Below are 288,358 nucleotides of genomic sequence, written 5' to 3' on the forward strand. Positions count from 1 at the left end.
CACTCTATTCAATTCAATGAGTGTCTACGAAAATAGAATCTATTAAAAAAACTACTACTGGAATGTTGTTCAGGATCTATGGGATGCCATTATCAGATAGATTATTCACATTTATCAATAACTTAGATTAATTTATAGCAAGGCATATTTTAAATATCCACATAATCATAAAATATATCAGTCATTTTTATTTAATTGGGGAAATTAAGATGAACTCTTTCAATATAATGATGTATCCAGCAGTAGGCTTTGCTGTCTAATGGTATGTGTAGTTCTCAGTTCAGAGATAAAATAAAACTGTTGAACGCTATCCCTGGCAATAGTTTAGGTGGTGATTCAGAGAGAAGAATAACATGTCCATAATAGGAATGGTGTGGCTGTACCATTTCCTACGTGCAGGGGGGAACTGTGCAAACGTTGTTTAAATTGACAATTGAAAAACGCGAGAAAGAAAACACATTCTCTAATAGACAACAAAAATACAATTTGGAAATAAGTAGAACATATGAACAGTCGTTTTGTGTTTATTGCAGGTTGCTTTTCTGTTTACGTACAAAAGCCATCGTATCAGACTCCACTGTGTCCCCCGGATGACTGCATGAAATAGAACAACCCAGTATGCCCTGAGACCAGGATCCATATGCACAGTTACTAGCAGAGAACTATGAAAGAACAGTTATAGACAGTTAATTTATGTAAAGATTTCGATGGCATTTGACTGGTAAACAATGTAATCAAGAGGGGAGATTATCCAATCAAGGATTGTCAGAAACACATGGCAAGCAACTTGCAATTTGTTTTTTGAGGCGCACCATGGCAGCTCGCTCAAGGTAAGCAGAGAACGATAACGTTAGCTAGCCTACGAACTATCGCAAGTCAATTTACACACCATAGCTAGCTAAAAGACGCTAGTCCAAAAGTTGAGTTTGGCTGGTTACTTTGATAACTACGTTTGGATATCGCTAGAAGCGTGTTGTAACATTAAACGGAGTTTGGCAAAGTTATTTGCCATTTTAAGCGTAATAAAACTGAATGGTAACGCAGCTAGCGTAGCCGAATAAGGTGGAATCAGCTGGAACTAGCCTGCTCACTCCCACAGCTGTGGTGTGATTTAGCTAGCAAGCTGGTGCCACTGCTAACCAGCTGATCGACGATGTCAGTGTATTTTTAGATAGTAACTAGCGCACAACCTCACCGACTAACATTTAGTTAGCTAATTTAAAAACAATTCCGTCGTGTTTAAAATAAGTCTATATAGTTTGCTAGCTAACAACAATATTTTGGATAACAGAATAACTGGCCATTATGTAATGTGATCCTGCGAGTTTAACTAGCTAGTTAGCAAACGTTACTCACGAATTTAGCTACTAACGTTAGACATTTAATTGTCAAGTCAGAAGTTTGATAATTCACTCACTCGTAGGCAGCCTGGCAGTGTTAGTGGGATGCCTAACTAGCTCTTATCTAGCAGTTCGCAGGCTGCTAACTAGCTTTTGCGTTTTAACCTGATGCTGATAGGTAACGTTAACCGTAGTTTAATTTCGTACAGAGGAACTAGCTACTAGTGTACTTTCAATCATTCCTTTTTATACATTTTTTTACTTACTAACCAGCAGAATTGAATATGGCGATTAGCTAACCACCGCGCATGAACAGCTGATTGCCTTTTTAGAGGTCTCAAATCGAAACTTGTTTGTTTAGCAAATAAATCCAATTTCCCTAAACGCAGGGGAAGGACGGAAGGCGAGTTGACCATGTCTCCATTCATTGTACCTTTTTATAGCAATATTTTTAGCTACTCAACAACTTTAATATCAGGTTTGAAATGAATAGCAAGTGAGTCACAGTGTTGTCGAACACTACACCACTGACTTTAGAACCGGAGCGTCTCATTCACATGAAGGAGCATTGTTTATTGTTGACGTAACCCGTCAATAGTTACTGATAGTCCCTTGTCTAAAAACTCTCCATATTGTCTGTCTCTGTGTAAAGCCATAATAGTCCTAGATATAGATTGATTGGCCTAATAAGGCAAATAATACACGTTACATATGCCCACAGTACCCTGCTATCACATCCGTATATTGAGTACAGGCTCACACATCCCATGCATGCAGCAGCATCGCAGACACACACCTGTGTTTAGGTTGATGAAAGTTAATTCCGTCTACTGCCTTTGTATAGCATTGAACCCTACCCTTGTCTACTACTGGGAGAAACAATTGCACCAGCTGATGTCGAGGGATAAACTGTCCTCATGAAGCTAAACCTTAAAGGTGTAGCACAGGAGAAATGGACCCATTTTCATATAAAGAACGTTAGCTAATTGGGGTTAGATATCAACTCAGTAGTCTCTTCAAATCTCTCTTTAAGCATTTCACTGTAAATTCTACACTTATCTTTGGCGCGCATGTGACAAATAGTTAGATTTTAAATCTAGACTAGAGAAAAATAAATGCGGTTGCAACTTGCTTACCAATAAAGATGTTTGGCTAATTAAAAAGCCATCTTTTTACTGAAACAAACTTCCTTTGTTTACCATAAGTGTCTGAATATCTTTTCACCTCCAATGTATACGAGTCAGTGGATTGTGAGTAATGATACAGGGTGAACCACATGTTGACCTTTGCCCACTGCAGGGGAAGGAGTCTCTCTGTCCTTCCCCTCCCCCACTCATCACACAGCCCTTCTCTTTAGTGGAGGCTAGTAATGCTGTGTGTTGCTTCTACTTTGCTAACTACAGACAGCCCTGCGCCTCTTATAAAACTTAAAAGCCTGCCATCAGCCGACTTTTGTGGTTCGAAGGAATTTCAGTGCAGGCGCCTGCCAAAGTTTTGCCTGTAGGCCTCCGCTAGGCCTACGTTATGTTATCGTATGCAGTTTGTATTTTAATGATGTCATGCAGACATGGTTGTGTTATAGGCCTACATTTTGGATAAAGGCTCATTCTTGCATCCCTTCTGAAAAGCCAGACACTACACATAGGCTACGTCTATGGGACGGCTGGATTTAGAAGTAGGCCTAGCTTCATGAATGATCCTTCTAGTCCTTATCAGTCTGGTGTGTTCTTGTGCCTTCATTTAAGAGAGAGGAGATGAGAAGCATAGATGTAAGATTAGTTTTTGGGTGAGGAGGGTGATAATCAGTTTTAAGGGGACCTAGGGGTTAGTGTGCATCAGACCACCACTGTGGCAGGCAGCTTTACTACAGTGGCTGTACATGATTTACACCTGTAAATAACATCACATGGGAATCAAAATGGCATGGCCGTACTCCAATATTTCACAATAACGCCTTGCGTTCTGGAGGGTGGCCTTTTGCATCCCCCCCAATGTTCCAAATGTGCAATCCGTATGTACCCTTGCTGATTTTTTTTATTTTTGTATTTAACTAGGCAAGTCAGTTAAGAATAAATTCTTATTTTACAATGACGGCCTACCCCGGCCAAACCCTAATCCGGACGACGCTGGGCCAGTTGTGCGCCGCCCTATGGGACTCCCAATCACGGCTGGTTGTGATACAACCTGGATTCGAACCAGGATGTCTGTAGCACTGAGTGCCTCTAGCACTGAGATGCAGTGCCTTAGACCACTGCGCCACTCGGGAGCCCATATCATGGACCGTAATGGTTTGAGAACATTCCAAGATTTGAAAGATAATAATCAAATTGTATTAATCACATGCTTTGTAAACAACAGGTGTAGACTAACAGATGAAATGCTTACTTACAGGTCCTTACCCACAATGCAGAGAGAAAGGAAATAGAAAAATAATACACAAGTAAAACGCATAATAATAGATGCTCACTGAGTAACGATAACTTGGCTATATACAGTTGAAGTTGGAAGTTTACATACACATAGGTTGGAGTCATTAAAACTTGTTTTTCAACCACTCCACAAAACAATAGTACGCAAGTATAAACACCATGGGACCAAGCAGCCATCATACCGCTCAGGAAGGAGATGTGTTTTGTCTCCTAGAGATGAACGTACTTTGGTGCGAAAAGTGCAAATCAATCCCAGAACAACAGCAAAGGACCTTGTGAAGATGCTGGAGGAAATGGGTACAAAAGTATCTATATCCACAGTAAAACGAGTCCTATATCGACATAACCTGAAAGGCTGCTCAGCAAGGAAGAAGCCACTGCTCCAAAACTGCCATAATTTTTTTTATTTAGGGACTTTTTCATTCAGCTCATAAAACATGGGACCAACACTTTACATGTTGCGTTTTATTTTTGTTCAGTATACATACAGGTATAACTCGAAATAAAGTGACAGATAGGTAGCAGCAGTGTACAGTGCATTCGGAAAGTATTCAGACCCCCGTATTTTGTTACGTTATAGCCTTATTCTAAAATTGATTAAATAAACGTTTTTCCTCAAATCTACACACAATGCCCCATAATGACAAAGCAAAAACAGTTAAGAAAAAATGTTTTTATGTTATTTATTAAGATCCTTTGCTATGAGACTTGAAATTGAGCTCAGGTGCATCCTGTTTTTATCCATCTTTTGATCTTTCTACAACTTGATAGGAGTCCGCCTGTTGTAAATTCAATTGATTGGACATGATTTGGAAAGGAACACCCCTGTATTTATAAGGTTCCACAGTTGACAGTGCATGTCGGAGCAAAAACAAAGCCATGAGGTCGACGGAATTGTCCGTAGAGCTCCGAGAAGGGATTATGTCGAGGCACAGATCTGGGGAAGGTGCCAAAACATTCTGCAGCATTAAAGGTCCCCAAGAACACAGTGTCCTCCATCATTCTTAAATGGAAGAAGTTAGAACCACCAAGCCTCTTCCTAGAGCTGGCCGCCTGGCCAAACTGAGCAATCGGGGGAGAAGGGCCTTGGTCAGGGAGGTGACCAAGAACCCAATGGTCACTGACAGCGCTTCAGAGTTCCTCTGTGGAGATGGGAGAACCTTCCAGAAGGACAACCATCTCTGCAGCACTACACCAATCAGGCCTTTATGGTAGAGTGGCCAGACAGTAGCCACTCCGCAGTAAAAGGCACATGACAGCCCGATTTGAGTTTGCCTAAAGGACTCTGACCATGAGAAACAAGATTATCTGGTCTGATGAAACCAAGATTGAACTCTTTGGACTGAATGCCAGGCGTCACGTCTGGAGGAAACCTGGCACCGTCCCTACTGTGAAGCATGGTGGTGGCAGCGTCATGCTGTGGGGAGGTTTTTCATCGGCGGGGACTGGGAGATTAGTCAGGATCAAGAGAAAGATCAATGGAGCAAAGTACAGAGATCTTTGAAGTCCTGTGCATTCTGGAGCAGGTTCTCCGACTAGGGGCGACAGTTCACCTTCCAACAGATCAACAACTATAAGCACACAGCCAAGACAACGCAGGAGTTGCTTTGGGACAAGTCTCTGAATGTCCTCGAGTGGCCCAGCTAGAGCCCGTACTTGAACCCAGATCGAACGTTTCTGGAGAGACCTGATAATAGCTGTGCATCGACGCTCTCATCCAACCTGACAGAGTTTGAGAGGATCTACAGAGAAGATTGGGAGAAACTCCCAAAAAACTGGTGTGACCAGCTTGTAGCGTCATTCCAAGAAGACTCGAGGCTGTAATCGCTGCCAAAGGTGCTTCAACAAAGTACTGAGCAAAGGGTCTGAATACTTATGTAAATGTGATATGATGATTATAAAAAATATAAATAAACGTTTTTTCTAAACGGTTTTATGCTTTGTCATTATGGGGTATTGTGTGTAGATTGGTGAGGGGGGGGGGAACTATTTAATCCATTTTGGAATAAGGCTGTAACGTAACAATGTGGGAAAAGTCAAGGGGTCTGAACTTTCCGAATGCACTGTATGTGATGAGTCAATGGGGACCTTATATGCTGCTGAATTGTTTTGGTACCCTTCCCCAGATCTGTGTCTTGACACAATCTTGTCCCGGGGCTCTACGGACAATTCCTTCAACCTCATGGCTTGGTTTTTGCTCTGACATGCACTGTCAGCTATGGGACCTTACCAAATCATGTCCAATCCAATTGAATTTACCACAGGTGAACTCTAACCAAGTTGTGGAAACATCTCAAGGATGATGGTCTCCTGAGTGCCGCAGCAGTCTAAGGCACTGCATCTCAGTGCACTACTGTCCCTGGTTCGAATTCAGGCTGTATCACATCCGGCTGTGATTGGGAGTCCGATAGGGCGGCGCACAATTGGCCCAGCGTCGTCTGGGTTTGGCCTGGGGTAGGCAGTCCATTGTAAATAAGAATTTCTTCTTAACTGACTTGCCTAGTTAAATAAAGGTTTAAATGAGCAATTGGAATAGGATGCACAAGAGCTCAATTTCGAGTATTATAGCAAAGGGTCTGAATACTATATTAAGTTGTCTTTTACATTTTTTTTTTACAATCATATTCAGGGGCACACTCCAACACTCAGACAGAATTGACCAATAAAGCATTTATTTAGTGAGTCCGCCAGATGAAAGACAGTGGGGATGACCAGCGATGTTCTCTTGGCAAGGGTGTGAATTTAACAATTTCTGTCTTGCTAAGTATAAAAAAAAATGTAATGTACTTTTAGGTGTCAGGGAAAATGTATGGAGTAAAAAGTGCATTATTCTCTTTAGGAATGTAGTTTAGTAGAAGTTGTCAAATATATAAATAGTAAAGTACATATACTCAAACTGCTTAAGTAGTACTTTAAAGTATTTTTACTTAAGTACTTTACACCACTGGATTGTGAGCATGTTCTAGGAACCGCCTATAAAATTACATGATGCAGAGCAGGACGATGGCCAAGCTGTTTTGAGGGCAGTCTATTTTGTTGCCAGATTTCCAAATGACAATTGAAGCTACATCCAAGTTCTCCACCCAAGTTCTCCACCCAGATCAAGTTATACACACCCTTCTTACTTCAACAGAGCTGATTTTAAAATCCAGTATAGTAAGTCGTTGTCCATTTGACATGTATTATGGCAGTGTGCCATTCTAGAGGGAGTGTTTGAAACAGATGATGTCAACCCCATAGGACTGTGTCTCTGTCTATAATTACACCTGTCTCCAGATACAGGGCCTTCAGAAAGTATTCATACCCCTTGACTTATTTCACATTTTGTTGTTACAGCCTGAATTCAAAATTGATCAAATTTGTTTTCTCTCTCACCCATCTACACACAATACACCATAATGACAGTGAAAACAACATGTTTTTAGACATTTTTGCCAATTTATTGAAAACTAAATACAGAAATCTCATACATATGTTTTTACACCCCTGAGTCAATACTTTAAATGTACTTTTGGCATTGATTACAACCGTGAGTCTTTCTGGGTAAGTTCCTAAGAGTTCCATACCTGGATGGTGCAACGTTTGCCCAATTTGATTTATTTTCAAAATTCTTCAAGCTCTGCCAAATTGGTTGTTGATAATTTTTTTAGCCATTTCAGATCTTGGCATATATTTTAAAGTAGATTAACTTAAAGACCTCAACTGTCTTCTTGGTAAGCAACTCCAGTGTTAATTTGGCCATGTGGTTTACTTAATTATCCTGCTGAAAAGGTGAATTTGCCACCCAGTGTCCGTTGGAAAGCCGACTGAACCAAGTTTTACTCTAGGATTTTGCCTGTACTTGGCTCTATTCCGTTTCTTTTTCTCCTAAAATAATTCCCATATCCGTAACATGATGTGGCCACCAGCATGCTTGAAAATATGAACGTAAAGCTTTGTATTCACAACCAAAAGTCAATTTCTTTGCCAAATATTTTGCAGTATTACTTTCGTGCCTTGTTGCAAACAGGATGCATGTTTTGGAATATTATTATTCTGTACAGGCTTCCTTTTCACTAGGTTAGTATTTTTGGAGTAACAACTGATGGATCGACATAGGAGAATACAATCACAGCCATTAAACTCTGTAACTGTTTTAAAGTCACCATTGGTCTCATTGTGAAATCCCTGAGCAGTTTCCTTCCTTTCCGACAACTAAGTTACAAAGGACGCCTGTATCTTTATAGTGACTGGGTGTATCAATACACCACCCAAAGCGTAAGTAATAACTTCACCATACTCAAAGGGATATTTAATGTCAGCTTATTATTATTTTTTACCCATCTACCAATAGGTGCCCTTCTTTGTGAGGCATTGGAAAACTCCCTGGTCTTTGTGGTTGAATCTGTGTTTGAAATTCACTGTTCGACTGAGGGTCCTTACAATTATCTGTATGTGTGGGGTACAGGGATGATATTTGAATGACTACCTCATGTTAAACAGTTTATGCTCACAGTGAGTCCATGCAACTTCCGTGTTTAGCACATATTATTTTGTGGTCCTGAACTTATTTAGGCAAAACAAAGGGGTCTAAATACTTATTAACTCAATACATTTTCATGACACAATGGGGTATTGTGAGTGTATACCAGTGAAATGTGTTTTCTCAATTGAATCACTTTTTAAATTCAGGCTGTAACCCAACACTGTGGAAAGTGTTAAGGGGTGTGAATACCTACTGAAGGCACTCACTGTATGATGGGCACCCTCCCCCCAATTAGTCCCCAGAAATGATGGGAACATATCCCCCATTACAGCTGTGCCCAGAAATTATGGCAACACAGAAGTGATTTTGGACCCTCAAAATCCTTGGTCAGTCATTGGATATTTTTTTCTGGTAATGGTGTACTTTGTGTAATATCCATTATCAATCCAACTTGCTCTCCTATAAAGGCCAAATCCAAACCTGAGATCTACCCGAGTATTTCAAAAAAAAATTCTCGCCCAAGTCTTCCATTTTTGATATCCGTGCATAATTTAATTTACCCTGAAGTCTGAGTTAAGCGTATACAGACTTGAGAAATGTGTAGTGTTTAAAGTGACCACTCTAAACCTATCTGTCTGATTTTCCCCCCCCCCACAGCTACAATGAAGAGAGGAACCTCCTTCGCATCCGAGAGCGGGAGCGGCGGAATCAGGGAACCTTCCAGGAGAAGGAGTTCTACCAGGAGACCGTTCCCCTGTTTGGGGAACCCTATAAGGTCAGACTACTTCCTGTTCTTTTTTTCTTCTTCTCTAGGCCTTTATTAGGACTGCAGGTGGACGTACTAACAACTACGAACATGCAACGTATTCCCAAAATGCAGGTTATTTTATATGATGCTATTAATTATTCCATTCTATTTGAAACAAGAGAATTAAGAGGCCAGAGAAAGAGTGTCTTGCTTGATGACTTCATGACCAATGCGTTTGCACGTTGATAATGTAACAGTTTGTTTTGTAACACAGCCCACGTGTCAGTGTGTCGCTCTTAAGCGATGAGCTGTTGAGAACCCGACTCCAACCTTTATTAGAATCTCCTCAGAACATCTCGTTGATGTATTTAGGCGTTGCTCTGGATGTGATGACCTGCGTTTATACCGTGACCCCCCTCTGTGGCCTAGGTCTAGTTACCACTAAAGTCAAATAAAATTGGATTTGTCATATGCTTCCTAAACAACAGGTGTAGACTAATAGTGAAATGCATAATTACGGGCCCTTCCCAATAACGCAGAGAGAAAACACAAGGAATAAATATACAATGAGTAACGTGGTAGCAGTACAGAGTCGATGTGCAGGGGTATGCGGTAATTGATGTAGATATGTACGTATAGGTAGGGCTAAAGTGACTAGGCAACAGCATAGATAATAAAGAGTTAGTGACAAAAGGGTCAATGCTTATTGTCCAGGTAGCTATTTGGTTAACTATTTAGAATTCTTATGACTTGGGGATAGACCCTGTTCAGGGTCCTGTTGGGTCCAGACCTGATGCATCGGTACCGCTTGCCGTGCGGTAGCAGAGAGAACAGTCTATGACGTGGGTGGCTGGAGTGTTTGGCAATTTGTAGGGCCTTCATGTGATGTACTGGGCTGTGCGCACTGCCCTCTGTCGCGCCTTGTGGTTTGATGCCAAGCAGTTGCCATACCAAGCGGTGATGCAGCCAGTCAAGATGCTCTCATTGTTGCAGCTGTAGTAAAGGCTAGCTCCAGGCTCAAGGGCGTTTTTTTTGACGTTCTTTTATGTAACTGGCTCAGCCTAGTGCAGGGATGGGCAACTCCAGTCCTCTGGGGCCTGATTGGTGTCACACTTTTGCCCCAGCTAACGCACCTGACTCCAATCACGATCTTCAGTTTAGAATGCAATTAGTTTAATCAGCTGTGTTGACTAGGGATGTGGACAGTGTGTGACACCCCTCCAGCCCCGGAGGACTGGCACTGCCCATCCCTGATGTAGGGAATAGGCCTAGTGCCCTGGCTTTGAGTCATTCTTAGGGATGTCTGAAATGAGTAGGGGGCAGGGCCAGGGTGTGTGCATACTATATACATGCATTTGGAAAGTATTCAGACACCTTGACTTTTTCCAGATTTGGTTACATTACAGCTTTATTCTAAAATGTATTTAAATTAATGTTTTTCTTCAATCTACACACAATACCCCATAATGGTAAACCGAAAACAGGATTTTAGAAACTTTTACACCAAAAAAAACGGATACCTTATTTACATACGTATTCAGACCCTTTGCTTTGAGACTCGAAATTGATTCGGGTGCATCCTGTTTCCATTGATTATGCTTGATGTTTCTACAACTTGATTGGAGTCCACCTTTCGTAAATGTATTAATTGACTGGACATGATTTGGAAAGGCACACACCTGTCTATATAAGGTCCCACAGTTGACAGTGCATGTCAGAGCAAAAACCAAGCCATGAGATCGAAGGAATTGTGTCGAGGCACAGATCTGGGGAAGGGTACCAAAAACTTTCTGCAGCATTGAAGGTCCCCAAGAACGCAGTGGCCTCCAACATTCTTAAATGGAAGATGTTTTAGAACCACCAAGACTCCCAGAGCTGGCCACCAGACCAAACTGTGCAATCGGGGGAGAGCAGGGCCTTGGTCAGGGAGGTGACCAAGTTCCTCTGCTGAGATGGTCATCTTTCTGGAATGTTCTCCCATCTCTGTAGCACTCCACCAATCAGGCCTTTATGGTAGAGTGGCCAGATGGAATCCACTCTTCAGTAAAATACACATGACAGCCAACTTGGAGTTTGCCAAAAGCCACCTAAAGGACATTCAGACCATGGTCTGATAAAACCAAGAGTGAACTCTTTGAACTGAATGCCAAGCATCATGTTTGGAGGAAATCTACGGTGAAGCATGGTGGTGGCAGCATCATGCTATGGGTATATTTTTCAGGGACTGGGAGACTAGTCAGGATCGAGGGAAAGATGAACAGAGATCCTTAATGATAACCTGCTCCGGACCTTAGACTGGGGCGAAGGTCCACTTCCAATGAGACAACGACCTTAAGCACACAGCCAAGACAACGCAGGAGTTGCTTTGGGACAAGTCTCTGAATGTCCTTGAGTGTCCCAGCCAGAGCCTGGACTTGAACCCGATCGAACATCTCTGAAGCGACCTGATAATAGCTGTGCAGCGACGCTCCCCATCCAACCTGACAGAGCTTGAGAGGATCTGTAGAGAAGAATGGGAGAAACTCCCCAAATACAGGTGTGCCAAGCTTGTAGCGTCATACCCAAGAAGACTCAAAGCTGCAATCACTGCCAAAGGTGATTCAATAAAGTACTGAGTAAAGGGTCTGAATACTTATGTAAATGTGATAATTCTTTATTTTTAATACATTTGCAAATTTCTAAACCTGTTTTTACTTTGTCATTATTGGGTATTGTGTGTAGATTGGGGGGGGGGAGACTAATACATTTTAGAATAAGGCTGTAACGAAACAAAATGTGGAAAGTCAAGGGGTCTGAACTTTACGAGTGCACTGTATATACATAAGTTGATGGATACCCCTTCAAATGAGTGGATTCAGCTGACATCACTAGCTACCGAGTTCCAAACTGCCTCTGGAAGTAACATCGGCACAAGAACTGTTCGTCGGGAGCTTCATGAAATGGGTTTCCATGGCCGAGCAACAGCACACAAGACTAAGATCACCATGCGCGGGCTGGAGGGGTGTAAAGTTTGCTGCCATTGGACTCTGGAGCAGTGGAAATGTGTTGTCTGGAGTGATGAATCAAGCTTCACCATCTGGCATTCCGACAGATGATTCTTGGTTTGGCAGATGCCAGGAGAACACTACCTGCCACAATGCATTGTGCCAACTAAAGTTTTGTGGAGGAGGAATAATGGTCTGGGGCTTTATTTCATGGTTTGGGTTTGGACCCTTAGTTCCAGGGAAGGTAAATCCTAATGCTACAGCATACAATGACATTCTAGATGATTCTGTGCTTCCAACTTTGTGGCAACTGTTTTGGGGAAGGCCTTTTCCTGTTTCAGCATGCCAATGCCCCTGTGCATAAAGCGAGGTCCATACAGAAACTTGTTTGTCGAGATCGATGTGGAAGAACTTGACTGGCCTGCACAGAGCCCTGACCTCAACCCCATCAAACACTTTCGTGATGAATTGGAACGCCGGCTACGAGCCAGACCTAATCGCTCAACATCAGTGCCCGACCTTACTAATGCTCTTGTGGTAAGTCCCCGCAGCAATGTTCCAACATCTAGTGGAAAGCCTTCCCAGAAGAGTGGACACTGTTAATGCAGCAAAAAGGGGGGAACAACTCCATTTTAATGCCCATGATTTTTTTGGAATGAGATGTTGGATGAGCAGGTGGCCACTTTACCAAAAGTAAGTAGTTTTTATACCAGAGGAGTAAATCTGGGCCTTTCCAGGTTAGAGGGACCACTTTATTGCTTTTCAGTTGTGTACTGCAGAAAATCCATATCAGATTGTAACAGGGGAGTCCGTTACGAGGCACATCTAGCTAATATGTTATTGTGCATGTTTTTTAGTACTCACAGCTTGAGGAGCTCTAGCAAGGAAACAGTGCTTAAATTATTTCTAATAGCATTTCATGTGGAATTGTTTATGGTACTACATCCTCATACACTGTACAGCAGTGGTGCTCAAAACTCCTCGGGGACCCCTAGACGGTTTACGATGTTGTTGTAGCCCTGAACTAGCTCACATGATTTACCTAGTCAAGGGCTTGATGATTTAGTTGAATCAGGTGTGCCAGCTCTGGAGTAGATCAAACACACATGGTTTGAGAACCTCTGCCTTACAGACAACAGAGAGTAGGTAGGCTATGCAAGTAGCTATGCGATTTGATAGGTTTGCCTCACACAGTTTGGTTGTTGAAGATGACGTCACTGAGGATGGGGCCATGTGGATGGAAATCCCAGCCTGTGATTGGGTGAGGACTGCAAGTCCCCTAGTGAGCATGTAAATCCCAGCATGTGATTGGAGACAGATGGGGAACCCCCAGCCAGCCATGTCCTCTGGAAACGGATGGAATCCCCAGCCAGCCACGTCTTCTGTAGACCATGGAGCTGTTCGGTTAATGAGGTCTCTTGGAGCCCCCTACCTTGTCACTACTCAGGAGGGAGTGGCAACCCCTGAGGAGTGCTCTAAACCGGAGGGCCAACCAGTTAGTCCTGTCCCCCATCAGAGCCTGTCAGCTCCAGCAGCCGCTTGATATTTAAAGCATAGGTGGTTTTTGTCTAGAATGGATACAGCTTTTGTCTAAATTGACTTTTCATAGTAGGTTAATATAACTTGTGCAGCAGGCTGGGATAATTCACATGGCAGGTCAGGATAATTAGGTTAAGGTTAGGAAAATGGTTTGGGTTAGCTAAAATACAGAAAATATATATTTTTGATGTAAATTTGACAAAAGCTAGTTAGACTAATTTAGACTAACGGTTCAGATATCTGAACTTGTATTAATCATGGTCAAATTACCGACCATGAAATTAGTTATAAAATTGCTAAATGTACTCTCCGCCCAATGGCAAAATGTGTAGAATTGCATAAAAAGAACTCTACATTTATCTCTGCAGTCAAGTGGGGCTGCTAAAATGTTTTGCTTGCAAGGTGGGGGGGGTGCCCCGCAAACACAATTTCGGGCCCCCAAAATCCTAGGGCTTTTGTCGTTATGGATGTGGGTACGCAGACCCTCGAGCCACTGCACTTCCTCATGAGTTACAATCAAAGTTGCCCACCCCTGATTTTAAAGGAACATAGTTAGCTATTTAGGCTCCCTAGAAAATAAGAGGGTGCATCTTAAAATAATGCAATTTGGTGACTCTTTTTAATTCCGTGTCTGTGTGCTGGTTGGCCTTGGTGCCCAGTGGGTCAGTGAGAGGCTGTATTATTTTTTATTATTTTTTACTTTTTATTTAACTAGGCAAGTCAGTTAACATTCTTATTTACAATTACGGCCTACCAAAAGGCCTCCTGTGGGGACGGGGGCTGGGATTTAAAGATATAGGACACATCACGACAAAGACACCACAACACTACATAGAGACCTTAGACAACAAAGCATGATAGCAACACATTACGACGACAACAACATGGCAGCAGCACAACATGATAGCAGCACAAAACATGGTACAAACATTATTGGGCACACGGGAAGTGATGCATTGTCTGTGTGGTCAGGGAAGTAGGCCAAGGCTTGAGATGTTTCTAAGAAATCCTTAAAACAAAACAAAAAAACATGAGGAAAATTAGAAATAATTGAGAAAATATGAACCTAATATGTTATTAGATCATTTTATAGTCCTGAAGTAGCATACCACCCTTTCTACTTAACACCGTCTCAATCACTCTTTCTTTCAGTCTATCCTCCCTTTTTCTCCTGTAAACTCAGTAATTTCTTATAAAGAAGCACTACTTTCCCTTGGTGGCTGGCAGCTGTAAAGTATATCTCTTTACCATGGCTAAGCTGATTGCTTTGTTTGTTCACTGGATGAATGGGAGGCTCTGTTTCCTTGGTTGGCTGCCTGTTGTGATGCATTTGGTTCATTCTGGCAAATCCTTATGTTGTGTTGTCGTCAGCTGGGTCTGTGAACAAGGCCAGCCTCTCAAGGTGAACAATGTTGTAGGATGTGAATTAGCTGTCACTAACATCCCAGGGCTTAGGGTTAGGTACTGCTGGTTGATTCACGATGCATAGCGTCTCATATTGACCAGAGAGAAGTGAGGTAGGAGTCTGTTAGGAGCAGGCATTGTACTTGCCCAGGCCATGTGAATTGATGGTGAAGCATAGGTGGATTCTTTGTCTTCACGAGGTGATGCTGTACCAAAGGTGCTGGATAAATGAAGATGTCTTACTCAGGCCGTTTTACCATTTTGACCCAAAAAATTGGCACAGTTCCTGTCTGCTTAAGGGGTGGCTCTCCCATAGGCACCAATGCGATAGCAGCTTGGCCTGGTCTACTTAGTTCATTGACTGTATATGAACCAGAAATAAGGAGCAAGCGAGTTGTCTCGCTTCCTCTTCAGTTTCTGTGTCTTCTACTGTAGGGACTTTGGCAACCTTATTTTCCACCCTTCTCCTGACGTGTACTCTTGCACACTCCCCGCCATGCATTCCACAATAGTGGAAACTCCCTTCAAGCCAATGCAAACTCCCTTCACACCAATCCTATACTTTAAAAAAAATCCGTGACAGGGTTGGTGAAGGCTAAAGGTTACGTCCCGATTTTTATATATCTATCTCCTGAACCACAGCCCAACGTTGCCCTTTTTCTGCCCAACGTTGCCCCTTTTCTGAGGAGGATGTTTTGGAGTGACACAGTGCATACATGCAACCCACAGCCCGTGGGGTTAGCTAGCTACTGTAACAGAGAACTTAATCTTGTCTACTCTCCTGCTTTTTAAAGGTCATATTGATTGGTTGCCTAAAAGTCAGCTACATACAGAGATGAAGGGCAACAGTAATATTTAGTTAAACCTTGGCTTTATCTAGAAAGAACACAGTTTAACAGATTACCATCTGTCAAGCTACAGTTTTATCCTCACTGCAAGTTAATGTGTTTTGGTTTTTTAAAGGTAGACTCAGCGATACAAAGTAAACATTTTAGCAGTGTAAGGTCAACTTTCGCAAACAACAAAGAGCGTGTAGCAAGATGTTATCCTCCTCCTCAGTCTCAGACTGTATCGTTCTTATTCATTTTCAAGGCGATCAACGACTGCAGAGCTGATAAGAACCCTGCTATGATCCACCGTAACAACACTGATGTACCTGAGTAACCTTTTTTTCCTTTTTCTGTTTCAGACGAACAAAGGAGATGAGCTGTCCAGCCGTATCCAGAGGATGCTGGGTAGTTATGAAGACGTGAACAATCCCAACACTCACCAGTGTTTGGACAGCAGCTTCTCTAAAGACCCTCAATCTCACGTCGCCACAAAGCACGGGCGGCCATCTCGCAGCCGAGAGCGAGCGAAGCCTCCATTCCAGAACCCTCCTCAGTACGGGGCGAGCCAGAGCCAGAGTGGTGGTCCGTCCCGTGGTAGCCACTCTGGCCAGCCTCTGAAGAAGATCCAGGGTCCTTCCTCCTCCTACACCCAGTCCTCCCTGGATCTCAGCCAGGGCCAGGCCTGCCCAGACCCACACCAGAGAAAGACTGAGCTCTGGCCAGACCTGGGGGAGTGTGCCAGTCTTCCTCCGGTACTCTCCGCCCTGTCCCCCCCAGCCGAGCCCCTATCCCCCCTACATTCCAGTGACCCCAGCGGATCTGAACACCAGGACTCCCCCCTGCACCCTGAGAGGCACCCGGCCTCTCCCCAACACCCCGACTCGCACTTCCCCATGGTGTCCCCCCTGGATGACCCCCAGAGAGACATCCCGCCTCCGGCCATCGATGGGACTACCCTGCCCTCTCAGACCTTCCCTCCACCGCTGGCCTCCAAACCCAACCTGGTTATGCCTCAGAAGCCCACAGCCTACGTCCGGCCCATGGACGGCCAAGACCAGGTGACCAGCGAGTCTCCGGACCTCAAGCCTTCTCCAGAAGACTTCCATGGGCAGTCTTATCATGAACCCTTACCAGACTTGAAAAGCACCAAGCCCAGCCTTTCCAAACTGAAGATACCATCACAGTCTATAGAGGTAAGCAGAACCATGTTCTGTTTTTAACCATGGTTGTCTGTGTGTGTTTGTGTGTTCCTTTTGATTAGCCTATATAGCCTGCTGTGTGAGAAATATCAGTTAATATCAGACGCATAATGAACACACAAGCCTGGGAGATTGGGTTTGAACTGGACTTTAGATTAGAACTGGGCGGTGGACTTTAGATGGGAAAAAATAGTTGGTCAGCAAAGAAAAAGATAAACATTACGTAACATCAAACTAACAAACCTTGAACATATCCTAAATTGGAACATGTATCAGATAGGCCTGTTTCTTAGTTGGTTAATATTGAACTTTTGGATGCCTCGACTTGCTCTGGAAAGTAGCACTTCGAAGTTTGATCAGCTTAAAACTACAGATGGATGACAATTTTTTTGGAGAGACTGCGTTCAGGCCCAGTGTCGATGTAGCTTATTGACACACCCTGTGAGGCTAGGTCAGCTCAGTGGAAGTCATGCAGAATGAAATGTCAGAGAGATTTGCATGCTCTAGTCTAGTTCTATTCTCTCTATGGGGGAATATTTCCATAATTGGCTTTGATGAGACTTTGTGTCCCAAATGGCACCTTTTTCCCTACCTAGTGCACTACTTTTGAGCGGGACCCCATAAGGGCTCTGATTTTAAAAGCAGTGCACTATGAAGGGAATAGGGTGCCATTTGGGAAGCAGCCTTTGCGATGGGACCTCATCCTGCCTGTTTACCTGTGGGAGGAACAGACGACGGACACCAACGGGGAAATAATCTGTCCTATAGTCTCCAATGGTAATGAATGGTCACTGAGACAGACGGGTGGCACTTTGTCTCAACAAGTGAATGCTGGCATAATTAGCCTAATCGTTAGGGATGTGCATCTTTCCCTTTTTTTCATGAAGATTTCACGCGTGTCTTGATACAGGGTCGGTAGGTAGCCTAGCGGTTAAGAGCATTGGGCCAGTAACCGAAAGGTCACTGGTTCGAATCCCTGAGCCGACTAGGTAAAAAAAAAAACATGTCTGTCTGTGCCCTTGAGCAATTGTTCCTGTAAGTCTCTCTGGATCAGAGGTAAATGACTAAGATACAGCACCTTAAGATGGTGTTCATATTCCACTTGTTGCATCATGAATGCATTTTTTTATAAAAAATAAATCTCACACACTACCCCCATAATGACAAAGTGAAAACATGGTTTTTAGACATGTTTGCACATTTTATTGAAAGTTAAATATCTAATTGACGTAAGTATTCACACACCCTGAGTCAATGCATGTTAGTGACCTTCGGCAGCGATTGTACAGCTGTGAGTCCATTTTCAAGTCTTGCCATAGATTTTTCAAGTAGATTTAAGTCAAAACTATAACTCGGCCATTCGGGAACGTTCATTACTTCTTGGTCGGCAACTCCAGTGTAGATTTGACCTTGTTTTAGGTAGAGGTCGACCAATTATGATTTTTCAACACCGATACTGATTATTGGAGGCCCTAAAAAAGACAATACCGATTTTAATCGGTCATTTTTATTTATATATATGACATGACAATTACATCATTACTGAATGAACAATGAACACTTATTTTTACTTAATATAATACATTATTTAGTTTCAAGTAAATAATGAAACATGTTCAATTTGGTTTAAATAATGCAAAAACACAGCTAGCAACTTATCTTGGCTCCTTGCTGCACTTGCGTAACAGGTGGTCAGCCTGCCACGCAGTTTCCTCATGGAATGCAATGTAATCGGCCATGATCGTCATCCAAAAATGCCGATTACCAATTTATGAAAACTTGAAATCGAATCGGTTTGATCGGCCATGCCGATTTAATAGGACGACCTCTAGTTTCAGGTTATTGTCCTGCTGGAAGTTGAATTAATCTCCCAGTGTCGGGTGGAAAGCAGACTAAACCAGGTTTTCCTCTAGGATTTTGCCTGTGCTGAGCTCAATTCCCTTTAAAAAATAAAAAAAAAATTGATAAACCTGGTTCAGTCCTTAACGATTACAAGCATACCCATAACATAATGCAGCCGCTACTTGAAAATATAGAGAGTGGTACTCAGTAATGTGTTTTATTGGATTTGCCCCAAACATAAAAAATGAATTGCTATGCCAAATATTTTGAATTATTACTTTAGTGCCTTGTTGCAAACAGGGATGTATGTTTTGGAATATAAAAAAAAAATTCTCTACAGGCTTTGTTCTTTGTCAATTAGTTATTCCACAAGACTAACTTATGTTGATCCATCCTCAGTTTTCTCCTGTAACAGCCTTTTAAACCCAGTAACTGTTTTAAAGACACCATTGGCCTCATGCTGAAATCTTTCCTCTCCAGTGACTGAGTTAGGAAGGACGCCTTTATCTCTGTAGTGACTGTGTGTATTGACACACCATCCAAAATTGTATTAATAACTAAACTATGCTCAAAGGGATATTTGCCCTTTTTTTTTTTTTTTTTTTTTTTTCACCCCTCTACCAATAGGTCCCCTTCTTTGCAAGGCATTGGAAACCCTCCCTGGTCTTTGTGGTTGAATCTGTGTTTGAAATTCACTGCTCGACTGAGGGACCTTACAGATAATTGTATGTGTGGGGTACAGAGATGAGGTAGTCATTCTAAAATCATGTTAAACACTATTATTGCTCACAGTGAGCCCATGCAACTCATTATGTGACTAGTTAAGTACATTTTTACTCCTGAACAAATTGGTTGAATACTTATTGACTGAGCTTTTTCATTTTTATTGAATTTATCCAACAAAACATAATTCCACAGACAATTTGGGGATATTGTGTGGGCCAGTGACCAAAAATCTCAATCAATTTTAAATTCAGACACAACAAAATGTGGAAACAGTCAAGGGGTGTGAATACTTTCTGAAGGCTCTGTACATGGGCACTAATACGACGCAGGAACGATGTGTTTTGATTAGAGAACGAATCGGTTTGATACGATTCAATGCACATTTGTTGCATAAACCTTCATGTTCCATTCTAAATTAAAATCTGCTGCTGCTGAGACTCTGAGCTGGATCTGTTTGGGTTGGGTGGATATGTGTATGTGATGCATGTCTATGGCATGTCTATGGTGTGTACAATGTAGGCACCTGATTTGAGCCATAAGGGATACTAGACATCTACCACCCCACAACCTCGAGTCTTCTTCGGTGTGACGCTACAAGTTTTTCTCTGCAGATCCTCTCAAGCTCTGTCAGGTTGGATGGGGAGCGTTGCTGCACAGCTATTTTCAGGTCTCCAGAGATGGTCGATCGGGTTCAAGTCTGAGCTCTTGCTTGGCCACTCAAGGACATTCAGAGACTTGCCCCGAAGCCACTCCTGCGTTGTCTTGGCTGTGTTCTTAGGGTCGTTGTCCTGTTAGGTGACCCTTCACCCCAGTCTGAGGTCCTGAGCAGGTTTTCATCAAGGATCTTGCTGTACTTTGCTCTGTTCATCTTTCCCTCGATCCTGACTAGTCTCCCAGTCCCTGCTGCTGAATAACATCCCCACAGCGTGATGCTGCCACCACCATGCTTCACCGTAGGGATGGTGCCAGGTTTCCTCCAGATGTGACGCTTGGCATTCAGGCCAAAGAGTTCAATCTTGGTTACATCAGACCAGAGAATCTTGTTTCTCATGGTCTGAGAGTCCTTAAGGTGCTTTTTGACAAACTCCAAGCGGGCTGTCATGTGGCTTCCATCTGGCCAATCTACCATAAAGGCCTGCTTGGTGTAGTGCTGCAGAGATGGTTGTCCTTCTGGAAGATTCTCCCATCTCCACAGAGGAACTCTGGAGCTCTGTCAGAGTGACCATTGGATTCTTGGTCACCTCCCTCACCAGGCCCTTCTCCCCCGATTGCTCAGTTTGTCCAGGCGGCCAGCTCTAGGAAGAGGCTTGGTGGTTCTAAACTTCTTCCATTTAAGAATGATGGAGGCCACTGTGTGGACTTTCAATGCTTCAGGGAAAAAAATTGTACCCTTCCCCAGATCTGTGCCTCGACGCAATTACTGTCTCGGAGCTCTACGGACAATTCCTTCGATCTCATTACTTGGTTTTTGCTCTGACATACACTGTCAACTGTGAGACATTATATAGACAGGTGTGGCTTTCCAAATCATCTCCAATCAATTAAATGTATTACAAGTGGACTCCAATCAAGTTGTAGAAACATCTCTAGGATGATCAATGGAAACAGGATGCGCTCAATGTTCGAGTCTCATGGTCTGAATACTTATGTAAATAAGGTATTTCTGTTTTTATTTTTAATACATTTGCTTAAATTTCTAAACTGTTTTCTCTTTGTCATTATGGGGTATTGTGTGTAGGTTGACAAGGATTGTTATTTGAATACATTTTAGAATAAGGCTGTCATTTTTACATAATGTGGAAAAAGTCAAGGAGTCTGAATACTTCACGAATACACTGTATATAGCACAATCGAATGGTTTTGACCGTTTGGAAGTTTTTATGGAGTGATCCTCTCTCTTCTCGCTTCGTCCATGCAGTGTGCGCCTCGCAAAAGAGATTCCTCGTTACACAGGGTTTAGTTGATCATTTCAGATCTAAAAATGACCATATGCACTGATTTTGTTTTAAAGAAATGCTTTCAAAGCTATTGCTGATGGTGAAATGAAACAATCAACATAAAATGTTTTGTCAGCGCCGTTCAGTAGGTATAAGCAGATGAGTTGTCTCTGGGAGCTTTTATCCAGTAAAACAGAATTTTCAACAGAGGATAGATGGCAGTAACCAAGGAAATGACATGGGTTGTCACTCAATGAAGAAGACCCATCAATTGTCACAAAAGATGATGTATTTTTGGAGGGTAGAAAGAATGTAATATAATCAATAGATTTTGTAACGTTTGAATCCGTTTTCGGAGCTATGCAGGCTAGATTTGGACCGATTTCACTTGTATCTTATGCATCGGCCCCCGATTTTTCAAATGTTTATCTGTGAATTGTTACTACCCTACTTGAGTAAACTTGACTAATCGGGTACTGTATGGTTTTTGTAGGCCTAACAAATTCACTTTGCAATGAATTCATTCCCCCCACTAATCACCTCACAGCCCTCATCATACTTGCAGATCAGATTTATGTCTCTGAAAGCCTCAAATCCGACGAGAGAATTCTCCCTCAGGTCGTTTTCACAGTTTTTTTTTTTTCTGGATCAAAATGGGGCTTAGGTGGTGGGCATGACGAGGGTATGACCAATAGCGTGGTCTCCGATCTAATATTTTAGTGCCCCTCTCGGTAGCAGATTACATTTTAACTGTTTTTAAAGTGGTTCTTCACATTTTGCCATGGGGCGGAGAGAAATCTTTACTGTTTTAAACCTAGTTTCCTGCTATTTTACACATTTTGCGATGCTTTATGCCGTATTCTTATTCTGAGTGACATTATAACAAAACCAATCATACCGTGACATTTTTATTTTTTATGTTGCCTGTCCAAGACTTTTCTATGCATAAACCCTGGAAGAGCAGAGCTTGTTGACGATACTGTTTTGAGCCAAGATTATTCTCCAACTTTCTCTCCACCCAGAGAGGACATCTTCTGAGAGCAGAGCAGCACACGTCATAGTATTATTTATGCAGCCTTTCCAAGGCTGTCCACAATCCAGATATATTAAACGTCTCTCTTATGTGGAATGTGGCCAATCCCCTCCCTCCCCACAGGCCAGGCTGCACCTGCAGCAGCTCTGCTCATTGTCGGGGGACCCCTTTCTCGCCCTGTCCTGGCCCCTGCCTCGCCTGGCACTGGTACACGTGGACACTAACCCAGCAGTGCTGATTTGGCAGGCTGCCGTTTCCACCCATTGTGGGCTCTAATCCAGCAGAGGATTGCTGTTGTAGTGACTCATAACCCCCGACCCTTCAACTCACCCCCCCTCACTCTACAAACTGAACACGAATAGAGCTGACGGGTCAGATAACTCCCCTAGTCATTGTCAGAGGGGCACATCTGTTCTAGATTATATATTTCTATCTGAACATTCCACAATGTTGTGTCCTACTGAACACATGCAGCCCTGATGGTCCATTTGATTTTAAATCCATAGTGAATGTCCTGGAGAGTGGGTGATGTAGAGGTGTTTTGTGTCTGGGGTTCCATTTGGTTATCGAGCTTGAAGCTGCCTGCTCTCTCTCCCTCCCCGGCTACTTGAAGCATTGTGCTCTACTCTGCTATCTAAGCCCTGCCTCAGTCATACAGTAGTGTAATGCTTCTGCGATTTAACAATGGAATTTAGCACAATAATCTCTCTCTGGTTGTTTGCCTGGGCAACTCAGACTCTGAGACACCCGGGAACTTTAGAGTGGGACTGAAGGTACTGAGAGAAACTGTTTGGTTCAAAAAAGTTTCCACGTAGACCTACGAACTAAAACCTAAAGAAATGCCTGCTTGTGAATGAGCTTCAATACGCTCAGCAAATGTTTGCTGTTTTAAATAAAGTACTGATTACAAAAGTGAAGCCGAGACTAAACATAGTAGTCTGTTGGATCTGTAGCACACATGTTGGCCATAATGATGTATGCTTAGTAGTGGGGACAGTCAGGAAAGTCTTCTTGGGTCAGTGACGAGGCTGAAGTAAAGGCGCTCCGAGAAATGGGTGTGTGTCTGTGGCTTTGCATTTCAGCAAAACGCCCACACGCACACACTCATCAGGCCTGGCAGTCTGGTGCTTGTTAACACGCAGTGAGACAATCACAGTCAGTAGTAATACATGGTTGTTGAGGAGGCTTCTCTGTAGCCACTGGCCAAACTCAAGGTAGGCCAAACGGATTCCTAGATTTTATCACACAGTTGTACGTTTCTGAGGCTGTATTTACACATCAGCCGAATTCTGATGTTTTTCTACTATTTGGTCTTTTAACCAATCAGATCTTTTGGCCATAATTGGGCTGCCTAAGTCTCTCACTTAGAACTGCAATGCTCAAAGTAGCTAGACTATACTACCTGTCTGGTACACATAAGGAATGGAGTGAGGTGGTGTTGCTATGGTGATTTGTTTATGTTGTGATCCAGACCTGGTTCCTGTTTGGAAACAGTCCATGCCATTGTACCCCATCCTAGATCCCCAGCGTTGGTTAGTCGTGTGTGTGTGTTGGAATGTGGTTGAGCAGTAGTCTGGTGGCTGGCTCTACAGTAGTATGGGGTTTGGAAAGAAGGGTGTGTCGTGTTAGCAGTAAATATAATTAATCTTGGCTACCGAGTTGTTTTTTTAAGACTAATCTTGACATTTCGAGGCATACTCTGTAGGACTGCCAGGGACCTCGTGATACCATATCACGATACTTAGGCGCTGATACAATGTGTGTTACGTTTCTATATGTATTGTAATTCACCGTTCCAAACATTGCTCACCATATGTCTGCTGCAGAGGGATAGAGACATGAGACATGAGACAACTACTTTTGATCAGTCATGGAAATACTAGCACAGACATTTTGTTTTGCTCCCTATTTTAAAAACAAGATGGAGAAGAAGCTATGAAGGAAAAATACTGGGATTTCGGTTCAGATGCAGCCAACTATTGCAAAAATGATATTGCGATATTGTCATAACGACCCCCCCCCCCCCTTCAAGAGGCTGAAGAAATTCGGCTTGACCCCTAAGACCCTCACAAACTTCTACAGATGCACCAATGAGAGCATTCTGCACTGCCTGCCCTCCAGGAGATCTACAGCACCCGGTGTCACAAGAAGGCCAAGAAGATCAAGGACCTCAGCCACCCGAGCCTCCACACGGCCTGTTCACCCTGCTACCATCTAGAAGGCAGAGACAGTACAGGTGCATCAAAGCTGGGAACAAGAGACTGATAAACAGCTTCTATCTCCAGGCCATCAGGCTGTTTGTCATCATTAGCCGGCCTCTGCCCGGTACCCTGCCCAGAACCTTAGACACTGTCCCTTTAGAGACTGCTGCCCTATATACATAGTCATTGAACGCTGGTCACTTGAATAATGTTTTACACTTGGAAGTTTTACCCACTTCCATATGTACATTGTAGACAGTTTTTCCATACATTATCTATACTGAAGAACAAACTTCAATGATTTTACTGAGTTACAATTCATAAAAGGAAATTAGTCAATTGAAATAACTTTTTATTAGGCCCTAATTTATAGATTAGCAAACCTAATTTACTAGCTAGTTAGCTAGAAAGCTAAGTGGTTAGCTTATTCCAGATTGGACGGAGTCTGAGGACAAAGTGAGGGAAATTGTCTCGGAGAAACTGAAGATAGACCACAGGAAGATCTGAGTTGGAGTGCGTCCACAGGACTGGAAAACCCACCACCGGCCCAGGTGACAGGCCCAGGGCGATAGTCGTCAAGTTCCTGAAGTTCAAGGACAAGGTAGCGGTTCTGGAAAGAGCCAAGAACTTGAAAGGAGCGTACATCTTCCTCAACGAGGATTATCCTGAAGCTGTGAGCCAGAAGAGAAAATAACTATCCCAGCCATGAAAGCTGCCAGAGCGCGTAGGGACATTGCTTACATCTGATATGACCGGCTCATTGTCCACCCTCCCTCCCAGGAGCCTGAAAGGAATGAGAGAACGAAGCCTATGGGTTCGTAGCTTCAACGCCGCAGCACACACACACTTACACACACACACACCAAATGATTAATGGACTAAATGTATATTTTGCTTTGTTTGCTATCTTGAAGAAGCTACCCAGGAAAGGGCTGAAAATAGCCCATATTAATATGTAACCTTAGAAATAAGGTTCATGAAATCAATAACTTGCTAACATCAGATAGCATTCATATATTATCCATGTTTGAGACTCGCTTAGATAATTCCTTTGATACAGCAGTAGTAACAGGAATGCTTATGGGGAGGTATTGCTATAAATATATATATATATATATATATATATTCAGAGCCATATCCCAGTAATGCTTAGAGAAAATCTCATGTAAAGTGTTATTGAAGTGTTGTGGTTGCAGGTTCACCTGCCTCATCTAAAGCCTATTATTTTGTGGTGTTGCTATAGGCCACCAAGTGCTAACAGTCAGTATCTAAATAATGTGTGTGAAATGCTAGATGGTGTGTGTGACGTAAACACAGAGGTGTACTTTCTTGGGGACCTGAATATTGACTGTCTTTCATCAAGCTGTCTGCTCAAGAGGAAGCTTCACTAACCAGAGCCTGTAATCTGGTTCGGGTTATTAATCAACCTACCAGGGTGTTTACAAACACTACAGGAACAAGATCATCCACATGTATCGATCACATGTTTACTAATACTGTAGAACTCTGTTCTAAAGCTGTATACACACACATTGGATGTAGTGATGACAATATAGTGACTATATCAAGGAGAACCAAGGTTCCTAAAGCTGGACCTAAAATAGTGTATTAGAGATCATACAAAAGTTTTTGCTGTGACTAATATGTGAATGATGTAAAAAAAAAAAAAAATGTGTTGGTCTGATGTGATTTAATAAGGAACATCCAGACGCTACACCTTTAATGAATTTATGAAATTGCTTCTTCCAATTATTGATAAACGTGCAACTGTTAAACTAGCTTTTAAAACTGGCTCCATGGATTGATGAGGAATTGAACAACGGTATGGTTGAAAGGGGGGGGGGGGGTCAAAAGGAGTGGCTAAGTCTGGCTGACTTACTGGAAATTGTGACTAAACTTAACAAAAATACTAAACTTTTATGAAGCCAATATCAATGATATGGAAAATAGCTTTGGCATACTTTAAATTACATTATGGGTAGAAGGACACATTGAACTCCATTGAATCAGATGGCTTCCTTTTGCTTTCACTGAATCAGATGGCTTATTCATCACAAAACTATGTAATGTTGGCTATTATTTTAATGATTACCTCATTGGCAAAGTGGGCGAACTTAAGCAGGAAATGCCAACAACGAATAGTGAGCCATCGTATTCATGCATAAAAAAAATGAATAATGTAAGAAAAGCATTGTAAGTTATAACGTTAGTGTGGGACAGGTGGAAAAATGATTGCTCAATACTGGCACAACTCCTGGCATTGACAACTAACACGGAACTCAAACCGGCTGCGCACATGCGCCATCGTGCATCAATGTCCCCCCACACCAAACGCGATCATGACACGCAGGTTAAAATATCAAAACAAACTCTCAATCAATTACATTAATTTGGGGAGAGGTCGAAAAGCATTAAATATTTATGGCAATTTAGCTAGCTTGCACTTGCTAGCTAATTTGTCCTATTTAGCTAGCTTGCTGTTGCTAGCTAATTTGTCCTGGGATATAAACATTGAGTTGTTGTTACCTGAAATGCACAAGGTCCTCTACTCTGACAATTAATCCACACATAAAACGGTCAACCGAATCGTTTCTAGTCATCTCTCCTTCCAGGCCTTTTCTTCTCTTGACTTTATATTGCGATTGGCAACTTTCATAAATTAGGTGCATTACCGCCACTGACCTCGTTCGTCTTTCAGTCACCCACGTGGGTATAACCAATGAGGAGATGGCACGTGGGTTCCTGCATCTATAAACCAATGAGGAGATGGCACGTGGGTTCCTGCATCTATAAACCAATGAGGAGATAGGAGAGGCAGGACTTGCAGCGTGATCTGCGTCACAAATAGAACTGACTTCTATTTTAGCCCTTGACAACGCAGATGCTCATTGGCGCGTGCGAGCAATGTGTGTGCAATAATTGAATAATATATAGATTTCTAAATGTATTTTGTAACGCTCGCGCATGCGGCGTGAGCGGTGTTGTCAGGGTATTAGATGGAAAGCTACTGAGGATGGTAGCTGACTCTATAGCCACTCCTATCTGTCATATCTTTCATCTGAGCCTAGAGAAAAGTCTTTGTCCTCAGGCCTGGAGGGAAGCCAAAGTCATTCCGCTACCCAAGAGTGGTAAAGTGGCCTTTACGTGCTCTAACAGCAGACCTATAAGCTTGCTGCCAACTCTTAGCAAACAGTTGGTATTTTTTGGGGGACCAAATTCAATGCTATTGCTCAGTAAACAAATGAACAGACTTTCAGCATGCTTGTAGAAAAGGCAATCAACATGTTCTGACTGCACTGATACACATGACTGATTGGTTGCAAAATATTGACGATAAGAAGATTGTGGGAGCTGTACTGTTAGATTTCAGTGCAGCCTTTGAAATTATTGACCATAACCTGTTGAACTTGTTTTATGGCTTTTCAACCTTTGCTATATCGTGGCTTCAGAGCTATGTACCTAATAGACCTCAGAAGGTTTTCTTAAATGGAATGTCAAACATGTAGGCCCTCTAGTTTTCTACCGATGACACGCCACTGGCATTAAAGCCTGTGTGTCTATATATTTGAGATTCTACAAAGTAGCCACCCTTGCATTGATGACAGCGTTGCACACGCTTGGAATTTTCTCAACCAGTTTCATGAGGTAGTCACCTGGAATGCACTTCAATTAACAGGTGTGCCTTGTTAAAAGTGAATTTGTGGAATTTCTTAATGCCAATCAGTTGTTGTGATGAGGTAGGGGTGGTATACAGAAGATAGCTCTATTTGGTAAAATACCATGTCCATATTATGGCAAGAACAGTTCAAATAAGCAAAGAGAAACAACAGTCCATTACTTTAAGACATGAAGATCAGTCAATCTGGAAAAGTTCAAGAACTTTGAAAGTTTGTTCAAGTGCAGTTACAAAAACCATCAAGCGCCATAATGAAACTGGCTCTCATGAGGACTGCCACAGGAAAGGAAGACCGAGTTACCTCTGCTGCAGAGGATAAGTTCATTAGCGTTAATTGCACCTCAGATTGCAGCCCAAATATATGAGTTCAAGTAACAGACACATCTCAACATCAACTGTTCAGAGGAGACTGCATGAATCAGGCCTTCATGGTCAAATTGCTGCAAAGAAACCACAACTAAAGGACGCCAATAAGAAGAGACTTGCTTGGGCCAAGACACACGAGCAATGGACATTAGACATGAGTGGAAATCTGAGCTTTTTGGTTCCAACCGCTTGTCTTTGTGAGACGCAGAGTGGGTGAACGGATTATCTCCACATGTGTGGTTTCCATCGTGAAGCATGGAGGAGGAGGTGTGATGGTGCTTTGCTGGTGACACTCTGATTTATTTAGAATTCAAGGTACACGCTGCCACAGCGTTCTGCAGCGACACGCCATCCCATCTGGTTTGCGCTTAGTGGGACTATCATTTGTTTTTCAAAAGGACAATGACCCAGCACACCTCCAGGCTGTGTACGGGCTGTTTGACCAAGAAGGAGAGTGATGAGTGCTGCATCAGATGACCTGGCCTCCACAATCACCCAACCTCAACCCAATTGAGATGGTTTGGGATGAGTTGGACCGCAGAGTGAAGGAAAAGCAGCCAACAAGTGCTCAGCGTATGTGGGAACTCCTTCAAACTGTTGAAAAAGCATTCCTCATGAAGCTGGTTGAGAGAATGCCAAGAGTGCTGTCATCAAGGCAAAGGGTGGCTTCTTAAGAATTCAAAATACATTTTTGGGTTACTACATGATTCCATATGTGTTATTTCATGGTTTTGATGTCTTCACTATTATTCTACAATAGTAAAAATAAAAACCCTTGAATGAGTAGGTATCCAAACTTTTGACTGGTAATGTACATGTTAGCAACCACAGCTAATTAAGTCACCGAAGCCCATAACGAGGAGTTGCAGTCAGTTTTGGAATGGGTGGGCAGTATTAAGCTGGTCCTGAACATCTCTAAAACAACTTAAAGCATTGTATTTGGTACAAATAGTTCCCTAAGCGCTAGACCTCAGCTGAATCTGGTAATGAATGGTGTGGCTGTTGAACAAGTTGAAGAAACTAAATTGCTTGGTGTAACCTTGGCCTGTAAACTGTCATGGTTAGAACATATAGATTCAGTGGTTGTAAAGATAGGGAAAGGTCAGTCCGTAGTAGATGTTCTGCTTTTTTGACACACCACACTACACAAAGCAAGTGCTGCAGTCTCTAGTTTTATCTTGATTATTGTCCAGTCATGTAGTCAAGTGCTGCTAAAAAATACATAGTTGAGCTTTAGCTGGCCCATTGTAATCAGAGTGCTGATTCTAAATACTATGCATGCCAGTCTCTCTTGGCTAAGAGTTGCGTAGCGACTGACTGCATCACTTCTTCTTTTTATGAGAAAGTGTTGATAACACACAGCTCTGACACGCGCACTTACCTCACCAGACATGCCACCAAGGGTCTCTTCACAGTCCCCAAATCCAGGACAAATTCAAGAAGGCGTTCAGTATTATATAGAGACCTTATTGCATGCAACTCTGTTCCATCTCATATTGTTCAAATAAAAAGCAAACCTGGTAAAAAAAAAACAGATAAATCAACACCTCAGGACACAAGGCCTCTCCCTTATTTCAACTCGATAGTTTGTGTGTGTGTATTGATATTAGAGGTCGACCGATTATGTTTTTTTTTTTTTTACGCCGATACCGATTTTATTGGAGGACCAAAAAAAAGACGATACCGATTAATCGGCCGATATATATATTTTTTTTATATCTATATATATTTGTAATAATGACAATTACAACAATACTTAATATAATACATCAATAAAATCAATTTAGTCTCAAATACATAATGAAACATGTTCAATTTGGTTTAAATAATGCAAAAACACAGTGTTAGAGAAGAAAGTAAAAGTTCAATATGTGGATTTTTTTTTCTCATTTTGTCTGTCATAGTTGAAGTGTACCTATGATGAAAATTACAGGCCTCTCTCATCTTTTTAAGTGGGAGAACTTGCACAATTGGTGGCTGACTAAATACTTTTTTGCCCCACTAGATACTTTTGTACCTGTTTCCTCCAGCATCTTCACAAGGTCCTTTGCTGTTGTTCTGCGATTGATTTGCGCTTTTTGTACCAAAGTACGTTTATCTCTAGGAGACAGAACGCGCCTTCCTGAGCAGTATGACGGCTGCGTGGTCCCATGGTGTTTATACTTGCGTACTATTTTTTGTACAGATGAACGTGGTACCTTCAGGCGTTTAGAAATTGCTCCCAAGGATGAACCAGACTTGTGGACGTCTCCAATTTATTTTCTGAGTTCTTGGCTGATTTTCTTTTGATTTTCCCATCAAGCAAAGAGGCACTGAGTTTGAAGGTAGGCCTTGAAATATATCCACAGGTACACCTCCAATTGACTCAGGCTAATTGACATAATTTATCAGAAGCTTCTAAAGCTATGAAATCATTTTCTGGAGTTTTCCAAGCTGTTTAAAGGCACAGTCAACTGTATGTCAACTTCTGACCCACTGGAATTGTGATACAGTGAAATAATCTGTTTGTAAACAATTGTTGGAAAAATTACTTGTGTCATGCACAATGTAGATGTCCTATCCGACTTGCCAAAACTATAGTTTGTTAACAAGAAATTTGTGGAGTGGTTGAAAAATTTGTTTTAATGACTCCAACCTAAGTGTATTTAAACTTCCGACTTCAACTGTATATATTTATATTCCGGACTTGCATTGCTCTTTTTCATACTGCTCATTTTGTCTTAATTATTTTATAAACTTGTGGATGTGTGTGTTGTTAGATATTGCTGCTGTGTTGTAGCTAGAAACATAAGCATTTCACTGCACCTGCGATAACATCCACAATCTGTGACATATAAACTTTGATTTACATGTTAGGTTGGGATGCCCTCCTCTCTTCGCCCAGCCCCAGGTGGTGTAGTTCTGTCTGAGCAGTAGTAACCAGCGAGCCCCCACACACACACACACACTCCTCTTCTAAAGACTAAATCCTGGAACCCTTGATGTGTGTCTATCTACATTTAATGACCTAGTCAGCACTGGTTGGCTAAGTATTAAGTGGCTCTCCGGTCCAGGCTGTGTTTGTGCTGTGGTGTGGCATTGTTCACTCCTACAGAGAGAAAAGCCCTCCTCCACCCCTCCACGCTTAGTGCTGTTTGTGTGGTAGCCAGCCAGGCAGCTATTGACCTCAGCTGCCACTGAGAGCTTGCCAGCAGCAGTTCTCCACTCAGCCCTCCCTTCAGCAGTACAATACATTTGCTTTGTCATCACCACCTTACGTAACTATTGCTGTGAGCTGAGTGAGGACCATTTTAGTCCCCTGAAACATGGAAACCTGGGGGGTGGGGGTGGGGGGAACACAGCGAAAAGACTTGTCACACAACACCACGTTTTTTGTGCTGAAGCTTTTTGTTGTTGAGAAGAATTACCGTATCGGGAACATTATCCCTTCCACAGTTTTTATAAACAAATATTTCACTTCAAGATGGTATGTTGGAGTACAGTAGTTGTTAGGCACTAACCTCTAACCACTGTTATGGTGCAGCAGTAGTCTGAGGAGAGAAGTCTGATTTGTATTGCCTGTGGTTTGACATCTCTACTGTTTTGTGGTGTTTGGCCATAAAATGGCACCCTATCCCCTACAAAGTGCACTACTTTTGATTAGAAACCATAGGGCCCTGGTCAAAAATAGTGCACTGTTTGGGGGCATAGCCTAGGAGTCGGTGGGTAAGCGTCTGAGTGCTGTTATGTTGATGAGTCAGTCTGTCTGACAGACTAAACAAATAAAACACCTACACAGTTGAATTAAAACTATGGATGGGTGCTTGAACTATGCAAGCAACTTCATCTTAACCACATTACACTCTAGAGTAATGCAACAATTAACAATCATGTGCAGACAAAGGGTTTCTTTTTCTCGTCTGTAGGCTACACTCCTTTCATTTTAGCTTCAAGACAAAAGCGCAGAGCTTTTTTTGTTTGTTGCTATCAGCATGTCTTCAAGTAACATTAGCCTATTAAAAAATACATTCATATGAGAGGGTTAATCGTTAAAAGTACAGTATACTTACTGTACAACATTACAGCAAACCAGACTGCATTTTTATCAATATCATGCAAATCATTACATGTGGTAAAAGCTAATTGTGATGGAAAACGGGGGTTTAAGTGAATTCACTGAGGATTTGCATCAGGCTGTTTTTATATGGAAGCTATACCCACCACCAGAAAGGACTTGTCAACGTTCTTCCGTCTGATCAACTGTAGCCTACTGATGACAACCACAGGTAGCCTACTGATGACAACCACAGGTAGCCTACTGATGACAACCACAGGTAGCCTACTGATGACAACCACAGGTAGCCTACTGATGACAACCACAGGTAGCCTACTGATGACAACCACAGGTAGCCTACTGATGACAACCACAGGTAGCCTACTGATGACAACCACAGGTAGCCTACTGATGACAACCACAGGTAGCCTACTGATGACAACCACAGGTAGCCTACTGATGACAACCACAGGTAGCCTACTGATGACAACCACAGGTAGCCTACTGATGACAACCACAGGTAGCCTACTGATGACAACCACAGGTAGCCTACTGATGACAACCACAGGTAGCCTACTGATGACAACCACAGGTAGCCTACTGATGACAACCACAGGTAGCCTACTGATGACAACCACAGGTAGCCTACTGATGACAACCACAGGTAGCCTACTGATGACAACCACAGGTAGCCTACTGATGACAACCACAGGTAGCCTACTGATGACAACCACAGGTAGCCTACTGATGACAACCACAGGTAGCCTACTGATGACAACCACAGGTAGCCTACTGATGACAACCACAGGTAGCCTACTGATGACAACCACAGGTAGCCTATTTTACATTTACATTTTCAGTTTTTACAAAAACATTGCTCTGCTATTACCATTTATACTGTAGGAGTGTTGGGCTGAACAAGATTTTGTTTTACACGGTCCTGCTTTGAGGGAGGCAACTGTCGGGCACGACCTCCGGAGGTAACGTTAGCGAACAAGACGGGAGAATTTCCCGTCCAATGCGCTAACCACTAGGCTACCCTGCCGCCCCATTGAAAACACATTGTCCTCTATCTTTACTACAAAACATAACGTGCAATTTTCACATGTTGGTTGTGCTGGAGATAAATATGAAGTAGATTATTTTATATTTAAAGATAATTTTGCCGTTTTTAAACCTAATTTCCTGCAATTCTGTGCATTTTGTCATGGTTAGTGCTGTGTTCTTTTGCTCGAACAAAATAATATAATCAATACTCTCTAAATTCTTGGTTTTTGGAATTTTTAAATTCTCCCTGACTGTCTAGCTCAGTGTTTCCAAGCTATGGGTCACGAGACACTCTGAATTAAAATAAAATTGTGCTTGGTTCATGGAACTGACGTAACCTCAGTAGCTGCTAGGACAGTGGGTGTGTTCCTGACACATCTATCTCCCCCGACAACTATGGAACTCCAAACATGCTTAGTGCCTTCGGAAAATATATATTTTTTTTGCTCAGCAATCAACACAAAATACCACAATGACAAAGCAAAAACATGTTTTTTGATTTACCCAAGTATTCAAATCCTTTGCTATGACCAAGAACCCAATGCTCACTCTGACAGAGCTCCAGAGTTCCTCTGTGGAGATGGGAGAATCTTCCAGAAGGACAACCATCTCTGCAGCACTACACCAAGCAGGCCTTTATGGTAGATTGGCCAGATGGAAGCCACATGACAGCCCGCTTGGAGTTTGTCAAAAAGCACCTTAAGATTCTCAGACCATGAGAAACAAGATTCTCTGGTCTGATGAAACCAAGATTGAACTCTTTGGCCTAAATGCCAAGTGTCACATCTGGAGGAAACCTGGCACCATCCCTACGGTGATGCATGGTGGTGGCAGCATCACGCTGTGGGGATGTTTTTCAGCCGCAGGGACTGGGAGACTGCTCTGTTCATCTTTCCCTCGATCCTGACTAAAGTACAGCGAGATCCTTGATGAAAACCTGCTCAGGACCTCAGACTGGGGTGAAGGGTCACCTTCTAACAGGACAACGACCCTAAGTAGTCCCGTGTGGCTCAGTTGGTAGAGCATGGCGCTCGCAACGCCAGGGTTGTGGGTTCATTCCCCACGGGGGGACCAGGATGAATATGTATGAACTTTCCAATTTGTAAGTCGCTCTGGATAAGAGCGTCTGCTAAATGACGTAAATGTAATGTAAATGTAAGTATACAGCCAAGACAACGCAGGAGTGGCTCTGGGGCAAGTCTTTGAATGTCCTTGAGTGGCCAAGCAAGAGCTCAGACTTGAACCCGATCGAACATCTCTGGAGAGACCTGAAAATAGCTGTGCAGCAACGCTCCCCATCCAACCTGAGAGCTTGAGAGGATCTGCAGAGAAGAATGGGAGAAACCCCAAATACAGGTGTGCCAAGCTTGTAGCGTTATACCCAAGAAGACTCGACTGTAATTGCTGTCAAAAGTGCTTCAACAAAGTACTGAGTAAAGGGTCTGAATACTTTTGTAAATATGATATTTCCCGTTTTTTAATTTTTAATACATTTGCAAACATAAAAAAAAAAAAAAAGTTTTTTGGCTTGTCGTTGTGTGTAAATTGAGGGTGGGGCATTTAATCAATTTTAGAATAAGGCTGTAACAAAGCAAAATGTGGGTAAAGTCAAGGGGTCTCAATACTTTCTGAATGCACTGTATATGCCTTCTGTTTCCCTCTACATTGCCCACAAGCCTCATTAGAACAGAGCGGACGAGACCAGACACTAAGACTGGGGAGGAAAGAACCTCAATGATGAGCTGCTTTTCTACACAGAAATTAATTTAAAAAAATTATTGCCTGATCTTCTGAACTTCCCTTTCTGAATTATTTCAGTCACTTCAAACCATACTTCTTTCACAATAAAAGACTGTCAAAAGTACTGTGAGATTGACTGTCATAACCCCAATTAAAATAAAACAAACATTGGCATTAGATTACATCACTTTTCTACATGGTGTGGTCGCATATCTATATATATATATTTTGATCAAAATGGGGTCAAGGGTCAAATAAGTTTGGGTACCCCCTGGTTAACTTTTATATTGGTGATTTGTTAGTTCCCAAAGATGCTTATTTAATAATATACTGGTCCATGATCTTTTCTACATGTTAGATATCTACGTGTTTTTTAGCTGGTTGTGGTATAAGTTTACACTGAAAGCATATTTTAATCCCAATGTATAGTTAAAAAAATAGATTTTAACACTGTTTGGACTTAAACGACCCTGAAAAAAACGCTTAGGTGGCCCGCCCAAGGATTACAATGGCAGAAAAATCCCTGACATGGTGTAATTTAGGCCTACATCTTTTAAAAGTCTGTCTTTGGTACTCTATAGGCTAGGCTACTGAAACCAGTCAGTTGAAATGTTTCACTGAAAACTGCCTGGGCTCAGCTGACCAAGCTGAAGTGACAACCGAATACTGTTGTCAGAATGTGTCCCAGAATGTTAATCTGATCAAATCATTTGATGCGCGCTACATCGTTCCTGCCTTGTTTTTACATTCCTATCAATGAATAGCCTAAATCATGTAAGCCTTAGTTGACACGTCTGTGCACTCAAGACATTGCTGTTCTTATAAGAAACAACTTAAAACATTGCTGTAAACAATTATCCCAAATCTTGAACATTTATTTGTTTGTGTGACATACAATGACGAGAGAGGGAGAGAACTAAAAAAGGCAAGCTGTTAAATATGAAAGTCCACCCAAAAAGGCAAATTATTTGATTGTCCGAACTTGAACTGAAATCCTGTGACCATCTTTGAGCTCTGAGATTCCAATCATGGAGGACACACACACACCCTGTCCTGGCCTCAGTCTGACCTCTGAGAAGGGGCCTCTTCTCAAGCTCACTGGACTGTATCGTGTGTGTGTCAGGGGAAAGTCACATGATTGTAGTTGTTTCAGAGCATTTACCACCATGCCTGTGTTTTATGTATGTGTTTTGTTCAAGCTTTCCCTATTGGCTGGTTTCTGTGTCACTCAAACAGTGTTGTGCTGCCTTCCAGACTCCGTCAAATGAAGCTGACTGTGTGGAAGACATTCTGAGGGTAAGCACTTCTCAAATCTTTTACTAATGAATCGTACAGAGTGGAGAGGTGGAGGTGGCTCAGTTTGCTAGTGTGCATTATCATCATGGCTAAAGAGTGATTTAGCCACTGAGAACATGGCCACTTTCACATTCCTGTGTTAAATCCAACCCATGTTTAAAGAGCTAGCTAGCTAGCACTTATTCAGGACAGAACCCCACTTCATGTGCTGTATGAATGAGTCATATGGTTCCTGCTGGGTAGGGTAGTTAGTCCTCCTCCTCTCTGGGTCCTGCTGGGTAGGGTAGTTAGTCCTCCTCCTCTCTGGGTCCTGCTGGGTAGGGTAGTTAGTCCTCCTCCTCTCTGGGTCCTGCTGGGTAGGGTAGTTAGTCCTCCTCCTCTCTGGGTCCTGCTGGGTAGGGTAGTTAGTCCTCCTCCTCTCTGGGTCCTGCTGGGTAGGGTAGTTAGTCCTCCTCCTCTCTGGGTCCTGCTGGGTAGGGTAGTTAGTCCTCCTCCTCTCTGGGTCCTGCTGGGTAGGGTAGTTAGTCCTCCTCCTCTCTGGGTCCTGCTGGGTAGGGTAGTTAGTCCTCCTCCTCTCTGGGTCCTGCTGGGTAGGGTAGTTAGTCCTCCTCCTCTCTGGGTCCTGCTGGGTAGGGTAGTTAGTCCTCGTCCTGCTGGGTAGGGTAGTTAGTCCTCGTCCTGCTGGGTAGGGTAGTTAGTCCTCGTCCTGCTGGGTAGGGTAGTTAGTCCTCGTCCTGGTGGGTAGGGTAGTTAGTCCTCGTCCTGCTGGGTAGGGTAGTTAGTCCTCGTCCTGCTGGGTAGGGTAGTTAGTCCTCGTCCTGCTGGGTAAGGTAGTTAGTCCTCGTCCTGCTGGGTAGGGTAGTTAGTCCTCCTCCTCTCTGGGTCCTGCTGGGTAGGGTAGTTAGTCCTCGTCCTGCTGGGTAGGGTAGTTAGTCCTCGTCCTGCTGGGTAGGGTAGTTAGTCCTCGTCCTGCTGGGTAGGGTAGTTAGTCCTCGTCCTGCTGGGTAAGGTAGTTAGTCCTCGTCCTGCTGGGTAGGGTAGTTAGTCCTCGTCCTGCTGGGTAGGGTAGTTAGTCCTCGTCCTGCTGGGTAAGGTAGTTAGTCCTCCTCTCTGGGTCCTGCTGGGTAGGGTAGTTAGTCCTCCTCCTCTCTGGGTCCTGCTGGGTAGGGTAGTTAGTCCTCCTCCTCTCTGGGTCCTGCTGGGTAGGGTAGTTAGTCCTCCTCCTCTCTGGGTCCTGCTGGGTAGGGTAGTTAGTCCTCCTCCTCTCTGGGTCCTGCTGGGTAGGGTAGTTAGTCCTCCTCCTCTCTGGGTCCTGCTGGGTAGGGTAGTTAGTCCTCCTCCTCTCTGGGTCCTGCTGGGTAGGGTAGTTAGTCCTCGTCCTGCTGGGTAGGGTAGTTAGTCCTCCTCCTCTCTGGGTCCTGCTGGGTAGGGGGGTTAGTCCTCCTCCTCTCTGGGTCCTGCTGGGTAGGGTAGTTAGTCCTCCTCCTCTCTGGGTCCTGCTGGGTAGGGTAGTTAGTCCTCCTCCTGCTGGGTAGGGTAGTTAGTCCTCCTCCTGCTGGGTAGGGAAGTTAGTCCTCCTCCTCTCTGGGTCCTGCTGGGTAGGGTAGTTAGTCCTCCTCCTCTCTGGGTCCTGCTGGGTAGGGTAGTTAGTCCTCCTCCTCTCTGGGTCCTGCTGGGTAGGGTAGTTAGTCCTCCTCCTCTCTGGGTCCTGCTGGGTAGGGTAGTTAGTCCTCCTCCTCTCTGGGTCCTGCTGGGTAGGGTAGTTAGTCCTCCTCCTCTCTGGGTCCTGCTGGGTAGGGTAGTTAGTCCTCGTCCTGCTGGGTAGGGTAGTTAGTCCTCGTCCTGCTGGGTAGGGTAGTTAGTCCTCCTCCTCTCTGGGTCCTGCTGGGTAGGGTAGTTAGTCCTCCTCCTCTCTGGGTCCTGCTGGGTAGGGTAGTTAGTCCTCCTCCTCTCTGGGTCCTGCTGGGTAGGGTAGTTAGTCCTCGTCCTGCTGGGTAGGGTAGTTAGTCCTCGTCCTGCTGGGTAGGGTAGTTAGTCCTCGTCCTGCTGGGTAGGGTAGTTAGTCCTCGTCCTGCTGGGTAGGGTAGTTAGTCCTCGTCCTGCTGGGTAAGGTAGTTAGTCCTCGTCCTGCTGGGTAAGGTAGTTAGTCCTCGTCCTGCTGGGTAAGGTAGTTAGTCCTCGTCCTGCTGGGTAAGGTAGTTAGTCCTCCTCCTCTCTGGGTCCTGCTGGGTAGGGTAGTTAGTCCTCGTCCTGCTGGGTAGGGTAGTTAGTCCTCGTCCTGCTGGGTAGGGTAGTTAGTCCTCGTCCTGGTGGGTAGGGTAGTTAGTCCTCGTCCTGGTGGGTAGGGTAGTTAGTCCTCGTCCTGGTGGGTAGGGTAGTTAGTCCTCGTCCTGGTGGGTAGGGTAGTTAGTCCTCGTCCTGCTGGGTAGGGTAGTTAGTCCTCGTCCTGCTGGGTAAGGTAGTTAGTCCTCGTCCTGCTGGGTAAGGTAGTTAGTCCTCGTCCTGCTGGGTAGGGTAGTTAGTCCTCGTCCTGCTGGGTAAGGTAGTTAGTCCTCCTCCTCTCTGGGTCCTGCTGGGTAGGGTAGTTAGTCCTCCTCCTCTCTGGGTCCTGTTGGGTAGGGTAGTTAGTCCTCCTCCTCTCTGGGTCCTGCTGGGTAGGGTAGTTAGTCCTCCTCCTCTCTGGGTCCTGCTGGGTAGGGTAGTTAGTCCTCCTCCTCTCTGGGTCCTGCTGGGTAGGGTAGTTAGTCCTCGTCCTGCTGGGTAGGGTAGTTAGTCCTCCTCCTGCTGGGTAGGGTAGTTAGTCCTCCTCCTGCTGGGTAGGGTAGTTAGTCCTCCTCTCTGGGTTGACTCCTCTCTCCCTCCTTCAGGAAATGACCCACTCCTGGCCTCCTCTCCTGACTGCCATCCAGACACCCAGCACAGTTGAGCCCTCCAAGTTCTCCTTCCCAGCCAAGGTGAGCCTGAAGGCACTCTGCGTTGCCTGAGCTGCACAACCTACTGCAACTACACACTATTGTATTAGCTTTAGGTATTCAACCTCAAACACTTCAGGCCATTCTACTCTAAATAGCAACTTAGAATCCCCCCCAAAAATGTCCTTTTACGCATGTTCCACTTAGTCAGTCATTCACAGCACCTACACTACTACATACATTAATCATCAGTGTTGTAGTCTGTTGTCGTAGATTCTGAGGGGAAGCATAACGCCTCCCTTGTCGTGTGTGTGTGTGTGTGTGTGTCACTAAGGCTGGTTGCCTCTACTTTGTCCCCTCACAGGAAGCACAGCATGTCCCACCTGCATCTCCAGTACAAAGTAAGTCAATGTGGGGGATTGGGAGTCTATACTCACTGGATATACCATATTACAACACGTTAATGTGGGGGGGATTGGGTGTCTATACTCACTGGATATACCATATTACAACACGTTAATGTGGGGTGATTGGGAGTCTATACTCACTGGATATACCATATTACAACACGTTAATGTGGGGGATTGGGAGTCTATACTCACTGGATATACCATATTACAGCATGAAGTTAAACACTAGCTCAGCAATGTACTTCTCAAAGTAGAACAAGGCTTTTATTAGCTCATTGGCAGTTTGGCAGTTGATGGGGGGGGGGTCGCTCTTGTGCAGCCCTGTTTCCGTGGTTGTGCTCTAAATACCACCTGGGGGCCCTCTCTTGCTTTCTCTCTCTATCTACATTTGTTTCTCTGTGTGTGTCTTGCTCTCTCTCCTTCCTTCCCTTTCACTCCTCTCTCTCTCAATCCACCACAACGACACCTTGGTGTCAGATTGTATTATCCTCATGACAGAGGAGACTTTAAAACCCTCCCATGGCCTCTTAACATCAAAACTACTGGAGAATGGTCACTTCCTCCACTCCTGTCGCTCGCTCTGTTATGCTCTCTTTCGCTCGCCCTCTCTCTCTTTCGCTCGCCCTCTCTCTCTTTCGCTCGCCCTCTCTCTCTTTCGCTCGCCCTCTCTCTCTTTCGCTCGCCCTCTCTCTCTTTCGCTCGCCCTCTCTCTCTTTCGCTCGCCCTCTCTCTCTTTCGCTCGCCCTCTCTCTCTTTCGCTCGCCCCCTCTCTCTTTCGCTCGCCCTCCCTCTCTCTTTCGCTCGCCCGCCCTCTCTCTTTCGCTCGCCCGCCCTCTCTCTTTCGCTCGCCCGCCCTCTCTCTTTCGCTCGCCCGCCCTCTCTCTTTCGCTCGCCCGCCCTCTCTCTTTCGCTCGCCCGCCCTCTCTCTTTCGCTCGCTCGCCCCCTCTCTCTCGTTTGTCATCTCCGCCGGACGCCGTCACACCTCTTGTCATCTCCGCCGGACGCCGTCACACCTCTTGTCATCTCCGCCGGACGCCGTCACACCTCTTGTCCCCCACAGTTAGAAAGTTGTTGATCACAACCATGTTGTTCATCTCCCGTCTATTGAACTGGCTGGCCAATAAATAATCAACCCGCGAGCTTCTCTCAAATGAGCTCTGACCCTTTGATTTGACCTCGTATGCCTGAATCTCCTCCACTGAGCTCACTGATTTGGTGACGGGCCGTGATGCTGTTTATTGCTGAATCCTTTACTGTCTGCGTTTTTAGTAATGATGTTTGGTGTTCCCCTCTTCTCTTCCCAGAACACTATGGATCACCTCCACTAGCCCCGCCCTCCATCTGTCAACAGAGCTCATGGTGAGTATACCTTCCTCACCCTGTGTCAAGTCCCCAACGAGGGGCTACGATGTGCCCCAGGCCCTGGCCTTCCGTTCGGGTTGAAAACGTTGCGGTGACCCTATGTATAGGTAGCCCCCCCTGCTCTCAGATTAGAGGTTTCGCCGGCAGAATTACCACCCTGCTCTCAGATTAGAGGTTTCACCGGCAGGGACACATACCAGGAGCCTCTTCTAGTCACATGTGGGAGTGCCACATATTCCACTTCTCTCTTTACAGACTGAGGCCTGCAGAGGGCCAGCGTCCTCACACAGCCGTGTGTGTCACGGTTTCTTATCTAAACACCTTTCTATGTGTTGTAGTAGAACACAGCTGGGAAATTCCCACCCGGTCTCTTTAACGTCAGTGAGGACATGGTCAAAAAATTACATGGCCGCGAAATTACGTACCAAAACTATTTGAGGGGAGATGAAGTCCCCTTACAATATGACATACAAAAACGCCATGTCATGCATGCACCTCACCTGTGTGTGATGGGGACCTCCGAAACAAAGTGTCCCCCAAGTGACCTCCCCCCACAACACCTGAGCCACCTGAGCACAGGAAGGAGTTGAGGGCTCAGGCTAGTGGGCCCCCAAGCGTAAACGGATTCTGTTGGGGTTAGCACCCAGGGGACAGTCCTATTACAATAGACAGGTGGGCTGACAATCCTATTTATAGCTACAGTACAGGTTGGGTGGATGGTGCAAGAGCTCTACAGTATCCCCTTTCGCTCACCTACATCTTGTTTTGAAGGAATTGTATTCTCTTTATTCAACCCTTCATCCACACAATATTTAATGACCGTAAACTCGTCCGCTCGGCGGATATAACCACGGTTGACCACTGGTGATGAGTCAACACGCGCATCATTAACCTCCGCTCACTTTTAGGGGGACAAATATTTTTTGCTAGCTCATGGAATGTGTCCGTCTCTTGTTAAATTGCAGCTATGCCACCTAGCCTAGGCTATATTCATTTGTGTAGGTAGCCCTCAACACAGGGTTTATGGTGACGTTGCAGGGGAAAATCACCATCTTAACTAGGGCTGTTCTGGTGACCGTATTACCGCCACACCGGGAGTCATGACCCGCAGTAAAAGTCCACGTGACTGCTGGGTCTCCGTAATCTGTTATGCACTCTGGACATACGTTTGTAGTACTCAACTCGCTAACGACCGTCAGGTCACTAATGGCCTGGTACTCAGGGATCTATTGTCCCTCTAATCACTCCGACATCAATGACAATTAAATCTAAAAAATCTCATCAAACACATGATTCAAACAGTATTGTGCTTTTAAAACTCACCTCACTATGATTTGATCAATTTTAAAGATGGAAGTTCCAACAGCAGGTTGGAACTGAGTGTAAAACATGGTCATTGTGGATGTTGTTTTAAAGCCTAACATAATGAAATGGACAGCGCTTTCTAAGGGGGTGATTAATTCAAAACACCCAAATGAATATAAGAGTTTATCCATATGCATAGGCCTATATATGAGCCCAATCATAGCCTACTGTATATTACGCATGGCAGAAAAACGTTTACAAATGTTTTTTTACCTTTATTATTTTACCAGGTAAGTTGACTGAGGACACATTCTCATTTACAGCAACGACCTGGGGAATAGTTACAGGGGAGAGGAGGGGTGATGAATGAGCCAATTTGGAAGCTGAGGATGATTAGGTGACCATGATGGTATGAGGGGCAGATTGGGAATTTATCCAGGACACCAGGGTTAACACCCCTACTCTTATGATAAGTACCATGGGATCTTTAGTGACCACAGAGAGTCAGGACACCCGTTTTAATGTCCCATCTGAAAGATGGCACCCTACACTGTGATTTTTTAAAAGATGTCTTTGGTACATAATTGGTCTAGCTAGGCTATACACCTTTTTGAGTGTGGACTGTATTATTATGTATAGTGGATGGGCTTGCTACACGTCACTTTTATGCTCAACATAGCCACTTCATATGATCACTCGCTCTGCAATGGACTGGCCTGTGGCCACAGCCAGCCACTTATACAAGAGTGGGTCTAATCCTGAATGCTGATTGGTTAAAACCACATTCCAGCCGGTGTCTATTCCACAAGTTACCACCGGCTAAATCTATGATGTTAAAATGCCTATTTACTCCGTTCCATCTGACTGCAAATCCACAGTTTGTGATGGTGAATATTAAATGGATTTTAATTAGACATTTTTAAATGTAGATGTTGCAAAGGCGCATATCAGCAGCTTTTAATGTGTGGAAGGCTAGAGATGCTAAATGTGTTTTTATTAATTAACGGGAGACCGGGAGTCATCTGCATGACCATAACCGGCTGAGTAAATGTCATCACCGATTCACCCCTTAATCTTAACTCGATACATAACTTTTTAATAAACAGTATTGCTTTTTTTTTTTTGTCATGCTGTGTCAGGATATGAGACTTTCATTCTCTGTCCTATCTTAACCTGCTGATCTGATTTGAATCTGTGTCTGTCTCTGTGTTCTCTGGTTGCGAGTAACCCTACTCGGTCTCAGTATGGTTGTAACCCTACTCGGTCTCAGTATGGTTGTAACCCTACTCGGTCTCAGTATGGTTGTAACCCTACTCGGTCTCAGTATGGTTGTAACCCTACTCGGTCTCAGTATGGTTGTAACCCTACTCGGTCTCAGTATGGTTGTAACCCTACTCGGTCTCAGTATGGTTGTAACCCTACTCGGTCTCAGTATGGTTGTAACCCTACTCGGTCTCAGTAGGGTTGTAACCCTACTCGGTCTCAGTAGGGTTGTAACCCTACTCGGTCTCAGTAGGGTTGTAACCCTACTCGGTCTCAGTAGGGTTGTAACCCTACTCGGTCTCAGTAGGGTTGTAACCCTACTCGGTCTCAGTAGGGTTGTAACCCTACTCGGTCTCAGTAGGGTTGTAACCCTACTCGGTCTCAGTAGGGTTGTAACCCTACTCGGTCTCAGTAGGGTTGTAACCCTACTCGGTCTCAGTAGGGTTGTAACCCTACTCGGTCTCAGTAGGGTTGTAACCCTACTCGGTCTCAGTAGGGTTGTAACCCTACTCGGTCTCAGTAGGGTTGTAACCCTACTCGGTCTCAGTAGGGTTGTAACCCTACTCGGTCTCAGTAGGGTTGTAACCCTACTCGGTCTCAGTAGGGTTGTAACCCTACTCGGTCTCAGTAGGGTTGTAACCCTACTCGCTCTCAGTAGGGTTGTAACCCTACTCGCTCTCAGTAGGGTTGTAACCCTACTCGCTCTCAGTAGGGTTGTAACCCTACTCGCTCTCAGTAGGGTTGTAACCCTACTCGCTCTCAGTAGGGTTGTAACCCTACTCGCTCTCAGTATGGTTGTAACCCTACTCGGTCTCAGTATGGTTGTAACCCTGTTTCTCTTTCTGGTCCCTCAGTACGGTTACAGCAGCACATTCCAGTGGGGTGGAGTCAGCCAGCTCCAGTGACTCTGACAGCAGCTCGGGGTCGGAGTCGGGCAGTGAGAGCAGTGAGAGTGGGACAGAGGCCCCCCCACAGCCCCTCAGGAGTAGCAGCCCACCTGTGACAAAGGTACAATCACACAGCACACTGATTAGTCGTGCACTCAGAACACTTAAGTAACGTGCTTTGATCATATATACAGTGGGGCAAAAAAGTATTTAGTCAGCCACCAATTGTGCAAGTTCTCCCACTTAAAAAGATGAGAGAGGCCTGTAATTTTCATCATAGGTACACTTCAACTATGACAGACAAAATGAGAAAAAAAATTCCAGAAAATCACATTGTAGGATTGTTAATGAATTTATTTGCAAATTATGGTGGAAAATAAGTATTTGGTCAATAACAAAAGTTTATCTCAATACTTTGTTATATACCCTTTGTTGGCAATGACAGAGGTCAAATGTTTTCTGTAAGTCTTCACAAGGTTTTCACACACTGTTGCTGGTATTTTGGCCCATTCCTCCATGCAGATCTCCTCTAGAGCAGTGATGTTTTGGGACTGTTGCTGGGCAACACGGTTTTTCAACTCCCTCCAAAGATTTTCTATGGGGTTGAGATCTGGAGACTGGCTAGGCCACTCCAGGACCTTGAAATGCTTTTTACGAAGCCACTCCTTCGTTGCCCGAGCGGTGTGTTTGGGATCATTGTCATGCTGAAAGACCCAGCCACGTTTCATCTTCAATGCCCTTGCTGATTGAAGGAGGTTTTCACTCAAAATCTCACGATACATGGCCCCATTCATTCTTTCCTATACACGGATCAGTCGTCCTGGTCCCTTTGCAGAAAAACAGCCCCAAAGCATGATGTTTCCACCCCCATGCTTCACAGTAGGTATGGTGTTCTTTGGATGCAACTCAGCATTCTTTGTCCTCCAAACACGACGAGTTGAGTTTTTACCAAAAAGTTATATTTTGGTTTCATCTGACATTCTCCCAATCTTCTTCTGGATCATCCAAATGCTCTCTAGCAAACTTCAGACGGGCCTGGACATGTACTGGCTTAAGCAGGGGGACACGTCTGGCACTGCAGGATTTGAGTCCCTGGCGGCGTAGTGTGTTACTGATGGTAGGCTTTGTTACTTTGGTCCCAGCTCTCTGCAGGTCATTCACTAGGTCCCCCCGTGTGGTTCTGGGATTTTTGCTCACCGTTCTTGTGATAATTTTGACCCCACGGGGTGAGATCTTGCGTGGAGCCCCAGATCGAGGGAGATTCAGTGGTCTTGTATGTCTTCCATTTCCTAATAATTGCTCCCACAGTTGATTTCTTCAAACCAAGCTGCTTACCTATTGCAGATTCAGTCTTCCCAGCCTGGTGCAGGTCTACAATTTTGTTTCTGGTGTCCTTTGACAGCTATTTGGTCTTGGCCATAGTGGAGTTTGGAGTGTGACTGTTTGAGGTTGTGGACAGGTGTCTTTTATACTGATAACAAGTTCAAACAGGTGCCATTAATACAGGTAACGAGTGGAAGACAGAGGAGCCTCTTAAAGAAGAAGTTACAGGTCTGTGAGAGCCAGCAATCTTGCTTGTTTGTAGGTGACCAAATACTTATTTTCCACCATAATTTGCAAATGAATTCATTAAAAATCCTACAATGTGATTTTCAGATTTTTTTTTTCTAATTTTGTCTGTCATAGTTGAAGTGTACCTATGATGAAAATTACAGGCCTCTCATCTTTTTAAGTGGGAGAACTTGCACAATTGGTGGCTGACTAAATACTTTTTTGCCCCACTGTACACTGTGGGGGTCAGTTTCCTGGACACAAATTAAAGTTCTGGACTAAAGAAACTTGCTCAATGGACAATCTCAGAACTAGATTTAGGCCTCTAATCTGTGCCTGGTCCTATATGTTTCTTTACATTACATTTACATTACATTTACATTACATTTACATTACATTTACATTACATTTACATTACATTTAAGTCATTTAGCAGACGCTCTTATCCAGAGCGACTTACAAGTTGGATGCTATATTGTCTGTCTTGTCTGTAACCCTCAGTCAACTTGCTTTGTCCTTTAATTGATACAGTACCAGTCAAATGTTTTGTACACACCTACTCATTCAAGGGTTTTTCTTCATTTGTACTATTTTCTACATTGTAGAATAATAGAGAAGACATCAAAACTATGAAATAACACATATGGAATCGTGTAGTAAACAAAAAAGGGTTCAACAAATCAAAATATATTTGAGATTCTTCCCAAGTAGCCACCCTTTGCCTTGATGACCGCTTTGCACACTCTTGGCATTCTCTCAACCAGCTTCATGAAGTCGTCACCTGGAATGCATTTCAATCAACAGGTGTGCCTTGTTTAAAAATTAATTGTTGGAATTTCTTTCCTCAATGCGTTTGAGCCAATCAGTTGTGTTGTAACAAGGTAGGGGTGGTATACAGAAGAGAGCCCTATTTGGTAAAAGACCAAGTCCATATTATGGCAAGAACAGCTCAAATAAGCAAAGAGAAACAACAGTCAATATAGAACATTTGAAGAACTTTGAAAGTTTCTTCCAGTAGAAATCTGTTGTTTGGTCTGATGAGTCTAAATTTGAGATTTTTGGACTCATCAGACCAAATTATAGATTTCCACCATTCTATTGTTCGTGTTTCTTGGCCTCAGAAAGTCTCTTCTTATTATTGGTGTCCATTAGTAGTGGTTTCTTTGCAGCAATTTGACCATGAAGGCCTGATTCACACAGTCTCCTCTGAACAGTTGATGTTGAGATGTGTCTGTTACTTGAACTCTGTGAAGCATTTATTTGGGATTCAATTTCTGCGGCTGGAAATTCTAATGAACTTATCCTCTGCAGCAGAGGTAATTCTGGGTCTTCCTTTCCTGTGGCCGTCCTCATGAGAGCCAGTTTCATCATGGCGCTTGATGGTTTTTGAGACTGCAGTTGAAGAAGTTCTTCAAATGTTCCATGTTGACTGTACTTCATGTCTTAAAGTTATGATGGACTGTCTTCAGTATACCATCCCTACCTTGTCACAACACAACTGATTGGCTCAAACGCATTGAGGAAAGAAATTCCACAAATTAACTTTTAACAAGTCACACACCTGTTAATTGAAATTATTTATTTAACACTTTTTTGGTTACTACATGATTCCATATGTGTTATTTCATAGTTGTGATGTCTTCACTATTATTCTAAAATGTAAAAAATAGTAAAAATAAAATAAATCATTGAATGAGTAGGTGTCCAAACTTTTGACTGGTACTAAAATATGTATTTATTTATTTATTTTCGTGGTAATGACTGGAGTAGCATGGTTTCCAGGTGTTTGATGCCATTCCATTCGTTCTGTTCCAGCCATTCTTATGAGCCGTCCTCCCCTCAGCAGCCTCCACTGATATATATTTGTGTTTCTTTTCATTGGTCATATATTGTCTGTCCAGACGGAGGGCCCCGTGGTAACTAACTGGCAGTTGAACAACTGGATCCGAGTGAGCCAGCAGAACCCCAGCACAGAGAGCCAGAGTGACGCTCTACTGAGCCCTCTACCCAAACAGCAGCAGAGCCATGAGGAGGAGACCATTCCTCCCAGGGACTACAAATCCCACACACCCCCACATCGCCCAGAGTTCAGTGACGGTGAAGCCAAACCTCAACGCAGTGAAGGCGCTGCCCACAACCAGCATGTCCAACACAAGTCCCCGGTCGCCTCGCACGTTGGGAACAGCAGCAGCAGCCAGAGAAAGACAGTGGGGAACAAACACCCCTCCAGACCAGCCAAGGCTCCCCGCACCGAAGACCCTCAGGCTGGGTTACAGGTGGAGAGTGTGGAGGTTGTCCCCCGTGACAAAGACTCCTCGTTCACAGACAGGCCAAAGGTCAAAACGAAAACCGGCCGCAGCAGCAAGAGCAGCGGAGCCAAAATAAACAGTAGGAAGCCTGCCAAGCGTGGCGCCTCTGAGAAGAAGACCGAACAACCAGAGTCACAGGGTGGCCCCAAGGTGACTCTGGTGCTGGACTGTAAGAGGGAGAAGTCTCCTAGTCCCAGCCCTGCCCAGGAGGTAGACCTGCCAGCCCCAGCTGTGGTGAAGACCACCAGTGTCAGGACAGAGACCCTCCCGGCCCCTCAGAAGGGCCAAAAGAAGCCCCGGCGCCACTCTCTAGACCCAGCACACAAGGCCAAGCGGGAGTCCTCAGCCAAAGCTTCCAGGGTCCGCCAGGGGCCTCCGGGGGCCCTGCTGGTAAAGATAGAACTGAGCCTGCTGTCCAGGGTTCCCTCCCAGGGCTCCAGGCCTTCTTCAGGGGTCCAGGAGCCAGCCATCAGGAAGGGACCCAACACGGCCCCAGAGAGGGGGGACACCAACCCTGCTGCCCCCATCCCTACCAAAGTCTGCAAGAAGAGACCGGTAAGGTTGGCTTTTTGTTGTTATGATGAAATGGTATTCGTGGTGTTGTTGATAGTAGTGGTTGTTGTTTTTGCTTGATGAGCTGGTTTGGGTTCAGCAGCCCTTTGTAGTAGTAGTAACCTTCTCCCACTCCTAGCCAGGTGTATCAACAGTGCTATCGTACTCTAAAACACAATGGGGTTGTGCTTGCTATCATACCGGCAGACATCGTATCCCGTACTACCTGTACACCTTCCTGTTACGTAACGATTACGGCAACTGCACCCGTCCGCAACCGCAGGTCTCTCCAGAGGGGGGTGCGGTCAGCCCAACGCATCACCGGGGGCACACTGCCTGCCCTCCAGGACACCTACACCCCCCCCCCTCCCGGTGTCACGTCACAGGGAAGGCCATGAAGATCATCAAGGGCCTCCGCTATACCCGAGCCACGGCCTGTTCACCCTGCTACCATCTAGAAGGCAGAGACCGTGCAGGTGCATCAAAGCTGGGACTGAGACACAGCTTCTATCTCCAGGCCGTCAGACTGATAAACAGCTTCTATCTCCAGGCCGTCAGACTGATAAACAGCTTCTATCTCCAGGCCGTCAGACTGATAAACAGCTTCTATCTCCAGGCCGTCAGACTGATAAACAGCTTCTATCTCCAGGCCGTCAGACTGATAAACAGCTTCTATCTCCAGGCCGTCAGACTGATAAACAGCTTCTATCTCCAGGCAATCAGACTGATAAACAGCTTCTATCTCCAGGCCGTCAGACTGATAAACAGCTTCTATCTCCAGGCAATCAGACTGTTAAACAGTCACCGTTAGCAGGCCTTCACCCTGAACTTCAGTCACTGTTACTAGCCAGCTATCACCCAGTACTCTACCCTGCACCTTAGTGACTAACGTATGCCAGGAAAACATTCTTCACACCATTACACTACCGCCACCAGCCTGTACTGTTGACACCAGGCAGGATGGGTCCATGGACTCATGCTGCATACATCAAATCCTGACTCTGCCATCAGCATGACGCAACAGGAACCGGGATTCGTCGGACCAGGCGATTGTTTTTCCACTCTTCAATTGTCCAGTGTTGGTGATCTCGTGCCCACGGGAACCGCTGCTTCTTCTTCTCTTTATTTAGCTGATAGGAGTAGAACCCGGTGTGGTCGTCTGCTGCAAATAGCCAATCCGTGACAAGGAACGATGAGTTGTGCGTTCTGAGATGCCGTTCTGCACACCACTGTTGTACTGCTCTGTAATTTGCCTGTTTGTGGTCCGCCTGTTAGCTTGCACAATTCTTGCCATTCTCCTTCGACCTCTCTCATCAACAAGCTTTTTTTCGGCGCGTTGGAACTGCCGCTGATTGGATGTTTGTTTGTCGCACCGTCCTCTGTAAACCATAGACCACTCGTGCGTGAAAAGCTCAGGGCGCCAGCTGTTTCTGAGACACTGTAACCGACGTGCCTGGCGCTGACGATCATAACACGCTCAGTTGCTTAGGTCGCTCGTTGTTGCACATTTTAGCGTTCAATCAAACCGTAACGGAAAGTCTCGATGTCTGCCTGCTTTATATATAGCAAGCCACGTGACTCTCACTGTCTGTAGGAGTAAACCATTTTCGTAAACGGTGTGGTGTACCTAATAAATATATAACTACTGCTGTACACACCTTTTCTATTCATATACTGTCGATACACACCATTTTATAATATATATTCCGAACTCTGCATAGGCTCGTTTTTGATTTAAAAAAATAAATAATAATAATAATAAAAATAATAATAATAAAAAAATAAAAAATATTATTTATTGGGCCTCCCGGGTGGCGCAGTGGTCTAGAGCACTGCATCGCAGTGCTATGCTGCGCCACCAGAGTCTGGGTTCGCGCCCAGGCTCTGTCGCAGCCGGCCGCGACCGGGAGGTCCGTGGGGCGACGCACAATTGGCTTAGCGTCGTCCGGGTTAGGGAGGGTTTGGCCGGTAGGGATATCCTTGTCTCATCGCGCTCCAGCGACTCCTGTGGCGGGCCGGGCGCAGTGCGCGCTAACCGAGGGGGGCGGGTGCACGGTGTTTCCTCCGACACATTGGTGCGGCTGGCTTCCGGGTTGGAGGCGCGCTGTGTTAAGAAGCAGTGCGGCTTGGTTGGGTTGTGCTTCGGAGGACGCATGACTTTCGACCTTCGTCTCTCCCGAGCCCGTACGGGAGTTGTAGCGATGAGACAAGATAGTAATTACTAGCGATTGGATACCACGAAAAATTGGGGAGAAAAGGGGATAAAATTAAATACATTTTTTTTTTTATTTTTTATAAAAAATACAATATTTATTTCTTTGTTGTTTGGTCATTTGTGTGTATTGTTAGATATTGCTGCACTGTTGAAGCCAGAAACATTTAGCTACACCTACGATAATATGTGTACGCGACCGATTTTGATTACATTTAGAGAGACCAATCTATGGCTTAGTTCCAGAATGGAGTCGAATTGTTATGTACAGAATCTGGTTTGTTTTCTTTGGCTCTCTGCTGTTGAGGTGTACAGGGCAGCCTTGCCTCCTTCACAAGGCTCTTATCTAGGCTGTGCGTCATTGCCCATCTGAGGGCTGCCAACCTGTACGGTTGACTAACGTGTTAAAGTGGTAGTACTATGGAGCATGATGTCTACTTGAGGCTGTTTTGCTTTCAGACAATATAAATAATAATGGTCATTTCTCCATAGACGCTTGGTTTGCCCTTTTTATAACTGGAAGAAGAGCGAGCCTGTCTCTAATACGTTTTGTTTCTCAGGCTGAGAAGGATGTGAAAACCGTGCCAAGGAAGAAGCCAAAGCTGCAGAAAGATCTGAAACCCTCTTCAGGTCCTGGTTCCCGCAAGTCTGAGTGAGTAACGCTACACCTGCTCTCTCTCTCTCTCTCCTCCTAGCTAGTGAGTAACGCTACACCTGCTCTCTCTCTCTCTCTCCTCCTAGCTAGTGAGTAACACTACACCTGCTCTCTCTCTCTCTCTCCTCCTAGCTAGTGAGTAACGCTACACCTGCTCTCTCTCTCTCTCTCCTCCTAGCTAGTGAGTAACGCTACACCTGCTCTCTCTCTCTCCTCCTCCTAGCTAGTGAGTAACGCTACACCTGCTCTCTCTCTCTCTCTCTCCTCCTAGCTAGTGAGTAACACTACACCTGCTCTCTCTCTCTCTCTCCTCCTAGCTAGTGAGTAACACTACACCTGCTCTCTCTCTCTCTCTCCTCCTAGCTAGTGAGTAACACTACACCTGCTCTCTCTCCTCCTCCTAGCTAGTGAGTAACACTACACCTGCTCTCTCTCCTCCTCCTAGCTAGTGAGTAACACTACACCTGCTCTCTCTCTCTCTCTCCTCCTAGCTAGTGAGTAACACTACACCTGCTCTCTCCTCCTCCTAGCTAGTGAGTAACACTACACCTGCTCTCTCCTCCTAGCTAGTGAGTAACACTACACCTGCTCTCTCTCTCTCCTCCTCCTAGCTAGTGAGTAACACTACACCTGCTCTCTCTCTCCTCCTAGCTAGTGAGTAACACTACACCTGCTCTCTCTCCTCCTCCTAGCTAGTGAGTAACGCTACACCTGCTCTCTCTCCTCCTAGCTAGTGAGTAACGCTACACCTGCTCTCTCTCCTCCTCCTAGCTAGTGAGTAACGCTACACCTGCTCTCTCTCCTCCTCCTAGCTAGTGAGTAACACTACACCTGCTCTCTCTCCTCCTCCTAGCTAGTGAGTAACACTACGCTACACCTGCTCTCTCTCCTCCTCCTAGCTAGTGAGTAACACTACGCTACACCTGCTCTCTCTCCTCCTCCTCCTAGCTAGTGAGTAACGCTACACCTGCTCTCTCTCTCTCTCTCCTCCTAGCTAGTGAGTAACGCTACACCTGCTCTCTCTCTCTCCTCCTCCTAGCTAGTGAGTAACGCTACACCTGCTCTCTCTCTCTCTCTCTCCTCCTAGCTAGGGAGTAACACTACACCTGCTCTCTCTCTCTCTCTCCTCCTAGCTAGTGAGTAACACTACACCTGCTCTCTCTCTCTCTCTCCTCCTAGCTAGTGAGTAACACTACACCTGCTCTCTCTCCTCCTCCTAGCTAGTGAGTAACACTACACCTGCTCTCTCTCCTCCTCCTAGCTAGTGAGTAACACTACACCTGCTCTCTCTCTCTCTCTCCTCCTAGCTAGTGAGTAACACTACACCTGCTCTCTCCTCCTCCTAGCTAGTGAGTAACACTACACCTGCTCTCTCTCCTCCTAGCTAGTGAGTAACACTACACCTGCTCTCTCCTCCTAGCTAGTGAGTAACACTACACCTGCTCTCTCTCTCTCCTCCTCCTAGCTAGTGAGTAACACTACACCTGCTCTCTCTCTCCTCCTCCTAGCTAGTGAGTAACACTACACCTGCTCTCTCTCCTCCTCCTAGCTAGTGAGTAACGCTACACCTGCTCTCTCTCCTCCTCCTAGCTAGTGAGTAACGCTACACCTGCTCTCTCTCCTCCTCCTAGCTAGTGAGTAACGCTACACCTGCTCTCTCTCCTCCTCCTAGCTAGTGAGTAACACTACACCTGCTCTCTCTCCTCCTCCTAGCTAGTGAGTAACACTACGCTACACCTGCTCTCTCTCCTCCTCCTAGCTAGTGAGTAACACTACGCTACACCTGCTCTCTCTCCTCCTCCTCCTAGCTAGTGAGTAACGCTACGCTACACCTGCTCTCTCTCCTCCTCCTAGCTAGTGAGTAACGCTACGCTACACCTGCTCTCTCCTCCTCCTCCTAGCTAGTGAGTAACACTACGCTACACCTGCTCTCTCTCCTCCTCCTAGCTAGTGAGTAACACTACGCTACACCTGCTCTCTCTCCTCCTCCTAGCTAGTGAGTAACACTACGCTACACCTGCTCTCTCTCCTCCTCCTAGCTAGTGAGTAACACTACGCTACACCTGCTCTCTCTCCTCCTCCTCCTAGCTAGTGAGTAACACTACGCTACACCTGCTCTCTCTCCTCCTCCTCCTAGCTAGTGAGTAACACTACACCTGCTCTCTCTCCTCCTCCTAGCTAGTGAGTAACACTACACCTGCTCTCTCTCCTCCTCCTAGCTAGTGAGTAACACTGCGCCTGCTCTCTCTCTCCTCCTCCTCCTAGCTAGTGAGTAACACTACACCTGCTCTCTCTCTCCTCCTCCTCCTAGCTAGTGAGTAACACTACGCCTGCTCTCTCTCTCCTCCTCCTAGCTAGTGAGTAACGCTACACCTGCTCTCTCTCTCCTCCTCCTAGCTAGTGAGTAACACTGCGCCTGCTCTCTCTCTCCTCCTCCTCCTAGCTAGTGAGTAACACTACACCTGCTCTCTCTCTCCTCCTCCTCCTAGCTAGTGAGTAACGCTACGCCTGCTCTCTCTCTCCTCCTCCTCCTAGCTAGTGAGTAACACTGCGCCTGCTCTCTCTCTCCTCCTCCTCCTAGCTAGTGAGTAACACTACACCTGCTCTCTCTCTCCTCCTCCTCCTAGCTAGTGAGTAACGCTACGCCTGCTCTCTCTCTCCTCCTCCTCCTAGCTAGTGAGTAACACTGCGCCTGCTCTCTCTCTCCTCCTCCTCCTAGCTAGTGAGTAACACTACACCTGCTCTCTCTCTCCTCCTCCTCCTAGCTAGTGAGTAACACTGCGCCTGCTCTCTCTCTCCTCCTCCTCCTAGCTAGTGAGTAACACTGCGCCTGCTCTCTCTCTCCTCCTCCTCCTAGCTAGTGAGTAACGCTACACCTGCTCGCTCTCTCCTCTTCCTAGCTAGTGAGTAACGCTAAACCTGCTCGCTCGCTCTCCTCCTCCTAGCTAGTGAGTAACGCTACACCTGCTCTGTCTCTCTCTCCCCTCCTAGTTAGTGTCTTCATATCTATGCAGCGGATCCATCCACCCATAGCTTCTCTGCCCCAAACTACTTCTGGTATATCATTCTTCTTGTTTACCTTTTAACATTACAAAGATATTGGAGATGCATCAAAGAAAAGGTTTGGTGATTTCCAAGCACCTTAATTACCTCTCATTTGGCCATATGCCACCCTAGAGACTGGTCTGGGTGTCAGACTTGGAAAGTCCCCCCCCCCAATAGAGATCAACAACATTCCTATTCCCCTCATTCTACTCTCCCCTCTGTAACATGCTGTCTGGCCCGCTTTCCCACAGGACTGAGAGGAAGCGGTCTAAGGGGCCTCCTGTCCCTCTGCTGCAGCCCACCACCACTCAGGACCCTGGGAAAGGGCAGGGGGGCCACAAACGGCACGCGGTGGATGCCCCAGAGCCTAGCACAGCATCTGCAACCCACCGCAGGGACAGGGAGGCCTCCACACCTGTCAAGCACAAGAAGAGCGCTGGAAAACAACGCACAGAGCATGCCAAGGTAGTATATTTCAGTCCATTTTTATTGTATACATTAACGCATGTGTGTCAGATGTTTTAATGTTATACAAAGGAAAGAAGCTCAGTATTTATGTTGCATTAATTGGTTGTATGAAGCAAATGAGAATCAGATGTTGATATGAAGGCTGTTCTAATACTGTCTCGTCTGTGGTTCTGGCAGAAAGCCCCCAAGAGCAGCGTTGCCTTCTCCGTGCCTTCCCAGCCCACCGGGGCTGCCCTGTCCTCCAGACCCCTGCTCCAGTTTGAAGACAGGTAAACGTTCCTCCCTGTTTGTCATTGTTGTTTGAGTGGCCATTTCTCCATCGCTCTAAGGGGTGTTGTTGTTGTCTGATCAGTAACTCTGTTCCTACCGCCCACAGGCAGCAGCCAGTGGAGTATCATATGAAGGAAGCCAAAACACTCAAGCACAAGGCAGATGCCACGGTAACTGTCCCCTCTTTCTCTCTCAATTCTCCATATCTCTTTCACCTTCTCATAAAGAGACGAGCTCAGTGGATTCGGTGTCCCAATTTAAATCAAGGTCTGTGTGTTTTAATCCAGCCGGATAAGGTGGGCAAAGCTTTCAACTACCTAGATGCTGCCATGTCCTTCGTGGAGAGCGGCATCGCTATGGAAACCGATCCCCAGACCCCGAAGTCGGCATATACGATGTTCGCCGAAACCTTGGATCTGATCAGGTGAGCAACCCGAAAACAAATGTGTTCTAGATAGGGCTTCTTAGCTGTAGGGAGTAGTCTATGCACTGAGACATAGAAACAGAAAAATGGAATGAAATTATGATCAAAGTCCCCTTCTGACTGCTGACGTAACACAATTTGGATGTGTGATCTGGGACAGGATGTGAAACTCCTTTGCTTTACTGTGTTTGCTGTGCTTTGTCTAGTTGTGTTGTTGTTTTTTTTAATATACCACGTCTGCCGGTCTTCACAGGTTCATACTGAAACTAAAGGGCTCTGTGAACCCCTCGGCCCCTGCTACAGACAAGGACTTTACAGTTTTATGGTAAATAGATAACCACAACTATATTTAATGTCTACCCTGCAACACCACAGTTTACCATATTTCTGTTAAATGTAACCAAAATGTAAAGTAGTGGCACATTGGATCCATTTTTTACCTCAGAAGTCATTTAAATGAAATGTTCCTTGGAGAGGATTATGAGAATGTAACCTTGTTATTTTCTGTCTGGCAGTATGAGGGGCCTGTCCCTTCTACAGATGGCCATGTTTCGCTACAAACGAGAAGCAGCACTTAAGTATTCAAGGACCCTCACAGATCATTTCAAGGTAGGCTTCTAGGATTACGTGTTTGTCGTTTTGTTTCTTAGTCTACACACATGTTCTGAGGAATCGACCAGGGATGTTCTGAGGATTCGACCAGGGGAGTTCTGAGGAATCGACCAGGGGAGTTCTGAGGAATCGACCAGGGATGTTCTGAGGAATCGACCAGGGATGTTCTGAGGAATCGACCAGGGGAGTTCTGAGCAAGCGACCAGGGCAGTTCTGAGGAAGCGACCAGGGCAGTTCTGAGCAAGCGACCAGGGCAGTTCTGAGGAAGCGACCAGGGGAGTTCTGAGGAAGCGACCAGGGGAGTTCTGAGGAAGCGACCAGGGGAGTTCTGAGGAAGCGACCAGGGGAGTTCTGAGGAAGCGACCAGGGGAGTTCTGAGGAAGCGACCAGGGCAGTTCTGAGGAAGCGACCAGGGGAGTTCTGAGGAATCGACCAGGGGAGTTCTGAGGAATCGACCAGGGGAGTTCTGAGGAATCGACCAGGGGAGTTCTGAGGAATCGACCAGGGGAGTTCTGAGGAATCGACCAGGGGAGTTCTGAGGAATCGACCAGGGATGTTCTGAGGAATCGACCAGGGGAGTTCTGAGGAATCGACCAGGGGAGTTCTGAGGAATCGACCAGGGGAGTTCTGAGGAATCGACCAGGGGAGTTCTGAGCAAGCGACCAGGGCAGTTCTGAGCAAGCGACCAGGGCAGTTCTGAGCAAGCGACCAGGGCAGTTCTGAGCAAGCGACCAGGGCAGTTCTGAGCAAGCGACCAGGGCAGTTCTGAGCAAGCGACCAGGGCAGTTCTGAGCAAGCGACCAGGGCAGTTCTGAGCAAGCGACCAGGGCAGTTCTGAGCAAGCGACCAGGGCAGTTCTGAGCAAGCGACCAGGGCAGTTCTGAGCAAGCGACCAGGGCAGTTCTGAGCAAGCGACCAGGGCAGTTCTGAGGAAGCGACCAGGGGAGTTCTGAGGAAGCGACCAGGGGAGTTCTGAGGAAGCGACCAGGGGAGTTCTGAGGAAGCGACCAGGGCAGTTCTGAGGAAGCGACCAGGGGAGTTCTGAGGAAGCGACCAGGGGAGTTCTGAGGAAGCGACCAGGGCAGTTCTGAGGAAGCGACCAGGGCAGTTCTGAGGAAGCGACCAGGGCAGTTCTGAGGAAGCGACCAGGGCAGTTCTGAGGAAGCGACCAGGGCAGTTCTGAGGAAGCGACCAGGGGAGTTCTGAGGAAGCGACCAGGGGAGTTCTGAGGAAGCGACCAGGGGAGTTCTGAGGAAGCGACCAGGGGAGTTCTGAGGAAGCGACCAGGGGAGTTCTGAGGAAGCGACCAGGGGAGTTCTGAGGAAGCGACCAGGGGAGTTCTGAGGAAGCGACCAGGGGAGTTCTGAGGAAGCGACCAGGGCAGTTCTGAGGAAGCGACCAGGGCAGTTCTGAGGAAGCGACCAGGGCAGTTCTGAGGAAGCGACCAGGGGAGTTCTGAGGAAGCGACCAGGGGAGTTCTGAGGAAGCGACCAGGAAGCGACCAGGGGAGTTCTGAGGAAGCGACCAGGGGAGTTCTGAGGAAGCGACCAGGGCAGTTCTGAGGAAGCGACCAGGGGAGTTCTGAGGAAGCGACCAGGGGAGTTCTGAGGAAGCGACCAGGGCAGTTCTGAGGAAGCGACCAGGGCAGTTCTGAGGAAGCGACCAGGGGAGTTCTGAGGAATCGACCAGGGGAGTTCTGAGCAAGCGACCAGGGCAGTTCTGAGGAAGCGACCAGGGCAGTTCTGAGCAAGCGACCAGGGCAGTTCTGAGGAAGCGACCAGGGCAGTTCTGAGGAAGCGACCAGGGGAGTTCTGAGGAAGCGACCAGGGCAGTTCTGAGGAAGCGACCAGGGGAGTTCTGAGGAAGCGACCAGGGGAGTTCTGAGGAAGCGACCAGGGGAGTTCTGAGGAAGCGACCAGGGCAGTTCTGAGGAAGCGACCAGGGGAGTTCTGAGGAAGCGACCAGGGCAGTTCTGAGGAAGCGACCAGGGCAGTTCTGAGGAAGCGACCAGGGCAGTTCTGAGGAAGCGACCAGGGCAGTTCTGAGGTCACAGACGAGCCAGAAGTTTCACCGGATGTATAAATCTGAATCATCCGGTTGGCATTTCCACTCACCCCCAAATATGGTGACGAGAGGAAGTGGATGAAGATGGAGCGAGATGGATTTTGGCCGTCATTCTGCAAATTTTCTCATTTGATTTAAACATTTGATCCTCGTACAGTTTTCTGTTTCCAAAACTAGAATCTGTTTTATGAAGAGTGGACTACATCTTTTTGTTTTCTTTACTGTTTGCCCAAGTTTCCAAAAATGTCATTGTTTAGGAGTGGAAAATTGAATATAGTTATTGCACACACGCATTTCAGACTAGGTGTTCGCTAATGGAAATATGCAAATACATGCTAGAACGTGACAATAAAATCTCGTTAGCTCATGCTTGGCACTGCCCACCTCCTTGCTTGTTCTGCCCAATATGATTAATTTGCTCCCATTGGAAACGACAGCCTGTGGTCCATCTTGGCTTAGTTAAATAAAGGTTAAATATAATAAAATATTTGTGTTAGTTATAAAGAATATCATTGCTGAAGTGCATTTTTTTTTGGTCCAGGTCTAGATCAATGACTGTAAATATGAATGGACCATGCCACCGATTTTTGAAGCCAAATTAAGTTGGTTAAGATGGCGTCTCATGGAGAAGACAACATGCCGTTTGAGCTACTCCAGGAAGTGATGTTGCAGGCTAGCTCAGTGCTGCCTCCTCGACCGGGGTGCTGCAATTAGCAACTAAATGTTCCTTAGAACTTCTTCTTTGTGCGATTTTCAAATAATTGGTTCAAGGACATACATCTGGTTGATTAGAAGCAATTATTGGTACCATGATTTTGTCTTCTAAACATTTTTGTTTATTTACATGAAGATTGACCAAGAAGATTGCAATTTTTCCATTCACTATCACGGGGGTCCTGTTTTCTGCAAACAATGACTGCAGTACTGTGGTCGGTCTTAAACTTCCATGGTTTCAATGAGAGGGGGCAGTCATTCTCCCCTGGTTTAAATCTATACTGAACAAAATTATAAACGCAACTTGTGTAAGGTGTTGGGCCCATCTTCGCTGTTGGAAGTAGGAGCGCTAAGTAGTTGAATTTATTTATATTGACTGATTTCCTTAAATAATTTTTTTAACCTTTTTTATTTAACTGGGGAAGTCAGTAAAGAACAAATTCTTATTTACAATGACGGCCTACCCCGGCCAAACCTGGATGACGCTGGGCCAATTGTGTGCCACCCTGTGGGACTCCCAATCACGGCTGGATGTGATACAGCCTGGATTCGAACCAGGGACTGTAGTGACGCCTCTTGCACTGAGATGCAGTGCCTTAGACCGCTGTAACTCAGTAAAATTGTTGCATGTTGCGTTTTATATTTTTGTTCAGTATATGATTCTGGGGAAAGTGATCTTTGGAGCAGTCAACCTATGTTTTTATTTATTTATTTAAACGTTTGAAATAAAAAAATAAGACATTGTCTCACATCCTCCTTTTCAGAGTTCCTTAAAGTCTGCAGCCCAGGCTCCTTCACCATGTATCTCAAAGTAAGTCTTTCACCTAATGTACAATATGTCTTCTCTCCAGCCTGTCTCCTTTTAGACATGTACAATTTCTCTCATACACAATCAATCAATAGCACTTTGACAACGTTTGATATGAAAAAGGCTTTATAAGTAATGATTGATTGACAGTGAAATATACAGCCCAGTGAACCCACATAATACCTATATAGACTGTTGTAGATCTGTTTGTATATATTATGGATCCCCATTAGTTCCTGCCAAGGCAGCAGCTACTCTTCCTGGGGTTTATTATGGATCCCCATTTTAATTCCTGTCAAGGCAGCAGCTACTCTTCCTGGGGTTTATTAGGATCCCCATTAGTTCCTGCCAAGGCAGCAGCTACTCTTCCTGGGGTTTATTATGGATCCCCATTAGTTCCTGTCAAGGCAGCAGCTACTCTTCCTGGGGTTTATTATGGATCCCCATTTTAATTCCTGTCAAGGCAGCAGCTACTCTTCCTGGGGTTTATTAGGATCCCCATTAGTTCCTGCCAAGGCAGCAGCTACTCTTCCTGGGATTTATTATGGCTCCCCATTAGTTCCTGCCAAGGCAGCAGCTACTCTTCCTGGGGTTTATTATGGATCCCCATTAGTTCCTGTCAAGGCAGCAGCTACTCTTCCTGGGGTTTATTATGGATCCCCATTAGTTCCTGCCAAGGCAGCAGCTACTCTTCCTGGGGTTTATTATGGATCCCCATTTTAGTTCCTGCCAAGGCAGCAGCTACTCTTCCTGGGATTTATTATGGCTCCCCATTAGTTCCTGTCAAGGCAGCAGCTACTCTTCCTGGGCTTTATTATGGATCCCCATTAGTTCCTGCCAAGGCAGCAGCTACTCTTCCTGGGGTTTATTATGGATCCCCATTTTAGTTCCTGCCAAGGCAGCAGCTACTCTTCCTGGGATTTATTATGGCTCCCCATTAGTTCCTGTCAAGGCAGCAGCTACTCTTCCTGGGGTTTATTATGGATCCCCATTAGTTCCTGTCAAGGCAGCAGCTACTCTTCCTGGGGTTTATTATGGATCCCCATTAGTTCCTGCCAAGGCAGCAGCTACTCTTCCTGGGGTTTATTATGGATCTCCATTAGTTCCTGCCAAGGCTGCAGCTACTCTTCCTGGGGTTTATTATGGATCCCCATTAGTTCCTGCCAAGGCAGCAGCTACTCTTCCTGGGGTTTATTGTGGATCCCTTATTAGTTCCTGCCAAGGCAGCAGCTACTCTTCCTGGGGTTCAGCAAACTTAAGGCAGTTTATACCATTTAAAAAAATCTTGCAATACTTTCACAGCACACTGTGTGCCCTCAGGCCCCTACTCCACTACTACCACATATCTACAGTGTGTGTGTGTATGTTTGTGTTGCTTCACAGTCCCTGTTGTTCCATAAGGTGTATTTTATCTATTTAAAAGAATCTGATTCTACTGCTTGCATCAGTTACTTGATGTGGAATAGAGTTCCATGTAGTCTTGGCTCTATGTAGTACTGTGTGCCTCCCATAGTCTGTTCTGGACTTGGGGACTGTGAAGAGACCTCTTGTGGCATGTCTTGTGGGGTATGCATGGGTGTCCGAGCTGTGTGCCAGTAGTTTAGACAGACCGCTCGGTGCATTCATAAATGCAAGTAGTGATGAAGTCAATCTCTCCTCCACTTTGAGCCAGGAGATATTGATATGCATTCTATTAATATTAGCTCTCTGTACATCCAAGGGCCAGCCATGCTGCCCTGTTCTGAGCCAATTGCAATTTTCCTACGTCCCTTTTTGTGGGACCTGACCACACGACTGAACAGTAGTCCAGGTGTGACAAAACTAGGGCCTGTAGGACCTGCCTTGTTGATAGTGTTGTTAAGAAGGTGGAGCAGCGTTTTATTATGGACAAACCTCTCCCCATCTTAGCTACTGTTGTATCAGTATGTTTTGACCATGACAGTTTACAATCCAAGCAGTTTAGTCACCTCAACTTGCTCAATTTCCACATTTATTTCTTAGACAATTTAGTTGAGTTTTAGGGTTTAGTGAATGATTTGTCCCTCAGTTTCATGCCCTGGCTTGCTCTCTCTTCCCCAGAAGCACGGGTACCCCATCCCCCATGTCTCCCATGCCATCTCCTGCCAGCACAGCCAGTTCTGGGCCGGGCTCCAACCACAGCAGCGGGGCGGGGGCAGGCACCGTCAGCACCGTGGCCATTCCACAGGTCATCCAGCAGGTGGCGTCTTCCTACGTCAACATCACGGCACTCTTCCTGAGTGCTCACGACATCTGGGAGCAGGCTGACGAGCTGGCCCACAAAGGCAGTGGTGAGGAGGAGCAAGGGATGGTGGAAGGGAGGGTTAAAGTCACAGGGATATTATTACACAGGAATGGGTTCTTTATACCTGTAGTTCTTCATGTCACCACTAGAGGTCAGGATCACCGTGGGGAAAAGATACTGGTGATGAGGTTTTAGGCTGGGTTTCTGTACAGCACTTTGACATCGGCTAATTGTAGAAAGGGCTTTTATAAATAAATTTGATTTTGATTGTAGTAATATTCATGTAAGTGTTTAATTTCTCAGTGTATTTCCTTATCTCTCCATGACTCTCTAGGTTTGCTGTCTGAGTTGGACTTGACTCTGGGCCCGTTGAGCCTGACGTCCACCATGAGCTCTCTGGTGCGTCACACACGGCAGGGACTGCAGTGGCTCCGACTGGACACCCGTGAGGCACAGTGACCGCTTCTCATCCCCGTCCCAGCCCTTGCCCTGTCGACGACGCCCCAGCCCTGGCTTTCCCTGTCGACGACGCCCCAGCCCTGGCTTGCCCTGTCCACGACATCATTTTTGGTTTTATTTATTGACGGGCCAGCAGATGAATGCAGGATCCCAAGTCCCTCTACAAGTTGTTCACATGGATACCAAGTAACCTTTTATTTCATTTTCTCTCAACTACATATATCTATATATATCTCACACACACACACGGATTACATGCATTTTCGGGTCCCTGTCCTCTGTTGGTCACATTGAAGGGACCATCAATAAACAACTATCACATCCTCTGGAGCTCAGGGGGGGCTGAGCTGAATAGGACTCCCTCCCTTTCTCAACAACGTGCCACACAGCCAGCTGACTGGCCCTGCCACATCCCTCTGGGGGTCAGTAGGGGTGTCTCCCCGTGGAAAGCCACACCCCTCTGGGGGTCAGTAGGGGTGTCTCCCCGTGGAAAGCCACACCCCTCTGGCGGTCAGTAGGGGTGTCTCCCCGTGGAAAGCCACACCCCTCTAGGGGTCAGTAGGGGTGTCTCCCCGTGGAAAGCCACACCCCTCTGGGGGTCAGTAGGGGTGTCTCCCCGTGGAAAGCCACACCCCTCTGGGGGTCAGTAGGGGTGTCTTCTCATGGCCTGCCACACCCCTCTGGGTGTCTTCTCATGGCCTGCCACACCCCTCTGGGTGTCTTCTCATGGCCTGCCACACCCCTCTGGGTGTCTTCTCATGGCCTGCCACACCCCTCTGGGTGTCTTCTCATGGCCTGCCACACCCCTCTGGGTGTCTTCTCATGGCCTGCCACACCCCTCTGGGTGTCTTCTCATGGCCTGCCCTGTCTGTCTTGGAGGTCAGTGAGGGCGTGTCCCTGTGGGATGGTTGTCTGAAGATACCAGCTTTTTTTGGGGTTGGGGTTCAGAGAGGCCTCTCACCTTTCTCCTGTGGTAATGCAAAGCAGTGATGACAAAAAGCTTATTTATTAGTCTCATTATCATGATCTTTATTATTATATCACTATAAATATATTGTTGAAGTTTTTTTTTTTGTTGATCAAAAGCGTTGATATGGCCAATGTTTTACTTCACAGCCAACTTAAAAAGGTCCTATAGAAGTGAAGGGATCTATCCATCCCAGACACGTCTATAATAATACTGGTCGAATTCGGCAGGATATAGTTTAGTATGTCTCTGCTCTACCATAAAGTATTTTAAAGTGACTAGATGCATTGTCCTGAAATATGAACGTCAGTATTCTTGAATGGAGACGACAGATGGTCCTTGATGCTTTTTGTGGAGATATATTATTCTTTTTCCCATTTTTCTCTTCAAAAGAGATGGATTCTACGTGCCAGGGCGGGTCCACTATGTTCAATCAGTCATAACAGAAATATGATTCGAGTTGGATTTCGTACTTACTTTCCCTTTTTATCAACAACTGTTCATCTGAGACATTTAGATAAGAAACCAAATAGTCTGATTTGACCAGTAGCACTGGTCCCTACTCTTCAGACAGGAAGCAGGAAGTAACTACCTCATCTTCACTGCACATGGGAAGCAGAGCAACGCTGTCTGATGGTAGGGGAGAGAGGGAGGGACTGTGGCCTAATGTGATGGTTGTGAGCGTTTTCTCTAGTTCTGCAATCTATTCAGCATACATGCTTTTTAACACGCAGGCTGAAGCTGCGCATCAAACCAGTTTTTATACAGACATGGCATCGTTCAGTAGATATAAAAGTGCCTTAGATGGGTTTTTTTAAGGACACTTGCGTCTGTCTTCCCAAATGGAATACTTATTGAATATATCATCAACTTGTATTGATCATTTACAAAGCAAGTCCCATTAACTGAAGTCAAAAGTGGATTGAGTATGTGGTAGGAGTTTTGAAAGCAGGATACTCTTCACTTTACTAACAGCCATGACCGTTGGAAATGATTCACTGTAGGACTGGCAACCTGTGAGGAAGCGTTGACAGGCTGTTTTGTTTACTTCCTTTGCGTAGCTCTGGTGTCACATCCTGTGCGTACATACGATAACAGCCCATGTCATTTGAAAATAACACTTGTCAACACATCTAAATGATTGCTGGGTTTTTTTTCTCCGTACGGTAGTCGAAAACTACAGTTTATGTACCACACACGTCAGCAGAAGTGACTGGGCAAATGATTGGCTAAATCTTACAACTGGCCTTTGACCCTATTGCCCATTTTTATCTCTTCAGTACCTATTACCACCATTTTTAGACCACACAACTCCCTAGATGACAAGATGTCCCAAATGGAACCCTATTCCCTATATAGTGAACTATTTTTGACCAAGTAGGCTACTAATATAGGGTCCAATTTGGGACATAGTCAATGTCTCTAGAGGAGTATTAATTTTTATCATGGACATTTATCTATTCGTGGAGATCAAAGATTACCAGACGAAGACAATGCCTTTCTGTAGAATTAATTGATATAATTTCCCTTTTTTAAAGCGCCCTGTTCAATTTCTGTAGAATGAATGACTTGGTGTTTTGTTTTTCTGATTTCAAAAAGGTGGTGGTTTGATGGTATTACAATTACACACTTGTATTTGATTAAATCAGTGGTTTATTTAATGTTTTAACGGATGTTATTGTTGGCGAAATACTAGTGATCCTTTATTATTTTGTATCAGTCAATCAATATTCTGATATTTAAGCCTATATACAACCCTGCCTCTCTCATTTCAGCATTAACACAACAATGCTTTACAGCAAGATAAAACAACGTGTATCATTTGCACTTGTTTCAATGTATTTTCGGTTTCCTTCAGTGTTCTCCTCCGGGTTGGACAGACAAGACAACTTTGACGTGTCACAGTCCTCTTGCTTGTTGTAAGGCTTTGGTTAAGAGCAATAAAACCGAGCGGTGAATGCAAAACAATACATAGAACATTTAATAAAATACTGTTTTTGATGAAAGATTGGAGATTGGTTCACATCACCATGCTTTGCTTAAAATTGAAAAAATCTGTGCCGTTTAGTTAATTGAATTGTTTTATTGTTACTATACTGTTAAAAAAAAAAAAAAAAAAAAATTGGAGCTCACTGGAAAAGCTATTTCTATTGGCTGACAAATATATAAGGGCTGCACATGGAACCACAAAAGAAAAATGGGTTTGTATTTATTTTATCACAAATATGAACCGTATGAATAGAGTATACTGGTACCATGGCTTTATAAATATATATATATATATATATATAATTTTCTGCTTTTTTCTCCAAGGTAGGCTGCTTTGTAAGTAATCAATCATACTTTGAGTTACCCAACTTGGATGTCAAACTGCACATGAAATGAAATGTTGTCCTGTTTTGAGATGACGTTCTACGTTTTGTACTTACTAAAACGTTGCTCTGGTTTCTACGTCATGTTACATGTCCTTTTCATATTTTTGAAGGTTTATTGTCATGCTTCATTTCAATCTTTAAAAAGAAAAATGTTGCGCTTCAGTTGTAGGTATTCTGTGTGCAGAAATGTATAATTATTGTCCATAAATATATGATATCACACTAAAAGGAACAACATCACCGTGGTCATTTACTGGGAAAATGTGCAGAAATCTTTTGTAATTAAACTTTTTTGCCTTGTGGAAATATGTAAATAGTTTGAGCTGCAATGTACAGAGATGTATAAAGACTGATTGACAATGAATTTTGGTTTTCTTTGACTCAAGTTCCTTTCCCCCAAAGATGCTGTTTTGCAGACCTTTTTGTAGCTTGGCTGCTGTAGCTGAAGATGAATTGTTGACAATGTTTTAACTGGCTCAACAATACATCTAGACCAGACCTCTGTACTGTAAAATGTTTGAGGCAATAAACTTTGGGGAAAATGTGCTGGCTGTGTGAATTATTCTGCTATAACTACGGTAGTGCCACATCGAACTATGGCATTCTGATTTATTTCATAATTATGACGTCTGCTATACAACATGAATTCAATGTAAGAACATGTAACACCCCCCCCGGATACTTTCAAAAAACTGAATTAATTAACTACTGTGTTGCTGATGACGGTTGCTGTCCCTATCATTGCCAAGCCTATCGCTGACCTTTTTTAACCCGTCTCTCCTCTCTGGGGATGTTCCCATTAGCCACAGATCGTCCTTTATTTAAAGGGGGAGATCAAGCTGATCCTACCTGTTATAGACCTATTTCTATTTTGCCCTGTTTGTGTTGGGGAAAACTTGTCAATAATCAACTGATCAGCTTTCTTGATGTCTATAGTATTCTCTCTGGTATGCAATCTGGTTTCTGCTCAGGTTATGGATGTGTCACTGCAACCTTAAAGGTCCTCAATGATGTCACTATTACCCTTGATTCTAAGCAATGTTGTGCTGCTATTTTTATTGACTTGGCCAAAGCTTTTGGCACGGTAGACCAGTGGTTCCCAAACTTTTCATAGTCCCCTGCCCCTTAACATTCACCTCCAGCTGCGTACCCCCTCTAGCACCAGGGTCAGCACACTCTCAAATGTGTTTTTTTTTTACATCATTGTAAGCCTGCCACACACACACAATGCAATACATTTATTATACATGAGTGAGTTTGTCACAACCCGGCTCGTGGGAAGTGACAAAGAGCTCTTAATAGGACCAAGGGACAAATAAGAATATAATAATTAATCTTGCTCTTTGTTTAACCATCTTACATAAACCTTATTTGTTCCTTGAAAATTGTGAATAACTCACCACAGGTTAATGACAAGGGTGTGCTTGAACGGATGCACATAACTCTGCAATGTTGGGTTGTACTGGAGAGATTCTCAGTCTTAAATCATTTCCCACACACAGTCTGCCTGTATTTAGTTTTCATGCTAGTGAGGGCTGAGAATCCACTCTCACATAGGTGCGTGGTTGCAAAGGGCATCAGTGTCTTAACAGCCCGATTTGCCAAGGCAGGATTTCCTGAGCGCAGGCCAATCTAGAAATCTGACAGTGGCTTCTGTTTAAATTCAATTTTCACAGAACCGATTGTTGCAATTTCGATGAGGCTCTCTTGTTCAGATATCGGCAAGTGGACTGGAGGCAGGGCATAAAAGGGATAACAAATTCATTTGTTTGTGTCATCCGTAACCTGCGTAATTGCGCACCCAACTCACTCAGGTGCTTTGCTATATCACATTTGACATTGCCCGTAAACTTGAGTTCATTTGCACACAAAAAAATCATACAATGATGGAAAGACCTGTGTGTTGTCCTTGTTAATGCAGACAGAGAAGAGCTCCAACTTCTTAATCATAGACTCAATTTTGTCCCACACATTGAATATAGTTGCAGAGAGTCCCTGTAATCCTAGATACAGATCAATCAGGTGAGAAAAAACATCACCCAGGCCAGTCGTGTGAGAAACTCGTCATCATGCAAGCGGTCAGACAAGTGAAAATTATGGTCAGTAAAGAAAACCTTAAGCTCGTCTCACTTTAAAAAAACGTGTCAGTACTTTGCCCCTTGATAACCAGCGCACTCCTTCCTGTATGTTGTAAAAGCGTTACATGGTCGCTGCCCATATCATTGCATCGTGCAGAAAATACAAGACAGTTCAGTGGCCTTGCTTTAACAAAGTTAACCATTGTCACTGTAGTGTCCAAAAAGGCAGCAAGAGCCTCTCGGTGGATGCTGCAGTGTACCCAAGTGGCGTCGGGAGCAACTGCTTGCACTCACATTAACACTCCACTATGTCTCCCTGTCATGGCTTTTGCACCATCAGCACATATATTAACATGAGCAGCAGCTACGTTTGGCTACATACGGACCGTTAGTGGAATTCCCGCGAGATGGAGTAACGGTTAATGTGATTGGATGTTCATTATTTGACGTTATTTCGCTGAACACTAGATGGTTAAATTGTATTTTTGGCAGTGAAACGAGGCTACTCAGGCGAGAAAAAAAACTCACCCAAATGTATATCCCCATTGGAAAATACAAATTGACTGTTTGAAAATGTGAAGTAAAAAGAAAATATATATATATTTTTAAATGTGAATCACATTTTTATTTGGCGTACCCCCGACAGCATTGCGCGTACCCCTGGAGGTACGCATACCCCAGTTTGAGAATACTAGCGGTAGACCATTCCATTTTTGTGGGCCGGCTAAGGAGTATTGGTATCTCTGAGGGGTCTTTGGCCTGGTTTGCTAACTACCTCTCTCAAAGAGTGCAGTGTATAAAGTCAGAATCTTCTGTCTCAGCCACTTCCTGTCACCAAGGGAGTACCCCAAGGCTCGATCCTAGGCGCCACGCTCTTCTCAATTTACATCAACAATGTAGCTCAGGCAGTAGGAAGCTCTCTCATCAATTTATATGCAGATGATACAGTCTTATACTCAGCTGGCCCCTCCCTGGATTTTGTGTTAAACATCAAAGCTTTCTTAGTGTCCAACAAGCTTTCTCTACCCTTAACCTTGTTCTGAACACCTCCAAAACTAAGGTCTTGTGGTTTGGTAAGAAGAATGCCCCTCTACCCACAGGTGTGATTACTACCTCTGAGGGTTTAGAGCTTGAGGTAGTCACCTCATACAAGTACTTGGGAGTATGGCTAGACGGTACACTGTCCTTCTCTCAGCACATATCAAAGCTACAGGCTAAAGTTAAATCTAGACTTGGTTTCCTCTATCGTAATCGCTCCTCTTTCACCACAGCTGTCAAACTAACCCTGATTCCGATGACCATCCTACCCATGCTAGATTACGGAGACGTAATTTATAGATCGGCAGGTAAGGGTGCTCTTGAGCGGCTAGATGTTCTTTACCATTCGGCCATCAGATTTGCCACCAATGCTCCTTATAGGACACATCACTGCACTCTATACTCCTCTATAAACTGGTCATCTCTATATACCTGTCGCAACCCCACTGGGTGATGCTTATTTATAAAACCCTCTTAGGCCTCCCTACTATCTGAGATATCTACTGCAGCCCTCATCCTCCACATACAACACCCATTCTGCCAGTCACATTCTGTTAAAGGTCCCCAAAGCACACACATCCCTGGGTCGCTCCTCTTTTCAATTTGCTGCAGCTAGCGACTGGAATGAACTGCAACAAACACTCAAACTGGACAGTTTTATCTCCGTCTCTTCATTCAAAGACTCAATCATGGACACACTTACTGACACTTGTGGCTGCTTTGCGTGATGTATTGTTGTGTCTACCTTCAGTTCTTGCCCTTTGTGCTGTTGTCTGCGCCCAATAAAGTTTGTACCATGTTGTGTTGCTACCATGTTGTTGTTATGTTGTGTTGCTCCCATGTTGTTGTTATGTGTTGCTGCCTTGCTATGTTGTTGTCTCTCTTTATGTAGTGTTGTCTCATGTCGTGATGTGTTTTGTCCTATATTTATATATTATTATTTTTAAAAATGTAATCCCCCGTTAATATGTGCACTGTATTAAATTAAATATGAGCAGTTAAACAAGGATCCACAATCACCATGTAAACCGTTCAGTACAATTAACGTTACTACGATGATACCAAGCGTATCTGTGATACCCTGGCGATACCACCACCAGCTCGTGGCTTGAGTAACGTTTCCTAGCATATTAGAAGTTTGGATAGGGGGCTACACATAGAATTAGGAATTAAAATACTAATTAATGATAGTAATTCAATAGGATCTCTCTGGGGCTACAGCTAAAAGGCCATCCCCAATCAATGGGGGATTAAGAACTCTAGTCAACTAGCTAGCTACTAACGTTAGATAGCTAGGCTATAAAAGGCCCAATCCAGCCATTATCTTAATATCAAATCATTAACCTAAGTACCTTACTGTAATAGTTTTCCATTATTAATATAGTCCCACATTTTTTTTTTCTTTTTTTTTTCTTTTTTAGCAAAAAAGCGATTTATGTGAGTGGTGATGGGAAGGGCACCAATTAAGCAGTGGAGGGGCTTTAATGGGATTTCTTCATCCCGCTCACACATTTTTTCATACAGCAAGTCACCTGTTCCCGCTGGCTTTTTGTCCTATCTGGCACCCACGACAACTGGTCTCGGGACACGACCGCAGTACAGCAAATGTTATTTTAGTCGTGACGCAGTTTGCTTGGCAGCCATGGTCCAAGCAATTTTACGCCCTATAGTAGAAAAGAGGTAGGCTACTGAACTTGAAGCCACAAGAAAGATGAGAGTGGACACTTGCACTTTCTCTTGAGCTACACTATTGTTCAAAAGTTTGTAGTCACTTAGACATTTAAATCTAATAAAATTAGATTGGAACCTGATGGTCCCAATGACAGAGCTCAAGAGTTTGTTCTTAACAAAATACCGGTCTCAACGTCAACAGTGAAGAGGCGACTCTGGGATGCTGTCCTTCTAGGCAGAGTTGCAAAGAAAAAGCCATATCTCAGACTGGCCAATAAAAATAAAAGATTAAGATGGGCAAAAGAACACAGACACTGGACAGAGGAACTCTGCCTAGAAGGCCATCATCCTGGAGTCGCCAGGATACACATGTTTAGCAGATGATTTTGCGGGTGTAGCGAAATGCTTGTGTTTCTAGCTCCAACAGTATAGTAATATCTAACAAATCACAACGATACAGACATCTAAAAGTAAAATAATGGAATTAAGCAATATATAAATATTAGGATAAGCAATGTTGGAGTGGCATAGACTAAAATACAGTAGAATAGAATACAGTACATACAAAAATATGTAAACATTATTAAAGTGACTAGTTTTACATTATTGAAGTGGCCAGTGATTTCAAGTCTATGTATATAGGGCAGCAGCCTCTAAGGTGCAGGTTTACATAACTGGGTGGAAGCCGCCTAGTGATGGCTATTTAACAGTCTGATGTACTTGAGATAGAAGCTGTTTTTCAGTCTCTCATTCCCAGCTTTGACACACCTGTACTGACCTCGCCTTCTGGGTGGTAGCGGAGTGAACAATTGTCACAGGGTCGTTAGGGTTTGGCCTGGGTAGACCGTCATTGTAAATAATAATTTGTCCTTAACTGACTTGCCTAATTAAATAAAGATTAAATTGAATAAAAACTGTCCGTGGCTCAGGTGCGGCGCATCCTGTCAGGCTGTATCATGGCCTGGTACGGCAACTGCACCGCCCGCAACCGCAGGGCTCTCCAGAGGATGGTGTGATCTGCCCAACACATCACCGGGGGCAAACTACCTGCCCTCCAGGACACCTACAGGACACCTACAGCACCCGATGTCACAGGAAGGCCAAAAATATTATGAAGTACAACAACAATTGTGCATCTGTAAAAGATTGTAAGTGTTTTAGGTGCCAAGACAAATTTATTCTGCCTCCCGAGGTTGAAGAGCCGCGGTTGCGCCTTCTTCACCACACTGTGTGGGTGGACCATTTCAGATCGGCAGTGACGTGTACGCCGAGGAACTTGAAGCTTTCCACCTGCTCCACTGCTGTCCCGTCAATGTGGATAGGGGCGTGCTCCCTCTGCTGTTTCCTGAAGTCCACAATCAACTCGCTTGTTTTGTCGACATTGAGTGAGACGTTATTTTCCTGGCACCACACCCCCAAGGTCCTCACCTCCTCCCTGTCGGCTGTATCGTCATTGTTTGTAATCAGGCCTACTACTGTTGTGTCATCTGCAAACTTGATGATTGAGTTGGAGGCGTGCGTGGCCACGCAGTCATGGGTGAACAGGGAGTACAGGAGGCGGCTAAGCACGCACCCTTGTGGGGCCCCTGTGTTGAGGATCAGCGAAGTGGAGGTGTTGTTTCCTATCTTCACCACCTGGGGGGCGGCCCGTCAGGAAGTCCAGGACCCAGTTGCACAGGGCGGGGTCGAGACCCAGGGTCGAATATGGAGGGTACTATGGTGTTAAATGCTGAGCTGTAGTCGATGAACAGCATTCTCACATAGGTGTTCCTCTTCCTCTATTTCACTGTAAAAGCTACTGTAAATTGGACAGTGTAGTTAGATTAACAAGAATTGAAGCTTTCTGCCAATATCAGATATGTCTATGTCCTGGGAATTGTTCTTGTTACTTACAACATCATGCTAATCACATTAGCCTACGTTAGCTCAACCATCCAGTGGGGGACTCACCGATCCTGTAGAGGTTGATGGAGGCCACTGTGTTCTTGAGGACCTTCAATGCAGCAGAAATGTTTTGGAACCCTTCTCTAGATCTGTGCCTCGACACAATCCTGTCTCAGAGCTATATGGACAATTCCTTCAACCTCATGGCTTGGATTTTGCTCTGCCTTGCATTGTCAACTGTGGGTGGACTCCAATCAAGTTGTAGAAACAGGGATGATCAATGGAAACAGGATGCACCTGAGCTCAATTTCGAGTCTCATAGCATATACTTATGTAGCATTTACTTATGTAAATAAGGTATTTCTGTATTTTATTTGTACATACATTTGCAAAAAATTCTAAAAACCTGTTTTTGCTTTGTCATTATGGGGTATTGTGTGTAGATTGATGAGGCCATTTTTTTATTTAGTCCATTTTAGAATAAGGCTGTAACTTAACAAAATGTGGAAAAAGTCGAGGGGTCTGAATATTTTCCGAATGTACTGTATATCTCTAACTAGGAGAGGAGCGGTGGGCTACTGAACTTGAAGCAGCGAATGCTGAGAGTGTGTGAATAATGTCAGAAAGAGGAGTGTTTAATACAACAGGTAAGCTAACGCATACAAAGCAGGAAGACAATCGCCTTCTAAATCATTTGCAGGAGAAAAATACATTTTCATCCGAAAGTTCTTTCTGGAATGCTGCCCTCTAGTTTGGAACTCTCCTTGTTATTGGTCTATTCATTAATACTGTCTAGTGATGTCACCTGGCAAGCCAAAACTCCACCCATATAAAACCTGCTAATTAGAAGGTCCTGGTAATTAGAAGGTCCTGGGTAACGTTATATACCCTATGAAAGTCTTCTTCCTGGTTCAAGTCTCGTACTGTTTTTGAATGGGCTTCAAGCTTATATCATCAAATTCATGAAAATTGGGTAATTGGGTAAATGACTTAAATGTAAATGTAAATGTAATTTAAGACACATTAAATTATATTATTTTCATGGATTAATTTACCTTGACCTTTTACAAAAAAAACTAAATCGAAAACCTTGATGAAAGGTATCAGGTAGAAAATAAATTAATCCCAGAATCCACAAATACACTACATGGGGCATTGTCATGCTGCAACAGGAAAGGGGCTTCCCCAAACTGTTACCACAAAGTTGGAAGTACAGAATCGTCTACAATGTCATTTTATTCTGTAGCATTAAGATTTCTGTTCACTGGAACTAAGGGGTTTAGCCCGAATCATGAAAAACAGCCCCAGACCATTATTCCTCCTCCACCAAACTTTACAGTTGGCACTATGCATTTGGGCAGGTAGCATTCTACTGGATTCGTCCGTCAGACTGCCAGATGGTGAAGTGGGATTCAACAAATCCAGAGAATGTGTTTCCACTGCTCCAGAGTCCAATGGCGGCAACCTTTACACCACTCCAACCGAAGCTTGGCATTGCGCATGGCTGCTCGGCCATGGAAACCAATTTTATGAAGCTCCCGACCAACAGTTCTTGTGCTGACGTTGCTTCCAGAGGCCGTTTGAAACTAGGTAGTGAGTGCTCCAACCGAGCACAGACGATTTTTACGTGCTTCAGCACTCGGCGGTCCCGATCCTTGAGCTTGTGTGGCCTACCACTTCACAGCTGAGCTGTTGCTGCTCCTAGATATTTTCACTTCACAATAACAGCACTTACAGTTGACCTGGCGAAGCTCTAGCAGGGCATAAATGTGACGAACTGACTTGCTGGAAGGGTGGCATCCTATGACGGTGCCACGTTGAATGTCACTGAGCTCTTCAGTAAGGCTGTTATACTGCCAATGCTTGTCTATGGAGATAGCATGGCTGTGTGCTTGATTTTATACACCTTATCAGCAACGGGTGTGGCTGAAATAGTCAAATCCACTAATTTGAAGGGTGTCCACATAAGTTTGGCCACGTAGTGTACTTTAAAAACATTCAAACTATTAATAAAAACACAACACAAGCTACAGCATACAGTGTATGAATTTACAAAACATTTTGTACTTTCTCTATTAAAATCAGTTACTTAATGTGGAATAGAGTTCCATGTAGTCATGGCTCTATGTAGTACTGTGTGCCTCCCACAGTCTGTTCTGGACTTGGGGACTGTGAAATAGCAGTCTAACACAAGCAAACTGAATTATGAGGTGAAATGATAACAAAACATTTATAAAACAAAAGTAAAATCAGATGATATATTCGGGGCGGCAGTTAGCCTAGTGGTTAGAGCGTTGGACTTGTAACCGAAAGGTTGCAAGATCAAATCCCCGAGCTGACAAGGTACACATCTGTCGTTCTGCCCCTGAACAAGGCAGTTAACCCACTGTTCCTAGGCCGTCATTGAAAATAAGAATTTGTTCTTAACTGACTTGCCTAGTTAAATAAAGGTTTAAAATAACAAAAGTAAATCAGGGGGAAATATAACTACGATATTTTCAGACACATTTGAAAGGTCTCCGGCACTTAGAAATAGTATTAAAAAAAATCATTTTTTTTTATTCAAACCTCTTTTAGAAAATAGTGCATTATCAATACATTAAATACAACAGTAAATAATAATATTCCATACATTATCGTAAAATAGCTTGACCATTTGGCAGATATATTAAATCTACGGTGGTCGTTGTAGCCCAGTTTCTTTGGTATTCAGAAAAGTGATTTTATTACTAATGTAGTGCGATACAGTGAGGGAAAAAAGTATTTGATCCCCTGCTGATTTTGTACGTTTGCCCACTGACAAAGAAATTATCAGTCTATAATTTTAATGGTAGGTTTATTTGAACAGTGAGAGACAGAATAACAACAAAAATATCCAGAAAAATGCATGTCAAAAATGTTATAAATTGATTTGCATTTTAATGAGGGAAATAAGTATTTGACCCCTTCTCAATCAAAAAGATTTCTGGCTCCCAGGTGTCTTTCATACAGGTAAGGAACGGAGATTAGGAGCACACTCTTAAAGGGAGTGCTCCTAATCTCAGTTTCTTACCTGTATAAAAGATACCTGTCCACAGAAGCAATCAATCAATCAGATTCCAAACTCTCCACCATGGCCAAGACCAAAGAGCTCTCCAAGGATGTCAGGGACAAGATTGTAGACCTACACAAGGCTGGAATGGGCTACAAGACCATCGCCAAGCAGCTTGGTGAGAAGGTGACAACAGTTTCTGTGATCATTCGCAAATGGAAGAAACACAAAAGAACTGTCAATCTCCCTCAGCCTGGGGCTCCATGCAAGATCTCACCTCGTGGAGTTGCAATGATCATGAGAACGGTGAGGAATCAGCCCAGAACTACACAGGAGGATCTTGTCAATGATCTCAAGGCAGCTGGGACCATAGTCATCAAGAAAACAATTGGTAACACACTATGCCGTGAAGGACTGAAATCCTGCAGCGCCCGCAAGGTCCCCCTGCTCAAGAAAGCACATATACATGCCCGTCTGAAGTTTGCCAATGAACATCTGAATGATTCAGAGGACAACTGGGTGAACGTGTTGTGGTCAGATGAGACCAAAATGGAGTTCTTTGGCATCAACCCAACTTGCCGTGTTTGGAGGAGGAGGAATGCTGCCTATGACCCCAAGAAACCATCCCCACCGTCAAACATGGAGGTGGAAACATTATGCTTTGGGGGTGTTTTCCTGCTAAAGGGACAGGACAACTTCACCGCATCAAAGGGACGATGGACGGGGCCATGTACCGTCAAATCTTGGGTGAAAACCTCCTTCCCTCAGCCAGGGTATTGAAAATGGGTCGTGGATGGGTATTCCAGCATGACAATGACCCAAAACACACGGCCAAGGCAACAAAGGAGTGGCTCAAGAAGAAGCACATTAAGGTCCTGGAGTGGCCTAGCCAGTCTCCAGACCTTAATCCCATAGAAAATCTGTGGAGGGAGCTGAAGGTTCGAGTTGCCAAACGTCAGCCTCGAAACCTTAATGACTTGAAGAAGATCTGCAAAGAGGAGTGGGACAAAATCCCTCCTGAGATGTGTGTAAACCTGGTGGCCAACTACAAGAAACGTCTGACCTCTGTGATTGCCAACAAGGGTTTTGCCACCAAGTACTAAGTCATGTTTTGCAGAGGGGTCAAATACTTATTTCCCTCATTAAAATGCAAATCAATTCATAACATTTTTGACATGCGTTTTTCTGGAATTTTTTGTTGATATTCTGTCTCTCACTGTTCAAATAAACCTACCATTAAAATTATAGACTGATCATTTCTTTGTCAGTGGGCAAACGTATAAAATCAGCAGGGGATCAAATACTTTTTTCCCTCACTGTATATACTACCACAGACAAGCATCAACCTAAAAAAGTATAAACATTTGAAATTAAAATATTATATGTTGCCGACTGATTTATAAGAATTAAAGAGATTAATAGAAAATATATTCTCTCAAAAATGTATGTCTCAAAAACAGTTCTTAGAGATTGTTGTATTAATGCTTTATTTAAACAGACCTAAGTTATTGACATGGTGATTTCTTACAAGAGAAACTGTGGCAATCATGGTTCATTACAAATATACAAAAACTGATCCAAATCCCATGTTTCATGTTTCCGATTCTCCTCCAAAGTTGGGGTTGTTAAAAGCAGGCTGCAATATAAGAACAAATCGTGTCATTTGAGGGAAGATTCTTAAATTTCAACATTTGGAGAGTGTTCATGAATCCCTGTAAACCTCCTCACATGAACATCGCCCCTTATCTCAAATATAGATAAGAGGAACTAGGCAAGGATGTCTATTATCCCTGTTGTTATTTGCTTTGTTTACAGCTAAGTGCTAGTTCCTCTCTGGTGCTCTGTTACCATCATGTACATCTTTTATAGCAACCGTGGTTTCTTAAGCATAAGCTTCACTTACCACATCAACGCTCCTTCCCGTTCTTGTTGGGAAGCTGACGTCACTCAGCTTGACTCCTCTGATGCTGAAGACGTAATATAGCAGTCCAAATATCAAGGTGAAGACAACAATGGCCCCAATCACAGCCCCAGCTATCAGTCCTGCACCTGTTTAACAAAGGACAAAATATTTATGAATATTTTTATGATCTATGGTTTCGGGAACGATCTATGTTTATTTTTTCAATGTTGCAACTAGTATAGCAAACTTACTGCTAGCCTCGGGAGCATCAGTGGGAATGACTATACCACCGCCATCTGTGGTGTAGTCTGCAGGAGAAATAACAGTGGCATTTACATCTGAAAATACTGCATCGATGGACCCTGCGCCTGTCTGTATCAGTTATACTGAGTACTCACATTGGCGGTGGCGACAGGCATATCCTCTCTTCTGCACACAGTTGTTATCATTCCATTGGCCGTCAGGGTACATCTCGACACAGTTCTCTCTTCCCACGTCTCCTTGGTGGAAGGCTTCGTTGGGCTCGTTAGGTGCCCAGTTTAGGAAAGCCAAGGCCTGCATGTCTGTCCAACTCCAGCCAACTGGAAACAGTTATAAATATTAGTATAATGTTAGACACTTAGGTGAGAAAACCATACGGTAAAAGGTCAGTGCACAATGGGACTTGGGTCGTTCCACCAATTTGATGCCTTTTGAGAAGTGTAACTTGGTTTAAAAGTCTGTAATGAAGAGCACATGTTCAACTTAATAAAAAACAATTTTTCCAGAAGTAACACGGTTGAACGTAACTCTGTCATCTTAAATCAGCCATAAATCCTCTCGTGACAGGGGGAATGGAAGCTGGTTGTGTGCAACAGGGATTGGCAATTGAATGCAAGCTTCACCAAAAAATTTAATTGCTCAAACATTTCTAGCCTGTCTATCTATGGGTAACGGGGTTGACGTGTTATACTCGACCCGCTCAGTTTTTCACCACAAAACACCAGAACATGGCAAAAAAAGAGTAGAAGCATCTCACCTGCTTTTACACTATGATTTAACTATTAGATGTTTAATGTTTCTATTGAACCAAATATTTAAAAGAATAGTTTCACCACATTAAAATGAGAGTTCAGGTCACGTAACAGGGTTGTCCTTAAAAATGAGTGACAGATGTAAATGAATCACTAATCACATTAAATAAATAATCATCTCCAGAAATGACTTTGTCAAAGCAACACAATAACTAGGTCTTAACATTAGAGAAATTATTGGATTAAGTGGGTTGAAATCTTCCTAGAAGTGACACAGGGCTGGTAGAGGGACCTGTAAAAATGCTGAATTTTGGCATTTTAGCGAGACTTTATTCATATTAAAAAATCTGATATATTGAATTCTCCATGGGTCTATTTTAAAGGGCACTTCAGTTAATATAACAGGTTTTTATTTCTACTTCAAATAAAGAAAGTGTGCAAAAGGCACGGTTTTGTGGAACGACCCACTTACAGTTGTTGTCCCTGGTCAGGCCGATCCAGACGTTGTGTTCTCTGGTGTAATTCATTTTCGTGATGAACTCCACCTCTGCTCTACTGTGGATGGACACCAGGTCTCCTCTCACTATCTGGCAGTAGTGTCTGGCCTCTGGCCAGGAGAATCCCTGGGGCCCGTTGTATACAAAGTAGCAGTAGCGACCATAGGGAACCCAGCCAAGAAGGCATTTCCCATCTCCAGGGGCTGGGGTTGGAGGAGGAGACTCTGAGGAGAGAGGAATATAAACATTTAGTATTTTAACAGGTGACATTTTGAAACTGCAATTATGGTAACTTGTGGAAAATATAGTACACTTGTCAAGAGTGGGCTAGTTAAATTAGTCTGCTTATGCCATAAGAGTCTAAGCCCTGTCTAAGCCGGGGGAGGGGATTCTACTAAGCTATATGGAATTGTTTTAAGAAGGTCATACCAAGGATACATTTTCTATTTAATTTAGAATTTTAAGACCCCTTGAAGAATCCCAAAAATATATATTTTTTTTTTTGATTAAACATTTTATTTGCCCTTACTGCTATGAGCCCATACAAACGCAATGAATAACAGGTTCACTACATTGAACAACAGATAGTCCCCAAAACATAATCTAAAGGAAGTTTGTTCTGAAGTGTTTGTCCAATATCTCAGAGATATAAGAAAGATCAGGAAACTTTTGTATTTCTTCTTCTTCTTATTTTTTTACAATTATCTAACCCCTTATTTTTGCAACTAAACATATTAGTGTGTATCCCAAACTCTTCAGGAAGCTTCAGACAGAAGTTGGCAGATCGGCTGCACCAAATTCAGACGGGTCCCAAAACGATTGTGGGGGGTCGTAGAATAAAACGGAGAACACCACTGTGTTCGTGAGAGTTTCATCTTTTTCGGGATGTCTCATGGTCTGACAAACACCTCTCTAGTTCTGTCACCTTTCACCGCAGATGCAGAAGTGCAACATCGGGGGATGCGGTGGATTGAGAGACAGATTTTAAATGGGGATTTTTTGTTTGTTATGCAAATCAGATGTCCCTGGGGGTGTGGACATCGACCTTAGGGGGTTATGCTGCAGTGGAGATGTCAAGTGCCTTCCGACTTTAAAAAAATATATATTTTGTGTCACTGGCCTATGCACAATACCCCATAATATCAAAGTGGAATTCTCTTTTAAGAAAATTTTACAAATGAAGAAAATGTTTAAATAAAAAATATTCTAAAACATGCATCCTGTTTGCAATAAGGCACTAAAGGAAAACTGAAAAAAAAGGCAAATAAATTAGCTTGATGTCCTAATACAAAGCGTTATGTTTGGGGCAAACCTAACAAAACACATTACTGAGTACCACTCTTCATATTTTCAATCATGGTGGTGGCTGCATCATGCTATGGGTATGCTTGTCATCGGCAAGGACTAGGGGGGGAAAAAATAGATATAAATAAACGAAATAGAGCTAAGCACAGGCAAAATCCTAGTGGAAAACTTTGTTTCATTCTTTCCAACAGACACTGGGAGACAAATTCACCTTTCAGCAGGACAATAACAAGGCCAAATATACACTGGAGTCGTTTACCAAGACAACACTGAATGTTCCTTAGCGGCCTAGTTACAGTTTTGATTTAAATCACCTTGAAAATCTATGGCAAGACTTGAAAATGGCTGTCTACCAGTGATCAACAACCAACTTGACAGAGCTTGAAGAATTCTTTAAGAATAATGTGATAATATTGTACAATCCAGGTGTGCAAAGCTCTTAGAGACTTACTCAGAAAGATTCACAGATGTAATCACTGCCAAAGGTGATTCTAACATGTATTGACAGAGGGGTGTGAATACTTATGTAAATTAGATATTTCTGTATTTCATTTTCAATAAATTCGCAAACATTTCTAAAAACATGTTTTCACTTTGTCATTATGGAGTATTGTGTGTAGATGGGTGAGATTAAAAAAAAATATTTCGTCAATTTTTTAAATTCAGACTGTAACACAACAAAATGTGGAATGAGTCATGGGATGTGAATCCTTTCTGTAGCTCCTACCCGAGGAGGTCTTGCAGATGTAGGCCTTAGCAGAATTACAATCGGTGTCGTTCCATGTTCCGTGGAAGATAGGGTCTGCATGCATGCTCACACAGCCCTCTGCTTTGTGGTTACTAGGCTCCCCAGGTCCCCAGTGAGTGAAGAACACTGTCCAGCCGTCTGTCCATTTATATGAACTGCTATCATCCTGCAGATACAACAAACCATCAACCAAGAGCACCCTGTCCACTGTAATCAAAGAAATGACAACTTCAAATGATCTTTGTTGTGATTAATGCCAGTTCAATTCTATAAAAGAGGATTGGGCAAGTACCTTGCGTCTTAGTCCAATCCATGCGTCTGCTTTGCCCTGGAGTATAGCCCCGGCCACAAAGGCCTGGTCGTAGCTCATGTCTACGCTGGCCAAGTTACCACCTTCATGCTCACAGGCCACCTGAGCTGCCTCCCACGTCTTCGGCTCCTCCACCAGCTTGTAGCAGTTCTTATACCAGGAGACGTAACCAGAGGGGCAGGGGTTTTGGGTTGGAGCTGGCGGAGCCATACTACTTGCTGTCAGAATTAAATGATAGAACTTTTAACAAAAAGTCACAAAATCATTAAGCTACAAAGAGTGAGTTGTGTGCAAAAAAAAGTTTTGTTTTTTAAAAAGTCAGCGCTAACATTTCTTCATGGAGCAGACCCAGCTATGTTCCTCGGTGCACAAGTCATCATTCCAGCGTCCACTCACCAAGTGGTTATGGGTAATGGCGGTGCAGTGCTCCTGGGGGAGGAAATAGGTCAAAGTCTAATCTTTGTGAAACTTGTAGCTTATTATCTCATTTTAAACCGATCCAGTCTATGAGTTGAAAAACCTTAGAATCTTTGACATTCATGGTGACCTTCAAAAACCCCTCATCTGAAGTATGTTGGAACTGTGCATGATTCTCACCCGTCCTCCATTGTTGTTGGGTTCCTTGTCGGCCCAGTTGGTGTACAACACTGGACTCACACCATCACTCCAGCCAAACCCTCCCTCCACCAGGCTGTCTGTCAAGCCAATCCATGTTGGCAGCTTCAGATCCCTTAGATAGCTGGACACAAAGTCTGGAGAACAGAGGCCATTCAAATATAAAACCACCGTGGGGAAAAAGTCAAAGGAACGTGCTTCTACACCTGCATTGCTTGCTGTTTGGGGTTTTAGGCTGGGTTTCTGTACAGCACTTCGAGATATTAGCTGATGTACGAAGGGCTTTATAAAATAAACTTGATTTGAACTTTGATCGACTGGATCTCTGAAGCTAAGAGTTTCTTCTGTAGCTTACCGTTCTCATATTGATTGTCGATGACAGCTAATTCTGCTCCTTTACTTTGGCACCAACTCCGAGCAGAGTCCCAGTTGGCTTTCATCCCGTGCTTGTGCCCTTGGAACATGAAGCACTTGTTTCGGAACAGCATCCATCCTAGAACAGACAAAGACACTGGTTACTACTAGTGTTTTGGGGGATCATTTCACAAATCAGCACCTGTAGTATTAATGGGGATGTGTCTGCCGTACCCGCTGGGCAGTATCCCGTCCAGGGTTGGGTGGGAGGAGGAGGAGTGTGGTCTTCACCAGGGTATTTCTTACACAGGTAACCTGCATTGGTACGGGCGCAGTTGACATCATTCCAATTACCTACGAGACACAAGATGCAGAATATGTTGGATGCAGGGCTCTAAATTAACAATTTTCAGTGGTTAAATGGTGCTCCCAAAATGAAAAAGTTAGGAGCACAACATAAAAGTTAGGAGCACAACATAAAAGCACCAGAAAATAAGATTTTTACATTGATTGAGATACAGCCTATATTGGGCCTATATAGTTTTAGCTACTTTCGTGCCTTAACCCTGTAAAAAGTCATTGTTTCTTATAAAAATCTAAAATGTTGATACAAAAACCTGTCATTGACATTCCAGTCATTTGTGGAATAGTAGGTTTCTACATCGTGTTTTGAGATGCATCCCATTGAAAATTCTACACTGTCTCTTTAAGAGCGTCAAGTTCACTGCAATGATATGATTATTAATCTTCTGAAGAAGTATCCCTTTTCCTTTCTTTCCTCAAATGTTTGGATATGCTGCTAATTAAGTTTGCTAGCTAGCTAATGAATTTACATGACTGAACAAGATGTCAACAAATTCCCGCGAGAGGTTTTGGTACAGCCTGCGAAATGGTTAACGAACGTATAGACAATTCACGATAGGAAAAAAAGAAAACATTGAGTCGGTAGGTATATGGGTCATACAGTATCTTTTAACCTGACAATCCGTTTATCGCTGTAGTAATGATGAAACAACAACAGTAACGAATATGTGCGCACTTTTATCTCTAAGGCACTCGAAAACAACAGTACAACGAAGACTAATCATTATTATCTGGTTGATTCCTGTTGTAGGCACCGTAATGTCAGGTTGTACAGCAAAATATGCGACCAAAATTGTTGGATGGGTGTTTAATATTTTTTATTTCTATTTTTATTCTATTTTTTCTCTACAGAAGGTTCAACCTGTTTACATCAGTACCTTGATGTCTGTTCATCTGGACACACTGTTCCTCCCCATTGGCATTATTAGGCTCTCCCGGACCCCAGAAAACATATGTGACAGGGGACCAGTCCACCCACCTGGGTAGGGGAACAGAGATAGGTGGTTAGCAGTCTTGACAATGTCCCACACCATATTATACAACAGTATGGGTAGTATCAATACAAAAAAAAATACATACTGGTATTGGTCTGCTGCGATCCCAAACACATACATTCCAATCCATGATGATTCAGCCCGTCCCGTCCCAATCTGCAATGTCAAGAAACGTTACCGAGAGGAGCCGCCCACTGAGATTTTTTGTAACATCTGCACAACCGATAAACAAAAAAACAAACAAAAAAAAAGGGTCTGCTTGGACAAGCATATCACACCATCGTGTTGATGTACTCCTGTTCATCTTTGTTTAAGATGGAGACCAGTTGAGCCTTCTCATCGTAGCAGCGGGACATAGCTGTCTGGAAGTCTACTATGTCGGTGTCATTGTAGTAGTAGCAGATGCCATTGTTCTTCCTCCAGACAGCGTTGGTACCGCAGTCAGGTGCTGGAAAAGATACAAGCCATTTCTCAGGGGTCATACAGGTCATAGAAACTTCCCGGGAACAAATCAATGATCACGACTCTATGGTGCTATCTTATGGTTTAACAGTGCGATCAGAGGTGCACTAAGCTGGCTACCTGGAACAGGAGGAGGGGGCACTGGAGGTATGATGGGTTTCTTCCCTTTGGAGATCATGCAGACCCAGTCCTGATGGGCATCACAGTTGAGATCGTTCCACCAAGAGGACGTTCCATTTGTGTTGCTCACCATCTCTACACAGTCCTCACGACCCTCGTGGTTGTTGGGCTCCCCGTGTCCCCAGTTGGTGTGGCTCACAGGAGTAGCGTCACTCCAGTGGTAACCTCCATCTGTAGGGTTGTGTTTCAGACCGATCCACTTGGTCTTCCCCATGGTGTACGTGGACAGGAAGTTCTCTTCCTCCATGTTATGGATACTGACAAGGTCTGCCCCCCTGGAGGTACAGTCTTCACGGGCTGCGGACCAGCTCTTCTTCTTGGAGAAGTCCACCATGAAGAGCTACAACAAACACTTCCAGATTCAACCTGTAGAACTTCAGATAACGCTATGTTGTTGTTTCTTCAGTTCATATAGTGTTTGAGGCTCTTTACCCTGTACTAGTTCAGATGAAGCTAGTCTGTATCTTTACCCTGTACTAGTTCAGCAGTTCAGATGAAACTAGTCTGTGTCTTTACCCTGTATTAGTTCAGCAGTTCAGATGAAGCTAGTCTGTGTCTTTACCCTGTATTAGTTCAGCTGAAGCTAGTCTGTATCTTTACCCTGTACTAGTTCAGCAGTTCAGATGAAGCTAGTCTGTATCTTTACCCTGTATTAGTTCAGCTGAAGCTAGTCTGTATCTTTACCCTGTACTAGTTCAGATGAAGCTAGTCTGTATCTTTACCCTGTATCAGTTCAGATGAAGCTAGTCTGTATCTTTATCCTGTACTAGTTCAGCAGTTCAGATGAAGCTAGTCTGTGTCTTTATCCTGTACTAGTTCAGCAGTTCAGATGAAGCTAGTCTGTATCTTTACCCTGTACTAGTTCAGCAGTTCAGATGAAGCTAGTCTATATCTTTACCCTGTATCAGTTCAGATGAAGCTAGTCTATATCTTTACACTGTAGCAGTTCAGATGAAGCTAGTCTGTATCTTTACGCTGTAACAGTTCAGATGAAGCTAGTCTGTATCTTTACGCTGTAACAGTTCAGATGAAGCTAGTCTGTATCTTTACAGTGTATCAGTTCAGATGAAGCTAGTCTGTATCTTTACAGTGTATCAGTTCAGATGAAGCTAGTCTGTATCTTTACAGTGTATCAGTTCAGATGAAGCTAGTCTATATCTTTACGCTGTAGCAGTTCAGATGAAGCTAGTCTGTATCTTTACAGTGTAACAGTTCAGATTAAGCTAGTCTGTATCTTTACAGTGTATCAGTTCAGATGAAGCTAGTCTGTATCTTTACGCTGTAACAGTTCAGATGAAGCTAGTCTGTATCTTTACCCTGTAGCAGTTCAGAGGAAGCTAGTCTGTATCTTTACGCTGTAACAGTTCAGATGAAGCTAGTCTGTATCTTTACAGTGTATCAGTTCAGATGAAGCTAGTCTATATCTTTACCCTGTAGCAGTTCAGATGAAGCTAGTCTGTATCTTTACAGTGTATCAGTTCAGATGAAGCTAGTCTATATCTTTACGCTGTAACAGTTCAGATGAAGCTAGTCTATATCTTTACGCTGTAACAGTTCAGATGAAGCTAGTCTGTATCTTTACAGTGTATCAGTTCAGATGAAGCTAGTCTGTATCTTTACGCTGTAACAGTTCAGATGAAGCTAGTCTGTATCTTTACAGTGTATCAGTTCAGATGAAGCTAGTCTGTATCTTTACAGTGTAACAGTTCAGATGAAGCTAGTCTGTATCTTTACGCTGTAACAGTTCAGATGAAGCTAGTCTGTATCTTTACAGTGTATCAGTTCAGATGAAGCTAGTCTGTATCTTTACAGTGTATCAGTTCAGATGAAGCTAGTCTGTATCTTTACAGTGTATCAGTTCAGATGAAGCTAGTCTATATCTTTACGCTGTAGCAGTTCAGATGAAGCTAGTCTGTATCTTTACGCTGTAACAGTTCAGATGAAACTAGTCTGTATCTTTACGCTGTATCAGTTCAGATGAAGCTAGTCTATATCTTTACGCTGTAACAGTTCAGATGAAGCTAGTCTGTATCTTTACAGTGTATCAGTTCAGATGAAGCTGGTCTGTATCTTTACGCTGTAACAGTTCAGATGAAGCTAGTCTGTATCTTTACCCTGTAGCAGTTCAGATTAAGCTAGTCTGTATCTTTACAGTGTATCAGTTCAGATGAAGCTAGTCTGTATCTTTACAGTGTAACAGTTCAGATGAAGCTAGTCTGTATCTTTACAGTGTATCAGTTCAGATGAAGCTAGTCTATATCTTTACGCTGTAACAGTTCAGATGAAGCTAGTCTGTATCTTTACAGTGTAACAGTTCAGATGAAGCTAGTCTGTATCTTTACAGTGTAACAGTTCAGATTAAGCTAGTCTGTATCTTTACAGTGTATCAGTTCAGATGAAGCTAGTCTGTATCTTTACGCTGTAACAGTTCAGATGAAGCTAGTCTGTATCTTTACCCTGTAGCAGTTCAGATGAAGCTAGTCTGTATCTTTACGCTGTAACAGTTCAGATGAAGCTAGTCTGTATCTTTACAGTGTATCAGTTCAGATGAAGCTAGTCTGTATCTTTACGCTGTAACAGTTCAGATGAAGCTAGTCTGTATCTTTACCCTGTAGCAGTTCAGATGAAGCTAGTCTGTATCTTTACGCTGTAACAGTTCAGATGAAGCTAGTCTGTATCTTTACGCTGTAACAGTTCAGATGAAGCTAGTCTGTATCTTTACCCTGTAGCAGTTCAGATGAAGCTAGTCTGTATCTTTACGCTGTAACAGTTCAGATGAAGCTAGTCTGTATCTTTACCCTGTAGCAGTTCAGATGAAGCTAGTCTGTATCTTTACGCTGTAACAGTTCAGATGAAGCTAGTCTGTATCTTTACCCTGTAGCAGTTCAGATGAAGCTAGTCTATATCTTTACGCTGTAACAGTTCAGATGAAGCTAGTCTGTATCTTTACCCTGTATCAGTTCAGATGAAGCTAGTCTGTATCTTTACCCTGTATCAGTTCAGATGAAGCTAGTCTGTATCTTTACCCTGTAGCAGTTCAGATGAAGCTAGTCTTTATCTTTACGCTGTAACAGTTCAGATGAAGCTAGTCTGTATCTTTACCCTGTAGCAGTTCAGATGAAGCTAGTCTGTATCTTTACAGTGTATCAGTTCAGATGAAGCTAGTCTGTATCTTTACAGTGTATCAGTTCAGATGAAGCTAGTCTATATCTTTACGCTGTAACAGTTCAGATGAAGCTAGTCTGTATCTTTACCCTGTAGCAGTTCAGATGAAGCTAGTCTGTATCTTTACCCTGTAGCAGTTCAGATGAAGCTAGTCTGTATCTTTACCCTGTAGCAGTTCAGATGAAGCTAGTCTGTATCTTTACCCTGTAGCAGTTCAGATGAAGCTAGTCTGTATCTTTACCCTGTAGCAGTTCAGATGAAGCTAGTCTGTATCTTTACCCTGTAGCAGTTCAGATGAAGCTAGTCTGTATCTTTACCCTGTAGCAGTTCAGATGAAGCTAGTCTGTATCTTTACCCTGTAGCAGTTCAGATGAAGCTAGTCTGTATCTTTACCCTGTAACAGTTCAGATGAAGCTAGTCTGTATCTTTACCCTGTAGCAGTTCCTGAAGTGACGCTCAGCCGTCCAACCGTCCGCACAGTCCGATGAAGGGGGAGGAGTTGGAGGTTTAGTGGGCGGGGTGATGTCAGGCCTTGGTGTCTCACACACGAATGGGAACACGTCAGTGCATGGCTTGTCATCCCAGAACCCACCAGTAAGGCCCGTAGTCATGCCAACGCAGGTTCCCGCATTGTTATCTGGAGTATCACAAAGACAATGGTAAACAATTCAACTGATATACTAACATGAAAATACTTCAGATTCGTTAACGGGTGTAAAATGACTGTACCTGGCTGGTTTCGATCCCAGTGTGTGAAGGTGAGAGGTGCTCCATTATCCCAGATGTAATCCACCCCTCCTGAATCACCCCCGGCCCTCAGTCCGATCCACCACAAACCAGTGTATCCAGCCAGTTTCACCGTGAAGTGGGACTGTTCATAACTGGGAAAGACATCACAGATATTACAATTCAACACCAATCAAAGACCAGCATTATAGACATCTTGAGGCATGCCAAGATTCTAAAGGTTTGTTGGTCTTGAATGTGATGGCCCCTTTGGATAAGAAATAAAAATGGACCAGCCAGTTTCCAACAGATTGAAATACACCAGACTGATGATCTGTATCTGCCACAACATACACACATCTTGTGAGATGCTGAGGTAATCACACTCACATGTCCCCAATGTGTAGCAGTTTGCTGTTTTGCTGCTCACAGAAGGCCTTGGCGTCTGACCAGGTTCTGGCGGACTCTTCCATCCAGTAACAGGAATAGCCATAGGCGTCCCAGCCCTATGACACACACACACACACACACACACACACACTGATGTGGTGCTGCAGAGGGACAGCTATAGGCAAGTACAAGTACAACAGGACAAGCACTCACCTGTGTGCATCCGTACACAGTGGGCATGACTGAGGGAAGCGGGTAGTGGTCTTTGGGCATCTTGCATATATAAGTGTTCAGTTCTGTGCAGGGGACATCATTCCATCTACCAGTCTGTAATAAAAGAACATGAAAATTTTGGTTGGACAAACGTCAGGTTAAAGTGACGATAACAGTAAGGATAAGAGTATGGGGTAATAGTTAAGAGTTAAGCATGTGTGCCCAAGCTAACCGTGTTACCTGATAAAACATCTCCACACAGTCCTCATTGAAGCCTTGATGGTTGTTGGGTTCTCCTGGTGCCCAGTAGGTGAAAGTGACCCAGTGGTTGTCTGACCAGGAGAACAGGCCTGAGAAGCCCACATCATTCAGCCCAATCCACACATCATTGGTGGCTACAAGGAAGACACATCAAAAGGAGTCGTCAGCTAAGCTTTCCAACAATAAGTAGCGTTCATGTTCCCCCATACGGACCCATAGAGACCCATACTTTCCCATACGGACCCATACTTTCCCATAGAGACCCGGTGGACTCTTACCCATGTAAAGGTAGCTCTCCAGCCAGCTCTGTTCTGTCATGGACTGAATGGACACCAGGTCAGCTCCCAGCTTCCTGCACTCTCCACGGGCTGCATGCCATGTCTTTTTATCTCCGTAGGGCTTGTAGCAGAACTCTCCAAATTCATACCAGTCAGGCCCCGAGCATCTCAACTCTGCAAAGTAGGAGTTGAGACAGCATGTAGCCTACAGCACATTCAATAACATTCCAATCATATTTTTTAAATTTAACTAGGCAAGTCAGTTAAGAACAAATTACTATTTACAATGACGGCCTACACCGGCCAAACCCGGACGACGCTGGGCGCCGCCCTATGGGACTCCCGATCACAGCCAGTTGTGATACAGCCCGGGATCGAACCAGGGTCTGTAGTGACGCCTCTAGCACTGAGATGCAGTGTCTTAGACCGCTGCGCCACTCGGGAGCCCATATTAGTGTCCTTAGGTTACTTGATTGATGTCTGAGCATTGGTGTAGTCTAACATACCTTGATCTGCAAACTGGTATGATATTTGATAGTTCCCATCATACCTGTTGAAGGTCAAAGGTTACTATGTTGGTATTGGCTGCATGGTTTGGTTCGTAATTAATTAATTAATTAATTTAGTGTAGACAGTGCACCATCGTGCAATAATGAGACACTCACTGCCTGGAGGTGATGCCGTTCTTGGTGGAGCCGCTGTAGAAGTTCTGGCCTGGTTCTTTCAACATAGTACAGTCTCCTCCGATATCATTCAGGATTACTCCTGCATGGATACCAGCTGCACAGATGTCGGAGTCCTTCGTGTAATGCAAGCACATATCAACATACATCAATATCCTCACATTCCTCACTCCACATTTTCTGTTGAATCATTGGGAGTTGATGGTTAAAATCACTTAATTCACTCACCCCACGATATATGCCAGAGCCAAAAACAGTATATAGTACTTGTGCACATCCTGCTGGGCAGTGTACACTGAAAGATACACAATGTGAAATTAGCTTCATGTATTTTCCATTCATGTCTTATTAAAAACCTATTTTGTCTCTACTTCACACTGCCTGCTCAGCCCATACCCAAAATAACTTGACACAGTAGTCGTCAGGATCTTGGCGTAGTCGTTAGGATCTGGGCAACTGAGCAGGCATTTTGGAGTAGAGGGCAGTAGTTGCAGGGACTTACGTCATACGATCATTTGCAAAGTTAAAGTTGGGCTTTGCATCACAGGACACAGCATCTGTGAAAAGAAAACACCTCTCTCTGTATTCTGAGTGGACACAAAACATTTCTCAACATAGAAATGCTAAGAGGTTAGCAAAACAGTTTTCACCTACATTCAGGTATACATCCCAGGATGTCAAAGCGAAGACCAGTCTGTCCGTTGAATTCCTGGGGAAGAATCCTGACATACTGGGCAGAGACAGGAGTGCCCAGAAGCTGTGTCTCTGGACTGTTTCTGTCCATACAGCCTGTGAATACCTGGACAAATAGGAAGAACAAAGTGCAATTATGATCTGGAGTTTATAATCCAGCTATCCCAATATGGGGCATTGGACCAAAGACCTACAAATTGTGGGCTGGCTTCCCAGACACATATTGAGCCTGGTCTTAGACTGATTTTTAGTCTAGGACTAGGCATAAACTGTACCTGGGAAGCCGGCCGTGTATGTTTGATGTGATTTACCCCTCCATCGTCTTTGTAGTCAGTCCATTTGCTTCCATCCATACTGTGCTGGATCTTGAATTTAGTCACCCAGTGATCTGCAGTAGGACACCCCTGGATCACAACACCTGTGATCTTTTTGGCCTCACCGAGGTTCACCTGGATCCAGGAGTTTACTGTGGTGATGTCAGTGGAGAGGGAAATGAACATGATTGAAGTTAATTTCTGGAAAAATCTAATTCTTTCACAAATACCAAATGTGAGATGAAGGACGAGGTGCCCGGTGGAACGTACAGGGATTTGATGGCATCCAGCAAGAGCCACCATTCAGACGAGCTCCGTTCGGACCGTGTGAACTCTGTGAGGACGAGGCGGACAGCATGGCGTCAGTGACGTTACCATCCTCCACACCCAGTCCCCTCAGACACACTGAAAGATCAAAACACAACCACAAGAGGCACATAATGTAAATAATTGAGTTTACATTATGGTGGGGGTTGGGTCTGGTTAGGGTCTGGTGGGGGTTGGGTCTGGTTGGGTCTGGTGGGGGTTGGGTCTGGTTGGGTCTGGTGGGGGTTGGGTCTGGTTAGGGTCTGGTTGGGTCTGGTGGGGGTTGGGTCTGGTTAGGGTCTGGTTGGGTCTGGTGGGGGTTGGGTCTGGTTGGGTCTGGTGGGGGTTGGGTCTGGTTGGGTCTGGTTGGGTCTGGTTGAGTCTGGTTAGGGTCTGGTGGGGGTTGGGTCTGGTTGGGTCTGGTGGGGGTTGGGTCTGGTTGGGTCTGGTGGGGGTTGGGTCTGGTTGGGTCTGGTGGGGGTTGGGTCTGGTTGGGTCTGGTGGGGGTTGGGTCTGGTTGGGTCTGGTGGGGGTTGGGTCTGGTTAGGGTCTGGTTGAGTCTGGTTAGGGTCTGGTTGGGTCTGGTGGGGGTTGGGTCTGGTTAGGGTCTGGTTGGGGTTGGATGTGGTGGGGGTTGGGTCTGGTTGCCTACCATTTTGCTCACAGCTGTACACCACTTCCAGGTATTTGGAGATTGAAGGGCAGGGGTCAGTTTCAGTATAGGCATACAAGAAGCAGAAGGGTCGGTTGTCACACGCCTTTCGTACCAAAGGCAGGATGCCATCTACAGTGCATGTTCCTGATAGGGATAGCCAATGCGTTAGTAATATACCATTAGGAGTTGGTTGCTCTTATAGCTATAACCTATTTGAGTTTCAGAGGTAAAAGCAATTTGTTCTGTACCTGAAGCTCCTTCCTGGTGGGGGCAGATCTTGTCACTCTTGCGGCCAAGGAAAGCTGACTGAATGTTGATGACACTGTTAGTATCACAGTGGAGGACAGCACTGGAGTCCTCACAGATGTAAGCAGTTTCAAACCCTACAGGAGATCACAACCCGTACAAACACGGTCAACAGGTTTCAAAGACAGTGAAAAAGGAGTCTCCAGACTCTTAAATCAGATTTTAAAAAGGCAATAGTAAACAAAGAGCATTAATAGTCCACAGTTTATTCCAGCCTTGACCATCCCAGGTAGAGAGCTTTCTAACTCACTTCTAACAGTAGAGGCATCTGAGATTACTGTGAACAAGGGAAATAGTTTAAAACTACCACTGACTAATGTGGCTGTTCTGATGGACGACGTGGTTTTATCTAACTCTACTACAGGTCAAAACCCTCCTCGCCAAGTTTATTGGGGCGGCAGGTAGCCTAGTGGTTAGAGCGTTGGACTAGTAACCGTAAAGGTTGCAAGATTGAATCCCTGAGCTGACAAAGTAAAAATCTGTCGTTCTGCCCCTGAACAAGGCAGTTAAACAAACTGTTCCTAGGCCGTCATTGAAAATAAGAATTTGTTCTTAACTGACTTGCCTAGTAAAATAAATGATTTATCTATAAGAGCAGGGTTCATTTATCTTACCATCGTGGGGTGGAGGAGAAACTGGTGTGTCTCCTGAAAGAAACCATGGAAGTAGGGTTTAAAAATAACATTTGAAAATATTCAAAAAGACAACCATCTGTCCAGGACCAGGTTACCTCTGCGCTTGCATATATATCCTCTATTGTAATCACAGTTGTCATCGTTCCAGTAGCCGGTGTTGATAAGCATGGAAAGGCAATCCTCTCCTCCATAGTTGTCTGGGTTGCCTGAGTGAGGCAAAGAGGAGGTAGAGAAATGTGATGCTTGGTATTTGTACCACCTCGCCACTCGGGGGAGTCACCCCTCTAAAATACATGCAAAAAAATATTTAAAAAAAGAAGCATTACCTGCGTTTCAGTGGATAAGCCATAAGACTGCTGAACAGCTAATCAAATGGTTACCCGGACTATTTGCATTGATCCCCCCACCCCCCTTTTTTAAACTGCTGTTATTCGCTGTTTATTATCTATTATCTATGCATAGACACTTTACCCCTACCTACATGTACATATTACCTCAATTATCTCAACTAACCTGTACCCCCGCACTTTGACTCGGTACCGGTACCCCCTGTATATAGCCTCATTATTGTTATTTTATTGTCTTACTTTTTTTTAACTAGTTTATTTAGTAAATATTTTCTTAACTCTCATTTTTCTTAAAACTGCATTGTTGGTTAAAAGTGATTGTAAATAAGCATTCCACTGTAAGGTCTACACCTGTTGTATTCGGCGCATGTGATAAATACAATTGTAATTGATTTGATGTATCTGAAAGCATTAGGACTATTACCTGCGTTCCAGTGGATGTATCTGAAAGGAGAGCCATCAGTCCACTCCCAACCCCCCTCTGTAATGGAGTCGTGTCCCCCCATCCACACGGAGACCCCCGTAGGAATCAGCTGAACCTTAGCTGTTCATGAACACAACACATCAGAGTACTATTCACTTGAATTGCCATTGTGAATAAACAACATTGTTGTAATACTTTTTTTTTTTTTTTAACTGAGAAGCTTAATAGCACTTTTTTAACCCATCTGTACATTGAATGAAGGCCTGCTCAAAGGGCTCGGTGATGCTGAGAAGGTCCCCTTTCTGGTTTACACAGTCGGCACGTGCATCAGCCCATTTCCTCATGGACAGGTAGTTAAACAGGTAGCAGTAGTCATTGAACGGGTCTGACATCCAAGAGCCACACTTCCCATTCCAATCTGCAGGAAAAATCATTGTAATAATTGTGTGTGGTTAAAATGGCCAACTGTCAAACTGATTTCCTGTTGTAGGGATTTTTGAGAGGTAAAGAATGGTAAACTTAGGAGAGAAGCTGCTCCTTTTACCTGGCCCCGATGTGGGAGGTATGGGTGGAGGTCCTTGACCTTTTGCTGAGGATTAGAAATACAGTTGAGTGATGAACATTCTGTGGTCAACAGGCATTTACTTTTGAATAGTGAGCCAATATACAGTGTCTTAGGAAAGTATTCAGACCCCTTGACTTTTTCCAAATGTTGTTACGTTACAGACCTAAAATTGATTACATTTAAAAAAAAATCCTCAGCAAGCTACTGGGGAAGGGCACCAAAACATTTCTGCAGCATTCAAGGTCAACAGGAACACAATTGCCTCCATCTTTGTTAAATGGAAGAAGTTTGGAACCACCAAGACTCTTCCTAGAGCTGACCATCCGGCCAAACTGAGCAATCGCGGGAGAAGGGCCTTGGTCAGGGAGGTGACCAAGAACCTGATGGTCACTCTGACAGAACTCCAGAATTCTTCTGTGGAGATGAGAGAACGTTCCAGAAGGACAACCATCTCTGCAGCACTCCACCAAATTAGGCCTTTATGGTAGAGTGGCCAGACAGCAGCAGCTCCTCAGTTAAAGGCAAATGACAGCCCGCTTGGAGTTTGCCAAAAGGCCCCTAGAGACTCTCAGACCATGAGAAACAAGATTCTCTGGTGTGACGAAACTAAGATTGAACAATTTTGCCTGAATGCCAAGTGTCACGTCTAGAGAAAACCTGGCACCATCCCTACGGTGAAGCATGGAGGTGGCAGTATCATGCTGTGGGGATGTTATTCAGCGGCATGAACTGGGAGACTAGTCAGGATCGAGGCAAAGATGAACGGAGCAAAGTACAGAGAGATCCTTGATGAAAACCTGCTGCAGAGTGCTCAGGACCTCAGACTGGGGCAAAGGTTCACCTTGCAACAGGACAAAAACCCTAAGCACACAATCAAGAAAACACAGGAGTGTTTGAATGTCCTTGAGTGGCCTAGCCAGAGCCCGGACTTGAACCCGATCGAACATCTCTGGAGAGACCTGAAAATAGCTGTGCAGCAACGCTCCCCATCCAACCTGAAAGAGCTTGAGAGGATGCAGAGAAGAATGGGTGAAACTCCCCAAACACAGGTGTGCCAAGCTTGTAGCGTCATACCCAAGAAGACTCGAGGATGTAATCGCTGCCAAAGGTGCTTCAACAAAGTACTGAGTAAAGGGTCTGAATACTTGTAATACATGTAAATGTGATATTTTATTTATATTTTTAATACGTTCGCAAAAAAATGTGGGGGGTGTGGTGTGTAGATTGATGAGGGAAAAAACAAATTTGATCAATTTTAGAATAAGGCTGTAAAGAAACAAAATGTGGAAAATGTCAAGGGGTCTGAATACTTTCCGAATGCACTGTATGTGTATATTTTTTACAAAGAACATTCAGCAATGGGAAGTGGTGAAAGGACAAATCAGACCTTTTCTGCAGACAAATTCTAACGTGGAGGTACAGAAGTCATCGTTGAGTAGCCCTGCTTCATGGTGGTTGAATCCCCTAATATTGGAACAATCCTCATTGCCCTGCCAGTTATCAGGCTGGTTGGACGCCCATGGTAGAAAGTTCTGGAAGAGAGAGTGAAGCCAAACTGAATGTTAATTTAAGCTAAACTCTCTCAAATGTGTATACCACAAAAGAATTGGCCCACAAACTTTTAATCAATGGCATATTTGTCACTCACGGATGGAGTCCCATCCGACCAGACCCACACTCCTTCTGTCCTACTGTCACTAAGACCAACCCAGGATGGTGCGGGCATATGAGCTGCAAAATAACATTTCCAATGGAATATAATATTTTTAAGAAAATAAAATACTACCTGTTATTTGTACAAAATATAGATGTTTTTATTTTAATTTTATTTATTTTTACATTTAGTCAACCACTCACTAGTTATGAAGCTCAGTTCCTCTTGAGTATGAAAACTTGCCAGATGGCCTCTTTGACTGGCACAGTAACTCTCTGCATCTTGCCAATTTTTCACCATTTCAGTCTCAAAGTGATAGCAGTAGTCTCCATAGAGAAGGTACCCAGCATCACAATGAGAATCTACACCGACACAATGTAAAGTATTATGTTAAATGTCAAACAATATATTGATAGAATAAAGAACGTATTAGTTCCCATTGACGTGATTTATAGGAATACAAAACAAAGGGCTTCCAGTTGTCAGCCACAGTTGTTCCACTAACCTGGAACAGAGGTAGGCTTAACATTTTGACCCCCCACCATTTTACAAATGTATCCCAGGTTTTTGAAGCAATTGGTTGTTTCCCATTTTCCAGAGAAATCTCCTGTAAAGACAAAAACAATAAAACAAAGTTCTGTACCTTTCTTTGTCTATGATCCAGAGAGTTTGTTGATGATTAAGTGATACAGACCACATGCCCTTACCGGTGTAGATTTGACCACAGTCCCAGAGGTTTACTGTGTTCTTGGGAAAGCTAGGTTTCCAATTGGAGAACGTAATATCTGTTTTGTCCACCCATCTGAATGTACCATCCTGGTCCTCATCTAGTGACATCACAAATCAGGAAATTGTAGACTTGGCCTTTTCATTGATTTAAAATTAGAGTTTTAGTAAATATTCTGCAGTCTCTCTTTACAACGATGCAACCAGCAGTGCTCGCCAATGCCAAATCGATCAAGTGTCACAGATTACAGTGAAAAGCTCATAAGATATTGGCCAAATAAAGCTAGGGGTTAAATCTGTACGTCTGCTATACCTGCAACACCAATCCAGACATCAGGCACTTCCCCTTGATTCAGTTCTGGCAGATGACTGTTGATGAAGTATTGCTCCTCTTGACTAAAACAACAAGTGATACGAATTAGAAAATGTTTTCATTTTCTTATCAATCATTATGTTCAGTAAATAATGTGTTGTTTCTTACGTCTTAATTGTCACCAGGTTAGCCCCCTCACTTGAACACTTCTGTTGAGCCTCATGCCAGCTGGTCAGGAACATCTTGTTGCTGACCACCCAGTAACAGTTCCCACTGAAGCTGATCCAACCGGGAGGGCAAATTGCTTTTCAGAGGAAAATACAACAAAGTACAGAGCAGTGGTCACCAACCGGTCGATCGTGCTCGACTGGTACAAACTCTGCCTACCCGGGCGGGCCCAGAGAGCAAATCAAGTGCACTACAGGTCTACCGCCAGGTAGCAAATCAAGTGCACTACCGCTGGGTCTACCGCTAGGTTTGCTAGGTTTGCTAGGTAGCAAATCAAGTGCACTACTGCTAGGTCTACCGCTGGCCAAACGGATGGCTCAGATGGCAGTGTCTGCAGTAATGTAGGCATAAAAGATAGCTACAGCAAAGTTGATATTGTGAGATTTCAGAAAGTTTAAAACAATGACTAAAGAGAGACTGTCATACGAATACAGCAAAGAGCTGCTGTTTTTATGAGTGAGTTTATGTTTAAGTTCTTACTCAGCACTGTCAACACTTTGTATTTAACACTTTTATAAGCCATAAAATGCGCATCCTTCCTATTTCCACTCAGCGCTGCAACAAGCAGTGCAGCTGTAATGAATGAGTAGGAACGTTTATTTATAGGCTTGCGTTGTTGTTATTATTAGCGGCTTGGGTCTTTTTTAATATCGAGGAATATTTCACATTCTCTGTTCATAGGAGTGACAACATGAATTTGTGCATTAATGCGTTGCGACTCGAGTTTCGCCATCATCTGAAAGGTGTCAGTGGAGGGAAGGGAGACCAGAGGGATGATGAGAGGCAGACTCTCAGTCTGCTGCTCTCTCCCTCCGCTGAGACTGACCATCAGATGCAGGCACCATCAGCCTGGTGAAAATAAAAATAAAAAGCTAATGATTTAAATGTATGCTCACTCAGCTGTGCTTCACAAGTAATACAACAACGGATCTATTACCGGGGTGATCATAAAGCCTAACTCAAAAAAAAAATTTTTTTTTTTTTTTAAATGGCCTGAAAAACAATGCATTGGCAGGGCAATTCAAGCAAAGCCCAATATGCAGTGATAATGTACTAGCTGTATTAGCTTACTGCACAAACCTCATTGCTAAAGTTCTGTTTTTAATTGGTTAATGTTGCATAGGCTTACGTTTTTTTAAGTAAAGTTTAAAACAAATCTGCATTTTGATTCAAAGTGATCTTGACTCAAAAAAGGTTGGTGACCACTGGTATTGAGCATTCACTCACTGCTGTACAATGTAGAAAAAAACGGGCCATTCAAGAGGCTGCTACGAAATCAATGTCAAAACGTTGTTTTCTTTTGCCCTGTGTTATTATAAAATTACATATAATTAATCATTAGATTGTTCTCTACAATATTGTCACCTTAGCTAATATACGTGCACTTGACAGTGTTGATGAAATAAGAACATGAAGTTGCTGTGATCGTTGCTAGGTTAGACTGCGCTGCTCTTGGCAGTATCTCTTCCATATTTGGTGTTGTGAGGTGGTACCATTTGGAGGTGTTTCCGCTGGTTGGACAAATCAAAATCAACTTGATACCTTCGTCATTTTCACATACAGATCATTGGCTTTCATTGCATATAACCGCGATCAATCTGCGTTGCGAGGGGCCGTTTCTATGGCGACGTAAATGGAAAGACTCAGAAATACACAATGAAAACAGGAACAGAATGTCGTCACGGAGGATGGATATTGAAATTCAGTCTTTTAGCTTTGAAAATAAATATATATTTACTCCCTATTTAGTTTTGTATTGAGCAGATTTCATTTAGAAAAAGCCCATGTTTTCACTCAGGAGCCTCAGTAGACGTTTGAAGTTAGCGCCGTTCTGCCGCGGAGCAGCGCCACAGAGTTCTATTGAGCAGTGACCACTTTTATCTGCATTGTTGCGTTGTATTGAATTGCCTTGAGATAATTAAATAGGACCATATCAAACCATATAATAAATGGCAATGTATTAAGTTGAATCAAGATCGCATGTCATGTCACAGTAATTTGAGCTAATACCACATAATTCACATGGTTATTTATCCAGTAATGTTTTCTGAAGATCTGAGCTTACTGTTGAGTGCTCTTTTGCACATGTAAGGACGCTCATAACGACATATATGGGACTTCCACTTCCCAAAGTCCTGTCCTGCCTCCTTGATCACTGCGACACAAATCCCGTTCTGCTTTTCACTGTCGGGGAGAGAACATATTTTGACTACGAAGCTAGAATACACCCTGCACAATCACTGTGATACAGTTGATTATATAGATCTGTCACCCTACATGTCCTGTCCTACCTGAGATCTGGCTGCACAGGATCAGTTCCCCAGTTGGTGTAGGCCGCAGGAGAAGCATCAGACCAGCTGAACTGAGTGCTGTCAATTTCAACCTGACATGATATTGTTGTGCATTTCTGTGAAAAAACAAAAATGAGAACTCATTATACCAAGGGGTAAGTTTTAGAATTACATGTAGCTAGCACGCACTGGTTGGATCAATGTTGTTTCAACTGAATTTGTCTATGTATTGTGAAGAGGGATCAATGTGGAAAATACATTTTATTTGAAAAAAAAAAGAAATGAACCATTACTCTTTTCATTTCAACCAGCTTTGTAATCAATTGATTAGGGTAAACCTTAAACTTAAATACATTGACTTAACCTGACTAACAGGTTGTTACATTGATCTAATTTCAACATAATCATCAGAACTATGTATACGTTGAAAAGTCCACATAGAAACATAACAAATATTTGTCATCCTATATTCTATACATATTGGGTTGTTGAAATTATGTAGAATTGTATATTTCATTAGACATATGTTATTTGACCTCGTTTCAATGTTGATAGTAAAATGGTTGTTTGAATCAAAGTCTTTGTTTCAACATCATGCCATCAACCTAAATAAAGAGTTACACTACATGATCAAAAGTATGTGGAATATCGTCGAATATCTCATTCCAAAATCATGGGCATTAATATGGAGTTGGTCCCTCCCTTTGCTGCTATAACAGCCTCCACTCTTCCTGGAAGGCTTTCCACTAGATGTTGGAACATTGCTGCAGGGACTTGCTTCCATTCAGACACGAGCATTAGTGAGGTCGGGCACTGATGTTGGGCGATTAGGCCTGGCTCGCAGTCGGTGTTCCAATTCATCCCAAAGGTGTTCGATGGGGTTGAACACCTTTGGTCAAGTTGGTCAGTCAAGTTCTTCCACGCCAATTTCAAAAAAACACTTCTGTATGGACCTGGCTTTGCGCACAGGGGCATTGTCATATTGAAACAGAAAAGGGCCTTCTGCAAACTGTTGCCACAAATTTGGACGCACAGAATCATCTAGATTGTCATTGTATGCTGTAGCATTAAGATTTCCCTTCACTGGAACCATGACAAACAGCCCCATACCATTATTCATCCTCCACCAATCTTTAGAGTTGGCACTATGCATTCAGGGTTCTCCTGGCATCCGCCAAAGCCAGATTCATCCATCAGACAGTGAAGCATCACTCAAGAGAACACATTTCCACTGCTCCAGCATCCCAATATATATATATTTTTTTACCTTTATTTAACTAGGCAAGCCAATGGTGGCAAGCTTTACACCACTCCAGCCGACACTTGGTGTTGCACGTGGTGATCTTAAACTTGTGTGCAGCTGCTTGACCATGGAAACCCAATTCATGAAGCTCCCGACAAACAGTTTTTGTGCTGACGTTGCTTCCAGTGGGCAGTTTGAAATTCAGTAGTGAGTGTTGCAACCGAAGATAGACATTTTTTACACACTTCAGCACTCACGTGGCCTACCACTCTAGCAGGGCAGAAATTTGACAAAAGTATTGTTGGAACGGTGGCATCCTATGAAGGAGCCACATTGAAAGCCATTCTTGCTCCTAGACATTTACATTTTAGTCATTTAGCAGACACTGTTATCCAGAACAACTTAAGTACATACAGTGGGGAGAACAAGTATTTGATACACTGCCGATTTTGCAGGTTTTCCTACTTACAAAGCATGTAGAGGTCTGTAATTTTTATCATAGGTACACTTCAACTATGAGAGACGGAATCTAAAACAAAAATCCAGAAAATCACATTGTATGATTTTTAAGTAATTAATTTGCATTTTATTGCATGACATAAGTATTTGATACATCAGAAAAGCAGAACTTAATATTTGGTACAGAAACCTTTGTTTGCAATTACAGAGATCATACGTTTCCTGTAGTTCTTGACTAGGTTTGCACACACTGCAGCAGGGATTTTGGCCCACTCCTCCCTACAGATCTTCTCCAGATCCTTCAGGTTTCGGGGCTGTCGCTGGGCAATACGGACTTTCAGCTCCCTCCAAAGATTTTCTATTGGGTTCAGGTCTGGAGACTGGCTAGGCCACTCCAGGACCTTGAGATGCTTCTTACGGAGCCACTCCTTAGTTGCCATGGCTGTGTGTTTCGTGTCGTTGTCATGCTGGAAGACCCAGCCACGACCCATCTTCAATGCTCTTACTGAGGGAAGGAGGTTGTTGGCCAAGATCTCGCGATACATGGCCCCATCCATCCTCCCCTCAATACGGTGCAGTCGTCCTGTCCCCTTTGCAGAAAAGCATCCCCAAAGAATGATGTTTCCACCTCCATGCTTCACGGTTGGGATGGTGTTCTTGGGGTTGTACTCATACTTCTTCTTCCTCCAAACACGGCGAGTGGAGTTAGACCAAAAAGCTCTATTTTTGTCTCATCAGACCACATGACCTTCTCCCATTCCTCCTCTGGATCATCCAGATGGTCATTGGCAAACTTCAGACAGGCCTGGACATGCACTGGCTTAAGCAGGGGGACCTTGCGTGCGCTGCAGGATTTTAATCCATGACGGCGTAGTGTGTTACTAATGGTTTTCTTTGAGACTGTGGTCCCAGCTCTCTTCAGGTCATTGACCAGGTCCTGCCGTGTAGTTCTGGGCTGATCCCTCACCTTCCTCATGATCATTGATGCCCCACGAGGTGAAATCTTGCATGGAGCCCCAGACCGAGGGTGATTGACCGTCATCTTGAACTTCTTCCATTTTCTAATAATTGCGCCAACAGTTGTTTCCTTCTCACCAAGCTGCTTGCCTATTGTCCTGTAGCCCATCCCAGCCTTGTGCAGGTCTACAATTTTATCCCTGATGTCCTTACACAGCTCTCTGGTCTTGGCCATTGTGGAGAGGTTGGAATCTGTTTGATTGAGTGTGTGGACAGGTGTCTTTTATACAGGTAACGAGTTCAAACAGGTGCAGTTAATACAGGTAATGAGTGGAGAACAGGAGGGCTTCTTAAAGAAAAACTAACAGGTCTGTGAGAGCCGGAATTCTTACTGGTTGGTAGGTGATCAAATACTTATGTCATGCAATAAAATGCAAATTAATTATTTAAAAATCATACAATGTGATTTTCTGGATTTTTGTTTTAGATTCCGTCTCTCACAGTTGAAGTGTACCTATGATAAAAATTACAGACCTCTACATGCTTTGTAAGTAGGAAAACCTGCAAAATCGGCAGTGTATCAAATACTTGTTCTCCCCACTGTATATGTTCATACTTGTCCACTGTGGGACTTGTACTCACAACCCCAGCATTACAAACACCATACTCTACCAACTGAGCGACACCAGACCCCTGATGTTTCCACTTCACAAAAACAGCCCCTTCCCTTTTTCCACATTTTGTTACATTACAGCCTTTTTCTGAAATTGATTAAATTACATTTCCCTCATCAATCTACACACAATACCCCATAATGACAAAGCAAAAACAGGTTTTTAGAAGTTTTTGCAAATTCATAAAAAATAAAAACAAATGAAATACCTTATTTACATAAGTATTCAGCCCCTTTGCTGTGAGACTCGAAATTGAGCTCAGGTGCATCCTGTTTCCATTGATCATCCTTGAGACATTTCTACAACTTAATTGGAGTCCACCTGTGGTAATTCAATTGATTGGACATGATTTGGAAAGGCACACACCTCTCTATATAAGGTCCCACAGTTGACAGTGCATGTCAGAGCAAAAACCAAGCCATGAGGTCAAAGGAATTGTCCATAGAGCTCCGAGACAGGATTATGTTAAGGCACAGATCTGGGGAAGGGTACCAAAAAATGTCTGCAGCATTGAAGGTCCACACAGTGACCTCCATCATTCGGAAGAAGTTTAGAACCACAAAGACTCTTCCTAGCTTCACGTTTGGAGGAAACCTGGCACCATCCCCACTGTGAAGCATGGTGGTGAAAGCATCATGCTGTGGGGATGTTTTTCAGCGGCGGGGACTGGGGGACTAGTCAGGATTGAGGGAAAGAGGAACGGAGCAAAGTACAGAGAGATCCTTGATGAGAACCTTCTCTAGAGCGCTCAGAATGGGAGAAACTCCCCAAATACAGGTGTGCCAAGCTTGTAGCGTCATACCCAAGAAGACTCAAGGCTGTAATCACTGCCAAAGGTGCTTCAACAAAGTACTGAGTAAAGGTTCTGAATACTTAAGTTAATGTCATATTTAAGTTATTTATTTGTTATAAATTTGCAAAAATGGCTAAAAACCTGTTTTGTTATTATGGGGTATTGTGTGTATATCGATGAGGGATTAAAAAAAAAAATTCCATTCTTGAATAAGGCAGTAAACTAACAAAATGTGGAAAAAGTCAAGGGGTCTTAATACTTTCCGAATGCACTGTATATACTAGGTGTACCTTGGAGGTGTACCTGTGGATGTACTTCAATGCCTACCTTCAAACTCAGTGGCTCTTTGCTTGACATCATGGGAAAATCAAAATAAATCAGCCAAGACCAATTTCCAAATGCCTGAAGGTATCAAGTTCATCTGTACAAACAATAGTACACAAGTATAAACACCATGGGACCACACAGCCTTCATACCACTCAGGAAGGAGACGTGTTCTGTCTCCCAGAGATGAACGTACTTTGGTGTGAAAAGTGCAAATCAATCCCAGAACAACAGCAAAGGACCTTGTGAAGATGCTGAAGGAAACCGGTACAAATTATCTATATCCACGGGAAAACGAGTCCTATATCGACATAACCTGAAAGGCCGCTCAGCAAGGAAGAAGAAACTGCTCCAAAACCGACATAAAAAAACAGACTACGGTTTGCAACTGCACATGGGGACAAAGATCGTACCTTTTCACTGCATCGCAGCGCTAGCTGTGCCACCAGCGCCCAGGCTCTGTCGCAGCCGACCGCGACCGGGAGGTCCGTGGGGCGACGCACAATTGGCCTAACGTCGTCCGGGTTAGGGAGGGTTTGGCCGGTAGGGATATCCTTGTCTCATCGCGCACCAGTGACTCCTGTGGCGGGCCGGGCGCAGTGCGCGCTAACCAAGGGGGCCAGGTGCACGGTGTTTCCTCCGACACATTGGTGCGGCTGGCTTCCGGGTTGGAGGCGCGCTGTGTTAAGAAGCAGTGCGGCTTGGTCGGGTTGTGCTTCGGAGGACGCATGGCTTTCGACCTTCGTCTCTCCCGAGCCCGTATGGGAGTTGTAGCGATGAGACAACATAGTAATTACTAGCAATTGGATACCACGAAATTGGGGAGAAAAGGGGGTAAAAAAATTTTTTTGAAAAAAGATCGTACTTTTTGGAGAAATGTCCTCTGGTCTGATGAAACAAAAATAGAACTGTTTGGCCATAATGGCCATCGTTATGTTTGGAGGAAAAAGGGGGAGGCTTGCAAGCCGAAGAACACCATCCCAACCGTGAAGCACGGGGGTGGCAGCATCATGTTGTGGGGGTGCTTTTCTGCAGGAGGGACTGGTGCACTTCACAAAATCGATGGCATCATGAGAAGGAAAATTATGTGGATATATTGAAGCAACATCTCAAGACATTAGTCAGGAGGTTAAAGCTTGGACGCAAATGGGTCTTCCAAATGGACAATGACCCCAAGCATACTTCCAAAGTTGCTGCAAAATGGCTTAAGGACAACAAAGTCAAGGTATTGGTTTTCTTTAATAAGTCGGATGGGAAGGATATACTCCAAGACCCCCGAACAGGCCCTCATCCCCGTCATTCGCTGGAGAAAGAAACTGAGATTTCGCGGAAAGATATCGGGGTGCCTTGTGAGGATCAGGCGACGAGTGGCTATCTGCCTTTGCCGTCTGTACTGTTAGCTAACGTTCAATCGCTGGAAAATAAATGGGACGAACTGAAAGCATGTATATCCCACCAACGGGACATTAAAAACTGTAATATCTTATGTTTCACCGAGTCGTGGCTGAACGACGACATTAATAACATACGGATGGCGGGATATACACTCTATTGGCAGGATAGAACAGCAGCCTCTGGTAAGAAATGGGGCGGGGGCCTATGTATCTTTGTAAACAACAGCCGGTGCACGATATCTAAGGAAGTCTCGAGGTTTTGCTCGCCTGAGGTAGAGTATCTAATGATAAGCTGTAGACCAACCTATCTACCTAGAGACTTTTCATCTGTATGTTTCGCAGCTGTCTACATACCACCACAGACCGATGCTGGCACTAAAACCGCACTTAATGAGCAGTATACCATAAGCAAACAGGAAAACGCTCATCCAGAGGTGGCGCTCCTAGTGGCCGGGGACTTTAATGCAGGGGAACTTAAATCAGTTTTACCTCATTTCTATCAGCATGTTAAATGTGCAATCAGAGGGATAAAAACTCTAGACCACCTTTACACCACACACAGAGACGCGTACAAAGCTCTCCCTCGCCCTCCATTTGGCAAATCTGACCATAATTCTATCCTCCTGATTCCTGCTTACAAGCTAAAATTAAAGCAGGAAGCACCAGTGACTCGGTCTATAAAAAAGTGGTCAGATGAAGCAGATGCTAAACTACAGGACTGTTTTGATAGCACAGACTGGAATATGTTCCGGGATTCTTCCGATGGCATTGAGGAGTACACCACATCAATCACTGGCTTCATCAATAAGTGCATCGATGACGTTGTCCCCAAAGTGACTGTACGTACATACCCCAACCAGAAGCTATGGATTACAGGCAACATTCGCACTGATCTAAACGGTAGAGCTGCAGCTTTCAAGGAGCGGGACTCTAACCCGGAAGCTTATACGAAATACCGCTATGCCCTCTGATGAACCATCAAACAGGCAAAGCATCAATACAGGACTAAGATCGAATCGTACTACACCGGCTCCGACGCTCGTCGGATGTGGCAGGGCTTGCAAACTATAACAGACTACAAAGGGAAGCACAGACAAGAGCTGCCCAGTGACATGAGCCTAGACAAGATAAATAACTTCTATGCTCGCCTCGAGGCAAGTAACACTGAAACATGCATGAGAGCATCAGCAGTTCCGGACGACTGAGTGATCACACTCTCCGCAGCCGATGTGAGTAAGACCTTAAAACAGGTCAACATTCAGATGGACGGATTACCAGGACGTGTACTCCGAGCATGCGTTGACCAACTGGCAGGTGTCTTCACTGACATTTTCAAACTCTCCCTGTCTGAGTCTGTAATATCAACATGTTTCAAGCAGACCACCATAGTCCCTGGGCCCAAGAACACTAAGGTAATCTGCCTAAATGACTACCGATGCGTAGCACTCACGTCTGTAGCCATCGAAATGCTTTGAAAGGCTGGTCATGGCTCACAGCAACACCATTATCCCAGAAACCCTAGACCCACTCCAATTTGCATACCGCCCCAACAGATCAACAGATGATGCAATCTCTATTGAACTCCACACTGCCCTTTCACACCTGGACAAAAGGAACACCTATGTTAGAATGCTATTCATTGACTACAGCTCAGCGTTCAACACCATAGTGCCCTCAACGCTCATCACCAAGCTTAGGACCCTGGGACTAAACACCCCCCTCTGCAACTGGATCCTGGACTTCCTGACAGGCCGCCCCCAGGTGGTAAGGGTAGGTAATAACACATCCGCCACGCTGATCCTCAACACGGGGGCCCCCCAGGGGTGCGTGCTCAGAGTCCTCCTGTACTCCCTGTTCACTCATGACTGCACGGCCAGGCACGACTCCAACACCATCATTAAGTTTGCCGATGACACAACAGTGGTAGGCCTGATCACCGACAAGTTACGATGAGACAGCCTATAGGGAGGAGGTCAGAGACCTGGCCGTGTGGTGCAAGGACAACAACCTCTCCCTCAACGTGATCAAGACAAAGGAGATGATTGTGGACTACAGGAAAAGGAGGACCAAGCACGCCCCCATTCTCATCGACGTAGCTGTAGTGGAGCAGGTTGAGAGCTTCAAGTTCCTTGGCGTCCACATCACCAACAAACAAACATGGTCCAAGCACACCAAGACAGTCGTGAAGAGGGCACGACAAAACCTATTCCCCCTAAGGAGACTGAAAAGATTTGGCATGGGTCCTCAGATCCTCAAAAGGTTTTGTAGCTGCACCATCGAGAGCATCCTGACTGGTTGCATCACTGTCTGGTATCGCAACTGCTCGGCCTCCGACCGCAAGGCACTACAGAGGATAGTGGGTACGGCCCAGTACATCACCGGGGCCAAGCTTCCTGCCATCCAGGACCTCTATAACAGGCGGTGTCAGAGGAAGGCCCTAAAAATTGTCAAAGACTCCAGCCACCGTAGTCATAAACTGTTCTCTCTGCTACCGCACGGCAAGTGGTACCGGAGTGCCAATTCTAGGTCCAAGAGGCTTCTAAACAGCTTCTACCCCCAAGCCATAAGACTCCTGAACCTACCCAGACTATTTGCATTGTCCCCCCCCCCCTCTTCTACACTGCTGCTACTCTCTGTTATTATCTATACATCGTCACTTTAAGAACTCTACCTACATGTACATATTATCTCAATTACACCGGTGCCCCCGCACATTGATGCTGTACCGGTACCCCCTGTATATAGCCCCGTTGTTGTTATTTACTACTGCTATTTAATTATTTCTTATTCTTATCTCTTACTTTTTTAGGTATTTTATTAAAACTGCATTGTTGGTTAAGGGCTTGTAAGTAAGCATATCACTGTAAGGTTGTATTAGGCCCATGTGACAAATAAAATTTGATTTGATTTGATATCAGTGCTTGAGGCGTCACTACAGACAGCCTGGTTCGAATCCAGGCTGTATCACAACTGGCCGTGATTGGGAGTCCCATAGGGCGGTGCACAATTGGCCCAGCGTCGTCCGGGTTTGGCAGTCATTGTAAATAAGAATTTGTTCTTAACTGGCTTGCCTAGTTAACTAAATAAATAAAAAAGTAGTCAACACAAATGAGTATTGAAGTTGATCAGTGTTGACATGATAGCTCAGCTGAATTGTACACAGCTTGTTGCCAAAGCTAAGCAGGGTACGTAGAGGTAGGCATCTGGATGGGAGACTCATTCTCACTGAAGAGCATTACCCCTCAAATACCAGTAGGAGTCACTGTTCAGGTAGGACTGTGACATCATGCATTATCCCTCAAATACCAGTAGGAGTCACTGTTCAGGTAGGACTGTGACATCACATTTGATTTCAATATAAGGCCTAAACTCTTTATTTAGGTTGATGGCATGATGAAACACTGGCATTGATTCACAAATACCATTACTATCAACTTTGAAACAACGTCAAATAAAATCTGTGTAATTAAATTCAACAATTTTAACCACCCAATATTTAATGATTCTATATGGAAATTTCCAATGCAATTTCAACGTATACATACATAGTTCTGATGATTATGTTGAAATTAGATCGATGTAACAACCTGTTAGTCAGGTTAAGTCAATGTATTTAAGTTAACGTTTTACCCTAATTTAAAAGTTTACAACGCTGGTTGAAATTAGATGAGAACAATACTGGTGGATGACTTTTTTCAAATACAATGTAATTTTCCACGTTGATTCCACGTCACAGTCCCTTGACAAATTATGTTGAAACAACATTGATTCAACCAGTGTGTGCCCAGTGGGTAATGTACATTGAAATGATATCTGTCTAAGGATTATATTTTCTTTCATTAATTAATCCTGGATTGTACTGACTATATTGATTTAGGGGCTTGGGTCTGATAGCTTTTGGATGGGTCATATGCTGTATGTTTTGATTACCAGAGTGGTGTAGCCAAGCCAAAGGTCAAAGAAGGCATCGTCCAGTCTTCCTGTGATGTACTGCTCCTCTTCCGGTGATGCGATGGACACCAGGTCCGCCCCGTCTCTAACACAGTCGTGTCTGGCTCCCAACCAGCTCTTCCTGGTGTCTGTCTTTAGTTTGTAGCAGTTGGATCCATACTGGCTCCATCCGTTGGCTGTGTCGCACGTTGTTGGAGGATTAGCTGAGGAAAGGAGTGAAATGTATACGTATATCATTCACCTTCTTAGGTCCCATAAGCTTTATTGTAGACAACATATTATCTCAATTACAAAGAAAGGTCTTTGTTTCTGGAAATTTTGAGCCTGTAATCGAACCCACAAATGCTGATGCTCCAGATACTCAACTAGTCTAAAGAAGGCAAGTTTTATTGTTGCTTTAATCAGCACAACAGTTTTCAGCTGTGCTAACAAAATTGCAAAAGGGTTTTCTCAATTGCACATATGTCGATTGGCCAGTTAAACCTACGGTTGGGGCGCTTGCATATATACTTCCGCCGGCTAGTGCAGATGTCATCATTCCATTGTCCTTGTTCTCCCCCCACCACCTCCCCACAATCCTCGTTGTCCTCCCAGTTGTCAGGATTCCCTGGTTTCCAGTATCTGTGTCGAGGGCACAAAGCACACATGAGAAAATCAGAGGTGAATATGAATAATCATGTGGTCAAATTGATGGCTTGATACCCAACCATCCTGGGAAGTATGGTGCCCATCAACCAATCACCAACAACCTTCACACAACAAAAGGCTACTATGGAGTGTTACTGTGCTTGATACAAGTCAATGATTAACAGCACTTGATTACCCCCAACCAAATGGTTCATCATGGAACCATAATTTGCTGATGTGTTTCAATATAGTGTCAGATCATTGAAGATCATAAGATGGCTACGTACGCTAAGAAGGGGAGGAAAGTGTTCCCGTCAGTCCACTCCCACACTCCCTCAGCAGCAATGTCATTCAGACCGATCCAGAAAATCTCTGTACCAACCTGAGTCCGTACCCATGTCTACCAGGAGAGAGCAGAGGTCACAGTACAGAGTCATATACAGTAGTTATGAACTAGACTACTGTAGAACGCATCTCAAACCCAGAAGCTCACCCTCTCATGAATGTCCAGGATGCTCATCAGATGGCTCCCCCGTCGCACACAGTCTGTACGGGCATCATCCCAGGACTTTGTGTCGGTAGAGAAGTAGTAACACTTGTCCTCATTGGCCCTCCATCCCTCCTCACACTGACTGAAGGCTGACAACACAACAATCACAGGTGTGTTTAGCTGCAGGTCTAACTGATCATAGTTCAGTTTATGGGAAAATAACAAAGCAAATACAATAAGATGTATGGAACATTATAAACTGGGTGGTTCGGTCCCTGAATGCTGATTGGCTGATAGCCGTGGTATATCAGACCGTATACCACAGGTATGACAAAACATTTATTTTTCCTGCTCTAATTACGTTGGTAACCAGTTTATAATAGCAATAAGGAACCTCTGGGGTTTGTGGTATATGGCCAATATACCACGGCTAAGGGCTGTTCTTAGGCACGACCTTGTGCATTATTGCTTAATTACACAACAAGAAAAAGTAAATTACTTCAGTCCAGTATAACTGATCGTAACTTATCATGGCTATTCCCAGTGTTGTTATTTTTATCCTTATTTCTATTGGGTTACATGAGGAAACATTCCACAACCTCTTCGTGCCAATGTTGAAAGGGCATCGTGCCCTCCTTCCATCATAAACTTTAACGCTAATGTGGATGCAACCATGATTACGGATAATCCTGAATGAATCGTGTATAAATGATGAGTGAGAAAGTAACGGAGGCACAAAGATCATACCTCCAAGACATGCTAACCTCTCACCATTAGAATAACAGGGGAGGTTAGCATTTTATATCATATCCCCAAGACATGCTAACCTCTCACCATTAGAATAACAGGGGAGGTTAGCATTTTATATCATACCCCCAAGACATGCTAACCTCTCACCATTAGAATAACAGGGGAGGTTAGCATTTTATATCATACCCCCAAGACATGCTAACCTCTCACCATTAGAATAACAGGGGAGGTTAGCATTTTATATCATACCCCCAAGACATGCTAACCTCTCACCATTAGAATAACAGGGGAGGTTAGCATTTTATATCATACCCTCAAGACATGCTAACCTCTCACCATTAGAATAACAGGGGAGGTTAGCATTTTATATCATACCCCCAAGACATGCTAACCTCTCACCATTAGAATAACAGGGGAGGTTAGCATTTTATATCATACCCCCAAGACATGCTAACCTCTCACCATTACAATAACAGAGGAGGTTAGCATTTTATATCATACCCCCAAGACATGCTAACCTCTCACCATTACAATAACAGGGGAGGTTAGCATTTTATATCATACCCCCAAGACATGCTAACCTCTCACCATTAGAATAAAAGGGGAGGTTAGCATTTTATATCATACCCCCAAGACATGCTAACCTCTCACCATTACAATAACAGGGGATGTTACCATTTTATATCATACCCCCAAGACATGCTAACCTCTCACCATTACAATAACAGGGGAGGTTAGCATGTCTTGGGGGTATGATATAAAATGCTAACCTCCCCTGTTATTGTAATGGTGAGAGGTTAGCATCTCACCATTACAATAACAGGGGAGGTTTGTATTTTTGGGGGGGGTATGATATTTATACCTGTGTAACTTTCTCACTCATCATTACACACAATTCATTCAGGATTATCCGTAATCATGGTAGCATTCACATTAATGTAGAAGTGATAAGAAACATATTATATTCTTATTTACAATAAAAGTGACTCCAAAATGACACAATACGTTATTTATCATTCATTTCTATTGGGCACAAAATCATCTGAAACACAACCAAAAACAAACAGCAAATGCATCTAACAGGTTTGAGTCACAAACTTGATGTAATCATTGCGTGCTAGGAAAATAGGACAAAATAGTACACTTTTGATTTCTTTAAAGCACATATAAGTGAATCTGTCCAAATACTTATGCCACCTTCAAATGAAGGGGACTCAATACATGAAGTGCTTTTCATTTCTAAACGGTACAAACAGATTTGTAGGAAAATACCCTCAAATAAAATGTGACATTCTGTACTGTTGCCTCATGAAACATTTGATCTCAAATCCAAAATGCTGGAGCATAGAGCCAAATGTAAGGTTTTAGCTTCACTTGTCCAAATAAATACATAGGGCAGCGTAAGTATTCCATGTAAACTATAGCAATGTGAACTTGATATTAAACTAGATGAATTTAGGTTCTATAGAAAGATAATTTTGGATATAAATAATGATTATACTTACCACAATTGATCAGACTGCAGAGGGTGAAAAGCAGTAGCAACATGCTATGTGTTTTATCCAGCGGATCAATATATAGTCTTGGTTTAGTTCTCAGGGTCTAATACATCCTAAAGGAGTAGTCTTCTCGACGTTCTCTAGAAATGGGTATGTACCTGCTGCAACTCAACACAGCTTTGAGCATCCTGGCACAGTTTCTCTTCTTTTAAGAACCAGCCCAAGGTCCAAAGATTGAGGGGCAGTAAACCAGGGATGACAAACACTTGACCTGAGCTGTGATGCCAAACCATCACCAAAAGTGGCCTACTGTTGGCGGGGTTAAGTCCACATGTCTTTAAAGTACATAAAGGTGCTCCGCAGGGGTCGATACTAGGACCTGTTCTTTTCACTATTTATAGAAACGCTATTGGTCAATCTGTTGTAAATGTAATCTACAGTGCCTTCAGAAAGTATTAACACCCATTGACATTTTCCACATTTTGGTGTGTTACAGACAGAATTTAAAATGGAATTTATAACTTTTTTTTGTTACTGGCCTATACACAGTAACCCATAATGTCAAAGTGGAATTATGTTTTTAGAAATTTTTACAAATGAATTAAAAATGAAAATCTGAAATGTCTTGAGTGAATAAGTATTCAACCCCTTATAGGTTATAGAAAGCCTAAATAAGTTCAGGAGTAAAAATGTGCTTAACAAGTCACATAATAAGTTGCACAGACTCCCTCTATATGCAATAATAGTATTTAACATTGTTTTTTTTATGATTACCTCATCTCTTTACCCCACACATACAATTATCTGTAAGGTCCCTCAGACGAGCAGTGAATTTCAAACACAGATTCAACCACAAAGACCAGGGAGGTTTTCCAATGCCTCACAAAAAAAGCAGTCATTGAATATCCCTTTGATCATGATGAAGTTATTAATTACACTTTGGATGGTGTATCAATACACCCAGTCACTACAAAGATACAGGCATCCTTCCTAACTCAGTTTCCGGACAGGAAGGAAACTGCTCAGGGATTTCATCATGAGGCCAATGGTGACTTTAAAACAGTTACAGAGTTTAATGGCTGTGATAGGAGAAAACTGAGGATGGATCAACAACATTGTAGTTACTCCACAATACTAACCTAACTGACAAGAGTGAAAAGAAGGAAGCATGTACAGAATAAAAAATATTCCAAAATACGCACGAAAGTAAAACCGCAAAAAATGTAGCAAAGAAATTAACTTTATGTCCTGAATATAAAGTGTTATGTTTGGAGCAAATCCAACACATCACTGAGTACCACTCTCCATTTTTTAAAGCATAGTGGTGGCTGCATCATGTTATGGGTATGCTTGTATTTGTTATGGACTGGGGAGTTTTTCAGGATAAAAAAATAAACGGAATGGAGCAAAGCCCTAGAGGAAAACATGGTCCAGTCTGCTTTCTACCAGTCACTGGGAGATGAATTCACCTTTCAGCAGGATAATAACCTAAAACACAAGGCCAAATCTACACTGGAGTTGCTTACAAAGAAGACAGTGAATGTTCCTGAGTGGCCTAGTTACAGTTTTGACTTAAATCTGCTTGAAAGTCTGTGGCAAGACCTGAAAATGGCTGTCTAGCAATGATCAACAACCAATTTGACAGAGTTTGAAGAATTCTGAAAACAATAATGGGCAAATGTTGCACAACCCAGGTGTGAAAAGCTCTAAGAGACTGACCCAGAAAGCCGTAATCACAGCTGTAATCGCTGCAAAAGATGGTCCTAACATGTATTGACTCAGTGGGTTGAATACTTATCTAATCAAGATATATTCATGTTTTATTTTCTATCATTTTTTTGTTTTTACAGATGTTATAATTTCTCTTCCACTTTGACATTAAAGAGAATTTTGTGTAGATCGTTGACAAAAAAAATGACAATTTAATCCATTTTAATTCCACTTTGTAACACAACAAAACGTGGAAAAAGTCAAGGTGTGTGAATACCTTCTGAAGGCACTGTAGATCACATCATTACACTCTTTTTGTTTACAAAGCCCTGCTCCACAAGCTTCCGACTTACCTAACATCACTGGTAAAGATTTAAAATGACAAGTTAACAAACTCATTCACAGGGTCGGTTAACTCTGGAGACTAATTTGGTGTCCAGAGAGTTTGGTAAGTCAGCCTTTAGTTGTCTTGCTCCACATCTCCAAAATACATTTCGAATAGATGTGTTAGTGTCCCTTGGGCAGTTCAGGCAGCAGACAGAGGATTTGTACAATGAAGAATGTGTTTGTTTAAGTTGACTGTGTTTTGTGTATATTAATGCTTGTCTGTTCAATATGTGTTGTTAGATTTATATTGCATTCGATTTTTTATTTATTTTATGAAATTGTATATGCAAGGCTCCCTCGTAAAAAAAGCCACTGGTCTCAACGGTGACTCGCTGATTAAATAAAAAGGTCATAAATAGTCTTTATGAATTCCCTAAAAAGCCTTCATAAATTGTAGTTCATAAAGTGGGGCGGAATATTTAAATAAAAGGGAAGTAGTCCGTGACATATATTCGAATATATACATCACATTTCTTATAGATTTCATGATCTGATCAAATTGACGTGAACATTTTGCCCATCAACGGGGCAGCAGGTAGCCTTGTGGTTAGAGCGTTGGGCCAGAAATCGAACATTTGCTAGCTCGAATCCTCGAGCTGACAAGGTAAAAATCCCCTGAACAAGGCAGTTAACCGACTGTTCCCCGGTAGGCCGTCATTGTAAATAAGAATTTGTTCTTAACTGCCTAGTTAAAAATATACACATTGGTTGATGGCATAGTTGTTGGTGTTTATACACTGAGTAAACAAAACATTAGGAACCCTAATACTGAGTTGCCCTCAGTTCAGTCTATGTCATGGAAAGAGCGTGTCAGTGTAACGTTTTCTCACATCCATGTTTTGAGTTGAATGAAATAATGGGCTGATTCATGATCAGGAGGTACATTTGACACGATATCAATTATGAAATCTCAAAGTCCAAAATATGTTTTTATGATTCTCCTAAAACCCACATACTTTTAGTCTGTAAACATTATATCACCGAAACTGCCTTGAATGGTTACTTTTTAACTTTTTACTCAGACCCGCTTTAGCGTCGTTTAGCCTTGTTTACAAGTTCTAACACTCGAATGTGAGATGTAATCTACACCTCCATTACGATGATAGAAACCCTCGTTATTTAATTTAAGGATTTTTCAATTTCAGCGTCATTATTTCTATATAGCCTACACTTTCTCGTTCTGAACTTCTCACACGAGTAGGACGGTATGACTTCTGTGATCAAGAGCAGCTGCTCACCTATTTGACACCTCCAACACGGCCAAAGCATCAGCTATGCGGGTGTCGGTTATCGCTTGTTATCGAGGCCTTGATTTATGTATGGTGAATTGGTGGCGCAGCAAAACCATCAGCACAACAATAAAAGCATAGAATCCTAATTTACATACATAAAACGGTTGAATCTGTACCTTCATCTGAATCTAAGTTAGACTGTTCACTGATACACAGCGGTGGAAAATGTTCCTAATTGTCATACTTGAGTAAAAGTAGACACACCTTTATAGAAAATGATGCAAGTCACCCAGTAAAATTCTACTTGAGTAAAGTCTAAAAGTATTTGGTTTTAAATATACTTAAGTATCAAATCATTGTAATTGCTCAAATAAACTTAATTCTCAAAAGTAAAAATTATTTCAAATTCCTTTTAAGCAAACCAGACAGCACCATTTTTTTTATTTTTTAAACGGATAGACAGGGGGCACGCTCCAACACTGACACAATCATTTTACAAACAAAGCATGTATTTAGTGAGTCCGCCAGATCAAAGGCAGTAGGGATGACCAGGGATGTTCTCTTGATAAGAGTGTGATTACTCAGCTACACATGCCTCTCCGTAATGTCAAGATGCCTTGTCCATTGCTGTTTTGGTTAGTAATTTTTGTCTTTTTTCACTGTAGAGCCTCCAGCCCTGCTCAATATGCCTTAGCTAGCCCTTATGTTCCACCCCACACACATGCGGTGACCGCACCTGGCTTAAACGGTGCCTCTAGAGACAAAACCTCTCTCATCGTCACTCAATGCCTAGGTTTACCTCCACTGTACTCACAACCTACCATACCCTTGACTGTACATTATTCCTTGAATCTATTCTTCCGCGCCCAGAAACCTGCTCCTTTTACTTTCTGTTCCGAACGCACTAGATGACCAGTTCTTTTAGCCTTTAGCCGTACCCTTATCCTACTCCCCCTTTGTTCCTCTGGTGATGTAGAGGTTAATCCAGGCTCTGCAGCCCCCAGTTCCACTCATATTCCCCAGGCGCTCTCATTTGTTGACTTCTGTAACAGTAAAAGCATTGGTTTCATGCATGTTAACATTAGAAGCCTCCTCCCTAAGTTTGTTTTATTCACTGCTTTAGCACACTCCGCCAACCCGATGTCCTAGCCATGTCTGAATCCTGGCTAGGCCACCAAAAATCCTGAAATTTCCATTCCTAAATATAACATTTTCCGACAAGATAGAACTGCCAAAGGGGGCGGAGTTGCAATCTACTGCAGAGATAGCCTTTCCAGAAACAAGTCGCTCACCTTTGCCGCTTGTTATAGACCCCCCTCGGCCCCCAGTTGTGCCCTGGACACCATATGTGAATTGATCGCCCCCCATCTATCTTCAGAGTTCGTACTGTTAGGTGACCTAAACTGGGACATGCTTAACACCCCGGCCGTTCTACAATCTAAGCTAGATGCCCTCAATCTCACACAAATCATCAAGGAACCTACCAGGTACAACCCTAAATCCGTAACCATAGGCACCCTCTTAGATATCATCCTGACCAACCTGCCCTCTAAATACACCTCTGCTGTCTTCAACCAGGATCTCAGTGATCACTGCCTCATTGCCTGCGTGCATACTGGGTCTGCGGTCAAACGACCACCCCTCATTACTGTCAAACGCTCCCTAAAACACTTCAGCGAGCAGGCCTTTCTAATCGACCTGGCCTGGGTATCCTGGAAGGATATTGACCTCATCCAGTCAGTAGAGGATGCCTGGTTGCTCTTCAAAAGTGAATTCCTCTCCATCTTAAATAAGCATGCCCCATTATAAAAATCAGGAACAGATGTATAGCCCTTGGTTCACCCCAGACTTGACTGCCCTTGACCAGCACAAAAACATCCTGTGGCGTACTGCATTAGCATCGAATAGTCCCCGCGATATGCAACTTTTCAGGAAAGTCAGGAACCAATATACTCAGTCAGTTAGAAAAGCTAAGGCTAGCTTTTTCAAACAGAAATTTGCTTCTTGTAGCACTAATTTCAAAAAGTATTGGGACACTAAAGTCCATGGAGAATAAGAGCACCTCCTCCCAGCTGCCCACTGCACTGAGGATAGGAAACACTGTCACCACCGATAATCGATCATTTCAATAAGCATTTTTCCACAGCTGGCCATGCTTTCCACCTGGCTACCCCTACCCTGGCCAACATCTCAGCAGCACCTGCCACAGGTTTCAATTCTCGGGCCGACTCTCTTCTCTGTATATATCAATGATGTCGCTCTTGCTGCTGGTGATTCTCTGATCCACCTCTACGCAGACGACACCATTCTGTATATATCTGGCCCTTCTTTGGACACTGTGCTAACAAACCTCCAAACAAGCTTCAACGCCATACAACACTCCTTCTGTGGCTTCTAACTGCTTTTAAATGCTAGTTAAACTAAGTGCATGCTCTTCAACCGATTGCTGCCCGCACCCTCCCGCCCGACTAGCATCACTACTCTGGACGGTTCTGACCTAGAATATGTGGACAACTACAAATACCTAGGTGTCTGGTTAGACTGTAAACTCTCCTTCCAGACTCACTTTAAGCATCTCCAATCCAAAATTAAATCTAGAATTGGCTTCCTATTTCGCAACAAAGCCTCCTTCACTCATGCCGCCAAACATACCATCGTAAAACTGACTATCCTACCGATCCTTGACTTCGGTGATGTAATTTACAAAATAGCCTCCAACACTCTACAAACTGGATGTAGTCTATCACTAAAGCCCCATATACTACCCACCACTGCGAACTGTATGCTCTCGTTGGCTGGCCCTCGCTTCATATTCATCGCCAAACCCACTGGCTCCAGGTCATCTATAAGTCTTTGCTAGGTAAAGCCCCACCTTATCTCAGCTCACTGGTCACCATAGCAACACCCACCCGTAGCACGCACTCCAGCAGGTATATTGCACTGGTCATCCCTAAAGCCAACACCCCCTTTGGCCGCCTTTCCTTCCCGTTCTCTGCTGCCAATGACTGGAACGAATTGCAAAAATCTCTGAAGCTGGAGTCTTATCTCCCTCTCTAACTTTAAGCATCAGCTTACCGATCAATATGTACCTCATCCCCATAGTACTACTTACCCTCTTACCCTCTTGCTCTTTTGCACCCCATTATCTTTACTTGATCATCATTATCTGCACATATATCACTCCAGTACTAATGCTAAATTGTAATAATTTATGCCTCTATGGCCTATTTATTGCCTAACCTTCCTACTCTTCTTCATTTGCACACACTGTACATATATTTTTCTATTGTGTTATTGACTGTACGTTTGTTTATGTGTAACTCTGTGTTGTTTTTGTCACACTGCTTTGCTTCATCTTGGCCAGGTCGCAGTTGTAAATGAGAACTTGTTCTCAACTGGCCTACTTGGTTGAATAAAGGTGAAATAAAATAAATTACCAACTTTTCCTGTCCTGCTAAGCTTTCAAAATGTAACGAGTACTTTTGAGTGTCAGTGAAAATGTATGGAGTAAAAAGTACATAATTTTCTTTAGGAATATAGTGAAGTAAAAATAGAAAGATTAGATACTCCAAAAAACTACTTAGTAGTACTTTCAAGTACTTTTATGCCACTGCTAATACAGACCATAAGAACATGTTAACTTCAATATGCAATTCAAAAGAGTAAAACAAATAATGACATATTGGAGCCATATCATGGATAATGACAGATATATTATAGTAACATCAACTAAATGAAGATTTTAGCTGTATGAAATACAATGCAAGACACAGCATTCATCTGAACCAATAGCAACACATTTACAAAAGCATGAACTGACACGTTCTATATTACAGTTGGCAAGTCAGTACACACCCCTGGAGTACAGTATGACACACCAGAGGTCTTACAGTTCTATTGTAGAATACAACAAACCAATGGTGCAACAATTCAATATTCCCTTAATGGAGGGTACAAGAGCAAATATGCATATAATGGAGTGTACAGAACATTAAGGACCATCAGAACGGCCTCAATTCGTCAGGGCATGGACTCTACAAGGTGTCCAAAGCGTTCCACAGGGATGCTGGCCCATGTTGACTCCCAATGCTTCCTAAAGTTGTGTCAAGTTGACTGGATGTCCTTTGGGTGGTGGACCATGCTTGATACACACATGTTGAGCGTGAAAAACCCAGCAGCGTTGCAGTTCTTGACACTCAAACCGGTGTACCTGGTACCTACTACCATACCCCGTTCAAAGGCACTTCCGGCTTGCCCCATTAAATCTTTTGTCTTGCCCATTCACCCTCTGAATGGCACCCATACACAATCCATGTCTCAAAAATCTTTCTTTAACCCGTCTCCTCCCCTTCATCTACACTGATTGAAGTGGATTTAACAATTGACATCAATAAGGGATCATAGCTTTAACCTGGATTCACCTGGTTGGTCTATGTCATGGAAAGAGCATGTTTTCCTAATGCATATCATCTCTTCAAACATGTGTATTTCTAAATCAAAGTCTTGGGTCAATCTGTTGACCAACAACAGTCTTACAATCAAATCCAGAATTACCTGAAAGGCCTTGAATTGACCAGGACGAGTCACAAGAAAATAAGGTTGAGGAAAAATCTTCAAAACACAGACACTCACTGTCAAAGAGCAGACACTCACTGACAAAACATTTTGAAAATAGCATAAACATTTCCATAGGACAAAATATAGTGAAACCCCTGACGACGCCAGGAAGATAGTGCACAACAACAAGCCCAAGACAAGACACATAAAGAACAACACCAAAGATAAGCACTGATTTCATAAAAACTCCCAAATATAAAAATATAAAAAATCAGAACCATTTGGCAGATAGAGGATTCATCTCTTCACACTTGTTTACTGACAGCCCAGCTATCTTTGAGTAGAACACAGAGAGTATGAGGGTTAGCATTCTGCTAAGACCCTAGACTGTCTGTCCTGAGAGTTATCACTAGTCCCTCAGTCATTTCAAAACGGCACACGTTCAGTCTGGTAACAAAGACATGCATCAACCTCTTATTGCTTCACAAATTTAGTCCAACTCTGCCAAAGACCGCCATAGTTTAATCTCAATTAGAATCAGTCTGTTAGGAATGATTGTTCAAAACGCAAATACAGGCTACAGCTAGCTAATGCTAACACGAAAGCGGTTTCAGCATCACGAAGCCTACAGCGGATAGATCTGAATGAAAGCAGTGAATTGCTAAAAAAAAATAAACAGGAAAAAATTAAACATTGTCTGTGTGTGAGTCAATAGAATGTCAACAGATTTTTTTAAATCCTAAACACTGATCTGTTAACAGAGTCTTTACTTCACAGCTTTCCATCCTCCAGATACTGTCCATACTTCACAGTGCTCTCTCTCATACTGTTTTATATATGTGAGAGACTGCTGGGAACCCTAGGAAGATCTCTCAGTTCAGACAGTGATGATTGTGAAAGTGAGGTCTGACAGAGCATAGGTACTAACCGGTTATCTCTTAAAAAATACAAGTCGATATGCAAGGCCTGTCTAATGAGACATCTACAGCTCAACTATCAGTCAGCTATTTTACTTTTGATAAAGTTCCAAAGCAGTCAAAACGCAAAGAAAATCAAATCATTTTTTCAAAATACACCAATCACTGAAATGCATCTGCAAACATCACAAAAAGAGAAAATATATTGATTGTTTGTAGATCAGTTCTCCACTGATAAAGTTCAGTCAAAGAAATGTCTTTAGCTGAATAATAACAATGCACACCACCCTACATAGTGAGATCGGTTACATGACAGTCAGTGCTAAAGGGAAGTGGTGCTTTAAGGACAGCTGCTCCTAGTCAGTGTCCGTGCAGTGTGATTCAGTGCTTGTGGCTGTGCGTGGGACGGGTGCTGTTCTGTGCACGTCTGATCTTGTGCAGTTTTCCGGGTCAGCCTGTGGTCAGACAGCGGTCACATGCAGTCGACCACGTTGCTGGAGCCCTGGCCCACGTCTCTGATCTGGCTGATGTGAGTGGAACAGACGGCCACTCCTGCACCGGCCCGGCAGTGAGAGACAGACCCCACCAGCTCCCATCTGAGGAACACAGTCAGACCAGGTGGTTATGTATTATGATAAGGTGTCAGTTAACTCACCAGACCTAAAACTAAAAAAATACCCTCTTTAAGTAGAAAACAGTTGCTCATCTGTGCTAGAGCCTTGAGCATACCAGACCTGGGTGAAATACTTGGTGTGCTTGTTTAAACTTACACAGTACAACCTCTTCCTTGAACCTGAACAGTAACCCTGCTCTCTCTCTCCGTGTCTCACCTGTTCATACGGGGGTCGAAGGCCTCCACTGTGTTAAGATAAATGTTCCCGTTGTGACCACCGACTGCGAACACTCGACCCATGACCGTGGCCACGCCCACTCCGCCTCGGGGCGTGGTCAGCTCAGAGACGTAGTTCCATCGGGAAAGACGGGGGTCCAAACGTTCCACAGAACTCAGCGGGGAGTTGTCATCAAAACCGCCTGACGGAAGATGGGAGTTCAGTAACACATTCGGTGGAGCCCTGACTAACAAACTATGAATCAGCAATTTCAGAGTTGAAGGCTTGTACACATCGTGTCGCGAATAAAGTAAGTTGTGTACATACTGTAGGATAACGGCTCAATCAGTACAAGACGTGATATGAATAGCATAACCCGGTCAGTGAAGCAGCAGGCAGCAGGCAATAAAGATCCACACCTCTGCCCAGCAAGGTCAAATGCTTATGATAGACTAAGATAATCAGTAGCTTAACCTCCTCCACAAACACAGCAATGCTGACTCATGTCAACTAGGATCAGCTAAAAGTCAGGCCAGAGCTGTGAAACAGCCTTAGAGGACTCTACAAATTCAGCCGATAACATCACCCCACCCTTACGGATCCCTTTTAATCAGTAACCAACTTGACAAAACATGAACTTTTCTCTTTTCTGTCTCATGTTTACAAGCCAAACCCCATGCGTGTGAAAAGCATGTGACCCACGTTAAATAGCAGCCAGTAGAATGGGTGGTAAACACTGATAGGAAATACAACGTGACAGTGATATGTGGTTGTCTCAACTCGTTTAGTTGAATTCACTTACTGTAAGTCACTCACATCTTCTAAATCAGTGTTTCCCAAACCAGGTCCCGGGGACACCAAGGAGTGCACGTTTTGGGTTTGGCCCCAGCACTACACAGCCGATTCAAATAATCAACTCATCATTAAGCTTTAATTATTTGAATCAGCTGTGTAGTGCTAGAGCAAAAACCCATAACGTGCCCCCCTGGGGTCCCCGGGACCTGGTTTGGGAAACCCTGTTGTAAATGATTAACAGTATTATTGTGCTGTGTTCTTACCCACGACATAGAGGCATCCGTTCAGCTCACTGACTCCGTTCCCTGCTCGTCTCTGGCCCATCTCCCTGACCTCTGTCCACTTGTTGAGGTGGGGGTCAAACCTCTCCACACTGGACAGAGAGGCCACACCGTCGTTACCTCCCACAGCGTACACATGACTCTGACAGGACAGGAGAGGGTTAAACAAGTGATTCTCCGGGCTTGAAGTGGACTGAATTAGGTGCTGCTACTCATTTTTGGGGTGTTGGAACTAAGCCGATATAAAAAGAGGCTCAGCAATTCAAGAAGTACAACATTTGAGGTGTGTTCCTGTTACCGACAGGAAAGGTCTGATGATTATTGCCCACGGACATGGTCGGACTTCAATGACACAAACAGCACAGGGAATAAAATCTCTTTACTGAATGGTATAAATGGTTGTAAAATAATCTTCTGTGAGGAGGGTAATGTCACCTGTTGAGTGTTAAAATTAAGTTTCTCCATTCACAGCCATTAAACTCTTAACTGTTTCAATGTCTACCAATACAGTGCCCTTCTTTGAGAGACATTGGAAAACCTCCCTAGTCTTTGCGGGGGGGGGTAAAACCTCCCTGGTCTTTGCGGGGGGGTAAAACCTCCCTGGTCCCAGTGAGATTCCCAGAGTGAGTCCATGCAACTTATTATGTGACTTGTTAAGCAAAATGTTTACTCCTGAACTTATTTAGGCTTACCATAACAAAGGGGTTGAATACTTATTGACTCAAGACATTTAAACTTTTAATTTTTCATTCATTTGAAAAAGAATCTCAAAACATAAATCCCCTTTGACATTATGGGGTGTTTGTGTGCAGGCCAGTGACACAACATCTCAAATTCAGGCTATAACACAACGAAATGTGGAAAAAGTCAAGGGGTGTGAATACTTTCAGAAGGCGCTGTATAATACTGTATGTTCAGTGCAGCCATGTGTCCATGCTGTTCTTACCCCTAAGGCCACAGAGCCCACCCCTCCTCTGGGTGTGTTCATGGACGCCACAGCAGTCCAGCGGTCGCTCTCGATATCGTATCTCTCCACGTCGTTGAAGCAGGAGTTGTCATCTAGACCTCCGATGGCGTAGATAGGACCTCCCAGAGCTGCCAGAGCTATGCCCCTTCTACACACATACAAGACAGCATTGACAATAGGGCAGTATATCAGAGTGAGTATAATTAGGAATCTTTATGGACGGCTGTAAAACAACATTTCTAAAACAAAACTCATATTAGAGAATTGCCTTTTTTTCCCCCTCCCCAGACATGACATACCTCTTAGTGTTCATGGAAGCCTTCATCATCCACTTGTTAGTGAGAGGATCAAACATCTCCATGTTACCCAGGTGTTCACTGCCATCATGGCCCCCTACTGCATACACTTTACCTGAGGACACCAGAGCAACGATAGGACTACGAGACCATAGACAACTTACAACCTGACATATACTAAATATGGTCCTGAGACAACAAAGAGGGAATTAGTCAAATTAAAATTAGCCCTGTACAGGGCAGCACGTCTGGCCCTTAAATGTACACGGAGAGCTAACATGAATATGTCAATCTCTTCTAGCTCAAAATAGAGGATTGACTTCATCACTACTGTAAGAAGTATTGACATGTTGAATGCACCGAGCTGTCTGTTTAAACTACTAGCACACAGCTCAGACACCCATGCATACCCCACAAGACATGCCACAAAAGGTCTCTTCACAGTCCAGAACAGAGTATGGGAGGCGCACAGTACTACATAGAGCCATGACTACATGGAACTCTATTCCACATCAAGTAACTCATGCCAGCAGTAAAATCTGATTAAAAAAACATATGGAACAGCGGGACTGTGCAGAGACAAATGCATTTACACACACGATAATATATGCACTATACTAAGGCTGTCCACGACAAGGGCTGTCCCCAAACAAAAAAATCTTTGTAGACCGAGTCATCTGTTCCAAACGATTGGTCGACATTTTAAAACGTATATTTTTCCATATATAGATGTTGAATAAAATCAACTATATATGTAGGCCACTGAGCTTGTCTGATGCTTTAAGCACCGCGATTAAAAAGGAAGACACACAAATGACTAAAGAGGGAGCCAGAGATCAATATGGCCTTAACAGATCAATATAGTCTAACCAGAAGAAGACAGCCTGTTCCAGACCCTTCTCCCGTTGATGCTGGCCTTCGTAGCAGCCATTACGCTCCTGAAGTTGCCGGGTAATGGGCTACACCAGCGGTCGGCGACCTTTTTCCACGTGGAGTGCCAAGTTATCGTACCATTTTTACTGATCTGAGTGCCCGTTATGATTTTCAAATGCACATTTTCGTGGATCAGTTTAATTTAATTTATAATAAAAAGTCTTCATATCTCAAAATCAGATGTTATGTGGTTAATCAAAATTCTATGAAAATAATACAAATATAAAAATAAAATATAATATAAAAAATAAATATCCTATAAATCACATTGGCTACACGTGGCCTGTCTACAAGGAACTGGAAACATTGTATCAACTATTAACTTGGTCTGGCCCAGTGCTAGCAAACTTGCAACATTGTATAAAACATTTCCTTCCCTCCGAGTTTCCTGCACAAGTGAGGTCCAGACATACAGACACAGCTGTAGGCTATTTGCACAAGGGATAAGAAGTAATCAGGTAGGCCTATTTTATGATGTTTTCACCAAATCAGAGCATGACATTTTTTCCCCCTTCATGCCAAGTGGTTATCGAAATGGAGAGAGCTGGAAAGATTTCTAAAATAGACTACGTTGAGGAACTATTGTCATTCTCAATGGATGTAAAAACAGACTTTGTTTACTTGCTGTTGGAGGTGAAGAAAAAATTACTTTGAGAAGTTCCACAATGATGGTGAGTTAAGCCAATCAGAAACAGTATCAGATCCCCAAATGGGCAGATTTATAAATCAGGTGATCTGTAAGCCTACATTTGAGCGCAGGCCAGGTAGCCTAGGCCTGCTTCTATGCGTAATCAGGTGCACATCCTTACTCCACATTGACAGGAGCGCCACAAACAAAAGACAATGAATAAATTGACACCTCGTAAATGGAATGAAATAAACACAAACGTTTTTCTCACAAATGTATCCTAGGTTGTGCGCTCTGCAGGAAACGTGTCCAATCAGACAATGACAACGGTATGACTGTAATAACAACACACTGAATGCATAAACAGGAATGACAGTAACAAACATTGTAATTAGAAATTATGGTAATTAACAGTAAATGTACTACTGGTGATACTGGTGTGTCATCCCTGCGGCCTCCACAATGGATTAGTCCACTCAGACAGGCCTCCACAATGGATTAGTCCACTCAGACAGGCCTCCGCAGAGGATCAGTCCACTCAGACAGGACTCCGTAATGGATTAGTCCACTCAGACAGACCTCCACAATGGATTAGTCCACTCAGACAGGCCTCCACAATGGATTAGTCCACTCAGACAGGCCTCCACAATGGATTAGTCCACTCAGACAGGCCTCCGCAATGGATTAGTCCACTCAGACAGGACTCCACAATGGATTAGTCCACTCAGACAGGCCTCCACAATGGATTAGTCCACTCAGACAGGCCTCCACAATGGATTAGTCCACTCAGACAGGCCTCCGCAGAGGATCAGTCCACTCAGACAGGACTCCGTAATGGATTAGTCCACTCAGACAGACCTCCACAATGGATTAGTCCACTCAGACAGGACTCCGTAATGGATTAGTCCACTCACAGACCTCCACAATGGATTAGTCCACTCAGACAGGCCTCCACAATGGATTAGTCCACTCAGACAGGACTCCGCAATGGATTAGTCCACTCAGACAGGACTCCGTAATGGATTAGTCCACTCAGACAGGCCTCCACAATGGATTAGTCCACTCAGACAGGCCTCCGCAATGGATTAGTCCACTGAGACAGGCCTCTGCAATGGATTAGTCCACTCAGACAGGCCTCTACAATGGATTAGTCCACTGAGACAGGCCTCTGCAATGGATTAGTCCACTCAGACAGGCCTCTGCAATGGATTAGTCCACTCAGACAGGCCTCTACAATGGATTAGTCCACTCAGACAGGCCTCTGCAATGGATTAGTCCACTCAGACAGGCCTCTGCAATGGATTAGTCCACTCAGACAGGCCTCTGCAATGGATTAGTCCACTCAGACAGGCCTCTGCAATGGATTAGTCCACTCAGACAGGCCTCTGCAATGGATTAGTCCACTCAGACAGGCCTCTGCAATGGATTAGTCCACTCAGACAGGCCTCTGCAATGGATTAGTCCACTCAGACAGGCCTCTGCAATGGATTAGTCCACTCAGACAGGCCTCTGCAATGGATTAGTCCACTCAGACAGGCGTCTTGTGCGCCATAGATTTTTTTTACTGTATTTGCAACTACTCGACAAAAAATTAAAAAATTGGGTCGACCAACAGCATATCAACCAAACAATCAATCAGTCGACTAAACAGGGTCAGCACTAACATGTACATTTTGTGGACTTTGTGTTGTAGATATGTGGTAGTAGAGTAGTGGCCTGAGGGTACAAACTTAATGTGGTGTGAAAGGTATTGTAATGTTTTAAAAATTGTGTAATGGCCTTAATTTTGTTGGGCCCCAGGAAGAGTACTGTAGCTGCTGCCTTGGTAGGAACTAATGGGGATCCATAATAAACCCCAGGAAGAGTAGCTGCTGCCTTGGCAGGAACTAATGGGGATCCATAATAAACCCCAGGAAGAGTAGCTGCAGCCTTGGCAGGAACTAATGGGGATCCATAATAAACCCCAGGAAGAGTAGCTGCAGCCTTGGCAGGAACTAATGGAGATCCATAATAAACCCCAGGAAGAGTAGCTGCTGCCTTGGCAGGAACTAATGGGGATCCATAATAAACCCCAGGAAGAGTAGCTGCTGCCTTGGCAGGAACTAATGGGGATCCATAATAAACCCCAGGAAGAGTAGCTGCAGCCTTGGCAGGAACTAATGGGGATCCATAATAAACCCCAGGAAGAGTAGCTGCAGCCTTGGCAGGAACTAATGGGGATCCATAATAAACCCCAGGAAGAGTAGCTGCAGCCTTTTTATTTATTTATTTCACCTTTATTTAACCAGGTAGGCAAATTGAGAACACGTTCTCATTTACAATTGCGACCTGGCCAAGATAAAGCAAAGCAGTTCGATACATACAACAACACATAGTTACACATGGAGTAAAACAAACATACAGTCAATAATACAGTGAAAAATAAGTCTATATACAATGTGAGCAAGTGAGGTGAGATAAGGGAGGTGAAGGCAAACAAAATATATATAAAAATAAATAAAAATATAAAAAGGCCATGGTGGCGAAGTAAATACAATATAGCAAGTAAAAAAAACACTGGAATGGTTGGTTTGCAGTGGAAGAAAGTGCAAAGTAGAGATAGAGATAATGGGGTGCAAAGGAGCAAAAATAAATAAATGAATACAGTAGGTAAAGAGGTAGTTGTTTGGGCTAAATTATAGATGGGCTATGTACAGGTGCAGTAATCTATGAGCTGCTCTGACAGCTGGTGCTTAAAGCTAGTGAGGGAGATAAGTGTTTCCAGTTTCAGAGATTTTTGTAGTTTGTTCCAGTCATTGGCAGCAGAGAACTGGAAGGAGAGGCGGCCAAAGGAGGAATTGGTTTTGGGGGTGACCAGAGAGATATACCTGCTGGAGCGCGTGCTACAGGTAGGTGCTGCTATGGTGACCAGCGAGCTGAGATAAGGGGGGACTTTACCGAGCAGGGTCTTGTAGATGACCTGGAGCCAGTGGGTTTGGCGACGAGTATGAAGCGAGGGCCAGCCAACGAGAGTGTACAGGTCGCAGTGGTGGGTAGTGTAAGGGGCTTTGGTGACAAAACGGATGGCACTGTGGTAGACTGCATCCAATTTATTGAGTAGGGTATTGGGGGCTATTTTGTAAATGACATCACCGAAGTCGAGGATTGGTAGGATGGTCAGTTTTACAAGGGTATGTTTGGCAGCATGAGTGAAGGATGCTTTGTTGCGGAATAGGAAGCTAATTCTAGATTTAACTTTGGATTGGAGATGTTTGATGTGAGTCTGGAAGGAGAGTTTACAGTCTAACCAGACACCTAGGTATTTGTAGTTGTCCACATATTCTAAGTCAAAGCCGTCTAGAGTAGTGATGTTGGACAGGCGGGCAGGTGCAGGCAGCGATCGGTTGAAGAGCATGCATTTAGTTTTACTTGTATTTAAGAGCAATTGGAGGCCACGGAAGGAGAGTTGTATGGCATTGAAGCTCGCCTGGAGGTTTGTTAACACAGTGTCAAAAGAAGGGCCAGAAGTATACAGAATAGTGTCATCTGCGTAGAGGTGGATCAGAGACTCACCAGCAGCAAGAGCGACATCATTGATGTATACAGAGAAGAGAGTCGGTCCAAGAATTGAACCCTGTGGCACCCCCATAGAGACTGCCAGAGGCCCGGACAACAGACCCTCCGATTTGACACACTGAACTCTATCAGAGAAGTAGTTGGTGAACCAGGCGAGGCAATCATTAGAGAAACCAAGGCTGTCGAGTCTGCCGATAAGAATACGGTGATTGACAGAGTCAAAAGCCTTGGCCAGGTCAATGAATACAGCTGCACAGTATTGTTTCCTATCGATGGCGGTTACGATATCGTTTATGACCTTGAGCGTGGCTGAGGTGCACCCATGACCAGCTCTGAAACCAGATTGCATAGCGGAGAAGGTATGGTGGGATTCGAAATGGTCGGTAATCTGTTTGTTAACTTGGCTTTCGAAGACCTTAGAAAGGCAGGGTAGGATAGATATGGGTCTGTAGCTGTTTGGGTCAAGAGTGTCCCCCCCTTTGAAGAGGGGGATAACCGCAGCTGCTTTCCAATCTTTGGGAATCTCAGACGACACGAAAGAGAGGTTGAAGAGGCTAGTAATAGGGGTGGCAACAATTTCAGCAGATAGTTTTAGAAAGAAAGGGTCCAGATTATCTAGCCCGGCTGATTTGTAAGGGTCCAGATTTTGCAGCTCTTTCAGAACATCAGCTGACTGTATTTGGGAGAAAGAGAAATGGGAAAGGCTTGGGCGAGTTGCTGTGGGGGGTGCAGTGCTGTTGACCGGGGAAGGGGTAGCCAGGTGGAAAGCATGACCAGCCGTAGAAAAATGCTTATTGAAATTCTCAATTATAGTGGATTTGTCGGTGGTGACAGTGTTTCCTATCTTCAGTGCAGTTGGAAGCTGGGAGGAGGTGTTCTTATTCTCCATGGACTTTACAGTGTCCCAGAACTTTTTGGAGTTTGTGTTGCAGGAAGCAAATTTCTGCTTGAAAAAGCTAGCCTTGGCTTTTCTAACTGCCTGTGTATATTGGTTCCTAGCTTCCCTGAAAAGTTGCATATCACGGGGGCTGTTCGATGCTAATGCAGAACGCCATAGGATATTTTTCTGTTGGTTAAGGGCAGTCAGGTCAGGAGAGAACCAAGGGCTATATCTGTTCCTGGTTCTAAATTTCTTGAATGGGGCATGCTTATTCAAGATGGTGAGGAAGGCATTTAAAAAAAATATCCAGGCATCCTCTACTGACGGGATAAGATCAATATCCTTCCAGGATACCTCGGCCAGGTCGATTAGAAAGGCCTGCTCGCTGAAGTGTTTCAGGGAGCGTTTGACAGTGATGAGTGGAGGTCGTTTGACCGCTGACCCATTACGGATGCAGGCAATGAGGCAGTGATCGCTGAGATCTTGGTTGAAAACAGCAGAGGTGTATTTGGAGGGCAAGTTGGTTAGGATGATATCTATGAGGGTACCCGTGTTTACGGAATTGGGGTGGTACCTGGTAGGTTCATTGATAATTTGTGTGAGATTGAGGGCATCAAGCTTAGATTGTAGGATGGCTGGGGTGTTAAGCATGTTCCAATTTAGGTCGCCTAGCAGCACGAGCTCTGAAGATAGATGGGGGGCAATCAGTTCACATATGGTGTCCAGAGCACAGCTGGGGGCAGAGGGTGGTCTATAGCAGGCGGCAACGGTGAGAGACTTGTTTTTAGAGAGGTGGATTTTTAAAAGTAGAAGTTCAAATTGTTTGGGAACAGACCTGGATAGTAAAACAGAACTCTGCAGGCAATCTTTGCAGTAGATTGCAACACCGCCCCCTTTGGCCGTTCTATCTTGTCTGAAAATATTGTAATTAGGGATGAAAATGTCAGAATTTTTGGTGGTCTTCCTAAGCCAGGATTCAGACACGGCTAAAACATCCGGGTTGGCAGAGTGTGCTAAAGCAGTGAACAAAACAAACTTAGGGAGGAGGCTTCTAATGTTAACATGCATGAAACCAAGGCTATTACGGTTACAGAAGTCATCAAAAGAGAGCGCCTGGGGAATAGGAGTGGAGCTAGGTACTGCAGGGCCTGGGTTCACCTCTACATCACCAGAGGAACAGAGGAGGAGTAGGATAAGGGTACGGCTAAAAGTTATGAGAATTGGTCGTCTAGAACGACTAGAACAGAGAGTAAAAGGAAGTTTCTGGGGGCGATAAAATAGCTTCAAGGAATAATGTACAGACAAAGGTATGGCAGGATGTGAATACAGTGGAGGTAAACCTAGGTATTGAGTGATGATGAGAGAGATATTGTCTCTAGAAACATCATTGAAACCAGGTGATGTCATCGCATATGTGGGTGGTGGAACTGAGAGGTTGGATATGGTATAGTGAACAGGGCTAGAGGCTCTACAGTGAAATAAGCCAATAAACACTAACCAGAACAGCAATGGACAAGGCATATTTACATTAAGGAGAGGCATGCTTAATCGAGTGATCATAAGGGTCCAGTGAGTAGAGGTTGGTTGGGGTCACGGCGATCCAGACAGCTGGCCGGGTAGATGGCTATCAGTAGCAAGATAGCATAGGATGGAAGTCTATTTTTAGACACCTCGTGCGTTTCCGTCGGTAGATTAGTGGGGTTCCGTGTGGTAGAGGGGATCAATCCAATTGGCAAAATAGTTATAGTGACCCAAGAAAAATTGTCCGATATACTTATTCAGATAGCAGCCGATAAGACAGCTAACGATTAGCGGGCCCCAGATGAGCGTTCAGGTAACGTTGCGACGGAGGTGCCAGTTGGATAACTCCCTCGGGCAGATAATGTCGGCAGTCAGTCGTGAAGGCCCGATGGGGCTCCGCATCTGCAGCAACAACAACAAAAAAAAACGGGTCCGGATAGGTGACTGTAGCCCAGGAGTGGCTGATGGAACTCCTCAGCTGGCTAGCTCCGGAATAATTTAAGTTTGCTCCGGGATCGACGTAAGCCAATAGTCACACGGTTTGCAGCTAGCTAGCTGTGAAATCAAGGTGCAAACGTCCAGAGCCTGCGGCTGAAATCCGGGGACACTGAGAAAAATAGTCCCGGTATGCTCCGGTCCGAGTCGCGTTGCACAAAAGTGCCGATAGATTATCGAGCTAAAGGAATAGCTGAAGACCACAAACGTGGGCAGCTGAAACACCAACGCTAGCCAGCAAACCGGCTAACTTCTAGGCAGCTTCAGATCAGCTACTGGCTAGCTTCTAGTTAGCTTCTGGTTAGCCTCTGGCTAGCCTCTGGCTAGCTTCCACTGTGGATTTTCAGATTTGAGGTAAATAATACTTTTTTTTTGTAATTTGTGAGGCGGGTTGCAGGAAAGCTTTTGTAGTTGAGTTCTTGGATAATAAAATATATAAAGATATGCGAAGAAAGGTGTAAATATATATATATACAGGACACGACAAGACGAGGACAAAAAAAGAACGTCTGAACTGCTATGCCATCTTGGAATCCTTGGCAGGAACTAATGGGGATCCATAATAAACCCCAGGAAGAGTAGCTGCTGCCTTGGCAGGAACTAATGGGGATCCATAATAAACCCCAGGAAGAGTAGCTGCAGCCTTGGCAGGAACTAATGGGGATCCATAATAAACCCCAGGAAGAGTAGCTGCTGCCTTGGCAGGAACTAATGGGGATCCATAATAAACCCCAGGAAGAGTAGCTGCAGCCTTGGCAGGAACTAATGGGGATCCATAATAAACCCCAGGAAGAGTAGCTGCTGCCTTGGCAGGAACTAATGGGGACCCATAATAAACCCCAGGAAGAGTAGCTGCTGCTTTGGCAGGAACTAATGGGGATCCATAATAAACCCCAGGAAGAGTAGCTGCTGCCTTGGCAGGAACTAATGGGGATCCATAATAAACCCCAGGAAGAGTAGCTGCAGCCTTGGCAGGAACTAATGGGGATCCATAATAAACCCCAGGAAGAGTAGCTGCAGCCTTGGCAGGAACTAATGGGGATCCATAATAAACCCCAGGAAGAGTAGCTGCAGCCTTGGCAGGAACTAATGGGGATCCATAATAAACCCCAGGAAGAGTAGCTGCTGCCTTGGCAGGAACTAATGGGGATCCATAATAAACCCCAGGAAGAGTAGCTGCTGCCTTGGCAGGAACTAATGGGGGTCCATAATAAACCCCAGGAAGAGTAGCTGCAGCCTTGGCAGGAACTAATGGGGATCCATAATAAACCCCAGGAAGAGTAGCTGCTGCCTTGGCAGGAACTAATGGGGATCCATAATAAACCCCAGGAAGAGTGGCTGCTGCCTTGGCAGGAACAAAATGGGGATCCATAATAAATACAAATAATCTCAGACTCTGTGCTCTGACCATCCCTGAGAGATTCCACACAGCCCTCGTAACATAAACATAATTATTATGATGGCTGCTCTCCCAACACATATCTATTCTCCATCCTTAATCTGCAAAGCATTCAGTGAGTACAGGGGGAAACAGCACCTAAGACCAGTTTTGGAGTTCTGGCTTTCTATCCCCCCCCTCCTTCCCCCCCTCTCACGCCCTCCCTCTCTCCCCTCCTCTCTCTCGCCCTCCCTCCCTCCACATCTCTCCCTCTCCACCCTCCCTCCCTCTCCACCCTCCACCTCTCTCCCTCCCTCCCTCCCTCTCCATCCTCCACCTCTCTCCCTCCCTCCCTCCCTCTCTCTCCCTCCCCCCCTCTCTTGCCCTCCCTCCCTCCACCTCTCTCCCTCCACCTCTCTCTCCATCCTCCACCTCTCTCCCTCCACCTCTCTCTCCATCCTCCACCTCTCTCCCTCTCTCTCCACCTCCCTCCCTCCACCTCTCTCCCTCCCCCCCTCTCTTGCCACCCCTCCCTCCCTCCACCTCTCCATCCTCCACCTCCCTCCCTCTTCCACCTCTCTCTCTCCCCCCCTCCCTCCCTCCCTCTCCCCTCCCTCTTCCACCTCTCTCTCTCCCCCCCCCCCCCACCCCTCTCCCTCTTCCACCTCTCTCTCTCCCTCCCTCCCCCACCTCTCTCCCTCCCTCCATCACCTCTCTCCCTCCCTCCATCTCTCACCTCCTACAGAGATGACTCCAACATGCCGTCTCCTACTGTTCATCTCAGGTCCAAAGAACCAGCTGTTCTTGCTGATGGAGTAACACTCGATGCTGCGGAACGGGTCACCAGAACCACCCCGCCCACCCACACAGAACAACACACCTGAAGATGAGGCAGAGGTCAGAAGGTTAGAAGGTTAGAAGTTATGTAGTAGTTCAGAGCAGGTAAAAATGAAACACCAAGCTCAACACATGAATATCCACCCTGAGGAATCGATTTAGGGTTTAGGTATTTACCAGGCTCGTAAATATATAAAAATTAAGATTTTTCCTTTATCATTGTTCTGCAATGTCCTCAACGCTATCACATAGCTGATTGACAATTAGTTGGACAAGCTGTCAGTCTGTTACCTGCAGTGTGTTTCCTAGGTGTTGTTCTGACAGAATACTCAAAGTCCGGGACAACCTTGTTGCTAAGGTGCAGGTGATAGTTCCTGGCCTCATCCAGCAGATCTCTGCAGCTCAGGTTCCCTCTGATCATCTCCTCTTTGGCCACCGTGGCCGTCAGGAAGTCTACTGGGAGCAGGGGGAGACGCACCTACAGGAGGTATGGATACACAGCACAGCACACAGTCAACACGCACTGCACAGCACACAGTCAACACGCACTGCACACAGTCAACACGCACTGCACAGCACACAGTCAACACGCACTGCACAGCACACAGTCAACACACACTGCACAGCACACAGTCAACACACACTGCACACAGTCAACACGCACTGCACAGCACACAGTCAACACGCACTGCACAGCACACAGTCAACACGCACTGCACTGCACACAGTCAACACGCACTGCACACAGTCAACACGCACTGCACACAGTCAACACGCACTGCGCAGCACACAGTCAACACACGCTGCACTGCACACAGTCAACACGCACTGCACAGCACACAGTCAACACGCACTGCACAGCACACAGTCAACACGCACTGCACAGCACACAGTCAACACGCACTGCACAGCACACAGTCAACACGCACTGCACAGCACACAGTCAACACGCACTGCACAGCACACAGTCAACACGCACTGCACACAGTCAACACGCACTGCACACAGTCAACACGCACTGCACACAGTCAACACGCACTGCACAGCACACAGTCAACACACACTGCACACAGTCAACGCGCACTGCACAGCACACAGTCAACACGCACTGCACAGCACACAGTCAACACGCACTGCACAGCACACAGTCAACACACACTGCACACAGTCAACACACACTGCACACAGTCAACACACACTGCACAGCACACAGTCAACACACACAGCCAACACACACAGCACACAGTCAACACACACAGCACACAGTCAACACACACAGCACACAGGGGGTCATAAACATTAACACAGAAGCATCTGTCCTGCAGGGCAGCCGGACACAAACACAGCACAGAGTCAAACACTACATGGACACAAACACAGTCACACACTACACACACACAGTCACACACTACACACACACAGTCAAACACTACACACACACAGTCAAACACTACATGGACACAAACACAGTCACACACTACACACACTACACACACACAGTCACACACTACACACACACAGTCACACACTACACACACACAGTCAAACACTACACACACACACACAGTCAAACACTACACACACACAGTCAAACACTACACACACACAGTCAAACACTACACACACACAGTCAAACACTACATGGACACAAACACAGTCACACACACAGTCAAACACTACACACACACACACACAGTCACACACTACACACTACACACACACTACACACACAGTCACACACTACACACACAGTCACACACTACACACACAGTCAAACACTACACACACACACACACACAGTCAAACACTACACACACAGTCAAACACTACACACACAGTCAAACACTACACACACACACACAGTCAAACACTACACACACACACACACACAGTCACACACTACACACACAGTCAAACACTACACACACAGTCACACACTACACACACACACACAGTCACACACTACACACACACACACAAACACTACACACACACACACAGTGTCAAACACTACACACAACTACAACTAAGTATTGATGAGGAAAATGTTCCACAAACACAACATACAACACCTACAAGCATAAATTAAAAATTAAACAAAATACCAAAGCTCCCCAACCAGCCCAAGCTGTGTGACTAAGGCTGCGTTTACACAGGCAGTCCAATTCTGATATTTGTTTCACTACATGGTGTTATGACCAATCAGATGTGTAAAAATCTAATGCAATTGGACAAAAGACCAAATAGTGGATTTTTTTTAATTTTTTTAATTGGTCTGCCTGTGTAAACGCAATCTTTCAGACCTACCTGAGTCATGATCTGCTGCAGCCAGGCCTCGTGGTGTTGAGGGTTATTCTTCAGCCACTTGACAGCAGCGGTGTACACCTGAGTCTCAGAGTGAATGTTCAGATCACTGGAGGACAACAGGGTTCTCAGGTGAGGAGGCGACACGCACGGGAAGTCCTCACAGTCCACCACTTCCCGGAAGTGTTCGCAAGCGTAGCGATCCGCCATGTCCATCAGGTCGACGCGGTTGTGGCTCTCGGCAAAGGTGCGGACAGCCAGGCAGTTGGAGGGGTGGAAGTGGGCCTTCATGTACTCACAGCAGGCTCTGGCTACCAACTCTACCTGCAGTATACAGGCTGCGTAGAGGAGGGGCTGCACGTTGTCCACTGTCAGGGTCAGACGAGAGGAGTAGGCGAAACGCACCAGGTCGTGGATGGCGTCTCCGTCAAAGTCCTTGATCTCAATCAGGTCCTGTTTGGCCTCGGACATCTCAGACAGGAACATGGCCCTGAAATAAGGGATGACACAGGCCAGCACCAGCTTGTGGCATGGTATCAGCCTGCTGCCCACCTGAACACAAGGAGAGAAAAGGAGAGAGAGAGAGAGAGAGAGAGTTAATGCAAGCTCACACGTTATTCATTCCCTGAACTATTCGGTCCACAAAAGGTTTTGTTGGTTAATCTGAGTCTCTTTTTTAATTTTTTATTATTATTTTAAATAGGCCTAACTGGTTCCCACCAAACTTCACAAAAACAGACATAAGGCTATTATTTTTTGCCTTGGAGACAAATAGAATTAGGAATTAGAATACCAGAATGGACATGAACCTTCTTATGGGCAGCCATTTTGGTCAGGGAGTTGGTCAACCATGGTTTGCCAGCACTTTGATAAGCTAGTGTAAAATAATGAATTTTGAACCATTTTTCTGCACTGTATGTTTGTTAGCTAGCCAGACAGTTTTGGAGGAATGATACCATAAATTATTCAAATTAAAATGCCAATATGCCAACATTCCATTCAAAAAATGCAGTCAATCCACAGACTGGCTGTCATCAGTTGATGATAGGACTTAGACAAGTTGTAAATGCAAGTACTAATATTTTATCATAATAGTACTCACAGCTTTCCAAGAAAACTAACAAGTAGACATTTACATATATTTTAGAGGCTATTTATACAGAAAGTGTATAAAACCCAAATAAATTATTTATAATTATGACTATTTTAGGTTGACAATAATTACTACACAATTTATGATATCACATGCCTTACTTTTATTTTCCTGCATAAGTCAAATCAAGATTAATCCTCTACTGCCATTGGCTACCTGCGGCAGGTAGCCTAGTGGTTAGAGCGTTGGGCCAGTAACCGAAAGGTTGCTGTATCGAATCCGAGCTGACAAGGTAAAAATCTGTCGTTCTGCCCCTGAACAAGGCAGTGTTCCTAGGCCGTAATTGAAAATAAGAATGTGTTCTTAACTGACTTGCCTAGTTAAATAAAGATAAAATATATATTTTTTTAATACAAATTCTAATTAGACTGGTTTGGATTTCTCCCTGACCAATATGGCTGCCATTTTCACTCCATTCTGGAACTTTGAGTGTTAATGACATCTCAGCCCCTCTAGTAATTTAATAGCATCTCTATGCTTTACCCATTGTTTGGCATACCCATTTCACAAATAGCTAGTAGCCAAAGAGCTAGTGGCTGAGCATTGTGAACACTATAAAACCTCACTCTGCCTGTCCCTCACGTCTATGTCCAGACCTACCTTCAGTGTGACATCACAGAGCTCCCCCACTTCGTAGAACTGCCTCAGGGAGTCGTGGAAGTCCTTCCATGCCTCATGGGCCTCAAAGACAAAGGATCCGTCAGGCTCAGAGTCTCCATCAGGCCTGGTGGTGGTGGTGGTGCTCTGACGGTTCTCCTTCTCCTGCTTGAGCTTATGCTGCTTGGCATGCTCCGGCACCATGTCGCCTGGAGCCATCACAGTCTACAGGGAGTCAGACCTGGGAGGAGAGAGAGGGGCAAGATGAAGGGGAGAAAATTCAGAGAGCTTGTTAGAAGAAAGGGGGGAGGGGGGTTAGCCTAGTCCTGTACATTTACAGCCAACCAAATGTTCCCTCTGTCCCACACTCAGTGGAAAAAGGAGGTCAAGCTAATTCTCACAGGAGGCTAAATGTATGATGACACGGTTGGGAGTAGAGAGCTGTAGACTAGAGACGCCATTGAGCCCCTGTGTGAGGTCTCTCTCTCTCGCTGTCAAACTGATATGGCACAGCCTATAAAACAGAGCATCGCAAAGCACATTTCCACCCACATTCGACAGATTATGTGGCTTCTCCGGTGAGCTTTCTGCTGCTGAATAGACTCCCTGAGACAATGTGGCCAAAGGCTTCACCGCCCCCTCGTCACTATTCTCAAGGACAGAAGACATTTTGCAGAGATAATGTGGCCAAAGGCTTCACCGCCCCCTCGTCACTATTCTAAAGGGCAGAAGACATCTATTGTAAGGGTGTAACATTCACCATGACACAACGGTCCTTGATTCAAATGTTTAAGATTCAAATGTTTAAGATACGACTGCATCATACCACAAACCAATCCATGATATAGCATCGGTCAGAAAATCTATTCAAACATTATGAATCGCCGATTCACTCTTTTGTTGTTGTTGCTCATATTAGTTTCTACCTTCCGAAAAATACCTCATTTTGTGACATTTTGTGTCGAAACTAAGCATTTAACTGCGTTGACAGTCATTGAGCACGCAGAACAACTCTAGGGAGTAGCCTAGTCAAACTGCACACTGTGCCCAGCTTTGCTCGCAATATTAGGCTTTAGAAGTTGAGTGACAACCCTGTGTAATTTGCTAGGTTACAGTTATCCACGCGTTGTTGAAAATTGTGTTTTTCCAGAATAAAAGTAAGCTACCGGGAGACACAACTCATCTGTCTATAGCTGCTGAACGAGGCTGACAATAGATTTTGATTTTGATTGTTCAGGTTCACCATGAGCAATATCTTTTAGTAGTTCAGTGTATAAAAATGTATTTTTAATTTTTTTAAAGATATACAGGGTAAGGTGATATTTTCATAACGAGGAATTACTTTTTGCGAGGTGCACTGCATGGCCAAAGCTGGAGGACAAAATGAGCTCACTAAAAGCTTCCAAACAGTCAAAAACATTTGATTTTGAGATGAGGGGTGAAATCCAATTGTTGTGCTATATATTCATTGGCTAGGTCATAGCTCATTTGTAAATAAGTATTGATACATTACCAGCTGAAACACTTCATCTGTTAAAAATGACAAGTTAATGAGTGAGTGATTGGTGATTTCAGAACCAGTGGAGGGGGACAAAAAAAACTAAATCTGATAATGGTAGTGGGGTGGGTGGTAGATGTCTAGTCTCCTTTATGGATCTAATCTGATAGTGGTAGTGGGGTGGTAGATGCCTAGTCTCCTTTATGGCTCAGATCTGATAGTGGTAGTGGGGTGGTAGATGCCTAGTCTTCTTTATGGCTCAGATCTGATAGTGGTAGTGGGGTGGTAGATGCCTAGTCTCCTTTATGGCTCAGATCTGATAGTGGGGTGGTAGATGCCTAGTCTCCTTTATGGCTCTAATCTGATAGTGGTAGTGGGGTGGTAGATGCCTAGTCTCCTTTATGGCTCAGATCTGATAGTGGTAGTGGGGTGGTAGATGCCTAGTCTCCTTTATGGCTCAGATCTGATAGTGGTAGTGGGGTGGTAGATGCCTAGTCTCCTTTATGGCTCAGATCAGGTACCTACATAGTATACACGTTAGACATGCATCATTCACACAAACACCCAGCTCAGACAGGCCCAGCTCAGAGTGGCCCAACTCAGAGAGGCCCAACTCAGAGAGGCCCAGCTCAGTGTGGCCCAGCTCAGTGTGGCCCAGCCCAGAGAGGCCCAGCTATTGAGCGCTATCAGCAGCAGATTTTAATTTAGAATGGAACATGAATGTTGATGCAACAAATGTTTAGTGCATTTTGTTCACTAATTAAACCAAACCTAATTGTTTCAAACCAAAACGTAGCATTCCTGTATAGTATCAGAACCCATGTATCTACACTGATCATTACACAGGTGCCCCTTGTGCTGGGGACAATAAAAGGCCACTCTTAAATGTGCAGTTTTGTCACACAATGCCACAGCTGTCTCAAAAATATAAACGCAACATGTAAAGTGTTGGTCCCGTGTTTCATGAGCTGAAATAAAGATCGCAAAAATGTTCCATATATCACAAAAAGCTTATTTCTCAAAAATGATGTGCACAAATTTGTTTACATCCCTGTTAGTAAGCAAGATAATCCATCCATCTGACAGGTGTGGCATATCAAGAAGCTGATTAAACAGCATGATCATTACACAGGTGCCCCTTGTGCTGGGGACAATAAAAGGACACTCTAAAATGTGCAGTTTTGTCACGCAATGCCACAGCTGTCTCAAGTTGAGGAAGTATGGAATTGGCATACTGACTGCAGGAATGTCAACCAGAGCTGTTGCCAAAGAATTGAATGTTCACTTCTCACCATAAGCCATCGTTTTAGAGAATTTGGCAGTACATCCAATCGACCTCACAACCGCAGACCACGTGTATGGCGTCGTGTGGGCAAGTGGATTTGCTGATCTCAACGTTGTGAACAGAGTGCCCCATGGTGGGGGTGGGGTTATGTATGGTATGGGCTGGCATAAGATACGGACAATGAACACAATGGCAATTTTAATGCACAGAGATACCGTGACGAGATGAGGCCCATTGTCATGCCATTCATCCGCCATCTCATGTTTCAGCATGATAATGTTTCAGCATGATAATGTACAGCCCCATGTCGCAAAGATCTGTACACAATTTCTGGAAGCTGAAAATGTCCCAGTTCTTCCAATGGCCTGCAAACTCCCCAGACATGTCACCCATTGAGCATTTTTGGGATGCTCTGGACCGACGTGTACGACAGCGTGTTCCAGTTCCCGCCAATATCCAACAACTTTGCACAGCCATTGAATGAGACAACATTCAACAGGCCACAATCAACAGCCTGATCAACTTTATGTGAAGGAGATGTGCCACCCTGCATGCAAATTGTGGTCACACCAGATACTGACTGGTTTTCTGATCCACACCCATACTTTTTTTCTCTGAACAACAGATGCATATCTGTATTCCCAGTCATGTGAAATCCATAGATTCGGGCCTAATAGATTTATTTCAATTGACTGATTTCCTTATATGAACAGTAACTCAGTAAAAACATTTAAATTGTTTTGTTTATATTTTTGTTCAGTATAGATACGTATTGAATCGTCTTGAGAGAGAATATGGCAGAATACAGAGTAGTCATTCCCTCCGCAAGGCAATCAAACAAGCAAAATGTCAGTATAGAGAAAGTGGATTCGCAATTCAACAGCCCAGACACGAGATGTACATGGTAGAGTCTACAGACAATCACGGACTACAAAAGGAAGACCAGCCATATCGCGGACACCGACAAGCTAAACACCTTCTTTGCCCGCTTTGAGGATAATACAGTGCCACCGACTCGGCCTGCTACCAAGGACTGTGGGCTCGCCTTCTCCGATAGCCGACATGAGTACGACATTTAAACGTGGTAACCCTCGCAAGGCTGCCGGCCCAGACAGCTTCCCTAGCCGTGTCCTGGGGCCCCACAAGGGTGAATGCTCAGCCCCCTCCTGTACTCCCTGTTCACCCGTGACTTTGTGGCCATGCACGCCTCCAACTCAATCATCAAGTTTGTGACATTGGGTGCTGTAGGTGTCCTGGAGGGCAGGTAGTTCGCCCCCGGTGATGCGTTGTGCAGACCGCACCACCCTCTGGAGAGCCTTGCTGTTGTGGGCGGTGCAGTCTGTTGTTGATTTTATATATCAACATTCCAACCTCATTTAGCATGATCTATTCAATTATGGCATAATTCTACTATTTGTATTCATTTGCATCACTGTCAATGACATACTTTTATTTTGAAGGCTAACCGCAATGTCCACTATTGTGGCTAATCCTTATGGTGGCTAGCTTCACATAGATGGGTCTGACCACCATTAATCAAATAAGAACTGTCTTATAAATGAGGGTTATTTTAGATGACAACTAGCGCTATATAGTTAGCTAGCTAACTATAGCTACTGAAACAGATGATGTCATTTTGCTATGTTTTTGGGGAAGAACATTGTTTGCATCCATGAGCTAGCTTTTATTTTTATGACCAGCACTGTAGGTGGGCGAGACAACTTTACCAGCATCATAGCATACCTATCGATGAATCATTGTGACATATGAAATACGAGTGATAGTGTAATCAATGTTTAATAACTACGTAAAACATTTATGAAAGCGTTAAATGATTATGTGACGTGCAGTCATATTCAGTTCCTGATTGGTCAACAAGCTTATTTGACACGTCAAATAGTGTTATTTGACGTCTCTTTTTTTCTATTGCACTCCACACTGCCCTTTCTCACCTAATCAAATAGCTACCCAGACTATTTGCATTGCCGCCCACCCATACGCTGCTGCTACTCTGTTATTATCTATGCGTAGTCACTTTAATAACTCTACCTACATATTACCTCAATTACCTCGACACCGGTACCCCTGAATATAGCCCCGCTATTGTTATTTATTGCTACTCTTTAATTATTTGTTATTCTTATCTCTTACTTATTTTTTGTATTTTCTTAAAACTGCATTGTTGTTTAAGGGCTTGTAAAGTAAGCATTTCACTGTAACGTCTACACCTGTTGAATTTGGCGCATGTGACAAATACAATTTGATGTATGGTTGTTATGCTAGCTCACTTGCTAATGACTGTTAGCTGGGTAAATAACTAGCTAGAGCTAGCGGTATTCATACGTCTCTCATATCTTTGCGATACTATAACTTAGAGTATAAGTGTCGGTAGGAGTATGAACAATCATAAGTAATATCTTTACTGGTGTAGTTATATTTTTTGCTAGTTAAACAAGCAATCTGTTCAAATTCATTGGTTAGCAAGAAGCTAACGAACGTTAACTAGCTAGCTGAAAATTAGCTACTAACGTTACTGAACTCATGCAAGATGTTGGAGGAAACGAATTACCGTTACCCTCGGTATACATTTACTACATGGAACACGTTGAGACAATCTACATTAGACAAATTTATTTTTCTGTTACCTCATCTTGTAAAAATCCAATCCCACTTTCATTTACAGACACAGAATTTAAACCATTCGACTCGCTCTGGACGATATGGTGTATGCGCAGACATCAATTCGGGGCGTTTCTTGATGTGGTCGTTCCTTGATATCAGGAAATAACCATTGGTGCCTGCCATTGGGCAGTTCCGGTGTTATGAGACTAATGTTCTCTCGACAGATTATTTGTTTTTATTTTATTTCACCTTTATTTAAAAAAGTTAGGAGAATAGGGTGAAGGTTAGGCGTAGCTACAGTTTTCCCCGAGCGAAAGAAACGGCCACGGACTAATGGCGAGTATCAATGGGTGTAAATTCATATCAAGAAACGCCGATAACAGAAAACGGCCCTACTTGCGGTTTGTAATTACACACTTCTCGCTCTGGCACAGATGTTGCAATTTCTTCTTCTTTGTCTTTTATATTATAATAGCGGTCCGCAAACAAACGGTTCAGGTGCATGCCCCCACCTACTGTGCTGGAGTGTGCGATCATTATGGTTTGCAAATTCTGTACTGCACATTTTGTATATGTGTGTGTGTTTATATATATATATATATATATAATAACAAATAAACAAATACATCCCTACTAACTTCTAACAAACACTCTACCAGTGTGAGTGGAGGAAGCCAGCTGTGGCCAACCAGGTTCAGTCAGTGGAGGACTTGTACCTGGACGGACAGTACAAGCCTCTGTACCTAGAGCCCGCAGAGTAGGATCTTCAGTGGCTAAGGAACCATCTCCCGGGCAGATTCAGTGGACTGGCATACCTCCTTGAACCAGAGCCAGAACAACTGCTACCATCCCTGTCTGTACCAGCGGAGGTCTATATTTAATCCCTTATAATTTATATATGAAGGAGGTGAGATCTATTTAATTTCATGGTGTCAGAATGTACTGCTGTATTAAATCAATTCAGAACTAACTTGTTGACATGTTCTATTGCAGATTCAAAACCAGATACATTTATTGCAGAATGTATCTATATTCATCAATGAATAAGCATATTTGACAAGAACGCACCTAGTCACCCATCAATCACCTGAACTCCAACAATCACAGTGTTTTAAAGAAATCTAAATAGTAAACAATGAATACATATGCCTTTCATACATAACATATAACCAACCATCTGACTCTAAGTAAAGATGAAATTATTTATTAATCAATGCCACAAACCTGGGACATCGAAGAGCACCATATGAACTGTTATTACTATCAGAGAGAGCACAGATTCTTCCGCTTTCAATTTTAGGAATTAGAACAGCACAAAAGGTCAAACAGCATATTGTGCTTTTTGGTGGGTGAGTTACAAACTGAGAAACAACTGTATGTGTCAGGTACATTTAATATAAAATACTAGGTCAACTCCAACAGAATGAGAAACACACTTAACGGACTCAGAACAAGGAAGCTATGCCTAAAAGCAGCTATAGCAACCGTTCTTGTCATGTTGCTGCTGTCTGTAGTGAGCAGCACATTAACACTGCATTCAGGTCAGTTGTGAGCAACACATTTAACACTGCATTCAGGTCAGTTGTGAGCAACACATTTAACACTACATTCAGGTCAGTTGTGAGCAACACATTTAACACTGCATTCAGGTCAGTTGTGAGCAACAAATTTAACACTGCATTCAGGTCAGTTGTGAGCAACACATTTAACACTGCATTCAGGTCAGTTGTGAACAACACATTTAACACTACATTCAGTCTGAACCGCAGAATAAGCAAGAGGACAGCATTACACAGGGTGACAAAAAAAGGTAGCAAAAACAGTGCACCACAACACTTTTAAACGTGTTACTGAGTGCAGATGTTATCAAATCAGGAGAACAGCAAGTGAAGAAGGTAGCATATTTACATTTACATTTTACATTTAAGTCATTTAGCAGACGCTCTTATCCAGAGCGACTTACAAATTGGTGCATTCACCTTATGATATCCAGTGGAACAACCACTTTACAATAGTGCATCTAACTCTTTTAAGGGGGGGGGTTAGAAGGATTACTTTATCCTATCCTAGGTATTCCTTAAAGAGGTGGGGTTTCAGGTGTCTCCGGAAGGTGGTGATTGACTCCGCTGACCTGGCGTCGTGAGGGAGTTTGTTCCACCATTGGGGTGCCAGAGCAGCGAACAGTTTTGACTGGGCTGAGCGGGAACTGTACTTCCTCAGAGGTAGGGAGGCGAGCAGGCCAGAGGTGGATGAACGCAGTGCCCTTGTTTGGGTGTAGGGCCTGATCAGAGCCTGAAGGTACGGAGGTGCCGTTCCCCTCACAGCTCCGTAGGCAAGCACCATGGTCTTGTAGCGGATGCGAGCTTCAACTGGAAGCCAGTGGAGAGAGCGGAGGAGCGGGGTGACGTGAGAGAACTTGGGAAAGTTGAACACCAGACGGGCTGCGGCGTTCTGGATGAGTTGTAGGGGTTTAATGGCACAGGCAGGGAGCCCAGCCAACAGCGAGTTGCAGTAATCCAGACGGGAGATGACAAGTGCCTGGATTAGGACCTGCGCCGCTTCCTGCGTGAGGCAGGGTCGTACTCTGCGAATGTTGTAGAGCATGAACCTACAGGAACGGGTCACCGCCTTGATGTTAGTTGAGAACGACAGGGTGTTGTCCAGGATCACGCCAAGGTTCTTAGCACTCTGGGAGGAGGACACAATGGAGTTGTCAACCGTGATGGCGAGATCATGGAACGGGCAGTCCTTCCCCGGGAGGAAGAGCAGCTCCGTCTTGCCGAGGTTCAGCTTGAGGTGGTGATCCGTCATCCACACTGATATGTCTGCCAGACATGCAGAGATGCGATTCACCACCTGGTTATCAGAGGGGGGAAAGGAGAAGATTAATTGTGTGTCGTCTGCATAGCAATGATAGGAGAGACCATGTGAGGATATGACAGAGCCAAGTGACTTGGTGTATAGCGAGAATAGGAGAGGGCCTAGAACAGAGCCCTGGGGGACACCAGTGGTGAGAGCACGTGGTGCGGAGACAGATTCTCGCCACGCCACCTGGTAGGAGCGACCTGTCAGGTAGGACGCAATCCAAGCGTGGGCCGCGCCGGAGATGCCCAGCTCGGAGAGGGTGGAGAGGAGGATCTGATGGTTCACAGTATCAAAGGCAGCCGATAGGTCTAGAAGGATGAGAGCAGAGGAGAGAGAGTTAGCTTTAGCAGTGCGGAGCGCCTCCGTGACACAGAGAAGAGCAGTCTCAGTTGAATGACTAGTCTTGAAACCTGACTGATTTGGATCAAGAAGGTCATTCTGAGAGAGATAGCAGGAGAGCTGGCCAAGGACGGCACGTTCAAGAGTTTTGGAGAGAAAAGAAAGAAGGGATACTGGTCTGTAGTTGTTGACATCGGAGGGATCGAGTGTAGGTTTTTTCAGAAGGGGTGCAACTCTCGCTCTCTTGAAGACGGAAGGGACGTAGCCAGCGGTCAAGGATGAGTTGATGAGCGAGGTGAGGTAAGGGAGAAGGTCTCCGGAAATGGTCTGGAGAAGAGAGGAGGGGATAGGGTCAAGCGGGCAGGTTGTTGGGCGGCCGGCCGTCACAAGACGCGAGATTTCATCAATCAATCAATCAATTTTATTTTATATAGCCCTTCGTACATCAGCTAATATCTCGAAGTGCTGTACAGACACCCAGCCTAAAACCCCAAACAGCTAGTAATGCAGGTGTAATGCAGGTGTTCATCTGGAGAGAGAGGGGAGAAAGAGGTCAAAGCACAGGGTAGGGCAGTGTGAGCAGAACCAGCGGTGTCGTTTGACTTAGCAAACGAGGATCGGATGTCGTCGACCTTCTTTTCAAAATGGTTGACGAAGTCATCAGCAGAGAGGGAGGAGGGGGGAGGAGGGGGAGGAGGATTCAGGAGGGAGGAGAAGGTGGCAAAGAGCTTCCTAGGGTTAGAGGCAGATGCTTGGAATTTAGAGTGGTAGAAATTGGCTTTAGCAGCAGAGACAGAAGAGGAGAATGTAGAGAGGAGGGAGTGAAAGGATGCCAGGTCCGCAGGGAGGCGAGTTTTCCTCCATTTCCGCTCGGCTGCCCGGAGCCCTGTTCTGTGAGCTCGCAATGAGTCGTCGAGCCACGGAGCAGGAGGGGAGGACCGAGCCGGCCTGGAGGATAGGGGACATAGAGAGTCAAAGGATGCAGAAAGGGAGGAGAGGAGGGTTGAGGAGGCAGAATCAGGAGATAGGTTGGAGAAGGTTTGAGCAGAGGGAAGAGATGATAGGATGGAAGAGGAGAGAGTAGCGGGGGAGAGAGAGCGAAGGTTGGGACGGCGCGATACCATCCGAGTAGGGGCAGTGTGGGAAGTGTTGGATGAGAGCGAGAGGGAAAAGGATACAAGGTAGTGGTCGGAGACTTGGAGGGGAGTTGCAATGAGATTAGTGGAAGAACAGCATCTAGTAAAGATGAGGTCAAGCGTATTGCCTGCCTTGTGAGTAGGGGGGGAAGGTGAGAGGGTGAGGTCAAAAGAGGAGAGGAGTGGAAAGAAGGAGGCAGAGAGGAATGAGTCAAAGGTAGACGTGGGGAGGTTAAAGTCACCCAGAACTGTGAGAGGTGAGCCATCCTCAGGAAAGGAACTTATCAGGGCGTCAAGCTCATTGATGAACTCTCCAAGGGAACCTGGAGGGCGATAAATGAAAATGTATGGAAAATGGGTGACGGTTAGGGTGGGTTTATAGAGGTAAGATGGGAGTATTCCAAAGTGTCCAAAGTAGAGGGACCATGGGGGCATAAAAGGCATAGTGTGGAATGAGGGGTACATATGGAATACGTATATCATGGCATGCTGGTGTTCTTCCGTACACCTTTTAGGTCGTTGTCACAAATATCCGGTCCATGTTCAGTTATACTCGGGGTCTCAGCGTGTGTCCCACGATGTCATTCCATCTCAGTTGCAGCATTCAACTTGGAGCGGCAGTTGAAGCTACTATACATATGAAAGATGGTACCACACAGGCCAGTACAATAGCCTACACATGGAGAGGAACAGTACCAACCAATACTACTCACCCGACAGACAGGGAAGGTGTGGACAAGGTGCTGCCTTGGCTGCAGTCTTCTGGTCAGCTGCTGCTCCCTTCTAATTAGCAGCCATCGCCTTGACATCAGTCAACAACTTCAACTTGAGAGTGGATCATGCATTTTATCAATACCATATACAGTTGAAGTCGGAAGTTTACATACACCTTAGCTAAATACATTTAAACTCAGTTTTTCACTATCCCTGACATTTAATCCTAGTAAACATTCCCTTGCTTAGGTCAGTTAGGATCACCACTTTATTTTAAGAATGTGAACTGTCAGAAAAATAGTAGAGAGAAGGATTTATTTCAGCTTTTATTCTTTCATCACATTCCCAGTGGGTCAGAAGTTTACATACACTCAATTTGTATTTGGTAGCATTGCTTTTAAATTGTTTAACTTGGGTCAAACGTTTGGGTAGCCTTCCACAAGCTTCCCACAATAAGTTGGGTGAATTTTGGCCCATTCCTCCTGACAGAGCTGGTGTAGCTGAGTCAGGTTTGTAGGCCTCCTTGCTCGCACACACCTTTTCAGTTCTGCCCACAACATTTCTATAGGACTTTGTTGTCCTTAAGCCATTTGCCACAACTTTGGAAGTATGCTTGGGGTCATTGTCCATTTGGAAGACCCATTCGCGACCAAGCTTTAACTTCCTGACTGATGTCTTGAGATGTTGCTTCAATATATCCACATAATTTTACTTCCTCATGATGCCATCTATTTTGCGAAGTGCACCAGTCCCTCCTGCAGCAAAGCACCCCCACAACATGCTGCCACCCCCGTGCTTCACGGTTGGGATGGTGTTCTTCGGCTTGCAAGCGTCCCCCTTTTTCCTCCAAACATAATGATGGTCATTATGGCCAAACAGTTCTATTTCTGTTTCATCAGACCAGAGGACATTTCTCCAAAAAGTACGATCTTTGTCCCCATGTGCAGTTGCAAACTGTAGTCTGGCTTTTTTATGGCGGTTTTGGAGCAGTGGCTTCTTCCTTGCTGAGCGACCTTTCAGGTTATGTTGATATCAGACTCGTTTTACTGTTGATATAGATACTTTTGTACCCGTTTCCTCCAGCATCTTCACAAGGTCCTTTGCTGTTGTTCTGGGATTGATTTGCACTTTTCGCACCAAAGTGCGTTCATCTCTAGGAGACAGAACACGTCTCCTTCCTGAGCGGTATGACGGCTGTGTGGTCCCATGGTGTTTATACTTGTGTACTATTGTTTGTACAGGTGAACATGGTACCTTCAGGCGTTTGGAAATTGCCAAGGATGAACCAGACTTGTGGAGGTCTACTTTTTGTACTTTTTTGTACTTTTTTCTACTTTTTGTGGAGGTCTTGGCTGATTTCTTTTGATTTTCCCATGATGTCAAGCAAAGAGGCACTGAGTTTGAAGGTAGGCCTTGAAATACATCCACAGGTACAACTCCAATTCACTCAAATTATGTCAATTAGCCTATCAGAAGCTAAAGCCATGACATAATTTTCTGGAATTTTCCAAGCTGTTTAAAGGCACAGTCAACTTAGTGTATGTAAACTTCTGACCCACTGGAATTGTGATACAGTGAATTATAAGTGAAATAATCTGTCTGTAAACAATTGTTGGAAAAATTACTTGCGTCATGCACAAAGTAGATATCCTAACCGACTTGCCAAAACTATAGTTTGTTAACAAGAAATGTGTGGAGTGGTTGAAAAATGAGTTTTAATGACTCCAACCTATGTGTATGTAAACTTCCGACTTCAACTGTATCAATCCCCCCCCCCCCACACACACACACTTGTTCCCATATTACAGAATAATTACTTACACGGGTGGAAATTTTGAAATCTGAGTGTATATAAGCGTTTGTTCCAGCCCATACCTGATTACAAATCATAGCCTATTGTGGTGATTTGTTATGTTAATTACTTAAGTCGGGTGTTAAGAGCTGGACTGGGACAAAACCCTTCACACACTCCTGCTCTTCAGGACTTCCTACAATGACTGAAACATACCAAAGCAGTAGAATTGTGTTCCAGGTTAAAACAGCTGACCTAGTTGAGTGGCGCTAAGACTCAGGCACACCCATTGGTTCTGGAATAGAGAAGGTGCAAATAAGGTTTGCAATTTGGCATCAATAACATGACAGTAGTTCTACCTCAAAAAAAACATGTGAATATCAATTCATTTAAAACACACTATAGCAGGTAGGACTAAATAAGGTTACATAACCTTGCCTAATAGCTATACTAATGATCTGCTGTCCAGAGGGCAACAGCAAACAGATCAATGTCTTCTGCGGTAAAGTAAGCACACTGTTGACTCAAGAGATGCTAATCAGTCCATCTCTGAAACCTCTCAAAAAGCCAGACCAAAATAATACAGCTAGCTAGGGTAGCTGCAAGTCGAGTAGTAGGCTACTTGAAGTAGACTACCCACAGACACAAACAAACATTATCAAGAACGCCTAGCTTCACCATCTAAGTTAGCTAGATAGTTACTTAGCATGATAGACTGTTGGTTTATAAAAGCCAAAGAAAGCTTAAATAGTTTTTATGAATTTCTCATGCATTTAAATGGCTAGACAAATAACGTTAGATGGCTAATATAGCCATGTAGCCAGGCTAATGTTGCTAACTAGCTAGCTAACCATGAGCAAGCTCGATCGCAAGATAACAAGTACTGTGTCGATTTTTAACTTGCTGAAGACATTTCACAGAATTGTCAATTTAAACAAATGTAGCCAATGTATTCATTATTAAATTTAGCTAACACTAGATAGTTCATACTTTTTCCCTCGATTGGGCAGTCTCTTTCAAATCATCATGGCCCTGGTGAGTGACATGAAGCTTGTAGTTCATTTGTAGTTCTGTATGATAGCCACGTTAGCAGCTAATTAGAATGCTATTTTGGGGGGTAAATACAGGCAAATATATTTATAAAAATCACCTTGTCAGAGAGATGTATACGGTTATCAAAACGTCATGCCAGGGTAAGCCTACAAGTAACACAGCTCTTGTTTTAAATGTTTCAAAAATCCCCTATGGGAAAAATGAATAGTGGAAAAACGATTGGATTCATTTCCGTGTTTGACAGCTAGGTTTTATGGGTATTATGACTCATACTGTGGTACCCTATGGCATCAACATATGAAAGATGTTGACATTGTCCACAAATTATTGTACGTGATTGATCTATTATCACGTTAAAAAAATATTAGAAATTAAATGAATAAAATAAAAATATATATTAAAACTTATCATATCATGTTATCATTTAAAGAACTTTATCAATGAATCACACCACAGTCCATTAACACAGGCCAAAACACATTAACAATATAAACACAAAACACAATATATAACAAACTCAAAATACTATAGCTACCGTATATCAAACATAGTCTCATAATAACATTTCAATACATACATTCTATCTTTGACAGAGTGACAAGAGTCACGCCACGCTTTTCCTAGTTACCCATATTTATTTTGTAGTAGAATAAGCACCATATCAAAGAGACTAATGCAGGCCCCTGTGGAAACATTCAGTATGTTATAATGGAGAATATAGGGCAGTCAGCTGTTATTCTTATCTATCTTTATCTGTGACAATATGAGAAAAATATCAAGTTCTCTGGTGATACTCAATGCTGATCATATGGGGTACGTTATAACTGTTCCAAGATAATAACAAGCGATGAAGAAGCCACACTGACTGACAAACTGCATACCTGCTGATATAAAAGCTACAGAAGAATCATTATTTCTCCATTTTCATTTTCAGATCACACCTTTGTATTTTCTGCTTTCTACACACACCCCTGAGAAACACACATTGAAGGTTTCTCTTGGTGGAGTGGTTTAGCCGTGGGCTATTAAGGACGTTGGAATAAGGATGTGGCTGGTTAATACACATTTTGATGGGAGAAACGGCCCTGTTCTTCAGCAGTGTACAATACCCAAAAGGAATACCATGGAGGTGGTAACATTAATCCCTGTCATGAAAGGGAAAAGGAAGTCCAAATCTGGAGGGGAAACAACAAATAAACAATCACAACTTGTGTCAAATGGTCAACGATTCATGTAAGTGTGATGAAGATATTACTAGCATTGATACCCTTTTCAGTCTGAATGTTTTCATTTGTTTTATTTCATATAATAGTTATGCAGTCGCTGACAATCGTACCGTACTGGCTGGCTCCTGGAAATGCTGTACCATTACCCATGTTATTTATGTAGATGATTGTGGTGTAGGAACATCCATACACTAGCCCTGCAAATGCAGCAAGTGAGCAGCCACTTAAAGAAACATTAGTTCACTCACAAAATAATTTCAGCATCCAAACCCCAACAGTGCACCCGAGATTTGATGAATAGAAAGAGAAATCTGTTATAAAACACCTAGGTGTATCGTAATGACATTCTGCGACTGTCAGTAGGCCTAAACTTGAAGCCTGAATTGATTTATCCACAGTTGTCCATGGGCGCCTCGGTCTCGGCCACTCATCTCTTCCATTTTCCAGTAGCATCTCAATTTGGAGCATATACCACCCGGTTTCCAGTCAATTCGCAAATTTTTCATGCGGCTGACATGCAGTGATGTTAAATAATGGTGTCATTTTTTTATTTAACCTTTATTTAACGAGGCAAGTCAGTTAAGAACAAATTCTTATTTAAAATGACGGCCTACTTGTGACAAATCCATCACAGATCAGACTTGCAAAGACTAGGCCGCCTATCATACACCCCGGACTCATGTTATTTATGTAGATGATTGTGGTGTAGGAACATCCATACACTAGCCCTGCAAATGCAGCAAGTGAGCAGCCACTTAAAGAAACATTAGTTCAGTCACAAAATAATTTCAGCATCCAAACCCCAACAGTGCACCCGAAATTTAATGAATAGAAAGAGAAGTAAACAATTCATTTAGAACCAGCGTTTATTTGAAACAGGCTTTTATTTGCCAAAATGTGTCCCTGTGCATTTAAATGGGACAGGCGGCTGTTTGAGGCTCAACATTTAATGTAAGTTTTACCGTAAGAAAGCCTGTCCCTTTAACCACATGTTGCCTGTCAAAATATTGGCTGGTTAGCTAGCTAAATTGTATCTCGTTTTTTTGAGGCACTGTTATAGCAAATGACAACTGTTTGTCTGATTTGTTATTTGCTAATGAATATGTCCTTTATTCTAAGATGTCAAGATGTTGCAATTCTATTTTATTGTTTAACTTTCAGACCACAGTGTATGGACACACCACATTTGGATAATTACAGATTAACGATGGCACAGAAGCTTGACATTTATGTTAAATCTACCATCAAGAGCACAATCTCCATTACACCAGTAATAAATATCAGAGGTTTCACCCTCTTCAACATTTACTGTATCATAAAGCAAGTACCTCACAGCAGCAAGCCCAGTTCCAATGTAATTCAATGTGGGGCTTGGTACAACTTGCTGATCCAGTCAGAACCAAGTCTGATGTGAAGAAAAACATTAGAATCCCATAAAATAATGTTAATGTGTCAAGAATTATGTAACCATCCTACAGTAATCATAAGCATAAAATTACTGCAGTTGGCAGATTACGGCAGATCATTGAACTCGATACATATTGTATTATAAAAACTAATTTTAAACACATAAAACATTGATGTGATTTACCATGTGATTGATGAGGTCAAATTAAACAAATCAGACCTCAATTACCTGTATTTTTACCCCAGATTTGTAATGAAGTATCTATTACTGAAAAACACATCACCTTGCGGTGGCACATGCCATAAGAATGAGGAATCCCATACCAAGTCCGATTGTTTTTATGATCGGTATAGTGGTGAGATTCTCTACAAAACACGCAATCACAGAATCAGGTTAGAAGTAGGCTGTCACATGACACACACTGCTTTTGTTATGTGTTTGTAGTGTTATTGTTTACTTATTAAATGACCCCCTGGTCTGGTCTCGCACCTGCGCTGAACAGGAATCCGCCAAGTAAAGCTGAGCGTCCAGATGGTTGGGCAGCCCTGGGTCATATAGACCATCAGAGAGCCTAGCTGGAGAGTGTTGGTGAACACCAACTGAAAGACCATGCCTTAGAAAACACATAAACACACACAGAAAGCAATCTATAACGGCAGACATGGGACACAGAATAATAACACACAGATGCAGTGTGAATCTGCTCACACTTGTTCAAAATACTCCAGGATTTTGACAAATTAACTCAAACTAAACAGTTAAACGTGAGGTACTGAGATGGGCCTGTGATGTTTTCAAAGTGCACGCTAGATACGCTGGAACTCATAAACGTAATAAGCAGTTGTGTTTGATGGGACATAGAGAGGTGCCGAAGCCGATGACGGACAGTCCCAGAGAGGTGAAGCCCTTTAATGAGTTGGAGCCCAGTTTCTGTGGAGTTGTTCTGGGGACCAGAGTAGTTACCCATAGACTCATCAGACTACATTAGTATTCATTGGTAATATGTTGACCGGTTGATGTTGTCTTATGCACATGCGGCACAATCGCATGTCCCCTTAGGGGATCAATAAAATATATGATCTTATGTGTCCTCCTACAAACTGGTATGCTGAGTCAATCAAATGTTAGGGAAGCCATTACAATCAGTGATGCGCATGTCTTATATTGCACAGTAGTTGTATAACAGAATGTTGTGCATCAGTTAAAAGTATAAAATATAGTGTTATACAATCTACTCTGAGGCCCATTACAGAAAAATGTGCGATGTAGGCAATTAAATATATACTTTATAGGGTCATATGAAAGCCATTCAGTTTAACTATCTAAGCCAATAAAATCGTGCAACAAATTATGACCATCTTATCTCTGTAAGGTAGATGAAAAAAAGCCCTGCCCCCTATGTTGATGTTATATTTTCATATGAATGTTTGGTCTCTGACACATACAATACAGTTGAAGTCGGAAGTTTACATACACCTTAGCCAAATACATTTAAACTCAGTTTTTCACAATTCCTGACATTTAATCCTTGTAAAACAAATCCCTGTCTTAGGTCAGTTAGGGTCACCACTTTATTTTAAGAATGTGAAATGTCAGAATAATAGTAGAAAGAATGATTTATTTCAGCTTTTATTTCTTTCATCACATTCCCAGTGGGTCAGAAGTTTACATACACTCAATTAGTATTTGGTAGCATTGCCTTTATATTGTTTAACTTGGGTCAAACATTTCGGATAGCCTTCCACAAGCTTCCCACAATAAGTTGGGTGAATTTTGGCCCATTCCTCCTGACAGAGCTGGTGTAGCTGAGTCAGGTTTGTAGGCCTCCTTACTCGCACACGCTTTTTCAGTTCTGCCCACAAATTTTCTACAGAATTGAGGTCAGGGCTTTGTGATGGCCACTCCAATACCTTGACTTCGTTGTCCTTAAGCCATTTTGCAACAACTTTGTAAGTGTGCTTGGGGTCATTATCCATTTGGAAGACCCATTTGTGACCAAGCTTTAACTTCCTGACTGATGTCTTGAGATGTTGCTTCAATATATCCACATTATTTTCCTTCTCATGATGCCATCTATTTTGTGAAGTGCACCAGTCCCTCCTGCAGCAAAGCACACCCAGAACATGATGCTGCCACCCCTGTGCTTCACGGTTGGGATGGTGTTCTTTGGCTGGCAAGCCTCCCCCTTTTTCCTCCAAACATAACGATGGTCATTATGGCCAAACAGTTCTATTTTTGTTTCATCAGATCAGAGGACATTTCTCCAAAAACTACGATCTTTGTCCCCATGTGCAGTTGCAAACCGTAGTCTGGCTTTTATTTGGCGGTTTTGGAGCAGTGGCTTCTTCCTTGCTGAGTGGCCTTTCAGGTTATGTCGATATAGGACTCGTTTTACTGTGGATATAGATACTTTTGTACCTGTTTCCTCCAGCATCTTCACAATGTCCTTTGCTGTTGTTCTGGGATTGATTCGCACTTTTCGCACCAAAGTACGTTCATCTCTAGGAGACAGAATGTGCCTCCTTTCTGATCGGTATGACGGCTGCGTGGTCCCATGGTGTTTATACTTGCGTACTATTGTTTGTACAGATGAACGTGGTACCTTCAGGGATTTGGAAATAGCTGACAAGGATGAACCAGACTTGTGGAGGTCTACAATTTTCTTTCTTAAGTCTTGGCTGATTTCTTTTGATTTTCCCATGATGTCAAGCAAAGAGAGGCACCGAGTTTGAAGGTAGGCCTTGAAATACATCCACAGGTACACCTCCAATTGACAAAGCATCTGTTCTGCCGTAGGAACAAGGTTGATCCAAAAGGGGAATCCTGAGTAAAGTGGCCTCTTATCAGGGCTCACATGGGCAACGGTAGACCTCATGTCCATTATATAATATATATAAACAATGCTTTGATACTTCTATTTCAATCAAGGTATAAAAAGGCTGTTTAAGTTTTTTTTTCTTAATCTTTATTTTTCTGAAGAAAAAAAACGTTAAAATGCAACAGTAATATTAGTAGAATCAGTGTATTAAAAACATCACAGTTAGGTATGTCTGTACTTCTAAAATACATTGATAAAATGAAGGAAAAAAAGTTTTTGCTAATTACTTTCAATGGACTAGAACTCCATTGAAAAGCTGTGGTTTGAATAGAAGTGGGCCAGTCCTTTAAGCGCAGACTGAACGGTATCAAGGATCTGGAAAGATTCTGTATGGAGGAATGATCCCTCCCAATGTCTTCTTCATTGTGAGGGATCATTCCTTATCCTCACAAGGGGAGTTTTGCCAGAGTATTAAAAACAGGGGTGCCAATAATTTTGACAAAAATAATAATTTTCTCTTTCTCTCAGTAATTGTATTAGTATAAAATAATACAATTTCCCCCCAAAATTATTTGAAGACAATATAGCTCAGTATTTGTATAATTTATCTGATATAGTCTTTTCTTCTCATCTTTATCAAGGGTGCCAATATTTTGGAGGTATAAATGGCTTTGTTCATTCCACACTTCACTTTCATCCTCGAATCGGGTATCCCCAGTATGGCTCCATTAGTTTGTATGGTCGTTGGGATAGTTTGTTCATTCTCAAATGCCACATTGACTTCCACCGTTGACACTGGGCAAGTTCTGTAGGTCCTCTCCAGTGGGGACATCAGATAGCGTCTGTAGGCATGTCCATTTATAGCTCTGATACACTGTAATGGGAAAAATACAGCCATTGTAAATTATAAACTTACTTAGAATGAGAAAGGGCACTAAAAGAAAGAGACAGAATTGTGTGTTTTGAGTTCTGACAGCGAAGTGCAAGGTTGGCCATACGTCAACATCCAAATCATATAGCCAAGAAGTCAGCAACTGCAGCCTCATAAAGGTATGTGATGTTTTGGTGTCTTTTGCAAATGGGTCCGTTGGTCATCTGTATCACGCAGTGAAGTACAATGAACAAAACAGTTTAGTAGTAATACTAATACGAATACGAAATAAACAACCTGGCTTACTTTACAGTGCCGAGTATGATCACCTTCAAAACCTTCGATCACAAAAAAGTCACTTTAAAAAAAGGTGTAAAAAAAAATGAAAGTTAGGTTTCTAAAATAAGGGTAACAATGTATTAGTTGGTTCATTAAATAGTTCATCTTAGGTCCCGACAGGAAGTCCACTGGTCACAGACATTATGTTTTTTTAAATGTCACCTTCATTGTATTTAGGTTAAAAGTTGCGTGAAAAAAAGACGAAATTCCCTGTTTTCAAATCCAATCCGTTTTCTATGTAGAATCAACTTCATCACGTAGATTTCTTTGTTTGTTATTAGTTGAAATGACGTGGAAACAACATTGATTCAACCAGTTTTTGCCCCGTGGGAGGAAGATTACATACACCCAGAAGAGCTGCCCCCTGCCTGCACCCCATGGCCATGCTACACATTCTCAACCTGGCAGGAGAGGTAAAGGAGAAGCTGATGTCTGTTGTTGTTTTCAGGTCCTTTTGACATGGGGCCTTGTCATAGTTTTCACTGCCTTAGGGATAATGAGAACGGTTGGCCATATCAAAGTCATTCAAATACAACGATAGGATGAATATTTTCTGACATCTTGTCATGGCTGCTGTTACGTCACCGTTATCGAATAACTCATCATCTTCGTGAGAAAGACGACGGGGTGTTTGGTGATATTCTGATTTCTGCCATGGCCGCCTGACGATGACAGCGGTGATGAACCCGGGCGCTGTAGCCTATCAGGGGGAAGATGGTGAAGGGTCTGGAAAAGTCAAAGGTCAGAGTTTGGTGCATAATAATAAACATAATAAAGGCTTAGACATATAGATGGGGTCATAGTGACTTGCACTAGACATATAGCAATAGACCACAATGATTTGTCATTCTCAACAACTAGAAATATGCCTCATTGTGTTTTGTTTGTAAGCTCAAATGGACAGTGAGCAGTGATGCCCAACGGGCCTTCGAAAAAAACAAAATACTTTCTCTGACTTATCATAGAATATGTGGTCAACCTGCAGGTGGTCTCTGAAACGGATGAAATCTTAAAGTCTAAGTTAGGGAGTGTTTCCTCCCAAGGTCGAGAGAGAAGGCCCTGTTGTAGACTCCAGCTGCTAACAAGCTACTTTTATCTGTGGTTTCATGTCAACAACACTGATGTCAGCAGCAGACCACACCTGGCTTGCTTCTGAAGCTAAGCAGGGTTGGTCCTGGTCAGTCCCTGGATGGGAGATCAGATGCTGCTGGAAGTGGTGATGGGAGGGCCAATAGACGCACCTTTTCCTCTGGTCTAAAAAATATCCCATTAGCCCCAGGACAGTGATTTGGGACATTGCCTGGTGTAGGGTGTAGTCTTTTGGATGGGATGTTAAACGGGTGTCCTGACTCTCTGTGGTTATTAAAGATCCCATGGTACTTATCATAAAAGTAGGGGTGTTAACCCTGGTGTCCTGGATAAATCCCCAATCTGGTCTTCAAACCATCATGGCCATCTAATCATCCCCAGCTTACAATTGGCTCATTCATCTCCTCTCCCCTGTAACTATTCCCCAGGTTGTTTATGTAAATGAGAATGTGTTCTCAGTCAACTTACCTGGTAAAATAAGGGTAAAAAAAAAATGTAATGGTTAAGTTTGTCACCGGAAAGATTAGCCAAATATGGTCTACCGGTTTATTGAAACTCAAGCTGTTGTGATATGTTGAATTTGATTATTGCAAGACACATTATGATGCAAAACCAGGTATAAACAGAGATGAACAAGGAAGTAAGGCTTTGAGAAAATGTACTTGAGAGCTGTACGAGAGTTTTCTCCCGGGCTCCTGTCATGTCTCTGCTCGTCTTTGTCAATAAAACATCTCATACTCTGGAAGACATCCTAATCTCTCTTCACTATTGATTACCCTGATACCTTCAATGGCTCCTATTGATTACCCTGATACCTTCAATGGCTCCTATTGATTACCCTGATACCTTCAATGGCTCCTATTGATTACCCTGATACCTTCAATGGCTCCTATTGATTACCCTGATACCTTCAATGGCTCCTATTGATTACCCTGATACCTTCAATGGCTCCTATGATGACCATGATAGAGCTGTCTGTGTGCCAGGAACCTCAGTAGAGAACAGCACTGTGCAGGGAACCTCAGTAGAGAACAGCACTGTGCCAGGAACCTCAGTAGAGAACAACACTATGCCAGGAACCGCGATAGGGAACAGCAATGGCAACCCCTATTACTGGCAAGAGAAGCCATCCCACCACAGTAGCCACCCACCTAGAGAGAGAGATTTTTAAATGGGTTTTTAAACCAATTACCCTTTATGGTTGTGGGGTCTGCTCACCAACTAATAATTCACAAAATGGGACAAACACCAAATTGAGACTGCATGCAGAATTATGCAAAAATATCCTCTGTGTACAACATGAAACACCAAATAATGCACGCAGAGCAGAATTAGGCAGATACCCGCTAATGATCAAAATCCTGAAAAAAGCGTGTTAAATTCTACAACCACCTAAAAGGAAGCGATTCCCAAACCTTCCATAACAAAGCCATCAACCACAGAGAGATGAACCTGGAGAAGAGTCCCTTAAGCAAGCTGGTCCTGGGGCTCTGTTCACAAACACAAACAGACCCCATAGAGCCCCAGGACAGCAACACAATTAGACCCAACCAAATCATGAGAAAACAAAAAGATAAGTACTTGACACATTGGAAAGAATTAACAAAAAAAACTGAGCAAACTAGAATGCTATTTGGCCCCAAACAGAGAATACACAGTGGCGGAATACTTGACCCCTGTGACTGACCCAAACTTAAGGAAAGCTTTGACTATGTACAGACTCAGTGAGCATAGCCTTGCTATTGAGAAAGGCCGCTGTAGGCAGACCTGGCTCTCAAGAGAAGACAGGCTATGTGCACACTACCCACAAAATGAGGTGGAAACTGAGGATTTTTCCAGAATGTAGCCCTTTTGAAAAGCTACATAGACTACATCCTGCTGGTATGGAATGGTACTAGTTCATTTTTTATATTAATGTATCTGACCCCAATCTCAAATTCACAGCAGAGAGAAGTCGGGCTGTATCACCGCCTGGTACGGCAACTGCACCGCCCTCAACAGCTAGGCTCTCCAGAGGGTGGTGCGGTCTGCACAACGCATCACCGGGGGCAAACTACCTGCCCTCCAGGACACCTACAGCACCCGATGTCACAGGAAGGCCAAAAAGATCATCAAGGACAACAACCACCCGAGCCACTGCCTGTTCACCCCGCTATCATCCAGAAGGCGAGGTCAGTACAGGTGCATCAAAGCTGGGACCGAGAGACTGAAAAACAGCTTCTATCTCAAGGCCATCAGACTTCTAAACAGCAATCACTAACTCAGAGAGGCTGCTGCCTACATAGAGACTCAAATCATTGGCCACTTTAATAAATTGATCACTGGTCACTTTAAACAATGCCACTTTAATAATGTTTACATGTCTAACATTACTCATCTCATATGTATATACTGTATCTTATACCATCTATTGCATCTTGCCTATGCTGCTCGGGCCATTGCTCGTAAATATATTTATATGTACATATTCTTATTCCATCCATTTAGATTTGTGTGTATAAGGTAGTTGTTGGGGAATTGTTAGATTACCTGTTAGATAGTACTGCACTGTCGGGAACTAGAAGCACAAGCATTTCCCTACACTCTCATTAACATCCGCTAACCGTGTGTATGTGACCAATAAAATTTGATTTGGGAGAAAATAGACTTCTTGGATCTTACAATCCACAAAAATAAATAAAACGAAGTTCGAGTCTACTATCTTCCGCAAGTCGCAGAGTAGGAATACACGTTCGGGCGCAGACAGTAACCACCTCGTACACCTTCAAGCAGAACATACCGATGGGTAAATTCCTAAAACTGACGGGACTGTAGTACAGACATAGATTTAGTACACCAGGTTCCTGCAACGTGGGTATGATAAGTGTCAGATTGTCATTTAACATGCTAAATTTCAATGCTCGTTTAGATTGACCAATATAAGCTGCCCTGCAGATGCATTTGAGCATGTATTGCTGTGTAACGGAATCGGCTAGACGCTAGGGGGCAATGTTGGGAACTCTAGTAGATTTTGACAAGCTTTGAGGATGTTCCAGTGTTTTCAATACAATTAATTTGACGCGATCCGCACATGGGCTTTACTCCGTGGAAAAACAAACGTTTGCGAGACTGAACGTCAGCAAGCAGCTACCCAAGAAGCGTGACACTTGGCTCCCAGGCCCGCCCAATGGAAATTACAAAGTCTGGCCACTGTGTACATTGCGACAATACGACCAATACTAACGTTGTTTACCACCCGAGAACAGTTAAATAATACAACATTCAAATCTTCAATAATTGTAGCACCACAAAGGTCATATACATGCTCAAATACATCTGCAGGGCAGCTTATATTGGTCAATCTAAACGAGCATTGAAATTTAGCATCGCAGAACATAAGGCTGCTATTTGTAGCCTAATAAAAACACTGACTATGTTACTGCATTAAGTCAACCATGGCTCACCTTCCTCCCTGCGCTTTGTAGCCATATAACACGGCCACATTTCACCAAGAGGTGACATCGTACGTAAACCAAAACAACAAGAGGCCTTCTGCAGCACTCCTTAGACACTGTGGATCCAAAGGGTCTAAAAGGATGATTTTTCACTATCTTCATCCCTATGTTATTGCCTTGATTGTTTTAGGTCTCTGTCTTCCGGATTCACAGACACCGAAATATCACCTATGTTGATTTTGACACGGTCTATTGATTAACGAGACACACTATGGCTCTTATATTTTTGTGCGATCATTTACATTGAAACATTATCATTCTAGTAGTGTAACGACCCTAGGTTTATAAGCGCGGAAATCGACTCTGCCGCTGGAGCGTCCTTTTGCGGCACAGTCGATAGCGCGCTGGACTTCGGGCTAGAAGGTCGAGGGTTCGAGACCTGCTCCCTGCTGTTTCATTACACTGGTGTCAGAAATGGGATTTCTTTACATTGTTGTGTCTCATTGGGCCACTAGGCTATAAATATGAGTGCAATGGTCAGGAATAGTGTAGACGACAGCTTGACGTCGAAATGTCAGTCACCTGTTTGCATTCTGTACAATGAATTAAAGTGAGCAAAAACAAATTAATATCTGCCTGTTGTTGTTGTGTGCTATTTGATCAAGAAATTAAATAAATGTCAGAACGAGCAATGTCAGAGTTCGAAATATAAATATATATACACATGTACTATATATAATGGTAGGTATGGACAGTGTATGAATAGGAAAGGTGTGTACAGCAGTAGTTATATAGGATGAGCCTTGACTAGAATACCATTTATACATATGAAGTGGTTAAAAACAGTATGGAAACATAATTAAAGTGACTAGTGTTCACTATGTTACTATGTACATACGGCAGCAGTCTCTAAGGTGCAGGGCAGGGTACCGGGTGGTAGCCGGCTAGTGACATTGACTAAGGTTCAGGGCAGGGTACTGGGTGGAGGCCAGCTCATGGTGACTATTATGGCCTGAAGATAACGGGTTTTCAGTCTCTCGGTCCCAGCTTTGATGCACCTGTACTGTCTCTGCCTTCTAGATGGAAGCGGGGTGAGCAGTCTGTGGTTCGGGGGGCTGAGGTCCTTGATGATCTTCTTGGCCTTCCTGTGACACCGGGTGCTGTAGATCTCCTGGACGGCAGGCAGTGTGCCCTCAATTATGTGTTGTGCAGACTGCACCACCCTCTGTAGAGCCCTGCGTTCACAGACGGTGCAATTGCAGTACCAGGCGGTGATACAGCCCGACAGGATGCTCTCAATGGTGCATCTGTAAAAGTTTGTGAGGGTGTGCAGGGCCAGGCCAAATTTATTCAGACTCCTGAGGTTGAAGAGGTGCTGTTGCACCGTCTTCACCACACTGTCTGTGTGGATGGGCCATTTCAGGTTGTCAGTGATGTGCACACTGAGGAACTTGAAGCTTTTCAACCTCTCCACTGCTACCCTGTCAATGTGGATGGGGGCGTGCTCTCGCTACTGTCTCCTGTCGTCCACGATCAGCTCCTTCGTTTTGTTGACGTTGAGGGAGGTTATTTTCCTCCTATACTGGTAAAACTTTTATTCCATTCCAGTGCATTTGAAGATTCTTATTACAGTCTCTGACCTACAGAGTTTATCAAACGACTCTCTCCATGGGAAAAGGTTGAGTAGTCAGAGAGAGGAAAAAGGGAGCGAGTGAGACTGAAGACAAAGATTCAAAACATCAAGAAACAGAATGGAAAACAGAAACGGTCATTACCTATATTAAAGTATGGTGTTGTGATGGTGCCTGCCTCCACCCTGGGCATGTGTGTAGACGTACTGACACAGAGGCATCATGCCCATACCAAGCACTGTGGAGATACTCGTCATGGTGATGCTACAGACAACACACCCAAAACAAGATCCAAAATAACAAACTCCTCTGCCCAACTGGGTGACTTCTACGAGTCTCTGCCCAACTGGGGGACTTCTACGAGTCTCTGCCCAACTGGGGGGACTTCTACGAGTCTCTGCCCAACTGGGGGACTTCTATGAGTCTAAAAGAAAAGTGCATCATAATAGACGAACAGGAATGTTTGATTGAATTCTAAATACCAGTTAAGTGTGAATGAATTCCAGCTGAGAGAAGCATTACAACAACTCAAAACTGTCTTTACTTGTAGGGGTTGAAGGTGGCATCGTAATGAAGTAGACTGATCTGTCCCTATATTATATATATGTGTGTTTGTCCTGGAAATCTTGACATTTAAATCCTGTCTGCATTTATTTATTGTCTATCATGTCAATCTAGAGGAGTTACATTTCATTTGTTGGCAGGAACATAATCTAATCTTCACATTAAAAGGTGTATGGAAATATGAAGCAAACTGAACAAAAGAGCAAATAGGAGAAGGGAGTAAACGATTGATGGTAAATCTTTTAATAGAAGGCAGTGTGATTACAGCCTACTACCTTAGAAAAAAAAAAAACCCAGCATGATTTAACAGACCACGTTAAAATGACCCATTCCCCATCTTCATTTAACAGCCCAAGTTCACGGAAGCCATAATGTCCTTAGGAACCAGAGTCCACGGCATACAGTGACATTGCTATTTGTATTGCTTCTTTCTCTTAATGAGTGCATCTCTTAGAGCAATCTGTATGGAGAAAGAGAGAGAAATGCAACATCGAGATAAATAATACTGACAAAAACACACATTTTCCAATTATGCTGTACACAAAAAAACAAACTTAATGTACCTGTTTATCTCTGAAGGATCTCTTGTTCTTGGTCCGTACGTTTCGACTGTGTCTCATCATCCTGAAGTCTTTGTTCCTCTTCTTGTCCTTGTTGCTGGTGGAAGCGAACGGGTTTAGCTTCTCCTTCCTCTTCTTCACAAACTCCTTCCTGTCTGAGCGGCCAGCCTACCGTCAAAACAAAACCACATGATCTCCTGAAATCCTAAGAATACGATCATTAGAATTCAGCACATGTTCTTGATTGAGATTGTCACCTGTGCAGTGGCAAGTCTTGATTCCTTGTCTTCCTTGGGTTTCTTGTGCAGCTTTTCAATGTCTCTCAAGGTAAGGATTTCCCCTCTGAAAACGGTTTGACATGTTATTAGTTAAGATGCTCACACACACCACACACACACACACACACACACACACACACACACACACAAAAAATGGCAGTTAAACTATTTCCAACAGTTTGCATGAGTGTTTATCACACTTATGCTGCGTTTAGATGGTACGAGGTAGACAGCGAACCGGATGTCATTGTTTTCAATGAGAGCACAGCGGTAAATGCCATTGCGGCTGGCAGTGAATGCCGTCAGCCTCCACTAGGACTGTCCTCGACTAAATAAAAAAATCTTGGTCGACCGAGAATCGTCTGTTCTTGTCTTTCGACGAAATTCTATAACGTGTATTTTTCCATATAATTGACACATCCTGTGTTTTAATCAAATCAACTATATGCACTGAGCTTGTCTGATGCTTTAAGCACACTGTTTGATGAAATAATTAGACACACAGAAGACTAAAGGGAGTCCGACCGTAATTGATTTGTGCCAGGCTGGGCTCAGACTTGCTGTGCTGTGTAAAAAAAAAATAACAAAAAAAGACAGCGAGTGACTGTAACTAGCACCCATTGTCCGTCTCTCCTCCCTGCTGCAACGACCACCACAGAACATCAACAGTGTTTATCGTGCTGTCCGTGTTGCTGAAGCTGACTGAAAAGTTGTTAGCGAAATCCCTAATTTGTTTAGGGGGAAAAAAACACTCCCTAAAACCTTGTTCTCTTTACGTGACACACGTATGCATCGCATGCACGTGACCAAGAGGGCAACCAAACTCAACTGGCGGTCCGGGTCTGGACCCAGAGAAGGGTCAATCCAGACAACATAGCATTTTGTTATAGAATAGTTAATATATATATATATATATATTTTTTTAAACTGTCTAAAAATAATCAACTGGGTCTTTTTCACTTTCTCGACGCAACGGCCACCTCTACTAGTGCCCCATCTAATCCAATCGCGTGACTATATGCAAATACAACAGGCTGCGTTTTACCCAATCACATTGATCCAAATATCTTTTGTGGAAACTTGGTACAAGCAGGCAGAAAGAATCAGAAAGATTTGACAGCGATTCAACTGTAAATATCACAGATAGGAGCTTCGTTACCAGTATCTTTGTTACCAGTATCTTTGTTACCAGTATCTTTGTTACCAGTATCTTTGTTACCAGTATCTTTGTTACCAGTATCTTTGTTAACATAGCTTGTTCAACAAAAAACAAAAAAGTTGACTCTGAAAACCGTATATTCAAAGACGAGTGGACGGAACAGTATTTCTTCAACTAACACAAAACCAATGTGCCTGATATGCAGTGAGTCAGTAGCTCTGGTGAAAGTGCCAAATGTTAAGCGCCATTAAGACACCAGGCATAGTAAATTGGATCAGATGTATCCCCTGAACATGGTCAGAACAAACAAGGTTAACCAACTCAAATCCCAACACGAGAGCTGCACCAAAGTCCTTGTCAATTCCCCCCGACAGACCAACAACTTGCAATGGATGGAGTGTTCTCACTGAGGATACCTTGGGTTTTGGGAAAACACAAAACTTTTTCAAATGCTGAGATGGTACAAGAATGCGTGTGTGAAGTTGCTTGACACCACTGCTTGAAGGTAAAGAAAAATATCAAACAGATCCCACTGTCAGACTCCACAGCATTGAGGAGAACTGAAATATTAGCCAAAGATTTAACTTCACAACCTAAAGAGGCCATTCAGAATGCATTTCATTAGCTGTGGATGAATCGTACAGATTACACTGATAATGCCCAGCTTCTGGTGTTTGCCAGATTTTATAATGAAACAAAGAAGGAATTCTGTGAGGAGCTGTTGGGCTTAACACATCTAGAAGCACACACACAGGGAGAGGATATCCATGATGCCATCAAAGAGATGCTGACAAAAACGGGGAGAGATCTGAAGTCAGGGGTCTCCATCACCACAGATGGAGCTCCAGCCATGACAGGAAGGAGGGGACTGGTTACACATTTGAAAGAGGACCACCCTAACCCGACATATCACTGCCTCATCCATCAATCTGTCCTGTGTGCCAGTCTGGGAAAAGAGTATTCTGAGGTCATGACAACGATGATGAAACTGATCAACTTTTTGAGAGGCCAATGCCAGTGATGACCTACTACTGGACAACAATGTCAGCAAAGGCTGAGTTTGGGAATGCTTTTAGGCCATTCAGCAGGAAATCAAAACTTTCTTATCAGAGCAAAAAAGAGTGACAAGGCAACTCAGTTTAAGTTTTCAGAAGATGAAAATAGTTGCATTTTTGACCGACATTACATCACACCGTAATCAACTGAATGTTAAGCTACAGGTAAGGGACAACCGTGTGTCATATGATAACAGCAGTCCGGGCTTTCCAGAAGAAATCTAGGCTTTTCAAGAATGATCTACAGGGAGAACTTGTCCTCTTCCCCAATATTTTGGGGACAAACTCAGAGGCAAGCATGTTCCCAACCATGTTGATTTCATCCAGAATCTGATAGATCAACTTCAAGGCTCACTTTGATGACTTCACTGTTGGAAGAGAACTGCTGGTGCTCATCCAGAACACCTTCATGGTCACAAATGAACCAAAACAGATCTTCAGATGGGTAGATGTTACATCACTGCAAATGGAGTTGATTCAAATGTGTGTGAAGGAGTAGGCTGGTGATTGTGACCCGGTCACTTCCTGGGGAAAAGATGGTACCTGCAGCTGATGTCTCTGTTCTCAAGAGACTGGCACTATACATCCTGATCCTGTTTCGCTCCACATACAGCTGTGAATCAGCCTTCTCCACAATTAACTTTATTAACCGTTTCACACGTGAGTTCCAAATATCTCTAACGGTCTCCCCAGCGTGACGGCCGCCCCAGCGTGAGTTCCAAATATCTCTAACGGTCTCCCCAGCGTGAGTTCCAAATATCTCTAACGGTCTCCCCAGCGTGACGGTCTCCCCAGCGTGAGTTCCAAATATCTCTAACGGTCTCCCCAGCGTGACGGTCTCCCCAGCGTGAGTTCCAAATATCTAAAACGGTCTCCGCAGCGTGACGGTCGCCCCAGAGTGAGTTCCAAATATCTCTAACGTTGTTCTCACACCATTTGTGCCAAAGTTCAAAGACTTGGCAGGAGACAGAAAGTGTAATTTCTCTCATTAATGCAGGGCCCAGAATGACTTAGACATGATTATACTCTGGGTGGTTCGAGCCCTGAATGCTGATTGGCTGAAAGCTGTGGTATATCAGACCGTATACCACGGGTATGACAAAACATTTATTTTTACTGCTCTAATTAGGTTGGTAACCAGTTTATAATAGCAATAAGGCACCTCAGGGGTTTGTGGTATATGGCCAATATACCACAGCTAAGGGCTGTATCCAGGCACTCTGCATTGCGTCGTGATTAGCTGTGTTATCTTGGCCATATATTGGTAAAATATTGCATGACCCAAAGTGACGTTCTTTGCATTCAGATCCTTCTTTTCGTTCTCCAGAAAACATGCACTTTATTTTATTTAAATAATTTATTTTTTGTATTCCTTGGGTGCGTGTACAAATGATTCACAGTGCACTTTTTGCACAGACAATTATGCAACCACTTTTTGTTCTTCAGCAATGTTGATGCAATGTTGCACATGTTTACATTCAAAATAAGTTGTAATTAATAAAAAAAGAAGGTAGTTTCATTTAATGTACATTTTATATAACAACATGTTTCCTAAGTCGTAGACGACTGTGTTTGTTACTACGCTGTACCACAGCGCCGATAAAGGACGATAACCATCCGGACCTTTGTCACCTAGGACATTTGTGTCACTGGACCTTCTCAAAATAGTAGTGGCGTACCCCTGCAATAGGTCCTGACCCTTAACAAAAATGTATTCATGTGGTTATGATATGCTAACAAACTCTGAACACAGAAAAAGGTGACAGCAAAATAGATGCAGATGACGTGACAAACTCAAAACGGGGGAATGTTTACTGGTTGCTCAGGAGATAAAGGGGAAGTCAAATGTGTGGAATAAATGTAACAGGTCCTGTTCGATTACAATATACTTTTCTGAACGTTTGGAATAATGTAAACACTAAATAAATGAAGCGTACCAGAGACTGTCGTAAGTAAAACATTTTGGAAAGCACGCATTCGTGAATGCTATTGTTTACGCTATTTATTTGAGGGTCACTTATTTTATTTTAAGACTAAAACGCTTGATTGCATATCAAATCATTAATGACTTCTATGCTGTGTAATGACATGAACGAATGAATGATTGATACACAAGCATTGAAATAAAGGCCTCAGTAAGTTACGGTATTAAGACTAAACAGGATGTGCTCTAAGGCCTACACCTCGATAGTGGTTATAACAAGACTGATATACTAAGCCTACTAACGATAATAACAAGGAGATCAAGAAGGTTATTATTATAAATATAATTTGACAATTTGAACAGTGTAAACACTAAATAAATAAGTTATTCCAGAGAGGCTGTTCCAACAAAAACAAAAAAAAGTTTAAAATTATTATTTTTACACCATAGCAAAGACTACAGACAGACAAATTTGTGGAATTGTTTATCTGACATGTTGTGTGAGGCTTGGTGCTCACAGAATCAGTAGGCTATTAAACAAACACTCACCGGCAACACAAGCAGGATCAGTCCTGTAGATACAGTGCATTGGGAAAGTATTCAGACCCCTTCACCTTTAACACATTTTGTTACGTAACAGCCTTGTTCTAAAAATTGATAAAATAAATGTCTCAATCGACACACAATACCCCATAATAACGAAGCAAAAACTGGTTTTTAGAAATGGTTGTAAATGTTATGTAAACAAATACCTTATTTACATAACTATTCAGACCTTTTGCTATGAGACTCAAAATTGAGCTCAGGTGCATCTTGTTTCCATGTATCATCCTTGAGACGTTCTACAACTTGATTGGAGTCACCCCGTGGTAAATTCAATTGATTGGACATGATTTGGAAAGACACACACCATAAGGTCTCACAGATTACAGTGCATGTCAGAGCAAAAACCAAACCATGAGGTCAAAGGAATTGTCCATAGAGCTCTGAGACATGACTGTGCGTCGAGGCGCAGATCCGGGGAAAGGTACCGAGAAATGTCTGCAGTATTCAAGAACACAGTGGCCTCCATCATTCTTAAATGGAAGAAGTTTGGAACCACCAAGACTCTTCCTAGAGCTGGCTGCCCGGTCAAACTGAGCAATCGGGGGAAGGGCCTTGGTCAGAGAGGTGAACAAGAACCCGATGGTCACTCCGACAGAGCTCCAGAGTTCCTCTGTGGAGATAGGAGAACCTTACAGAAGGACAACCATCTCTGCAGCACTCCACCAATCAGGCACTTCTGGTAGAAGCCACTCCTCAGCAAAAGGCACATGACAGCCCGCTTAGAGTTTGGCAAAAGGCAGCTAAAGGACTCTGACCATGAGAAATAAGATTCTCTGGTCTGATGAAACCAAGATTTAACTCGTTACGTCTGGAGGAAACCAGGCACCGCTCATCACCTGACCACCATCCATACAGTGAAGCATAGTGGTGGCAGCATCCTGCTGTGGGGATGTTTTTCATCGGCAGGGAGAGTAGTCAGGATTGACGGAAAGATGAACAGAGCAGAGATCCTTGATGAAAAACTGCTCCAGAGTGCTCAGGACCTCAGGAGCTTTACCTTCCAACAGGACAACAACCCTAAGCACACAGTCAAGACAACGCAGGAGTGGCTTCGGGACAAGTCTCTGAACGTCCTCAAGTGGCCTAGCCAGAACCCGATCGAACATCTCTGGAAAGACCTGAAAATAGCTGTGCAGGGACGCTCCCCATCAAACCTGACAGAGCTTGAGAGGCTCTGCAGAGAAGAATGGGAGAAACTCCCCAAATACAGGTGTGCCAAGCTTGTAGCGTCATACCCAAGAAGACTCTAGGCTGTAATTGCTGCCAAAGGTGCTGCAACAAAGTACTGAGTAAAGGGTCTGAATACTTATGTAAATATGATATGTAATTTATTTTTAATACATTTGCAAACATTTCTAAAAAACATGTTTTCTTTGTTATTATGGGGTATTGTGTATAGATTGATGAGACATTTATTTGATCAATGTTAGAATAAGGCTGTTAACGTAACAAAATGTGGAAAAAGTGAAGTGGTCTGAATACTTTCAGAATGCGCTGTATATGTGGTTGATTTATAAAGCCAGGCACACCTAACAGTCCGGCTATTGATTATAGACCTAATTAAGTTGGGGTTTCCCCTCTCCTCTCTTTTCTTAGACAATTAAGGCAAGGGCTGTTTTCTGGTCTCCTCATTCCTCCGCTGCCTCCGCTGCATTGTTCTCAACACCAATATGCTGGGTAACTTTGCTGTCATGCACATAGCAACATGGGCTCCAAATCCACAGCGTACTGATGTCTCAGAACCGCGGACAGCAACCGCTATCCGACGCGAGAGAAAGCTCATTTGCTATAAAATAATAATATTTTTTATTAGTGTTGCACCCCATTGATCTTATGTAATATAACCATGTACAATTTCAGTAGCAAATGTCTTAGAGTGATGGACAGTGCCATCACCATGGCCTGGATCAGTCCACTCAGACAGGAGTCGATCAGACAGGTGTCTTGTACACCACGTTTTTGCTACTGCTCGACTCAAGAAATCTTGGTCGACCAACTATCGACCAAACAATCGCCCCGGTCGACTAAACGGGCTCAGCCCTAGCCGCCACGGTATACGGGACTTGCTGCCAGAGTTAAAATATTACAACTTTCGCCGTAGCGTTGTTTTCTACCGGATGTTCATTTGCACTGTTTGTTTACGGATATCACCATAGCAACGCACACCGTCGTGCTGGCGTGCTTTTGTCGTCACCCTCTTCCTTGCTTTCTTGTCCCGTTATACCAACTGGTATGGCGGTTTTTGCGTCCTTGGTCTAAACGCAGCATCAAAGCATTTTAAATAAGATATTCCCATCAGGTAAAACATGGATCCACAGTCATCATTGTAACAAAAAGTCGGCCCTGTTTTGAATTATATTAATCATAGGAGCGGAGGTAAAATAACAAGAAAACAAGACTGACCTTTCACCATCATCATCTTCCACCATCTTCCTCTTCTGTCCCTTGCCCGGGGCAGCGTTGACCTCTTTAGCCAGCTGAGCCAGACGGATCTTCTTGAAGTCGTCCTGAGTGAGGAGTCGACTGGAGCTGACCGCTGCTGCCTTGGCCTTCCTCTCCTCTGGATCCATACTCTTCAGCTTCTCAGCCTGGGCGAGACACATACAATGGCCAACGAGAAGACGTTATTCACCAATAAGAACATGTTTTTCACCAATAAAAACACCTTATTCACCAATCAGAACACTAATCACCAGGGTAGTGTTCATTCCGCACCAAATGGCAGAAAACGGACAGAAACAGGGAGGGACAACCTTAACCTGTCCAATAAGAAGTGCTCATTTTAGTTTTCTGATACAAATTGTTTTGCTACGGTGTGCTCAATTGAACGCGAGCCAGCCCAGCTTTTCAAAATCAGGTCACCAACCCAGAACACCTAACGGACAATGGGGTTGATGCAGAACCATACCATTTCTGCGGTGTCTTCATCAGAGGAGTGGTGAACATTGATCCATTCTCCGTCCTCATCATCATCACCACCACTGATACTGCTGGCACTCTCCCAGCCATCTAGATGATGAAGAGGAAACGCAGAGGAAGAAATTATCAAATCATCAATATTTCAACCAATTTTTTTCCACACAGAACATCATCTATTGCATCTTGGAAATACAGTCCTTGCAAAGAAAAAATGAGAGTCCTTGCAGCAAAAACCAAACAGGTAGAAGTTTCCAGTTGTATAATAATGACGAAACACGATCCAATCCTTACCACCGTCCCCCTCTTCTCCCTCCTCTTTCTCCTCCACCTCCAGAACCTCTGCTCCAGGGATGTAGGTCTTGGCACCCATCTCGCCATAGTCCTGGATCTTAGCATCGGTAGACAACTCTGTGGGTCGACCCTAGTAAACAACGCAATGGTTAAGTTATCAGTTAGCACAGCCTCCATGACATTTCACAGCACCTCAGCCCTGAGAGGACTTCCACACAGAGGAGCCTAGCATACCTCAGCCCTGAAAGGACTTCCACATAGAGGAGGAGGAGCCTAGCATACCTCAGCCCCGAGAGGACTTCCACACAGAGGAGGAGCCTAGCATACCTCAGCCCTGAGAGGACATCCACATAGAGGAGGAGCCTAGCATACCTCAGCCCTGAGAGGACTTCCACAGAGGAGGAGGAGCCTAGCTTACCTCAGCCCTGAGAGGACTTCCACAGAGGAGGAGGAGCCTAGCATACCTCAGCCCTGAGAGGACTTCCACATAGAGGAGGAGCCTAGCATACCTCAGCCCTGAGAGGACTTCCACATAGAGAAGGAGGAGCCTAGCATACCTCAGCCCTGAGAGGACTTCCACATAGAGAAGGAGGAGCCTAGCATACCTCAGCCCTGAGAGGACTTCCACATAGAGAAGGAGGAGCCTAGCATACCTCAGCCCTGAGAGGACTTCCACATAGAGAAGGAGGAGCCTAGCATACCTCAGCCCTGAGAGGACTTCCACATAGAGGAGGAGCCTAGCTTACCTCAGCCCTGAGAGGACTTCCACATAGAGAAGGAGGAGCCTAGCATACCTCAGCCCTGAGAGGACTTCCACATAGAGGAGGAGGAGCCTAGCATACCTCAGCCCCGAGGGGACTTCCACACAGAGGAACCACCTAGTATATGGGCCTTGGAACGAGGGAGGGAAAAACATGACGATGTTGAGATAATTTTAAATGTATATTACATTGGTCTCAGCAACATACCCTGTCTCTCTTATGCAGCATCTTTGGATCCAGGCTTCTGAAGAGCTGAATGAGTCCTCTGGCAGACATCATCACATCTAAAAATGACATTGAAATAACCCTCATTGAAACCCTTTGAATTGTTTTAATTGTGACACATGATGAATAATCTCTTTTAGCCACATGGTTAAAGAGAAAAAGATTCAAAACAGACATGTTAGCCTACAACTGTAAGGACAGACTACTACTGTAAGGACAGACTACTTCCTGTAAGGACAGACTACTTACTCTTGTCTTTGTGCATCTTGTACTGAGCCAGGTCCTGGAGCAGCTCTTCTGTGATGGCTAGGGGACAACGAGCTGCCACCTCCTTGATGGCATTGATGCTGTACAAAGCAAGTCCCACACTCTGTTACTCTATATATCCATGTTATTAACCAATAACTGATGCTGTACAAATCTCAACTGTATATAACAGTGTTATATACAGTATCCATGGTAACAATCACATGCAGAAGGTGAATGACTTTACAATGGCCACCCAACCAGGTAACAGAGGAATCATAGGTTGAGTGACTTTACAATGGCCACCCAACCAGGTAACAGAGGAATCATAGGTTGAGTGACTTTACAATGGCCACCCAACCAGGTAACAGAGGAATCATAGGTTGAGTGACTTTAAAATGGCCATCCAACCAGGTTACAGAGGAATCATAGGTGTGAGTGACTTTACAATGGCCATCCAACCAGGTAACAGAGGAATCATAGGTGTGAGTGACTTTACAATGGCCATCCAACCAGGTAACAGAGGAATCATAGGTGTGAGTGACTTTACAATGGCCATCCAACCAGGTTACAGAGGAATCATAGGTGTGAGTGACTTTAAAATGGCCCTCCAACCAGGTTACAGAGGAATCATAGGTGTGAGTGACTTTACAATGGCCCCAGGTTACAGAGGAATCATAGGTGTGAGTGACTTTACAATGGCCACCCAACCAGGCTACAGAGGAATCATAGGTGTGAGTGACTTTACAATGGCCACCCAACCAGGTTACAGAGGAATCATAGGTGTGAGTGACTTTACAATGGCCACCCAACCAGGTTACAGAGGAATCATAGGTGTAAGTGACTCCCTTACCCAACACACATCACCTCTCCCGAGTTTCTGTCTGTCACAAAGTTATTGGCTATGGTCATGATGACAGGCTGGATGATCTCAGGTGGAACTAGTTGATGGGAGGACTGGGCAGCACACAGGAGTATCTTGGTGACCTCTGGAGAAGAAAGAAGAACATAAATATGATTTTCAACTCAAGTTCTATTAAAAAACGAAACATGACTAGTTGCACGCTTGTTTTGAATGACAAGCTGAGCCCTTTCTTAGAACATACCTCTTTGATGGGGCTGGGGAAAAAACGCTGTACAGTCTTCACTGACATTTTCAACCTCTCCCTGACCGAGTCTGTAATAGCTACATGTTTCAAGCAGACCACCATAGTCCCTGTGCCCAAGAAAGCGAAGGTAACCTGCCTAAATGACTACTGCCCAGTAGCACTCACGTCGGTAGCCATGAAGTGTTTTGAAAGGCTGGTCATGGCTCACAACACCATCATCCCGGAAACACTAGGCCCACACCAATAAGCATACCGCCGCAACAGATCCAAGGATGACGCAATCTCAATCGCACTCCACACTGCCCTTTCCCACCTGGACAAAAGGAACACCTACGTGAGAATGCTGTTCATTGACTGCAGCTCAGCGTTCAACACTATAGTGACCTCAAAGCTCATCACTAAGCGAACTACCCTGGAACTAAACACCATCCTCTGCAACTGGATAGTGGACTTCATGACGGGACGCCCCCAGGTGGTGAAGGTAGGTAACAACACAGCCGCCATGCTAATCCTCAACACAGGGGCCCCTCAGGGGTGCATGCTCAGTCCCCTCCTGTACTCCCTGTTCACCTACGACTGCGTGGCCAAGCACGACTCCAACACCATCATTAAGTTTGCTGACCACCCAACGGTGGTAGGCCTGATCACCGACAACGATGAGACAGCCTATAGGGAGGAGGTCAGAGAACTGGCAGTGTGTTGCCAGGACAACAACCTTCCCCTCAACGTAAACAAAGAAGATGATCGTGGACTACTGGAAAAGGAGGGCTGAACAGTTACAAGTTCCTTGGTGGCCACCCAAACTATTTGCATTGCCCCCCCCCCCCCCCATTGTTTTACACTGCTGATATTCACTGTTTATTATCCATGCAGTCACTTTACAAATTGCCTCGACTAACCTGTACCCCCCCACATTGACTCAGCACCAGTACCCCCTGTATATAGCCTCATTATTGTTATTTTATTGTGTTACTTTATATATTTTTTTATTTTAGTTTATTTAGTAAATATTTTCTAAACTCTATTTTCTTAAAACTGCATTGTTGGTTAAGGGCTTGTAAGTAAGCATTTCACGGTAAGGCCTACAGCGGTTGTATTCAGCGCATGTGACATCATTTGATTTGTAGGTTTTAATTACAAGAGGAGCCCTCGCTTAGAGCTTACCTCTTTGATGGGGCTGAATGAACCGCTGTACAAAGGGATAGTAGTTGAAGAGAAAGAGCTGTGGGAAGAATAGAAATAACAACGTGAATGTCTTTATTTTTTACATTGTAGAATAATTGCACTGTTCATATCATTTCATTTTCTTACCTCATGAATACCAACCAGTCGGGATATTAGTTCCATCATCATGATCTTCACCTCAAAACGCTCATTAGAGTCTTCCAACTGCTTTAGTAGCTTCTCTGAAAATTCTGTGCAAAAAAATGTAATATTTCTTAGGAAAACCAGAATAGAGAGACATAAAATAAGTTCCAGATGTAGTTTAGTTTAAAGGCGTGTGCTTTTGAGGGTGACCATACATACCTTGAGGATCATGAATCAAGTGGATGGCAGAGAAATTGAAAACCTCTACCTTCTTCTTCTTCTTATGTTTCTGTGAATCATCAAGTTAAAGATTCATTAACTAACAACCAACCAGCTAAAGTGTATCTTCAGTAAAATAAAAAACACAGGACTCTCAGCGTACCTTAAGGACCTTCATGGCCTTCTCCATCTTCTTCTTGTTCTTGGATGTCTTCTTCCCTGTAGAGTACCTCACCATCAGGTCTCTAGCCGACGGACCCTCCTCCTGGAGATAAGAGATTGGCTTAGACCTGACGGAGCAAGGAAGTCTCTCCTCCAATCAAATCAAAATGTTCACCCCCCCTCCCCTATGTGGTGTGGTGTACACATGCCTCAGATTCTGAATCACTCTCCCTCTTCTCATCTTCATCTTTGCCCAGGAAGAACTTCATGCCTGCCACGAGGATCTTTGTGACTTTGGAGAAACATGCTGTCGTGATCACGTTAACAGTTTTGGCGTCATTCCTGTAAACGGAAAACAAGGAAATAAAAAAGATGTATATCAGGTGACGTGTTTTTGAAGATACTTAGCACAGAGCCAAGGCATGTTACTTACCAGATGTTCCTCTTGTACAACTCAATCATGACATCTAGCGAGATCTTGGCTGCTAGAGGATTGCTGTCTCTCAGCATGGTGTACATGAAGTTCTGTAATGTTGTGTTGACTTTGTTGTTCTTGTGTTTGGAGTTGATGTTTTTTATGTCATGCACAATGTGCGAGTACAGCGTCTGGGAAGAGACGAACAGGAGACTAAGCGAGAGGCAGACCGTGACTGACACTGGAGACAGACCATACAAATGGAATAACAATACCGGTGTGCAGAGAGACAGAGAGACACTCCGGGCTCACCTTCCTGAGGAGCTTGTCGTGACAGCGCAGCAACTCAAAGAACAGCTCCAGAAGACCGGTGGGGTTAATCAGATCTTTGTTCCTCAGCAGAATCAGGGCTTTGCAGAATGTCTAAGCGATTGAGAAACACGCAACAACAACAACAAAAAAAATTAAATACACCTATTTTTAACAGCTGACAAGGGTGAGAAAATATCTGCTGCTGATTTATTCTCTTACCATCCGTAGATCAGGCTCGAGGACTGTATGATGATTCATAAGGAGATCAGTCAACTCCTGAGGGAAAGAGGCAAGTTGCTGCAGATAGCAGTGTCCAACCTGGAACAGGACAATAGTGGATTTAGCTCGATAGCTTCCCATCAGGATTAACATCAGCAGTGTACTTGTGTCTACAGTTGGCGATCTATAAATAATGGACAGTTTATGGTTTCCAATAAGATCCACAAATACAGCAGGCCTACAGACATTTCCTGATTTGAGACAGCTTCGACCCCCCAACTAGGGTACTCACGTGACATTTATATTCACGTTTGTTTTATTTATTATTTATTTATATCCAAAATATTATTATTTTTATTAATTTGGCATACTATTTATAAGACTAGATTTGAGAGTGATGATCGTACCTGAGCAAGGAACATGACCAGATCTGCCAGCTCCTTGTTGGGTTTGTCAGGCTGGAGTTTGAAGATCTGGACATTGGACTGGTAGTGTCGATATTGTTGCAGGAACTGTAGATTAGAAAATTAAGACGATCTTCGTGAAAAAATACGTAATCAAGTCAGCAGGAATTGATATAGCTAGCCTCTCCCGATTCAGAGTTTGGACTGGATAAGCGTCCACTCTCATCTCTAATTTATAGGGTCCAAAATTCTGAACAGTCCTTTTATAAATCAGAAGAATGTTGAGTAAACTTAATCTGAATTTACTCCACCTGTTGTCCGCTGATTTTGTCCTTATAACCAGCGAGGTATTACAGTCTGATGTATTACTACTAAGCAATGACATAGTTAGCTAAATAGTCACTGACTGTATAAAATATGTAGCCAGGCCTAGAAAGCTCTTCGTCACGTATACAGTTAAATAGTAAATTCAGGTATTTTAACAGTAATTTTCAGTCTTCGCTCATTCCATAGCGATAGCTTGTGAGATATTGCCCGACTCGTTGCTGTACCTGTTTTGTCAGCACGTGTCCCACGTTGGATGGTAACCGTAATTGGTAGATAGTTCTGATGGAAACATTGTCGTTTGCGTCGCCGAGCAGTTCCCAAGACAGTATTAAATGTTTGATGCCAACACCACCCCTCCAAATCAAAACCAAACATGGATGTCAATGTTTGCGCTCACACGCTCCATTCTACTTCCTGTCTGCAGCAGCATGTTTGCTGAATGTATTGTGAGGCTAATCAGCTAGACAAACAGGTGTGAAACACAGACAGGTGTGTGATTAGAATCTATGTTTGTTTTGATTTGGAGGGGGTGGTAGCATTAAATAATTGGATTTAATACTTTCTTGGGCTCTGCTTGGCGGTGCAAACGACATAAAAAATCAGCAGAGGGATGTTCGGGGAGCCTACATGTTACAACCACCACAGAAGGAGGGGCAGGGGCGACAACGGTAGCCTTACACCAGTAGACAGTGTCCTTCGCCCCCGCCTGTCGGGCACTGTGCGTGTTCGGCAGGCGGCAGCGAGGGACTGTGTGCTAGCTTAACCAGCTAGTTCTAAGGAGGACTCTGGTACGGGAGCGAAACAGTTGGCTAGCTAACTATTTAATTAATTAAATTTTAATTGAATTAACCTTTAATAAACTATTTAACTAGGCAAGTCAGTTAAGAACAAATTCTTATTTGTAACCCGGACGACGCTGGGCCAATTGTGCGCCGCCTTATGGGACTCCCATTCATGGCTGGATGTGATGCAGCCTGGATTCGAACCAGGTACTGCAGTGACATGCATTGTCTTAGACCACTGGGCACAACTATCAACCTAGCTAGTACACGGTGTTGCCCTGGCCTGGTGTGCTAGCGGGGGCGACCGGTAGACAGTGTCCTTCGCCCGCCTGTAGGGAACTGTTCGGTTAAAAACGGAGGGCATGTTACAGTGTCTTTTGAGGAGGCGTTCCTGGAATGTCCATATGTAGGAACACCCCGAATTGCGGACTGCAATTGCACACTATTGCCGCATTCAGCCACGGGTGTGCAACTTAAGTTTTCCGAAAATGTGATGGAAAATTGTGTTTTATTATGATAGTACACATTTCCCTGTCCCCCCCCGGCGGCTCGCCATTACAGCCTGAATGGAGGATGCGTTATGTACGAGCCGTGTGTATTATCCGGAATGCACATCAATCAAAGACATGCAGATCTAGAGGCCACATCAAAACCGTCTACGGAAAACATACCGTCCAACGAGGGACACGTGCTGGTAAAAGATGTACAACAACGGGTCGGGCGATATCCCACAAGCTGTGTCGCTATTGACTGCCATTAGACACAGTTTATTAATACATTAGATAATGAATAAATGGTGTCTAAAATTGACCTAAGATATAACTAGTTAGCTAGTTTAGATAGCTGGCTAGCTAGCGTTAGCTATCTAGTAATGCTATCAAATATAGTAATCTAGCTAATTAACGTGAGCAATATATGATATATGATTCATGACATCATTAATTGATCCCACAACATAGCTTGCTTTCTAATGTTAGTTAAATGTAAAGCTGATAACTAGCAAGTTAGCCAACTAGTTTGTTTACTAGTCAAACTAACGTTAGCTAGTCGGCATGCGTAACCTAGCTACGTTTTATATACTCACTTCTTCCGTGTACGACTGTGGATCTCTCTTGATCAGGTTCTGCAATTGCGGCAGATTGTTTGGCAATTTGTTGTTGTGTCGACCCGACATTATTTTATTCATTTTCGGTGTTAAAAGGAATATCGTTATTAGAAATATGTTATCAAAATACCAACGTGGCTCACTGATGGATCGCCATTTTTTTCAGACTCACGACGGAAAGTACCGAGGAACAAACGAGGTGGCAGTGAAACGCGTTGCCAAAACCCAGTGAATTCGGAGGATATCAAATATTCCCTACACTAGGCACTAGTTTTGCGCAAAGAAGAATATTGAAATCAAGGTCCTTACATAACCCACTTTAAAAAAAATTACATTATGATATAGAACCATATGCAATACAGTACTGTTTTGAACATCTAGATAGGAAATCATCATAAGCCACGACCAAATCAAATGAACAACCGATTGCAGATGGCATACATCACATTCTAGCCTATTGAAACAGACAGAGCAGACCCCCCTCCCCTCCCCAAACCCCCCTGCTGCACACCTGAACCTTATTTAGATTTGGATTGTGGTCGGTGGTTTACACGTGAGGTCATTTGAATAGGTTGATCTAATCTAATTTTATTTGTCATATGCGCCGAATACAACCGTGAAATGCTTACTATAAGAATATTTAGAAGATAAATACACAACTGAGAGGATGAGAGGACTGAAAACTAGAGTACTAATGGTCAATAGGGAATTGTAAATAGGTGTTAAGTTTCAGTTCAACAGCTGTTTAGAATCTGTGGAATGTCCCTCCTGAACTCAGAGCAACGTGTGCTATGCTCTGTACATTGAGTCGGGAGCAGGATACTTGTTATTTGGCCGTTGGCCAGTTGTACTGCAAGGACTTGTGATTGGTCAACCCCAGGCTAGGGTGGGGGGGTAAATGGAATCCTGTTCCTTTGTTCAGTGGAGAAAAGCTGAGGACAGGGGAGACTGAACATCTACCTCCCAGCATAACATCTTGATTTGTCCATCTCAGATAAACCTATTTTTCTCCCCCTGATTTGCTTTGGATTTTGTTTTATTGAATAATAACATAAATTGCTAACATTACTTACAAGCCCTTAACCAACAATGCAGTTCAAGAAATAGTTAAGAAAATCTTTACTAAATAAACTAAAGTAGAAAATAACAATAACGAGGCTATATACTGGGGGTACCGGTACCGAGTCAATGTGCAGGGTTACAGGTTAGTCGAGGTAATTTGTACATGTAGGTAAGGGAATCAATTCTCAATTGCAATATGGTCCTAGAAACATAAAGCCCTCTACTCTCATATCACATCAAAATACACACTTAAGTGTTGCTTTTGTCCAGCTCCTTGCGCGAGCCAGACGTGTATAGCCATAATGGAAATGTTTGTAACCTTATTTGACCTTTTCTGCTGCTTTTGAGACACGGTTCAATCCCAACCCCTGGGCACTACTTCTTGACTAATTAAAACTCTAAACAATCACAATACAATAACTATTGGTCACTATTATGGATTATTATTCTAATATGTATTCATTATAGAATTGTCAGTTTATTAATGTTTATTTTCACTCTAGCGTTGTAGGCCTAGATATCTCCAATCATAAAAGCATACATAAAATAAACAATTACAATTTAGTTACATATTGTGTGTGTGCGTGTTGTTTTAGTTTTCCTCGTCGGCCACCCATCTCTGCTTTTCTGCTTCACAAAAAGCTGAGGTCTGGAATTCCCTCCAGGTCATCCCTCTCTCCATTCATTGGCCTTGGTTGCCTGAAGACTCACCCTGAATTGAATACCTCTGCTCTATCAATCGCTACATAAATTAATTGTGGGGAAGAAACGTCCCCGTTTGGCTGGAGCAATGTGGATGGGTAGCCAGGGAATGGCCTTGGTACATAAAAAATATTTTTGCAGGACAATTAACATATTTGCCTGCCACTCCTGGGAACCCTGTAAATATGTGAGGGCTGTTGGGGCCCTGTTTCAGCTCTAGATGACCAAACCTGCACACACTCCCAGAGGGTTGCAGGTCTGCCGACTTCCTTTTGGTCACTCATTTTAATCAGAGAAATATCCAATACACCAAAGACGTTGCTTTATCTGTGAATGTACTGTATTTCACACAATCCTCAAAGAAAATGGAGCATACATAAAATAAACTAGTTATTAACATTTATTTACATTGAGTCTAGTGTGTGTGCAGTGGTGTAAAGTACTTAAGTAAAAATACTTTAAAGTACTACTTAAGTAGTTTATTTGGGTATCTTTACTTTACTATTTATATTTTTAACAACTGTTACTTCACTACATTCCCAAAGAAAATGATGTACTTTTTACTCCATACATTTTCCCTGACACCCAAAAGTACTCATTACATTTTGAATGCTTTGAATTACATGATCCTTTCTGCATAACGGAGAATAAATACACAACATTAAACATATTTAAGAAAAGCAATCGCATTCTGTATTATAAAAGTCTCCAATCAATAATGTTAAATGCCTGAAAGGCACCAGAATATCGAACTGCAAGGAATACTGTTTATTGTTCCACACATAAGGGGCAAAGAAAACTAGCCAGATTTCCCCAATTCTGTGGAGACCAAAGGGATCTCCAGAGTTAAATTAAGATATTAAGATTTTGTCCCGTAACATGAACAATTCTCAGGTCAATAAACTGCTACAATATGTACAGAGGATACATTCATTAGTTGGCAAAAAAAATCATACTTAAATTGGTATGTTCCTGGTTAATTATGAAGTGTTATAGTTTGATTGTACCGCTGACACCATTGCCTCTACACAAAGCATTTCTACGTGACCGTTCTGTAACGTTGAGCCCTGCTGAACATGTACCGTATTTTTGGCAACAGGGATGTTTGCTAGTAAAGCTCGCAATTGCTTGTCTTATTATTAAAATTAGAGGAAATAAATTGTACGTTTTACAGGTTATGATCAATAGAGCCTAAATTACGCTGTGCTGCATCAGCACATGCCAACTCAATCAATCAAATCAAATGTATTTATATAGCCCTTCTTACATCAGCTGATGTCACAAAGTGCTGTACAGAAACCCAGCCTAAAACCCCAAACAGCAAGCAATGCAGTTGTAGAAGCACTGTTTAAAGTGTTGCACTTTTAAAAATGTGTTTTTCAGTCCGTAATATTTAAGCTTGAAATGTGGGAGCCTCATGGTTTAATTAGGATCCATTGTCAAATAATGTTCGAATATGTTCATCTGTTCTTGACTTACAAATCATTAAAGTTTGGAAAAATTTTACCTTTGGAGGGCGCTACTGACCACCCAATGGCCACAAGCGGTATGGGATCGTAAAACGTCTGATTCATCCCAAGTATATTTTGTGCCAAGCCACAAGTCTCAGCTACAAAAAAAAACAAAAAATATATATAATTTTGGATTCCATGAAGAGACATGGCTTGTCAAAATAGAAGGTTTTCTAAGGGTGTATAGAGCTTCAAGGCAGAAACAAGTGTATGTATATAAATGTTTATAACAACTGTTTTATATTGATATTGGAGCATTGGGAACCTCGTAAATATACTATTTAAACATTCTAAACCCGTTATATGGCCACGTAACCCCTATACCCATTATTCGCATAATGGACATAACCGCACCTCTTTCTACATTTGCATATTTCTGATAAGATAATTATGTACTGAATTCTCTCTGCCGATCCAAACAGAGCAGCTGGGCCACGATTTGGCTTTCACCTTCAGACAATACATCCCTCTTTTAAGTAGCCCACAGAACCCAGGGCAGATAAACACACCTGTCTCAAAACAATGATACATGATACAGTAGCCTACAGAACCCAAGCAGCATGTCAATATGATACAGTAGTAGTCTACAGAACCCAAGCAGCATGTCAATATGATACAGTAGTAGTCTACAGAACCCAAGCAGCATGTCAATATGATACAGTAGTAGCCTACAGAACCCAAGCAGCATGTCAATATGATACAGTAGTAGTCTACAGAACCCAAGCAGCATGTCAATATGATACTGTAGTATCCTACAGAACCCAAGCAGCATGTCAATTTGATACAGTAGTAGCCTACAGAACCCAAGCAGCATGTCAATATGATACAGTAGTAGTCTACAGAACCCAAGCAGCATCTCAATATGATACAGTAGTAGCATACAGAACCCAAGCAGCATGTCAATATGATACAGTAGTAGCCTACAGAACGAATGCACATAATAAACATAATAGCATGGCAGGCTATATATACAACATATAAACTATGATATACACGTAGGACTATATCTAATTGAATCTATAGCTGCACCTAGCCAATTATACGCCTATAATAAACTCCTCTATGAAGATGCGCTTTTATCATATAGCCCTATATTGCCTAGCCTTATTTGAAGGTCCGTCGGCAATATAAGCTATATAATATGTTGTTCCCTGTAACAAACGGTAACAGGAGCCCTGCGCAACACTGTATCAGCCCCTTCAAAACGCTCTAATTGTTCATGATACCCCTCACGCAGGTCCACTGATGTCAGAATTTGCCTACATATTCGGTATAGTAGTTGCTTTTCAAAATGCAATATTCAATTTTGATTGATTTTCTTGTGATTTAATGAGAATAATCATGTTCAGACCAATCCACTGCTCACAACTAATAGATATCAATCAGCATTGTGCCAGGTGCATATCTTAGTAGGCTATAGTTTGTGAACTGTATACTGTAAAATTCTATATTTTTTTATACCATGAATATATCAATTGACATAAATTAATTTTGGTAAAAGAACTATTAAATCATATGCTGCTGTAAATATCATACTAAGGTTTGTGTCCTTCGTCAGCCAGTATGCTTCAGTAGGACACATGGAGAGAGTCCCTATGTCCTACCATTTCAAATGATGGTGTAGGGGTAACAATGCACTGCTGAATTATATGGGTTGAGCAACAGTACATTCCAATCAATATCAGATTTTCCTAGATACACTGTTAACTGATTTAAAGTCCAACATAAAAAGCGAGTGATAGGCTGCTGTTAGATTTGGCAAGTGACCTTTCAGAAAGGTGATGTTGTACTTACAGTGTCGCAAGGGGCAGTAATGGCTTATAGCGTGCTGCACCAACACTATTACATATACAAACAATTAATTCATACTATGTAATCGATTGAAACACACACAGAGCTGTTAGTGCTTAACGCATTTATTTAATAAGAACTTTATTTATATTAGCAGTCCCATTGAGGCCAAGGACTCTGTTGCAAATCACAATAACACAATAACCACAATCGCGGCAGCATAGAAAAATACTCTATGAAAATACAAAAAACCTACAACTACAACACCTACATTCCTCAGTAAAGAGGTCCTCAACCAACATTCTGAGTTGCTAATGATGTCGCCATAGTCTAGGACCGGAAGAAACGGAGGAGAGGCGGTGAGGAGTGGAAATATGGCAACAAATGCGCTGAAATGAGACATTCCTTTTCCACTAGTATGTCATCAGGCAAATTACCATTCCCTGGATGTGTTCAGAAGGTGAGGGGTCAGGGGTCAACGTCGGGAGACCAGGCTGTTCCTGAGGGAGGTGGTGGCGGTCTTCTCCCTCTCCTGCGGAAGAGAGCGAGAGAAAGAGACAGGGGTGTTGTATGATTTCAGAAAGTAATAGCAGTCGTCATCTGAGCTCTCAGCAATAGGACTTCTATCTTCATCTGAGTTCTCATCTTCATCAGAGTCATCAAAAATAACCCCTCCTCCCAGAATCAGCTTGCGGTAGGTGTTCCTGCTGTTGACTTGGTCTTGTGTCAGTTCACTCAATCTTCTCTTCAGGTGGCAGAGAAGGCCATTCCTTTCTCCCTCTGACAACTCCACTGCAATGCCTAAAAGTCATATGTAAAGCAGTAAATTATTTACAATTCCACTACACAAAATAGTGTAGAGGGTATTTGTAAAGCAAGACAAAATGTTCAGTCCAAAAATAGAATAAACCTCAACTTACTCTGATGTTGCAGCTGTAGGGACAGTGCCTCTAGAGTTCACGTTGCTCTTTGTAGGCTCCCCCCAGTGCCTCTTCACCTCCTGCACCAGGATCCTCTCTTCCTCCTGCAATCTGTTCGCCAACGTCAGTCTGTTTAAGATCGCCTTTTTTGATGGTAAGCTGGCTGTTGCCAGTGAGATGTAAACTCAGAGGTATATAACAGAACAGCAATGATTGCAGCCTACACTGAAGGTAAAAATTCACAATAGATACCTTCTGCAATCATATACTTACTGGTGCCAAGTCTCTCCTATGGACACAAAGTTGTCAGTATTGAGCAGCTCATCCACAGTGGGGGGAGCCTGAACTCTGCCTGCTGCTCGTGAAATTGAACAACGGCAGCTGTCAAGGCTTCCTCGTCCTCAACAATTTTTCTAAATCTGATGCCTCCTCTCGTTGCCGTCTGAATAAAAATGGGCGAATAGACGGACTGTAGATTCAGATATATTACATGACTATAAGTTAGAGCTACTATAGAGGCACAAACAAAGAGAGTACAAATCAATCAAGTCCTTTCTAAATTTGTTGTCATTCAGTGATAACATTATTCAGTGATAACATTATACAAGGCATGCAGAATTGTGGCTCACAAGATACTCTGCTGTTTATTGGTCACGTCATTTCTCAGTTTAATCTAATGTTTTACATTAGGTCAATTAATAACATAGGTCATGCCTACATTTGATCATAAACATGATCTGGTGTGTTTGACTCGTGCATTTTCCTTTCACAAATCAGTTTTACTGCTTGATTAATTGTCACGCCCTGGCCTTAGTTATCTTTGTTTTCTGTATTATTTTAGTTAGGTCAGGGTGTGACATGGGGGATGTTTGTGTGTTTTGTCTCGTCTTGGGTGGTTGTATTGTATAGGGGGTTTTGTAGAGTGTATGGGGTTGTGTTCAGTGTAGGTGTTTAGGAAAGTCTATGGTTGCCTGGTTTGGTTCTCAATCAGAGACAGCTGTCTATTGTTGTCTCTGATTGGGAGCCATATTTAAGGCAGCCATAGGCATTAGGTTGGTTGTGGGTAATTGTCTATGTCTATGTTGCATGTGTGCACGTAGTTTGTTTAGCTTCACTTTTGTTTGTTTGTCTTCATTAAAGAAGATGTATTCATATCACGCTGCGCCTTGGTCCTCTCTTTCACCTATAGACGATCGTGACATTAATAAGGTGTTTGAGATTGTTGTTGGGGCCTTACCTGTCAAACGATAGAGGTAGTGTTTCCTCCTACACTGAGGCAAAGACCCTCAGTCTTCTTCTGGAGATGCCCACATCTACCCTGTCTGATTAGCCTGAAGTGTGGCTGTCAAACATAGGGCAAGTTATAAACATGACTCCACTGACATCAATGCAATTATGAAGTTGAGACAGGAAAGTGAATGTTTCCCTACCTGTTGGATTCTGGCTTGAAATATACTTATTCCTGTCATCCTATTGGAACCTATTGATTAATTGACACGTATAAGAAATATATATGTTAGGGGTCAGTAAAGGGTGTGTAGGAACTTTGTGCGTGGAATGTTACTGAGTGAGACAAGGGGAAGTGAAGAAAGTTAACATTCTGTTGGAACATGTTATTGCTTAATATTCATGTGTCTTATTAAGGAAGGAAAAAAGTAGCAGTTTGGTTTCAGTTCCTGATAAGGCAGGTCAGTTGCTGTGGAACTAAGACAACGAGGGATGTGGAAATCAACTCAGGATTAGTCAATGAGGAGAGAAGACACTGCTGGGAGGGGGGGGGTCATAGGGGCCCACCCCGAAAACCATCTGACTACAGACCTATCCCATACACACACATCCAGGCCCATGAAGTTCCTAGACTTAGGCAGGCCATGACAATACCAGTGAGAGGAACATACTGTGTTTCTGCCTAACAACAGAGGAGGATTGTTTATCTTAGACATGCAAGGCGGTGACTCTGCCTAGTCGGAATACATAAATATATGCTTGTGGGTTGAATAAACTTATTTTTAGCTTTTTCTGATTGTCCGTTTGGAGTTTTTGCTCTATTTGTTCAGAACCTAACATACCTTCAGGCCACTGCTGAACCTAACATACCTTCAGGCCACTGCTGGACCTCAGCAACCCACTCCTGAACCTAACATACCTTCAGGCCACTCCTGGACCTCAGCAACCCACTCCTGAACCTAACATACCTTCAGGCCACTGCTGGACCTCAGCAACCCTTCCAGAACCTAACATACCTTCAGGCCACTCCTGGACCTCAGCAACCCACTCCTGAAGCACAGCGTCGTTGATGTCCAGCTGTGCCGCTTTTCTTCAAGGAGGCTGGTCTCCTCCTTCAGTCTTTTGACATTCTGAAAAAATACAATTCAATTAAAGGAATAACATAGGTGAAGGTTAAACATTTTCCAGTGAATCACACTAAAAGATTGACTTTAATGTATACAGTCATCTTGATGGTTTCCTACATCAAGATGACTAGTAAAAATAATCAAAAAGCTGAGCCAGGATTGCAGACAGACGATCAAACATGTAGAAATAGATAAAGAAGAATGATAAAGCAGATACAGGTTTAAAAAAAAATATATATATTATGAAAGCCCCCCTCCCCCAAAAATGCCTTCACATATCTCTTTGCCAACATGTAATACATGTTGGAAAGCTTCCTCTGATTCCAGCCCATTGCCAGTAGTGTGATAATGTCTGTCAGTACTGTTGGGAAAAACATATTCAGTCAGCTATTTGTCACACTTACTCCCGCTCCCCCTCTTCAGCGCTTGCCGTCGCAGGTCTGCTACCACCGTCCTTGGCAACCATTATTACACACACCTGCTCCCAATCATTACGGACACACCTGGACTTCAATCATCACTTTGATTCCCTTCCCTTTATTTAGCCCTCAGTAGCCTCAGTCATCAGGTAGTATTGGTTTGTGTTCGTTCACTTTCTATACGCTGCTCAAGGTTTGTTAATCTGCATTTTTCATTATTAAACTGACCTTCTGCACCTGCTTCCTGACTCCCTGCGTATACGTGACACTAATAACTTTCTGCTGTGTGTCTAACCAATCAACATAAAGACTGCAATTACAGTCATGTGTAAGATAAAAATAAAAAAAATAAAAAAAATCATTAACATAACATCATCAGTTAAGCCCAAAAAGTAAATGTCCTTCACCGTCAGCTTCTCCCTTCAGCACTAACGTGTGTCCAAGAAAATGTCCTGCTTTGGGCCAATTCACTTGGTTTCCATTTGTCAATGTTTCTGTTTTTTTTTCAGGGTAGGGTAGTTAGCCCCACGCCCAACATGGAGGACCATGGACTGCTTTGTCTGCCTCCTACCCTTTGACCTGGCCGGCTTGGTTGCAAGCCTCTCCACCGTGGCAAGGTGACAGTCCAGGAGAGGAGTAATTGGGTTTATCTTATTAACTGAAGTGTGTTGGAGCTCAAATATTAAGGACCACTTAATAGGTCAACATTATTAAGGGAATTACGTTCCAATCCTCAACCTTCTTGAGCGTTAGTTATGTTATCATAATGCACAGCCTTGGACATGTACCTTGTCATGACAGCAGCTCTGGATATACATCTAGTCACCTGCTGGACTTCCTCTCCGGTTGTATTGCCGGAACCAGGCTGATTGCGGCCTCCCCATTTGAGTTATAATGCCATAATGAATTATATATATTTTTAGAATGTATTCATTGTATTTATTTTTAAAAAGCATTACAATATCCTTTCTGCATAGCGGAGAAGAGAGGGGTGCATTTTTAGAAGCTCCTCCAACTCTGGGCACGTCTGCACAACTTTCTGCAAATATGGCCAGTATTTGCACGCAACATCACAGCAGAAATAGACCACCGTGCCAGCAGAAGACAGCTCCTTCTGCAAGTACGTTGCTTCGGCATATATCTGGTTTCTGTACATGTTGAGGGCCTTGAGGAGCACGCCATGTCGGCTAACTGTTATCTCAAAGCCCTCCTCATCTACTTTGACTGATGATTTGCCTGACGTCTCTTTGGCCGCTGTCCACTCTGACGTGCCACACACTCCCTTGCCTGGCGTCTACAACATGAAGATCACAGTGAAGTGCAGAGATTAATTTAAAAGAAACAAGTTGTAAACTAGGTGACATTTATTTAACCTTTATTTAACTAGGCAAGTCAGTTTAAGAACAAATTCTTATTTACAAGGACGGCCTACCCTGACCAAATCCTCCCCTAACCCGGATGATGCTGGACCAATTGTGCGCCGCCCAATAGGACTCCCGATCACGGCAGGTTGTGCTACAGCCAGGGATCGAACCAGGGTCTGTAGTGACACCTCTAGCACTGTGATGCAGTGCCTTAGACCGCTGCGCCACTCAGGAGCTTAACAATTAAACATTTAAAAGATATGTTCTAGAAACGGAGAGAATAATTACCTGATTGGTTTTTGTATGGACAAATATTTGACGAAAGATGACATCATCGTCTTTTGCCAGGAATCAAATCAAATTTATTTATATAGCCCTTCGTACATCAGCTAATATCTCAAAGTGCTGTACAGAAACCCAGCCTAAAACCCCAAACAGCAAGCAATGCAGGTGTAGAAGACACCGTCATAGAAGCCCTTCTCAACACTACATAGAGAGTCAAACTGCAAGATGACATCACAACAGTATACAACAAACCAAACCACCAAGGGGTCGCAGGTAGCCTAGAAGGTTAGAGAGGTGGGTTGCTAGTTCAAATCCCAGACATCTGACCGTGTTGCTCCAAACTCTCTGCGTGTGTGTCTCGGAGGGGTTTGGATAAAGCAAAAAGACAAAATCACTGTCCCACAATTTATCTTCGTGGAAAATGACCTTCTAGTTGACAATTAACGTTCTTCTAAAAAGAAGACAAACTGCAATATAACATCACGGTCATATACTTCATAACAAAGTACCTCACTAGGGCAAAGCTTCCTGCTATCCAGGACTTATATATTAGACGGTGTCAGAGGAAGGCCCAAAAAAGTCATTGACTGTTCTCTCTGCTACCGCACGGCAAGCAGTACTGGAACGTCAAGTCTAGGTCCAAAAGGCTCCTTAACAGCTTCTACCCCCCAAAGCCATAAGACTCCTGAACAGCTCATCAAATGGTTACCCAGACTATTTACATTGAAAGGTCTTGGTCCATCAGGGCCTTTACTGTCAATCTTAAGATGTATTTCGACAGATAAATATAACTGTTACTATGAGGGGCAAAGAATTATGTCGTGCAAAAACTAAATGAAACTGTTTCTTTCAAATTCTGTCATTGTAATGTACTTGGTGTAAAGCGGTTTGTATGTATGTGGGTCGTTACCTGGGTTTCTCACAAGGTTGCTGAGCTGAGGGAGGTTTCTGGAGCTCCTGCATGGTCTCGAGGTTCACACAACGCTAGGGGGAGGGAAGGAATGAGGAATGTGGAGGTTTAGTGTACCAATACCATGAAATTATAAAAAGACAACTATTCATTGACTGCATAGGATCCATCTCCTACAGACTTTGTTATAACTCACATTGACTGCATAGGATCCATCTCCTACAGACTTTGTTATAACTCACTCTGACTGCATAGGATCCATCTCCTACAGACTTTGTTATAACTCACTCTGAGGTCTGATGCAATTCTACCTGATATTCCTGCCATCAGTTTTTTACTTACCTAGGCCTCTTCTCACTTGTGATTGCACAAGTTTCTTAGTTGTTGGTGGAGGAATAGGGGGGTAAGGAGTCCAATTCTTCAACCATTTCAAGAACGATGGATAACGCCCTACTACAACAATTGATCACGGCACAGCATACAACCATAGAACTCCTGCAACAACAGCTGAGCCGGCGAGAAGAACCTAGAGTTAAGCCAAGAGCGGCTGCTCACGCCATCTTACCTCGTCTCTCCAAGGAGGATGATATTGAGGCCTTCCTCATGACCTTCGAAAGGACGGCCACCTTGGAAGAGTGGCCGCCCACAGAATGGGCGAGCGCATTAGCCCCTCTTTTGACCGGGGTGGCTCAGGAAGCCTATTTTGACTTGGATGCCCGCGAAGCTGCGGACTATGGGCGACTAAAAAACGAGATCCTATCCCGGTACCAGCTGACTGCCAGAGATAGGGCCGTAAAGTTCCATCAATGGACCTATACAGCTGACCAACCCGTCCGTGCCCAGATCTTTGCATTAATACGACTGACGAAACAGTGGCTAGAACCTGAAAAGGGAGTAGGACAGGTGATAGAGACTCTCGTAGTGGACAAGATATTGAGGGAATTACCCAGTGACTTAAAAAGGGTTGTGGGGCAAGCCAACCCGTTGTCAGCCGACGACATAGCCCAGGCGATGGAAACATATCGGTCTACAGGGGAGTTGTTAAAAAGTGACAAGGAGGAACGGAAGGATTCTTCCAATCCCGTACCACGACACACCCCGGCGCGTCCGCCACCGAAATGTCCAAACCCCCTCCGGAGGTGGGAGAAGTCATCCCCCACACAGCAGGGTCGGTGTTATAAATGTCAGTCTCCCGACCATTATGCCCCACAATGTCCTAGCAAGGACGAGCCCATGGTCACAGAGTCATCACTGCCCACCCCCACACATCTCGGTTTGAGGGGGCAGGATCAACGCTGTTGGTTAGCAGAAATAGCCCCAGCCCCAGAGATTCCAGTTCGAGTCGAAGGACAAGATGTGGTAGCCATTCTCGACTCAGGAAGTATGGTTACGTTAGTAGAGGAGCGGCTGGTGACCTCCGCAACACTGCTACCAGATAAAGTAGCTGTATCCTGTATCCATGGAGACACCCACTATTACCCCACTGTGAATCTGCCTATTCTCACTCCAAAAGGAAGGTGTACAGTCAGGGCAGGGAAAGTGCCCCAGCTGAAGGTACCATTATTGATCGGGAGAGACTGTCCCCTATATAAGGAGCTTCGGCAGATGACGTTATGCACGGGAAGAAGGGGGACAGGAAAGAAGAGAAAACCCAAGCCCGAGGTAGTAGTCCTACAAGGAGACGTAGCTGCGTCCTCGTCCTCTGCAGCAGAGGAAGAAATAGCGACCCAACGTTTACGACAGATATTCCAGGAAACCACCGATGAAGACACCTGTGAAGGGTTATACACAACACAGGAAGGAAGGAGCAACCAGGCGCTAAGGGATATATTTGAAGCTCCTTCCGAGGAGGGAACCTGGAAGGGATTCTCATCGGTCACCCCTGAGGGGGATGGGGAACAACCTCCACATCCCTCTACCGAGGTTGATCTGCCCCAGGAATTAAAGGGACAGTTCGGCACCTCGCAGCATAGAGACCCAGACCTAAGGGAGGCCATGAGGAAGGTGAAGGTGATCGACGGGAGGAACGTCGACGGATCAGGTGAGCCCCCTCTTCCTTACTATGCAATCAGGCGGGGTCTCTTATACTGGGTCGTACGACGAATGGGGGAAAACCAGGAATTACTAATGGTGCCTAGACCATACAGGGATACAGTTAGCCCATTCCCACGTCCTAGGAGGACACCTGGCACGAGACAAGACTATTGACAGAATCATGCAGAGATTCTATTGGCCCCGGGTCACCCGGGATGTGGCCAGGTATTGTAGGACATGTGATCAATGTCAACGTACAGCTCCACGGCCACACCTACGTAACCCTTTGATTCCTCTCCCCATCATAGAGACTCCCTTTGAACGCATAGCTATGGACCTCGTAGGACCCCTCCCAAAATCCGCCAGAGGACACGAGTACATCCTAGTGGTCATAGATTACGCTACCAAGTTCCCGGAGGCCATACCCCTGCGTAACATGTCGTCAAAGGGAATTGCCAAGGAATTATTCATGATGTTCTCTCGGGTGGGCCTCCCCAAGACGATCTTAACTGATCAGGGAACCCCATTCCTGTCCCGGTTGATGAAGGACTTGTGTCGGTTGTATCAGGTTCAACAGATACGTACAAGCATATTCCACCCTCAAACAGACGGGTTGTGTGAACGCTTGAACAAAACAATTAAAAGCATGTTGAGAAGAGTGGTGTCCCGAGACGGGAAAAACTGGGACATGCTTCTTGTTTGCCCTGCGAGAAGTACCCCAAGCATCCACTGGATTCTCTCCGTTTGAATTGCTCTATGGCAGACCCTGTCGAGGGATCCTCGACTTAGCCAAGGAGACCTGGGAGACCCAACCATGCCCCTTTCGATCCACAATAGAACATATTACCCTGATGAGAGACCGCCTGTCAGCAGTGTGGCCCATAGTCAAGGAGCACATGGAGAAGGCACAAAGGACCCAAGGCCGGGCCTATGATAAGTCCGAGACCCCCCGTGAGTTCACCGTGGGAGAGAAAGTGATGGTGCTCGTGGCCACGGCCGAACATCGCTTGCTGGCACAGTGGAGAGGGCCCTACGAGGTAATGAAAAGGGTCTCACCAGTCAATTACCTCATCAAGCAACCTGATAGAAGGTCCAACTCTATCACATAAACCTGTTGAAGATGTACCATGGAAGAGAGGAGGAGGTGGCTTTGATGGCCCTGGAGGGAAAAGGAAAAGAGGAGGCTCTACCACAGGTGCGCCATGGTCAAACTCTTCTGCCGGAGCAGTCAAGACAGCTAGACAAGCTGATTATGAACTTCGGTCGAATATTCTCTCCATTCCCAGGACAAACAGATGTCCTGTTCCACCATATCCACACTGAACCCGGCAAGAAGGTGCATATCCGCCCTTACAGGATTCCTGAAGCTCGCCGAGTCATCGCTAAGAACGAGGTAAGGGAGATGTTGAGGATGGGTGTGATCGAGCCATCGACGAGTGAGTGGTCCAGTCCCATAGTCCTGGTCCCCAAATCCGATGGTAGTATGAGACTCTGCAACGACTTTAGGGCCGTGAATGCCATCTCTACATTCGATGCGTATCCCATGCCCCGCGTGGATGAACTCTTGGAGCGCTTAGGAAAGGCCAAGTTCATCACCACCCTGGATTTGACGAAGGGATATTGGCAAGTGCCGGTGGCTCCGGAGGATCGCCCAAAGACTGCCTTCGCCACACCAGAGGGGCTCTTCCAGTATGTGAGGATGCCCTTTGGACTGCATGGTGCCGCTGCAACTTTCCAACGCCTCATGGATGCCATTCTACGGCCCCATCAAGAGTATGCAGCGGCGTACATAGACGATGTGGTTATCCACAGCGAGGACTGGGATAGTCACCTCCTGCGATTACGGGCGGTGCTCGTGAGTTTGGAAGCCACAGGGTTGACGTCCAATCCAAATAAATACTGCCTGGGCCTGTCCGAAGCGGAATACCTGGGGTACACCGTGGGGAATGGGAAAATACGCCCACAGGCAGAGAAGACCAGGGCAATTCGGGACTGGCCGCGACCCCGGACCAAGCGGGACGTTCGGGCCTTCTTAGGGATAACGGGATATTATCGCTGTTTTATCCCGGGATATGCAACCATTGCCAATCCCCTCACAAACCTCATCAAGAAAAACTTGCCAAACCAGGTAGAGTGGAAAGACGAGACGGAAGAGGCCTTTCAATTGCTAAAAGATGGCCTGTGTTCTGATCCCGTCCTACAGGCTCCGGACTTCTCACAAGAGTTCATTGTGCAGGTCGACGCCTCGGATACGGGGCTCGGGGCCGTACTAGCTCAGGGTAAAGGCGAAGCAGAGAAGCCGATTCTCTTCATAAGTAGGAAGCTCAACGATCGGGAACAGAGGTATGCTACCGTAGAGAAAGAGGCCTTAGCCATTAAGTGGGCCCTCGATTATCTCCGGTACTACCTACTGGGTCGGAGGTTTGCATTAGTTACTGACCATGCGCCCCTCACGTGGATGGCTGGTAAGAGAAACAATAACAACAGAATAGCCAGATGGTTTTTGTCTTTACAACCGTTCTCTTTCCATGTCATCCACAGGGCCGGATCGAGGAACGGGAATGCAGACGCGCTGTCCCGACGCGACCAAGACGGTGCGTCTGGCGCCCGACCCTCCGATTCGGTCCTGAGGGGGAAGGTATGTGGAAGGACCACCAGAGGGCAGGCTGGGCTCACAGATGGTAGCCCAACAAGGCATGGGAGACAAGGTAACCAGAGGCAATTAAGCACAGCTGACACTACTAATGAGATATTCTCCTTCCCCTATAAGAGAGAGTATGGAACCAGCAGAGGGGGGGGGGAAGAACTATCTCTGGAAGATGGCCACCGAGACAGAGGAGCTATCTATGAAGAACCATTAAGACGGTGACAATCCGGTGACTTTTGTTGTAGTTTAAAGACAATCGTATTGTGTTCCTGTTTGATCTGGAGAAGAAGATTTTCATTGATTATGTTGGAGTGTTTGTGTTGACCAAATGCCCTCAATATAGAACTGTGTTCAATCAAGAAACTTGTTTGTTCCACCTTCCCGCTTTAGAGTGACGCCCAATTACTTGGTCTGCTCACAACTGCAAATAAACATAGAAGTTCCTGTTTATATTCAATGACTAAATATTTATTGCATCCCACGTCCTTGCCTACTCCTCAATCCCATGGTAGAAGAAGGTCCAGAGTCCCTCCCCTTCTGACCCTCTTCTCCAATAGGTTTTTGAAAAGGAGGCAAGGAGAGAGAATGTAAGCAATTCAGGAAATATTCACTTAGAAAGACCACGTGTTCGGTCAATGTGTGAGTTAAAAAAAACAGATGCGTGGGGCAGACTTGGGGTTCTGTTGTTCAAAACGTCCTTCTCTAGCCTATTGACTTCAAATGGAGTGGGGGGGCTTACATCTTGGTTCCATCTGCGTTCTGCCTGGCTGGTCTATCCTTGTGGAAGTTGTAATCTAGTGGTGCCAGCAGTGTTCTGGCCTCATAGACTGGTGGTGAAAAGGAAAAAACGCTTGCTGGTGTACATCAGAATAGGGTTCTGCTAGGACTCAAGATCAGCTGTTGATCTGTAAAAAAAACACAGACAAGTCATAATGAATGAGTCATGAAATCAACTAAATAAATCCTTCTTTGGCTGTGTGCATGTCAAACATCACCCTAATGCAGGGTGTCCCTAACCATCACCCTAATGCACTGTTCCCCAACCATTATCCTAATGCACCCTAATGTGTTATTTCATAGTTTTGATGTCTTCACTATTATTCTACAATGTAGAAAATAGTACAAATAAAGAAAACCCCTTGAATGAGTAGGTGTGTCCAAACTTTTGACTGGTACTGAATGTCACACAAAACCTAGCTAGTGAGCTTGCTTGTCAGCTCTCTACAAAGCTACATAATGTTAGCAAGCTAGCTAACATTGTTCCAGTAATGTTCTGTAATAACATTAGTCACTTGGAAGTACACTGTGTGCACAATTATTAGGCAAGTGAGTATTCGGATCTTATCATTATTTATATGCACATTTTCCAACTAACTAACCAACTAAAAGTAAACACATATCCTCATTGGAGTAGGCTTTTACAGAATCCAGAGTTTTAAGTCTATACGTTAAGAACTCACTGATTTACATAGGGTTGAATGCACTATTTCTGTCAAACTGCAGGTTGGGTATGGCAAAACTCTTTTAGGTTGATTTTAACCACTTCCGGTTGCTTCAGGAAGCTTAGAATCGACACAAGTAGACCTCATAGTGGCCTGATGGATTGTCATCGAAGACAGGTTCATAAGGCATTCATAACCCACATATGCTTCAGGTTGAATTTAGAGGAGCAGGCAATGTATTCCTATGGGGAGACATGTCAATGAAAACTGTTTGATGTAAACACCTTTTAACTGTTAAGGGTTAATGCCACACGGTCAAGGTTAGGCTTGCACAGATCGGGAGGACCTCAGGACTGTTCCTGTCTCGCAAAAGCAATTGAAATTTAGGTCCAGGCTTTATTATGGGCCTATTTCTTTCACGGTCGCTGCATTCAGACCAAGCGAGCTACGGTCAAGCGGGGCATCTCGTTGAACTCGGCACAGCCTAGAGATTATGGTAATGCCATTGCAGGCTCTGTGTGCCTTTAAGCACCGCACTTTGTCACTCCATCCTTGATGTGTGTGTGTGTGTGTGAGAGAGCTTTTCTTTGACATCTGTTGAGAGAAATTACTGATTTACAGTTCATGAGGGTTGCCTAATCACACATATGAAGTTTTGAAAAGATCAGACCTTTTTAACCCTTCGAAACAGCCACTATGACACCATTGTAAGGTACTTCCGGTTGACACAGGAAGCTGAAAGTGAACACATATCCTCCTTGGGGTAGGCTCTTATAGAATTTTGAGTTTTAAGTCTTTATGTTAAGAAGTTACTTATTTACAGAGGGTTGATTGAGTGCGTTTTATTTCAGAAAATCACAGAAAATCACAGAAATCTCGCAGAGCTCCGAAACAGACTTAAAACCTGTTATGGCTGCAAGCCCGACACCGGTACACCTATGACAACATCCAGCTCAAGTGCAGGGCGGCAAATTCAAAATCTATTTTTTTTAAATATTTAACTTTCACACATTAACAAGTCCAATACAGCATTTGAAAGATAAACATCTTGTCAATCCAGCCAACATGTCCGATTTTTTAAATGTTTTACAGAGAAAACACCACATATATTTATGTTAGCTCACCACCAAATAAAAAAGAGGACAGACATTTTTCACAGCACAAGTAGGATGCAAGTAGCATGCACAAGCCAACCTAACTAACCTAGAACCAACCTAAATAACCTAGAAAAAACTACCTCAGATGACAGTCCTATAACATGTTACACAATAAATCTATGTTTTGTTCAAAAAATTTGCATATTTTAGCTATAAATCAGTTTTACATTACTGCTACCATCATAGCTACAGTCAGAAATCGCACGGGAGTAGCCAGAGAAAATACAGACACCAACGTCAACTACTCTAATTACACATCATAAAACATTTCAGACAAATATATGGTGGATAGCAAATGAAAGACAAAGATCTTGTGAATACAGACAATATTTCAGATTCTTTAAATGTTTTACAGCGAAAAGACCACATATATTCATGTTAGCTCACCACCAAATACAAAAAGAGAGACAGACATTTTTCACAGCACCGGTAGCATGCAGCTAGCATGCAGCTAGCATGCAAAGCCAACCTAACTAACCTAGAACTAACCTAAATAACCTAGAAAAAACTACCTCAGATGACAGTCCTATAACATGTTACACAATAAATCTATGTTTTGTTCGAAAAATGTGCATATTTCAGCTATAAATCAGTTTTACATTACTGCTACCATCATAGCTACCATTATAGCTACAGTCAGAAATAGCACGGGAGTAGCCAGAGTAAATACAGACACCAACGTCAACTACTAATTACTCATCATAATACATTTCAGAAAAATATATGGTGGATAGCTAATGAAAGTGAATACAGCTAGTGAATACAGACAATATTTCCGATTCTTTAAGTGTTTTACAGCGAAAACACAATATATCGTCATATTAGCTTACTACAATAGCAAACATAGCAACAGCATTGACTCAAGGCAAACGGTAGCATAGCACAGTTCGACAGATATATATGAAATAGCATCCCAAATTGGGTCCTTATCTTTGTTGATCTTCATTCAGAATGTTGTACAATGGGTCTTTTGTTCAGAACCAGCTTTGTTTCGATCCAAAACGAACTATTTCCCTCTTGAATTAGCAAACACACTGGCCTTCCTGTGCTAACCTCTCCATCTTGAAAAAAATTCTTCCTACGCATCACGTATAAAATCCCGAATAAATTTAAATAATATAATTAAACTATATTTAAAAAACATACTTTAGGATGATATTGTGACATGTATCAAAAAAAATCGAAGCCAGATGTCATATTCATCGAGAACGACCGTTTTCCAGGTGGAGAGTCCTTGTCCGAGTTCGCGCCTCAGGAAAAATAAATTATGGCGGTCGTCTCATTCAAAGAGGGTGTATGCATTCTCTGAAAGAGATATTCAACTCCTTTCTGTTCTCACTTCCGCATGAGACCCAGAGGAAGGTGTATGACGTGTTTCTACAGTCCTAAGTGACATGACCTTATATAGACAAGCTTTTGAAGAGCGACTTAGCTTTTGGAAATCTCCCTTCCGGATAGGAAATGAGCTGTAAAAAGGGTTCTGTTTCACTTAGAGACATAATTCAAACGTTTTTAGAAACTAGAGAGTGTTTTCTATTCAATATTAATAATAATATGCATATTGTACGAGCAAGAATTGAGAACGAGGCCGTTTGAAATGGCCACCTCTTTCCAGGGTACTCAAGGCTCCGCTTACAGCCATAAGAAGTTAAAAAAGATTCGTCTGAACACGCTGCAACTGGATCTGTAAGTTTTTTGCAAAAAATACACCTTTTTTTGAACATCACCAATTGTACAATGTACGATTTCTCTAAAATTACGATAGATAAATGGCTGGTTCTTTTTTCCTGACACCGTAGGTTTATGTACTTTGACGTGAAGCGGTCAAATTAGCGCTCTATTTTCTGTTTTGACCTTTAATCCCAGAAAAATGGCCATAACTCAAAAACCGTTGAGGCCTCGACGCCATCTTGTTCGGGGCCAACTGCCCATTATGCCAAACCTATGCTCACCAAGTTTCGTCTTCGAAGTCTTTTCCGTTTAGGAGAAAAGGCCACGTCGTGATTGGTGATGTTTTGTACATTTGCAATATGATTCCATTCGCCCTCTGGTGGGATATACCGGGACAGCGGAAAAACTACCAAAATTTGAGCATTTTATAAAACGGAAACCGAATGTCCGAGAGACTTCGTTCGATGACTTCCCGGAAGATCTGGCCCCCGTGCAAGGCCCGCCGCCGTCCACGAATTTTACAAACGTTCGCGGACGTCTTTTGTATTTGGTCAAACACAATTTTTTCAAAAGTTTACTACGGGTTGGAAGCAGAACAGGCTGATTGGTCGGTTGTTTGAGCCCGTAAAGGGTGCTTTGCTATTCTTGGGTAGCGGAATGACTTTTGCTTCTTTCCAGGCCTGAGGGAACACACTTTACTGTAGGCTTAGATTAAAGAGATGGTAAATAGGAGTGGCAATATAGTCCTCAGTAATTTTTCATCCAAGTTGTCAGACCCAGGTGACTTGTCGTTGTCGATATAGCAAAGATTATTTTTTTACCTCTTCCACAGTCACTTTACGGAATTTAAAATTACAATGCTTTCATAATTTGGTCAGTTATGCATGGAGGTGTAGGTTCAGAATTTGTTCTTCTTCATTAGTAAAGATGTGATCAATACATGTGGATGATTTCATTCCTGTGCTGTTTGTAAAAACACTGGTCGGTTGACGGTTTGAAGCTTTTTTTTTCAGTGTGCTGCTTGATGAAAACCAGGTAATATTTAGGTCATCCAGAAAATATACCTCTCTGTTAATATCAACTACATTATCAAGCATTTCACCCCTCTTATCCATGTACTGACTGTTAGCACATGGTGGTCTATAGCAGCTTCCTACAAGAATGGGCTTCAGGTGAGTGAGCCAGGTGAGCCTTTAGCCATATTACTTTAACAGCATTTGACATGAGATCCTCTCTAAGCTTTAAAGGAATATGACTCTAAAAAATAAACAGCAACACCTCCACCATTGGCATTCCTGTCTCTTCGGAAGATGTTGAAACCATGTATTGCAACACTGTATCATGTCTAAGTGAGTTTCAGAGATAGTCAGTTTGTGAATGTTCTGTTATTAGTAAGTTATCGATTTCATGAACCTTAGAATACATATGTGAATGTGGGCTATTTTTAGCACTTTTCTGTGATTCTTTATTGTTTTTAGTGCTTTACTGGGAGGCTTATCAGAAGTAGACATGCTCATGTTATTTATATTGGAGCTGATAGTGCAGGGTGAGCTGCACACAGTGGACTTCCTTCTAGGGCAAACCGCCTCAGTGCTAACAGCATAAGTCAGGTTCATAGGCACATGAACACTGCGTACAGTAGCTGTAGGATCGACAGAGGCATTCAGGGTAGTTAGAGGACATAAATTAGATTACTTACATTCTGACCAGGGGCGCAAATTTTTACTGGGGACGGGGGGGAACATGTCCCCCCCCCCCCCACACACACATGTTTGGCCTCCCCAGTTTTATGATTGGAATGTGATACAAAACACGGCAACGGTGTGCTTCAGGACCATGCGGACGCCTCCGAGCGGTCGGATAGGCTGTTTGGAGTGTTTATCCGACTGGATTTAGGATCACACGGACGCCACAGAGCGTTTTGACAGGCTTTGTGAAGGCAAAGCTTCTGGAAGGCTAACTGTACCAGCACGGGAGAATTGAGTATAGTGTGGATGTGTTACACTCTTTCACCGAATTGTAAAAGAAAGCAGAACAGAAACTGGCTACTCTATATTTGACTGATGTAGCTGGCAAGCTAACTGCTGTTTCACTTAACAGAAGAAAAAAACAAGTGTTTATTCGCAGTGCTGAACTGGTATTGTAACTGACGTGTAACGTTAGCTAATGTTTCATCCCCTCTCGACTGAGGTGAATGAATAAGCTCTGTTAGTGAGTAGCTACCACAGCCAGGTCAGCTCTAGCCTCTAGTTATCTGTCAGATAGCGATATGAGGCGTCTATTATTACTATCTAACAGCAGTTGTTTGTATGGACATGTTTTGTAGCCTTTGTTTTTTTTACGTTTCAGAAGTCAATGAACTTGGCAAACTTTCACCAGTTGATGTTCTGTTAGAGAGAGAGAGAGCTGACAAAAAGTTGGCTTACATTAGCTATTATCTTTGCCTCAATCAAACTAGACCTGAATCAAACTATGAAACCATCGGCCAAACGATTGAAGATTGATATTCTGACGTTTTTTTTCAGTGCAATGTGAGTTGTATTAGTCAGTATGGCAATGTAATGTTATTGATCTGTCAGTTTCCTCAGCTAATTCCCTACTTTTCACACTGACACAGTGATAAACAGCTCTGACGTTACAGGCGTCATTGTCTTGGTGCACAGTAGAGGTCTGCGCAGGACCGATTTCTTCATCCTACTCCTGCCAGCAAGATTTTCAGATGGAGAAATATGGGTGATCAATATTTAGGCATATTTCTGGGCAATGTAATAATCTATATCATAATCATAGGCCTATTTAGGAAGTTCATTTCCTTGGAAAGATAACTGCCCCGTGCTTCTCCGCCTATGCATACATAGGCCATAGTCTACTCTATTTGATTGAGACCACACACACACCTGATCTCGCAGGTACGGCTACTGAACTGGAAGCAGCAAGAATGATGACAGCAACACTTGCTACGTTTTGCATAGTCCTATAGGATATAGCCTACCTTTTAGGGGGACGATTTGCAGGCAGAGACAAATAAATTAGGTAATCCATGCTTTAGATGCCCCCAGAAATTGGAGGGCCCCCAGACCCCTTGCCAAGTTACGTCCCCCAGTGCAAATAACACTGCTGGGTGATTTAAAAAGTCACAGACAATCAATCATTTATATAATAATACTCTAAGCAAAAAAATATATTTTTTAATTTACAATATGTAGAATCTATGAGAATAGAAATGTTCAGAACTTTTATGAAACATCACAGCACAGTTGAAAAATATATGGCAAATCAAAAGTGGATGGTCTTCAGAGATAAATGGGAGGGATTGAATGGAGCTGAAGAATGGGACTTAAAAACAAACAAAAGAGAACTAATGTAAAATATACTGTGTCCGTAAAATGGATATAGTATGTACAGTGGGAAGAAAAAGTATGTGAACCCTTTGGAATTACCTGGATTTCTGCATGAATTGGTCATCAAATTTGATCTGATCTTCATCTAAGTCACAACAATACACAAACACACTCTGCTTATGTCACGACTTCTGCCGAAGTCGGTTCCTCTCCTTGTTCGGGCGGTGTTCCGCAGTCGACGTCACCGGTCTTCTAGCCATCATTGATCTATTTTTCATGTTCCATTTGTTTTGTCTGGTTGTCGCACTCACCTGGTTTCAATTCCCTAATTACATGTTGTATAAGTTCCCTCTGTTTCCCCCACGTCCTTGTCAGGAATTGTTTATTGTAAGTACGTGTGCTTTATGTGACTGGTGCACTACGGGATTTGTGCTCAGGTGTTTTGTTATTTTTGTATACCGGTAGTTATGTACACTAAACGGCTCTGGCTATTTCCCAAGTTCTGCTCTCCTGCGTTTGACTTCCATACCACCAGTTACGCACCCCTGACAGCTTAAACTAATAACACACAAACAATTGTCATTTTTCATGTCTTTATTGAACACACCATGTAAACATTCACAGTGCAGGGTGGGAAAAGTATGCGAACCCTTGGATTTAATAACTGGTTGACCCTCCTTTGTCAGTAATAACCTCAACCAAATGTTTTCTGCAGTTGTAGATCAGACCTGCACAACGGTCAGGAGGAATTTTGGATCATTCCTCTTTACAAAACTGTTTCAGTTCAGCAATATTGTTGGGATGTCTGGTGTGAACCGCTCTCTTGAGGTCATGCCACAGCATCTCAATCAGGTGTAGGTCAGGACTCTGACTGGGCCACTCCAGAAGGCGTATTTTCTTCTGTTGAAGCCATTCTGTTGTTGATTTACTTCTGTCTTTTGGGTTGTTGTCCTGTTGCATCACCTAACTTCTGAGCTTCAATTGGCGAACAGATAGCCTTACATTCTCCTGCAAAATGTCTTGATAAACATGGGAATTCCTTTTTCTGTCAATGATAGCAAGCTGTCCAGGCCCTGAGGCAGCAAAGCAGCCCCAAACCATGATGCTCCCTCCACCATAATTTACAGTTGGAATGAGGTTTTGATGTTGGTGTGCTGTGCCTTTTTTTCTCCACACATAGTGTTGTGTGTTCCTTCCAAACAACGCAACTGTCTTTTCATCTGTCCACAGAATATGTTGCCAGTAGCGCTGTGGAACATACAGGTTTTCTTTTGCAAACTTCAGACGTGCAGCAATGTTCTTTTTGGACAGCAGTGGCTTCTTCCGTGGTGTCCTCCCATGAACACCATTCTTGTTTAGTGTTTTACGTATTGTAGACTCGTCAACAGAGATGTTAGCATCTTCCAGAGATTTCTGTAAGTCTTCAGCTGACACTCTAGGATTCTTCTTAACCTCATTGAGCATTCTGCGCTGTGCTCTTGCAGTCATCTTTGCAGGACGGCCACTGTAAAGATGACTTGCCACTGTATAAGCTGAAGGTAGAAGACTAAACGTTGTTGTCCATTAGTTTACTCTAATTAGGGGAGGGATGGTAGGGTTAGGGAAAAATATATATATTTACCGAAAAATATTTTGGGGACTGGAAATGATGCAGAGAATTACATTGATGACGGAGGCCTCAATCAATCTTCAATATTAAAGCTGATCTAACCCCCCCACTTCTAAAACCAAAGTTGCGCCCCTGATTATGACTGCCAACGCACCTGATGATGACTGCCAACGCCCCTGATGATGACTGCCAACGCCCCTGATGATGACTGCCAACGCCCCTGATGATGACTGCCAACGCCCCTGATGATGACTGCCAACGCCCCTGATGATGACTGTCAACGCCCCTGATGATGACTGACAACACCCCTGATGATGACTGCCAACGCCCCTGATGATGACTGCCAACGCCCCTGATGATGACTGACAACACCCCTGATGATGACTGCCAACGCCCCTGATGATGACTGTCAACGCCCCTGATAATGACTGCCAACACCCCTGATGATGACTGCCAACGCCCCTGATGATGACTGCCAACGCCCCTGATGATGACTGCCAACGCCCCTGATGATGACTGTCAACGCCCCTGATAATGACTGCCAACACCCCTGATGATGACTGCCAACGCCCCTGATGATGACTGCCAACGCCCCTGATGATGACTGCCAACGCCCCTGATGATGACTGCCAACGCCCCTGATGATGACTGACAACACCCCTGATGATGACTGCCAACGCCCCTGATGATGACTGTCAACGCCCCTGATGATGACTGCCAACGCCACTGATGATGACTGCCAACGCCCCTGGGACAATGTACATTTGCAGCAGCACTACGACAACTCAGCAACACAATAATAGTGATTATCTGAGCAGTGCTTGTGTCATTGAGAAGTCACTGTCTCAACGCAGCCTTGAAATGCGTGGAGTCTAGGAGCCAAGATGATTTGGATGGTCTCTGTCATTCCTGTAGAGCATCTTCTGTTTCCAGAAGGTATCAAAGTTATCTATAAAAGTGATTCCAACAGAGCTACAGTAATCTTTTATCAAAGTTTGTAATGCCAGTAGCCTGCTGAATCTCTGACAGACGCAGCCCAACGATGCTATCGGGCCTGAAATATTCGTCCGCTTTTTGGAATCTTTCAGAACTAGAATCAGTTCTTTAAAATCTATTTTCAGCAGTTCCGAGCTAGCCCTCACAATGTCGTTTGACCCAAAAATGGACTACGACAGCGCCAGCCCTCGTCATCTGTCATAGAACATAGACGTTTCTCACCATAGAGCTGCCGATGACAACCAGCCCCCGTCATCTGTCATAGAACATAGACGTTTCTCACCATAGAGTTGCCGATGACAACCAGCCCTCGTCATCTGTCATAGAACATAGACGTTTCTCACCATAGAGCTGCCGATGACAACCAGCCCTCGTCATCTGTCATAGAACATAGACGTTTCTCACCATAGAGTTGCCGATGACAACCAGCCCTCGTCATCTGTCATAGAACATAGACGTTTCTCACCATAGAGTTGCCGATGACAACCAGCCCTCGTCATCTGTCATAGAACATAGACGTTTCTCACCATAGAGTTGCCGATGACAACCAGCCCTCGTCATCTGTCATAGAACATAGACGTTTCTCACCATAGAGCTGCCGATGACAACAGCTGATGAAACGGCTGTGGAGGTCCGGCCGTTCTTTCACCTCGAGTGGTTTAGAAGACCCCTTCGAGGAACCGATGAGAGGTGGGGCCCGATGGACGAGAGCCAGCCTGTAGAATCCATTATGGCTGATGAAAGGGGCTGGCGTCTTAGATACCCTCACGGTCCGATGAGGCTCTGAAGATCTGAACCTGAGGTAGAAGCCACTGGAGAGGGAGACAGAACAGAGGACGAAGGAACTTGGACAAATGTTTTGGCTATCATCTGTAACTGCCATGTACTGTACATATCCAGTACTCTGATTGCCCTGTTCCTACTGCTCACCGATACGCCAAACTCCTCCGTCCAATATGGGACTGCTCTCCTCCACCTCCTCTCTTAACACTAACATTGCTCTCACTCAGTTATTCACACTATGCACATCCCCTCTCATATCCACCTGAGCCATCACCTGATCACTCAGCTCCTGGAACTGGTCCCACTTTGCCCTTCCAAACACTCCATCCACTGACTCCCCCTCCTCCCTCCGGCCTACTGTGAACCCCACCTCACCCCCACAGCCTCTCCAGTACATCCAGGTCCAGTCTCTGACAGGGATTATAGTAGTTCACTTCCACCTCCCCTCTCACCCACTGCTCCACTACCACATATTCCTGTTCAACACCTTTGCCTAGCACCCTGTAAAGAAGTCCTTGCTTTATGAAAGTGTCACCACCCTCCACCGCCCGCTACATCTCCGTCCCTATGAACCCCTACACATCCCTGTATGATAAACGCCAAGGTCGGTTTGAGCCATGTTCTCTGAAAATAAATCACATCAGGTTTTGCTGGTGTAACAGTATAACTTTAAACCGTCCCCTCGCCCCGACACGGGCGCGAACCAGGGACCCTCTGCACACATCAACAACTGACACCCACGAAGCGTCGTTACCCATCGCTCCACAAAAGCCGCTGCCCTTGCAGAGCAAGGTGCAACACTACTTCTAGGTTTCAGAGCAAGTGACGTAACTGATTGAAACGCTAGTAGCGCGTACCCGCTAACTAGCTAGCCATTTCACATCCGTTACACTCACCCCCCTTTCAACCTCCTCCTTTTCCGCAGCAACCAGTGATCCGGGTCAACAGCATCAATGTAACAGTATAACTTTAGACCGTCCCCTCGCCCCGACACGGGCGCGAACCAGGGACCCTCTGCACGCATCAACAACTGACACCCACGAAGCATCGTTACCCATCGCTCCACAAAGGCCGCGGCCCTTGCAGAGCAAGGTGCAACACTACTTCTAGGTTTCAGAGCAAGTGACGTAACTGATTGAAACGCTAGTAGCGCGTACCCGCTAACTAGCTAGCCATTTCACATCCGTTACACTGGCATATCCACAATCAACTGATTGAACTACTGCCCATTGGCCAACAGGCTTCAAGCACTCCGTTACACACCTCTTTAACTCTTTACGGGCTGTTGTCACATTCCCAAACCTCTGGCAGTTATAACATCTTAAAGGCTTTGGTACATAAGCCCTCAGATAATAACTTATACATCCTTTTGTTAATTTGGCAGAATACAGAATACTGTCCTCTAATGTTTAAATTTTTTGCATTACTCATCGCATACAGTTGAAGTCGGAAGTTTACATACACTTAGGTTGGGGTCATTAAAACTTGTTTTTCAACCACTCCACAAATTTCTTGTTAACAAACTGTAGTTTTGGCAAGTCGGTTAGGACATCTACTTTGTGCATGACACAAGTAATTTTTCCAACAATTGTTTACAGACAGATTATTTCACTTATGATTCACTGTATCACAATTCCAGTGGGTCAGAAGTTTTCAGACACTAAGTTGACTGTGCCTTTAAACAGCTTGGAAAATTCCCGAAAATTATGTCATGGATTTAGAAGCTTCTGATAGGCTAATTGACATCATTTGAGTCAATTGGAGGTGTACCTGTGGATGTATTTCAAGGCCTAACTTCAAACTCAGTGCCTCTTTGCTTGACATTATGGGAAAATCAAAAGAAATCAGCAAAGACCTCAGAAAAAAAATTGTAGACCTCCACAAATCTGGTTCATCCTTAGGAGCAATTTCCAAACGCCTGAAGGTAACACGTTCATCTGTACAAACAATAGTACGCAAGTATAAACACCATGGGACCACGCAGCCGTCACACCGCTCAGGAAGGAGACGCGCTCTGTCTCCTAGAGATGAACGTACTTTGGTGCGAAAATTGCAAATCAATCCAAGAACAACAGCAAAGGACCTTGTGAAGATGTTGGAGGAAACAGGTACAAAAGTATCTATATCCACGTAAAACAAGTCTTATATCGACATAACCTGAAAGGCCATTCAGCAAGGAAGAAGCCACTGCTCCAAATCCGCCATACAAAAGCCAGACTACGGTTTGCAACTGCACATGGGGACAAAGATCGTACTTTTTGGAGAAATGTCCTCTGGTCTGATGAAACAAAAATAAAACTGTTTAGCCATAATGACCATCGTTATGTTTGGAGGAAAAAGGGGGAGGCTTGCAAAGCGAAGAACACCATCCCAACCGTGAAGCACGGGGGTGGCAGCATCATGTTTGATGCTGTTCCAGTTTCAACTGTTCTGCCTGCGGCTATGGAACCCTGACCTGTCCACCGGACGTGCTACCTGTCCCAGACCTGCTGTTTTCAACTCTCTAGAGACCGCAGGAGCGGTAGAGATACTCTTAATGATCGGCTATGAAAAGCCAACTGACATTTACTCCTGATTATTATTTGACCATGCTGGTCATTTATGAACATTTGAACATCTTGGCCATGTTCTGTTATAATCTCCACCCGGCACAGCCAGAAGAGGACTGGCCACCCCTCATAGCCTGGTTCCTCTCTAGGTTTCTTCCTAGGTTTTGGCCTTTCTAGGGAGTTTTTCCTAGCCGCCGTGCTTCTACACCTGCATTGCTTGCTGTTTGGGGTTTTAGGCTGGGTTTCTGTACAGCACTTCGAGATATTAGCTGATGTACGAAGAGCTATATAAAATAAACTTGATTTGATTTGATGTTGTGGGGGTGCTTTGCTGCAGGAGGGACTGGTGCACTTCACAAAATAGACGGCATCATGAGGGCGGAATATTATGTGGATATATTCACGCAACATCTCAAGACATCAGTCAGGAAAGTAAAGCTTGGTCGCAAATGGGTCTTCCAAATGGACAATGACCCCAAGCATACTTCCAAAGTTGTGTCAAAATGGCTTAAGGACAACAAAGTCAAGGTATTGAAGTGGCCATCACAAAGCCCTGACCTCAATCCTATAGAAAATGTGTGGGCAGAACTGAAAAAGCGTGTGCGAGCAAGGAGGCCTACAAACCTGACTCAGTTACACCAGCTCTGTCAGGAGGAATGGGACAAAATTCACTCAACTTATTGTGGGAAGCTTGTGGAAGGCCACCCGAAACGTTTGACCCAAGTTAAACAATTTAAAGGCAATGCTACCAAATACTAATTGAGTGTATGTAAACTTCTGACCCACTGGGAATGTGATGAAAGAAATAAAATATGAAATAAATAATTCTCTCTACTATTATTCTGACATTTCACATTCTTAAAGTAAAGTGGTGATCTTAACTGATCTAAGACAGGGCATTTTTACAAGGATTAAATATCAGGAATTGTGAAACTGAGTTTAAATGTATTTGGTTAAGGTGTATGTAAACTTCCGACTTCAACTGTATCTATATACTGTATTCTATTCTACTGTATCTTAGTCAAGCTCCCATATCTTAACACTTTAGAATTGACATCTTCTAAAAAAGTATTTGGCTTTAAATATACTTAATTATCAAAAGTAAATGTAATTGCTAAAATATATTTAACAATTAAAAGTATAAGTATAATCATTTCAAATTCCATATATTATGCAAACCAGATGGCGCCATTTTCTTGTTTTTTAAAATTGATTGATAGCCACTTCAACACTCAGCCATCAATTTTCCTGTCCTGCTACGCATTCAAAATGTGATGTGTACTTTTTTGCTTTCAGGGGAAATGTAAGGATTAAAAAGTACATCATTTTCTTTAGGATTGTAAAGCAAAGTAAAAGTTGACAAAAATAGATAGTAACCCCCCCCAAAAAACGACCAAAGTAGTACTTTAAAGTATTTTTACTTAAGTACTTTACACCACTGGCCTTCCTCCTCCTAGCTCTGAGCTGGCGATGGAAACTACGTTGCTCTCCTCAAGCTGTATTTTCTTCTTCTCTACCTCCATAAACCTCTCAGTCCTCTTCAAACCCCCGCTACCTTTTGTCTCCCGCTTTCTCTTTCATATTCCCCCTTCTCTATTTGTACCGCTTCTCACTTTCTTCTCCATCGATATCTCTATATCCTACCATCTCTGACACAGTCGCAGCATGCCAATGCCGAACCAAGTCAACTTTGATTGTTTGCCTTTTTTGAAACCCGCGCCACATATCACCATATGAATGTTGTGATTGGTAAGATTATTGCCATTTTTTTTTTTTTATGAGATGATTGTAGTCCAATCGGGTGCACCAATGGTAGCAGAAAAGACAGTACCAAAGATTTTTTTATAACTAACCCAAGATAGACCACAGCCTGTCTTCTTCTTCGATGGGGTTTAATGGCGGTTTGCGTCTAATGTTAATGGTTGCATTACCACCACTAACTGGACGGGGTATTGTACGGGAGAAGAAATCAAATAAATTGCGGGAAAGGGGAAAACAACATAATATAATATACAAAATAGACATGTCAACAAACAAAACCCATTCCATTGCCTTAATCACAGTCCATTCTAAAATACATCCCTACACAGGCTCAAGGGACAGTGAGGGCAGAACATTTACTGCCACAATTCCTTACAAGGCCACAGCTGTGAAATGACGAAACCCCCCAAACTTTCAGCTGCATTCCAAGTTTCTCAGACCTCTTCTCCGCTTGTGCTCGACAGTTTATGACCATTGCAATAAATAATACAAAAGTCCACATTTTTTAACATGTAACATTTCATCAACCCCTCGATTGCTGAGAAACCTTCACTGCTCTACTACTCTGCCACTCTTCTCATCGTCTCCAGATAGGAGACACAGTGGCCATCCTTCACCCTAACACGGCACTCCATCCTTCACCCTAACACGACACTCCATCCTTCACCCTAACACGGCACTCCAGTCCTTCACCCTAACACGGCACTCCATCCTTCACCCTAACACGGCACTCCATCCTTCACCCTAACACGGCACTCCAGTCCTTCACCCTAACACGGCACTCCATCCTTCCCCCTAACACGGCACTCCATCCTTCACCCTAACACGGCACTCCAGTCCGTCACCCTAACACGGCACTCCAGTCCTTCACCCTAACACGGCACTCCATCCTTCACCCTAACACGGCACTCCAGTCCGTCACCCTAACACGGCCCTCCAGTCCTTCACCCTAACACGGCACTCCAGTCCTTCACCCTAACACGGCACTCCATCCTTCACCCTAACACGGCACTCCATCCTTCACCCTAACACGGCACTCCATCCTTCACCCTAACACGGCACTCCATCCTTCACCCTAACACGGCACTCCATCCTTCACCCTAACACGGCACTCCATCCTTCACCCTAACACGGCACTCCATCCTTCACCCTAACACGGCACTCCATCCTTCACCCTAACACGGCACTCCAGTCCTTCACCCTAACACGGCACTCCATCCTTCACCCTAACACGGCACTCCATCCTTCACCCTAACACGGCACTCCATCCTTCACCCTAACACGGCACTCCAGTCCTTCACCCTAACACGGCACTCCATCCTTCACCCTAACACGGCACTCCAGGAATTCAGACGCGTGTTCACTTACACAACTGCAGCATTTTCACTTCATCTGGCATATGATACTCTTCCCGCCTGCACACACTGGGACACGTGTACAAATCTTTTGCATTTATGACACTGCAGGGGTTTGTGCACATAAGCTCTTACAGGGTAACTCATGAATCCTAACTTGATATGAGAAGGGAGAGACTCTTTATCAAAGAACAATAGTATGGATGATGTGAATGTTATTTTTCCTCCATCCACCATGCAGGTCAGTCGACGTGAGCCAACCACTCCATCTATGTCTTCAGCTATATCATCTGTCTTTACTTCTTGTGCCACCCCAGAAATAACCCCCTTTTGCTTCGAAAATCCATACAGGAAACATTCTGCTTTGACATCTTTTCGAGGCTTAAAACACACTTCTTCTGCTCCGCAGACACACACACAAAATCTAAATAAGACCACTTCTTGTAACTCTCACCGACTCCACCATTTCCATAGATTTTCCTCGAGACATTAAACAAATTTCCCAGGTGGCATTGGTTCAAAACCCTCATTCGGACAAAAAAAAAAAGAGTCTCGGGGTTTCCAAGTTCCCACCACAACTTGACTTCTCTTGTTTCTCTTCTTCTTCGCCACGGTAGCCCACTCCTTCTCTGGGCTCCCAAGTGGCGCAGTGGTCTAAGACACTGCATCTCAGTGCTAGAGATGTCACTACAGACAACCTGGTTCAAATCCAGACTGTATTACAGCAGGCCGTGATTGGGAGTCCCATAGGGCGGTGCACAATTGGCCCAGCGTTGTCCGAGATCGGCCGGTGTAGGCCGTCATTGTAAATAAGAATTTGTTCTTAACTGACTTGCTTAGTTAAATAAAGGTAAAATAGCCAACATGCATCCACACAATAAACAAACAGCTAAATTCTGACTTCTATCTTCATTCACAATTGTTGGACAGCCTCCCCACAGCCTGCTGTTTCCAATGGGAGAAGAGCCACGCACGAGCTAGCAAGATCCTATTGGCCCATTCTAGCATATTTTTGTTAGGGAACGCCAAGTCTGTGAAGCGTGTGTGGAATAACTCAATTCGCACTTGCACTTCTTCTAAACAATGACATTTTCTAAAAGTTTGGCAAAAGGGTGAAGTCTACAAAACTTAGTCCACTCTGTTCGTAACAAATTTTTGTTTTTGGAAACAGAACACTGTATTGAGATCAAATGTTTCATTGATGAGAAAATGTGAAGAATGTCGGCCAAAATCCATCTCGCTTCGTCTTCTTCCACTTCGGGCCACTGGACTACCTCTCATCACCATATTTTTTTAAATATATATTTTTTTACCTTTATTTAACTAGGCAGGTCAGTTAAGAACCAATTCTTATTTACAATGACAGCCTAGGAACAGTGGGTTAACTGCCTTGTTCAGGGGCAGAACGACAGATTTTTACCTTGTCAGCTCAGGGATTCAATCTTGCAACCTTTCGGTTACTAGTCCAACGCTCTAACCACTAGGCTATATTTGGTGGAGAGTGGAAATGGCAACTGGATGCTTCAGATTTGTACATACGGTCACAGGCACAACTTTGGTTTTAGAAGTAGGGGGGACATAGCGTTTTGTATTTTGTTTGTTTGTAATTCTTTAAATCCAGTTGGATAAACCCTCAAAACAGCCTACCCGACCGCTTGGGGGCATCCGCATGGTGTGCTTTAGGACCACGTGGGGGGACATGCCCCCCCCCCCCCCCCCCGTGAAAATTGCGCTCCTGCATCCGGTGAAACATTTGGCTCATTGTTCTATCTGTGAGAGCACAAAATCAGCAGGGAAAAGTCTAAACAGCATCCTTGGGACGTCCCAAATCTGACGTCACCCCATTGAAGTGAGATTGAAAACGGTTTGAAAAAAAGGGTTAATGCCAATCATTGTGTCCTCTCTCCTCACCTTCTTCTCTAAACCAGAGTTCCCTCCCCTATGACCTTCTCCTCCAATGGGTTTTCAGAAGGAGGCGAGGAGAGAGAATGCAAGGAGTATGCAATTGAGAGTCTCCCAATTAACTAAGTAGGCCAGAACCAGCAACTATTGCATTGGTGTCTTGTTAAGTAGACCAGAACTGACCTATTTTTTTTCAGTAGTTAACGGCCTGAGTGAACTATCTTCATTTATCCACCATCTTTAATTAAGGTTATACCGTGTTCAAAACAACTCAGAACTCGGAAATCTCCTACCCATGACTGAAGTAAAAAAAAACTCAGACTCTGAAACTCGCTTTGAACTGTCATCCAACTCGGAATTCCAAGTCGGAAACTCGGGAATGGTCGTAGAGCTCCGACTTTCTGACCTGAAATCGCTGACGTCATGATTTTACCTAGTTTATTTTCTTCGGAGTTCAGAGTTATCTTGAAAGCACAATTAGACTGCCGAAGTTGGGTTGTCAGTAGTTACCACAGCCACAAAGTCATAATTATGGCTCTACAATTTCTCTTCTTGATATCTCATTATAAACCTAACCCTAACCTTAACCCTAGCCACACTGCTAAACTTATGCTAACCCTAACCTTAAATTAAGACCAAAAAGCAAATTTTTTTTTCGTACATTTTTACAATATAGAAAATTTTAACTTTGTGGCTCTGGTAACTAATGACTACCCCAAAGGTTAATCAGTTAGTGCTAGCCGGTATCCTTGGGACATCCCTACCCTAAACCCTAACCTTAACCCTTCCCCTTCCCTTACCTATAACCCTTACCTTTACCATTTTACATTTCTACTTCAATGGGGATCCCAGATAGGATCCCAGATAGCAAGGGTTCTGATTAGAGGAGTACAGCTATGACTGGAAGTTACTTTTTTGTAGTAGGTTAGGAGAATTTACTCAGCAGGTTAGGATACTTAACATAGCAGGTTAGGAGAATTTACTCAGCAGGTTAGGATACTTAACATAGCAGGTTAGGAGACTTTACTCAGCAGGTTAGGATAGTTAACATAGCAGGTTAGGAGAATTTACTCAGCAGGTTAGGATACTTAACATAGTAGGTTAGGAGACTTTACTCAGCAGGTTAGGATAGTTAACATAGCAGGTTAGGAGAATTTACTCAGCAGGTTAGGATACTTAACATAGTAGGTTAGGAGAATTTACTCAGCAGGTTAGGAGACTTTGCCTAAAAATCTTTAGGCCTTCCTATAGAAGAATTCAAAAACAACTCTGCATCTCTGCCCGTTCTGGCAAGAGTGGCCCAAAGGGTGTTTAGCATCCCCAGTGGCTCTGCAAGGCGGAGAGGATATTCTCCACTGCTGGCCTGCTAACCAAGCACCATCGCATGAGCCTGAAGCCACAGACTCTGGCCAAACTCGTGCTTCTAAAAAGGAATGCAAAGGCATTGTAGACTGAGGCTTATATGGTATTTTTCGTTTAATTTGTATTTAATTCTAAGTAAGTCACAGCTTATATGAACAATTTATAGACTATAATGATTTAATACAACAAAATGTTGTTTAAATGCTGAGCACTTTATGTCCCTACCAGCCTATTGTGCCGGACTCGCAAATGCTTCACAATGTATTTCTTTGTAGGCTATAGCCTTGAAATAATTGGAATAATATAGCCTAAATAATTCATTTCCGTTCCTTAGGCTCCCTGTCTGGACCCTGACCTATTTAGAGTGTTTATATGCTGTTTAATATGAAATGTAGCCTATTTGAAATGATGAGCGCTTCTTACATTCACCATTTCATGTGGTGGTTTGGTTTCAATACTTCATAACCAAATAGTAGGTCCATGTAGTCACAAAAATAGATGGGTGTTGTGATAAGATATTGTGATTTTAATGAATGGAGCAATTTTTTTTCCTGCGAGCTTGGAGCAGAGCGGTTGTAAAGGAGGTGGAGCGGCGGCTGGAGCGGTGAATACCGAGATTTCACACCACTCAACTATGTTCACATACTCTGATTGGCAATACATTGCATCAGCAATCCAGGGTTTATATACATCACTGGTCTCAACCACAATCTTTTTTAGTTTTTTTGGTGTGTTGAAGACAACTGGGAACTCCGAAAAATACGAGAACAAATCATGACTTTCAGTGATCTTCAGATCGGAGGGTCGGTGCTCTAAAAAGAGGCCCGTGTTCCCGAGTTAGTATTGCGAGTTGGGATGACCGTTCAAAACTATTTTTCCCAGTCAGAGCTCATCTTTTTCCGAGTTCCCAGTTGTCTTGAACGCACTAAAGTCGGAGATGTCCGAGTTCCCAGTTGTTTTGAATGCGGCAATATACTGTGCGTCATTGGTCACAACCAATGATTGATAAAAATACTGGATTGCTGATGCTATGTATTGGCCATTGAGAGGCTTTGAAGCCTCCGGTTGGCCATATTGCCACTCCCCGGTAGGAACAGTCCTCCATAGGAATGAATAAAATTCTACAGAATTTCAATACAATTATTCAAGGACAAAATGACATGTGTTTAAGTATTTTTTATTAAAGTTTGGGACATTGACATTAGTAATCCAAAAAATATATACTTTAAGGAAAATATTTGTATATTTTTAGATTTTCATTTCTTTGTTTAGCTCACATAAAATAATTTAAAAGTATAAATTTTTCTTTATTTAACCTTTATTTAACTAAGCAAGTCAGTTAAGAACAAATTCTTATTTACAATAACAGCCTAGTAAAAGGCAAAAGGCCTCCTGCGGGAACGGGGGCCTGGGACTAAAAAAGTTATATATAAAGTTATATAAATATAGGAAAAAACACACATCACAACAAGAGAGACACAACACAACACTACATAAAGAGACACCTAAGACAACAACATAGCAAGGCAGCAACACATGACAACACAGCATGGTAGAAACACAACATTACAACAACATGGTAGCAACACAATATGGTAGCAGCACTAAACATGGTACAAACATTATTGGGCACAGACAACAGCACACAGGGCAAGAAGGTAGAGACAACAATACACATCCATTAATGTGTCTGTCATATAATACACGTGGCAAAAACTAATGTAAAAATCAATAAATGGATTTCTATTAGCTTCCAGAATATTTGTTACAATGGTGGGGGAGTGTCAAGAGCAGTCATTTAGTGTATATATAAAGCATTGGTCACAACTGATAGCAACGACCAAAGTCAGAGAGGAAGAGGGGAAGAGAGAGGTTTTACTCGTCCAAAATCTGTCCGCGTGAGATAAGACCTTTTTGTACGGAGGTCTATGAGAGACTGTCGAATTACGTGAGGCTTATTTGATTCAATAGAAGTTTTATAATGTTTAGGTACAAATGTACTGATATAAGTGGATGCACGTGGCATTCCGTAAACTTTGAGAAAAATAACTTTGTTGTTCACACAGCTATCTGCCCTCTCATTGGCTAGAATGGTCCCACATGATCTCGCATGCCTTCACTCATTGAGGACTTGTATTTCCATTGTTAGAGTGATAACTCGGCTATCTTGTCAATATTATAGGTAATATTTGCCAAAGCGGATCATTGCTCCTGTTCACGGTAAATTGGGTCCGTGGAGAAAAAATGTTTGATTGGTTCTATAGATTCGTCATGTTCTGTTAACCTGACAACAAAGTGTATTTATGGGCTTCATGTAAAAACTCTGACAGCAACGCAACACAACATTGTAATTTCTACATTTTAGAATGATTTGAAAACTACTAGGCCGAGACCGTTATAAAACAGACACTTCCCCTTTCAAAGGTCAATTGAAAGCCACACCTACTATACCTGATGCTATATAAACTGAGCACATGAGAGAACTTGCCATTGAATGTGTTCAAAGGTGAGTGTGTAGGTTGTGTTGATGTGGGAAATGCAGGTAAACCCTCTTGTGACTTACATTAACTATGTGCGAAACTGTTTAACAGCTTTAATTAACTCCTCAAAAGAGACACCTATTCCACGACTGCCAAAAAAATGGTAAGTACTTTTTCATTAGTTGATTGGGTTTTTCTTTGGAATTGTACTACCCCCCCACACACACACACATTTCCTATACTCTAAACAGTTACTGTAGAAGCTACATTTAATTAAAGTAGACAAGGCGTTGGATCAAAATGGTCTTGTTGGCAGTCAATGTTCCTTCTCCTCCCAGCTTGTGTGCTGTATTGGGACTGCTCATTGGTGGAGTATGATTTCTGCTCTCTACAGTGACTGGGCTCACAATCCCTCAACTTGATAGCAGTTCACACCATTCTCTGACTTTTCAAAATGATTATTGGTGGCCTAAGGAGTGTTTTTTCTTGACAGAGGGAGTGCATTTCTGTCCACATTGGCCAAGCAGGAGTCCAGATGGGCAATGCATGCTGGGAGTTGTATTGTTTGGAGCATGGTTTCCAGCCAGATGGAACCATTCACGAGAACACTGCTCCTCAATTGACTGACTCATCGTTTGGCACTTTCTTCAGTGAGACTGGGGCTGGGAAATATGTTCCCAGGGCCATCTTCTTAGATCTGGAACCTACGGTCATTGGTGAGGAAGTGCAAGCTGCATTTATAGTGGTGGTCTGCCTTAACCTGGTCTCAGATCTGTTTTGTGGTTTTGCTTACTCCTATGTTCATTGTCATTGAATGACCTTAAAGAGTTTTGAAGACTGCACAAACAGATCTGGGAGCAGGCTCTGTCTGCCCCAAATGGCAAACAATTCATGGTATGCATTTTGTAATGATTCAGTGTTTGTAGCATTTGATGCTGTTCTGTGGTATAACATTGCCTTTATATTGTGTTCATATGTTTGTCATTGATTTTGTTGTAGATGAGATCAGGAACGGCCACTACCGTCAGCTGTATCACCCTGAACAACTCATCAGTGGCAAGGAAGACGCTGCCAATAACTACGCTCGTGGCCATTACACCATCGGCAAGGAGATTGTGGACTCTGTCATGGACAGGATGCGCAAAATGGTGAGCTGCTGCTGAATGTTTAAAGGGCCACTGCTGTTTACCATCCATTTTAGATCATTTAAAATTATATACCCATTGACTGGTTAGCTTGGCTCAACTTTATCATAACCCCAAAAAATAAGATTGTTTTACTGCTGAATGTTTTGTTTAAAATCTCTCAAAGTTCCAACATTGGGTGAATTACTAATGATCCCATGTCTTCTGTCTTCAGGCTGACCAATGCACTGGACTACAAGGGTTCCTCATCTTCCATAGTTTTGGAGGAGGGACCGGCTCTGGCTTTGGGGCCCTGTTGATGGAATGCCTGTCTGTGGATTACGGCAAGAAGTCTAAACTAGAGTTCTCAGTTTACCCTGCTCCCCAGGTGTCCACAGCGGTGGTGGAGCCCTACAACTCTATCCTGACCACCCACACCACCCTGGAGCACTCTGACTGCTCTTTCATGGTGGACAACGAGGCCATCTTTGACATCTGCAAGCGTAACCTGGGAGTGGAGCGGCCATCTTACACCAACCTGAACCGCCTCATCGCCCAGATTGTCTCTTCCATCACAGCCTCCCTGCGCTTCGATGGAGCTCTCAACGTAGACCTGACAGAGTTCCAGACCAACCTTGTGCCTTACCCCCGTATCCACTTTCCCCTGGTCACCTACGCTCCCATCATCTCAGCAGAAAAGGCCTACCACGAGCAGCTCTCTGTCCCTGAGATCACCAATGCCTGCTTTGAGCCGGCTAACCAGATGGTGAAGTGTGATCCCAGACGCGGCAAGTACATGGCCTGCTGCTTGCTGTACCGTGGCGACGTGGTTCCCAAAGATGTCAACGCAGCCATCGCCAGCATCAAGACCCGGCGCAACATCGAGTTTGTGGATTGGTGTCCCACTGGGTTCAAGGTGGGTATCAACTACCAGCCCCCTACGGTGGTTCCTGGAGGAGACCAGGCCAAGGTCCAGAGGGCTGTGTGTATGCTGAGTAATACCACAGCCATCGCTGAGGCTTGGAGTCGTCTGGACCACAAGTTTGACCTGATGTATGCCAAGAGAGCCTTCGTGCACTGGTATGTAGGTGAGGGCATGGAGGAGGGGGAGTTCTCTGAGGCCAGAGAGGATATGGCTGCTCTGGAGAAGGACTATGAGGAGGTGGGGGCAGACTCTGGGGACGCCTGTGAGGATGAATAATAAATAATGTTTGACAGTCCTTTTTGGTCTACAGTAACATCTAATAAAAACAATTGTTTTGAGATGTACTATTCATAGATTGCTGTGTCATTTAAGAGTTTAAGATGGCTGGTTGGCATGTGGTTGTAACCAGGTTGAAGGGTCACATGATGGTTTAGCTAAGCTTTGTGGGAGATGGTGTTCTAGAGCAAATTATTTAAAGGGGAAACTTCACCTGCTGCTTGGTCCTCATTTTGTTTTCACTTGCTGACCATTACCAATGCTCCCTCCAAGCTGTGAGCAGGCATGCTGCTCCCCAGACTGCCGCACTGATAAATATCAGCACGCACGAGACAGCACTTCACTCAACTTTCTAGTTTCCCCCTTAACACTATCAATGTTTATCTCTGCTGTGGGAATTGTGCTCAAATCATATTAACCATTGTTAATGTAACATACAGACACATGAACATTGTACACTAAGTCTTCCAAACTTCAAGGCATTGGCGACGGATTCTATTGCATGACTCCGGCAGTACTCTACAGACCAGTGCACCATAAGCTGAGCTGCAGTAGGCCTATATGCAAATTGCCATATGGCTCTACCATTCACTTTGAACTGGACTGTTTTTACAGCATAAGCGGTTGTGTAGATATGCTTGGTTTCAGATCAAGAGCTGCATGTAGCCACCTGTGCACAAGTTTAAATTCTTCGCTAGTTTGAGTTTTAGCTAATTTTAAGTCTGTCTTAAAGTGCTGTGGGCAAGGACAGAGACCTGGCAGTATGTTGCCAGGACAACAACCTCTCCCTCAATGTGAGAAAGACAAAGAAGTTGATCGTAGACTACAGGAAAAGGAGGGCCGAACAGGCCCCATTAACATCGACGGAGCTGTAGTGGAGTGGGTTGAGAGTTTCAAGTTCCTTGGTGTCCACATCACTAACAAACTATCATGGTACAAACACACCAAGACAGTTGTGAAAAGGGCACGACAACACCTTTTCCCCCACAGGAGACTGGAAAGATTTGGCATGGGTCCACAGATCCTCAAAAAGGTTCTACAGCTGCACCATCGAGAGCATCCTGACCGGTTGCATCACTGCCTGGTATGGCAACTGCTCGGCATCTGACCGTAAGGCGCTACAGAGGGTAGTGCGTATGGCCCAGTACATCACTTGAGCCAAGCTTCCTAACATCCAGGACCTCTATACTAGGCAGTGTCAGAGCAAGGCACAAAAATTGTCAAAGACTCCAGTCAAGCGGTACCGGAGTGCCAAGTGTAGGTCCAAAAGGCTCCTTAACAGATTCTACCCCAAGCTATAAGACTGCTGAACAATTAATCAAATGGTAAATATTTTCTTAACTCTATTTCTTAAACTGCATTGTTGGTTAAGGGCTTGTAAGTAAGCATTGTTGTATTCAGCACATTTATTTTATTTTACCTTTATTTAACTAGGAAAGTCAGTTAAGAACAAATTCTTATTTTCAATGACGGCCTAGGAACAGTGGGTTAACTGCCTTGTGACATATAAAATTTGTATTCATTTGTTTTGCTTAGCTGGGTACTTAACCTACTACTTTATCAAACCGGATATTTTTTAATACAACTTTACACAAGACATTACCGTTGATGAAGCCGTCAGGGCAGTAACTCGCATCAAGCTAATTTTAGGTCGTCACTAGTTACCACAGCCTCAAAGTCATAAACCCTGCCTATTTCTACAATTTCTCTTCTTAAAATGTGATTTAAAACCTAACCCTAACCACACTGCTAACCTTATTCCTAACCTTAAATTAAGACCAAAATAAAAAAAATGTTTTTATAAATTTTTACAGTAAAGCCATTTAGACTTTGTGGCTGTGGTAACTAGTGAAAACCCTAATTCAATGCTTTACAGGTGTAGACTGGTGACGGTGTTATCATTGACTGGTTTAGACCTGGGACACGAGGTGAGTGCAATTAATTATCAGGTAGAACAAAGAAACAGCAGGCTCCGGACCTCATAGGGTAAGAGTTGAATACCCCTGTCTTAGACAATACAGAATACACTTAATACAAGTGGAAACACTTATCTCCCTCACTAGCTTTAAGCACCAGCTGTCAGAGCAGCTCACAGATTACTGCACCTCTACATAGCCCATCTATAATTTAGCCCAAACAACTACCTCTCCCACTACTGTATTTATTTATTTATTTTGCTCCTTTGCACCCCATTATTTCTATCTCTACTTTGCACATTCTTCCACTGCAAATCTACCATTCCAGTGTTTTACTTGCTATATTGTATTTACTTCGCCACCATGGCCTTTTTTTTTTGCCTTTACCTCCCTTATCTCACCTCATTTGCTCACATTGTATATAGACTTATTTTTCTACTGTATTATTGACTGTATGTTTGTTTTACTCCATGTGTAACTTTATCTTGGCCAGGTCGCAATTGTAAATGAGAACTTCTCCTCAACTTGCCTACCTGGTTAAATAAAGGTGAAAAAATAATAAAAAACTAACTAATTGGCAAATCCGAGTTGTAACTTTGGCTAGTAATGTTAGATACCTAGCTAAGGTTAGCTAGCCTGCAGCTAGCTAGCCTGCCTCACTAGCATTTTCAAATGACAACATTACATAACCAGAGGTATCTAGACAATACACAATAAACTTGTATAAGCTATGGCCTAACTAAGTTGTAATGAGGTAGCTAGCTAGAGTTAGCTAACGACAGTGGTGGGAAAAGTACCCAATTGTCATAATTTAGTAAAAGTAAAGATAACTTAATATAAAATAAAAGTGAAAGTCACCCAGTAAAATACTAACGTTACTTGAGTTAAAGTCTGAAAGTATTTGGTTTTAAATATACTTAAGTATCAAAAGTAAATGTAATCGCTAAAATATACTTAAGTATCAAACATGTTAAATTACTTATATTAAGCAAACCAGGCGGCACAATTTAATTTATTTATCGATAGCCAGAGAGACACTCCAACACTCAGACATAATTTACAAACCAAGCATTTGTTTTAGTGAGTCTGCCAGATCAGAGGCAGTAGGGATGATCAGGGTTGTTTTCTTTAAGTGTGTGAATGGGATCATTTTCCTGTCTTGCTAAGCATTCAAAATGTAATGAGTACTTTTGGGTGTCAGTAAAATTAAAATTTGTCAAATAAATATTAAAATATACCACAAAAAATAACTTAAGTAGTGCTTTAAGGTATTTTACTTAAGTACTTTACACTACTGGCTAACGTTAGCTAGCGAGGCAGGCTAGCTAAGCTGTACTGTCTTTGCTAAAAATGTTATCTAGCCTGCCTCGCTAGCTAAAGTTAGCTAACCTGCCTTGCTTTACCAAAAGATAGCTACCCACATAACCAGCAAAATGTTATCTAGTGTCGTTAGCTAAATTACACAAGAGAGGTCATTATATTCCAGTATCTCTGGTTCTACCCACCACCGGCCATTGCACACCAAGCTAGCATTACTGGTGCAGACTTTGGGACCAACGAACTCCAACCACCTATTCCACAAACTAAGGTTTCAGCAGGACATTCAAACCATATAACTTTGGTTGTGGCGACATGGTCGCAACAGCGCCTCTTCAACCTCAGGAGGCTGAAGAAATTTGGCTTTTCACCAAAAACACTCACAAACTTTTACAGATGCACAATCGAGAGCATCCTGTCGGGCTATAACACCGCCTGGTACGGCAACTGCTCCGCCCACAACCGTAAGGCTCTCCAGAGGGTAGTGAGGTCTGCACAACGCATCACCGGGGGCAAACTACCTGCCCTCCAGGACACCTACACCACCCGATGTCACAGGAAGGCCAAAAAGATCATCAAAGACAACAACCACCCAAGCCACTGCCTATTCACCCCGCTACCATCCAGAAGGCGAGGTCAGTACAGGTGCATCAAAGCAGGGACCGAGAGACTGAAAAACAGCTTCTATCTCAAGGCCATCAGACTATTAAACAGCCATCACTAACACTGAGTGGCTGCTGCCAACATACTGACTCAAATCTCTAGCCACTTTAATAATAAAAAATTGGATGTAATAAATGTATCACTAGTCACTTTAAACAATGCCACTTTATATAATGTTTACATACCCTACATTACTCATCTCATATGTGTATATACTGTACTCTATACCATCTACTGCATCTTGCCTATGCCGTTCGGCCATCGCTCATCCATATATTTATATGTACATATTCTTATTCATTCCTTTGTTGTTGTGAAATTGTTAGATTACTTGTTAGATATTACTGCATGGTCGGAACTAGAAGCACAAGCATTTCGCTACACTCGCATTAACATCTGCTAACCATGTGTATGTGACCAATAAAATTAGATTTGATTCGATTTGGTCAATCAATAAAGGTCTGCCTTCCTTTGAATGCATTGGGGGGAATGACACAACAGAGCCACATTCAATGAAGGGAAGCAAAGTGGGCGGAGGGGCGATTTGAAAATGGAGTTTGGCAATATGATTTGTTAACATAATTGTAATCCAAGCCTTACTTTAATTTACTCATTGTAATGCACTGAGGTTCCAAACTTTGTTTTAGACGAGACCAAAATTGTCTTATTTACACTTTGTAGTGAATTTTGACACTAGAATGCATGTTTCTGACTCATATCGATGCCACATCAAAGGGATTAGTTGCTTTTCAGCAGCATTTACTCTTTAAGCAAAATATTGCTAATTGCAACAGTTTTGACCCTTTTCAAGTTGTTCTTCTCCCTCCAGTGTTGCCAAAATATAAATGTGTAGGCTATAGTTGCAGATCATTTATTTGCCATTTTAAAGCATGCTGACGGATAACAATAGAAAACCGAAGAATGACAAATCAATCAAAATGGTTAATTTTATTTAATTGTAAATAAGTTTAACATTTTATTTTTTACAAACAAATATTGTAGTAACTTTTTTTGCAGTCTATATTCCAAAAATAAAGATAACTATGATAAATGTAAGGATTATGTTTTGACTGCTGCAATGAAAAGCATTTAGCTGTATTACAGAAAACAGGACTTTGGGACTGAGGAAAGTGGTTTAAATACTATGGTGCTCAAGCACAAAACAAGTAGTGCTGTGTGTGTACACTGATGTCTATGGCTGTACATGTAAAAATGCTTTTGATTATATGGTGCATAATTTACAATATACAATTATTCTGATAGTTGTTGTATCCCAATTTTGTCCTGTTTCTAATGACTGTTTTACAAAATGCACCATGGAGTCTGAGGGTGAAATTAAACCAGCGGAGGCTGCTGAGGGGAGGACGGCTCATAATAATGGCCGGAACGGAGCAAATGGAATGACATCAAACACCTGGAAACCATGGAAACCATGTGTTTGACGTATTTGATACCATTCCACTGATTCCGCTCCAGCCTTTAACACGAGCTCGTTCTCCCCAATTAAGATGCCAACATCCTCCTGTGAACGAGGCCCTCTTCGTTCAATGTTCTGTAATTCCATTACAGACCAAGGCACATGGTTGCTACAGAGTAAATACAGAGTCCAAAGACAAATGAACATCAAAATATGAAATGACTGATTAGACTTATAATAGAGAAGAAAACGCTAACATTTACTCATTTTTCAAATGATACATTTCTATTGCTGCTTTTCTATTTTTCGACAAGAATAACTAATACTGAGTACGTAAGTGCATGGCATCTCATAAACAAGTGAGCGATGAGTCAAACAGTATCTAATAAATTCACAACAAGTAATCTTAAGAAAGCAAAAGTTCCGCTACTTTTGTTTGGCATATCATAAACAAAAGAGAGTAGTATTAATACAACAGTCAGCTGGGTTACAAAGTAATGCATCAATAGTTAAGCTCAGAGCACTGATATGTGATCTGATGCGTTGATTTCAACATTGAGGTGTCATGCTAGCCCGATTGCCATGTTTGTTGGCGCTATCATGCCAACTCCTTGTCACGTGCAAGAACACAAACACACTCAGGAGGCTACGTTCAGACAGTCATTACGGTACAATAATCATTCAAGCAAATCCTGTAGAATCTTCCAATTTCAACAATTTAACAAAGCATTACTACACCGTAGGACTATAGCAGTTAAGCAGTTGTACAAAGGCTATTATAGTCATAACAAAAATGAATATAATGTCAATAGGAGATGCCATAGTAAATAAACATATGTAGATATCCAAGGAGCCCTTTCTCTCAATACATTTTCTCGAGAGACAGTCTGCTAATGTGCTCCTATTAATGGTTCACAATAGAAAGCAACACACAATTTGGCTTTTTAACATCACTACAAAATGTCTACAATTACAGTAGTTTGGTATATGATATAAATGTTTATCTTTGATCCCAAAAAATGTTTGCCATTAGGATGACAACCTTGCATCAAAACCTGAAGTTATGGTTTCATCAGCAGCTATGGTAATGCAGAGATAATGTAGAGATAATGCAGAGATAATGTAGTGATGATAATACATTTAGATAATCCAGAACCTGATACGTGAGTTAAAAGTTTCAGTCCATTTTTCTGTCAAAAAATATCAACCCAAAAAAACCAACGACGTATGGACTTCCCTGTATAACAGAAATGCACATTAGTACGCACTCTATTCTATTAGTAAAAACAAAAACACTATTCTGTAAATACATTCTAAAGAGATCTGATCTTCAAATTACACATTTTCATTGCCTTCATTCTTTTGTTTCAGACAAGAAGGCCCCCCGCGCACTACAGGGCACAGGAGAATTGTCTGACGTGTCAAAAAGCCTCAGGAACAATTCAGTCAAAAAAAGCCTGTCCTTGTTTTACGCAGTATAGAGTGCCATAGGTTTGTTGGCTTGTTCACAATGGCAGCAATAAGCCAATGATGTGGTATTTTTTATAATAGATCTGCCCGATACAGATCAATACTCACCTAATGAATGTACCAACTGGGCACAGGTGTCTCACCTAATGAATGTACCAACTGGGGCACAGGTGTCTCACCTAATGAATGTACCAACTGGGCACAGGTGTCTCACCTAATGAATGTACCAACTGGGCACAGGTGTCTCACCTAATGAATGTACCAACTGGGCACAGGTGTCTCACCTAATGAATGTACCAACTGGGCACAGGTGTCTCACCTAAGGAATGTAGGCAGATGTCACATTTGGAATATCAGATAAGTAACACTTAAAAATGCTCACGTGCAAAATATCACCACATGCAAGTTGAAAGTGAAGGTGATCCATGAATTAGGTATGGATGGTATTGTGGATATGTTCAATAACATAAACATAGTCAGATGGCATTTTTGTTCACTAATTTGAACATATTCAACCAATCAAGTTTGAAAATAAATTTAAACAGTGCATGAACAAATAAAATACGTAGAAATTTAACAATTATAGCTAACGTTACAAATATATATTTTTTGTTAGTTTTAATATGAATTCAAATTCATTAAGAAGACACACTCATTACATTAAATATTTAGCCTTCGTTGCTCAGTAGAGCATCTCACCACTTCCTTGACCTTCTTTGACACTTTACGGTTTTATAATAATAATCACTTTTGAAGCCATCTCATGATGCACAAGGTGCATAGTTTCTAGCATAGTGCCCCTGAGAATGGAATGATACCTGAATAATGTACACACATCTTTGGGGAACATCTTTAGGACACATCTTTAGGACACATCTTTAGGACACATCTTAAGGACACATCTTTAGGACACATCTTTAGGACACATCTTTAGGACACATCTTAAGGACACATCTTTAGGACACATCTTAAGGACACATCTTTAGGACACATCTTTAGGACATATCTTTAGGACACATCTTAAGGACACATATTAGGGCACATCTTTAGGACACATCTTTAGGACACATCTTTAGGACACATCTTAAGGACACATCTTTAGGACACATCTTTAGGACACATCTTAAGGACACATCTTTAGGACACATCTTTAGGACATATCTTTAGGACACATCTTAAGGACACATATTAGGGCACATCTTTAGAGCACATCTTTAGGACACATCTTTAGGACACATATTTAGGACACATCTTAAGGACACATCTTTAGGACACATCTTTAGGACACATCTTAAGGACACATCTTTAGGACACATCTTTAGGACATATCTTTAGGACACATCTTAAGGACACATATTAGGGCACATCTTTAGAGCACATCTTTAGGACACATCTTTAGGACACATCTTAAGGACACATATTAGGGCACATCTTTAGGACACATCTTAAGGACACATCTTTAGGACATATCTTAAGGACACATCTTTAGGACATATCTTTAGGACACATCTTTAGGACACATATTAGGGCACATCTTTAGAGCACATCTTTAGGACACATCTTAAGGACACATCTTTAGGACATATCTTTAGGACACATCTTTAGGACACATATTAGGGCACATCTTTAGAGCACATCTTTAGGACACACACCTAGGGCTGGTTTCCCAGATACAGACTAAGGGTTCAATTCAATCAGCTCCACTTTAGCCAACATCCTAATGTTGTTTTGAGGGTGGAACTGCATTAGACCTGTCAATCAATCAAATGTATTTATAAAGCCTTTTTTTACAAAATGTTGAATAACAGGTATCAAACAGTTTATATTTTATAGAATGTTTGAAACAGCTGGTCAAATTGGCCATGTACTGTATGTCAAAACTTTGGGAAGATTAGCCCCACCTTGTGAGTTAACAGGTACTTTGGGAAGATTAGCCCCACCTTGTGGGTTAACAGGGACTTTGGGAAGATTAGCCCCACCTTGTGAGTTAACAGGGACTTTGGGAAGATTAGCCCCACCTTGTGAGTTAACAGGGACTTTGGGAAGATTAGCCCCACCTTGTGAGTTAACAGGGACTTTGGGAAGATTAGCCTCACCTTGTGAGTTAACAGGGACTTTGGGAAGATTAGCCCCACCTTGTGGGTTAACAGGGACTTTGGGAAGATTAGCCCCACCTTGTGGGTTAACAGGGACTTTGGGAAGATTAGCCTCACCTTGTGAGTTAACAGGGACTTTGGGAAGATTAGCCTCACCTTGTGGGTTAACAGGGACTTTGGGAAAATTAGCCCCACCTTGTGAGTTAACAGGGACTTTGGGAAGATTAGCCTCACCTTGTGGGTTAACAGGGACTTTGGAAAGATTAGCCCCACCTTGTGGGTTAACAGGGACTTTGGGAAGATTAGCCTCACCTTGTGGGTTAACAGGGACTTTGGGAAGATTAGCCTCACCTTGTGAGTTAACAGGGACTTTGGGAAGATTAGCCCCACCTTGTGAGTTAACAGGGACTTTGGGAAGATTTGCCCCACCTTGTGGGTTAACAGGGACTTTGGGAAGATTAGCCCCACCTTGTGGGTTAACAGGGACTTTGGGAAGATTAGCCCCACCTTGTGGGTTAACAGGAACTGGGAAGATTAGCCCCACCTTGTGGGTTAACAGGGACTGGGAAGATTAGCCCCACCTTGTGGGTTAACAGGGATTTTGGGAAGATTAGTCCCATTTTGTGGGTTGAACCAGATCCAAATAAACAAAGTAACAAAACAAAAAAACGGAGACATATCACAGTAGTCTAACTAGTGCCACAATGATTTACAACGATCCAACCCTGAACAGCAACTCACACTGATATATATGATATACAGATGTAGGATCGTAATTTGACCACGCAGTGTGTTTGACTTTTAAAAACCCTACAAAAATGTCCATTAATTATAATCCACATAATTCACATTTCCTGTTGCAGCAGGATTATTTTGCTGCTGTAGCAAACTGGTTCATATTAAGATCCTACATCTGTCTCTCCATAAACCCTTCCCATTCCCTCCTCAAGACTTGTCAATAACGGGAGTCAAGGCAACGTAGCTGCTGCCATTTTTTTCATCAGCCTCCTTGTTGCTCACGGGGGAATAAGATGTGTCTTCCTTTGTTGACTTCTATAGATGAAGATAGCGGAGCGATGGAGAGAATGGAGGATGGAGTAGAGAGCAAGAGTGGAGTGAGAGAGAGTAGTGAGAGAGAGAGAGTAGAGTGAGAGAGAGAGTGGAGAGAGAGAGAGAGTAGAGTGAGAGAGAGAGAGTGGAGAGAGAGAGAAGGTGGAGTGAGAGAGCGGGAGAGGGTGGAGAGAATGGAGTGAGAAAGAGAGAGAGTGGAGAGAGAGAGAGGGTGGAGTGAGAGAGAGTGGAGGGAGAGAAAGAGAGATAATGGCAAAAGAGAGAGAGTGGAGAGAGAAAGGGAGAGCGATATTGGAGGGAGAGAGTGGAGAGAGAGAGAGAGAGTGGAGGGAGAGAGTGGAGGGAGAGAGAGAGTGGAGGGAGAAAGAGAGAGTGGAGGGAGAGAGAGAGGAGAGAGATAGTGGAGGGAGGGAGAAAGAATGGAGGGACAGAGAGAGTGGAGGGACAGAGAGAGTGGAGAGAGAGAGAGAGTAGAGGGATGGAGACAGTGGAGGGATGGAGAGAGTAGAGGGAGGGAGTGGAGGGAGAGAGTAGAGGGAGAAAGAGAGAGAGGAAAGATAGAATTGAGGGAAAGAGAGAGTGGAGGGACAGAGAGAGTGGAGAGAGAGTAGCGGGAGGGAGACAGTGGAGAGAGTAGAGGGAGGGAGTGAAGGGAGAGAGTAGAGAGAGGGGAGAGGTAGTGGAGGGAGAGAGTAGAGAAAGAGAGTGGAGGGAGACAGTGGAGTGAGAGAGGGATGGAGACAGTGGAGGGAGGTAGAGAGTGAGGGAGAGAGTGGAGGGAGGTAGAGAGTGGATGGAGAGAGGGATGGAGACAGGGGAGGGAGACAGATGGGAGAGAGGTAGAGAGTGGTTAGTTATAGTACCAATCTAGCGAACAAAACGTTGAACAAAATAGCTTGTCAGGATCATAATCTTTCAGATGCAGTGTTTGTTGTATAGCCATGTCCTATCAGCAGGGACATGTTGGACTGTATAAAGGAACAGTTGGACACAGATTAAGTTTAGTCCTGGAGAATTTCCATTGAGCATGTTCTTTTTCTTCAGGACTAGGCTTAAAGAATACGTTAAACTTAATTCTGAACAGAAACATAAAGGAAGCCGTGCATACCGTACTGTTAGAATGGGTTAAAATGCACTGGTTAATACAGTCACTAAATCATGATGGTATCATAGTTAAGAAAAGAGTTGTTACACAAACATGTTAGTACCTTGAAGTCAATTTGAGACCTATTTTATTTTCAAATATTAGATTTGAGTTTAATGTTATGATGCAGACTGCATTAAGACCTTTTACAAAAACGTGTGTGTGAAAGACAGATGTTAACAACTGGTTAGAAATATTACCGTAAAGAACAAAGTAGCCACCTCATGTTGAGAGAAGAAGTGTCTTGTGACCAACCAAACCACGGCCTTAAAGTTCTACACTATTGTCTATTCTTCTGTGTCTCCTCATAGGAACCAGATATAGGAACAGTGGAATGGACATCGGGTTACCTAGTAACAGCCATCTTTTAGGGTTCATGACCTAGCTTCTAGTCTTTTAATAGGATCTCTATACATTTAGTCGGCGTACCTATTCTGTCTACAATATGACTTTCACGTTCCCCTTTGTGGCATTTCCTGCTGCCTTTTTAAAGTACTTTATAGTTGAGGGCCAGGACTTATTCTTGACTACGTGACTTCACCAGGAACAGCTCTGGCCTCTAACTATAGTTTATTGATTAGAGAAGAACACTGTTGTCTTGCTCCTCCCTGACACAGGCCCTCAACACTCTACCTTCCCAGAGAAACACAGGTCAGTATCCTGGGGTGGTCTAATCCGCTGCCAACAGAATATATCTGCCTGTATGAGCGTGGGTTTGATTCAGTCCCACTGTTATTCTAACACACCCGCTCCCCTCCCCGCCGAACTTTCCCACCAGTCTTTCACTGTTCTATATAAAAAAAAAAATATATATACAAAAGCAAGGGGAACTAAGGTTAGGGCGTCGAAAGGCTACTAGATTGAATCCCCGAGCTGACAAGGTAAAAATCTGTCGTTCTGCCCCTGAACAAGGCAGTTAACCCACTGTTACTAGGCTGCAATTGTAAATAAGAATTTGTTCTTAACTGACTTGCCCGGTTAAATAAAGGTAAGATAAAAAAGGGAAGAAACATGGTTGTGTCATACCTTCTGTTTGAATTCGCAGACGATGAGGCCGATGAACACCAGCAGCAGGATGGCCCCCAGACCAACCAGGACGAGAGGGAAGTTGGACACCAGCGTCACCATCAGCAACAGCTTGTGGAGCTTCGCCGCCGATACGTCGTCGATCACTACCGTCTGAAGAAAACACTCAATGCGATTAATGCTCGGATTAAAATGAACATTTTCTCAATTGAAATGTCATATTCTACAAAAGTTGTATATTTTTGTGGAGTCAATGAAATGTGATTATCTCACCTCATTGATAAACATGACAGGGAAGATAGTCTCGTTCAGGGATTTGGTTTTCCTGTGATGGAGAATAGATTGTAAAAAAAATCATTGAACAATGGAAGGAAATCATATAGATATCATAAAGATTATGAGCTTTATTATTGCTACTTGAACTTGGGTGGTGGTTGTGAGACGGAAATCCTTAAACAAAAGAAGGAAATCATTCAGAAACAGAAACTATATGTCTTTAGCTAGCTGAACCTGTGTGGTGGTTGCGAGATGGAAATCACTCAGAAACAAGAAACTATATGTACTCACGGGAAGCCAGAGATTCTGTTGATGAGGATGTTGATCTGAGCTCTCTTACTGGCACGGATAGGAACACCAGTGGTCTGGAAGTGGAGAACACAGACGCAGTATTGATGATTCATGTGAACTGCAGGTGTAACGCTCAATGTACTGGATACTTGATTAATGTCTAGGTTAAACATTAATAATTATAGCCTGGTAATGTCTAGGTTAAACATGAATAATTATAACATGGTAATGTCTAGGTTAAACATTATTAATTATAACGTGGTAATATCTAGGTTAAACATCAATAATTATAACGTGGTAATATCTAGGTTAAACATCAATAATTATAACCTGGTAATATCTAGGTTAAACATGAATAATTATAACCTGGTAATATCTAGGTTAAACATGAATAATTATAACCTGGTAATATCTAGGTTAAACATCCATAATTATAACATGGTAATATCTAGGTTAAACATGAATAATTATAACCTGGTAATGTCTAGGTTAAACATGAATAATTATAACCTGGTAATGTCTAGGTTAAACATGAATAATTATAACGTGGTAATATCTAGGTTAAACATCAATAATTATAGCCTGGTAATATCTAGGTTAAACATCAATAATTATAGCCTGGTAATGTCTAGGTTAAACATGAATAATTATAACGTGGTAATATCTAGGTTAAACATCAATAATTATAGCCTGGTAATATCTAGGTTAAACATCAATAATTATAACCTGGTAATGTCTAGGTTAAACATGAATAATTATAACGTGGTAATATCTAGGTTAAACATCAATAATTATAGCCTGGTAATATCTAGGTTAAACATCAATAATTATAGCCTGGTAATGTCTAGGTTAAACATGAATAATTATAACGTGGTAATATCTAGGTTAAACATCAATAATTATAGCCTGGTAATATCTAGGTTAAACATCAATAATTATAGCCTGGTAATGTCTAGGTTAAACATCAATAATTATAACCTGGTAATATCTAGGCTAAACATCAATAATTATAGCCTGGTAATATATAGGTTAAACATGAATAATTATAGCCTGGTAATATCTAGGTTAAACATGAATAATTATAGCCTGGTAATGTCTAGGTTAAACATCAATAATTATAACATGGTAATGTGAGAACACAAATGTAACACTATTGGAATATTAAAGTGGATGATCTATTGGACCGCCGGAGAAGTGAATACTACAGGATTGTGTACCGGGTTCAGGTCCAGGTAGGTCTGGTGATGCTCTCTGACAGGATCCAGTCCTTCAATGGCGTTAGAGTACTTCTCATCTCCCAGGTAGAAATGAGGAAAGGACGTCACGACTGGAGCACCTGGAGAGACAGGGAGGAGAAGTTAAGTGACTTGGAACTCTGTGAAGACGGGAAAGACGAGAGGCTCTGAACTCTGTTCAAGCTAAGAGAGGAAGAAATGGAATGTGATAGGATCATCTTGTTTGCAATATACAGTGGGGCAAAAAAGTATTTAGTCAGCCACCAATTGTGCGAGTTCTCCCACTTAAAAAGATGAGAGAGGCCTGTAATTTTCATCATAGGTACACTTCAACTATGACAGACAAAATGAGAAAAAAAGATCCTGAAAATCACATTGTAGGATTTTTAATGAATTTATTTGCAAATTATGGTGGAAAATAAGTATTTGGTCAATAACAAAAGTTTATCTCAATACTTTGTTATATACCCTTTGATGGCAATGACAGAGGTCAAACGTTTTCTGTAAGTCTTCACAAGAGGTACCCACAGCAATGTTGATTCAATAGAGGTACCCACAGCAGTGTTGATTCACTAGAGGTACCCACAGCAGTGTTGATTCACTAGAGGTACCCACAGCAGTGTTGATTCACTAGAGGTACTCACAGCAGTATTGATTCACTAGAGGTACCCACAACAGTGTTGATTCACTAGAGGTACCCACAGCAGTGTTGATTCACTAGAGGTACTCACAGCAGTGTTGATTCACTAGAGGTACTCACAGCAGTGTTGATTCACTAGAGGTACCCACAACAGTGTTGATTCACTAAAGGTACTCACAGCAGTGTTGATTCACTAAAGGTACTCACAGCAGTGTTGATTCACTAGAGGTACTCACAGCAGTGTTGATTCACTAGAGGTATTCACAGCAGTGTTGATTCACTAGAGGTACTCACAGCAGTGTTGATTCACTAGAGGTACTCACAGCAGTGTTGATTCACTAGAGGTACTCACAGCAGTGTTGATTCACTAAAGGTACTCACAGCAGTGTTGATTCACTAAAGGTACTCACAGCAGTGTTGATTCACTAGAGGTACTCACAGCAGTGTTGATTCACTAAAGGTACTCACAGCCATGTTGATTCACTAAAGGTACAGTACTCACAGCAACAAAAGCTTTAATATAAAACAGTTGTAGGCCCCTAACTTCCCTCCACTACTAAGAGACCTGTTTCTCTAACTTCCCTCCCCTACTAAGATATCTGTTTCTCTAACTTCCCTCCCCTACTAGAAGAGACCTGTTTCTCTAACTTCCCTCCCCTACTAGAAGAGACCTGTTTCTCTAACTTCCCTCCCCTACTAGAAGAGACCTGTTCCTCTAACTTCCCTCCCCTACTAGAAGAGACCTGTTTCTCTAACTTCCCTCCCCTACTAGAAGAGACCTGTTTCTCTAACTTCCCTCCCCTACTAAGAGATCTGTTTCTCTAACTTCCCTCCCCTACTAAGAGACCTGTTTCTCTAACTTCCCTCCCCTACTAAGATACCTGTTTCTCTAACTTCCCTTCACTACTAAGAGACCTGTTTCTCTAACTTCCCTCCCCTACTAGAAGAGACCTGTTTCTCTAACTTCCCTCCCCTACTAAGAGACCTGTTTCTCTAACTTCCCTCCCCTACTAGAAGAGACCTGTTTCTCTAACTTCCCTCCCCTACTAGAAGAGACCTGTTTCTCTAACTTCCCTCCCCTACTAAGAGACCTGTTTCTCTAACTTCCCTCCACTACTAAGAGACCTGTTTCTCTAACTTCCCTCCCCTACTAGAAGAGACCTGTTTCTCTAACTTCCCTCCCCTACTAAGAGACCTGTTTCTCTAACTTCCCTTCACTACTAAGAGACCTGTTTCTCTAACTTCCCTCCCCTACTAAGAGACCTGTTTCTCTAACTTCCCTCCACTACTAAGAAGATACCTGTTTCCTGGTGTTGTGATAGGATCTGTCCTTCGCCCCTCAGAGGACAGCTAGTCCCTCACCCCTCAGAGGACAGCTAGTCCCTCTCCCCTCAGAGGACAGCTAGTCCCTCTCCCCTCAGAGGACAGCTAGTCCCTCTCCCCTCAGAGGACAGCTAGTCCCTCACCCCTCAGAGGACAGCTAGTCCCTCTCCCCTCAGAGGACAGCTAGTCCCTCTCCCCTCAGAGGACAGCTAGTCCCTCACCCCTCAGAGGACAGCTAGTCCCTCTCCCCTCAGAGGACAGCTAGTCCCTCTCCCCTCAGAGGACAGCTTAGTCCCTCACCCCCCAGAAGACAGCTAGTCCCTCACCCCTCAGAGGACAGCTAGTCCCTCTCCCCTCAGAGGACAGCTAGTCCCTCTCCCCTCAGAGGATAGCTAGTCCCTCACCCCTCAGAGGACAGCTAGTCCCTCTCCCCTCAGAGGACAGCTAGTCCCTCTCCCCTCAGAGGATAGCTAGTCCCTCACCCCTCAGAGGACAGCTAGTCCCTCTCCCCTCAGAGGACAGCTAGTCCCTCTCCCCTCAGAGGACAGCTTGTCCCTCTCCCCTCAGAGGACAGCTAGTCCCTCTCCCCTCAGAGGACAGCTAGTCCCTCTCCCCTCAGAGGACAGCTAGTCCCTCTCCCCTCAGAGGACAGCTAGTCCCTCTCCCCTCAGAGGACAGCTAGTCCCTCTCCCCTCAGAGGACAGCTAGTCCCTCTCCCCTCAGAGGACAGCTAGTCCCTCTCCCCTCAGAAGACAGCTAGTCCCTCTCCCCTCAGAGGACAGCTAGTCCCTCTCCCCTCAGAGGACAGCTAGTCCCTCTCCCCTCAGAGGACAGCTAGTCCCTCTCCCCTCAGAGGATAGCTAGTCCCTCACCCCTCAGAGGACAGCTAGTCCCTCTCCCCTCAGAGGACAGCTAGTCCCTATCCCCTCAGAGGACAGCTAGTCCCTCTCCCCTCAGAGGACAATTAGTCCCTCACCCCCAGAAGACAGCTAGTCCCTCACCCCTCAGAGGACAGCTAGTCCCTCTCCCCTCAGAGGACAGCTAGTCCTTCTCCCCTCAGGGGACAGCTAGTTCCTCTAGTCTACTTTCCCTCCAATGAGTCCACTGTGTGCTACTATAGGACTGCCTCCCAAATGGCACCCTGTTCCCTATATAGTGCACTACTTTAGACCAGAGCCCTATGGAACCCTATTCCCTATATACTGCACTACTTTAGACCAGAGCCCTATGGAACCATATTGCCTATATAGTGCACTACTTTAGACCAGAGCCCTATTCCCTATATAGTGCACTACTTTAGACCAGAGCCCTATGGAACCATATTGCCTATATAGTGCACTACTTTAGACCAGAACCCTATTCCCTATATAGTACACTACTTTAGACCAGACCCCTATGGAACCCTATTGCCTATATAGTGCACTACTTTAGACCAGAGCCCTATTCCCTATATAGTACACTACTTTAGACCAGACCCCTATGGAACCCTATTGCCTATATAGTGCACTACTTTTAACCAGAGTCCTATGCCACTATATAGGGAATAGGATGCCACTTGGAGACAGCCCTGGTGTCTGAACTGAAGACAATCTGACCGAGTGGAGAGTCCAGGTGGATTGTGTGTTTACGTTACAGTACGTGTGGGGTAAGTAGAACAGAGGTCATGTTTTGGTAAGCTGTGGCAACAGTCACCTGACGGAGATGGCGTTAGCATAGCAACACACATTCAACTTCATAATACAATCTGCGACCCAAATCACACCCTATTCTCTATATAGTGCACTACATTGTACCAGAGCCCTATGGCAGTGGTCAAAAGTAGTGCACTACATACAGAATAGGGTGCCATTTGGGACGCAGACAAGGTCAAATACCTATGTCCCTCTCACTTCCCCTGTCCTTGCCCGGTCATCATGATATGAACTAAACAGAAGTAGGGGAAAGCTAACAGACTTGGTGGACAGACCTGGGTTCAAATACTGTTTGAAATCGTTCAAATACTTGACTGTTCGCTCTAGCTTGCCTGATCAGCAATTGAGACGATTCTATTGGTCCAATTAAAGAGATACTTTGGGATTTTGCCAACGAGGCCCATTATCTACTTCCCCAGAGTCAGATGAAATTGTAGATACCCTTTTCATGTCTCTGTGTGCAGTTTGAAGGAAGTTGCTAGCAAATTCCATAGACTTCCAGTCAGTGCGCTAACGCTAGTTAGCATTGGCTCGCGAAACTACCTTTTAACTTCCTTCATATTGCATGCAGTGACATAAAAATTGTATCCATGAGTTCATCTGACTCTGGGTAAGTAGATCAAATCTGAGGTATCCCTTTAAGCCAGGCACGCTCAATCAAGCTCAGATAAAGTATTTGGAATTATTTGAACCTAGGCCTGATGGTGAACGATGCCGATCCACACATGGGTCAATTAAAGGGTTTGCTCTCTTCTAAACGTGGGAGAGTGAGTGAGTGAGTGTGTGTGTTTGTTTCCTTTGGCATGTTAACCTTGGCAACCCACTAATGCATCCAGTCAATCACCCGCGAGACACTTACTGGGCAGACACAACCGTGGACACGAGGGCTGCGTCTGAAATGGAACCCTATTCCCTACATAGTGCACTACTATGGGCCCTGGTCTAAAGTAGTGTACTATATAGGGAATAGGGTTCCATAGGGCTCTGGTCTAAAGTAGTGCACTATATAGGGAATAGGGTTCCATAGGGCTCTGGTCTAAAGTAGTGCACCCTAGGAGATTAGAAGAACTAACTGCTCCTTCCCGGACCACAGTCAGGTGACAGGGCTTACCGCCGCCCCGCCCGGCAACCAGCCTACTCAGTTAGTGGGTCAGGCCTGGTCAGGTGGTTTTGGGGAGGTAGAGCTGAATCACATGTGTGTGTGTGTGTGTATTCTGGGGTTTGGGAGGACAACAGAAGACATTGGGGGAGATATGAGTGAGATTTTAATGTTACATCATATTTATACGTATGAAATATTGAACCAATCCACATATTGATCATATTTCAATTTGTCTCCTGAACTGACCTGGAGTAAAATGAAAAGGCCCTACCACACCTGGTGGAGAGGAGAGGAGGTAGACCTTACTACACTTGGAGGAGAGGAGAGAGGAGGAGGTAGACCCTATTGGCTGAGAGAAATTGATGATAAGATGATTGTGGGGGCTGTCTTGTTAGACTTCAGTGCAGCTTTTGACATTATTGATCATAGTCTGCTGCTGGAAAAACGTATGTGTTATGGCTTTACACCCCCTGCTAAAATGTTGATAAAGAGTTACTTGTCTAACAGAACACAGAGGGTGTTCTTTAATGGAAGCCTCTCAAATATAATCCAGTTAGAATCAAGAATTCCCCCGGGCAGCTGTCTAGGCCCCTTGCTTATTCAATTTTTACTAACGTCATGCCACTGACTTTGAGTAAAGCCAGAGTTTCTATGTATGCGGATGACTCAACACTATACATGTCAGCTACTACAGCGACTGAAATGACTGCAACACATAACAAAGAGCTGCAAGTTAGTTTCAGAGTGGGTGGCAAGGAATAAGGAATAAGTTAGCCCTAAATATTTCTAAAACTAAAAGCATTGTACTTGCAACAAATCACTCACTAAACCTTAAACCTCAACTAAATTTTGTAATAAATAATGTGGAAATTGAGCAAGTTGATATGACTAAACTGCTTGGAGTAACCCTAGATTGTAAACTGTCATGGTCAAAACATATTGATGCAACAGTAGCTAAGATGGGGAGAATTCTGTCTATAATAAAACGATGCTCTGCCTTCTTAACAACACTAACAACAAGGCAGGTCCTACAGGCCCTAGTTTTGTCGCACCTTGACTACTGTTCAGTCGTGTGGTCAGGTGCCACAGAAAAGGATTTAGGAAAATTGTAATTGGCTCAGAACAGGGCAGCACGGCTGGCCCGTGGAAGTACACAGAGAGCTAATATTAATAATATTTATGTCAATGTCTCCTGGCTCAAAGTGAATGAGAGATTGACTTCATCAGTACTTTTATTTGTGAGAGGTATTGACATGTTGAATGTACCGAGCAGTCTGTCTGAACTACTGGCACACAGCTCGGACACCCATGCATACCCCACAAGACATGCCACAAGAGGTCTCTTCACAGTCCCCAAGTCCAGAACAGACTATGGGAGGCACACAGTACTACATAGAGCCATGACTAAATGGAACTCTAATCCACATTAAGTGACTGAGGCAAGCAGTAAAATTACATTTAAAAAACAGATTAAAAAAAAATTTATGGAACAGTGGGGACTGTGAAGCAACACAAACATTGGCACACACACACACACACACACACACACACACACACACACACACACACACACACACACACACACACACACACACACACACACACACACACACACACACACACACACACACACACACACACTATACATTCACATGGATTTAGTACTGTGGATATGTGGTAGTGGTGGAGTAAGGGCCTGAGGGCAAACAGTGTATTGTGAAATCTGTGAATGTATTGTAATATTTTTACAATTGTATAAACTGCCTTAATTTTGATGGACCCCAGGAAGAATAGCTGCTGCTTTGACAGCATCTAATGGGGATCCATAATAAATACAAATACACCTGGAGGAGAGGAGAGAGGAGGTAGACCCTACTACACCTGGAGGAGAGGAGAGGAGAGAGGAGGAGGTAGACAGGAGGAGGTAGACCCTACGACACCTGGAGGAGAGGAGAGGAGGTAGACCCTACTACACCTGGAGGAGAGGAGAGAAGGAGGTAGACCCTACTACACCTGGAGGAGAGGAGGTAGACCCTACTACACCTGGAGGAGAGGAGAGAGGAGGAGGTAGACCCTACTACACCTGGAGGAGAGGAGAGAGGAGGTAGACCCTACTACACCTGGAGGAGAGGAGAGGAGGAGGTAGACCCTACTACACCTGGAGGAGAGGAGGTAGACCCTACTACACCTGGAGGAGAGGAGAGAGGAGGAGGTAGACCCTACTACACCGAGAGGAGAGGAGAGGAGAGAGGAGGAGGTAGACCCTACTACACCGAGAGGAGAGGAGGTAGACCCTACTACACCTGGAGGAGAGGAGAGGAGAGAGGAGGAGGTAGACCCTACTACACCGAGAGGAGAGGAGAGAGGAGGTAGACCCTACTACACCTGGAGGAGAGGAGAGGAGAGAGGAGGAGGTACACCCTACTACACTTGGAGGAGAGGAGAGAGGAGGAGGTAGACCCTACTACACCTGGAGGAGAGGAGAGAGGAGGAGGTAGACCCTACTACACCGAGAGGAGAGGAGGTAGACCCTACTACACCGAGAGGAGAGGAGAGGAGGTAGACCCTACTACACCTGGAGGAGAGGAGAGGAGAGAGGAGGTACACCCTACTACACCTGGAGGAGAGGAGAGAGGAGGAGGTAGACCCTACTACACCGAGAGGAGAGGAGGTAGACCCTACTACACCTGGAGGAGAGGAGAGGGGAGGAGGTAAACCCTACTACACCGAGAGGAGAGGAGGTAAACCCTACTACACCGAGAGGAGAGGAGGTAGACCCTACTACACCTGGAGGAGAGGAGAGGGGAGGAGGTAGATCCTACTACACCGAGAGGAGAGGAGGTAGACCCTACTACACCTGGAGGAGAGGAGAGGAGGTAGACCCTACTACACCTGGAGGAGAGGAGAGGGGAGGAGGTAGACCCTACTTCACCGAGAGGAGAGGAGGTAGACCCTACTACACCTGGAGGAGAGGGGAGGAGGTAGACCCTACTACACCTGGAGGAGAGGAGAGGGGAGGAGGTAGACCCTACTACACCTGGAGGAGAGGAGAGGAGGAGGTAGACCCTACTACACCTGGAGGAGAGGAGAGGAGGAGGTAGACCCTACTACACCTGGAGGAGAGGAGAGGAGAGAGGAGGAGGTAGACCCTACTACACCTGGAGGAGAGGAGAGGAGAGAGCAGGAGGTAGATCCTACTACACCTGGAGGTAGACAGGTAGACAGGTAGGGTGGAGTGGAGGTGCACCTACCTTTTCGGCATACGCTGACTTTGAGCAAGCCGGTGCCCAGGCACTCTTTGGGGGAGACACAGAATCCTTCGTTGGCTGGGTTCTCCTCCTTGCTTGCCAGGACATCACGAGGAGGGGTGAAACGATACGCTGGGAGCCCCTTCACCTTCACATCTTTCTCAAACTCCATGAAGATGGACCTGAGGATCACAACAAACAATCAATTAAATAATCCACCAACCAACCAAATAACCAAACCATGACGTTACTGTCTGAAAAGAAACAAAGAACTGAGAAATATTACCGTTTTTTTATTCATATTTCACAGTTCATACTTTATACAGTTCCTACTACCTTGCATTTCAATTCAGGAAGGAAACTGAAATTCTGAATGGAACTGACCCAAACCCTGCTGGTAACTCCAGTTGATCATTATGTCATTCCCCTATTCTCACAACCCAGAATCCCCTAATCTCACAACCCAGAATCCCCTATTCTCACAACCCAGAATCCCCTAATCTCACAACCCAGAATCCCCTATTCTCACAACCCAGAATCCCCTATTCTCACAACCCAGAATCCCCTAATCTCACAACCCAGAATCCCCTATTCTCACAACCCAGAATCCCCTAATCTCACAACCCAGAATCCCCTATTCTCACAACCCAGAATCCCCTAATCTCACAACCCAGAATCCCCTATTCTCACAACCCAGAATCCCCTAATCTCACAACCCAGAATCCCCTATTCTCACAACCCAGAATCCCCTAATCTCACAACCCAGAATCCCCTATTCTCACAACCCAGAATCCCCTATTCTCACAACCCAGAATCCCCTATTCTCACAACCCAGAATCCCCTATTCTCACAACCCAGAATCCCCTAATCTCACAACCCAGAATCCCCTAATCTCACCACCCACCATCTTAAATTGTGCACTAGCTAGCTATTTAACTAAATTGACATATGTTTACACCTTTTTTTCATGAGAGTAACATTCTCCCAGTGGAACATATTGCATAAACTTAGGAAATTAAGTGAAATTGCAAAAGGAATTAACCCCAAAACTGGTACCTCCAGTTGACTTGCCCCTTGGATCATTGCCAAATAGTCTATCTGCTGGTGTGCATCAGCTCTTCTGTAATACTCAAAACAATGTGTGTATAAACAATGTGTATATAAAGGTTGTTGGACATGAATAATGACTGGAACAACAACTTCCTTTTATAAATATGATACAAAGAACAGGAAGTGGGCTGGGAGCCACTGGCTGCTTCCCAAAGGTCAAATAGTGCACTATGTAGGAAATAGGATGGCATTTGGGATGTTACCAGTGGAAGGTGGGATGTCCCCTTCAGCCACAATAACACAGATGACCAGTCGCTGCTACTTATGTGTGTAAGAAGGTGAAAGGGTTTTTCCAAACATCCATTGGAGGTTTTGACGAGTTAAAAATGTGCTCCTGATGAAAATGGCAGATGCACACGCCAATCCAGCAGATCATTTCCGCCCGTCCTGAACAAAGGGGGGAGGAAGTTCGCAGTAGTCGACGTGTCCCTGTTTTTTAGGTCAAGGTTCCCAACTAAAATAGACCGACCCCCCACCCACACAATCCACCAATCAACAACAAGGGGAGAGTCTCATATATTTAGGTGAAAAGTCATGTAGAGATACAAAGAGGTTAATTGGGCTTGTCAAAGTACACGCAGGGATGGGTAAAAATGACTAAATACAGATAAAAAAAAAAAAAAAAAGATCAATGTATCAAAATAAACTACAAAATACAAGTATTTTGAAATGTATTTAATTAAAATATACATATTTTGTATTTTAAAATACACGTATTTTGTATTTTAAAATACAAAAATACATTTGTAAGTAGCTGGCCCAAACACCAACAGCATTCTCAGTAACAGTTACAAAAACGTTTTACTTGCTATGATTGTGATATGTTGTTGTTTAATGGTAATTAAATTAGAGTGTGCGGCTCTCCTTTATTTTAATGTTGTTGTTTAATACCTTAGTTGAGCAAGTCACTTTGGATAAGAATGTCTACTAAATGACCAAAATGTAGATGTGAAATGGAACATGACAAATTAACTGCAAAGAACACTGGGTATTGGTTCGGGGCGGAGCTCACTAGAATAATACTCATCCTACACATTTATATTAGACCATAGGGAGGTAAAGCTAGCTCGGCGAGGTCCGTAGGGAGGTACAGCTAGCTGGACGAGGGCCGTAGGGAGGTAAAGCTAGCTGGACGAGGGCCGTAGGGAGGTAAAGCTAGCTGGACGAGGGCCGTAGGGAGGTACAGCTAGCTGGACGAGGGCCGTAGGGAGGTACAGCTAGCTGGACGAGGGCCGTAGGGAGGTACAGCTAGCTGGACGAGGGCCATAGGGAGGTAAAGCTAGCTGGACGAGGGCCATAGGGAGGTAAAGCTAGCTGGACGAGGGCCATAGGAAGGTAAAGCTAGCTGGACGAGGGCCATAGGGAGGTAAAGCTAGCTGGACGAGGGCCATAGGGAGGTACAGCTAGCTGGACGAGGGCCATAGGAAGGTAAAGCTAGCTGGACGAGGGCCATAGGGAGGTACAGCTAGCTGGACGAGGGCCATAGGGAGGTAAAGCTAGCTGTAGGAGTGTGTAAATTACCAGGAAGTTATGATGATAACCATCTCACAAGATCCCTGTCATGTGAACACATTATTCCCCTGACACTAATAAAATATTACTTCCCCTTCTGCTGAGGCGAGGTTGTAGGGCCTAGAATAACCCACTACCTCATCAGCACTCACATCCTAACCGTGTGAAAGGTCAGAAGAACACAGGCCATTGCTCAATATGAAACATCGCTGTTCTAGTGAGATCCTTTTAACACAGCGAAACTGTATTGAACAGTAAACTTAAAAGGGGTACATTTGTTTTCAGTGGAACTTTGATATACAGTTTAGCAAGGTTGTTTTGGGGTCAATAACATTTCAATGAATGAAGTATGTATAAGCTTTTGATTGTTTTTATTAAATCGGGAAATTTCATTTATCCAAATCCTACCATTTATTAAATTATCTGTTCTGTTCAGACATAATCTGAATTCTGTACTTTGTACTGCTCCTGCACAGGTAAGTGGTGAAGACTCGTTCCTTCTTGAACAGCAGGAGATGGAAGGCTGATGTCCCACTACCTCATCAGCACTCACATCCTAACCAGCTGAAAAGTCAACCATGAGAAGAGCTCTATCAGGCCATTGGTGAGAGACTGAGAGACAACATTCTCGTGGGATCCTTCTACCACAGGGAGCCTGTGTGTCGTGGACGTTCCAGTGACCTATGATATTATTTAGCAGGGTTGGGGGGGGACAATTCTATTTCCTTATATAAAAGCAATACTTCCTGTATTGACTTGAATTGAAATGGAATCGACTCCCAAATCTCCTGTTTTAAAAATGGTGCGTTTTTAGTGACCTTTCACATACTGTTTCATCTGTTTCGTCCTGACATGACGCGTACTCAGTTTTCTGCGCTGTAGCCTACCTGCACAGGTCAGGACTGAAGATGTACAGTCTCTCCGTCTTGGACAGCAGGGGGTGGAAGGCACTGCCGTCTGTACCGTTGATCATATTACTCTGTTCAGACGTCCACAGGCTCAGTTTACTGAAACACAATATTTATTTCTAAATGTAACTCAATTAAAGGAAGAATCTAATACCTATAAAATAAAAAAAAAGCACCGTCTAGCCCAATGTTTGATTGTTTAGGTTTATATGACTCATCAAATACTGTATTACATCAAATCAAAATCAAATCAATTGGTCACGTACACATGTTTAGCAGATGTTATTGCGGGTGTAGTGAAATGCTTGTGTTTCTAGCTCCAACAGTGCAGTAATATCTAACAAATCCCAACAATACACACAAATCTAAAAGTAAAATAATGAAATATAATAAGTATATAAATATTAAGACGAGCAATGTTGGAGTGGCGTTGACTAAAATACAGTAGTAGATAATACAGCATATACATATGAGATGAGTAAAGCAGTATATACACATTATTAAAGTGACTAGGGTTTCATTATTAAAGTGACCAGTAATTCCATGTCTATATAGGGCAGCAGCCTCTGAGTAGCTGGGTGGTAGTCGGCTAGTGATGGCTATTGAACAGTCTGATGGCCTTGAGATAGAATGTTAATACACGTTAGTGCTTTATCTTGTTAGGTTCTAGAACAGAGTAAAAAAAAACTACGGACGACTAGGGGAAAAGCTGGAACCAAGTTTATTCACCCAATGGGTCAGACAGCTGACAGCTGACATGTTTCTACCAGCACACCCCACTTTAGGTGGGGCAGGAAGTTAAGTGATGTGAACTGTTCCTTCTCCCTTAATGTGACCTGACCTAACTTCGGGCCCCATTCCTTACTACTGCACATCTCTCCACCCTTATCAGTAACCGCAACCATGTGATCGCCTATCCTTTACTCAGTACATTCCCCTGGTTCATATCCAACCATGAATTGACCTCACGATATACAAACCTCCTACAGATATCCATTAACTTCTGGTATAGAAACCAGACTGTGGTCCTTCTCCTTTCCATAGGATACCTGATATCTAACAATAACATGTGCTGACAGAACGTAAAAGTTCTGCATTCCCCTCTCTCCCTCCGTACCATGAACAAGGATATTTCTCAATTTCAAGTTTAGAAGTCTGAAGCCATCAATCTAATCAAAGGCGAAGAAGGAAAAGATGCTGCCTGAGGTACATACGGACACTCTAGCAGGACGTGAGAAGATAGCTAACGAGAAGTTCTCATTGAGTCTTTTCTAACAGGGCCAAAGACCAGAATGTGACAATCCCACAGCTCTGTTGTTCTGGCTAGGCTAGGGGCCTCTGGGGAGATTCTCTATCTCTCTGGTGCTGCAGACCCCTGATCCACATTCCAAATTGAACCCTATTTCCTAATACAGAGCACTACTTTGGACCAGGGCCGCCAATAGGGGCTCTGGTCAAAAGTAGTGCACTACATAGAGAATAGTGAGCAATTTGGGATGCAAGCCCTGTCCTCTGTTACTCTCTCGCAGTATGTAGAAGGTCTTAGGAAACCGGTGGACTGTTTCGTTCCAGTCTTTTACACAAGAGAGTTACTCAATAATGGGTTTCTCATCATCAAATACAAGTGTTAATCTAGGGTGTGTTCTGAGGAGATGACGTGCAGGTACAGTATGTAATGTAGCAGACAGAGGATGTGCAGGTACAGTATGTAATGTAGCAGACAGAGGATGTGCAGGTACAGTATGTAATGTAGCAGACAGAGGATGTGCAGGTACAGTATGTAATGTAGCAGACAGAGGATGTGCAGGTACAGTATGTAATGTAGCAGACAGTTAGATGACGTGCAGGTACAGTATGTAATGTAGCAGACAGAGGATGTGCAGGTACAGTATGTAATGTAGCAGACAGTTAGATGACGTGCAGGTACAGTATGTAATGTAGCAGACAGAGGATGTGCAGGTACAGTATGTAATGTAGCAGACAGAGGATGTGCAGGTACAGTATGTAATGTAGCAGACAGAGGATGTGCAGGTACAGTATGTAATGTAGCAGACAGTTAGATGACGTGCAGGTACAGTATGTAATGTAGCAGACAGAGGATGTGCAGGTACAGTATGTAATGTAGCAGACAGTTAGATGACGTGCAGGTACAGTATGTAATGTAGCAGACAGAGGATGTGCAGGTACAGTATGTAATGTAGCAGACAGAGGATGTGCAGGTACAGTATGTAATGTAGCAGACAGTTAGTGCTGTGTTGTAACCTGCACATCCTCTATCTTTTGGAGTAACTCTCTTAAGAGGATCCATCTCTCCACTTTTTTTTTGAAGAATGATCTGTGAGTGAGCATCACGTTGTCTATTATCTAAGTTACAACACAGAGACGTGTGTGTCATCGTGGGCCAATGTGTTTCGGTACCTTTCTCCTTTAAACGTGGCTACCCTGCCGTAGTCCATGAAGTCCGCCTCCCCGGTATGATAAACAAATTCACCATCATTGCTTCCATTTTTCTACAGAGTGGGAAAAGAATGAAAATCATTTTAAAGTGCATATTTTCTTCTCTTTTCTTATTATTTTAGCACCACACAGGACTTTAGGTGGCCATGGCAACCCCCAGCAGACACAACAGGTTGCAGCGACCATTGACAATATATCATGTCAAGTCCAACGACTCCTAGGCTACAGTACCCAAATAGTTATTTACAGAACTTCTTCATTTTGTATTGACTCCGTGGACACCTACCTTGTACATTAGGCCAAAGTACTCGTCAATCTCTGGGTTAATGGGATGGATGCGGGACAACAGAGGGTCCTTGAAGCCCCACAGCAGCTCGTTGACAGAGCGCGTCATGAAAATGCCGACACGCAGGGAGTTCATCCAGACAGATACCATCGAACTCTTCCAGAAACTATCCTTCACCTTGTTCATCACCGCCTGAGGAAGGGGGAGGGGGGGGGGAGAGATTTGAACCTGAAAAAACCTGTTTACTCAGCACAACCTGAAAACACTGAAAACCCGGTTACTCACCACAGCTGGGATATTGATGGTTGTGATCATGTCATAATCAGGATCACCTACAGAGCGCTCTGGCAGGAACACAAATGTCTTGGGTTGGTAGGCAGACACTCTGGTCCCATTGTCTACAAAAGTCACATTCTCCTTGGGCCTGTACTCCCTGGAACAGAGCAGACAAGGGGAAAGTCAGTCTCGGCAAACATCACATTTTCCTTGGGCCTGTACAACTTGACAAAGCAACTGCCAAACTTACCCAACATCCACTTTTTGCAATATAATGCATAACTATTTCAACATATTCCATCACAAATCGAATAAACCAGACTAGGTAATTAGGTTAGGTTAAGAAGCCAGATTATCCTGACTAGGTAATTAGGTTAAGAACCCAGATTATCTTGACGAGGTAATTAGGTTAGGTTAAGAAGCCAGATTATCCTGACTAGGTAATTAGGTTAAGAACCCAGATTATCTTGACGAGGTAATTAGGTTAGGTTAAGAAGCCAGAATATCCAGACTAGGTACTTAGCTTAGGTCAAGAAACCAGATTATCCAGACTAGGTAATTAGGTTAGGTCAAGAAACCAGATTATCCTGACATCAAGTGTGCCTGCTGTAAAACTGATGTTTGTTGCTCTAGCTATGGACGTTGATATTTGTTTTAGAGAGCGTCCTTTAGTACATTAACAGCGATAACCCACTTCTCTCATCATTGACGATGAAATGACGATCTACTTTTTAAAAATGGCCGAAATAGTGACTATTGTGTTATGGGTTAGATGGAATGCTACATGTGCAAATGTATTTGTAGCAGGAGGCGAGGTATATACGAGGCCTGTGTTTGAGACATAATGTTTACATAAGGCTCATAAATTAAGGTTGGGGTGATTTCTCGCATTATTCATCTCATATGTATATACTGTATACTGCATCCTACACTATCTATTCTATACTATCTATTGCATCTTAGCCGCTCTGTCACTGCTCATCCATATATTTTTATGCTTATATATTCTTATCGCATTCCTTCACTAGATTGTGTATATTAGGTTTTGTTGTGGATTTGTTAGATATTACCTGTTAGATATTACTGCACTGTCAGATCTAGAAGCATAAGCATTTCACTACACTCACAATAACATCTGCTAACCATGTGTATGTGACCAATAACATCTGCTAAACCATGTGTATGTGACCAATAACATCTGCTAAACCATGTGTATGTGACCAATAACATCTGCTAACCATGTGTATGTGACCAATAACATCTGCTAACCATGTGTATGTGACCAATAACATCTGCTAACCATGTGTATGTGACCAATAACATCTGCTAAACCATGTGTATGTGACCAATAACATCTGCTAACCACGTGTATGTGACCAATAACATCTGCTAACCATGTGTATGTGACCAATAACATCTGCTAACCATGTGTAAGTGACCAATAACATCTGCTAACCACGTGTATGTGACCAATAACATCTGCTAAACCATGTGTATGTGACCAATAACATCTGCTAACCATGTGTATGTGACCAATAACATCTGCTAACCATGTGTATGTGACCAATAACATCTGCTAACCATGTGTATGTGACCAATAACATCTGCTAAACCATGTGTATGTGACCAATAACATCTGCTAACCATGTGTATGTGACCAATAACATCTGCTAACCATGTGTATGTGACCAATAACATCTGCTAAACCATGTGTATGTGACCAATAACATCTGCTAACCATGTGTAAGTGACCAATAACATCTGCTAACCACGTGTATGTGACCAATAACATCTGCTAAACCATGTGTAAGTGACCAATAACATCTGCTAACCATGTGTAAGTGACCAATAACATCTGCTAACCATGTGTATGTGACCAATAACATCTGCTAAACCATGTGTAAGTGACCAATAACATCTGCTAACCATGTGTATGTGACCAATAACATCTGCTAACCATGTGTATGTGACCAATAACATCTGCTAAACCATGTGTATGTGACCAATAACATCTGCTAACCATGTGTAAGTGACCAATAACATCTGCTAACCACGTGTATGTGACCAATAACATCTGCTAAACCATGTGTATGTGACCAATAACATCTGCTAACCATGTGTATGTGACCAATAACATCTGCTAACCATGTGTATGTGACCAATAACATCTGCTAACCATGTGTATGTGACCAATAACATCTGCTAAACCATGTGTATGTGACCAATAACATCTGCTAACCACGTGTATGTGACCAATAACATCTGCTAACCATGTGTAAGTGACCAATAACATCTGCTAAACCATGTGTATGTGACCAATAACATCTGCTAACCATGTGTATGTGACCAATAACATCTGCTAAACCATGTGTATGTGACCAATAACATCTGCTAACCATGTGTAAGTGACCAATAACATCTGCTAACCATGTGTAAGTGACCAATAACATCTGCTAAACCATGTGTAAGTGACCAATAACATCTGCTAACCATGTGTAAGTGACCAATAACATCTGCTAACCATGTGTAAGTGACCAATAACATCTGCTAAACCATGTGTAAGTGACCAATAACATCTGCTAAACCATGTGTAAGTGACCAATAACATCTGCTAACCATGTGTAAGTGACCAATAACATCTGCTAACCATGTGTATGTGACCAATAACATCTGCTAAACCATGTGTAAGTGACCAATAACATCTGCTAACCATGTGTAAGTGACCAATAACATCTGCTAACCATGTGTAAGTGACCAATAACATCTGCTAACCATGTGTAAGTGACCAATAACATCTGCTAACCATGTGTATGTGACCAATAACATCTGCTAACCATGTGTATGTGACCAATAACATCTGCTAACCATGTGTATGTGACCAATAACATCTGCTAAACCATGTGTATGTGACCAATAACATCTGCTAACCACGTGTATGTGACCAATAACATCTGCTAACCATGTGTAAGTGACCAATAACATCTGCTAAACCATGTGTATGTGACCAATAACATCTGCTAACCATGTGTATGTGACCAATAACATCTGCTAAACCATGTGTATGTGACCAATAACATCTGCTAACCATGTGTAAGTGACCAATAACATCTGCTAACCATGTGTAAGTGACCAATAACATCTGCTAAACCATGTGTAAGTGACCAATAACATCTGCTAACCATGTGTAAGTGACCAATAACATCTGCTAACCATGTGTAAGTGACCAATAACATCTGCTAAACCATGTGTAAGTGACCAATAACATCTGCTAACCATGTGTAAGTGACCAATAACATCTGCTAAACCATGTGTAAGTGACCAATAACATCTGCTAACCATGTGTAAGTGACCAATAACATCTGCTAACCATGTGTAAGTGACCAATAACATCTGCTAAACCATGTGTAAGTGACCAATAACATCTGCTAAACCATGTGTAAGTGACCAATAACATCTGCTAACCATGTGTAAGTGACCAATAACATCTGCTAACCATGTGTATGTGACCAATAACATCTGCTAAACCATGTGTAAGTGACCAATAACATCTGCTAACCATGTGTAAGTGACCAATAACATCTGCTAACCATGTGTAAGTGACCAATAACATCTGCTAACCATGTGTAAGTGACCAATAACATCTGCTAACCATGTGTAAGTGACCAATAACATCTGCTAACCATGTGTAAGTGACCAATAACATCTGCTAAACCATGTGTAAGTGACCAATAACATCTGCTAAATATGTGTAAGTGACCAATAACATCTGCTAACCATGTGTATGTGACCAATAACATCTGCTAAACCATGTGTAAGTGACCAATAACATCTGCTAACCATGTGTAAGTGACCAATAACATATGCTAACCATGTGTAAGTGACCAATACCATTTGATTTGATGATATCATTCCTCTATGTATATTGTTACAGGAGATAGCTCGTAGGAGAGGGAGGACAGCTAACTGTGCACAATATAGAGACTATTATGAAGTTACGTTGAACGTTACACAGAACCAGATCATGGTGAGAGTAGCAGAGATTAGGGTTGGCATAGCAGACACTATTGTCAACTTTCAAGAAACCTGTTGTTAGATTGGATACTCTTCCAGCGGCACTAATCTCTCCCCCGTTTCTAACCTGAGCACACAAGAGAGTATTATCCACAGGTACCGACTGTAGCAGAACACAGGAGGTCATTGGAGATGTTGGCGGGTAGGGGACCGGGTATGAGTTGGGAGACAGGTAGAGAGTATCTGAAAGGGTCATTCCTAGATCTATCAGTGAACCACGAACAGTAGAAGAGCAGGAAACAAGATTTCAGGCAGTAGTTATTATCACGGTAGTCGCTGTAGGGACAGTAACTGAAAGAGGCTATAGTAACAGCATGGAATTGGACTACGGCGCAAATGAGGGATTTTGAGGTATGCCTCATGGGCAGAGTCAGTAGTAGCAGGGGTTCCTTTAGTAGCATTACTGGGATATCATTTTATGAGGGCATTGATGTTGAAACGTATTGAGTTGCTATAGGCCAACGTAAATGTATATCTGGTGGCTATGAAGGAGAAGGGGCGCAAAGTGACAATGACATGGCTTGGGAACACCTCTCGGAGCCCCTGGCCGAAAAGGAGAAGACTGGGTGAAAGCATGAGTTTTTTTTAGGGATTTCATTTTTGTGGAATCCAGCAGGAAACTATCCTGAAAGCATAGAGTCAGGCGAAGAGAGAGAGTAGGAATTGTCATGTTATCAAACTTTGGTTGTTCTTTGCATGTATAATTATGCATAGCTTATTAACACAGTATTGCTATGTTTTGTGTTTCTCTTTGCTTTTCAAGTCTTGTGCTATCACTCTCTTAGGAACCAGAAAAGAGAAAGTTGAAACGGAAGCAGTCGACGGCTCCAGGGGACACGTTATTATCAGTGATCTATGATAAATGGGAATAAGAGTGTGCATTGGGTGTGATTATAGAACAGAGGACATAAGTCTCTGAGTTTGTAAACCTCATTGTGAATGTTAATCATGTTTATTTTTTGTTCTGGTTTTATTATCATTGTTTGTCCATTTATAAGTCATTTCCAAGTTTATGTAAACTTTGACCTGAGAGGACAGGCTTGGCTCCATCCAGGAAGTACCTGTTAGGTGCGTAGTCCTACCTGTATGTGTAAGGGCCGACCTGAGAGACGATAGGCTTGGCTCCATCCAGGAACGCATCTGGGTTGGTGACGTTGAAGAAGAAGTATTGCATGAAGACGGGAGGAGGAGGGTTTTTCCATGTCTCAAACACACGACTACCCTCTGTCAAAGTTATCTCCTAGAAACAGAACCACATCAGTTAGTTTTCTCGTCCCCCCCAATCTATAGACAGATGCTGGACAGAGCCGGCTGGTGGACGACGTTAGTATTCTCTTCACCTTGTCCCCCCCAATCTATAGACAGATGCTGGACAGAGCCGGCTGGTGGACGACGTTAGTATTCTCTTCACCTTGTCCCCCCCAATCTATAGACAGATGCTGGACAGAGCCGGCTGGTGGACGACGTTAGTATTCTTTATGACATCATTCAGATTGATTAGAACTGTTTGGTTGATCAGGTTTCTGTTCTAAATTCCACTCTGCATTAAAAAAAATTTTATCTGTCACGAGACATTCACTCAAAAAAGAATACTATTGAAAATAGTGAATGAGGGTTTAGGATTGCATGCAATTAATTCTCACAGGAGAACAACAACATGCCTGCCTGGGGAGTTGGGAATGTGGGATGGAGGGGGGGTGGATAGAGGGAGAGGGAAGAACGGGGGGGGGCTACCACAAGGCGTAGATGAATAGGAAAGACCCTCTCTTTGTCTATGGCAGGGCTCTCCAACCCTGTTGAGACAATAACAGTGTGCGTGTGTGTGTGTGTGTGTGTGTGTGTGTGTGTGTGTGTGTGTGTGTGTGTGTGTGTGTGTGTGTGTGTGTGTGTGTGTGTGTGTGTGTGTGTGTGTGTGTGTGTGTGTGTGTGTGTGTGTGTAGAGACTGATCATGTGATTGATTAGTGAGTTTATTGGCCACCCGTTATTCATGGCACTGATCTTCATGATCAGAACACATTCCTCAGGTCTGAGCACATAGAGAGAGAGAGAGAGAGAGAGAGAGAGAGAGAGAGGGAGAGGGAGAGAGAGAGAGAGGGGGGAGAGGGAGAAAGAGGGACAAAGACCCAAGCCACCAGGGGACCTGAGGAAGGGGTGGTATGTGAGGGGTTAAGAGATCAGTCTCTCAGCCTCTCCAACGACAAAATGTCCAGCTGAGTAGCTTGGGACAATGTGCCTGTCATCTTAAATAGAAGGAGAACAGAGACTGGAGTCTTCCAGCATGGAAGATGTGAAGTTAACCACCTATAGCATACCAGTATGCTTACAGTGTTGCTCTTTCTAAGCCACTTTCCACTACGACAAAGACACAGCATTTGCTGGGACAGAGGAAACATTTAGGCTTTGATGTTTTCATTAGTGAGGACATACTTATTCTACGCAGGCATGTTGCTAGAGGTTGAAACCAAAGTTGTTCATACGCCAGTCCTGCTGCTACACAGCCGTCTCTAAAGTGTTGGAAGGTATTGTTCTGGTCTGGCTAAGGTCACCTCTGGTAACCCTTTACTACAGTGACTCAGATAGAAGCTGTGGAGTTGCAAAACACTTCAGGCCTGCGTTCCAAATGGAACCCTATTCTCTATATAGTACACTACTTTTGACCAGATGCCCTATGGGCCACTGGTCCCTATGAGCGCCGGTCAAAAGTAATGTACTACATAGGGAATAGGGTTCCATTTGGAATGCAGGCCAGCTCTCACTGTTACCCAATAAGCCTGCCTGCCATGCTCTGAGGCTTACCACACAAAGTGGGCCTGCTGCTGAGTTCTGTGGTTTCAGTAATGAGCTTGAATCTATACCAAATGGCAACCTTTTCCCTTCACAGTGGGCTCTGGTCAAATGTAGTACACTATACAGTATAGGGGATAGGATGCCATCTGAGAGACAACCCTCTGTCCTGCCATGAGGTCATGTGAGGAATGGTCTGACTCCGCTATGCCGAGAGGTCAGAGACAATAACAAAAGTGTGTGTGTGTGTGTGTGTGTCTTTGCACCTGTTGAATGTTTTCCAGCATGTTGTCATGGCTCTCACTCACCATTATCTTCACCCACAGATAAAGAGGATGAGATGGCGTCATCGGAATTACAACCAAGTTACTTCCTGGTTACTTCCTGGTTACTTCCTGGTTACTTCCTGGTTACTACCGGTTACTACCTGGTTACTACCTGGTTATTACTGGTTACTACCTGGTTACTACTGGTTACTACCTGGTTACTACTGGTTACTACTGGTTACTTCCTGGTTACTACTGGTTATTACTGGTTACTACCTGGTTACTACCTGCTTACTACCTGGTTACTACTAGTTAGTACCCTGTTACTACCCGGTTACTACTGGTTACTACCTGGTTACTACCTGGTTACTACCAGCTCTGGTTGTAAACTAACTGGTTATAATGACGTTTCAACCAGTTTTGCACGCTGAGATTAGTCTTGTGTTAATCTATATTCTACACATTAAGGGCTGGTTTCCCGGAGCACAGACTAAGCCTAGTCCTGGACTACAAAGCAAGCTCAACAGAGAATCTCCATTGAAAGTGCTTTTTAGTCCAAGACTAGGCTTATCTGTGTCCAGGAAACTGGCCCTGAAAGTTGGTATTACTATATAATTAACAACTATCTATATATATACAGTTGAAGTCGGAAGTTTACATACACCTTAGCCAAGTACATTTAAACTCATTTTTTCACAATTCCTGGCATTTAATCCGAGTAAAAATTCCCTGTCTTATTTGTAAATTGTTTACATTTATTTCACCTTTATTTAACCAGTCTTAGGTCAGTTAGGATCACCACTTTATTTTAAGAATGTGAAATGTCAGAATAATAGTAGAGAGAATGATTTATTTCAGCTTTTATTTCTTTCATCACATTCCCAGTGGGTCAGAAGTTTACATACACTCAATTAGGATTTGGTAGCATTGCCTTTAAATTGTTGAATTTGGATCAAACGTTTCGGGTAGCCTTCCACAAACTTCCCACAATAAGTTGGGTGAATTTTGGCCCATTCCTCCTGACAGAGCTGGTGTAACTGAGTCAGGTTGTAGGCCTCCATGCTCGCACACGCTTTTTCAGTTCTGCCCACACATTTTCTATAGGATTGAGGTCAGGGCTTTGTGATGGCCACTCCAATACCTTGACTTTGTTGTCCTTAAGCCATTTTGCCACAACTTTGGAAGTATGCTTGGGGTCAATGTCCATTTGGAAGACCCATTTGCGACCAAGCTTAACTTCCTGACTGATGTCTTGAAATGTTGCTTCAATATATCCACATAATTTTCCATCCACATAATTTTCCGTCCTCATGATGCCATCTATTTTGTGAAGTGCACCAGCACCTCCTGCAGCAAAGCACCCCCACAACATGATGCTGCCATCACGGTTGGGATGGTGTTCTTCGGCTTGCAAGCCTCCCCCGTTTTCCTCCAAACACAACGATGGTCATTATGGCCAAATAGTTCTATTTTTGTTTCATCAGACCAGAGGACATTTCTCCAAAAAGTACGATCTTTGTCCCCATGTGAAACAACAGTTTTCAGCAGTGCTAACATAATTGCAAAAGGGTTTTCTAATGATCAATTAGCCTTTTAAAATGATAAACTTGGATTAGCTAACACAACGTGCCATTGGAACACAGGAGTGATGGTTGCTGATAATGGGCCTCTGTACGCCTATGTAGATATTCCATAAAAAATCTGCCGTTTCCAGCTACAGTCATTTACAACATTAACAATGTCTACACTGTATTTCTGATCAATTTGATGTTATTTTAATGGACAAAAATTGTCTTTTTCTTTCAAAAACAAGGACATTTCTAAGTGACCCCAAACTTTTGAACGGTAGTGTATATATATCTATATCTCTATCTATATCTCAATCTCTATATAATGGGTGGCAGGTAGCCCAGTGGTTAGAGCGTCTGAACTAGTAACCGAAACGTTGTAAGATTGAATCCCTGAGCTGACAAGGTAAAAATCTGTCGTTCTTCCCCTGAACAAGGCAGTTAACCCGCTGTTCCTAGGCCGTCTTTGGAAATAATAATTTGTTCTTAACTGACTTGCCTATTTAAATACAAAGGTAAAAAAATATATCTATATCTAACAAGAGAATGATTAATCACTCAGTGCTAACTTATTGTACATTGACATAAGGTTGTGAATGGGAACGATGTACTCCTTGGACAAATCCATGGTAACAAAAACACATTGACTTGAAGAACAGAGTCTAGTAACAGAATGACTGTTTGTGCCATCATTCTCTTACTAAACTTTGCATGTCCACTCTTCTTCAAGTCAATGTGTCTTTATAACATTTTCGGTGTAAATAGTTAAAAGTAGTCATTGTGCATAGAGTTGTACGGTTTGTTTAACTTTGGTGATAATTGTTTTTTGGTTTGACAGACATTTTAAAGTGAGAGATATGAGTCAGTGTCATTCTGTTACCATGGAATTGCCCGCTTCACTTATGGCCACATTAACCCTGATGCGAGGAATGTCCTTGTCACTTTAATGGCAGACAACTCATTCAAATCAAGTTGACTCATGGTCTTTCATCAGTTCAAACCCATGTTAGGTAATACATGTCCAACAAATGGGACAAGGGGGCCACACAGTTACAAGATACACTGCTTGCATTCCAAATGGCACCATATTCCCTTTATAGTGCACTATAGTGCATTAACAGGGCTCTGGTCAAAAGTAGTGTACTATATATAGGGAATAGGGTGCCATTTGGGATGAACCCCCTTTAATAAGTAACCTAATTAAACAAATACTAAAACTAGGCTAAATAAAGATCAGTTGTTTCAACATCTATATTTTGTAAGATACTGTCACGAAATATAAGTCCTGATTTGTGTGTTCTATTTTTGGACCGGGTGAGTCACATCAGGATTGTGTGTGTGTGTTTGTCTGTGTGTGTCTTTGTGTATGTGTGTGTGTGCGCTTGTGTGTCTCACAGCAGGATAGTGAGTGAAGGACCTTTGTTTGCCTGCCTGGCATTTATTCTTAGTTATCAATATTTATAAAGTTACTAGCTTAAGCGTTTGTATAGGGAGCCATGAGAGAACATGTAACCCTGAGAAGACTAAACACTACTGTCTCGGTCTGCTCAGAAGACAGTATGGCAATACTGTTTCTCAAATGGAACCCTATTCCCTACATAGTTCACTACTTTTGACCAGGGCCCTATGGCACCCTATTCCCTACATAGTTCACTACTTTTGACCAGGGCTCCATAGGGAATAGGGTGTCATTTGGGAAATATCCCAAGCAATGGTGGAAAAAGTTTTTACTCATACTTAAGTAAAAGTAAAGATACTTTAATAGAAAATGACTCAAGTAAAAGTAAAAGTCACCCAGTAAAATTCTACTTGAGTAAAAGTGTAAAAGTATTTGGTTTAAAATTTACTTAAGTATCAAAAGTAAAAGTATAAATAATTTCAAATTCCTTATATTAAGTGCGTGAATTTGACTATTTTCTGTCCTGCTAAGCATTCAAAATGTAACGAGTACTTTTGGGTGTCAAGGAAAATGTATGGAGTAAAAAGTACAATATTTTCTTTAGGAATGTAGTGAAGTAAAAGTAGTAAAAAATATAAATAGTAAAGTACAGATACCTCAAAAAATTACTTAAGTAGTACTTTCAAGTATTTTTACTTAAGTACTTTATACCACTGATCCCAAGTCTGTTCTACTAGTGTGTTTATGGAAAGACAGATGCACCTAGGATGGCATGTCATGATGTCAGGGTGGCACAACCGTTACCAGTAAGTCACATCTGGCTTATTTCATGCTTGTCTCGCCATTGGCTGACTCCTAAGTTCTAGAACCCTAGTCTGTGGCCTCATTGGCTGACTCCTGAGATCTAGAACCCTAGTCTGTGGCCTCATTGGCTGACTCCTGAGATCCATAACCCTGGGGAGCACTACTTCATCACCACTCCAGATAATGTGGGTTATGGGTCGGTTTGTTTGAGCAACTTGGTCGTTGAAAGAGCTTGTGGAACAAGGGGTGAGAGGTCAGGTTACTTTGAGTGGAAGCATGTCAGGCCACCGGACTGTATTATCTGACTGTATTCTGGACGGTATTATCTGACTGTATTATCTGACTGTATTCTGGACTGTATTATCTGACTGTATTCTGGACTGTATTAGCTGACTGTATTCTGGACTGTATTAGCTGACTGTATTAGCTGACTGTATTATCTGACTGTATTCTGGACTGTATTAACTGACTGTATTAACTGACTGTATTCTGGACTGTATTAACTGACTGTATTCTGGACTGTATTCCGGATTGTATTATCTGACTGTATTCTGGACTGTATTAGCTGATTATGTCACAATGTGGCTCTGCTCAGTTGGCATGAGGCAATCCTTATGGGCAATCTAAAAGGTCAATCTCAAAGGTGACCTTTGACATTCTTAACGTCAATGTCTCATGCCAGACTCGTGTGACATATTTCTTGACACGGCACTAGCAACACCAAGTTCGGCACTAGCAACACCAAGTTCGGCACTTACAACACCACGGTCGGCACTTACAACACCAAGGTCGGCACTTGCAACACCAAGGTCGGCACTTGCAACACCAAGGTCGGCACTTACAACACCAAGGTCGGCACTTGCAACACCAAGGTCGGCACTTGCAACACCAAGGTCGGCACTTGCAACACCAAGGTCGGCACTAGCAACACCAAGGTCGGCACTAGCAACACCAAGGTCGGCACTTGCAACACCAAGGTCGGCACTAGCAACACCAAGGTCTCGTAATGCTAGCTTAGGAAAATGTTTTTCCCCACACTATAGGTTTATAGTAGAGGAGTTTTGAAAATATTTTTGACAGAAAGCACAAGCTGATAAGGGTTAATTACAGAAGGACTAATTACCCGTTAGGGAAACAGCAAGAGAAAGTTGTTGTTTCTGAGATCTTTGCAACCACAACCCATTTAATCACATGTCCAGTGGGAGTACACCAAACACAGACTACCCATTATGCACTCAAAGATAGACCAAGCACCGCTCAGGTAATACCTCCCATCCGTTCTAAGCTTTATCGCCGTACTGTTGTCTATACTGCCATGGAGTGTTATCAGTTGTAGTCAGTGTCAGAAGTTTACATACACTAAGTTGACTGTGCCTCTAAATAGCTTAGATTATTCCAGAAAATGATGTCATGGCTTTAGAAGCTTCTGATAGGCTAATTGACATCGTTTGAGTCAATTGGAGGTGTACCTGTGGATGTATTTCAAGGCCTACCTTCAAACTCAGTGCCTCTTTGCTTGACATCATGGGAGAATCAAAAGAAATTAGCCAAGACCAGCCAAGATCTTTTTTTGTAAACCTCCACAAGTCTGCTTCATCCCTGGGAGCATTTTCCAAACGCCTGAAGGTATCACGTTCATCTGTACAAACAATAGTATAGTATAAACACCATGGAACCACGCAGCCGTCATACCGCTCAGGAAGGAGACGCGTTCTGTCTCCTAGAGATTAACTTACTTTGGTGCGAAAAGTGCAAATCAATCCCAGAACAACAGCAAAGGACCTTGTGAAGATGCTGGAGGAAACATATACAAAAGTATCTATATCCACAGTAAAACAAGTCCTATATCGACATAACCCGAAAGGCCGCTCAACAAGGAAGAAGCCACTGCTCCAAAACCGCCATAAAAAAGCCAGACTACGGTTTGCAACTGCACATGGGGACAAAGATCGTACTTTTTGGAGAAATGTCCTCTGGTCTGATGAAACAAAAATAGAACTGTTTGGCCATAATGACCATCGTTATGTTTAGAGGAAAACGGGGGAGGCTTGCAAGCCAAAGAACACCATCCCAACCGTGAAGCACAGGGGTGGCAGGATCATGTTGTGGGAGTGCTTTGCTGCAGGAGGGACTGGTGCACTTCACAAAATAGATAGCATCATGAGGACGGAATATTATGTGGATATATTAAAGCAACATCTCAAGACATCAGTCAGGAAGTTAAAGCTTGGTTGCAAATGGGTCTTCCAAATGGACTTTGACCCAAAGCATACTTCCAAAGTTGTGGCAAAATGGCTTAAGGACAATAAAGTCAAGGTATTGGAGTGGCCATCACAAAGCCCTGACCTCAATCCTATAGAAAATGTGTGGGCAGAACTGAAAAAGCGTGTGCGAGCATGGAGGCCTACAACTTGACTCAGTTACACCAGCTCTGTCAGGAGGAATGGGCCAAAATTCACCCAACTTATTGTGGGAAGCTTGTGGAAGGCTACCCAAAACGTTTGACCCAAGTTAAACAATTTAAAGGCAATGCTACCAAATCCTAATTGAGTGTATGTAAACTTCTGACCCACTGGGAATGCGATGTAAGAAATAAAAGCTGAAATAAATAATTATCTCTACTATTATTCTGACATTTCACATTCTTAAAATAAAGTGGTGATCCTAACTGACCTAAGACAAGGAATTTTTTACTAGGATTAAATGTCAGGAATTGTGAAAAACTGAGTTTAAATGTATTTGGCTAAGGTGTATGTAAACTTCTGCCTTCAACTGTATATCAATATCAACCATCAGACAGGGCCAGCATCTGCATATTGAACGTAGATTGTTTGAGATGGACACTCCATGTGACTTAAAAAATCGTAAAGGACTTGGGTTGATGTATCTGAATATTAGGAGCGTACTTCCTAAACTGGACTACAAGAGCTAGGCTATGCAGAGGAATCTGGACATTCTGCACTCTGATATTGAGGGTTATAATGTATTCAGAGCTGATAAACAAGGTCGAGGTGGTGGAGTTAACAGATTAGTCCTCTTAGACAGCTAACAGCTTAGTACTGCTGGATAGCTAACAGATTAGTCCTCCTGGACAGCTAACAAATTAGTCCTTCTGGACAGCTAACAAATTAGTCCTGCTGGACAGCTAACAGCTTAGTCCTTCCTGCTGGACAGCTAACAACTTAGTCCTACTGGACAGCTAACAGCTTAGTCCTGCTGGACAGCTAACAGCTTAGTCCTTCTGGACAGCTAACAAATTAGTCCTGCTGGACAGCTAACAAATTAGTCCTTCTGGACAGCTAACAAATTAGTCCTGCTGGACAGCTAACAGCTTAGTCCTTCCTGCTGGACAGCTAACAACTTAGTCCTACTGGACAGCTAACAGCTTAGTCCTGCTGGACAGCTAACAGCTTAGTCCTTCTGGACAGCTAACAGATTAGTCCTCCTGGACAGCTAACAAATTAGTCCTGCTGGACAGCTAACAGCTTAGTCCTTCCTGCTGGACAGCTAACAACTTAGTCCTACTGGACAGCTAACAGCTTAGTCCTGCTGGACAGCTAACAGCTTAGTCCTGCTGGACAGCTAACAGCTTAGTCCTTCTGGACAGCTAACAGCTTAGTCCTTCTGGACAGCTAACAGCTTAGTCCTACTGGACAGCTAACAGCTTAGTCCTACTGGACAGCTAACAGCTTAGTCCTGCTGGACAGCTAACAACTTAGTCCTACTGGACAGCTAACAGCTTAGTCCTGCTGGACAGCTAACAGCTTAGTCCTACTGGACAGCTAATAACTTAGTCCTACTGGACAGCTAACAGCTTAGTCCTACTAGACAGCTAACAGCTTAGTCCTACTGGACAGCTAACAGCTTAGTCCTACTGGACAGCTAATAACTTAGTCCTGCTGGACAGCTAACGGTATTTAATCCTTTAATACAGTATATTCTATTCATATTGTGTTAAATTCTCAGGATCTCTCCCTCTCTCTGCCTTTCTTTCTCACTCTTTCTCGATATATGGAAGGCACAGTACTAGACAGTTTGCATGGGATGAAATTCCATTCGGTGGGAACTGTGACAATGTGGATTGTTATACACTGCATGTGACCACAACCCCAACCTTGAGTGTGATCTTAATGTGAGAAAGGCAACAAAGTAGTAATGTTATGATGCAGGTTAGAACCGTGCCATGAAGATAGAACACCACTGTAAACGGAATCTCACGGGATTCTCACGCCAACAAACACTGTCAAAGATTATCTGGTTGATTCAACTAAGTATTATTTAGTAATGGGTTCCACAGGCATTTTTTTGTTTTAAATGTTTAGTTGGTACAAATTTAGCTCCAACTTGAGAAAATGTAGTTAAAAATGTTGTGAGTAGCACCCACACACTGCTTTTAACATACAATATTTTAAAACTACATACACAAGATAACCAAAAGTGTGTGGATACTTGCTCGTCAAACATCTCATTCCAAAATCATGGGCATTAATATGGAGTTGGTCCCCCCTTTGCTGTTATAACAGCCTCAACTCTTCTGGGAAGGCTTTCCACTAGATGTTGGAACATTGCTGCGGGGACTTGCTTACATTAAGCCACGAGCATAAAATGACGTCGGGCACTGATGTTGGGCGATTAGGCCTGGCTCGCAGTCGGTGTTCCAATTCATCCTAAAGGTGTTCAATGGGGTTGAGGTCAGAGCTCTGTGCAGGCCAGTCAAGTTCTTCCACATCGATCTCGACAAACCATTTCTGTATGGACCTCGCTTTGTGCACGGGGGAATTGTCATGCTGAAACAGGAAAGGGCCTTCCCCAAAATGTTGCCACAAAGTTGGAATCATCTAGAATGTAATTGTCATGCTGTAGCGTTAAGATTTCCCTTCACTGGAACTAAGGGGCCTAGCCCGAACCACGAAAAACAGCCCCAGACCATTATTCCTCATCCACCAAACTTTACAGTTGCCACTATGGATTGGGGCAGGTAGCGTTCTCCTAAAAATGTTAAGTTCAGGTAACACTGACCAAAAAGTTGAGTAAACTAAAAAAGGCTGTGGAACCAGTTACTAAATAATTATTAGTTGAATCAACTAGATATATTTTACAGTGAACAGAGATGCCCTGAAGATAGAACGTTACTGGAAATAGAATTTCATGAGCTTCTAACACCAACAAACAGAGATGCCCTGAAGATAGAACGTTACTGGAAATAGAATTTCATGAGCTTCTAACACCAACAAACAGAGATGGCCTGAAGATAGAATGTTACTGGAAATAGAATTTCATGAGCTTCTAACACCAACAAACAGAGATGCCCTGAAGATAGAACGTTACTGGAAATAGAATTTCATGAGCTTCTAACACCAACAAACAGAGATGGCCTGAAGATAGAATGTTACTGGAAATAGAATTTCATGAGCTTCTAACACCAACAAACAGAGATGGCCTGAAGATAGAACGTTACCGTGTTTATCTTACTGTGATTAATGATGACAGTTGTTTATGAAGGTACTCTGTACAGTAAACAACTAAATGGTTTATGCTAAACCTTTCTGTACCATATATACAGTACAGTATATTTCAATAGATTAGGTGTGCAGAGATTAGTGGAATATGTTACAATTTAACCTCTGAATTCCATTATTTATTAAACCCGTCCTACACTCCAGTTTTCACCCAAAGATTTTCCAGGAATCTTTCCTCACTTGCTTACTAACCGTTACAAATCACTTGTCACATCCAGATGGTTTGGCACTTAAAGGAGTGAGAAGGACATTGTGTATGTGAGTAGAGCACATACGGTTATACTCATATGTATTTATGTACAGTTAAATGCTATATTTGACCTTGTACATTCACTGTTTTACATCTGTGACTGACTTACGACTTCTGTAACCAGGCCAAGAAATCCTCTACACCAGGGGTCGGCAACAGGTGGGCCTGTGGGCCAAAACTGCCCCGCGAGTGATTGTTTTTGCCCCCTACCCCAAAGTTTGTAATCTATTTTTTATTTTTTTATTCGAGTTTTGGTCAAAAAAGTATAAAATCACAAGGGATTCAGCAAAAAAAATCCCAAAAAATTTGGAAACCAATTGTCCGGGTTTGACCGGGGTTGGCTGTCATTGTAAATAAGAATTTGCTTTTAACTGACATGTCCAGTTAAATAAATACAAATGAAATAAAAACTATTCCCACAAATAAAAAAAGAGCTGCGATCGTGTCTCAATGTAATCAAGGTGTGAAATGATTGTTATTTTCAAATACAATCTAAATTGTGGTCAATTTGCAGTGTACAAATTATTACAATTATTTTCCAGCCCCCCGGACTATTTGTTCTAGCAAAAAACACGGCCCGTGGCTGAATCTAGTTGCCAACCCCCACACCCCATTCCCCAAATGCAAAACAAGGCATCTGAACCCAAATGGAGAGGATTTGAAAACATCAGTCACACTATGCATGCTCTAGGTTGTGTCCCAAATGGAGCCATATTCCCTATATAGTGCACTACTTTTGACCACAGCTGGGCTCTGGTCAAAAGTAGTGCACTATAGTATATAGGAAATAGGTTTCCATTTGGGATGCAGCCATACTTCCATGAACCTAGCTTCAGTCACACTGTGCATCCTGTCCTTCCTGCCATTGAACCCTAAGGCTGTGTAGCATCTTGATTAAATCAACAGCTTAGCTTAAACTAAGGTATCGTTGTACGCCGATGATTCATGTTTTCTTTTAAAACCCACAATTAGAGTCTCTCCACGGCCTCATAGAGGATCTAGATACCTTTGCTATCCTCTCTGGATTAAAACCAAATTATGATAAATGTACCACATTACGTATTGGATCCATAAAACATTCACATTTTACATTACCATGTAGTTTACCAATGAAATGGTCTGACGGAGATGTGGACATACTCGGTATATAAATCCCAAAAGAAAGAAATGATCTCACTCCAATACATTTTTATATAAAGTTAGCAAAAATAGATAAGATCTTGCTACCATGGAAAGGAAAATACCTGTCTATTTGTGGAAAAATCACCCACTGCCTCCCTCTGCCTCCCACTGCCTCCCTCTGCCTCCCTCTGCCCCCCACTGCCTCCCTCTGCCTCCCACTGCCTCCCTCTGCCTCCCACTGCCTCCCTCTGCCCCCCACTGCCTCCCTCTGCCCCCCACTGCCTCCCCTGCCTCCCTCTGCCTCCCACTGCCTCCCTCTGCCTCCCACTGCCTCCCTCTGCCTCCCACTGCCTCCCACTGCCTCCCACTACCTCCCTCTGCCTCCCACTGCCTCCCTCGGCCTCCCAATCGCTCCCACTGCCTCCCTCTGCCTCCCACTGCCTCCCACTACCTCCCACTGCCTCCCACTGCCTCTCTCTGCCTCCCACTGCCTCCCTCTGCCTCCCACTGCCTCCCACTGCCTCCCACTGCCTCCCTCTGCCTAAAAGTAATTTGTTTGGGGCGGTGGCCTAGCTTTGGGTTGGAGCACCAGAGGGTTGTCTGCATGGGCTAAGGCACGGTTAGTTATTCTTAGCTGTGGAATCCATCCTCTGCAACCACTGCAAGGAACCTCCTCTGACACATGGGGAAAGTTTGTATGAACAGATTTAAACAAAATCACCTTAGAATCATAAATATTTGGAACACAGCACTGTCCACTCTCATTCTCTACATCCCGTACTAAAAACTGTACAATGGTTTTAATCAAAGGCCTTACTGTAAACGTATTCTAAGTTATATGAAATGTTGTCATTGTATAGTTCTTCAACTACAAGAGGTTGAATTGTGAAAAGGAACATGCAGTATTATATGTGATTGACCACACATACACACGCACTCGCACTCGCACACACACACACACACACACACACACACACACACACACACACACACACACACACACACACACACGCACACGCACACGCACAACAGGTGGACAATTGTACATATAATGCCATGCTGTTTGCCACATGTGAGACAGGGTCTGTATCCCAAATGGCACCCTATTCCCTACATAGTGTACTACTTTTAAACAGGACCCCATAGGGCTCTGGTCTAAAGTAGTGCACTATATAGGGTATAGGGTTCCATAGGGCTCTGGTCTAAAGTAGTGCACTATATAGGGAATAGGGTTCCATTTGGGGATGCACAGAGGAGATGTGGAGATGCCTCATCCTTCTTATCCAGCTCAGGAAAACGCTTCTGACTGAGGTTCTTCAATGAGAGCATGGAAAATGCATATCAGTGGCATTTGTCACACCCTGATCTGTTTCACCTGTCTTTGTGACGGTCTCCACCCCCACTCCAGGTGTCGCCCATCTTCCCCATTATCCCCTGTGTATTTATACATGTGTTCTCTGTTTGTCTGTTGCCAGTTAGTTTTGTTTCGTCAAGAAAACCAGCGTTTTTCCCTCTGTTCCTGTCTCTCGATTTTCCTGTTTTCCCGGTGTTGACCGTTTCTGCCCTGACCCTGAGCCTGCCTGCCGTCCTGTACCTTTGCCCCACCTATCTGCATTACTGACCCCTGCCTGCCCTTGACCTGTCTTTTGCCCCTGTTGGATTAATAAACTGTTAATACTTCGACATTGTCTGCATCTGGGTCTTGAAACGTGATAGCATTGAACAGTAGCACTAATCACAACAACAACAATAACAACAAAGTGATAATATATCATGTAATCTTATAGTGGTTTACAATGTTTATCATATCAATAGGGACTGAATGCTATTGTAAACAAAGGACTCAAATCTGTATTATTGAATTAGATAAGTCAATGTTTTGCTTGTTAGGCTTCCTGAATAGTTTAATTAGACAAGTCAATGTTTTGCTTGTTAAGCTTCCTGGATAGTTTAATTAGACAAGTCAATGTTTTGCTTGTTAGGCTTTCTGGATAGTTTAGTGTGTCAAATTATACACCCTTTGTGACAAGATTGACTGACAACTGGGACAATGTAATGATGATAAAGGGTATATAATGCATATTCACATGCATGTACCTAGCTACCCTCTTGTTCAACAACAAGGTGCCCTCCATGATATCCAAAATCATAGTATTTGTCAACATACAGTATAATTTCAACATCATCTGTGTAAATAATAGTATAGGTTACTGCTCCTTCCCTGCAGAGATAAATGTTGACGCCTATTTTCGCTCTTCAGTACGGAGCTGATATACCATAGCTAGCCTGGGCTGATATATGAGAGAGGCAGACCCTAGTTCATGCAGAAGCTGTGTGAACAGCAACACTTTCATCAATGTTTTTACTCTGACCAGAGGATTTTCAGTCTTTAAAAATATTATTTCCACTGAAGCTGTAGGCCTATGAATGAAAACATCTCATGACTTAAAACATTGTTATAACACTGAAAATATAAAATACTGTAATGAAACAGCGCGCTTATAAACCCAGGGTCGTTACAATACAAATGACTTAACTTTTGTATAATAAATATAATAAATAATTTACCTTTTTTAACCGGTTATGGATTAAAGTTTGAAATACTTGAGCCACAATCAAGCCAATCCCGATGATCAGTAGACTGGCGCAGGCAATCCCGACTCCATATATCGCACAAGATCTTCGCGCCATGATAAAGGTGACACCGAGACAACAGTGCGTAAAAGTTCGACCACTGCGTAGAAGAAGCGGAGGATGATGCCGTTGAAACGTGGCTACTGAGCCTGCTGTGTTTTTATCTGCAAGTTCCCTTCACTGTGCAAACAGTAACAAAGAAACTTATTCAAAGTTGACCTTGTTGACTGATCTTTGTGGTTCGTTTTTCCGATGGTTTCTGCAAAATGTGTCAGAACTTCTATTCTGCAGGAACGACCGTTTTTTATTCGACAAATGAATAATAACGGTAATCGTTTCTTTATTCTTCTTAGTTTATAGGCGGTCCAAGAAAGGGGAATTAAGCTAACTTTAGCTATCCGCTTTCTGGTTAATAATGAAAAAGATATTTCACAGCAAAAGGAGGTCGGCTGCAGTCCGGGGTGGTGAAGGTGTAGTAAGCTGTATAAAACATGCCAGTGGATATTTGTAGCGTCCTACAAGGTCACACTTGTGCCCTCCGTGTGTTAGCGAATGTTGATTGGTCACAACTTCACGGCTGTTGTCTCCCCTCAACACGTGTGTCAGTGCTGTCACAGACTGAAGCTGTGGTCTCAGAGCATGTCGTATTATTCTGTACATACATCCGAGACACTCCATTTAGTATGATGTTACGTTTACTATGGTATGTATTACTTTGTGTATGTCCATCACCCATTTCATATAATATGTTACGAATTTGGCTGCAATACGTAATATATAATACAAATGGTAGCCTAATTATATTTCATGAATTTGCTAAACTGAGGCCTTGGTCGTATTATCCTGTAGGCTACGTCAATCCAAGACACTCCATTTAGTATATGTTACGTTTTGTATGGAATGTATTAATTTGTGGATGTCCATCACCCATTTCGTATAATATGTTACGAATTAGAAAAACATACAATATGTTACAAATTTGCTAAACATTCTATATGTTACGAATTCTAGCTAGGTGTCTAGGTAGCTAATGTTAGCTAGGCTAGGGGTTAGGGTTAAGTTTAAGAGTTAGGTTAAAAGGTTAAAGTTAGGGGAATGGGTTGGCTAAAAGGGTTAATGTTAGGGTTAGGGCATGGTTTAGCTAACATGCTAAGTAGCTATTATCAAAGTAGCTAAAACAAAGTAGTATAAAGTTTAAAAAAAACGAATTGGCTAAAATTGTCAGTGATGAGATTCGAACTCACAAACTTTGGGTTGTTCTATGAGTTAATTTTCATCAACTTTTGTGAATTTTGAAGAATTTGAGTCATAAAATCACATAAAAAAACAGAAAGACTTCATAATTCAGTAAAAAAAATGAAAATGTATCAACTCACTCGCTCTGGATAAGAGCGTCTGCTAAATGACTAAAATGTAAAATGTAAATAAAGGTTGTGTTAACTGAGTGCTATTATTTCATAGAACAAAACTTATAAGATCTCCTAAGCCTGTGTTAACCCCAGACCTTATTTTCTGCGTTTATTCCACAACCATATTCTTTCCCCATTAATGTTTCGCAAATCGATGGCTGGACGAACCAGACTACAAGCTAGTGAGCTCTATAGAAATCCCAGATTACACTTGTAGGCGATGTCATGGCGACGTTGGCTAGCTAAACTCATGTGTAGAAACATGTCATTGGGTCTAACTGTCATCTAGCGCCGAATTGCTCATGTGCAGGCCGTCAAAACAAACGCACTACTTTTGATATAAGGTTGTTTTTGACTAAAATTAAAATGTGTCAGTTTGTCACTTTCACGAGGTTGGAGAAATAACATGTTCAACTACTTAAGACATTGGCTCCAATCTAGGTTGTGCCTTTAGATTTTTCACTTCTCTCATTAACTTTTCAAACCCCAAAACCCGGCCTGGTCTGTTTGGTCTGTTTCGCAAACATTCCCCGGAAGTCTCACGACGTTGCACCTCTGGGTTTAGAAACTCTGCGACACAGCTCTGCAATAAAGATCAGTGCTATCCGGAATCCTTCGTACGTCCATACCCCATTGAAGTTGAAGTTTAAAATGTTTAAGGTAAGGGTTATGGTTAAGGTTAGGGTTTCTGGTAGGGACATCCCAAGGATTCCGTATAGCACTGACCCTGCAATAAAGAGCTAGAGCTATGGATTTTAATGCCCAGGCCCAATGGCAAGAACGTGTTCACAAACTGTTCACATGAAAAAATATACTTTAAATTGCTAAATACATTTACGATGCATTTGACAATGGGTCAATTACTTTAACCATCAATTAAACATTTTAAACATATAAAAGTGATGGTATAAACAAAAGATGAGCTTCTACTCTAGTCAACTTTATTGCAACATGTAAAAATACAAAATATATTAATAATTTGATTTTAAACAAAGATATAGCCTTACTCAATAACTCAATAAAAGTAACTATTATTTTATGTTATTGAGTATTTTATGTCTTTGTTTAATCAAATTATTAATATATTTTGTCTTTTTACATGTTGCAATAAAGTTAACTAGAGTAGAAGCTCATCTTTTGTTTGTAGGTATTTTCCCTTGATAATGAGTAATAAGTAGTTGCATAGAAATTGCTCACAGGAAACTATAAAGTTACACTTCATATTAAATAGATAAATCCTGTGTAACAAGTAGTGACAACCTTGTACTTATGCAGATATTATAAATATGTACTCTGTGGTGTATTACTGTCTTTATGGCTCTGTTTTTGGCGGCAGGTAGCCTAGTGGTTAGAGCGTTGGGCCAGTAACCGAAAGTTGACAAGGTAAAAAATCTGTCGTTCTGCCCCTGATCAAGGCAGTTAACCCACTGTTCCCCCAGGGCACTGAAGACGTGGATGTCGATTAAGGCAGCCCCCCTCACCTCTCTGATTCAGAGGGGTTGGGTTAAATGTGGAAGACACATTTCAGTTGAAGGCATTCAGTTGTACAACAGACTAGGTTTTCCCCTTTCCTTTAAAAACAGATGATTAGATTGTTAGAATGGGTAACGTACTTTGTAGGTACACAATAATTACAAGTAAGTACACATCAAGATACATTTAATTTTAACTAGCTAAATCCTGTGTAACACCTAGTAATTACATTGTACTTATGCAGATATTACATGTACTCTGTGATGTACTAATCTGATGTATTTTGTCACTTGGATGGCGCTTCCAGAAGCCATAAATAAAGGGCCAAGATGTCAGGATGGGTAATGTACTATATAAATACACATTAAATACACAATTAAATACAAGTAGCCCTGAAGATACACTTCATTCTAACTGGTGTAACACCAAGTGAGTACATTGTACTTGTAGTAGAGTTAAAATGGTTATTCCATCAAACTTCAAATTATTAGAATAGTACACAACGCAGAACAGAACAACCAGGTTGAGGGTCAGTGCCCAAAGCCCGTGAACAGGAATATTCCAAGTTCAGACAGAGGGGGGGGGGGGGGGAGTCACATCGCTCTGATCGCCTGGAACTTTACTTTTGGTGTCTATTTTTAATTGTTGCGCTACTGGTGCTGCCTGTTGATGTTAGGTAGCCAGCTACAGTAGCTGAATGATGTTAACATCTTTGGGTTTTGTTTCATTAAATGTATTTTATTTCATCCGGGTGCTTGTGTCACCTACTAACACCCTGGTACTACCCGTAGCTCCCGCTCTCCCAGTCCGAGAAAACTCTGAGAGAGAAAGGTGTGTGTTGCAGATTACTCCTTTGTAGAAGTCCATAACGTGAAATAAATAAATCATCCCAAGGTTAATGCTGTAGATATTGTTATAAGGGAGTGTGAGACTATTGAAACATGTACAGTGGGGCAAAAAAGTATTTAGTCAGCCACCAATTGTGCAAGTTCTCCCACTTAAAAAGATGAGAGAGGCCTGTAATTTTCATCATAGGTACACTTCAACTATGACAGACAAAATGAGAACAAAAAATCCAGAAAATCACATTGTAGGATTTTTAATGAATTTATTTGCAAATTATGGTGGAAAATAAGTATTTGGTCAATAACAAAAGTTTATCTCAATACTTTGTTATATACCCTTTGTTGGCGATGACAGAGGTCAAACGTTTTCTCTAAGTCTTCACAAGGTTTTCACACACTGTTGCTGGTATTTTGGCCCATTCCTCCATGCAGATCTCCTCTAGAGCAGTGATGTTTTGGGGCTGTTGCTGAGCAACACGGACTTTCAACTCCCTCCAAAGATTTTCTATGGGGTTGAGATCTGGAGACTGGCTAGGTCACTCCAGGACCTTGAAATGCTTCTTACAAAGCCACTCCTTCGTTGCCCGGGCGGTGTGTTTGGGATCATTGTCATGCTGAAAGACCCAGCCACGTTTCATCTTCAATGCCCTTGTTGATGGTAGGCTTTGTTACTTTGGTCCCAGCTCTCTGCAGGTCATTCACTAGGTCCCCCCGTGTGGTTCTGGGATTTTTGCTCATTTTTGCTTTTTGTTCTTGTGATCATTTTGACCCCACGGGGTGAGATCTTGCGTGGAGCCCCAGATCGAGGGAGATTATCAGTGGTCTTGTATGTCTTCCATTTCCTAATAATTGCTCCCACAGTTGATTTCTTCAAACCAAGCTGCTTACCTATTGCAGATTCAGTCTTCCCAGCCTGGTGCAGGTCTACAATTTTGTTTCTGGTGTCCTTTGACAGCTCTTTGGTCTTGGCCATAGTGGAGTTTGGAGTGTGACTGTTTGAGGTTGTGGACAGGTGTCTTTTATACTGATAACAAGTTCAAACGGGTGCCATTAATACAGGTAACGAGTGGAGGACAGAGGAGCCTCTTAAAGAAGAAGTTACAGGTCTGTGAGAGCCAGAAATCTTGATTGTTTGTAGGTGACCAAATACTTATTTTCCACCATAATTTGCAAATAAATTCATAAAAAGTCCTACAATGTGATTTTCTGGATTTTTTTTCTAATTTTGTCTGTCATAGTTGAAGTGTACCTATGATGAAAATTACAGGCCTCTCTCATCTTTTTAAGTGGGAGAAATTGCACAATTGGTGGCTGACTAAATACTTTTTTGCCCCACTGTAACTTTCAGAGTTTAATTGTTGTTATTAATGTAGTTTACAGGGTGCTAAAAGTGCTGCTGTTGCTAGCTAGCATGCCTTTCTGTGATGCAGACGGTTAGCTAAACTGCCGACTGGTGCTGGCGTTGCATTATGGGAGATGTAGTTTGGTCCTCTACGGTCTGAATGGAATATAGGCGATGTCACGTTGTAACTTGTTTAATAAGTTGCAGTGTTTTTGTACATGAGTTGTTGTATTTTGGTACTGTCAACACTGAAAGCACCTAGCAATGTATTGGGGATGTGAGACAGGAAATGTGTTTTGCCTTTTTTCATGCTCCTGTGTAGAACAACTTGTCAGATGGTGCATTGGAGACTGATGTGTTCCTGTCCTGTCTTTTCACAATACTATTGCAGGTATGGTTCTATTGTCTAAGAATTAAGATGATACATTCTTTGTATTAAGGACTGGTTATTATTTTATAGTATACATTATGGCTTATAGATAACGGCGCCGAAAAGAGATGGCCGCCTCGCTTCGCGTTCCTTGGAAAATATGCAGTATTTTGTTTTTTTATGTGTTATTTCTTACATCGGTACCCCAGGTAATCTTAGGTTTCATTACATACAGTCGGGAGGAACTACTGAATATACGATTAACGTCAACTCATCATCGTTCCTACCAGGAATATGACTTTCCCGAAACGGATCCAGTGTTTTGCCTTCCACCCAATACAATGGATCTGATCCCAGCCGGCGACCCTGTGCGACGCCGTAAAAGGGGCAAACGAGGCGGTCTCGTGGTCAGGCTTCGGAGACGGGCACATCGCGCTCCACTCCCTAGCATACTACTCGCCAATGTCCAGTCTCTTGACAATAAGGTTGATGAAATCCGAGCACGGGTAGCATTCCAGAGAGACATCAGGGATTGCAACGTGCTCTGCTTCACGGAAACATGGCTAACTCAAGAGACGCTAACGGAGTCGGTGCAGCCAGCTGGTTTCTTCATGCATCGCGCCGACAGAAACAAACATCTTTCCGGTAAGAAGAGGGGCGGGGGGGTATGCCTTATGATTAACGAGACGTGGTGTGATCATCATAACAACACACAGGAACTCAAGTCATTCTGTTCACCTGATCTAGAACTCCTCACAATCAAATGTCGACCGCATTATCTACCAAGGGAATTCTCTTCAATCATAATCACAGCCGTATATATTCCCCCCCAAGCAGACACATCGATGGCCCTGAACGAACTTTATCTGACTCTTTGTAAACTGGAAACCACACACCCTGAGGCTGCATTCATCGTAGCTGGGGATTTTAACAAGGCTAATCTAAAAACAAAACTCCCTAAATTCTATCAGCATATCGATTGTGCTACCAGGGCTGGAAAAACCCTAGATCATTGTTATACTAATTTCCGCGACGCATATAAGGCCCTCCCCCGCCCCCCTTTCGGAAAAGCTGACCACGACTCCATTTTGTTGATTCCAGCCTACAAACAGAAACTAAAACAACAAGCTCCCGCGCTCAGGTCTGTTCAACGCTGGTCCGACCAATCTGAATCCACGCTTCAAGACTGCTTCGATCACGCGGATTGGAATATGTTCCGCATTGCGTCCAACAACAATATTGACGAATATGCTGATTCGGTGAGCGAGTTCATTAGGAAGTGCATTGACGATGTCGTACCCACAGCAACGATTAAAACATTCCCAAACCAGAAACCGTGGATTGACGGCAGCATTCGCGTGAAACTGAAAGCGCGAACCACTGCTTTTAACCAGGGCAAGGTGACCGGAAGCATGACCGAATACAAACAGTGTAGCTATTCTCTCCGCAAGGCAATCAAACAGGCTAAGTCCCAGTACAGAGACAAAATCAATCAATCAATCAATTTTATTTTATATAGCCCTTCGTACATCAGCTAATATCTCGAAGTGCTGTACAGACACCCAGCCTAAAACCCCAAACAGCTAGTAATGCAGGTGTAGAAGCACGGTGGCTAGGAAAAACTCCCTAGAAAGGCCAAAACCTAGGAAGAAACCTAGAGAGGAACCAGGCTATGAGGGGTGGCCAGTCCTCTTCTGGCTGTGCCGGGTGGAGATTATAACAGAACTATGCCAAGATGTTCAAAAATGTTCATAAGTGACAAGCATGGTCAAATAATAATCATGAATAATTTTCAGTTGGCTTTTCATAGCCGATCATCAAGAGTTGAAAAACAACAGGTCTGGGACAGGTGGCGGTTCCATAACCGCAGGCAGAACAGCTGAAACTGGAATAGCAGCAAGGCCAGGCGGACTGGGGACAGCAAGGAGTCACCACGGGCGGCAGTCCCGACGCATGGTCCTAGGGCCCAGGTCCTCCGAGAGAAAGAAAGAGAGAAGGAGAAAATTAGAGAGAGCCAAGATTTTCAAAATTTCCATAAATGACAAGCATGGTCAAATAATAATCAGGAATAAATCTCAGTTGGCTTTTCATAGCCGATCATTAAGAGTTGAAAACAGCAGGTCTGGGACAGGTAGGGGTTCCATAACCGCAGGCAGAACAGTTGAAACTGGAATAGCAGCAAGGCCAGGCGGACTGGGGACAGCAAGGAGTCACCACGGCCGGTAGTCCCGACGTATGGTCCTAGGGCTCAGGTCCTCCGAGAGAAAGAAAGAGAGAAGGAGAAAATTAGAGAGAGCCAAGATTTTCAAAATGTTCATAAATGACAAGCATGGTCAAATAATAATCAGGAATAAATCTCAGTTGGCTTTTCATAGCCGATCATTAAGAGTTGAAAACAGCAGGTCTGGGACAGGTAGGGGTTCCGTAACCACAGGCAGAACAGTTGAAACTGGAATAGCAGCAAGGCCAGGCGGACTGGGGACAGCAAGGTGTCATCATGCCCGGTAGTCCTGACGTATGGTCCTAGGGCTCAGGTTCTCAGAGAGAAAGAGAGAACGAGAGAATTAGAGAGAGCATACTTAAATTCACACAGGACACTGGATAAGACAGGAGAAGTACTCCAGGTAACCAACTGACCCTAGCCCCCCGACACAAACTACTGCAGCATAAATACTGGAGGCTGAGACAGGAGCGGTCAGGAGACACTGTGGCCCCATCCGAAGAAACCCCCGGACAGGGCCAAATAGGAAGGATATAACCCCACCCACTTTGCCAAAGCACAGCCCCCGCACCACTAGAGGGAAATCCTCAACCACCAACTTACAATCCTGAGACAAGGCCGAGTATAGCCCACAAAGGTCTCCACCACAGCACAAACCAAGGGGGGGCGCCAACCCAGACAGGAAGATCACGTCAGTAACTCAACCCACTCAAGTGACGCACCCCTCCTAGGGACGGCATGAAAGAGCACCAGCAAGCCAGTGACTCAGCCCCTGTAACAGGGTTAGAGGCAGAGAATCCCAGTGGAGAGAGGGGAACCGGCCTGGCAGAGACAGCAAGGGCGGTTCGTTGCTCCAGAGCCTTTCCGTTCACCTTCACACTCCTGGGCCAGGCTACACTCAATCATATGACCTACTGAAGAGATAAGTCTTCAGTAAAGACTTAAAGGTTGAGACCGAGTCTGCGTCTCTCACATGGGTAGGCAGACTGTTCCATAAAAATGGAGATCTATAGGAGAAAGCCCTGCCTCCCGCTGTTTGCTTAGAAATTCTAGGGACAATTAGGAGGCCTGCGTCTTGTGACCGTAGCGTACGTATTGGTATGTACGGCAGGACCAACTCGGAAAGATAGGTAGGAGCAAGCCCATGTAACGCTTTATAGGTTAACAGTAAAACCTTGAAATCAAATCGAGTCGCAATTCAACAGCTCAGACACAAGAGGTATGTGGCAGGGTCTACAGTCAATCACGGATTACAAAAAGAAAACCAGCCCCGTCGCGGACCAGGATGTCTTGCTCCCAGACAGGCTAAACAACTTTTTTGCCCGCTTTGAGGACAATACAGTGCCACTGACACGGCCCCCTACCAAAACCTGCGGGCTCTCCTTCACTGCAGCCGAGGTGAGTAAAACATTTAAACGTGTTAACCCTCGCAAGGCTGCAGGCCCAGACGGCATTCCCAGCCGCGTCCTCAGAGCATGCGCAGACCAGCTGGCTGGTGTGTTTACGGACATATTCAATCAATCCTTATCCCAGTCTGCTGTTCCCACATGCTTCAAGAGGGCCACCATTGTTCCTGTTCCCAAGAAAGCTAAGGTAACTGAGCTAAACGACTACCGCCCCGTAGCACTCACTTCCGTCATCATGAAGTGCTTTGAGAGACTAGTCAAGGACCATATCACCTCCACCCTACCGGACACCCTAGACCCACTCCAATTTGCTTACCGACCCAATAGGTCCACAGACGACGCAATCGCAACCACACTGCACACTGCCCTAACCCATCTGGACAAGAGGAATACCCATGTGAGAATGCTGTTCATCGATTACAGCTCAGCATTTAACACCATAGTACCCTCCAAACTCGTCATCAAGCTCGAGACCCTGGGTCTCGACCCCGCCCTGTGCAACTGGGTCCTGGACTTCCTGACGGGCCGCCCCCAGGTGGTGAGGGTAGGTAACAACATCTCCACCCCGCTGATCCTCAACACTGGGGCCCCACAAGGGTGCGTTCTGAGCCCTCTCCTGTACTCCCTGTTCACCCACGACTGCGTGGCCATGCACGCCTCCAACTCAATCATCAAGTTTGCGGATGACACTACAGTGGTAGGCTTGATTACCAACAACGACGAGACGGCCTACAGGGAGGAGGTGAGGGCCCTCGGAGTGTGGTGTCAGGAAAATAACCTCACACTCAACGTCAACAAAACAAAGGAGATGATTGTGGACTTCAGGAAACAGCAGAGGGAGCACCCCCCTATCCACATCGACGGGTCAGTAGTGGAGAAGGTGGAAAGTTTTAAGTTCCTCGGTGTACACATCACGGACAAACTGAATTGGTCCACCCACACAGACAGCGTTGTGAAGAAGGCGCAGCAGCGCCTCTTCAACCTCAGGAGGCTGAAGAAATTCGGCTTGTCACCAAAAGCACTCACAAACTTCTACAGATGCACAATCGAGAGCATCCTGTCGGGCTGTATCACCGCCTGGTACGGCAACTGCTCCGCCCACAACCGTAAGGCTCTCCAGAGGGTAGTGAGGTCTGCAGAACGCATCACCGGGGGCAAACTACCTGCCCTCCAGGACACCTACACCACCCGATGTCACAGGAAGGCCATAAAGATCATCAAGGACAACAACCACCCAAGCCACTGCCTGTTCACCCCGCTATCATCCAGAAGGCGAGGTCAGTACAGGTGCATCAAAGCAGGGACCGAGAGACTGAAAAACAGCTTCTATCTCAAGGCCATCAGACTGTTAAACAGCCACCACTAACATTTAGCGGCCGCTGCCAACATACTGACTCAACTCCAGCCACTTTAAAAATGGGAATTGATGGAAATTATGTAAAAATGTACCACTAGCCACTTTAAACAATGCCACTTAATATAATGTTTACATACCCTACATTACCCATCTCATATGTATATACTGTACTCTATATCATCTACTGCATCTTGCCATCTTTATGTAATACATGTACCACTAGCCACTTTAAACTATGCCACTTTATGTTTACATACCCTACAGTACTCATCTCATATGTATATACCGTACTCTATACCATCTACTGCATCTTGCCATGCCGTTCTGTACCACCACTCATTCATATATCTTTATGTACATATTCTTTATCCCTTTACACTTGTGTGTGTGTATAAGGTAGTAGTTGTGGAATTGTTAGGTTAGATTACTTGTTGGTTATTACTGCATTGTCGGAACTAGAAGCACAAGCATTTCGCTACACTCGCATTAACATCTGCTAACCATGTGTATGTGACTAATACAATTTGATTTGATTTGATTTGATTTATATATGAATGTGATTGTGTGAGTCCGAGAAAACACTGAGAGAGAAAGAACAATTTGTCACATGGTGCATTGGAGACTGATGTGTTCCTGTCCTGTCAGGACAGGAACACTGTCATAATACTGTCATAATACTATTGCAGATCAACATAAAAGCCCAAAAGACAGCCGTGGTGTCGCTCTTCATTTCTTGGTTCTCCTGTGGTACATAAGAAACCCGCTACATACTTATGCTGATAGACATTACATGTACTCTGTGATGTACTAGTGGGTTTAGCCTCTTACTTGGATGGCAAGGAGGTTCAGGTTGTCCTAATGGGTAACGTACACATTAATCGTATGTTTAAAAAAAATATTATAATCTGGGATGACATCTGTATGGTAGACCCCTGTCGGTGAGGTTATTAACCTATATCTGATCTGTTTTTGTAAACTCAACCAAGTTAACCCAGATGGAACACTTTTTGGGCACAAGTGCTAGCAACAACATTGAGTGGAGATTATGAAGAGTGGGCATTCACGGGTAGGTAATTAGACCCTTTTGAGCCTCCAAACTTTAATCTCGGACACCCAGCAAATCTGTCCACAAGAGATTACAACCTTGTGACAGTTATTACGAAATCGGATGCAGCTGAGAAGAAACGAAACACTAAATTGGACGACATGTGCTTGTTACCATGCTCGTCACCAACGGGCAAGTTTCCACTAAATTAATCAATACTGTAATAAGGAGGTCTTAAAATGAACTGTTAACGATCAAACTATGGGTGCAATTTAAGGTTGTAACTGGGAACTCTTATAAATGTCAAATTAGCCTAGTGGTTAGTGAGAGTATCAGCACAAAGGGTTAATCAATGTGGACCCCATCCCGTAACACCGCTAACAGGAGCCTCTGATCTGTCCTGGCCAATAGTATAACATACGTTCTTCCCACCGCTGCTGTGCGGAGCAACACGTCTGGTCAGTGAGACGACAGTATCAAGGTCATCGCCACCTAGTGGACTGTACAACACATGACAGTCTTCTGACTAAAAAAAGAGGTACATGTTACACACGACAGTAGCCAGTGATACCTACTGTATATCAAAACAGGGCAGGTGTGAAACTCCTGGTATCACCACATATCTGCTGCGGACTTTTCTTTCCGGATTTAGATTTTTGCACAATTTCTTAAATTGATTGATTTGTATCCTGACAATAACCAAATCAACCAAAGTATGTAGGGGTGGCAGGAAGCCTAGTGGTTAGATCGTTGGGCCATTAACCAAAAGGTTGCTGGATTGAATCCCAGAGCTGACAAGGTAAAAAAAATATGTTGTTCTGCCCCTGAACAAGGCAGTTAACCCACTGTTCCCCAGTAGGCTGTCATTGTAAATAAGAATTTGTTCTTAACTGACTTTCCTGGTTAAAATATTATAATTTCTTTAAATGTACTCAATTGACATCAAATTCCATGCACATTTTGACTAAAGAGAGCATTTACACCCAAAATATGAAAAGGTCAATCACTAGGTCAAGACCAAACCCTTTGTTTTAATTGGCGTGTAGACTACTTATGCATCCTCATGTGGTTTTTGGGACATGGCCTATAGAAGTCTGGAGCTGTTGTTATTACAGGTCACTCACCACCTTGCTATCTCTGTCAACAACCACTCTCAGTATCCCAAATGGCACCCTATTCCCTATATAGTGCACTACTTTTGACCAGAGCCCTGTGGGCCCTAGTGAAAGTAGTGCACTACATAGGGAATAGGTTGTCATTTGGAACACATAGGGAATAGGTTGTCATTTGGAACAGAGCCACTGTCCTATCTCCCCCGACAACGATGGAACTCCAAACACACATACTGTACAGTGTATTTCAGACCCCTTGACTGTCACACACTTTATTACATCACAGCCTTATTCTAAAATTGTTTTGTTTTTTAATCCTCAGCAATCTACACACAATACCCCATAACGACAAAGTGAAAACAGATTTTTAGAAATGTCTGAAAATGAATAAAAAACAGAAATACCTTATTTACATAAGTATTCAGACCATTTGCAATGAGACTCGAAATTGAGCTCAGGTGCATCCTGTTTCCATTGACCATCCTAGGGATGTTTCTTCAACTTGATTGGAGTCCACCTGTGGTAAATTCAATTGAATGGACACAGTTGACACAGTTGACTGTGCATGTCAGAGCAAAAACCAAGTCATGAGGTTGAAGGAATTGTCCGTAGAGCTCCGAGACAGGATTGTGTCGAGGCACAGATCTGGCGAAGGGTGGCATTTTTTTTTTTTTTTAAAGGCCATTTAGAGTTTTCCAAAAGTCACCTAAAGACTCTCAGACCATGAGAAACAAGATTCTCTGGTCTGATGAAACCAAGAATGAACTCTTTGGCCTGAATGCCAAGTGTCACTTCTAGAGGAAACCTGGCACCATCCCTACAGGGAAGCTTGGTGGTGGCAGCATCATGCTATGGGGATGTTTTTCAGCGGAAGGGACTGGGAGACTAGTCAGGATCGAGGCAAAGATGAACAGAGCAAAGTACAGAGAGATTGATGACAACCTGCTCCAGGGCGCTCAGGACCACAGACTGGGGCGAAGGTTCACCTTCCAACAGATCAACAACTATAAGCACACAGCCAAGACAACGCAGGAGTTGCTTTGGGACAAGTCTCTGAATGTCCTCGAGTGGCCCAGCTAGAGCCTGGACTTGAACCCGATCTAACATCTCTGGAGAGACCTGAAAATAGATGTGCAGCGACGCTCCCCGTCCAACCTGACAGAGCTTGAGAATCTGCAGAGAAGAATGGGAGAAACTCCCCAAATACAGCTGTGCCAAGCTTGTAGCATCATACCCAAGAAGACTCGATACTGCAATCGCTGCCAAAGGTGCTTCAACAAAGTACTGAATAAAGGGTCTGAATACTTATGTAAATGTGATCTTTTTAATAAATTCGCAAAATGTCTAAATACCTGTTTTTGCGTTGTCATTATGGGGTATTGTGTGTAGATTGATTGGGGGGGGGGGACACAATTTAATCCATTTTAGAATAAGGCTGTAATATAATGGCCAGCAGCATACCACCCTGCATACCACTGCTGGCTTGCTTCTGAAGCTAAGCAGGGTTGGTCCTGGTCAGTCCCTGGATGGGAGACCAGGTGCTGCTGGAAGTGGTGTTGGAGGGCCAGTAGGAGGCACTCTTTCCTCTGGTCTAAACAAAGATCCCAATGCCCCAGGGCAGTGATTGGGGACACTGCTCTGTGTAGGGTGCCGTCTTTCGGATGGGACGTTAAACGGGTGTCCTGACTCTCTGAGGTCATTAAAGATCCCATGGCACTTATCGTAAGAGTAGGGGTGTTAACCCCGGTGTCCTGGCTAAATTCCCAATCTGGCCCTCTACCATCACGGTCACCTAATAATCCCCAGTTTACAATTGGCTCATTCATCCCCCTCCTCTCCCCTGTAACTATTCCCCAGGTCGTTGCTGCAAATGAGAACGTGTTCTCAGTCAACTTACCTGGTAAAATAACGGTAAAATAAAAAAATAAAATAAAAAATAACAAAATGTGAAAAAGGTCTAGGGAACTGAATACTTTCCGAATGCACTGTAAGTCACAAACGGTGTGATTAACGAAAGATGAGGTTGGGGGGTGGCTTTCCCGCAGCTTGGAGAAGGCTCCATTCACTAGTTCATATTGTTAGTCAGACCCCAAGCTCTAAGTCTTTGCTCACCTTCTGTGGCTGGCAAGGGTGACTACTAACCAGGCTGCCATGTTTGGCTTGACAAATGACAGCGAAGGAGTTGGCAAGAGCACAATCAGGCTTAGGACCAGGCTAGATGACTGCATATGGCTGTTTACTGTACTGTATGTGAATAGCAGGATGGGGATGATGAGAGAGGACTAGAGCTGTTGCACCAGACCATGACCCCTGTCTTGACCCCTTATCTATTATACTGCAACAGAAGGTGTTTACGGGCTTGTTGATTCAGGGACTTTTCCTTTCTCTGTGTTACAATGAAACCTCTAAATTCTTCAACTCCAGGCTGTATCAAATCCGGACGTGATTGGGAGTCCTAGAAGGCGGCGCACAATTGGCCCAGGTTTGGCCACTAACACACCAGACTATAAACTGAACCACCCCCAATATACAGTACTGCTGATGAATTCATGTGAGACCACTGTGCTCCTGAACCCTGCATACGTGAGACCAATGTGCTCCTGAACCCTGCATACGTGAGACCAATGTGATCCTGAACCCTGCATACGTGAGACCAATGTGCTCCTGAACCCTGCATATGTGAGACCAATGTGCTCCTGAACCCTGCATATGTGAGACCAATGTGCTCCTGAACCCTGCATACGTGAGACCAATGTGCTCCTGAACTCTGCATACGTGAGACCAATGTGCTCCTGAACCCTGCATACGTGAGACCAATGTGCTCCTGAACCCTGCATACGTGAGACCAATGTGCTCCTGAACCCTGCATATGTGAGACCAATGTGCTCCTGAACCCTGCATACGTGAGACCAATGTGCTCCTGAACCTTGCATACGTGAGACCAATGTGATCCTGAACCCTGCATACGTGAGACCAATGTGCTCCTGAACCCTGCATATGTGAGACCAATGTGCTCCTGAACCCTGCATACGTGAGACCAATGTGCTCCTGAACCTTGCATATGTGAGACCAATGTGATCCTGAACCCTGCATACGTGAGACCAATGTGCTCCTGAACCCTGCATATGTGAGACCAATGTGCTCCTGAACCCTGCATATGTGAGACCAATGTGCTCCTGAACCCTGCATATGTGAGACCAATGTGCTCCTGAACCCTGCATACGTGAGACCAATGTGCTCCTGAACTCTGCATACGTGAGACCAATGTGCTCCTGAACCCTGCATACGTGAGACCAATGTGCTCCTGAACCCTGCATACGTGAGA

The 288,358-nt window shown here is 43.5% G+C and overlaps 6 protein-coding genes, 1 long non-coding RNA gene and 1 other non-coding gene across 12 annotated transcripts in view; 3 read left to right on the forward strand and 5 right to left on the reverse strand.

Annotated features, from left to right (window-relative positions):
* Nucleotides 1-588: 588 nt before the first annotated feature.
* LOC139539061 (AF4/FMR2 family member 1-like) lies at nucleotides 589-67,269 on the forward strand. 3 transcript variants are annotated; one of them, XM_071341775.1, is made up of 19 exons: nucleotides 589-830; nucleotides 8,892-9,009; nucleotides 16,099-16,932; nucleotides 36,776-36,835; nucleotides 39,703-39,789; nucleotides 40,112-40,148; nucleotides 41,463-41,517; nucleotides 44,943-45,096; nucleotides 48,428-49,390; nucleotides 52,160-52,251; nucleotides 55,551-55,764; nucleotides 55,945-56,036; nucleotides 56,144-56,207; nucleotides 56,325-56,461; nucleotides 56,715-56,786; nucleotides 56,977-57,070; nucleotides 60,616-60,662; nucleotides 62,742-62,968; nucleotides 63,257-67,269. In XM_071341775.1, exons 1-19 carry the CDS (start codon nucleotides 814-816, stop codon nucleotides 63,379-63,381), a joined length of 3,489 nt encoding a protein of 1,162 aa, XP_071197876.1. In that variant the 5' UTR covers nucleotides 589-813; the 3' UTR covers nucleotides 63,382-67,269. The 3 variants fall into 3 exon arrangements, with proteins under 3 accessions (XP_071197876.1, XP_071197866.1, XP_071197886.1); XM_071341765.1 differs by having other exon boundaries at nucleotides 590-830; nucleotides 62,739-62,968; XM_071341785.1 differs by having other exon boundaries at nucleotides 590-830; nucleotides 36,794-36,835; nucleotides 62,739-62,968.
* On the forward strand, nucleotides 34,799-34,871 carry trnaa-cgc (transfer RNA alanine (anticodon CGC)). The gene has a single exon. It is a non-coding gene; the product is annotated as a tRNA-Ala (tRNA).
* Nucleotides 67,270-77,899: 10,630 nt separating the features above from the next.
* On the reverse strand, nucleotides 77,900-113,554 carry LOC139567656 (lymphocyte antigen 75). Its single transcript, XM_071389054.1, has 50 exons — nucleotides 113,512-113,554; nucleotides 111,260-111,405; nucleotides 111,054-111,166; nucleotides 110,627-110,760; nucleotides 110,119-110,342; nucleotides 105,977-106,097; nucleotides 100,344-100,482; nucleotides 100,118-100,236; nucleotides 97,993-98,128; nucleotides 97,825-97,907; nucleotides 97,493-97,612; nucleotides 97,291-97,392; nucleotides 96,989-97,147; nucleotides 96,780-96,862; nucleotides 96,519-96,663; nucleotides 95,111-95,155; nucleotides 94,817-94,984; nucleotides 94,567-94,686; nucleotides 93,891-94,001; nucleotides 93,775-93,807; nucleotides 93,103-93,237; nucleotides 92,852-92,998; nucleotides 92,164-92,298; nucleotides 91,891-92,045; nucleotides 91,541-91,685; nucleotides 91,389-91,443; nucleotides 91,115-91,181; nucleotides 90,869-91,002; nucleotides 90,710-90,753; nucleotides 90,204-90,377; nucleotides 89,905-90,059; nucleotides 89,665-89,778; nucleotides 89,452-89,567; nucleotides 89,065-89,216; nucleotides 88,767-88,972; nucleotides 85,111-85,510; nucleotides 84,807-84,976; nucleotides 84,614-84,684; nucleotides 84,412-84,512; nucleotides 83,405-83,524; nucleotides 83,172-83,309; nucleotides 82,799-82,953; nucleotides 82,531-82,630; nucleotides 82,184-82,419; nucleotides 81,871-82,057; nucleotides 79,814-80,062; nucleotides 78,727-78,909; nucleotides 78,580-78,636; nucleotides 78,329-78,474; nucleotides 77,900-78,061 (listed from the first exon to the last, which is right to left on the reverse strand). Exons 1-50 carry the CDS (start codon nucleotides 113,552-113,554, stop codon nucleotides 78,017-78,019), a joined length of 6,636 nt encoding a protein of 2,211 aa, XP_071245155.1. The 3' UTR covers nucleotides 77,900-78,016.
* Nucleotides 113,555-120,411: 6,857 nt separating this feature from the next.
* On the reverse strand, nucleotides 120,412-145,561 carry LOC139539073 (kelch-like protein 8). 2 transcript variants are annotated; one of them, XM_071341797.1, is made up of 10 exons: nucleotides 145,187-145,560; nucleotides 139,762-139,999; nucleotides 138,012-138,560; nucleotides 135,996-136,182; nucleotides 135,604-135,747; nucleotides 125,481-125,592; nucleotides 125,161-125,329; nucleotides 124,197-124,356; nucleotides 123,139-123,340; nucleotides 120,412-122,904 (listed from the first exon to the last, which is right to left on the reverse strand). In XM_071341797.1, the coding sequence occupies exons 2-10, from the start codon at nucleotides 139,975-139,977 to the stop codon at nucleotides 122,781-122,783; spliced, it is 1,863 nt and encodes a 620-aa protein (XP_071197898.1). In that variant the 5' UTR covers nucleotides 139,978-139,999; nucleotides 145,187-145,560; the 3' UTR covers nucleotides 120,412-122,780. The 2 variants fall into 2 exon arrangements, with proteins under 2 accessions (XP_071197898.1, XP_071197906.1); XM_071341805.1 differs by lacking the exon at nucleotides 135,604-135,747 and having other exon boundaries at nucleotides 145,187-145,561.
* Nucleotides 145,562-166,662: 21,101 nt separating this feature from the next.
* Nucleotides 166,663-183,258, reverse strand: sdad1 (SDA1 domain containing 1). Its single transcript, XM_071341820.1, has 19 exons — nucleotides 182,808-183,258; nucleotides 180,618-180,722; nucleotides 180,211-180,309; nucleotides 179,992-180,102; nucleotides 179,698-179,870; nucleotides 179,474-179,606; nucleotides 179,266-179,367; nucleotides 179,103-179,172; nucleotides 178,887-178,990; nucleotides 178,740-178,797; nucleotides 177,320-177,455; nucleotides 176,470-176,567; nucleotides 176,203-176,279; nucleotides 175,235-175,364; nucleotides 174,933-175,033; nucleotides 174,428-174,612; nucleotides 167,260-167,344; nucleotides 167,006-167,170; nucleotides 166,663-166,902 (listed from the first exon to the last, which is right to left on the reverse strand). The coding sequence occupies exons 1-19, from the start codon at nucleotides 182,907-182,909 to the stop codon at nucleotides 166,855-166,857; spliced, it is 2,082 nt and encodes a 693-aa protein (XP_071197921.1). The 5' UTR covers nucleotides 182,910-183,258; the 3' UTR covers nucleotides 166,663-166,854.
* Nucleotides 183,259-188,001: 4,743 nt separating this feature from the next.
* Nucleotides 188,002-288,358, reverse strand: part of LOC139539141 (uncharacterized) — a 239,420-nt gene continuing 139,063 nt past the window's right edge. Inside the window, exons 2-3 of the long non-coding RNA XR_011667875.1 lie at nucleotides 188,815-191,171; nucleotides 188,002-188,695 (exon numbers count right to left, since the gene is read on the reverse strand). This is a non-coding gene — a long non-coding RNA (uncharacterized lncRNA). The remainder of the gene's footprint in view (nucleotides 188,696-188,814; nucleotides 191,172-288,358) is intronic.
* LOC139539086 (tubulin alpha chain-like) lies at nucleotides 221,164-223,628 on the forward strand. Of its 2 annotated transcripts, XM_071341841.1 has the most exons (5): nucleotides 221,164-221,261; nucleotides 221,347-221,398; nucleotides 221,729-221,951; nucleotides 222,235-222,383; nucleotides 222,595-223,628. In XM_071341841.1, the coding sequence occupies exons 2-5, from the start codon at nucleotides 221,396-221,398 to the stop codon at nucleotides 223,558-223,560; spliced, it is 1,341 nt and encodes a 446-aa protein (XP_071197942.1). In that variant the 5' UTR covers nucleotides 221,164-221,261; nucleotides 221,347-221,395; the 3' UTR covers nucleotides 223,561-223,628. The 2 variants fall into 2 exon arrangements, with proteins under 2 accessions (XP_071197942.1, XP_071197934.1); XM_071341833.1 differs by having other exon boundaries at nucleotides 221,238-221,398.
* LOC139539098 (lysosome membrane protein 2-like) lies at nucleotides 228,390-272,990 on the reverse strand. The gene is made up of 12 exons (XM_071341855.1): nucleotides 272,388-272,990; nucleotides 257,189-257,346; nucleotides 252,045-252,192; nucleotides 251,760-251,951; nucleotides 251,435-251,526; nucleotides 248,996-249,115; nucleotides 245,490-245,668; nucleotides 237,465-237,583; nucleotides 236,248-236,321; nucleotides 235,954-236,005; nucleotides 235,681-235,833; nucleotides 228,390-233,492 (listed from the first exon to the last, which is right to left on the reverse strand). Exons 1-12 carry the CDS (start codon nucleotides 272,508-272,510, stop codon nucleotides 233,385-233,387), a joined length of 1,518 nt encoding a protein of 505 aa, XP_071197956.1. The 5' UTR covers nucleotides 272,511-272,990; the 3' UTR covers nucleotides 228,390-233,384.

The sequence above is a fragment of the Salvelinus alpinus genome, chromosome 1 (genome assembly GCF_045679555.1).
Source record: "Salvelinus alpinus chromosome 1, SLU_Salpinus.1, whole genome shotgun sequence".
Lineage (NCBI taxonomy): Eukaryota > Metazoa > Chordata > Actinopteri > Salmoniformes > Salmonidae > Salvelinus > Salvelinus alpinus.

Coding starts and splice junctions, on each gene's coding strand:
- LOC139539098 (XM_071341855.1), bottom strand. CDS start 272,510: ATGGCGCGAAGATCTTGTGCGATATATGGAGTCGGGATTGCCTGCGCC. Junction 249,116..251,434: donor GCCACGTTTAAAGGAGAAAG/GTACCGAAACAC, acceptor ATTGTGTTTCAG/TAAACTGAGCCTGTGGACGT. Junction 237,584..245,489: donor AGTCAGCGTATGCCGAAAAG/GTAGGTGCACCT, acceptor CTGTCTCTCCAG/GTGCTCCAGTCGTGACGTCC.
- LOC139567656 (XM_071389054.1), bottom strand. CDS start 113,554: ATGTTGCTACTGCTTTTCACCCTCTGCAGTCTGATCAATTGTG. Junction 110,761..111,053: donor ACTTTCCTCCCCTTCTTAGC/GTACGTAGCCAT, acceptor CCCTCGACACAG/ATACTGGAAACCAGGGAATC. Junction 82,954..83,171: donor CGACAATCAATATGAGAACG/GTAAGCTACAGA, acceptor TCTGTTCTCCAG/ACTTTGTGTCCAGCTATCTA.
- LOC139539061 (XM_071341765.1), top strand. Junction 56,037..56,143: donor CTGCTCCAGTTTGAAGACAG/GTAAACGTTCCT, acceptor TACCGCCCACAG/GCAGCAGCCAGTGGAGTATC. Junction 57,071..60,615: donor CCCTCACAGATCATTTCAAG/GTAGGCTTCTAG, acceptor CCTCCTTTTCAG/AGTTCCTTAAAGTCTGCAGC.
- LOC139539086 (XM_071341841.1), top strand. Junction 221,952..222,234: donor TCTGGAACCTACGGTCATTG/GTGAGGAAGTGC, acceptor ATTTTGTTGTAG/ATGAGATCAGGAACGGCCAC. Junction 222,384..222,594: donor TGGACAGGATGCGCAAAATG/GTGAGCTGCTGC, acceptor TTCTGTCTTCAG/GCTGACCAATGCACTGGACT.
- LOC139539073 (XM_071341797.1), bottom strand. CDS start 139,977: ATGGCTCCAGGCGACATGGTGCCGGAGCATGCCAAGCAGCATAAGCTC. Junction 135,748..135,995: donor ACCTAGGAAACACACTGCAG/GTAACAGACTGA, acceptor CCTCATCTTCAG/GTGTGTTGTTCTGTGTGGGT. Junction 123,341..124,196: donor CGGATGCCTCTATGTCGTGG/GTAAGAACACAG, acceptor ATCTTCCGTCAG/GCGGTTTTGATGACAACTCC.
- sdad1 (XM_071341820.1), bottom strand. CDS start 182,909: ATGAATAAAATAATGTCGGGTCGACACAACAACAAATTGCCAAACAAT. Junction 179,871..179,991: donor ACGACAAGCTCCTCAGGAAG/GTGAGCCCGGAG, acceptor GTCTCTTCCCAG/ACGCTGTACTCGCACATTGT. Junction 176,568..177,319: donor GGAGAGGTGATGTGTGTTGG/GTAAGGGAGTCA, acceptor TGCTTTGTACAG/CATCAATGCCATCAAGGAGG.